We start from the raw sequence: 288,358 nt of genomic DNA on the forward strand, positions 1-288,358 counted from the left end.
TATACACATACACATAGTCCTTGCAATGTTCCAGTAGATATGAAAAAAATTGATAATAATTGAGAGAGAAGAAACTATTTAAGGAGGAACATCCAAAAATTAATGAGATATTGGAATGCAATGTGCAGATTGAGCTTGGTGTCTTTAGATTGTGGCAGTAAGTCAATTCATTATAACATAAGACAGAGAAAACATAAATGTACAGATAACAGCTGAGTTGGTCAACATGTAATTATACACATCTAGAAGTTTTCCAATTTTTCTATTCATGAATGGCATGGTTAGTAACTTAGAGTTAGAAGAAAGACAATGTTATAGAGCTTTGAGGAAAGAAGAGCCAATGAGAGTTGAATGACAGAGTGAATTTACCAGAGAAGTATAGAGTAGGATTGCCTGGAAGGAGTAAAGTCCCTTTGAGGTTTGTAATAATGAATTTAAAATGAGTCCTGTCAGCATTTTTATGTTTTTTCTCAATCCACTTTCAGTTTTTCAGGTGCAGGAAGGAATATGTACAGAATTGCATTTAAACATGTTGAAGTTTTGCCAGAAGGAAGATTCTTAATGCTACAATTTAAATATATTTTTAGAATTTTAGAATTGGAAGAAACTTTAGAAGTTTTTTTTTTATTACCTTTGGGAGAAAAAAATCAGAACACAGCTTTTGAAGATGGATAAACTTGCTTTCAAATGCCAAGTAAATTTATTATTAGTCATAACAAATTAGAAATAATAATATACTACTACTTTCAGACTACTTTAAGATTAAAATAAAACAAAACAAAAATTTAGAGTAAATGTGGATTGCAGGACCAAATACAGAACTGGTATTAAAAAACTTTAAATTTATTTCACCTTTGTCTGCATTTAAAGAAAGATAGACTGGGGATCTTCAGAAACATTTAGAGTCTCAAAATATTTACAGCTTTTTACTCCACTGCTGCTGACTATTTTTAAATTATTCAATGACTTTAACAGGAGAGAAATTTTAATAGCTGAAGTACACTTGTCTGGATTCTCTTAATCTGATAGAATTTGCCTTTTCTTAAGGCCAGAGGGTCCCAATCACTAAGAATAACTTCTTTTTAGTGGCTTTCTCTTTTGCAGTTTTCATGTGGCATTAATCTTGGCCAATAGTTGATATAACACAAAAAGCTTTCTCTGTAGGCAGTTTACCATCAATGAAGAGAATGACAACACCGAAGCTTCCTTGTGAAAAGAGTAGACCTCTTCAAATAATCCTTCCACAGTACCTGACTTTATAATAAATTTTTAGCATAGAACTATTAGAGCAGGTAGATGGCAAGACATGAGCAGGAGGAGAGACCCTGAGAAAAGGGAGGTCTGGAAAATCTCACACCCCAGAGACCACCAGGAATATGCATGTCTAGACTGATACACAGGTGTAATAAGTATAGATTTGATTGTTATACACCCTTCCTGGGGTGTCGGTAATAAGCAATGCTGCCATTAGGTAGAATTTGTATCCAACACTGGGCCCATGCATGCTCATCAATTAATAGTAAGGGAAAATCCCACAACTCTGGGCAGGAACTAGGCAGGGGGGAACTAGACAGGGGCAAAGGTGGGGACTTAAGGCTGGAGTGAGAAAATAAAGATGAAAAAGCAGAGGCCGGGTGCAGTGGCTCACGCCTGTAGTCCTAGCACTTTGGGAGGCTGAGGCAGATGGATCACAAGGTTGGGAGATCAAGACCAGCCTGACCAACATGGTGAAACTCCGTCTCTACTAAAAATACAAAAATTAGCTGGGCGTGATGGTGCGCACCTGTAATCCCAGCTACTCAGGAGGCTGAGGCAGGAGAATCGCTTGAACCTGGGAGGCAGACGTTACAATGAGCCGAGATCACACCACTGCACTCCAGCCTAGGTGACAGAGCGAGACTCTGTCTCAAAAAAAAAAAAAAAAAAAAAAAAAAAAAAAAAGCAAAGACAGAGGCAGGAACTTCAAGAAAATATCCAACATCATGAAAACCCAATGCAGTACTCTTGGGATTGCTGCTGGCTCATTCTTTTTCAGCATCCCAGTCTACCTCATTATTCAGAGTGTACTCTCTCTCTAAATAAACTCTCTGCCCTCTGTTTTTCTTCAATAAATTATCTTTTTAGGCCAGTTGGCCTCTTGGCCAAATTCTTTCTCCCAAGACTACTAAGGACTGAGGATTCCTGCACTTTGCAGTACCAGAACTTCAACTTATTTAATGATGAATTTAAATAATTCAGCTTATTTATCTTCTCTTGGTGATCACCCTTTGCCTTCGGTAAGTCCACATCTTACCCAGTACAGGGCTCAGGTCTGCTGACAGTTCCATGGGTCTGACATTCAAACCTCAGACTTGAGGTTTTAAAATTCTTTCACTTCAATATTGTGGCAATAACTCACCATGTAAGTTTCTTTCTAATGTTGTAGCTCAATTCCATGCATGGACTCCTGCTTTGTTCTAAAATTAAGCTCATCTCAGTTTGTCAAGGCAGCTCCAGCCTTTCCCTCTGTGAGTTCACCTCTTGATAACACATTTCTAGACAATCAATGAGTAGAAACCTGCTCTCTCATTCATACAGCGTACTCCCTCCTCCACCATACAACACATTAGCTATAGTAATATTATTTTGGTGCATGCTGTTACTGGGTACAATTAACCCATAACAATCACTTTTCCTGCATCATCTATCTTTTCTACATAGCAGAAGCTTCTATTATAACAGTTTTACAAATGTAGATGGTGAAAAGAAAGTTAAACAGTTCTTGCTCTCTTGAAGCTACATCCCAGCAGCAGGGACAGTTATTAAGCTGCTAATTGCAAAATTGACTATTAAATGGCAGTAGTAATGAGTGCTGCAACAAGACAAGAGTACACTAGGTACCTATCATGAACTGCAGACCTGGCTGCTTTGGGGAGGTCAGGAAAGTTGGGGACACACTCCTTGAGGAAATACTATTTGAGCTAAATTCCAAAAGATGAACTGAAATTAACTCTAACGATGGAGGAGGAGGAGGAGAAGAGTGGGCATTTCAGAAAAAAAAAAAAAATCCACCCTAAAGACATTGCAGAAAGAACCAAGATAAAACACTGGGACTGGGGTGCCTAGACTGAAAGGAAGAGGAGCAGAGGATGAGCCTGTGGTCGGAAGTCAGGCCATGAAAGACATGAAGGCTGCAGCAGGACTTTGTTATATCCTGAAAGCAAGGAGAGCATCTTGAAGTGATCTGGGAGGAATGACGGGAGGGAGGTAGCTGGAATGAAAGCTGGGAGAATGGTTCACAAAGCATTGCAGTACTGCAAGATGATGGACTTCTGTGGAGGTAGATGGGAAGGAAAAAGTAAAAGGCAAATTTGGTAGGAAGAATAAGCTGAATATCATGGCTGCATTAGCTATAAGGGTAAGAGTGATGAATGAATGCTAGCCAGCTAGACAAAGTACCATAACCTTAATAAACCAGAATGATGATCTTTTACAGTGTTTAAAAGTTTTCTTATCTCAGAGTGTCTTTCTAGGTTTGAAAGTGTTTTCTTTAATGGTACATCTCTGTAACCTGGAATTAGGAAACAGAGAAAGCCTAGATTGATAGAGTTGAGAAGGGAAGTTCAGCCATGGAGAGGACCCAGACAGCAGGTGGCAAAAGAGTCAAAGATTAAAACCAAGAAGTTAATTATTTGCCAATATGACATTAGGTACTAAGTGATTTATTTGCAGAGCTGCATTCTTGGCAACTTTGGATAATATATATAATCTGTGAATACTATCATCACATAATTACTGTTTACTGAGTGTCTCCCTTCTACAAGGTATACATATTACCTGAGTTTATAAATCCTAAGGCTAATCCTCTGGGGGTAATATTCTTAATGATCACGTGGCTCATCCGCAGTTAGAAAGGTGGTTCCTAGCAGAGGTTGGATAAAACCTAAGTCTGTGTTGCTCGTAGGCTGAAGCTTAAAGTCAGTCTGCAAGAGAGTAAAGCAGAGACAGTCGGTGAAAACGATGTCTTTGTTTCCTCACACTGCTGAGGGTTGTAAGTCAAAACCAAACTCCAAATTGTGACCCAAGTATAGCTAAACGCAGGGATGAGGTTGCCAAGGGATCTCAAATCCTCTTTTGATTAGAGTTTCACATTCTGATTTGTCTCCAAGAAAATGGGTTAGGTGAGTCCACTTCTGTGTATTATCAAAAGCCTGACATAGTGGGGAGTGGGTGTAGGTGGAAGATGTAGGTGAAAAAGCCAGGTGAATTTTGGGGGACATAGATAGGACCTACTTAAAGCATGAAGTGATATATTAAAAGTACCTGACACCAGCTTAACACTTTCAAAAGTACTAAATGAAAGCACAGTTACAGTTTGTTTTATAGTTACTCTCTAAAAATAAACCTATTGATCAACTTAAAAGAAAGATCATCTTTAGTTTCCTTTCAGACTGGGAATGCTGAGATTCTTTCCCCATATTGCACCCATGTTCAGATGTCCGTATCTTCCAAATCCCTTTTTAGTGTTTCTTAATCAAATTTTTCTCCTTCTGCAAGATTGGCCAGTTACCTCTGGTGTTAAAATTTCCTCTAGCTTGGGAGATTCCAAGTATCCAGGAATATTTGCAAATGTACAGTTTATGGCCTGATTGATTGTTCAATGTGTTTTACAGGTTATTTTAGTGGCATAAAAATCATAGTCCAATCCTGCCTTTAGAATCATGTCTGTTGAAACTACTTTTGCACACACCGCCGTCCTAATCTGTCAGATGTGTAGATGATTGGTACAGAAAGACAATGGTAAAAGTCAGAGCTACTTTTTCTGCCCTACATTAAACATTCTCTTGAGCTGTGTGTGCTACTGCAAGTAATGAGTTCCATCTGTGTGTCACTGTCTTCTCCTACAGAGGAATAGCTTTCAAATGTTCTGAGTTAAGAACTACCTTGGAAGAAACTGTAAAAATAATGTGCTCAAAAAAAGAGGCTTGTTTTTGAAGCTCAGCAGCACTTTCCACACACTGTCACCTTACTTCATTCTCCACTAAGTGAAGCCCTTCAGAGGAACTCATAGAGAAAACTCTCCAATTAAATACAGCACTTTCCCCTTATCCATGGGGGCATGTTCCAAGATCCCTAGTATATACATGTAACCACAGCTAGTACTGAACCCTATACATACTACGTTTTTTTCCTATACATACAAATCTATGATAAAGTTTAATTTGTAAATTTGGCACAGATAAAGATGAATAACAATAATTCATAATAAAATAGAATAAATGTAACAATATACTGTAACAAAAGTTATGTGAACGTTATCTCTCTCTCAAAATATCTTATTCTATTGTGCTCATTCTTTTTCTTCTTGTGATTATGCGAATGAAAAAATGCCTACATGTTGATGCGAAGTGAGGTGACAGACATAGACAATGTTATGTAGCTTTAGACTACCACTGATCTTCTGACAGTATGTGAGAAGGAGGGTCATTTGCTTTGGGCTATCCTGGATCATAAAGCCACATCGTCGTCAATGGTTGGATATAAGGAGCAGGGAATGTTGATGACTAAGAGGCAGGGAGCATACACAGTGTGCATAAGTTAGACAAAGGGGTAATTCGCATCCCAGGGGACAGAACAGAGCAGCATGAGATTTCGTCATGCCACTCAGAATGGTATGAAATTTAAAACTTATGACGTTTTCTTTTCTGTAATTTTCTATTTAATAGTTTGGGATTGCAGTTGACCATGGATAACTGAAAAGAAATTACAGATATGTGAGGGAGTACTGTACCTCCTAATCAAACCCCCAAATAAAGGTTCTTAATATGATTTTATCCAACTTACCTTGATTTAGCATGTGATAGGGTCAGAGATCTTTATAATGAGGAAACTAAACCCACTCAGAATTTTCACATGTACCATTAGAATCATGGAATTTGAGAGCTGGGAGAGCAAAAACTGATAAAACTAAGATTAAGTCACTCTTTTAACAGCATAAATCAGCTGTTAAAAGCTGTTCATAGTAGGCCCTGTTGGCCTTCATGAACAGTCTGGGTTCATTTAGAGGTTCACAACATGCATCAAAGTGCAGAAAGAGAGTTCTAGAGTCAGATTCCACAGACAAATGATGGCTGCAGTCAGAAGGGAAAACACTGGGCCAAACTATTGGGAAGGATCTTATGGCAAATAAGCTGTGGCAAACAAATTCTTCAGGCCACTGTCCAGGAGGAAATATCCTTAAATAATAAAAGATATTTGGATTAAATAAAAAGCAAGAACAATTTGCCATTGTGATACATTGTAGAGGGCCTTATTACTGTACAGTCTGAAGTGTCTTCTAATACGAAGTCTGCAACCCCTCGGACCACTGACTGGTATCTGTCCATGGCCTGTTAGGAACCGAGCCATACGGCAGAAGGTGAGTGGCAGGTGAGCAAGTAAAGCTTCATCTGTATTTAGAGCTGCTCTCCGTCACTCACCTGAGCTCTGCCTACTGCCAGATTAGCAGCAGCATACGATTCTCATAGAAGTGCAAACCATATTGGGAACTGTGCATGTGAGGGATCCAGGTTGCATGCTTCTTATGAGAATCTAATGTCTGATTATCTTTCACTGTGTCCTATCACCCCCAGAAGGGACCATCTAGCTGAAGGAAAACAAGCTCAGGGCTCCCACTGATTATACATTATGGTAAAATTATGGAAAAATTTTCTTCCATGAAACTGGTCCCTAATGCTTAAAAGGTTGGGGACAAGCTGTTCTAACAGATTGTGTGATCTGAGAGACCAAAAGAGACCCCTCTATCAACTAAGATGGGCCCAAAAGAAGGAAACAAAGTTATGAGTCAAGGGTTTAATGCCTGGCTGGAATGGCAAATTTCTAAATTTTTAGGGCTAAACTCCCGACAATAGGAGGTATAAGCTACAACTCTGATTGTACAGAGCAGCAAACTTACAAAAAAAGTCTTTTCTAATAAACTACTGCAGATCTTAGGCCAGTTTCAGCCAGCTTATAGAGGCTGCACACAAATTTTCTTTGTATCCTGTAGTTCACCTTTTGACATAAAGACGCAAATTCCACCTTATTTTAACACTAAATCCCTTCCCCAAAATGAACATAGGATGTATGTTACATACATGTTTACCCAATTACACGCATTCGGCTCTCCTCATATATGTATAGCTTTCCTCCCAAACCTGATGAATATGTTTGATACCAGCCTGAGGAGGCACAAAACCCAACCCTTCCTTCTCCTTTTGGAAGAGAGAGCACCTTCACCCCATGCTGGAGACTGTCTCTTCCTGGCTTGCAAACTAATATCACCAATAAAGTTCTCTTTCTACTATGTAGTCACCCTAGTGGTCTTTGGGGCAACAATTGCCTTGTGGATCCATTCAGCATCTGATGAAGAAGCAGCAGTTATTCTGTTTTTACATATGGAGAAACCAAAACATATGGATGTGTTATGACTTCTCTGTATCAAAAACGCTTTTACAGAGTCTCAGAACAAAGATCTAAAGAGGCTTTTAGTTTAATGCTTTCAGTCATTAGATTACAATGGTTTCTGACCTGGGGCCATATTTAATACCTGAATATATTATTAAAGTGATCTAAAATTTTCCCTGAAGACCTTCAAGAACAACCCGTGTTGTTTCTTTGCTTTGATACTATTCTACTTAGAAGGTGGAGAAACAGTCTTTTCCTGATTTTTTTTTAAGAGCTGAATCTTGCTATCTCGAAGTAGGTACAAAGAGTATGTAATTTGCCAATATAGGAAGAATTTCCAATCACCCACAATGACTTGACTTTGAATCTTGGAACAACAGTTTTACAATTTCATTTTCTCAAATGGTTACAAGGCCTATTTTCTAAAATTGGGTTTATATGGTGCCAAGATAAAAGGGTCTATAGCAAATAAAGCAAACTCTCTTTAATCTAATTGTTCAGGTACTAGATAACTTTTAGAGCTGTGATTATTTTGCATGTATTGCCCATATTCATAATAAAATACAGGCAGATCATATTAATTAAAATAAGAAATTCATGTAATCTCAGGAACAAAAGAGGCTGAAGGTCATATATAACAATGCTATCTGCAATTCTGGTTGTATAATATAATCACTCATGGAGTTTTTCAGAAACATAATTCTAGCCTCTCATCCTACACAAACTGTATTTGGTTTGAGATCAGTGGGTCATATCAGTACTGTTTTTTTTCTTTTAAGTTACCCAGGTGACTTAATATGCTGGGAGGTTGGAAAGCCACAGGTCTTTAAGAACTCTGCAAAGCTACGATAAAAAAAGAAAAATCTAATTCCTGGAAGAAAACACCAGTATGCTAAGGGCTGGGAAAGTATAAACTGATTTTCCAACAACTGACCCTACTAGAGGAACAGACCTCAGAGGTCTTAGGCCATCATATTTTGAAAAGTATTTCCTCAATCCCTGGATTCTAGTAGGTAAAAACTGAACAGTTTACTTAAACTGAAAGTAGTGAGAGTTCAGGTAGAAAATATTTTTATTTTAGTTTTTAACAAAATTAGAGACCAAAGCAACATTATATAAAATAGATTTATCAAAGAGCTCCAGAAAGGACATAAAAATATGCAGTTTTTGAACATCATCATATAGTCCTGGATGCAAAAGGTAACCTCTCATGTAAATACATCTAATATTTAATTTAAACTAATGCAGATGGTTACATATGGATATATTTATAGGTAAGCACACACATATGCACACACACATACACACACAAACATCGTCTTGCCCTGTCAGCTGAGAGAGCCCGAAAGCACTGACAACTCAGTTGTAAGAGCACACTTACCACCAAGAACTTGGTTTCTGAAACCATTCTTCAATGAAAAGGAATAAGGACTCCTCAGAGAATTAAGTGATGCTAAGATTTGGGAAGGAAGTATACAAGATAAGCCTGGGTCATTTTTCAGTGCCAGAAAGTAAGTGCTAAAAACAAACACACAAAAAACAAAATAAAACAATGGTGGAGTATGTCAAAGCCAGTTGAAAGAGCTCCCAATGGCCAAAGCTGGAATAACTTGAAGAACAAAATAAGTAAAATGGTGTTGAATTACAACCCACAGTATGTCAAAGATATCCATGATTTTATCCGTTATAAGTAAATAAACAAATATATGGGACAAAAAAGACAACTCTCCAGTGTATAAGAATCTTATAGGCACTCTACCTTTAAGGAGGTGGAAAATAATCTCTGCTCCTTAAATATGGGCTGGACACTGTGACTCTTTAGAGACAAACTCTTCAAACTGTGTTTTCCTCTGTTCTCATACTACAACAGCAATCATCAATACAGAAGAAGACATCTATGACAGATGTGTGGAGTTTTTCCCCATACACAGCAGCTGGATGTTCTCAAATTCAGTTCCCACACTGTCTACCCAAAGACAGTGTCAGATTCCACAGGGTGAGGGCTCAGTCCCCAAAACTTCCCCCAAAAGATACTAGTTGCAAGTTTGGGCCTCTGGAACTTCTGACTGATTGACTTCAAGTTCAGAGTCCCGTGACCCTCCTCCTTAGGTTCTATTAAGTTGCTGAGCAGCTCACAGAACTCAGGAAAACACTTATGTTTTGTCAGTTCTCAAAGGATATTACAAAGGAAACAGATGGAGAGATGCATAGGGTGAGGTATAAGGGAAGAGGCACCAAGCTCCCATGCCCTCCCTAGGCATACCACTCTCCAGGAATCTCCATGTGTTCAGCTATTAGGAAGCTCCCAAACCCAGTCCTCTTGGTTTTTTATGGACACTTCATTACATAGGCATGATTGATTCAACTGTTGGCAATGGTGATCAACTTGGCATTTAGCTCCTCTGCTCTCCCCAAAAGTTGAGGTTTGGGCTGAAATTTCCAACCCTGTAATCCCATCTTGGTCTTTCTAGTGACCAGCCCTCACTCTGAACCTATCAGACAAAACACACACACAAAAGACAGCACTTTGGAGAGCTCAAGGATTTGGGGCATTGTATGCCAGGAAAAGGGAAGGAAAACCAAATATATTTTTCATAATATCAGAGTAACTTTCTTTCAAAGAGAACAATATAGAATGCAAGGAGAACTTATTTTAAGTTCTCACACTATAAAGTAACTTCTTTATAGTGAGGAAAACTGACAAACATTGCCTCAAGTCAGGAGATGAAGGTTAACATTAACAGTGATAAGTCATATTGATAGTATGTACCCTTGATACAAAGTGAGAAGAATGGCCCTTTGCCTCTGTGATCTTCCTCCCCAAAATATATCACCCCAGTCTAATGAAGAGAAAATATCAGACAAATCCCAATTGAAACAGATTCTACAAAATAACTAACCAGTGTTCCACAAAATTGTCAAGGTCATCAAAAATAAAGAAAGTCTGAGAAACTTATAAACAAGAGGAGCCTAAGGGGACATGACACATAAATGACATATGGTATCCTGGATGGGATCCTGGGACAGAAGAAGAAGATTAGATAATAACTCAGGAAATCTGAATAAAATATGAACATTAGCTCTTACCAACTAATTGTTCATTAATTGAAACAAATGCATCAGACTAATGTAAGATGTTCCTAACCGTAAAAACTGGGTATGGGGTATATGGAATTCTTTTTACTGTTTTCACAATAATTCTCTAAATCTAAAACTGTTCTAAATTTAAAGTTTGTTTTAAAAAAAGCCTTCCTCCATAGAAAAGGATAGGGTAATAATCTGTCCTTTGTTCTTGCATACGGTATACACAATTCTTTCTATTATAGAAAGTAAAGGTCATCATGGTCTCTATTTGGAGTTGCTGAGATATTATCTATACTTTTTTTTTCTAACTGAATCATGGAGACATTTTTCTGCATGAAATCTGGAGCCAGCCATTACCAATATTATATATGCCACAATAGTTTCACATTACTGGGGACTAGTCCCATATTCTATGGAACGTAATTCAAATTTTCAAGATAGAAGCTTCCATGTGTAAATCTCCTAACATTTTTCTCCTACCAATAGTGAAGCCTATATTTTGTTATGGTCAGTAGCCCTGCCAAGTTATTTTTCTCTTGGATATTCTCATGGATTTTTTTTCCAACACTGGCTGTTGTTCAAACTTACACAATAGAATTGTCACACTTTATAAACTGTGTTGAATATTCCAATCCCATTCATTTGAAGAGGTCCTCTATTTCATGCCCAACTAGCTTTGAGGTCCTTCCGAGATAATCAAGTAGTCATTGGCACCTTGCATGTAATAGCCACTGCTGCATGAAGAGTCCATAAATTCAATTCTCTGTGCAAAAGCCATGGAAAACAGAACCCTCTAGCTTAAATCACTTGAAAGCCACTCTATTAAATTTCTGAGGCTGACCCTGATAAACAAAATTTTGGAGGAAATCTTCTATTGTTGATTGTGCGATATCAGGTGGTTTAGATGTAAATTTCAACAACTGCTTTCTCCACAGGGTAATATTATACATTCATTTTTCGGGCTACTTTTTTATTACATTGATGCTATTTTAGTGATTCAGCTACCTCAGTGATTTGTGATCCACAGTCCCTGCAGCCCCAGATAGGCCATTGTCCTGATTCAGTGTGATAATATGATCTATCCTGAGAATTCAGTCCACACTATTATTCCTGCTGCACATCAGATGGCAAGTTGCTGTTGCACATGTTAAACTAGTTACGAGTTAGAACTCCATCGAACTAGTATGGATTTCCATTTATTTATGGCTGACCTGAGGCTATTTCAGACACAGGTGAGTCTCTTTAACTTTATCTAATTGAAGTATTTCCATGTTCCCCTGAAAAGAAGTATTACAGACTCAAGTTCTCCATTACCAAAAACATTATCTATAAATATCACCCTAAAGCCTGTAGTCTTCCTCCAAAATGCTTCAGTTAGAAATACCTTTTTAAAATATATAATACATTTCTGATTTATCAATAATTTTTAAGAGGCATACATCTTCCCTTATCAGAATCAAAGCACGACAACAAGAAATAAAAGATGTCTTCATTCTCATATTTTCTATTTTAGAATGGGAAAGATATGGTATCACGAAGCTAGCCTAGGCAAACAACAAACAAAAACAAAACAAAACAGAAACCTCAAAATGTCTAAGGAGTAAATGAAAACATGAGCATCTAATATATATATATGCATGCATATGTGTGTATATGCATACACACATACTCAGAGATGCATGTTTATAGCCAATACAGACACCTAGATGTAGATTCCAGATCTGCAGAGAAGCCAGAGAAAGTGATCTCTTAACTTTTCACCTTTTATTTTCAACAGATATATTTGATCTTCAAGAAGAAGGTGCATTTTTAAATAAAGTTAAAGGATGAATAGAAGAAAGATTCTAAATTGCAAAAAAAAGTATTTATTGACTAGTTTCTTCTCATTGTTGTTGGTTTTTCTCTGATAGCAGTAGAATTCCTAATCAACATTTTTCAATATTTTGTATTCCTTTATCAATCTCAAACTTAGTCCTCCTTTTCATCATTACCACAAATAGAGTAGTATAAGTAAAAAGCAACACTCCTTTTTACTTAATTATGACCATTTTATGGATTATTTCTGTTCTCTTAAATAATTAACAACATATCTAATCTACATAGAGCATAGCAACTGATCTTAAATCACGAAGTTTCTAAAATAAATTCTACTAATTATTTACTTACTATGAATAACTTCACTAACATTAATGAGCGTTACAACATGCTGATTTGTCAATGACCTACACAGTGGTCAACTCACAGTTCTCTGAATAAAGACCAATTACTTTTGTACTTTTCAACACCTATTTTGAATTAAGTAAAAACATCCAATATTAATTTTAAAATACTCCCCAGGTCCATTTTATATCTATTTAGTTCGTATATCTCATAATATAATAAAAATTGTACAGGTTTTGATATAAGAAATGTTAGTTTAAACATCACGTCTTGCTGATACTGGCTATGGAGCTAAAACAAGTTATCGATCTTGCCAAACTCAGTCTTCTATTTGTGATATAAAGGCAAAAGTAGTTATCTTTTAAATAAATTGTTTACTTAAAGGATTAAATAACAAAATAAATACAAAACACAGCATGGTGCCTGGCCTCTAGAAAAAAAAGTATATATTTATATATATATAATATATTATATTTTTATATGTAATATATATATAATATATATATTATATGTATATATTAATGTATATATTAATATATTATATATATTATATGTATATATACATATATATGTATATATAATATATATAATATAATATATATAATATATATATTATATATATTATATATATTATATATATATTATATATTATATATAATATATAATATATTATATATAATATATAATATATAATATATATATATATAAAATACTAAATATGTCCCTCCCTCATCACTTTGTAAAGAAAAAGCTTTGGACTTAAACTTTCATTTCTTCTTTGATTCAACAAATATGCATCGATCACCTTAACTATGCCAGGCACTGTGCTAGGTGCTACTATAATGGTAGACAAAAAGAGACACAGGTTTTACTCTAATTGAGGTTGTATTGGAATGAAAAATATTTATCTGTGTAACTTTGAGCAAGTGTCTAGATGTTCTTTTGCTTGTATTTCTTCATCTATTAATAAGAGATAATGCTTTAATGTCATGAGATTAAAATGAAATGAGACACCATATAGAAGTGATTTGTAAACTATTAAATATTTGTATTTATTATATATTATTTATATATATACTACTGTATGTATATGTGTTCTCAAAAGAGAAATATTTAAAGATATTTCCATATTAAAGTGATAGGAAGAGGGAAAGTACTTGGTATTTTCCAAAAAAATTGAGGTAAGAAAACAAATATGTAATCAAAATTATAAAATATTTTCATCTAGTTAGACTTATGAGCTGTAAACTTTACTCATGAAGGACTCACTGAGCTGTTAGTATTTTAAATGTTTGATTTGGGTCAATTCTGTTCTCGACAGCTTCAGCTCCTACCCCTACACCTGGCACATGGTGATCACTCTGTAAATCTTTCCAGAATAAAGGGAAATTTATATATTTATGGTTAAAACGCACACACAAAGAAGCAAACAAAATACATTTTAAGAACAAATTTTAAAACTCATAAATGGCAAAATTTTAAAAAGAACATCCTATGCCAATTTATTTAAAGTTGTATAGGTAAGGAATAGAGATTTCCAGTGGTAATACTTTTGATCCAAAGTTATCCATTTAGCCTTGGCTGTTTATCTACTCAGCAGAAATCGTGTAGATGATATCTCAGCACAAGAATTCCCAGCACTTTGGGAGGCCGAGGCGGGTGGATCACGAGGTCAGGAGATCAAGACCATCCTGGCTAACACAGTGAAATCTCGTCTCTACTAAAAATACAAAAAATTAGCCGGGCATGGTGGTGGGCGCCTGTAGTCCCAGCTACTCAGGAGGCTGAGGCCGGAGAATGGCGTGGAGTGAAAGTCTGTCAGACAAAAAAAAAAAAAAAAAGGAAAAGAATTCTCAGACTGATCCAACATTATGAAAGTGTCTACTTGTCAAAAGCATTGTCCTCTCATAGGTCAATAAATGTGGAGCAGCATTGGTTTAGGAACATGATCATTATTAGATTCCAGGGTAAAAACAGGTTATAAAGAGTAAATATACAATTAGTTAGTGAGAATTTTAAAATGCATTTATTTAAAAGCAATTAAATAAACATTTGAAAAGTAATATTCAAATGCAATTCTGGAAATGTGCAAGGGTGAGAAGTATCTACTATGCTGTCTATAGCACACGATTCTTGTTAGTTTCTCATATTAGTAGTTTACCCTGCATTATTATCATACTTTTTATATAGGCTACAAAATGAAAGAGGATGTTCTCTGTTCATAGATAACACAAAGTGTCATTTATTATGTTTCATGAAGCCTGAACAGCTTATGTTTTTCAAGCTATACATTTTTCATAATCTTAATGAATCTAAATGTTTTTCCAGGGCTAGTTGCTTAGTTTATAAATCATCGGAATTTCTCTTCATGGTTAGAAAAAGTTATAGAAATAATTTTATCTCTACGAATATATGTTTACAAAACAAATCATTTCTGGTATCTTAAATTATCAATGAAGTATTCTCTTTTATAATTACTTCAAATGTTATTATTAAATTTTAAAGAGAATATCAATTAATGTATAACTCTGTGCAACATCTCTTTAAGCAAATCTGAATTTTCTAACCTGGTAGGATGTCTTTAAAAATGATATTAGTGGCAATATCATTAGTGGTAGCAGTAGTGATGATGTCTGTGGTAGTCATAGTTGTGGAAGTACCTAGCACATAAACTGCTTTTAGCATATGCAAGTCAAGTACAAATGTTAATACATTTATTCCTTCTAATAATCCTTTAAGGTGGCATTCTGATCTTGATTTCACAAAGAAATTGACCTTAAATATATACTCCCAATCATAAAGTTAGGAATCAGTGAATCAGCATTCAAACACAAATAGTCTGATTGCAGATTGGGTTTTGAACCTCCGCAATAACTACTTGTTGCAGGCAACAATGGTAGCCAAGTAGTTATATTTAAGAGGCAGAGGGAGATCTATTTACAACTTGAAGAATTCGTTGATTCTGATTCTAGGCTGCACAGAAGCCTAATTAGTATACACCTCTATTATAGTTGGACAAAATAATGTTATAATTGGCTACATTATTATAAAAACATTACTGAGGCCCACAATTTTTTAAATAGTGGATTTATTACTTGGATTTTAAACATAAGAGGTATTAGTCTTTACAAACATTCGTATGTGGTTAAAAACATCAACAATCGTATGCAGTTTAAGGACTTTTGCTTTCCAAATTAAAGAATAAACACACTTCCTCAAGGACATACTGCTCAGATTAGACTACTGCTATGTACTTAAAATAAGTTAAATTTAACTATTCATATAATATTAAGGTAACAGAATGAGAATATCTCTTCTTAACACAATTAATATTTAATACGTGCTGTATCACCAGGTAGAATGTCTTAATATCTAAAACACAGGAAACTTCTGAAATATTTAGAAATAATGTAGGAAATCAAGTAGGGAATTAATACACCATAGTCACATTTGGTTTACATAATATCAAATATCTTGCTAATTGGAAATTTTTTTTCATATTTTTTGAACTCTTCATTTTATCAAGACACATAAAATGATATAATTTAAACAGATATGACTTAACTGACAAGAAAGAAAAAGAGTCAGTTCAATTATGTAAAAAAAATTTTCAGCCAACACTTAACTGCTTGAGTGTTGGCCTGAAGCTGAGCTGGGGAGATTTGTAGTTGACAGGAGAGCAAATGAAACTCTAGGGACTCTCCACCCTGTTGTTTTGACCCCTACACCGAACTCAGCTGAAGTTTCACAGCCTAGAATCTATGCTTTTATTATCTCCTTGATAGGTAATTAGTAGGCAATATGGTAAATGGTCTCAAGCAAATAAACAATGAATTTATAAGGAAAAATCTCAAGGCATCTGAGAACCAGCAGTCCTATAAAAGAAAGACAGTAAACAAAATCATCTCTTTAAGCAAATCTGAATTTTCTACCCTGGTAGGATGTCTTTAATAATAGCAGAGGAAAGAAGCAGAATCAATGGAGTGGTCAAAGCAAGACTTTAAAAATATGGATATAAATATGTTTTAAAATATAAATAACACAATAGAAACCTGAAGGAAGAACAAGCTGCTATAAAAAAGTTGGATACAGATTAAAATGTAGTTAAATAAAATATTCAATAGAAGGTTAAACATTAGGAAGAATATTGCTGAAGAAGCAATTTGTGACATAGAAGAATAATTATATAATGATAAAAAGGTTGTAGAAGTCTTCAATAAAGAAAGAACATAAAATAGTTACGTGAAGAATAAATAAAAAAGAAGTGAAGATATATGAAAGAAAGAGAAAAATGATAGGAGAAATGAGATAAGGAATATTGGAAGATATAATGAATTTGTTTTATGAGGATTAAAGAAAATAAATATATAAGAGTTGGATTGAAAAATATTATCAATTAGAATTTTAAAAAGTTGAAATTCTCAACCATTAAAGACAGAGGTGAAACAAATCACCAAGAAACAATAATCAGAATATCATCAGAATTTTCAACCATATCATTAGATTCATGAATACAAAGGAGTAATAATACATCCAAAACAAAAGATAATAACATTTATCCTAGAAGTTCATATTCATTTAAAATATTACTTAAATTTGAGGGTAAAGATATTTGCAGGCCATGGAAAATCTCCTTAAAGAACTCCTGAAAAATGTCGTCAGGGAAGAAGTAAAAGGAATACAAGAAAAAACAATGTGATCTGGCAAATAATTTGGTTATGTAAAGAATTTAGTAGAATTTACTTTAATTTAAATAAATAATTTTACAAAAGCATACAGTAGTCCCTCGTTATCCACTTTTTCACTTTCCCCAGTTTCAGTTACCTGCAGTCAACTATGGTCCAAAAATATTAAATGGAAAATTCCAGAAATAAACAATTCGTAAGATTTAAATAGCAAGCCATACTGAGGAGCATAATAAATCTCACACCATCTGTCCCATCCTACCTGGGGCATAAATCATTCCTCTTTCCAGAGAATCCACGCTGAAATCTGTGCTGTATACACTACCTGCCAGTTAATCACTTAGCAGCCATTTTGGTTATCAGACCTACAACTGTTGCATTATGGCAGTGCTGCTGTTCAAGTAACACTTATTTTACTTATACAGCCCCAAAGTGAATGAGAAGTGATGCTGGCAATTTGAATATGCAGAAGAGAAGCCATAAAGTGCTTCCTTTAAGTGAAAAGGTGAAAGTTCTTGACTTAATCCAGAAAGAAAAAGAATTGTGTGCTGAGGATGCTAAGACCTATGGTAAGAACAGATTTAACTGTGAAATTTGAAGAAGAATAAAGAAATTAAAAAGTAGTATATATAGGGTTTTGTACTATCTTTGGTTTCAGGCATCCAATGAGGGTCTTGGAATGTATCCTCCGTGAATATAGGGGAACTACTGTATTTATGAGAACCAGAAACTAATTCTCCATAATATATTAACATGGCATTAGAGTCAAGAAGGGATAAGGAATTGATGAGAGATGTAGCAAATTAAGTTTCTTATGTTATTAGGGTAAGAGGCAAATAGTGTGGAGAAGCCCTATGTTTCACTTCTGGTTAGAATGGAGTTAAGTTGTATTGGACTAATCCTCCTGATTATTATAAATATTAACTCTGACAGGGTATCTCAAAAAGCAAATGTTGAAGACCCTGGAGAGTAGCCAAAGCAGGCAGAACCTGAAAGGGATACGACCCTTGAGAAATGAGAAGGACAGTTGGTAAGACCAGCTTTTTACCAAAGAAAACCCTCCAGTTGTTTGTGTGAACAACAGAGAGAGCTCAAGCAGAAAACAACAATTTTACTTGAAGGAAGAGTTAGAGATTGAAGTGTGAGGATGCAAGGCTGAATGGAAATTAAAAAGGGGGTAATCCTGAAAAGAATGGAGACTCAAAACCTGCATAAAATTTCACTTCAATCCTTGATTGACTCCTCAATTGCAATGCCAGAGTGAGTTTCCTAGGATTTAAGTGGAAAGCAATAGCCAGAAGGCTGCAAGAGCTGCTTTCCTGGTTCTGGGAAACAAAGATTGTAATTCAAGACTTAAGCAGTAGGAGAAATCCCCGAAGTGTCATACCTTATCAGAAAGACAATATCCTAGGAAAAGCAGCTATGCTTCAAGATAAAGGGCAGAACTAAATAAATCTTCCCTGAAAAGCCTGAAACAAGTTTCTAAGGAAACAGGCCAATCTGAAGGAATTTAACAGCCTCAACTTCAGAGGAAGAAAACAATTCAGAGTATCCATAATGTATTTTCAACAATGACAACTGTATAAATTTTAAGGTTATTATTAATTTAAAAAATTACTACACAACCAAAAAGGTAAGAACATATTAACCATAATATGAGAGAAAAGCAAGAAACAAAAAGAAGTTACTAGGAACAAAATGACAGTGAAAAGATATTAGAATAAGACAGAGGGACAAAAATGGCTGTTATAAATATTTTAAATAATCTACAAAAAATAAGATAAATAGAAATGGTGAAGAAATGGGTCATTTCAACAGACACATAGAAATTCTGAGAGTGAGATAATATTCTGAAACTAAAAAATAAATACCTAAAATAAAAGATTCATTGAATACAACTACTTCCGATTATAAAGGAGTCACTGGTATCAGACTTAAATTCCTACCATACATATATGCTCACACACACACACACACACACACACAACTTTTTTTCAGATAGCACAGAAATGTGCCTCAGAAAATAATGGGAAAAAAAAGGTGAGTCTAAAGTCTTCCCATCTTTTTGTCTGAAGATAATTTCTAAACCACAGAGCAACCATGATATCCCAAACAGCAGAGAGGTCTCTGTGAATTGAAGGAGAAAAGAGTTAATATTGAGAAGGTCAACATGGCTGGTGACAATTAATTATTTTGACAATTTAAGGATTCATTTTTTAAACCAACGGTAGCCATTAAAAAATAAATAATTAGCTGGGCATGGTGGCTCATGCCCATAATCCCAGCACTTTGGGAGACCAAGGTGGTCAGATTGCTTGAGCCCATGAGTTTGAGACCAGCCTGAGCAATATAGAGAAACCCCATCTGTACAAAAAATACAAAATTTAGACAGGCATGGTGATGCATGCCTGTAGTCCCAGCTGCTCAGGAGGCTGAGGTGGCAGTATCACCCGAGCCTGAGAATTTGAGGGTGCAGTGAGCTGTGCTTCTGCCACTGCACTTCAGCCTAAATGACAGAGTGAGACCCTGTGTCCAAACATAAAAATAAAAATAAATAAATACATAAAAATAAAGAGATACAGATAGCAATCTAAGAATGGAGATAAATGGAACACTAGTAAATGCACAATTTAGCCTAACTGTATTAATAATCATTTTAATTGTTTACGGTCTAAATATACCAATTAAAAATAGAAATAGTCACAGAGTAGATCACAAAACAACAAGACCCAACTACATGTTGTCTACAAGAAATTCACTTTACATATATATATGTGTGTGTGTAAATATATATATATGGGGTAGTCATAGTTGTAGAAATAACTAGCACATAAATTGCTTTTACCATATGTAAGCCAAGTACAAATGTTAATATATTTATTCCTTCTAATAATCCTTTAAGGTGGCATTCTGATCTTGATTTCATAAAGAAATTGAGCTTAAGTATATACTCCCAATCATAAAGTTAGGAATCAGTGAATCAGCATTCAAACACAAATAGTCTGATTGCAGATTGGGTTTTGAAGCTCCGCAATAACAACTCTTTGTAGGCAACAATGGTAGCCAAGTAGTTATATTTAAGAGGCAGAAGGAGATCTATTTACAACTTGAAGAATTCGTTGATTCTGATTCTAGGCTGCACAGAAGCCTAATTAGTATACACCTCTATTATAGTTGGAAAAAATAATGTTGTAATTGGCTACATTATTATAAAAACATTACTGAGGCCCACAATTTTTTAAATAGTATTTTATTACTTGGATTTTAAATAAGAAGTATTAGTCTTTACAAACATTTGCACGTGGTTAAAAACATCAACAATCGTATGCAGTTTAAGGACTTTTGCTTTCTAAATTAAAGAATAAACACACTTCCTCAAGGACATACTGCTCAGATTAGACTACTGCTATGTACTTAAAATAAGTTAAATTTAACCATTCATATAATATTAAGGTAACAGAATGAGAATATCTCTTCTTAATACAATTAATATTTAATATATGCTGTATATATATATATATTCAAGGTAAATGAATAAAGATATACCATACCAACACTAATCAAATTAAAGCAGGAAAGCTGTATACATTTCAGACAGAGCAGACTTTAGAGCAAGGAAAGGAACCCAGAATAAAGTAGGGCATTACATAATGACAAAAAAGTCAATCCTCCTAGAAGGCATAAAGATCCTCACTGTGTATAAACTTAACAACACAGCATCAAAATAAATGAGGCAAAAATTAGTAGGACAGAAGAACAGCAAAGAGAAATAGATGAATTCACTATTACAATTGGATAATTTAACACCTGTTTTATCAACAATGGACAGATCCAGCATGTAGATAATCAGTAAGAACATAATTGAAGTCAACAATATCATCAATCAACTGGATATAATAGATATCTATAGACTTCATCCAATATCAGCAGATTATACATTCTTCTGCAGCTAACATAGAACATTCATCAAGATAGATCACATATTCTGGGCCATAAACAGTTTAGCAAATGTAAAAGAAAAGAAATCATACTATGACTGCTGTCACATCACAATGAGATTAAATTAGAAATCAATAACAGAAAGATGGTTGAAAATTATAAAAATGTTTGGAGATTAAACAACACATTTTTAATTAACATATAGGTAAAAGCCAAAATCCAGGAGAGATTTTAAATTATTTTGAAATTCGTAAAAATGATCCTCTAAGAAGTGCTTAGAGGAAAATATGTAACACTAAATGCATATATTAGAAGAGGAAAGACTTAAAGTTAATTACCCAAGCTTATATCTCAGGAAATTAGAAAAAGAATAGCAAGTTAGATACAAAGTGAGCAGAAGAAAAGAAATAATAATTATTAGAACAGAAATACATAAAATTGAAAACAAGAAAATTAATAGAAAAAAATCAACAAAAGCAAAACCTGGTTATTTGAAAAGATCAATAAAATTAATAGCCTTCTAGCCAGACTAAGATAAAAAGACCACACAAAGTACTAATATCTGAAATTAAAGAGGGACCTTCAATTCATATCTCATGAACATTAAAAGGATAAAAATTAAATGTTATAAAAACTCTATGCCCACAAATTTGATAATGAAGAAGAAATTGGCCAATTTATTGAAACATGCAACTGTCAAAGCTCATGCAAAAAGAAACACACAATCTTAATAGGTTTGTATCTATTAAAGAAGTAGAATCAATAATTAATAATCTTCTAAAATAACATCTGACCCAGACCCAGGCAACTTAACCTGGTAAATTCTACTGAACATTTAAGGAAGAAATTATATCAATTCTCTACAATCTTTTCCAGAATATATAAGCATGGAGAATACTTCATAACTCATTCTGTTAAGCCAGCATCATTATTACCCAAATAACAAAACCAGACAAAGATATTACCAAAAAAAGCTATAGAACAATCACTCTCATAAACAAAGATGCAAAAATCCTCAGCAAAATATTAATAAATCAAATTCAACAATATATAAACAGAATTATACAAAATGACCAAGTTGGATATATCACTGATACACAAAGATAGTTCAACATTCAAAAATCAACTAATGCAATCCATCATAACAAGAGACTAAAGAATAATATCAGATAATCATGTCAACAATGCAGACAAGCACTCAACAGAATCCAGCACTGATTCATGATCAAAACTCTCAGGAAACTAGAAATACAGGCAAACTTCCTCAGTTTGACAAAGAACATATTCAAAATAACTACAGGCAATGTTATATGTAACAGTGAGAAACTTAAACCTTTCTGCTAAGATAAGGAACAAAGTAAGACTTCTCTTCTCACCAATTTTTTTCCCCAACATTATACCGAAAGTCCTAACTAATGGAATAAAGCAAGAGAAGAAATAAAAAGATATACAGAGAGAGAAGAAATGAAAAAAAGGTATTTTTTTTTGCATTTGACTTGATTGCCTATTAAGAAAAATTTTAAAGGATCAACAAAACACTCCTGGAATTAATAAGCAATTATTGCAAAGTTAGGATACAAAATTAATGTACAAAAATCAATTGCTTTCCTATACAACAGCAAAGAACAAGTGGAATTTAAAATGAAAAACACATTACCATTTAAATTTGCATCCCCCAAAATGAAATGCTTAGTTATAAATCTGACAAAGTATGTACAAGATCTATATGACAGAAACTACAAAAATGTAATGAAAGATTTTTAAGATAAATAAATGAAGTTAAACCTCATGTTAATGGGTAGGAAGACTCAATATTATCAAGACATGTTGATCTATAGAGTCAATGCAATCCCAGTTAAAATCCCAAGGTATTTTGTGGATATCAACAAATTGATTTTCAAGTTCATATCACAAAATAAAAGACCAGAATAGTCTTCAATAGTTCTTCAATATTGAAGGAAGACAAAGTTAGAGAAAACACTATCTGATTTAAAGACTTCCTATAAAGTTACAGTAATCATGACAGTGCTGTATTGGAAAAAATAATAGACAAATAGATTGGTAGAACAGAATAAAGAACTCAGAAATAAACCCACATAAGTATAGTCAACTAATATTGGACAAAAAAGCAAAGGCAATACAATGTTAAAAAAGTATGTTCAACAAATAGTGCTGGAAAAACTGCACATCTATATGTAAAAAAAAAAATGTAGACATAAACCTTACACCCTTCACAAATTTTAACTCAAAATGGATCACAGACTTAAGTGTAAAATGAAAAACTACAAAGCTCCTGTAAGATAATAAAGTCAATAACCTAAGTGACCTTTAGTATGGCAATGACTTTTTAGATACAACAAAGAAGGCACAATTCATAAAAGAAATAATTGTTAAACTGAACTTCATTAAAATTAAAAACTTCTGTTCTGTTAAAGATACCATGAAAAGCATGAGAGATAAGCCACAGACTGGGAGAAAAATCTTTGCAAAAAACATATAATAAAGGACTGTTATCCAAAAAATACATATAATTTTTAAACTCAACAATGAGAAAACAACCTGCTTAAAAAATTGGCAAAAGACCTTAACAGATATCTCATGAAAGAAGGTAAACAAATGAAAAGTAAGTATATGAAATGATGTTTAACATCTTATATTAAGTAATTGAAAATTTAAAAAAATAATGGAGGGGCCAAGATGACTGAGTAGAAGCTTCTGAGGTCCTTGGCTCTCATGAAGAAGAATGAAAATTATGAGTGAATTCAACACTTTCAACTGAAATGTCCAGGTTCTCACATTGAGACTGACTAGACAGATGGCGCGACTCACAAAGAAAAGTATGGTGGGGTGATGGCAACCCAGGAGTGGTGTTGGGCCAAAGGAACCCTCATCCCCAGCCAAGGGAAGTGGTGAGGGATTGTGCAACCCGCCCCCGCCCCCCCCGGGAAACCGTGCTTCTCCCTTGGATCTTTGCAACCCATGGATCAGGAGAACCGTTATGAGCCCACAGCATCAGGACCTTGGGTTCGATACACAAAGCTGGGTGGGGTCTCAGCAGAATGGTCACTCAGGCTCACACAGAAACCCAGGAGTTTTACAATCTCTGGCCCTGCGAATCCTGGCAAGGCAGGGGATTCATTTGTATAGTTCCCCTAGAAAGGAATCTGAATCCAGGAAGCCAAACAGCATTGTTCTGTAGACTCCACTTCCAGGGCACCTCACAAGTTAAGACCCACTGGCTTGGAATTTCAGCAACAAGTGCAACAGACTGGAGACTGTCTGAGATGTACAAGTTCCCAGAGGGAGGGGCAGCCACCATTTCTGCAGTTAGGATGACTCAGTCATACTAGCCTGCTGGCTCCAGAGAGTCCAGGTGTTACTGGTTGAGGGTAGTTGTCCAGGTTCTTGGAGTTTCAGAAAAAGAATTGGACAAAATGCACAAGCAAGGCAGCCAAAGCAGAGATTTATTTTAAATAAAAGTACACTCCACAGGGTGGGAGTGGGCTTGAGCAAGCAACTCAAAAGTGCTGGTTACAGAACTCTCTAGGGTTTATATACCCTCTAGAGGTTTTCCATTGGTTTAGTCTAGTAGACCAGCTTGATTGATTGAAGAGAAGGCCCACAACCAGCCCGACTGGTTGCAGCAGGGGACCACTCAGAGGTATTTTTATTTTCCAACTGTCATGCAGCAACTACCACACAGCAAAAGGAGGGGTTGCAACTGCTATGCAGCAACTACCGTGCAGAGAAAGGAGGGATTGGAAAGGGAGTAGCCTCTGATATCCAGTCAGCATGAGTTGGCCTTAGGTTCCCTCCCTCCAGACCCTGTTCCCCTGCCTCACAGGTAGTCCAGGTGAGGAGGAATGCCCAACACAGCACAGCTGCTCTGTCCGATCATGACCAGATTGCTTTTTCAAGTGGGATCCCAATCCATCCCTCCTTATTGGGCAAGGCTTCCCTTTGGGAATTTCAGCAACTCCAGCCAGGGTTATGCAGACAGCTCTCTGGTCTCTTCCTGGGAGGGAGCCCACAGTGGGAGAGGCAGCTGACATTTCTGCCATTCAGTCAACTCAGTTTTTCTGCTGGCTCTGTAGAGTCTAGGCCGTCTGGACAAAGAAGGATTCTCCCCCCGTGCAGCATACCTGCTCTACCAAAAAGAAGCCAGATTGCTTCTTTAAGTGGGTTTCTGACTCCGTTCCTCCAGACTGAGTGAGACGTCTCAACAGGGATCTCCAGGATCCTCCTACAGGACCGTCCGGGCTGGCAACAGGTTAGTACCCCCTAGGATAGAGCCCCCAGAGGAAGGAGCAGGCTACTATCTTTGTTTTGTAGCTTCTACTGGTGATACCTCCAGGTAAGGGAAAAACTAAAGCAACTAGGATCTGGAACAATCCTCCAGCAAACCACAACCACCCTACGGAAAGTTGCCTGAGTGTTAAAAGAAAGACAAACAAACTGAAAGCAACAACAACATTGACAAAACTGATCCCACAAAGATAAGAAAGAATCAATGCAAAAATGCTGAAAACTCAAAAAGAATGAGCAAATGAAAAATAAGTATATGCTTCTTCTCCTCCAAATGACCACAACACCTCTCCAGCAAGAGTACAGAAGTAAGCTGAGGCTGAAGTGGCTGAATTGACAAAGTAGGCTTCAGAAGGTGGGTAATAATGACCTTTGCTGAGCTAAAGGAGCATATTGTAACCCAATGGAAAGATGGTAAGAATCATGATAAAACAACACAAGAGCTGACAGCCAGAATTGCCCGTTTAGAAAGGGACATAACTAACCCGATGGAGCTAAAAAGCATGCTATGAGAACATCACAGTGCAATCACAAATATCAATAGCAGAATAGATTGTGCAGAAGAAAGAATATCAAAGTTGGAAGACCATCTTTTTGAAATAAGGCAGACAAGAATAGAGAAAAAAGAATGAAAAGGAATGAACAAAACCTCCAAGAAATATTGGACTATGTAAAGAGACCAAACCTACAACTGACTGGGGTACCTTAAAAGGATGAGAAAAATGGAACCAAGTTGGAAAACATACTTCAGGATATCATATGGGTAAACTTCTCCAACCTAGCAAGACAGGCCAACCATTCAAATTCAGGAAATGCAGAGAACCCCAGTAAGATACCTCGTGAGAAGATCAACCCAAGACACATTATCATCAGCTTCTCCAAGGTTGAATTGAAAGAAAAAGTGTTTAGGGCAGTCAAAAAGAAAGGCAAGATTTCCTGCAAAGGGAAGCCCATCAGACTAACAACAGAACTATCAGCAGAAACTCTACATGCCAGAAGAGATTGGGGGTCAATATTCAACATTCTTAAATTAAAAAAAAGTCTAACCCAGAATTTCATATCTGGCCAAACTAAGCTTCATAAGCAAAGAAGAAGTAAGATCCTTTTCAGAAAAGCAAATTCGGAGGGAATTTGTCACCACCAGACCTGCCTTGCAAGAGCTCCTGAAGGATGCACTAAATTTGGAAAGGGAAAACTGGTACCAGCCACTACAAAAACTACACTGAAATACACAGACCAGTGACACTATGAAGCAACCACATGAACAATTCTGCAGAATAACCAGCTAGCATCATGATGACAGGATCAAATTCACATGTAACAATACTAAACTTAAATGTAAATGGGCTAAATGCCCCAATTAAAAGACACAGAATAGCAAGCTGGTTAGAGTCAAGATCCATTGGTGTGCTACCTTCAAGAGATCCATCTCACATGGAAAGATACACATAGACTCAAAATAAAGGGATGGAGGGAAATTTACCAAGCAAATGGAAAAAGAAAAAAAAGCAATGGTCACAATCTTAATTTCTGACAAAACAGACTTTAAATCAACAAAGATTAAAAAAAAGACAAAGAAGGGAATTACATAATGGCAAAGAGGTCAATTCAACAAGATATTAACTATCCTGAATATATATGCACCCAATACAGGAACACTCAGATTTATAAGGCATGTTCTTAGAGACCTACAAAGAGACTTAGACTGCTGCACAATAATAGCAGGAGACTTTAACACACCACTAACAATATTAGACAGATCGTTGAGACAGAAAATTAACAAAGATATTCAGGACCTGAACTCAGCTCTGGACTAAGCAGACCTGATGTACAGAACTCTCCACTTAAAACAATAGAATATACATTCTTCTCATTGCCACATGGTACTTACTCTAAAACTTATCACATAATCAGAAGAAAACACTTCTCAGCAAATGCAAAATAACTGAAATTATAACAGTCTTTCAGACCACAGTACAAATTAAAATTCAAGACAAAGAAATTCACTGAAAACCCCACAACTATATGGAAATTGAACAATCTGCTCCTGAATGATTGCTGGGTAAATAATGAAATTAAGGCAGAAATAAAAAAGTTCTGTAAAACTAATAAGAACAAAGAGACACCATACCAGAATCTGCAGGATGTGGCTAAATCAGTACTAGAAGGGAAATTTATAGCACTAAATGCCACATCAAAAAGCTAGAAAGATCTCAGTTTGACATCCTAACATCACAACTGAAAGAACTAAAGAAACAAGAGCAAACAAACTCCAAAGCTAGCAGAAGACAAGAAATAACCATAATCAAAGTGGAACTGAAGGAGATAGAGACATGAAAATCCCTTAAAAAATCAATGAATCCACGAGCTCGTTTTTTTTTTTTAAATAATATTAGGTTGGTGCAACATAATTCCAGCTTTTGTCATTGAAAGTGAGAGCAAAACCACAATTACTTTTGCACCAACCTAATATAATAGACTGCTAGTTAGGCTAATTAAAAAAAAGAGAGAGAAGAATCAAATAGACACAATGAGAAACAATAAGGAGGATATCACCAGTGACCCCACAGAAATACAAAGAACCATTAGATAATACTATAAACACCTGTATACACATAAACTAGAAAATATGGAATAAATGGATGAGTTCACGGATGCATACACCCTCCCAAGACTGAACCAGGAAGAAACTGAATCCCTGACTAGACCAATAACAAGTTCTGAAATTGAGGCAGTAATAAATAGGCCAACCAATAACGGCCCAGGACCAGATGGATTTACAGCTTGATTCTACCAGAGGTAAAAAGAAGCACTTGTGCCATCTCTACTGAAACTATTCCAAACAACTGAAAAGGAAGGACTCCTCCTTAACTCATTTTATAAGGTCAGCATTATCCTAATAACGAAACCTGGCAGAGTTACAACACCAACAAATAAAACATTAGGCCAATATCCCTGATGAACGTCAATGCAAAAATCCTTAGTAAAATACTGACAAACTGAATCCAGCAGCACATAAGAAAGCTTATCCACCACAATCAAGTTGGCTTCATCATTGGGACACAATTGGTTCAACATACACCAATCAATAAATCTAATGTATCACATAAACAGAACTAAACACAGTAACCACATGATTATCTTAATAGAAGCAAAAAAGGCCTTCAATAAAATTCAACATCCATTCATGTTAAAAACTCTCAATAAAATACGTATTGGAGGAACATACATCAAAATAATAAGAGCCATATATGAAAAGCCCACAATCAACATCATATTGAAAGAACAAAAGCTAGAAGCATTCCCTTTGAAAACCAGCACAAGGCAAGGATGCCCTTTCTCACCCCTCCTATTCAACACAGTATTGGAAGTTCTGGCCAGGGCAATCAGGCAAGAGAAAGAAATAAAGTGTATCAAATAGGGAGAGAAGAAGTCAAACTATCTTTGTTTGCAGATGACATGATCCTACATCTAGAAAATCCCATCATCTCAGCCCCAAAGCTTCTTAAACTGATAAGCAACTTCAGCAATGTCTCAGGATACAATGTGCAAAAATTACTAGCTTTCCTATACACCAAAAGGCAAGCAGAGAGTGAAATCATGAATGAACTCCTATTCACAATTGCTACAAGAAGAATAAAAAGATCAGTGGTTGCTGGTGGGTAGAGGGTAGGGGAGGATAAATAGCAGAACACAGAGGATTTTTAGGACAGTGAAATTATTCTTTATGATAATATAATCATAGGCACATTTGTCAAACCCCATAGATTGTACAACACCAAGAGTGAAGCTTCAAGTAGACTATGAATTCTGGGTGATAATGATGTCTCAATGTAGGTTTACCAGTTGTAATAAATGTACCACTCTGGTGTGAAATATCAATAGTGGAGCAGGCTGTGAGTGTGTGGGAATAGGGGATATAAGAAATCTCTCTATATTTCCTATGTAATTTTGCTGTGATGCTAAAAACTGCTCTAAAAATTATTTATTAATTAAAAGATGATGATAGACATGACTCTTAAGTAACATCTATAAGTGTAAATAAATTGAACACAATTGATAAAAATGACACACAAATTAGATAAATAACAAGATTTGGCAATTTATGTCCCCCAAGAGGACTATTTAAAAGAAAATTTACAGAATTTAGAAAAGAAAGGCTGAAAATATAAATATGAACCAAATAAAATAACTAAGGTAGAAATTTCAGTACCAAGCAAAATAGAATTTAAAATGAAAGAATCATTATATAAGAGAGGACTAATGTATACTGAAAAAAAAATTATTGAGAGGGTATGTTGCCAATGAAAATATATCATTTCATATAGCTTTATATGTTAAAACAATAACTTATAGGACAATGCAAAATAAGAAAAATTATCAACAACTATAATTAGATATTTTTATATTCTCCTACTAACAAGTGAATAATTGATCAAGCAATATAAACTAAGAAAAAATTATTAGAAAGGTAAAAAATCTAAATTGATAAGTTTGACTATCAACTTTTCACACAACAAACACAGAGTGCATATGAGCCTACACAAAGCATTCCCAAAATAGACTATATACTAGGCTAAAAAGGAAGGGTTCAATAAGGCTACAATGTGCACAATATTTATGTCCTGCAGCAAAAGTTCAACAGGAAGTAAAAGTTAATTTAAAAATCGTAAAATAAATAATTAAATGTGATGTCTGAAAATAAGAAATAACAGCCTTACATTTTGAACTAAAAAACATTTCCTAGTTACAAGAGATATTTAGTACTTAAGGACAATCAAAGCACTAACTGTTAAATTTGGGATGATATATTTAAGTCACTAGTTACAGAGGATTTTGTAATTCTGTGTATATTTATCTACAAGAATACAAAAGATACTGAAAATAAATGAGCAAGAATGGTGCAAATCAAAAAAGTAAATCTAAGAAAGGGAGAAGAAAGTAGTAAAAATAAGGGCAAGAATGTGCAGAGAATGACAACAAATGTAGAGATGATCAAAAACAAAGCTGATTTATTGCAAAGATACATGTATTAGTCCATTCTCATGCTGCTATGAAGAAATACCTGAGACTGCATATCTTGAAGGAGCAAACATGTCCTTCTTCACATAACAGCAGGAGAGAGAAGAATGACAGTGAAGGTGGGGAAAGCCCCTTATAAAACCAGCAGAACTTGTGAAAGATCACTCACTATCATGACAACATCATTAGGGTAAACAGCCCAATGATTCAATTACCTCCCACCAGGTTCCTCCCACTACACATGGGATTATGGGAACTATAATTCAAGATGAGATTTTGTTGGGGAAACAGCCAAAGCATATCATTCCCCCCGGCTCCCCCCAAATCTCATATCTTCACATTTCAAAACACAACCATGCCTTTCCAACAGTCCCCCAAAGTCTTAGCTCATTCTAGCATTAACCCAAAAGTCCAAGTCCAAAGTCTCATTTGAGACAAGGCAATTTATTTCCACCTATGAGCCTGTAAAATCAATAGCAAGTTAGTTACTTCCTCCATACAATGAGGGTACAGGCATTGGGTAAATACAGCTATTTTAAATGTGAGAAATTGACCAAAACAAAGGAGCTACAGGCTCCATGCAAGTTTGAAATCCAGCGGGGCAGTCAAATATTAAAGTTCTGAAATGATCTCCTTTGACTCCATGTCTCACATATCCAGGTCACAGTGATGCAAGAGGTAGGCTCCCATAGCCATGGGAAGCTCTGCTCCTGTGGCTTTGCAGGAGACAGCCCAGCCTCTGACTGCCTTCATAGGCTGGTGTTATGTGCAGCTTTTCCAGGCACACAGTGCAAGCTGTTGGTGGATCCACTATTCTGGAGTCTGGAGGCAGTGGCTCTCTTATCACAGCTCCACTAGGCAGTGCCCCAGTGTGGACTCTGTGTGGGGGCTCTGACCCCACATTTCTTTTTGGCACTGCCCTAGCAGAGGTTCTCCATGAGTGCTCTACCCCTGCAGCAAACTTCTGCCTGGACATCCGGGTGTTTCCATACATCCTCTGAAACCTAGACGAAGGTTCCCAAGTCTCAATTCTTGACTTCTTTTCACCTGCAGGCCCAACATCACATGTAAGATGCCAAGTCTTGGGGCTTGCACACTCTGAGGCAACTGACTGAAATATATGTTGGCCCCTTTTAGCCAGGGCTGGAGCCAAAGCAACTGGGGCGCAGGGCACCAAGTCCCTAGGCTGCATAGAGCCGGAGGGCTCTGGTCCCAGCCCATGAAACCATTTTTCCCTTCTAAGCCTCTGGCTGGTGAGGAAAGAGGCTGCTGTGAAGGTCGCTGACATGCCCTGGAGACATTTTCCCCATTGTCTTGGTGATTAACATTCAGTTACTCATTATTTATGCAAATTTCTGCAGCCAGAGTGAATTTCTCACCAGAAAATAGGATTTTCTTTTCTATTATATTGTCAGGCTGCAAATTTTCCAAATTGATGCTTTACTTCCTCTTGAATGCTTTGTCGCTTAGAAATTTCTTTTGCCAGATATTCTAAGTCATCTTCCTCACATTCAAATTTCTACAAATCTCTAGTGCAGGGGCAAAATGCCACCAGTCTCTTTGCATAGCAAGAGTCACCTTTACTCCAGTTCCCAACAAGTTTCTCAACTCCATCTGAGACCACCTCAGCCTAGACTTCATTGTCCATATCACCACCAGCATTTTGGTCAAAGCCATTCAACAGGTGTCTAGGAAGTTCCAAACTTTCCCACATCTTCCTGTCTTCTGAGCCCTTTAAGTCTCTAGGAAGTTCCAAACTTTCCCATATTTTTTTGTCTTCTTCTGAGCCTTCCAAACTGTTCCAACCTCCACCTGTTACCCAGTTCAAAAGTCACTTTTACATTTTGGGGTATCTTTACAGCAGCACCACACTGTCTGTGGTAGCAATTTACTGTATTAGTCCATTCTCATGCTGCTATGAAAAAATACCTGAGACTGGGTAATGTCTAAAGGAAAGAGGTTTAATTGACTCACAGTTCTGCATGTCTGGGGAGGCTTCAGGAAACTTACAATCATGGCAGAAGGAGAAGCAAACACATTCTCCTTCACCTGGCACAGGAGAGAGAAGAATGAGAGTGAAGCAAGGGGAAAGTCCCTTACAAAACCATCAAATCTCATGAGAACCCAATCACTATCACAACAATAGCATGAGGGAAACTGCCCTTATGATTCAATTACCTCCCCCTGGGTTCCTCCCATAACACATGGGGATTATGGAAATTATAATTCAACATAAGATTTTGGTAGGGACACAGCCAAACCTATCCATACACAATCTAGATATATATATATATATATATAGAAAAATAGATAATAAAAATCAAATAGCAAATCAAATAGACAAAACAATTTATACTCATTAGGGGTAGAAACTAGAAACAAAGCAGACAAGAGTTGTAAGGTATTCTTATGAACATATCAATCTGGATGAATTCCGGAAAAAATAAACTTGTTTTTTATCAAGAGAAATAAGAAATCAAAATTTCCCTAATGTACAAATTTTATGCTCTGACTCAACAAAAATTATTCTTGGACACATCGATTCCAAGATGAGGCTTCAGAATTTACTTGTGTACTTTTATATACAAAATATGTTTTGATTTTCATAAGAGAAATGGGGAAAATTAAATTGTATTATTTAAAATGAGGGTTGAGCCACTTGGACTCATTTTACCATGTGTTTCCTGAAGGTTGGGACCATAATTTGTACATCTTTGTGGCCCTAGTGTCTAGCTTAGTAAAATCTGGCACACAGGGATGCTAAAGAGATAGTTATTAAATAAATAAATGAATGCGGTAAAGTCACGTGGATGGATGGATGGATACCATTTATAAATATGATTAGGAAAAATGTCCGCTTTTTACTTAAATATATCTATTAAAATAAGATGTTAATATTCCTATGAGATGAAGTTTTCTACATTTAAGTAAATGAATAGATTATAATCTGTTACAAGTGTGTGCTGTCAATTTAGGGAATCAGATAGCCTGATGTTTAGGCATATCCTCCCTCTCCCCCTAGCTGGGCTCTCATTTTATTATTTTCTTCTTCCTTTCTTAGTTTTGCTTTTTTTGGTTTTCACCATTCTTGCTTATTTATTTTCAGTATTTTTTTGGGTTTTTATAGATAAGTACACAGAAAATTTTAAAAACCTCCTCTCAGTATTCCCTTAACTATATCCCCAAACTTTAACATTTAGTACTTTCATTGTCCTTAAGTGCCGAGGACTATGTGTGGATAAGTACTAGCTCTTATCCAACTTATAGGTACTGGACTGGCTGTTAGCGATTTTGGATAGGACCTTTGTAGGAAGTTAATACTTGCCTTTCCAGGTTCATAATTGTGAGAGAGATAGAGACAGAGATCAAGAGAAGATGCATATCAACAGGGAAACATTGGAGATCCTAATGCCATCATTATTGCAATCAACTCTCATTGGAGACACAGCTTGGACTATTTGGTCAGATGGCTTGCTAATATAGTTCCTCAAATTACACAGATTTACTCAATGGAATTTGGTATATTTGGGGATCTCTGGGTCTCTCCACAGAAACAGGTCTTGCTCCACTGAGCCTCCCACACAGTGAGTAGCAGCATAGGGTACACCTTTTCTGCAGGTAATTATTCCCAGAAATAATTAGGAGGAAAGAGCTAAGTTAAATGTATACAGACATTTTTTTTCAGACTTACCACAGAAACTTATGAAACGCAGATAGAGTCAGAGGTAGTACCCAATGCCTGATAAAAGTCACTTCAGAGAGAAATAAAGTCTAGGGGGAAGGAGGTTCACAATTACTAGTGAAATAATATTCGAGGCATTTTGATTTACTATCATAAATATTAAATTTAAGATTATTATATTTTCTACAATGAGGCATTAATCCATATTTCCAGATAAACAACAACTAAAAAATAGAAATAAAGGTCAGATTAAATGGTATTTTTAGCTATCCAGTTCCTTTAGCTTCCAAAAACCAGTCATCTGAAACAGAAACTATCTATATATGAAAGAAAAACTAATCAGAAAAGTTGTGGATGGCTAGAGAGCAAAAGTATAATGCATTAATCCAGCAATTAAATTAATTTGAGTCCTGAATATGTCAGATTGCTTGCTTTGCCAAAAGCAAGTCTCTGTCTTAATCAGGAACATAATTTGGTCAGGTGTCTGGGTGAGAATGGGTAATGATTTTATGCAAAGTAAAAGAAATTTAGCAGGATTGGTTCAGGCTCAGATAAAATATGTTTTTTCCTGTCTATTGTTAGGTCTTTTTCTTAAAAGAGGTAAAATAATAAAATATAACAATGGAATTTGCATCTTTCAAAGTACTTTTTTTTACATATTCTATCCTCAGCTACTTACATAACATAAATAGAGTGGTTTTTATTTTCAGCATTGTATAAAGATTTTGAACTAATAAAAACCTAGCTGAGATGTGGCCTTTGGGGAAATTCACTTCACTTTAGCTTCCCGAACTCTTAAATTAAATTAAACATAGCTACCATTATGTAACTGGCATGAGAATTCAAACAGATTTAAAAACATTGCAGCTATTCTTAGTATGAAAATTGCTCTGCAATGGAGCAAGATACTATGGTATGATATAAACAAAGTCTGGACTAGGAGCCAAAGTCCCAAGTTTACACCCTAGTTCTTTTCCTTTCTGAAGATGTCTCTTTAGGAAATTAACTTAATTTGCCTGGCCACGTGCATAATCATACAATGCATTTGATTACTTAGATAACAGTGGCAGAAAAAAAATGTCTTTCATTATGGTATTCTATGGTTATACGCTAAAACAATATTCACTACAATCTAAAACATCTTATTTTCATTTTTTTGGCATTTTCTTAAAATCATGGTGCTTCCTTTATTATTATTTGTTGTTCTTAATCTATTTTTTCATTGTATGTCATATTTGTCCAGAGTAGAATTCTAGAATTTTGTAAAGGAAGATCTCACCTTCCAAGGAGTGAAAATTATGGTGGGCACTTGAAGACTTCACAAAGAGCAAAAGTAAGAATTAGTTAAAACTGGCCCCTTGGAAGTTCCCAACAGAATGTATTTGGATAAAATAAAATTTATTCATTCATCATATGTAGAATGGATCCTAACTTGAAAACCCTTCAGCCACACAAATTGAGGAAAAATAGTTTGGTGGTTCAGGAAACTGGGTTAAGAAATTTGTTTAACAAGACTGTATTTCAAATTCTGGATCTAGAGGTAGAGAATTCACCATCTGCACAATATCTAATTAAAATGAACAAAACTTGTGCAAGTATTCTGACTGCAAATGATGTTTAAGTAGAGTTGTGTCTGAGGAGTTGTATTAGTCTGTTTTCATGCTGCTGATAAAGACATATCCAAGACTGGGAAGAAAAAGAGGTTTAATGGACTTACAGTTCCACATGGCTGGGGAGGCCTCACAATTATGGTGGAAGGCAAGGAGGAGCAAGTCACATTTTACATGGATGGTGACAGCCGAGAGAGAGCTTGTGCAGTGAAACTCCCAGTTTTAAAACCATCAGATTTCCTGAGATGTATTCACTATTATGAGAACAGCACAGGAAAGATGTGCCCACTTGATTCAATTATCTCCCACTTGGTCCCTCTCACAATATGTGGGAATCATGGGAGCTACAAGATGAGATTTGGGTGAGGACACAGAGCCAAACCACATCAGGAGTCAACCAGAATTTATCCATGCATACCTACCTCACTTGTAGGCAACCTCAGCAATAAAAATATAAACCAGGATCATAGAACTATAACACAAAATTCTCTGATAATGCAAATATCTATGACCTAAAATGTATGGTCTAATGCCTTTACATCTGGAGAGCACTTTTTGGAAAGCTTTTACTTAAGGCCTACACTCTGTATTTTAAACCCAAAATTACCAAATGTGGTTATCTCAAATTCAAGATTAGAAATGGAGTCACTAAACGACAGTGCAAAGGAACTGCGAAAACCAGGTATACCAATTAGTTGCCATAAAATAACCAAGAAAGAGAGAGAAGAAAGAGTTTGGATTAAGTATATGAGTTATAAAAGCATAACAGTCTGTGGCCATTTGTGTAAAGCTAATCAGCCTCTGTCTCAGTGTTAGTCTCAGAGATAATCTTTGTAATAAATACGGACCTGAATAATCATCGAATTTTAAATTATGATTATTATACCCTGTCCCAAAGTCCCTTAAAGAATCTATATGAAATTTCAAACTCTACTTAAATTTTTGTAATGTAGAACCTAAAAACAAATAATACCTTTTACGGGAAGAGGTTTCCCTTAAGTTAAATGCTTCATTTCAATGTAAGTTCAGAGAAGTAAGCCATTATTTCACTCTAGACCTGACTAAACATCAGGCTTTTCAATTCTACAAAATTAACCATCAGAATTTTAAATGCATTGAATTCCATGTTGCCTTAAGACAAATAAACATTTGCTTTGCTTGTCTGATTAATTGTCTGTCTTCACCACAAGCAGGATGGCAATTTTTGTCTCCATTGTTTGCTGTTATATCCACAAGACCTAGATTTATAAATTCATGCTGGCACATAGTAAGTGTATAATAATTTTTTCTTTTGGTTTCTCATTCCTGAACATTAAAAGAGCATAAAAGACAGATCTTGTGATATCTATCTGCTAACATTTTATCAACCCCACAACATCTCTATTTAAGCCTCTGTTTTTAACTCACTCATAGCAAACTTCTTCAATTAGCAGTTCATTTCATTAAAAAATTAATAAAATATTAAATAACTAATGACTAATGATATAAATAGAACAAATAGTAATACAACTAATTCTGATGGGTTTTCTAAAATGTTAAATAAAATCAAATATTTCTCTGTATATATATATGGTAACTTTGTTTAAATTTAAATAGAACAAATAGTAATACAACTAATTCTGATGGATTTTCTAAAATGTTAAATAAAATCAATTATTTCTCTCTCTCTCTCTCTCTCTATATATATAGTAACTTTGTTTAAATTTATTTTTTTCTTTGACCTGTTTTGTCTCTTTTCCCCCTTAACATTTAAAAAAATTAACTAGCTTTTCTCACTCTATAGCTAAATAAAACAATAAAGTAATAGATTGATAGATATGATTTTAAACCTACTGACTGTACATGAGTTTCTTTATACAAAACACATGTGCATACACTCTATATGAGTTATATATAATAATTTTGTGCTACTTTATAAGAAACAAAAAAGGTGCAATAGTTAATGAATTTGTGTTGTTTATCACAAAGTTTATGGTAATTTTTATTAGAAACAATAGGAAACTAATACAGAAATGTTGTGGAAATTAAACAAGATAACTGATAGATAACTTGGCATATAATAGAGAATTAATAAGTAACAATTAGTATTTTAACTATGCTTTATTTTGTTTGGCTACTAGAACATTTTTAAATCAGCTGCATTTTTTTTTTTTTTTTTTGACTACAGTTCTGTAGGATAGAAGTCTGACGTGGATATCACTAAAGTACAATCAAGATGTTGTCAGGGCTACATTCCTTCTGGAAGCTCTAAGGGTGACTCTGTTTTCCTGTGCTTGCCAGTTTCTACAAGTTACCCACAATTCTTGGCTTGTGGTCCCCTTCCTCCATCTTCAAAATTTGCAACTTTGCATTTCTTGGACCGTTTTTCTGCAGTTCATTTCTTTCTGACTCTCTCATGCTGCCTTCTTATGAATCATTATGAAAACAAATCTTTCTTTGCAAGTTCATTTTGCTCTAGGACCCTTGTGACTACATTGGGCCCAACTGTAAAATTGAGGCTACTCCCCTCATTTTAAGGTCAGGTGATTAGCAAACTTAATCCAATTTGCCACCTTATAATTCATCTTTGCCATGTAACCTAACATACAGGTTCTGGGAGAATAGGACATGGATATCTTTGAGGGTCATTATTTCACCTACCACAACCCCTCTGAGGTGTGTTCAATTATCCCAATTTGCAGTGAGACTATATTTTAGCATATTGCTTCAGGATAAGGCACTAGGTATTTAGTTTCTTGGTGTGCTTATGATTCAGCGTTGTGCACGTTGAAAGTATACCATAAATATTAACACACAAAAGGTAGTTGCACAATAGTTGTTTAAAATATCAAAAACAAAAGTACACATCAGTTCACATTTTGGCTGCAACAAAAGCCTATTTTACTGTCAGATACTAACACTATTCACTATAATTAAACTACTACTCTTTGAAAAGAGCTACAAGACCAAAGCAGTAGTCCCATCAGTCTTGGCAGGTATCACGTTCTTACTCGGGAAGTCTGAAGTCCACTCTCACTTATCATCTTAATATTTATCATGGAAAGAATATGAAAGTTAGACTTGAATGGATCTAGGCTTAAAACATTTACCCCTTGCTAGAAAGGCAGCTTTGGACAAGTGATGTATGGTAACCTCATTAATGCAGTGGAGGTAACAATTCCTTCCTTGTAGCAATTTTCTGACTAATAAGATATTATGGATATAAAGCACCCACCACAAAGATTGACAGGTGGTAATTACCTACCTACAGTTTTAACTTCACTTATTAGATGCATCTTAACCGGTATCTTTAATTTGTGGATTTTCTGTTTATTACCCATGTGTCCTAGAAGAAGCCACATTACCACTTCGATTTTCAGTTTCTTTATCTGTAAAAAAGACCTTAAAAAAATTGATCTGTCTTGAGAATTAAATAAAATCCTGAGTGTGAAAGAACTTGTAAACTGTTAAAAGCCAGAATTAATAAGTTATTTTGGCATAATTTACTGGTTTAAAGTTCAGGAATTCTTAAATTTTAAATGGTTATCAGTGTTCCATATATCAGAATACCAAGGGTCAATAAGCTGTCTTATTTTCAATTCTGACATTGCAGAACTATTAAAGCAAAACCCAAGAAACGTTTCTAAGCCAAAATTCAGAAGTTTTTCCCCAGGCTTCTAACACCAATTGTCCTCCTATGTAATACACTCTAATAAAAAAAAATTCTAGGAACTGTTCTCCAAGCACATGTCTGCAATTTTAAACAGACTCACGCTGCCATCTGCTCCTTCTGATAAGAGACTCGTCTGTCTGCTAAGAAGGTAGGGAAAAGGCTCACTAAGAAAGAATAATGCAACTCTGCAACCTCTACAGCCTCGCTGGGTGGCTCATGGACCTGCACCAACTAATTAGGGGTCAAACCAACATTTTTAGGATGTATTTGGATGGGATTTGAATTCAGTGTGACTGCACTCTAAACAGCACTACATTCAGCTACTGGTGTAATTTGGACAATGAGCCCAGCATCTGCTACCTTTCAGCAGCAAGGCATAATGAGAGAAGTGTGATTAAGGGAATTCACCTATCTCAATGGTTTTTATGATTTTAGAAAGCTGAAATGAGAGTTGTTCTCACATAGACAAGGGAATATGTGTATGTATGTTTATGTGTATGATGAAAGAATAATTATAACTGTGTAGCTTTCTCATATTAAGAAATACTCTAAAATTAAATGTATTTGAAAAAATCCAAATATAAAGTCTTATTCAACTTAAAAAATCTAGCAGGACTTTAATTATTAACAAGGCTATTAAACTCTGTAACCTATACAATTTATATTATGTCAACAGTGGTTTCATTGTTAGAAAGCAAATTGAAGATATTTATCCACATATATATGCCTATATATGCACAGAAAATTCCTGGGGGTATATGCATAAAAATGTTATTAACACATACCTCTGGAAATTGGAATTAAAATTTTGGTTGTTCAGAAAGATTGGATAGGAGAAATTTTAACTTTCACTTTTTACAAATTACCTTCCTGTACACTGATTATTTTAAAATCCTGAAATTATATTACTTTATACAATTAAAGAACACTCACATAATCAACAAAAGAGAATTAGAGATTAAATTCTAATTTGATTTAATCAATCTAATTTTAAAGTAATTTTGAAGTTGGAATCAGGAAACCAAACTACTTCTCTGTCTTCTATTGACAGTAGTACAATTGATATTGAGTTAGTTCAACAAAATAATCTTCCTTTCTCATCAATGAAATTGGAACAATATAATCAGATCTAGTCCACTTTTCAGAAATGTGTTATAGCTCAAATTAAATTAACTATGGTATACTGTATTATGAGTGTTATTAAACCAATAAACTGTGGTCATAAATCTAGCTCCCAAGTGACTGAGGCAATTTTGTACATATTCAGATGAAATTTTCTACTTGCCTGAATAATTCAAATAATGCTAGCAACTAAACCAGCTATTAAAAATAATCATTTTAAATGAATGAGATATGCTGACAATATTTATACTTTATAATAATTATTTCATAAGATTTTAGGACAAAACATACCTGATGCTTGATATTACTATTATTCAAAATTTCACATTTGACATTTATTCTACTTGGCACTTTTTTAACTCATTGGAAAAGACTAACAAAGAGAAAGGATAAGAATACACACTAGGCCCTTGACTTTTATCCATATTTTACTCTGTTTTTTTTCCCTTAGGAGAAAAAAATCCTAATTCTTAATTTGTCTTTGTGAAAGTGTTCCAACATGGCCTTCCAGATTAATGGGAAAGTGGTCTATAAACTTCAGAGTTTCAGAGAAGGATACAGTTTCCCATTGATATGGTTTGGCTCTGTGTCCCCACCCAAATCTCATCTTGAATTGTAATCCCCACTTGTCAAAGGAGGGACTTGGTGGGAAGTGATTGGATTATGGGGGCGGTTTCCCCCATGCTGTTCTTGTGGCAGTGAGTTCTCACGAGATCTGATAGGTTATTTGTTTGTTTGTTTTGAGATGGAGTTTCACTCTTGTTGCCCAGGCTGGAGTGCAATGGCGTGATCTCAGCTCACTGCAACCTCTGCCTCCCAGGTTCAAGCAATTCTCCTGCCTCAGCCTCCAAAGTAGCTGGGATTACAGGCACCCGCCACCATGCCCAGCTAATTTTCTGTATTTTTAGTAGAGATGGGGTTTCACCATGTTGGCCAGGCTAGTCTCGAACTCCTGAACTCAAGTGATCCGCCCACCTCGGCCTCCCAAAGTGCTGGGATTAGAGGTGTTAACCTGCTGAGATCTGATGGTTTAAAAGTGTGTGGCTTCCTTCCTGCTCTCTTTCTCCTGCCACATTGTGAAAAAGGTGCTTGCTTCTCCTTCACCTTCTGCTATGATACTAAGTTTCCTGAGGTCTCCCCAGCCATGCAGAACTGTGAGTCAATTAAACCTCTTTTCTTTAAAAATTACCCAGTCTCAGGGAGTATCTTTATAGCAGTGTGAGAATGAACTAATACATCCATTTTGTCCTTTTCTTCCCTTTTAGTTTTATTCTCCAGCTAATTTTCAGCTTATCATGGGAATAAAAAAGAGCACAAATGAATGAATGAATAAATCAAAGAATCCACCAATCCTGATGGCTTTGGCTTCATGGCTTCAGCTACAGGGAAAAAAAGAAAAGAGATATTTATTTATTTCAAGGTAGAGAAAGATACGGAGTAAATGTGGCTAACAGAGACAATTCTCATGAATTTTGTAGGGTCTATGATCACCTGAAGCTTTGTGAAAGCTTAAATCCTATTCATCATATAATAAGTATGCTTCTGCTGAAGCAAGTGGTAGATGTACATACACACACACCCCCCCACACACACACACACATCCCACACACACATGCATACACATATTTTAAACTCTTAAATTTCTATATTATAGTAGATGTGTTATAAAGATAAAAGAGAGTCATAATATTGCTAGCTGATTGTATGTATAGTACAGCTAGATTGCTGTATGCATTGGTGAAAATGTCAAAATGGAATAATGGAAACAATAATAGCAAAAATGTCCCATGCAGGGGAAAGGGTTCCTCTTCTTTGCATGGGCTTTTATTTTTTTCCAGCCAATGACAATCTAATAACAAGCTAATAGCTAACATATTTCTAATACCTCTCCCCAAACAAGGCCACAGAATTTTGTACCTATTATTTCATAAATCTCCAGATTTCTCTGAGCTTTGAAGAAACTATGTATTATTATATTCACTTTGCTTTCCAGAATCAAGACACAAAGAAGGAAAATATATATTCTAAGAAAAACTGCAAGATGACTAGAGGGCTTAAACTTTATCTCACAGAGTCTGTGATTTTTGCTTGTTAGTTTAGGATTTGTTTTCACATGATGTCCACATAGTTCCTGAAATTTGTAGAACGATAGCATCAGTATTACCTGGGAATCTATTAAAAATTAGAGTCTGAACCAGACCTGCTGAATCATCACCTGCATTATACCAAAATATCCAAATGACGTGTATGCTCACTGAAGTTTGGCAAGTAAGGAACTATTATATATAAAAGGCCTAACAATGTTTTAAAAAATTCTCCTTACACATATGTGAGGCAGACACAGAGTTGCTATTTACCAAATTAAATTCTCTTTTTTCTAAGCACTTGGAGAGATTACCTTCTCTCTTGTAGTTAGATGTGACCATGTGATAGAGTTTTGGCTGGTTATAATGGACGCCAGTGATAAAGGCTCCCTTTAGTCTTAGCTCACATGACCCTGTGCTCTTTATCTCTCTCATTCTTATCTCAATGTACAGAGTGACTGGGGAAGTAAGGCACTAAAGTTAGCAGAGCCTCCACCAGCTTGGATCCCTAAACAACCATCTGGAGTAGAGGCCCTTTCCATACCTACCTCCAGAAGCCTTGGACTTCTGGAGGTGAGTGAGAATAAAAATTACCTTGTATTAATTAAGCCATACAATTTCAGAATTGATGTGTTACAGAAGCCACTATTGCACATTTTAGAGGCAATCCTTACATTTTAAAAGTAGTGGCTTGAACTGTGACACTGTTAAAAGAACGCTAGATAAATAATATTAGGCTAGCTTTGGCCCTTTCTTCTGAATGAGTGCAGGCCTCGTAATTCCTTTGGACTCTTTTCCTGTCATGTTTCTCTTTCTTCATGACTTCCTCACTCATCTATCCTTAAAATATATTATTTATGGTCTCTTAAATTCTAGAATTCTTTATTCGCTCATTATTTTCATTTTGAAAGTCAGAGAAAATTTAGAGACAAATCATTTGTTATGGTACCAGTTTTGCAGATGTACAATGAATGACCCCTGCCCTATGTTATTACTTATGAATAGCACTGGAGAAACTATGGCAATTTATAAGTGTATTAGCATGTCTTACTCATTGTTCTTTTACGGAATGAATTTAATAATTCATGTATCTTCTCAGAATGTTTGTTTAAACATTCTTACTTATAACAGTCCTTGTTATAAGTAAGACTTTCCACTTGTGGAAAAATTAGAAATCCCCTCTGGTAGAAAAATTACCTTTTATGATTGACAGAGTTTTAATAAATGATTTATAATTAGCTCTCTGATTTCCTGTTACTACTGGTTTTCTTAAACATACCACACTTGCAGACATAGATACAAATGCAGTTCCTATATCTGAAAGAACTCTGCATTCACATGGAGAAAATGATCTGAAATGGAGGATCATTACAAACCTTTTACAAATATTTTTCTGTAGAATAAAACCATCAAGCCAGCAGTGCCTGATTATGTACTAGACAGCTCAAGCCATTTGCCAGCCATTCACTAATAATGACATTTTATTTGCAGATGTGAAGACTTTAGTGCAAAGAAGAGAAAGGAGGTACTAATAGAAAAACATTTCAGAGTTTTCCCAAAAAATTAGAGTTTTTTAAGGAAAAGAGTAAAATTGAGTGTTAGATTATTTCTTTTATCATGTTTACTTACAAAATATACACAAAATAAAACATAAAGCAACCAGTATATTAACAGCCATAATTAGTATAAAGAGATTTGTTCATGCTATTTAAGCTAAATTAATATAAAAATAAGAGTATTTTGAAGATTTTGAGGGTTTTTTTTAATACTATGGGAGTTGCCCCATGTTTTCTGTATATAAATTTTTAATGTAAACTTAATCCCTGTTCCAAGATTCTAAGCCCATGCTTACTTTGAGTTTCCTCATTCCACAGTCATAAAAAACTTATAAAAATCAATAAAAATAATAGAAACATAAAACAATAAATGATTTTTACATGGAGGTTACTTGGAAATACTAGAAATATCGTTGGTCAGTCATTAAGGACTATTTCTCAAAAAGCTTCATCTTTGTTCATTTATTGGTCTACAAGGGCTAGGAACTCCAAGGATCAGGTCATACTGCAAAAAAATATATTCTTAATCATGATCATCCATTTTAGATATTTGTTATAAAAGTAAATTTACTGAATATATTGTGCCTTGGGGTTCCACAGTATGAGTTATTTTGGGTTAAGTTTGAAACTGTGGGGGCTTTTTGTGTTTTTCTATTACTTAGAGGTTTATTTCTACATGAAGATGTGGCAGAAAATGTACTGGGATTTATTTTTTAAATAATCTTCAAAAAATTTTTAAGGGGTATTATTTTCATAATATTTAAGTGCTCCATTTGTGTCTTTTTATTTATCCTGCTTCATCTTATATCTTAGGATACTTAAACACATTATGTAACCATCCAGCTTCTTTCTCTTCTTCCTTTCAGTACACCTTTCAAAGTTTTTAAAAAACTCAGACACAAGTCAAGCTATCCCTGTCAGATACCAAACCCAGAATCTGCTTCCTCTTCAGAGCCTTTGCCAGTTCTCCCTGGCAATCCACTGCTTTTGCTTGGCTTTGCATGCCAGAATCCCGTGATTCTGGGTACCTCCTACTCAGGGTCACTCTGGATAATCTGGCCTGTGCAGACTTTTTTCTAACATCTCACATCCACCCTCACCCTACACTGCTGCCTCCTGCCTTACCAAAATATATCAAACCTACCTCCTTCAGCAGTCATTCTTAAAGTCTTGATTCATGAGAACTTTGTGACCCTTCCACTAGAAAACTGGAAATTTTGTACAAACATACAATTCTACTTATAATATTATTAATAAAAAGTCCACAGACTGCTTAAGGTATTTACATTGACTTCTGGTTAAAAACCTCCATTTTAAATTGTTTGACATGATTGCCTAATTAATTCTTGCTTTTTAGCTTTCTCCCTTAATTGGAATAAACACTTGCTGCTCTGCTTGCCCTTCTGCAACTCATCTGCTCAAATAATTGGGTGGGACTTGGAGCATGGCACCCAAAAATGAAACAGTTTTGAGAATCATTTCCACCTCCAAACTCCATAAAAAATAGCCACACTGTCTACTCAAAGCCCACCACTCAAAGCCCACCACTCCACAAAGCTAAACAGACTTACCTTCTCTTCTGTTGGAGCATTTTGCTTTCCCTCATTCGGCTTATCAAAACTATGGCAACTTTTCCAAAGTGCTCTCCCTCTTCCTGTATCTTTTTGTTCTCTGGTAAATTTTAAGATAGAAGCAGGGAGAAATAAATAAACATCTTTACAAGAGCAATGTAATCTGCCTGTGCTGTATTTATCCTTCAATAATCTTGGAACAAAATGGTCTGCTCGAGAGGAAATGTAAGAAACCTTAATCGGGATTTTGGAACTTTTAAACCAAACAGTGCTGTCACAGCAATTGATGGTCTCCCATTGAAGACTTGACTCTGTGGTTGTTTTTCTTCTTCAGCAAGACATTATAAGTAAATCCCTTTGTTCATTCTTAAAATGTGAAGACACATCAGAAAAAAAAAATAAAGAGGGAAATACCATTCCTCTCTTTTCTAGGAAACTAAATAGGGATTTGTGTTTGTAATGTTTGTGGTTTGGCAGACCCATATCCAAAGAAGAAAAATAAGTATTTGTTAGTTTCCAAGGGAGAACCATTTGTATTAGGCAATCCAACTCATTTGTCTGAGAGAAAAGCCTTAAAGAATGTAATACATTCTTTTATGATTGAGATCCAAAAAAGAATGGGACTGAGGTCCTGGAAAGAGAATCTTGAAAGAAAAATGGAACAGATCTGAGTCCAGATACAGCCAGACTTCTCACCCCTACACCAATATAGGTAACAAGCTTTGTTTGTGACCCAGAAGGGCCCAGAGGCAGTAAACTGGGGAAAAAATATTTTGAGGTACACCACTTGTTTACACTAGAGAACCCATTCCAAATTGCCCCACCATGTAAGGAGGTTTATCACTGTTTCCTCATTTTGTTGTCACCACTCAGTCATCTTATCACCATGTTAGGATAATTTCAGAAAAATATTCCATTATGTTTGAAGACATAGAGAAATAGTCACTACTTAGCTATTTTATTACCATGTTAGTATAATTTCAGAAAACTATTTCATTATGTTTGAAGACTGGACACATAATGGTTTGAGGGGGATGCCTAAGTTTCCAAAATGTGTGGACATAATTTGATAAATTGATGTCTTATTCTAGCAATCAAAATAATGAATACATCTTTTATATGTACTATATTTTAAGAAATGTACTAATGTAATTTCTACTATTATTTCCAATTCAAACAAATATTTTGAATTAGTAATGTGTGGTAGGCATGGTGTATGCTATGGGCATGTACTACTTCTAATTCTGACAATAACTCTGAGAGTTTCCAAGGGAGAACCTTGAGATAGGTATTATTATTTTCATTCAGACAGACGAACTTATGATTCCTAGGGTTAATTAATTTGCCAAGGGTCAAACAGCTATTAAGCTGAAGAGCTGTGGTTTAAATCAATGTACATGTGAGATGCTTATTTCTACAGATAGTTAGATGCTTGTATGTCATATTGATTTTTCACCTCCAAATGAAGCATCTACTCAAGCTGTTAAGATGGAATTATCATTGTTGATAGCTCACACACTTTAAACCTCATCATAGTTTATTCTTAGAACTGACCAACTTAAGTAACTGGCTATTTATGTGGTTGTACTTCTCTTGCTCATCCCCGTGGACTGGGTACATGAATATAAGCCAGTTTTATCTCATGTTTAAGAATCAGACTCTTTGTCTTCCCTATTCCTTATAAGGATTTTTTAAAAAGAGACAATATTATTCTTAGAAAGGTACCATCATATGACTGGAGTTGGGCAATCTCATTGAGCAGAATTATAGTAGGTGGCTTATGGCCATCTCCTGTAAATAGCACCTTCCAAACAGAGTCTTCAGCCTAAATTCCAAATCCTAAGTCTTCTTAATTGTAAACTAAAAGTAAAATTATAAACTCCCTGCAGCTGACTGAACGGACCCCCGCTTGGCCAAATGAATCCCAGAGAAACTTTAAAAACTGAATTTCTGGTGATGATGGGACAGAAGAAAAGACACTCTTAGTTACAACTCCCTCCCTTTTGTGGTTTAGACACAACTGACCATCATTAATGTTAAAATACAGAAAAGACTGACAGACTGGACCAAGCCTGTATCAGGCAAGGGATAAGTCATACCCCTTGCACTTAAAGAATGAATTATGTTCTAATCGCCACAAGATATTTTCCCCCTTTCTCTGTGCTAAACAAGCACTGGACTTGAGATAATCAATCTTGAAACAGCTGCACTTGCCAACCAGCAGTTACTGACAAACTGAGGCCCCTGTTCCAAAAGCCATAACTATAGCTTCAACTGGACAAGAGACAAATCAGTCTCTTGACATCACAGTAACTTCCTCCTGAGAAGACCACCAAACACGGACTGGTTATGGCCAGTTTACAGAGGCTGTACACTTGAGTGCCTTTTTTGCCCTGAAAATATCTTTTGACACATAGGGTCTAACTGTAATACATTTGAATGTTAATTCTCCACTCAAAGTTGAACACAGAATGCATGTAACATGTAGCTTGCTTAACATTCAGGCACATTACCCCCTTTTCATGAATATTCACAGCTCTTCCTATATCCTGTTGAATATGTATACGAGGCCAAACCATTCAGCTTAAATTCCTATTACCCCTCCCTTCCTTGAAGTGCTTGCTTTCTATATTTAGCCAGAGGCTGTGTTTCCTGCCTAAAGGTTGTAATCCTTCTTAAGAAATAAAGCCCTCCTTTTAAAATTTTTGAGTTGATACATTTCCAGATTTTTAAATTTTGTTTTGTTTTGTGTGACAGGGTCTCACTCTGTCACCCAGGCAGAGTGAGTGTAAAGGCTGCATCATAGCTCACTACAGCCTTGAGGTCCTGGGCTCAAGCAATCCTCCTCCTCCCTCAGCGAGTAGCTATGACTACAGGCACGCCCTACCATGCCAGCCTAGGTTTGTTTTTTGTTTTTTTTCATGACAAGGTCTTGCTATGTTGGTCCTGGCCTCAGCTTTCCAAAGCACTGAGATTACAGGTGTAAGCCACCTTGCCCAGCCTAAATTTCCAGTCTTTAGCCACCCACCCCTTCCCTCATTACTCATAACTGTGCCTTTTATCTTGTTAACATCCATAACCAATGCATTGCAGAAATCTTAAACTCTAATACCAGCTGCACAACTATGTCATTCTCAACACACTTGTCCATCAAACTCAGAAACTTCCAATCCCCAGATTGCCAGGTTCTTATCCAAGTATAATACCCACTTGGCTCTTCGTTCTTTTTTTGTTTGTTTTTTAATATTGGAATCTGTAACTGAACATTTGAACTAATCTGTCAACAATATACTGCACTTTCTTGAAGCTTTACTATTTATTTGAAACTCTTCTGCAAAACTCTACCCATGGGTCATTTGAATCAACAATAGAACCCCTTTTGTTTTTTGGGGGTTTTTTAAATTATTATTCCCAAGTTACTGAATGCTTTTATATAGATTATAACTAAACTGACATTTATATAGTACCAATAAAATTGCAATATGTTTCAATTACAATCTTAGATGGGCCTATCAGTCATTTTACTTATTCTTATTTATCTCATTCTGTCATTCCCTTCAACTATTCCAAAAATTCACCTCTCCTCTCAAGCTATTTCAACCTCTACCAACTTCACTTTCAGCAGACAACCTCAAATCATAATCTTTAAGTTTGTTTTCATTTTAACTTCAAATAAATCTACAACTGTTTTGAGCCCCTCAAGACTTAACTACTGTCAATCAGAATACTTACTGATAACATAAACAGTTTACACTCATTTTACATTTTATATTCTATACTGTATTCTTATGATAAAGTCAGCTAGAGAAAGGAAAATGTTATTAAAATCACAAGGAAGAGAAAATACATTTACTATTTATTAAGTGGAAATGGATCATCACAAAGGTCTTCATCCTCAATATCTTCATATTCTGTAGGCTGAGGAAAAGAAGAAAGAGGAGGGGTTGGCTTTGCTGTCTCAGAGGTGGCAGAAGTGGAGGAGGTGGAAGGGGAAGTAGCAGAGACAGGAACATTCAGTGCATCTTTTGTTGAAAAAACTGCACATGTAAGAGGACGTGTGCAGTTCAAACCCACGTTTTCAAGGATCAACTGTATATTGTTGCCATCCTTACCCCTGCTCCTCAGTTGGAAATATAAGCTAGTAATGCAATCTGCCTCATACTCCCGTGGTTCATTTACCAGTGCCTTTGATATCAAGAACTCCTATCCTTTTAATTTTTTTACAGCTTTGTTCCATCAGCCCAGTTCCCTCCTCAGTTGTTCCTTTTACAACCTATAAACACATCCAAATCTCTACTTCATCTTCAAAAATAGCTCTTTTAATCGTGTACCCATTTTATGCTCCTGAACAATCTTTTTGCTTTCTCATACAAATGTCTAAAAGATGTGAGCGCATTTTTTATTCTCACCTCACTTTCACTCAACTAACTCCAATAGTTCAGCTTCTATCACTAACATACTCCCAAAGTAGAACTTTTTAAGGTCACTAAAGATGTCCTGATTCCTACATCCCAGGAACATATTCATCCTAATTCTACTGGATCTTGCTAACTGCATTTGCTGCTTGTTCATTTCCTTCTAAGCATTTCTTACATCCTTGGCTTCTGTGATTCTCTACTTCTGATTTTCCTTGTACTCCTCCAATAATTTCTATTCTGTCACTTAAAAAAAATGTATACTCTGCCATCTCTATAAATGCTTTTTTCTCCTGGGGTTCTGTGATCACCTGCTTTTGTATTCTGTTTGCTCTTCCTCATCTGCTCTCATGATTTTAACACTAATCTATATTGGCTACTATTCAATTTCTATATCCACATCCTATCTCTACCCTATCTTTAGACTTATATAATAAAATAAGTCTTAAATAGTGGTTAAGAGGGAATGTTCTTCAGCCAGATTGCATAGATTTAAATTCTGACTTCACTCCTTAGCTATGTGATTCTGAGCAAATTACTGTATATCACTGAAACTTTATTTCCTTATGTGTAAAATGGAGGTAATGGTAGTATCTGTTCAGACGTTTAATATATGAATATAAATAAAATGCTTAGGGTAATATCTGAGGCAGGACTCTTCTCCTGGTGGTGTTGGACTGACCCACTTTTCTTTCTTTTCTCACTTGTCCCTAAGAATAACTCTAGAATGTCCTGGGAATGCAAGATCCTAAGATTGGGAAGAACTGGGTGAAACAGCCCAGGCTTTGTTTTATTTCTCTCTTAGAAACGGGGAGTCCTTTAATGCTTTGGCCCAGTGAGTCACATTCCCCTGAGTATATAACCTGGGGCCAGCTGCTTCTCACGGTTCCTCAGCCTTAGTGCAAGTGGGCAGCACAGTCAAGACTCCATTTGCCCTGGGAAGCTTTCCTGAGCCCTAGGGGACTCGCTCACAGAATCTTAGGATTTTGGTTGTTCCTTGCCAACTGTCTGTAAGTAATAAACCCATTTCATGTAACTTGCTGTATGTGTGGTTTTTCTGTGTCACGGGACTCAGTGAAGTTGGTAGCCAGTGCACAATCGGTTTAAAGCCTGGAGCATTGAAAGGACATGTGTGCTTAGATGCCTGACAGTTATCTCAAATACAAAACGTTCGAAGTTCACACCATCTTCATTCCATCTCAGCTATCATCTGGCCAGTCATGCGAACTGGAAAACTGGGGGCCATTCTTTCTCTCTCAAGAGCACCTCAATTCTAATCAATTTCCAGATTAACCTGTTTTCATCTCACAAATATTTATTGGATCTATATTCTCTGCACACTCCTTTTCTATCTGCCTTTTTTAAATTTACAAACTTGTCGTTCTCTATCTGATCATCAATATAAACATTTCTGAAGAATTGTCCTAGCCCTTCTTCTGTTCTCATTCTATAGTCTCTCTTCAATAAATTCCACTCACACAGAGAGATTTACTTCTTTTTTATGCAGAAATTTACTAAATTGATTTTTATCCCATTCTATTCTTCTAATCACCATATTTATATGTCCACCTGACTCATTGACATAATGATTTATGTATCTTAAAGGTATCTCAAGCTTCTATATTAAATCTGATTCTTCCTTTAGTCCCCTCATCACTTACTGGCACCAACATTCATCAATTTTCACAAAACAGATACTTGTGTGCTGTTCTTGACTTCCCAAACATCTAATTTATTACCAAGTGTCATTTTATTCTACTAAATACTAAATATCTCTTAAACCTGTGTATGTGTCTCCATTTCCACCCCGTCACTGTAGGCCAGCTACCATCCTCCCTCAACCAAACTGCTTGGAGAGCTTTCTCAAAGGTTCCTTGTGTTCTCTCTCTCCCTTTTCCAATCCATTCTTCAGAGTGGGCTGCCCATAGCCAGCACTGTCTGAAGCTAGTAGTGTTTGAAGCTAATGGTGACTGAAATCCAACCCGTGTCAGACTTTTCATTATAATCCTTCAATTGCTTGATATTGGTATTAGAATAAATAATAAAATTCTCAATCTGATGAATAAAGAACTCTGTTATCTGACATCTTTCTCACTCTTCAGCCTTATTTTGCCTCTAGCCACGTTTGATTCTGTGTAACACAACACTTTCTGTATTGTAGCTTTATTAACACTTTTCACCAGACCTCAGTTATAGCATGTTACCTCCAACTGTAGAGACTTCACATTGAACACCTTGTTTCAGCCACCACTTGTGCTCCTCTCCACTTCTCATGGCATGGTCAGCACATGCTTTGATCAGCTTTCAGCAGGTGTATTTGATAGAACTCACTGTCTAGGGCCTTCCCTAATGCCAGCATTTGAATACTCATAGGGAGAATTCTGAAATGCACTTCAGAAGGTCACGGCAGTATCACATACTAGTTGCTTCCCATGGAACCAACACGATAATGTTTCTTTCTATTGATTGGACTTTTCTCTGTCTTTGTTTTCACTCTCTATTCCCTCACTTTTGCTCCCTGGGATCACTAAGAAAAACATCTGCAAGGAGGTATTTGCCCCAGGCATTCCTCTGAAGGTAATTCCAGCTAACACACACAGGCTACTCCCTATGGTAGGAATCTTTCCACCACGACCTTCAGGAATTAACACTCAGTAATGCTTTGGATCTTGCCATGAAGATCTTCACTATCTCAATACTCCCATCTCCCCTTCTCTCATCACAACTAAGGCTGCCATTGCTTATATAAGACAAATTATATATAAAAAAAGATGTGGTTGTGTTCTAATAAGACTTGTTTACAAAAACAAGTATCTAGTAGTTTTCTAGACCTGCCATGACAAAGTGGCAAATACTGGTGTTTTTAAGCAATGGAAATTTATTATCTCAAAATTCTGGAGTAGAGATGTTTGAAATCAAGGTGCTAGCAGGGCAATGTTCTCTATAAGAGAGCTAGAGGACACTTTCTTGCTTTTTCTTGCTTCTGGTATTTGCCAGAAATCCTTACAATTCTTTGGCTTATAGATGCATCACTTCAGTCACACAGCAGTCTTAGCCTGTGGGTCTTCATGTCATTTTCCCTCTGTGCTTGTCTGTTTCTGTATCCCTATAAACATTTTTTTTAACAGAGACACTGGTCATATTGAATTAGGGCACACCTAATAACCTCACCTTAACTTGACTACTTCTGTAAAGACTCTTTTTCCAAATAAGGTCACAGTCTGAGGTACTGAGGATTAGGACTTCAACATATCATTTTTAGAGGACACAATTCAACCCATAACAAAGCTGCTAGTCAGATTTGGCCTGGGAACTACAGTTTGCCAATTCCTAATTTATGTGATTTCCTTTTAAAATCTGTCTCTCTCACTATGCTAAAATAGTCATGAGAACAGGGAATGTGTCCAATTTTGTTTAACATTGTATTTCCAGGAGTTAGGTTGTTGCTTGACAAAAATAAAACACAATAAATTTAACTGCAAAAGTGTCATAATTCAATCCCCCAAAACTCACACTGGATTACAAGGGAGGTGCCCTAAGTGTTGCCCTTGCCTACATTTCAGTTTATTTAAAATTCATGGTCTACCAAACAGATAGAGTTACCTTTCTTGAATACCAAATTAATACATTTTCTGCCCTATATAAAATTTCAACTTGTTTATATCTCTATGGATAAATTCTAAAGTTTTTAAGATGGCATACAATGTTATCTATTTTGTGAATATTGGCTATCTGGCGGGACTTATCATCTATCATTCTCTGAAGCAGGTGAAATATACCAAGCTAGTTTATATTTTAGACTTTTGATTTAGATTGCTTTCTAGGATGGAATTCTTGGCCTACCCCTTTGGTCTAATCACCAATTAAAGCAAGAGTTGACTCTGATATTATATATCCCAAGAGATTTTTTCTAGTTTTCCAATGATGGGTTAAGTACACATCTTTATTATTCCTACAAATATTTTATACGTATTTGTCACTGTACTTCCCATAATATTTTTAAATCATTTGTTTCTACTTTTTTCTCTACTAAACCATAAATTTCTTAAGATTTTATTATCTATCTTCATGGTACTTTATATATTATTGGCACAAGGTAGGCATGTTAATGTTTATTGAGTAAATAAACACTTAATGAAAGAGGAAAGAGTATTGGTTTTAAGTTTCAAACATTTACAGAATCTCCCACCACGTGCACTTGACCATTCAAAGTGAGATGGGACAGAGAGCATTAAAGTTTGACTTTCCTCATCTTTAGATGTTCAAAACTATTTCTTCCAACAAATCCTTTTTACATGGCTGGCCAACAGGGGCAACCAGATAAAGTTACTTCTCAGACATAGAAAGACTAGAGGAAAAGTAATATGTCAATGCAGAGGAAAATAATGTGTACTAAGTTCAGGCCTTCAGCATTCTGAGCTGGACACCACCTCTTACCTCTTTTTCATGCTTGTGTGTTAACTTCTAAGGTAATTCCATTGTTCTCTCATTTTCAGTAATATAAATAAGTAGCATTGATACAACTGACAAAAGATATTTTAGAAGTTTCTAATCGCCAATGAGTTGATTTTTCATCTTACATAAATAAATTAGAGAACTACTGTAAGAGCTAAAAATAAAATGACAGGAACATAATTTTTAACAATTATTTTAGGTTCAGGGCACATGTGAAGATTTGCTATATAGGTAAACTTGTGTCACGAGATTTGTTTTACAGATTATTTCATCACCCAAGTATTAAGCTTAGTATCCAATAGTTATTTTTTTCTGCTCTTTTCCTCCTCCCACCTTCCACCCTCAAGTACACCCCAGTGAGGGACATAAAGTTTTAAAAATGAAAAATATAAGATGGAAAAACAATTGGCTTTGGACAGCTCTCGGATATTTTCCTACCAGTGTGCGTTTTAACTTGCAAATAGAAATATTTTTGACAATTTTCAGTTACAGACAGGCCACTTACCAAATATTATCTATTTGTGAAGAAGCAATCATGAAAGGCCATTTCATGGTATAGAGTCAGAATTAACTAGGGAATCACAGCTGACATTCAGTGTTATGCAGAGCAGAAAGAAATATGCTGAAAGGCTATATTTTGAAGTTTGTATATTGTACTGAAAAGAAGAATATAAAAATAGAGATGCTCCAAAAGAAATAAATCTTTTCAGGAAAAAATGCACCACCTATGATATAAATATGTTTTCGTTCAACCAGTAAAAATACTTTAGATAGACAGAGGGAAACAAATCACAAGGATATTTTTTCTTTTTAGAAATTCCATTTTTTTTCAATAATAAAGAAGTCAAAGACCAAGTATAAAGGCCCAATTCCATCCAAAGTATATAATTTTATGAGCCAAAAGTGAGGCTTTATAAAATACTTTCTTTGTACTTATTCGACTGTTTCTACAAAGGGAACTCATATTTGGCTCTCTATTTTCTTTTATAATAACCTGGGAAAATGATAAAAGACAAAAATGATGAAAGCTGCTAAAGCTTTGGAAACTATTTTAAAATGGTTTTTTCATCAACTTCCATATACCCATGCAAGTGGCACTTTGTCAAAGTAATCTATTAACTGTATGAATAGACTTGCTACAGGAGACCTCATGTTAATTCCTTAAAATTAAGAATTTATTTATGTATATGTATATATACTTGGACACATTGGTCTTTTAAAAACATTGTCTATAGAATTTTTTTAGAATGCCATTTCTTTTTACTCACATTAGTACAATTCAACAGCATGCTGGTTTTCAGTGTTCCATGATTGTGTTTATTATTTATTTTGGTGTGTATTTAGTTGCACATCAATTAGTTTCTAAAGTCCTAAGAGTTGGATGAAGTCAAAAAACATCAGTGATGTCATGGACTGAACATCTGCCTGTGTCTGAACATCTGCCTGTGCTTACATTCTCCAAAGCAAATGTTAGTCAGCTTTTTAATAATTTTTCTTAAACTTTTGTTTTAGGTATGGGGTACACGTGCAGCTTTGTTAAATAGATAAACTCGTGTCATGGGGGTTTGTTGTACAGATTACTTTGTCAGCTGAATACTAAGCCTAGTACTAAATAGTTACTTTTCCTGCTCTTCTTCCTTTTTGCACCCTACACCCTCAGGTAGGCCCCAGTGTCTGTTTTTCCCCTTTTTGTGTCCATGTGTTCTCATCATTTAGCTCACTTTTATAAGTGAGAATGTGCAGTATTTGGTTTTCTGTTCCTGTGTTAGTTTGCTAAGGATAATGGCCTCCAGCTCCATCCGTGTTTCTGCAAAGGATGTGATCTCATTATTTTTTATGGCTGGAAAGTATTCCACGGTGTATATGTACCACATTTTTGTTATCTAGTCTTCCACTGATAGCCATATAGATTAATTCCATGTCTTTGCTATTATGAATAAGGCTGCAGTGAAGATACATGTGCATGCGTCTTTATGATAAAACAATATATATTCCTTTGAGGTATATATCCAGTAATGGGATTGCTGGGTCAAATGGTTATGTTTTTAGTTCTTGGAGGAATCACCACACTGCTTTCCACAGTGGTTGAACTAATTTACACTCCTGCCAACAGTGTATAAGTGTTCCCTTTTCTTCACAACCTTGCCAGCATCTATTATTTTTTGACTTTTTAATAATAGCCATTCTGAAGGTTGTGAGATAATATCTAATTATGGTTTTCATTTGTGTTTCTCTAATGATCAGTGATACTGAGCTTTTTTTCATATGCTTTTTGGCCACAGGTTTGTCTTTTGAAAGTGTCTGTTCATGTCCTTTACTCACTTTTAAAGGAATTGTTTTTCTCTTGAAATTTATTCAAGTTCCTTATAGTTACTGGATATTAGAGACTTTTGATAGGTACATAGTTTGTGAACATTTTCTTCCATTCTGTAGATTATCTCTTTACTCTTTGAAAGTGTGTTTTGCTATGCAGAAGCTCATATAATTAGATCTCATTTGTCCATTTTTGCTTTGTTACAATTACTTTTAGTTTGTCAAGAAATCATTGCATGTTCCTATGTCCAGAATGGTATTGCCTAGCTTGTCTTCCAGGGTTTTTATAGTTTTGGATTTTACCTTTAAGTCTTTAATCTATCTTGAATTAATTTTTGTATATGGTATAAGGAAAGGATCCAGTTTCAATCTTCTGCATATGCCTGGCCAGTTATCCCAGCACCATTAATTGAATCTATTTCAGGAATGTCAGTGACTTGTAGATTCATTCTCTTTACATAATCCCATATTTCTCAAAGGTTTTGTTTGTTTCTTTTTATTATTTTCTCAATTCTTTTGTGACTGTCTTATTTCAGAGAGCCAGTCTTCAAGCTCTGAGATTCTTTCCTCAGTTTAGTCTATTCTGCTGTTAATAAATAGTTGTGATTGCATTGTGAAATTATTGTAGAGTGTTTTTCAGCTCTATCAGGTTAGTTATGTTCTTTCCTATACTGGCTAGTTTGTCTGTAAGCTCTTCTATCATCATTTTATTGTGATTCTTAGCTTCCTTAGATTGGATTTCAACATTCTTCTGAATCTCAATGATCTTTACTCCTATTCATATTCTGAATTCTATTTCTGTCATTTTAGCCATCTCAGTCCAGTTAAGAACCCTTGCTAGAGAACTAATGTGGTCATCTGGAGGAAAGAAGGCACTCTGGCTTTTTGAATTGTCAGAGTTATTGGGCTGATTATTTCACATCCTTTTGGGCTGGTGTTCCTTCAGTCCTTGAATTTGCTGTCCTTGGGGTGAGGTTTTGTTTTTTTTTTTAATTCTAGTTGATGAACTTCAGGATCTGATTGTGTTATAAGGTGGCTTTGGTCAACAGGTTTCATTACTGGAAGATTTTAGGGGGCCAAGCTTCAGCTCAGGATTCCTGAATTGTATGGACAGCATGCTCTAACTCCGGGGGACTGGTATAGGGCACCAGCTTTATTCTCAGGCTCCTCTAGGTTAGAAACCTGATGTGCTGGAGAGGCTGAATTGCTCCCAGACTGCTGGTCACAACACTCCAGTGGATGGTGTGAGCCAAAGCACTTTGTAGGGCAGTGGCAATGGGATCTGTCTTTATTTACTGGTGCAAGCAGCAGTGGCTAGTGGCAGCGTGGCAGGGTGTGCACTTGTCGGCTATGGCAGTGTGCTAACAGGTGCCAGGGTGCTGACTTTCATAAAGGTGTTCACAGCAACAACAGTGGCAGTATGGCTTGAGATGGGGCCCTCACTGGCAACTATGCATGTGGTTGCACCAGTGGTGGTGTTAACACAGGGGTGGGCCCCTGGTAGATGAAGAACTGTGTGCAACCTTTGTGCACATTCATGCTGGCAGGTTGCTGCTCAGGTCAGGGGTGGGTACATTGTTTTCCATGCCTATTTTTGTGCCAGTGGCAGTGTCAACATAGTGGTGGGGCACTGGGGTGGCCAAGGCTAGCAAGCTCCTTGCTTGGCAATGCCCCAACAACAGTGATGATGTGGTGAGGGGAGCAGGGGCATGGTTCACTCATGCCAGCAGCAGTGGCATGGCAGGGTACCTGCATACATGCACACTGGCAGGGCAAGGAAGGGAAGGTCTGCCTGTGCCCACATCTGTGCAGGCAAAGCAATGTAGGAGGTGTCCACGGGTGACTCCCTGCAGAGAAAACTGGCACAGAGGAGACTACAGTAGAGGGAGGATGCAGGCAGGCTGGTGCATGTCTTCTAGGGCTTCTCTGCTGGAGAACTCTTCCAGTCAGATGTAGTCCACCAGGGCAGGATCTATGATGCAAGCCCCCAGGAGGTACCTGGGGACTGCACTGCAAAGAAGCACATCCAGGCTGAGGCCTGGGGAAAGGCCAGCAGTCTGAGAGGTCCTCAGTTTGGGCTGGCCCCATCTCAAAGGCAAGACTGCCCTGCAGAGTTCAAATCTGACAGTTCTCCTAGGCCTAAAGTCTCCTATGGGAGCGAGTCAAGCCTAGAAAGACGGGCATCCCTGGCCATGCTCCACTACAGATGCTCCTGCACCAAACCCTTTGGGCTTCACACTGGCTGGAGTTCTGCTCCTGTCACTTCTCTGAGAAGCTTTCCCTGTCAACTCTAGTGTCTGTAGGAGTTGTTGGGTCTCCTTCTGCCAAGATTCTAGAGGCCTGGGACAAGAGGGAGTTGCTTCTTGCTTGTTCAACTCACCCCCTCCACAGGAGTCATTGGGGGCCAATAACCAGTCCTAGTATGCAGTAGCCCCATGCAGTGTTCCCAGCTTCCTCCCCTTTCAGCCCAGTATCAATGTCTTCCCTCCATCTGCTCTCAGTGCCTTCCCTCTGAAGATCTGCTAGACGTGCACCACTTTTCCCCATGCCCCGGTCCTTCAGTGGGAGATGTTCCTCCTGGCTGCATCTAATCAACCATCTTAAAGGAGGTTCCAAAATACATATTTCACAAATCTGTCTGAAATGAAACTGGTTTCTAGACCAATGTTTCCTATGTCAGAGAGAAGTCTCATTGTGTGGAAGGGTGGCATGAACAGGTGTCAGAAGTCTGAAGGCTGGAGGGCGAGCAGCGGTGCTGTGGGTTTGGCGGCAGCTGTGTGACTGTGGCGGGAGGTGGGAGCTGGCCTGGCAAGTGGGTGGGCACATGCACTGGGCAAGAAGCTGAGACACAGGGGCCACCTGTGCAGAGTCACAATCTCCAGCACCAGCAGCAGAGGCAGCACTGCACCTCACTTTTTAATAATTTTTTAAAAAGTTTTATGTAATACTCATCAATTCTGTAAGTTTAATTAAATGGTAATTAACTATATATAAATTGGAAAATCAGATATTATAAATAGAGCTATATGTACATATTTTCACTCTTGCTTATTTCAGCAGATCATGAGATGAAGAAGGACATATGAATAACACAACTCCTAATAGGTGTTTGGAGCTGAGGCGAAAAGAGCCACCATGACATTAGACTGGAAAAAGTAGAACTAAGTCCAACACAAGTAAACTATGGCTTCTGTATACAGAAGTGTTATGTCCAGTTTCAGGTAACATTTATAAGACAAAGAAAAAATTTTAATGGAATACACTAAGTGGAGAATTACCAAGTGCAAAGCAAGGTCAAAATCTTATCATTTTAGAAAGAATAAAAATATTAATCTGGAAAATGAGATGTAAAATTGTGCTCAAATATTTGAAAAATGTTGATACCAAATAAAAGATTAGATATATTCTATCTAAGACAATGAGGCAAAACCAGGATACTGGATAAAAATTACAAGATGACACAGTTCAGCTCATCCAGTTTTGAGTACATTCTAATGTAAGTCGGAGGGTCTGCTGATGAAGGTAATGGGATAATTTAAGGATGACAGGAATTGCTATGTTGGACTATTCTTCAGAGGAACTCTCATATGGGTAAGAGGATTAGATGATATTATACAGGTAAAGTTATTTAACACAGTACTTTATACATAGTAATGGCTCAATAAATATTTTCCAGTAGTGCTATTAATAGTAGCAGCAGTAAAAATAAATTATGTTTAACCCAGAAATTCTATAATTTATACATTGACAAAAGTGATTGAATTTATTTTAACATTGTGGCACGATCTGAACATTGTAAACATACTTGATTTTTTCATTTACTGCCATGTCAAGTTTTAAAGAAATCTTCTTGATTTTTTTCTGCCCTGATACATCTGCTTAGAATTTGCCATTTTTATGGCCCTGGGATATATACAATGAACATCTGAGTACTTTGTTTTATGAAGCTATATAATGTCATAAATCATGAAATTAGTGAAAAGACTTTATCATTTATCCAAATATAATAGAAAACAAGTATAGTTCTTGTTTAAGAATTCACATTCTTAAGATATGATTTCAGAAAGTCTTAAAAGTTTTGGGTTTCAGAAGTTTCTTTCCCAGGCCTGAAAGAGTAAATTTTTGACAGGACACATCGATATGTCAGCATCTCTTGGGCTAAGAAATAGGGAATAAAGCTTGGAAATGCTCCCCAATTGATTCTGAAACATATCCATTCCCTTTACTAACTGGTGAAAACAATTGATTCAAATACTAATAAATTCAGAAAAACAAATCCACTCCCAGTAGAAAGCCGGAATCAAGAACTGAATTTATTATCCACTGAATTATCTGCATTTATGATTCAGGTCAATTAAACCTGTAGCCTTTAGAATCTGTATTGCTAGAAACTTTGGCTTTTATGTTTTTTCTTTGACTGATTACCTGCAGGATGCCCAGCACTGGCACTGCATTTCAAATGTACAGCAAAATCAGTCTTACATCAGATTCTTTTCTTTAGTAGGAGACAGGGGACATTGCCCCATTTTAAGGATGAATATACAGAGTCTCAGAGTGACTGATTCTCCCAAAGTCATACACTTAATACACAGGAGGCCTGATATTCAAGCTTGGATCTCTTTGATTTCAAAGCTAACTTCACAGCACCTGCCTGTTTAGTGTACCTAGAATTCAAAAGAGACAGGTCTTGGAGTATACATTTTTAATAAGTTCACGGAACACATAAAAGAGAGCATTTCAGAACTAAACTCACTGGCAACAATGTTACTGCACTGAATTCTTCCAAAAGGATTAATTTGTTTCTTCAGATATTCCTTCATAGTAGATTTTTCCTGGGAAGGCTATTCCTTTTATTTTTGAATTTCTAACAGAGGCTCTTCACAGCTTTGGAAAATGAATTCCATGTCAGGTCACCCAAAAAAATCAGCAAAGTGCAAATAATTATGAACAAAAGTCAATATTGTCACAGGTTTATTCACAGAAAGTGTAATAATCTCAATCCAGGGAAAGGTAGTAGTTAACAGATAAGAGGTTCATTAAATGAGTATGTAGTGTCGTGACATTGGAAATGGGCATTGATCACTGTTAGCTCTATAGGTTTTCCCCTTGCCTGAAAATTCTGACACCACATTTGTCACTTGCTCTATTTTTAGAATTTTAATGAGCAGATCACCAAGCTTTACCTCATTAACCTAGGTTCTGAGAAAACATTATTTACAGAGAAAATAGTAGGTTAAAGTAGTCACTACTCCCAATTTTGTTAGGAAATAATACATGCAGACCAAACTAATATATTTACTTATTATATATTAGTAAATTATATATAATATACTATATTTACTTATATATACATGTAAAGTAATATATTTACTTATTATATATTAGTAAATTAGTAGTGGGCAAGTTTGACCTTGCTTAACAGGTAAGTTTTGCCCACATTTATTTTCCTAGAATTAACCTATCTTTAAAATATATGTATTTTCAAGGACAAATAAAATATTTATCTAACTTTACAGCTCCCATGGCTTACAAAAGTACATAATTTAAAGTAATATTTATTTTTTCTACTTTCAAATAAATAATTATTAATAATTAGTCTAACTTTGTTTAGCTATAGTAATAAAAATGACATAATTACATGAATATTTATGTATATTTTGAAGCATAAAATCATTAAGTTAGGGTTTTCAAACTTAATTATGGCATATTAAAAATGTGTGTCCCTTCCATAAGTCCTACAAAAATGATGGTAATAAATTAAAAAGAATGGTATAGACCCAGAGAGACAAAGAAAGAAAAGAAGTTAATAAGACATGTGAGATGTCTTCAACATTTTGAAAGTTGAATAGCAGACGGATGGAAATGGCAACTGACTGAGCAGACCAGAGAATGCTGGAAGAGGGGGTTGACTAGAGGAAATCCGTTTCATTACCTGCCTGGAACCACAGAAGGCCTAAAGGACTGCAAGCATGAGGAAATCTTTGAAGAGTGGGACAAAAAACCCAAGATATGTGATGTGATTGCACAGCATTATAAGAGCAGTTATATCCAAGATTCTCTTCTTGAGGCCCTTTAATCGCAAAAGTATCCCTTTCCCATCAAACAAACATTTTATTCTATGGACTTACTGAGAGAAAATATGGAGCCTTTGACACAAACCAGAGCTGAGAGTGATGGTGAGGGGGTTTGGGGACAGATGGAAATATATCAATACAAAGAAATCAAGTGGAAGTATAGGTACTAATTCCTGAGATCCTCTACCCCTCTTATCTTGCTCATTCCAAAGCACTACCTGCCAGATTTATCATGTCTATCCACATAGTTAAAGGAGTTCTCGCTGGACAAAATAACAAACCCAAGAGAATGCCACATAGACACTGACAGATGTGAAATAGTCAATAAATCAGCCTTGTCCTGGCCCTACCACTTTTAGGAAAGCCTGAACTCACCAAAATTTACTTCTATATTCAGAGTTGTTGATGTACTTTTTACTATGTGGATCTAAACATAAACGAACACTCCAGGATCATCAAAGAGTTAAGGAGTGTCTCCAACAGGATCAAGGATCATCAAAGAGTTAAGGAGTGTCTCCAACAGAAAACAAAGAGGCTTATAAAAACAAAAAGAAAAACAAACAAAGGGAATCAGCAGAGTAAAGATAATGGAATGAAGAGGAGAGAGAACATTTAAAAACTTGAATGTCTTCAGAGAGCTAAAAGAAGATTTACACCCATTAAGAGCAAAGTGTTTTTAAAAGAAATATTCAGAGAACAAGAGAAAGCTCTTAGAAATTAAATACAATATAGCATAAGTATTTTTAAATTCAATGGAGAGGTGGAAATATGTTAAAAATACCTTCAGAAAATAAAATAAAAAGATGGAAAACTGAAAAAAAATCCAGAAAGTCTAATATTTTAAAACTAGGAGTTCCAGAAGGAGATAATAGAGGCAGGACAATAATTAAAGTAATAATGAAAAAAATACTGGATTTAAAAATGATCATTTTCAAGATAGTAACAACCATTTAATTGCTTTATACAATAAGTAAAATATAGTTCATAACAAAACATATATCACGAAATTTCTGAATTTTGAGATAAAAATAAGAGCTAAAAAGCTTTCAGAAAGGTAAAAACATAAAGACTAGAAATCAGAATTTATTCACATTTCCTTAATAATGACCTTAGAAGTTGAAAGGAAATTACTTTCAAAATTCTTAGGAATGATATTTAACCTGTAAGTGCTTGCTTGATCAAACTGTTTTAAGTATAAGAGAGAAAAAATAAGCTAGATTTGATAAGTTTCATGAAATTGTCAATGTAAAAATGTTTTCTTAAGATGCTTCTGGAGGATATGCTCTACCAAAATGAAGGAGGAAAGCAAAGTATATGTGACCCAGAGAAAAGGGTCTCCAAAGTACATAAAAGATAGGCAAAGGGAATTCCCAAGATGGCAAAAGAACATCCTAGGATAACAGAGATAATAGCTGTACAACAGGTTTAAAAGACCACTACTCAAGATGCAAGCAAAGCTGAAGCCTCTAGAAGTAATATCTCTGTATTAATTAAATATTGTTGAGTAAATTCCACTCCAAAAGTTAATTTCGTAAAAAACTTTATTTCTCACATGTTTACAGACCAGCTGAGCAGTTCCATGCATGTGGACCAGCGGACCAGGCTAAGCTGATCTTGGCTAGACTTGTTCATGCATGCAGCCAGCTGGCAGGTTGGCTGAGGGCTGATTATTCTATAATGGTCTTGCATTATAGACCTGAGCTGAGCTCAGGTCTTCTTTATATTTCTCTCACATCTTAATGGCAGACTAACCCAGGCCAGTTCTCATGAGGGTAAGTAGATTTGTACAGGCACTTATTTAAGCTGTTTCTTGCACCAAGTTTGCTACTTTTCTCGTGGCCAGTTTACCCACATGGCCAAGCCCATGGATAGTATGGGAGATCACTATCAAAGGGTGTGGATACAAGGAAATGTGGAAAATTGGGTCTATTAATGCGATTTCTCTGCCATAATCACCAACAAAAATATGGGAGAAAAGACTCCTTTTGAACTGATATTTTCAGAGAAGAGTGGCAATTCCATTTGAAAGATAAATTAGTAATAGAAATTAAAAAAAAACTCAGGCACATAAACACATATAACAATTATTAACTCTAAGGAAAAATAGAACATTGTAGGAAAAATATATATAATCTTTGCATTTTATATGTCCCAACTGTGAACAATATTTACAAACTCAGAACAATGAAATAACACTGATCGAAACTAATCTATACAACCATATTAAGAGCATGGAGGAAAGAAAGTGTGTGTGGAGCAAGTGGTCTAAGGGAAAAAAAAAGCCATCAGTTCAAATAACAGGAAGTTCACAATAATGTCAAGACTTGAAAATAATTAAGAACTAATACAAGCATGTAATTTAAAATCACAAAAAGCCTCTGGAGAATGGATAGATGTGAATAGGAGATTACTGAGTTTGTTATAAGCCTTGCAGTGCCATTGGTGTTTTTGAACTACGTGTATATATTTTTTTTTGTTAAAAATAAAACAAAAAGAAATAAAATAATATTTGTTTATAAAACACACTTCACAAATGTATGTATAGCTAAATGAGCTTAAACTTCCTCACCCTCATTTCCCTTGTAAAGAAGGGGTTAATCAATTTCTATCATGTCTTTTATTTAAGAAATTCCAAGATTCACAATTCCAATAGATTTTGCCACATATTTATTATTTAATATCATGTGTCTTTCCTATTACTCTTAAAACAATAATTTAATGTCTCTTTATTTAATGTCCTTTTTCTTTTATCCATTTTTAAATATGTTCTGCCTCTACTAATTTAACCCAAAATTCTGCTAGAGAGATAGTCACTGCTTGTTTAATAGTAAGACTTTTGTCCTTGTTCCCTGACTGCCTGAATCAAAATTACTCCATTTATCTCTGGGACTCAAAACGAGTTTCAAGAAGACTAGAAAATGATATAAGTACCTCAGGCAGGAAGGTAATTTAGAGCTCCTTTAAACTGATGCTCTTTTAAGTATTGGTTCAACAACTATACAGTAAAATATGGCCAGCCAGAAATATTTTATTTGCTTTTTAAAGGTCTACTTGAGGACATCATCTACGCCAAGAAGAAAAGAACTACTTTACATTTCAACAGTGAAGAAAGGAGTTGCATACGAATATACGAACTGGTATCGTTTCTGATTTATTTCGAAGCTATTTCATGCTCCTTATAAATTGATGCTGCAAGCAACTCCCTAGCTAGCCCACCTGATATAAAGCTCTGGTGTCAAATATCACTACACACTAACACAACTACAGCATGCAGTAAACATCAATGTGATTCCTTCCTTTTTGCTCTGGCCCTATTTTTCCATGTCCACAGTCTGCAAAGCTTTTTGTATATTTTATCACTATCCTTGCTTTCCCTAGGGCGATGGTATATAACATATTAATATGATCACACGCTATTTCCCCTCCCAATGAGCCAAAGAGAAACCTGGCATTTCCAGCTTAATCAGTAATTCCTCCTCACTCATCATCGTCACTCTTAAGAAAGATTTGTTCTGTGTCTAAACGTCATGGAAATTTTTTTCAGGCAGCTTCAGTAAGCAGATAAAAAGGATGGTAAGGGCTGGAAGGAGGAGAGGAAAAGCAAGAGTCGAGCAGATCTTCCAAGAGTAGATTAAATCAGTCTGCATCAAAAGAGCACAAAGTAGGTGTCTAAGGGCAAGCAGAGAATTGGGGCACAAGAGAAGAGGGTTAGAAAGACAGTTTTGTGAGGCTGTTTGGTGACCAAGATGGTCTGCGACACCTGGGTATGTTGAAAAATGGGAAAGGAAAAAAAAGGAGGGCTCGTGAATTGCATTTTCTTTCATTGCTTCCAGGAGATGTTAGAGGAGAGTGGAGTTTCTATTTAATTATTTTTAACATCTCTGAACTGTGCTTCTTTAAATGCTTTCCGCTTCAGAATTGAGTACCAAGGATCACACTTAATAGAGTCATGATGGGAACAGCCCTATCCTTGCCAGACTTTGCTTCCTGATGCCCCCAAAGTAACTACCCATACAGAGGAGGAGCAGATGGGAAAAGGGCCAACTTCTCAGCCCTTGCCATACTTTGTCCCATCAAGCTGCTTTGCTTATATCTAAGGTCTCACAATCTCTATCCTAAACTATTCTACTTTTGATCAGTACCCCACAAAGAGAGGCATCAAGCACACCAAGTCTAACCAAGAACAGATGGAACGCCAACCTTAACCACCCTCCAAAAATTATCTAGCCCCTCACCAGTCACCCAATATAAAAAATAAAATCTTATGAGGCAAAGAAAAACATATGTGGTTGCTATAAGAGCTGTCACTCCTAGAAGCATTTGAAAAAAATGATCCCTGATATATTAATAGTGTCTATCCTTGAGGAATGTGATAAAAGAAGATTGGGATATTCAAGTGGGCACACTTTTGCCCAACAAATATCAGAGCTGAGATTAGATAGCAAAGAAACAGGAGGAAATCCATATGATGATAAAAATATAGACTATAGATTTAGGGAGAAAAACGGATTTGAATTCTTTTCTGGTCACTTACTGGCTGTTTGATCTAGAGCAAATTACATAGCTGTTCTGAGTCTCAGTTTCCCAATTTGTAACAGAAACGGTTACATATGCAGAATTATAGAAATTGCTGAGAGATAAAGCAATCAACAGAAAAAGACAGGAAAAAAATGACATAGCTTTTCATGTATTTAATGAGTATTTACAAAGTAGATATCACATGCAAGACTACTGAGGTTAAAAGGATATGTTAAATATAACCCTGATCCTGAAGGAACCAACAATCTATCAGAGGACATAATACAAATATTCATATTCTCAAATACATGGAGAACTGTCACTAGTGTCATCAAAAAGAAGAGCACAAAGAATTGTATGGTGCTAGAGAAGCTCAGTGAAAGAACAGATGGCACAGAGAGATGGAAAGAAGTTTGCATTTCTGAAGAAAAAAAGACAAGGAAATAGGATTTAAAGCACTTCATAGATATTAACATTGAGAGTAACAAACGTCTCTTCTTTTAAGACTAGTAAGATTAAGGAAAAATTAAGAATAATTTTTTTAATTTTGAGATGCAGAGAAATAAATTATAGATATTTATCAATTGATAAAGAATACAGACTCTTTTAAATAGTCAGAGATAAGTCATTATTAAAGCAGAAGAAAAGATAAATGGAAAAGTGAGTGTACTAGAAAAAAATCAAAATAATTTGGTGAAGTAATAGATTTATTTACTGGCCTGGCCTGCTGTCTAGCCTGCCTCCCCTCTAGCCAATTAAAGCCTAAGTAGCTTTCAGTGACAAATTTGTCTTGTCTCCTTGAATAAACCTCTGTTCCTGCCTTTTCTCTCTTTTCTGTGACTTCTCTTCTTGTGTTTTTACCTTGTATAAAATCTATGCTGACAATGGAAAATGTTATTGGATACATGTATGACATTTTCTTCTAAATATTTCAAAGATATACCTTGTCCATAAAATACTGTAAGTTCCTCAAGGCTAGAAACCCATGTTATGCATAGCTTTCACTATACCTTTTATGATTTCAAAATAATGTGTAATATAATAACTGGAAATTTGGAAAATGCAGAAAAGTATAAAATGAACAATTAAAACTATCCATAAATACTCTACCCAGAAATAGTGTTAACAGCTTGTCCAATATTTCAATGCATATAAAAATCTCAGGGCAATGATTAACTTATAGAAAAATTAAAGAAACTGAATAAGATGAAATCAAGACAAGATTCTTAAAGGCACCCTGGGAGATATAACATTTTCTGCCACATTATGATTTAATCTAATAGCATGGAAACAATACATGCTATGAAAAAACCTCACTGGTAAATATTTATTGAGTTTTTACCTGATTTCAAAAAACTGAACCAGGCAATATGAGGATACAAAAAAAAAAAAAAATCCGTCTCTGTCCTTAGAGAATCATCACTGAGAAACAGATGAAGAATTAAGCATCATTAAAATATTTAAATAATAATTTAACACAACGACCAATGAGAGAGACATGAGATTACATAGATTAATTACCAAATGAAGTCTGCAGGCAATAATTGCTATTTGAGTTCACATACACTCGAATGTGATTTATGGCAAGATGCATTTGTATAGCAACTCTCTAATTGCTCTTAAACTTCTAAGAGAAGTCTGAGTATAAATTACAAGTGCAGATTTACTTTCAAATGTGCACTAACAAACTCAAGCTTTTCTACTGTGGTTGCTTTTTCCTATTTGTTTCCACTATTAGTTATTTTAAAGGAGATCTTGACTAGTGTAAATAAAAATTCCAACAAAATAATTCAAATTTAAAGCTGTTGGAACTTTAAATTTTTCTAAGCCTTGAAAGGGATATGGCTATACAGCCTGAATCATGCAGCACGCATCTACAGCTTCTGCCTTTAACCACATGATCCCAGAGATAAGACCCGCTCAGATCACTAACCCTCCTCATGAAGTAATAATCTTCTTGGAAATGTATTAATCTTAACTTCTCCACTTTGGACTGCTGACCCCATTTGGAGATGGTGTTTCCAGGCGTCCATCATCAAGCTGTGCTCAAATTAACTCTATACCTAATCATATTTTCTGAATCTTATTATTTAAAGTTGACATTAGGAAAACACATGTTTATACAGTATATAAAATATACTAATATATATAACATAATACTATATGTGTAGTTACTAACCAATAAGAGAGATCTTTTGGTCAGTGGAGCAAAATCCTAAATCACTTAAATTCACAACCCTTTCTAACCACTTCCAATGATTTTAAACATCTTCCGCAACAAAACTCTACGTTCAGAGAACCAATTCGGGCAAAAGTATTCTGTATTATTGTGTAGTTTCTCCCACACACAACACCTTTGGTCATGTGGGATTCTTTTCCTAAGCTAGCAGGAAGCTTAAGTGACCTTCCTTTCTTATGAGAAAGACCACTGTCTCTTACCAAGATAATATGGAGGGAAAAATCTGAATGTTGGGAAAGCATTCCGAAGATTAGAAATCCTGAAAGAGACTGTGTTTCTTTCTAAGTACTCCTGTAATCCTTGCCTGGTAGAACTCCCTAGGCTTAACAAGCAGAGAGCCGCTCACAAGCACAAGCAGCCCCTGTGCCATTTGACCACAAGGTTTAAGGAAGAGATGAATGAAGAGCCTCAAGGAACTATTGGAACTAAGTGCCAGAGTCCCAAGAGAGAGTTTTTCCTTGAATTTCACAGAGAGCTAAAATCACTTTTTTGAACATGTGACAGTGCTGAAGATTCACACTGAGCTAGCAAAGAATTCCTGCAGCTTTAAAACCCTGAGAGGGACGATGCCACGGAAGGCTCAGGTGCATTCTTGGACTCAGTGTGTTCACATAAACCCTTCCTAATCATGTGGATGGAATAGTAGTGAGTAAGGAATTGGGAAGTAGGCAAAGATGAATATTTTAGTCTCTCTTAGAAACCAATAACGTGTGCTGGCAGGAAACATTGTAAAAACATTACCCCATGACTCTCAGAATTCTGTCAGTTCTTTTGAGCACCCGAGATCCCAAAGGAAACAGTTGTGGACAGTTAATAAATTGATTTCTATTGTCTCAGAAAAAAAAGAGGCTGAGAAGATACGGTGAGTTGGCTTCCTCAATACCCTTCATTTTCTAACTTGCTTTCAAGTAATGTGATGCCTAGAAAGATAAAATTACATTTCCAAGAGTCTCCTCAGCCTAGTTCATATATGTAATCTAGCGTCACATCTATCAGGTGTAACCATGAACAGTGTGAGATGGAAAGAGCAGATCTTTTGGGAACCACAGTGGCAGAAGTGGTTCTTCCACAATGGGTTTTAGGCCTCCGGGCAGCAGGAATCCTGGTGCTTAAGCCAGGGCAGCCCTGTCATGTGGTTGAGCATTTTTCCTTGCTAAGTTATCTCTGAGTTGATTATCCTTATATAAGTAACATCCAGAATGAGCTTTGCTGACTAGAATTAAGAATGCTGATCAATTTGGAAAACATTTATGATTAAGAGAAGTTTATCTGGCCATCCTAAAAACAAAGATTTTAACCAAAAGGCATAGATTTTAAAAATGTATTCTACAACTGTAATACATTCTACCATCCAAGAGCATTTGATGAGAAACTAGTGTGTGTCAGGTCATGTGCTGGGTACTGAGATTACAAAGATGAATAAGATGCAGTCCTTATTTTAAGAGACCCACTGGTGAAGGAAGCAAATACTCTGTAAAAAAAAAAAAAAAAAAAAAAAAAAAGCAATAATAAAGAAAAATGCTAAAGGCATGATTATCACACAGGAAAAGTAAACAATTTAGAGAAAGGCAATGGTCTCAAGTGGACTGCCTTGAGGGGAGGAAGTATACCTGAAGCTTGGAGTAAGTTATGAGGGATATTTTCAGCAGATTAGAGAATTCAGAGGAAGCATGGATCAAGCAAGAGGAGATATATGTTCAAGTGCTAAGTGATGTTTTCAGTAGAGAAGGCTATAGGATGAAGGAAAGAGGTAAGACAAATAGGACTCAGATGATGGAGATCATTGCAGGTCATGCTAGGCAGCTTAGATTACACCTATGGGTACTATATCAGAAACAATTATGGAGTTTCAAAATGCTGAAATTTAGGTATAAATTTTAGGTAGGTCAATTAACAGCAGTGTGAGGAAGGTAGGGATAGCTGTGTGAGTCTGGTGGTATAGCCTATATGTGAAACAACATAGCTTTGAAGTAAAACAGAAAATGCAAGACGTGTTTGAAAAATATTTCAGAGATAAGTGATTCATGACTTCCCATGACTCTCCCATGCCTTTCAAGTTTCTCCCTTGATTGCATGGGTAGAAGATAAGCAACAGAGCACATCACACCCAGACACTAGAGACTAAATAAGAGGAATGTTGTCCAGTTATCCTTCCATAGAGTTTAAGGATGTGGCAGCCCCACTGGCAGAAGTTTCCATAGATACAGTATAAAGTTCCAGGAAGAGTGCCTAATAGATTGATGGAATGGTATAATGTAGAGTGTATGGAGGCATTTTAAATTCCATAAGCCTTTTTTTTTGTTTTTGAGATGGAGTCTTGCTCCATCACCTAGGCTGGAGTGCAGTGGTGAGATCTTGGCTCACTGCAACCCCCACCACCCGAGTTCAAGCGATTCTCCTGCCTCAGCCTGCTGAGTAGCTGGGATTACAGGCGTGCACCACCATGCCCAGCTAATTTTTGTACTTTTAGTAGAGATGGGGTTTCACCATGTTATTCAGGATGGTCTCGAACTCCTGACTTTGTGATCCGCCCACCTCGGCCTCCCAAAGTGCTTGGATTACAGGCATGAGCCACTGCACCTGGTCAGCTTTTGTTTTTTAACATTCTTGAAACTTTGTTCATTAGTAACTTATTAACTGATACATGCTGTTAATTATACAATTGGGCATGCACAAAAAAAATTTAAAAATCCTTCCCCTTCTCATGGGAGACAAGCAGACATAGTAGAAAATGATTAATAAATACTCCATGGCAACTTCAGAGTAAATATTTGCTTCAAAATTAATTACCCACGTTATTAATATGAGTATGAGGTGAGTTTCACACCTCATTGGTAGATGGAAGTTGCTGTTATATTGCATTGTTAGAGAATTGTGAAATTATCCCTCTAATATATCAGTTTCATGCTTCCTACATACTGCCCAAATTTAAAAAGATTGCCTCTCACAAAATTCATGCTTAAGCAACTTTAATGTAATTTAGTGATTCTGTCAAGTTAATTCAACAATGAAAATATTAGGATAATCCCAATTAATATGACAGACTGGCAAGAGAAGCAGCTAGTTGAACAATATTTTCACCTCTGGATGTTGTCTTCAATTAAACTTTCTATCAAATGAAAGAATTGATTAGTCTCTTCAAGCAAGAAGCCTTGCTTCCTACAAGTAAACAGAATCATTTCCATTAAAGCTTTCAGGGCTTTTAAGAGGTTGTCATCTCTGGCTGGGGAAACAGTTTATGGCATCCCAGCAACTGCTTTCATTACATGCACGTATTTGGCAATCAGTGGCATGCTGCAAGTTCAGGAGTGTAATCTGGAAAGGTCATAGTTGGACTGCTGAAAAAGACACTGAAAGGTCAGCTAGTTAGTGTTGAATTTCATGATGTGTATTTCTATGCTTTGATATGTAGTTGTGTATACACAACCTAATTAGTGTTGATGCTAGCTTTATAATGAAAACTATCCATTTTCCTACTTTATATCTGATTTTCTCATTTGTGACATCTTTGATTAAAAAGATCACACCACACCATCTTGTTGATTGCAGCAAGGATGCTGCTCATTATTAGATTATTAAGGCAATGTACTGCATGATAAAATGAATTTGGCCAGGAAAAAAATCACATTTAAAATGATTATGTTGAAGTGGTTTTAATGGAGATAATCATACATTAATTTAAAAAATACATGTGAGCTTGGGGTAAACTTGAACTCAGAGATCTTGGATATTCAATATGTAAAAAGACATAAAACCTAAGAAAGACAAATTTGGTAGTTTTCATTCAACATTAGATCTAAAGATGATTCATTCATTCCTTGACTATTCATGTACCTTAGTCATCAATCACTTCTCGGCAATTAAAAAAAAATGCTTACTGGTAATCATTGAGCTGCCTTTGACTACTTGTGTTAACTTTCTGATATTTTTTTCAGTGTACAGTGCTTGAAGCATTCATTTTTTTGTTTGCATAGGATCTAACCAAAATGTCAGAAGACTTACTTTTATATTTTTTGATGAGCATCTTTATAGCTTATAATGAACCTCCATTAAAGAACACGACACTTCTAAAATTCCTTTTCCTGGGATGCTTACGTATCATTTCTAACAAATACACTTTTATGTAGTCTACTACCAGAGATATCGAGGCAATCAGAGGACTTTATGAATATATTGGCTGCTATTATTAGAGAGGGGCCTCACTTACAACTACCATGCACATATATGCAGATGTGTAAGCAATAGAAGATAAGGAATATGAGCATGCATTTTAAAGTAAACTATATTAGATACTTAAAATCTTATATAAACAATGTTAAGATATAAAAACAGATGGTGTTTTTACTTGGGAAACTCATAGCAGCTATCATTGAAGGTAATGCCCAGGATGAGTTCACATGCTTTCCATAGAGTTATAATTTACAGTATGAAGGGTACTCACAGATATAATTCTTATGGAAGTCTGAAACTGTCTATCACAAAAAACGAAAGTTATTCTTTGAGGTAACTTAAATATAGGCATTAGCTGCAAATATAGCTGTGCTTTGATTTTATTCTTGCTTTGATTTTATTTGATGACTTTGCCAGTGTTGTGTGTTCCTTGAAATACGTTTTATTAAAGGACTACTGCTAGGTCTCCGCTTCGCACATCCTTGCATCTAGAACAAATGCACCTCTTAGTTCTTTTATCCATAAAACATCTTCTTGCCTTTCTTTTCTTTTTCTTTTAAAATCAACACACATCATTAAAGAAAGTTGGCAAGCAGATAAATGTGAGAGAAAAATCACCATAGTCATACCACCTAAATACAGCTATCATCAAAATTTTGCTGTGTTCCTATTGTTGTTGTTGTTTTCCAAAACATGTTCTGGTTTTTAGAGTGTCATGACACTGGATACATAATTGTTATGTCTTCAAGTTTTTCCTATTATCCCACAGACATTTTCATGGATTAATTTTTCTATTTATAACTCCCATTACATTTTAGAAAAGCTTTAGGTTTTCAGAAGAGTTTTGAAGATAATATAGACAATTCCCATACACCCAAGACACTATTTCCCCAGTTATGAACATCTTACATTAGTATATTTCACGTGTCACAATTAATGAAATAATATTGATACATCACTATTAACTAAAGCTGATACTTTATATAGATTCCCTAAGTTTTCCCTTATGTCTTTTTTCTGTTTCAGGATACCATCCAGGATACCACTTTACATTTGTTGTCAGGTCTTCCTAGGCTTCTCTTGGAAGCTTCTCAGAATTTCTTTTTTCTTTTTTTTTTTTTTTTGATGACTTTGACAGTGCTGAAGGCTACATTCAGGCATATAGGATGCCCCTCTATTGAAATTTGTCTGATGTTTTTCTCATAATTAGATGTGTTACGGGAGAAAGACCTCAAAGGTAAAGTGCCACAGTCATTACATCATATTAAAGCTATCAACATGACATATTACAGTTGATGTTGACCTTGATCTCCTGGATGTGGTAGTGATTGACAGTTTTTCCACTGTAAAGTTAGTCCTTTATCCCTATTTTGACGTGGTACGTTTTTGGAAGGAGGTCACCGTGAGCGGCCATGCTAAGGAGTAGAGAGTTCTACTCTTGAGAACTTCCTTGAGAATAGAGTATCTACATAACTTAATTGAAATACTTTTCATCGGAGAGGTGCCTATCTTCTCCATTTATTATGTAGTCAATAACATATAATACTTATGCATATGTACATATCAGGATGGACTCATAATATATGTTTCATACTTTGGTTTATAATACAATACTAATTCACTTATTTTGTTGCTCAACTCGTTCTAGGTGGGACTTTTGAGAGCTCTTTCAGTTTACTCTCGTGCCCTTAAGAAATACACCTATCAGTGTGGTGGGTTTTTTTTAACACCTTCTTTCTTGCCAGCACAATAATGAACCACCTTTCCATTTGATTCTCTGTATCATCAATTATCTAATGTAATACTTATTTCCTGAGACTGGAACAGCTGGAGTCATAATAACTGTTAACAAAATATGGGCTCTCACACACATCGTCGCCCTGCCTCAGAATCACTGATGGGCTGGATTCAGTTCCTCTTTTATGCTTCAAGCAGATGGGAGAGGTTTTCCTCAAGTGATTGTGAACAGCTGTAAGTGACTGTATTTTCCACCTCACAGTTTCAATCATTTGTTTATTCTGAGGACAGCTCTTTTATTCACTCCTAGTGAACAGGGCCGTTCACATCATTATTCTTGAAGCCATGAATTCTAGGAGAACTTGGGCAAGTTAATCTTTTCCCTAATTCCTCATTTACCAAATGAGAAAAAAAATCCTTGACTGGAAGAGCTATCAGTAAAGTGTAATATCACATGCATCACATTTATATATTATATATAATATAACATATTTATATAATACACATAAATGAAAATATAAAATGTCTTCTTTATACACACAAATGTACAGGTGTGCAATCAATATTTATAGACATTTCATAAATGTAAATTTCCCTATTTTCCCCCTCAGATTTAGTGCATCCATGTGATGATATTACAGCTTCACTGCATGGCTTCTTTACCAGTTTCTTCTCATCCAACAAGCAAGCTCATGTTCTAGAAGCCTGAGGCAGAGAAAAACTGAATATCACTTAGTGATAACTATCTTCTGAGCCCAACCACTGTCTTTGAACAAATTTGAATTGGCTCCGTTTAAATTGAGTTCCTGATCTAGGAGAACAAAGAAAGATATTACTCTTCCTCCCTTACAGTTTCTGGCACCCAACATAGGACAGCTGAGACACTGCAGTCACACATATACCTGCAGATGAGGTCTTGGGACAACAGACAAAAAGCTGGGAACGAGGTAAAAATATTTTACTAATATCAGCTCTCCTGGATCTGTGCCTGGAGTGCCCAGTTGAGAGTGAAAGGTAAATATTCCTTCATGTCCCTTCCTTTCCAAATTTAGTTTAGCAGGAGAAAATCATTTGTTTGGATTGTGACTCTTGAGTCCTTGTTCTGAGTCATTTGTTAGATATTGCTTTTCCCTTGTTAATCTGTCTTCTGTTATAAGGGTGCCAGCCATGAACCTTCTTTTCTCCCCTGCTGCTTTGTGGGGGACATTCCTGGATAGGAAGGACAGTCTTGATGTTTTTGTGATTATACTTTTCAGAGGGTTCCTTCATCTTTCTCATGAATCCATTCCATGATGCATGTGTCCTCTCTGTATGACCACACAGGTCTGAATCCATATATTTAGCCTTTGATTATCTTCCTTTTTCATATCTGTAATGCCATGCGCATGCTATTCTTGAAATATTATTTGACCCTTTTCTTCTCTATGAATATGTTCCTATCGATGTGGATCAAGGTGAGAAAATGTTTACAAATACTAGAGAAGCCACCAGTTCCCAGCTGAAGTTGCATTGCCTGGAGGACCTGAGATGAGGAGAAAAATGACTGAGCAAGGTGGAGCAAAGGAGAAGAAAGACATTTGAATGTACTGGATTAATATATTTGGCTTTATATTATACAGAGTTATATAGAATCATGAAATGTTTTATGTCCTATGTTTTGGATTGAGATATACCTCACAACATGACTGGTAAATCAATGATAGTGCTTCATCAAATTTCCCATGTGCAAACAGGAGCGAAGAGAAGCTATAGTGAGCTCCAAAAAGAATGCTCCAAGGAAGATATCCAGGGACTTATTATACCTCACTCTAGAGCTGTGATAGCAGCTTGCCTGAATTGAGAGATTTACATTTTCAATTCAGTCCTGGTGGCATAGCAATGTTTGCTGCTCCATATTCTGGAAATAATGTTGATTGGCTAATGTGGAATATTTGCTATAGCAACTTCTGCCATCTCCTTGCTATATGTATACATGGATTATTTGGGACTAAACACACAAACCAGGTAAGGCATTTTTAAAGGCTAAATTAAATTTAACTTGTTTTTAAAACAAAAGGTGACATAATTGTTAACCAGTTACTATAAAATTTTCTTTTTGTTTTCCCCTCGCATTTTTCTTTGAGGATGAAGTTGTAGGGAGTGGTCCTGGTTTAAATTTGGGCCCTTTAGCCTCCAGTCTATCTTGCTAAAAAACTCATTCTGGCAGGCTTCTTCACATTCCCATTGTCTCACATCTGGAACTAGACATTGCTTAGATGTAAACATGCAAGTATAGTCATGCATTGCTTAACAACAGGGATATGTTCCTAGAAGTGAATCGTTAGGTGATTTTGTCATTATGAAAACATCGTAGGGTGTCTCTATACAAGGCTATATCATATACTCTACTACACATCTAGGTTGTATGGTATAGCCTCCTGTTTCTAGGCCACAAACATGTACAGCATATTATTGTACTGAATACTGCAGGTAATTGTAACACAATGGTAAGTATTGGTGTAGCTAAACATATCTAAACATAGAAAAAATAGTAAAAATATAATATAAAATATGGTATGCCTGTATAAGGCACTTACCACGAATGAAGTTTGCAGGAATGGAAATTGCTCTGGGTGAGTCAGTGAGTCCCGAGTGAATGTGGAGGCCTAGGATATTACGGTACACTACTGTTGACTTTATAAACACTGTACACTTAGGCTTTACTAAATTTATTTTTTAAAATATTATTATCTTTTCAAGAATAAATTAAGCTTAGCTTATTGTCACTTTTTTACCTTATAGGCTTATTAATTTATTTAATTTTTTGACTCTTTTGTAATAACTTAGCTTAAAATAACCCACAACGTACAGCTGTACAAAAATATTTTCTTGATATTCTTATTCTATAAGCTTTTTTCAAATTTTAAAATATTTTATTTTCTTTTACCTTTCTAATTTTATTTGTTAAAAATTCAGATGCAAACAGGCATTAGCCTAGGCCTGCACAGGGTCAGGATCATCAATATCACTGTCTTCTCCCTCCATATCTTGTCTCACTGGAAGGTCTTCAGTGGCAATAAATAACATGCATGGAGCTGTCATCTCCTATGTTAGCAATGCTTCCTTCTGGAATATCTCCTGAAGGACCTGCCTGAGATACACACACACACACACACACACGGAAGGAGCATGCCCTAACAATAAAAATATAGTATAGTAAATACATAATCCTGTAGCATAGTCATTTATTATTATTAAGTATTATGTACTGTATATAATTTTATATGCTAGGTGTTTATACAACTGGCAGTGCAGTAGAATTGTTTACACCAGCGTCACCACAAACGTGTGAGTAATGCATTGATCTAGGACATTATGATGGCTACAATGTCATTAAGCAATAGAAAAGTTTCAGCTCCATTATAGTTACATGGGACCACTGTTGTATGTGTGGTCCATCATTGACCAAAATGTTGTCATGTGGCACACGAGGGTACATAGCCTGATCTAACTCCTTCAGGATCTCCATATTGAACTAAGACATCTCTGATATGTGCCACAACTTGTCTTATCAAATTTCGGGGAAGAAGTATAGTCTCCTATTGCACTCATTTGTGGGGTACCCATGGCCATTTCAGGTTTCAGAGCAGTCCCCACACACTTGGGCCTCCAGGCCCCACAAACCTACCTACTACTATTATGTCTGAGTCACTCAGGGCTTTGATAGCCAAGGTTCAGCAAAAGACTTATTTAAGGGACAGGATTAGGGTATGTCTTAACCCAAAGTAGGAGGTGGGAGTAGAAAGAGGGGCAAGAGAGGCTTTATTTACATTTATTGGGTACTTATGTTTCAGGGTCTGGGCCAAGTTCTGTATCTAGGACATTTCAGCAGACTGACAGTACAGAAGCAAGGACTGGGAATATTGTCTAACAGATTCACAGTGCAGCTTTCAGAAGCCATCCTCAGATTCATCAAAACAGATGGGTACCCCACAAATGAGTGCAATAGGAGATTATACTTTTTCCCTGAAATTTGGTAAGACCAGTTCTGGCACATATCAGAGATGTCTTAGTTCAATATGGAGATCCTGAAGGAGTTAGATCAGGCTATGTATCATCGTGTGCCACATGACAACATTTTGGTCAATGATGGACCACATATACTACAGCGGTCCCATATAACTATAAAGGAGCTCCTTCAGAAATTGCCTTTGGCTGAAAAGAGTTGCCTCACATCTCTCTCATTCCTTCGTTAATGCCTGTATCTCGTAACTGATGGATAGAGGTTCATAAACGGCACCTTGCCAACCTCTGCAAGGGCCATCTGAGACCCAGTGTTTTGGAGCTGAAGCCTTTGTTGTGACTGCGTTGCAGCTCAACTTCTCTCCCTGACTAATTCTGTTTCTTTCATCCCTCCACGTTTGTTGAACACTCCCCAGTAAATTTCCTGCATGCTAATTCTTTTTTTCTGTCTGCTTCCTAGAGTAACTCTAACTACAACAGTTGGGTTCTAGTGTCATCTACTTTTATTGCTTAACACATTGGGCCTCATGTTTCTGATTGGAAAATTAAGGAAACTGAAACAGTCTGTCAAGCTCGTTTCCAGGTCCATGATTATAACTGAAAAGAGGGAGTAAGAGTTGGGAGAGACATTGGCAGCCTTAAATCATAATAAGTAGCCTCCACTTCCAGAATCAAATCCTTAGTCCTGCATAGATCAAAAATCCCTACAGTAATCCTTCACTGTCATTGAACAGTGTCATTTATTATATATTTTATTCTTTGCTAGGCTTTTTGTTTTTCAACATGTAGTTATGTATGCCATGTGTGAGATCATTTTATTCCTTTCAAATAAATCATGTAACTTCAGTGTTTGTCAAGGAACCCAAAGTAGTGAAATGTGAAATGTGAATTGAGAAAAGTTCACCTGACCAAGTTCCATTAATTTTCAGGAAAGACAAGTCAAGGTCAGTCAAAAGAAGAAGAATGAAAAATATCTCATAGTGATTTTTTTAATGGGGGAAATTAAGCCTTAGGAGTGTGTTTATCTTAGTCCTTTTGAATATATTTTATAGCCTATAAATAAGATACAGGAGTCTATAAAACAAAGCCCACAAAATCAATACCTTGAAAATGTAAAACATTTGACAATTTGATATATTTTGACTATATTTAACATTATAGAAAATGAAATCAGTATATTCTGTTTCCATGATATCAAAACTTTCTGAAAAAAAAATAAGTCAGTCCTTTATGTTAACTTGCACATTTCATTAAATATCTAGATGTTTGACATCATTTAAGAAATCATTGAGTTTATAATATATATTAATGCAAATATTTAGCATCACATAAATAAGTCAATTCTGGGAACAAGGTCAAAAGTAATGAAAGCATAAAATTCTCCCAGCTCAATTTTTTAAAGTATTGTCACTGGACTTTTTAATCTTTCTCCTTTCTCATTTCAGGGCCCCACACATCTCAATAAATAAAGCAAAAAAGTGTACTTATTTGTCCCAAGCAGATAATATTTTTTTAGAATTGAGCATTTCTGTTATACTTACATACATTGATTTCAATGTTGAAACCAACCAGTTATTTTGAGCTATTTCCTGAGCTATGTGATATTTGTGTTATTTTTTCCTAGACACCTCTCAGAGTCTCACACTGACTCCTCTGCTTTTTCTCTTATCTTTCCACAATCTGTTTTCCGAACACTAGTTAATGAGGCTTTACAACATAGATATGGTTATGCCACTTCTCTGCTTAAAATCCTCTAAGGGATTCTCATCATATGTACAATCAAATATTTTTATCATAGTCTAGAAGCTCCACATGGCAGTCTCCTGTCTCCAGCCTCTTCTTCTTTTCCTTTTCCTCCTCCTCCTTCTTCTCCTCCTCTTCTTGTTCCTTTCTCTGTACAGTACCATAAACCTTCTTTCAGTTCCTTTAACACACAAAGGTCTCAGGCACTTTGTACTAACTGTTTTATCAAGTTAAACATCATTTTTATTCTCACTTAATTAGGGAGATGAATTATAAACCATTGACCTTAACAGTTCCTTAGATTTACATGCCCCAGATTTTACATGGCCGTATTTCTTTTGTAGTTCTGTCTTGGCTTTAATTTCACATCTCAGAAAGGCCCTCCCTGACCATGGAATCTGTAGTGGCATTCTTCTTCCCCAGCATTTATCATCTATATCTGTTTATTTTCTTCTTCGGCACCATCTGAAATTATCTTATTTAGTAATTTGTTTGTTTAATGTTTGGTTTCCCTCACTAAGTAAGAACTCATGAAGTCAGGAAACTTGATTATATTCTTTTCTTGTTTATTTATTTTTGTTTTTTATGAGACTAGGTCTTATTCTGTCACCAAGGGTGGAGTGCAATGGCACAATCACAGCTCATTGTAGCCTCAACCTCCCAGACTCAAGTGATCATCCTACTTCAGCCTCCTGAGTAGCTGGAATGACAGGCATGCACCAGCATACCTGGCTAATTTTAGAAGTTTTTTTGTAGAGATGGGGTTTCACTATGTTTCCCAGGCTGACCTCAAACTCCTGGGGTCAAGTGATCCTCCCATGTGGGCCTCCCAAAGTGTTGGATTACAGGCATGATCCACCACACCTGGCTTTTGCTGTATTCTGTGGTGGGCAAGTTTATGGGTTCTGTGGGCGGCAAGTTTATGTAAACTTGGGTTCTGTGGTGGGCAAGTTTATGTAAACCTGCCCACAAAAGCCCAAGGAAGCAGCAAGGCTGAGACAGAGGCTAAGAAACCTAGTTTCTTAGAAAGAAACATTTAATAAGGACTTAGAAACAGAAGCCATTTCTGTATCTCAGGCAGCAGTTAAATAAGATGGTGGTTCCCCACACTATTACACCCCAGACCAAGAGCTTATATACCATAGGGGAAGGGTGATTCAGAAGGGATGTGTAAGACAATTGAAGTACAATAATATCAAGATTGTTTGACCTAAGGACAGGATTTATGGGAAATCTTAAGAGGCCTTCCCAGAACTGAGGTTAATCAGAAGTCAACATAGTGGATTATCATCCAACATGGAGTTGCCTTGGCCTTCCCAAAATGTAAAATAATTCCTAGAACATACCAGGCACTATGATCTATGTTCTAGTAGGTTTTTATGTTTAATCAAAAAGAAAAGGCTTTGCCTCACAAACTCTGAACAATAGATAATCATCACAGCAGATAAAAGGAATATATCAATTAAATCATTGTAAATTATCTTTTAATCAATTCCCCAATAAAATATGCTCTTCTTAACAGTCCTCCATGACATGTTCTCTCTAGTTCCTCATGATACACTGAGTTTATTTACTCTGTTGATGGCCAATATTTAGATAGCCCTACATAAAGAATAACTAAGGAATTGAGGATGTTTCATTAATTTTATTATGCAAGTATACAAGGTAATTGTAGAAGGTATAGAAAAACCTGATAAATAAATATGAGAGTAACCTGTGATTCTGTCACTTAACTTTAGTTAAATTTGTGTATTGTTTTCAGCTTTTTGGCTTGTTTGTATTGGATATTCACAGGATTGAAATCTGACCTATGCTCAGAAAGTTGATTTTGATGCTTTGGATAGAATTCATGAGATTAGAAAAAACTAGAAATAAGTGATAGTAAGAGGTTTTGTAATATCAAAAGAAAAATTTAATAAGGATGTAAATTATGATTGAGATGGTGGGAATACAAATGTTACATTTGAAAGATTATTCACAAACTCTAAAGCAGATTTCAGGAACAAAAAAAGAAAAACAATCAAAATTAATACAGAAATTCATGAATTCATAAATCCATGTATGTACTAAACAGCCCTTTATAATAAGTTTTCAGTGAATCAGATACTCATTTAGGTGTTGTGGTTAGGAGAACACATTAGAAAATAAAAATACTTTCAAAAGCATTTCCATTGTACCCTTAAAAGAGATAGAGGTATAAAAGAAAGATGTGGAATTCAATTATGAAAAATATGGTTGGTATTGGAGGAGAGAAGAGGATAATGCAGGAATTTTAATAAGTAAAAGACTTTCATTAAAAAGAGCAGATGGGATACTTTAAAGACAAGGTTATGATACTGGATAAGAGAATTCCACAGAGTCATAGAGACTCAGTGCCACTTATATACTCCCAAAAATAGGTGTCATGGTCATTTGGTCCATTTTGTGCTGCCATAACTAAATACCTGAAACTGGGTAATTTATACAGAACAGCAATTTATTCCTTTACCATTCTGGAGGCTTGGAAGCCCAAGATCAAAGTGCTGGGAGGTTTGGTGTGTGGTGAAGGCTGCTCTCTGCTTCCAAGATGGTGCCTTGATGCTGCATCCTCCAGCAGGAAGGAACACTACATCCTCACGTGACAGAATGCAGAAGGGCAAAAAAAGAGCCAAATTCCCTCTGCTAAGCCCTTTTATGATAATATTAATGTATTCATGAGGGTAAAACCTCATGAATAGATTCATGGGGAATGAATCTATGGGGAGAAAGAAAATAAGACACCAATAAAAAGACTTAACCTCCCAACACTGTTGCATTGATTATTAAGTTTTCTACACATGAATTTTTTGTGGGCGAACACATCCAGTTCATAGCATCAGCACTGGTGTATGACATTTGTGTAGGGGACACAGTAAGTCCCAATGCCTAGAAAACTGCTCAGTGACCGTGCTAAGTCAGTGGAGTACACTGTTCTGAGAGCCATTTCTGAGTCCTTTTGGATCAGAAGGTTCAACTGCAAGTAACTAAATGTGCACAGCAAAGGCAGTCACCTCTGTGACCAAAATCTGGCTTCTCCCTCTCCCCCAACATTTTAACGCAAGATCAACTGGTGATTATAGTGTGACCCAGAGAAGGTAGAAGGCAAAACTGATGGTATCAATTTTGCTTTGGGATGAAAATATAACATTTCTTAGATTCCAGTGTATAGCTGGAAAAAAATGCCTCTTCCCAAAGAAATAGAATAAAATATATTTTTCATAACCCTCAGGAAACCTTACATTATTAAGAGAATACAAAAGAAGGAAAATAATAAGAACTAGAATGGAGTAGAATATTGAGGGAATATAAAACAAAGATATTCTGTTAAAGAGGTGATCAATAGCATCAAAAGAATGGGAAGATCATCAGTATAAAATATTATAAAAGGTTAAAAGATAAAAACTCAAAGTTCCTTGAATGTGTTCTTTTAAACCATGGGAATCTTTAAAAGATTATATTATGTTCCATTTCATCCTAAAGCAAAATCAGTTCCATCAGTTTCCCTTCTACCTCCTCTGGGTCACATTATAATCTGGGATAAGTACATTCTGGGATAAGAAAAAAAAAAGTGGGGCTAATATTTTTAAAGAATTTGGGCATTAATGAGAACCTTGTCTCATTTTATGAAGAATGCAGATAAAATTGCCAGATAAATTTCAGTGCAAATTACAAAATAACTTTTTTATTCAAAAGTATTTCAAACATCATCTCTAGTAAAAGTTAGAATATAAAAATAAAGAGAGAATTTCCATTTTAATGGAAATATTTCCATATTCTTTCCTATAGTTGGAAAATTTGGGGCCATTATTTCTTTAAATAAGCTTTCCTACCCTTTATCTTTCTCTGTCCATAACTTCTCCTTCTAAATTATATACATGTATATAATTCTTCTCATTGATACCCTGTACATCCTTTAGACTTTCATCGCTGTTTTTAATTTTTTTTCTTTTTGCTCTCCTGACTAGATAATTTCACACATGAACTTATTCAAGTTCAATGATTGTTTCTTCTGCTGTTTAACCCCTCTAGTGAGTTTTTAGGTTTGTTGCTATATTTTTAACTTCAAAAATTATATTGGTTCTTTTTGATATTTTCTATGTATTTGTTGAAATCCTCATTTTATTTATTTTTTTGAGATAATTAAGCATTCTTTGCTGCAAAGGTTTTTAAATTCTTTGACAGATAATTTATATACCTCCATTTCGTTAGGCCCTGTTTCTGGAGATTTATTTTGGCCCTCTGATTGGATGAATTTCCCCATTTTTTCTTTTTTGTATCTCATAACTTTGTGTTGTCATCTGCATATTTGAAAAAACAACCACCTTTCCCAATCGTTCTGAACTGGCTTCATACAAGAAAATACCTTCACCAATCAGCCTGACTACAGATTCTGAGAACCTCTCAAACCTTTCCCCTGCATGTGCATCTTCTCAACCCGTATATGTGCATTTCTAATTAGAGGAATTTGTGGCTCTTTTTCTCAGGAGATAATAATCTCTTGTTTCTTTTGATGTCTATCTCGTGTACCATAAGTCATCTGAAGCTGCAACCACCCAACTTTGTTTTGATTTCAGTGGTCCCAAGGCAACTAGGGTATGTCAAATCTCATCCATACTCCCAAAGAGGCAAGACAGAAATTTAGTCTCTTGGACAGCCCCTTGAAAAGCAGGATATTGGATACACATTCTATTCTCTCTTGTCCTGGTAGAGAGACTGCCAACCTGCATTGGCGTCTCTCTGATGTACTATCTGTCTTCTGGAACAGCAGCACGTAACCCACCTATTTTGTTCTCAGTGGCCTCCAAGCAGGTATAGTATGGCAGGTCCCATCAGGCCTCAAAGAGAAGACAGAAGCCAGGTTTTTGGACATCACTGGAAAAGTCAGAGAATTGGACATAGAGTCTAGTCTTCTTTTCCCTCCTCAGAGAGAAGCCAAGAGCTGGGAGTTTCCTCCTGATCATGTGGCACCATCCTCGGAGAGGAACTATGGTGAGAGAATGACACAGATTTTCATAGTAACTTCGATACAGCAGTTTTCTGGTGTACAGACACATTTTAAGTGGTTTCTGGATATTTCACCGTAGAAACTGGTTTACGTATCGTCATTGAATCAGTGTCTCCATGGGAAGAAGGAAGGTCTAGGGCTACCCACTCTGCTATCTTGCTGATGTCACCCCTCTAAATCATTAGTTTTTAAAGATATTATCCAAGATTTGTTGTCAGAAATTTAGATTTTCTTTGAAATATGTAAATCGTCTTCTTCACTGAAACTGTTAATTACTCAAGATTCATCTTCTGTTAATCACATAAAGACTTACAGCAGCTCTTGAAAGTTTAAACAAAATAGACAATTTACCTCTAATAGGAGATAGCAGGGATCTGATGCAATTAGCAGGGCCCAATTCCGACTAGTACCTGTGTTAAAATTGTTTCTAGTGTATGGTGTTAATTATATGGCTAGTTGTGAATTGCTGCCCTAAACACTGAATCAAAGTGCATTTTTGTTGCATTTTATAAACGAGTTATTGTCATTGTGTGCAATACAAATTACTCTCAGAGTGTACACAAAGTCTGAATAGTAAATTGCCCCAAAACAGGCTTATCTTTAACTTGTGATTTTGCAGATTTTGCCTCTCTCATAGCGATTAATATCATACCACCATGTAAGATTTAAGTCATTCAGGAAGGTAGCCACCATACTTCAGAAGTCAGAAGAAAAAAAGGACATTCTATGCTATGAAAATAACATCCTCTGACAAACTGATTAATGAATATTTTTGTTACAGCAAATAAAGATGCAGAAAATAAGTACCAGAAGTTAATCTTAAAAATACACACAAACATTCACACACACCATACTTTCTGAAAGAAAAGACAATTACAAAAGACGTTTTAGCAATAAACTAAAAATAAAAAGTAGTAGTTTACAAAGTAGACCTGTTTGAATTAATGAAAACCCCAGGAGATTAAAGGGACACATTCCATCAGTAAAACGGTCAACGAATGAAGTAGAAATAAGTAAAACATGAGCTTGGGGTCTTGGATACAGACCCATTTGGTTAAAAAACTTGTTAGTTTTGGATGGAGACTCCTTAGTTTCAATAAAGGAACACGTCACCAAATGAAGAGCCTTAAAAGAATCTAGGAAAATTAGTAGCTGTGAGCTTAAAAATAAGCTCCAGGAAGCCAACACTTCATCTAGATCACAAAATTAAAGCAAACCTTATCAAGAAAACAAAGCTTTGTGTAGTTGTTTTAGTTTGTTTTTGTTTTGTTTTAGTTTCATACTTTACAATTTTTGCTTTGACTTGAAAACTAATTTTTGTTTTTCTACACATTTTAATAAATACTGTCAGAAAAAAATAATAGTTCATTTGGGACCTTTCTTAAATTTAAGCTGGGAGCCTTTCTACCCTCATTAACAACACTTCTGATTCAATATAGCACTTGTACCTGCATTTAATACTTTAATATAGTTGTATTTAATGCACTATGGACTGTGGGCTAATACTTTGGTGCTGAGGATACAAAAACAAAACAAAACCTTGTCTCTCTTGTCTAAGAGAGTGACATTCCAGGTGAATAGAAACAACATTTAAATACATAAGTGCACTAAAATGTTATACAATACACAAAGAAGAAAAAGACAATGGCCAATCAACCCATTGAGAAGGCAAGTACACTTTAGAGATGAAATCTCCAATAAGATGTAATTTTACATACTGGAATGTCTGATATCAAGAAAACAGAGGGTGGTCAAGTATTTTTCTGGCCACGGAAGCATTGCGAACTAAGGCAAATAGATGGTAATGCAGCCTAAATATAGGTACTATAGAAATGTAACATTTTTTTAAATTTTAATCTATTTATTCATGTATTTTGGTAGAGAGATGGAAATTCAGGGAGAAGAGCGAAAGAATGAAAGCCAGAGAGGTACACAGGGACTTGATTATCTTAGGTCTTCTGTCTTTAATAATGGGTTGAGCCTTTGTTTAATAAACAATGGAGGATTTGTGAGGAGCTTAGAACTGTTTTCTCTCTTTGTTGAAAAAAATGGGGCAGTAAAAAGTGTACATCACAAAAAAGACTAAGTGAGAAAAATTATACGAAAGAACCTATTTGTTCTTTGTGATCTGACTTGGTATTATTTCATATTTGGCCAGAAAGATTGAGTTGGTCTTGTAAATAAATGAAATGGAGTAGAAAACAGCTTTGCAACATGACAGAAGACATTTCCTAATATTAACATATATAATTACCCTTTTTTTGAATACAAATCTTTAAACTTTAGCTTTTCCTAAATACTCAAAAAGCTGGGTTGGACTGAATCACCACTCATTTGCTTAAAAAATTTTTACTTTAGAATGTGCAGAAGTTCTAAATTACTAAAATTAAATTTTCAATACTTTCTTGGCTATTTGAAAATCTCATAACAGTATTGTACATTTATAAGATATTGTCTACTACCTATGGAAACTCTAAATTTGATAATGGAAGGTATTGTCTAATTCCTATGGAAACTCAAAATTTGATAATGGAATAGTTCAGTACGTTTCTAACACTTTAAGTGCTAATTCCTGTACAAGTCATTGAGTGAGTGATATAGTGATTACTTTGTAGGAGTATGGGCATTATGGTTTTCAGCAAAAATTTACTCAAATAATATTTTTCTGATACTCTGAGAGTGGTATGAAATGCATATTGTCTTAGAGCTAGAGGCCTGACTCTAATGAAACTGAAAAAATTAACTTTTATCATTTTTACTACCAATAAAACTGCACAACTGTTGTCAATCTACTGGTATTTGTCAATAGACTGTGCAGTAAATGATTTTTAGTGAGATCTACAAAATGAGGATATCAGCATGAACTAGAATGACCACCCTCTTCTCCCATTTATTCATTCTACTTAGTCTTGACAATTTGAGACACTCAAGTCAGCAGCCGGCAACATTTCGAGTAATTTCCAAGTTCACAGCTTAATCAGGTGCTATTTAGAATCTCATTGTTCTGAATCTATAAGGGATAAGGGTGTAGTAGCTTTAAATATTTGTATAAAAAGGGCACAAAAATAATTTCTTGTAAAACTCATGTTATTACTCTATAAGGAAAGGTTTTCCATAGTTCATTGGTCTTCTGTCACTCACTATCAAAATGTTTTCTTATGTCAGTGTGATATGGCTCAGTATGAGAGTGCATTGTTCCTACAGCAGATGTCTGTAATCCACGGAATGATAAACTGTGAGAAATTAACTTTTATTCAAGGATATGTGCTTACTGTTAATTTGCCAAGAGTTGAGATTAAATACATACTACAACTGTCATTCAAATGGATTAAATAAAATGGCATTTGTGATTTACAAGCAAAGGAAAGAAGAGACTGCTAAATAGTTATACATTCATGCTTTGTTCTAAGACATTTCTAAATAAAATTTTGTCCTCAGACTTGCAAAAAAAGCTTATGGACTCCATGTGCATATAAAAGCAGAAAATTGGTTCTTAGTTAGTGATACTGTGTTCCTAAAATGGCTTTCCATGTAAAAGTCATGCATCTTGTATTTTAAAATTCATCTGGGCCTTAATTACTCTAAACTTAGTGCATTTTTCATCAAATAACAAAGAAGTTATATTTCTCAATGTAAGTGCATTGGCTTTTCTTGCACTTCCTGTTACCATGTGAATAGGGAAAAAATAACATTCCCCAGTTATCCAAATCAGAAAATTCTTCTTGGGGTTCAACTATAAATACTGTTGCTGTCTATATGAGGCGATAGTAGCACCAAACCTTACTTTCCTCATCTGAAAAATGAAGAATGAGCTCTGTCTCATAAGGGCCAGCTCCTGCACAGCATACACTCACTAAATACTCATGTAATTATTCTCAAAGAATTAAATGGTCTTTTTTATAATTATGTTTGCCCTATATTTTTATATTTTACCATAATTGAATTCCCTTACCAATAAAAATATGTAATAGTTGCATATGCTAATTATGGAAATGAAAACATTTGTTCTATTTTCTGCTTAGTGTATTAAAATGTTTAATTTTAACAAATTTTTATTAAATTTGGAAGTACAGTACATAATCGAATGATAAACATATAGAAAAGTTGAAATGTAACCAGATCTTTTACATGTACCCTAGCCTAATATTTCAGTAATAGCATTAGTTTTTTCAAAAAATTATATATGTATTCACAATATATATTGTGTTTGTTTATTCATTTCAAATTCCACATTAGGCTTCTAGTCTGAGCCACCATTATTGCCTACCTGCATGATTGTAATGGTCTTCTAATTCATCTCTCTTCATTCACTCTAGAGTTCCTCCAATATATTGTCTACTCAAAAGCTAGAAAAGTACTTTTAAAACACAAAACATTTGTGCCACTCACTTTGCATAAAACCTCCTGTGCCTGACCATTGCACTCACCTTAAAATCCAAAGACCTCAATTCAAATGTCAGGCCCTCCAGGCTGTCCAGCCTCATCTCTTGCTATGTATATTCCTTTCCATTCCCTATTCTCCTGCACTGGCCTTCTTCTAGTTTCTTGAACTGACTGCACTTTTGGCATTAAGAACTGATTGCAGACATATGTCTACCTAATTATTTGTTTAATGAGTTTCTGTCTCTCCCACCAATCTAATAGCCCTAGGGGAGGAGTGTAGCATATATTTGTCCACTGTTGTGCCCTCAGTACCTTGCACAGTGCCTGGCAAAAATAAATAATGTGCAGTAAATATTTGTTCAAGAAATGAATGAATACTGGTTTAGCACCTACTAAGTGTCAGGCAGAGAGCTAGTCACTTAAGATATAAATAAATACAAACGAGTGCCTTTCTTCAGTGAGCTCCAGTCTAGTGGAGAGGGTAAGAGCTGAGTAAACAATTAAAGCATTTAGCAGTCTTCTACCAGAGCAAAGCATGGGATGCTATGAGAGCAGAATGAGGTCAGGAAACTTTCTCAAGAGAGATGATTTCTGAGATGCATTTTGAGGGCTGTTAGAAGTTAGGCCAAGAAGAGTAGGGAAAGAGTCATGCCAATGGAAAGCAAATGAAAGGTGGTTTGGAAAGTTGGACCTGGAGAATAAAGTGAAATATATATCAATATCAATTTGGATCCCCTCAAAAATAAGAAAACACCATCTCATGAGAGCCTTATAATTTCCATTTTATATTTATTATTTATAATTATTGTCAGAAAAGTTAAAGATTTATCCAAAATCCACAACTAAGCAACATGTCCAGGATAAGAAGATCTCTCTATCTGTCTATCTATCTATAGTTTGCTTCAAAGCCCATTTCTTCTTTTATAGGAAGCTAGATATTCCTTTAAAAAAAAACTTTTATTCTAAGTTCAGTGGTACAAGTGCAAGTTTGTTACATAAGAAAGCATGGTTATGAGGGTTTGTTTTACAGATTATTTTGTCACCCAGGTATTAAGTCTAGCACCCATTAGTTACTTTTCCTGATCATTTCCCTCTTTCCACCCTTCACCCTCCAAAAGGCCCCAATGTGTATTGTCCCACCTATGTGTCCACGAGTTATCATTATTTGGCACCCACTTGTAAGTGAGAACATGCAGTATTTGGTTTTCTGTTCCTATGTTAGTTTGCTAAGGGTAATGGCCTACAGCTCCATTCATGTCCCTGCAAAGGCCATAATCTTGTTCTTTTTTATACTGCGTAGTATTTCATGGTGAATATGTACCACATTTTCTTTATCCAGTCTATCGAGGGGCATTTAGGTGAATTCCATGTCTTTGCTATTGTGAATAAGGCTGCAAAGAACATACACATGCATGTGACTTTATAATAGAATAATTTATGTTCCTCTGAGCATATACCCAGTAATGGGATTGCTGGGTCAATTATGTCTGTCTCATTCTGGCATGAGATGGTATCACATTGTGGTTTTGATTTGCATTTCTCTAATAATCAGTGATGTTGAGCTTTTCTTCATGTTTATTGGTCACATGTATGTCTTCTTTTGAGAAGTATCTGTTCATGTCCTTTGTCCACTTTTTAATGGGATTCTTTGTTTCTTGTAAATTAGTTTAAGTTCCTTGTAGACTCTGGATATTAGACCTTTGTCAGATGATAAATTGCAAAAATTTTCTCCCTTTCTCTAGGTTGTCTGTTCACTCTGATGATAGTTTCTTTTGCTGTGCAGTAGCTCTTTAGTTAAATTAGATCTCATTTGTCAATTTTTGCTTTTGTTGCAATTGATTTTGGCATTTTCATCATGAAATCGTTGCCCATGCCTATGTCCTGAATGGTATTGCCTAGATTTCCTTCTAGAGTTTTTATAGTTTTGGGTTTTACACTTAAGTCTTTAATCCATCTTGAGTTAATTTTTGTATTAGTTGTAAGAAATAGGTCCAGTTTCAATTTTCTGCATATGGCTAGTCAGTTCTCCTGGCACCATTTATTAAATAGGGAATCCTTTCCCCGTTGCTTATTTTTGTCAGGTTTGTCAAAGGACAGATGCTTCTAGGTGTGTAGTTTTATTTCTGGCTTTTCTATTCTGCCCCCTTGGTCTATGTGTCTGTTTTGTACCAGTACCATGCTGTTTTTTGTTACTATAGCCCTGTAGTATAGTTTGCAGTTAGGTAGTGTTGTGCTTCCAGTTTTGTTCTTTTTGCCCATAACCACCTTGATTATTCAAGCTCTTTTTTGATTCCAAATGAATTTTAAACGTTTTATCTTGTTCTGTGAAGAATGTCAATGGTAGTTTAATGCGAATAGCATTAAATCTAACAATTGCTTCGGGCAGTATGGCCATCTTAACGGTATTGAGTCTTCCTGTGCATTTGTTTGTGTCATCTCTGATTTCTCTGAGTAGTGTTTTATAGTTCTCCTTGCAGAGATCTTTCACTTCCCTAGTTTGCTGTATTCCGAGGTATTTTATTCTTCTGCGGCAATTGTGAATGGGAATTTGTCCCTGATTTGACTCTTGAGCAAGTTAGCTTTTCAATTAAGATATTAATGTTATTAGCATAGTTATATAAACCTTTACTACCACTCATTGCAATTCGCCTCTTTATCAAATTAGCTCCTAAGAATGCTTTCAAGTAGGAATATAAATTCATTTGTGACATGTAACCTAAATACATCTTTGCCTTACAAGACCGTATAACTTGATCCACAACTTTTATCAGAAAATATTCTGAGTTTTTATTGACTCTTATTTATTATCACTTTTATGTACCATGAATCATAAACAATTTGTGTCTTTGAATATCTTTCCAAGTCTTCTTTCATAATTGAATTAGCTAAAAAGCCTTTAAATCCTCTATAACAATGTTGTATCATTTCAACCTAAATTGCTATATTAGTCAGAGTTCACCAGAGAAGCAGAGCCAAGATAATATATAATATTAATTTTATTATATATAATATATTTTACATTCATTAAAATCAATTTATTTTGTGTGTGTGTGTGTGTGTGTGTGTGTGTAGAAATACAGATATCCAAAGATGGCCGACTAGAAGCAGTGGTGATCGAAGGCTCCCATTGAAAAGAACCATAATAGCATGTGAATTCTGCACCAGCAACCAAGGTACCCAGGTTCTCTCATCAGAACTGTGTAGGTGGCTGTCATGATCCACGGAGAGGAATGAAGAGCAGTGTGGTACTGTGGCCCACTTGAGAGCCACACAGGGCAGGAGAGACCCACCCCCAGCCAAGGCAGGTGGTGAGTGAGTGTGCTACCCAGTTGGGGAAACACTGCTTTTTCAGCAGAACTGTGCAACCCACAGGTTGGAAGATCTTACTCATGAACCCATGCAACCGGGGCCTAGGGTCCCAACCCCAGAGCTGCATAGATTCTCAACAGCCTCTCAGCTGGAATCTGCTTAAGCCTGCCGAGTTCCCAGGGGGAGGGGTGACAAGCACCACGCTGCAGCTGCTTGTCTAAGCCGCTTGAGCTCCTTGGAGGAGGGACAGCAGCCAGCACTGGGGCTAATAACTGCTTAACACGCTAAGCTTCCTAGGTGGTGGAAGGGAGGCAGCCATCTCTATAGCTTCACGCTGCACTTTTCCCCTGCTGGAGCCAGGGAGGCTGGTTGGTTTGGTCCCAAAAGGTGTTCCCCACAGCCCAACACACCAGCTGTGGCTGACTGTGTCCAGAGCACCTCTTTACGCCTGACTTTGACCTATCCTTCCTCACTGGGTGGGCCTCCCAGCAGGAACTTCAACAACTCCAGCCAGGGGCTCAGGGAGAGAACCCTGATCTCCCTGGGCCTGAGCCCCTAGCGGGAGGAATGGCCACAGTCTCTGTGGACCAGCAGACTTAGCCTTTCCTTCTGGTAGTTCTGATGAATCCAGGTGGCCCAAATGAGTGGGTTTTCCCCCAGCGAAGCACAGAACCTCCACCAAGGGACAGACAAAGTGCTCTGTTAAATGGGTCCTGTTCCCCATGACACTCAACTGGGTGAGGCCTTCCAACAGGGGTTGTCAGACACCCTATACAGGAGCAATCCTATTGGCATCAGATTGGTGCCCCTCAAGGTCAGAGATCCCAGAAGAAGCAAGCACCCATCTTTACTGCTCCCCAGCCTCCTTGAGTGACATCTCTAGGTGTGGGAGTGAACCAGATGAATAGGGGCTGAAGTGAACCCCCAGCAAACAGCAGCAGCCCTACGGAAGAGGGAACTGACCATTGAAAGAAAAACAAACAAATGAAAAGCAACAACAACAACATCAACAACAAAAAAGTTCCCACAAAAACCCCATCCAAGGATCAGCAGCCTCAAAGATCGAAACTAGACAAACTCGAAGATGAGAATCAACCAAAAAATACTGAAAACTCAAAAGGCTAGAGAGCCTCTTCTCCTCCAAATGATCGCAACACCCCTCCAGAAAGGCAGCAGAACTGGACAGAGGATAAGACGAATGAATTGACAGAAGTAGGCTTCAAAAGATGGGTAATAGAAAATTCTGCTGAACTAAAGGAGCATGTTCTAACCCAGTGCAAAGAAGCTAAGAACTTTCATAAAAGTTTAGAGGACATGCTAACTTGAATAACCAGTTTAGAGAGGAACGTAAAAGACCTGATGGAGCTGAAAAAAAACACCGCACAAGAACTTTGTGAAGCATACACAAGTATCAATAGCTGAATCAACCAAGCAGAAGAAAGTATATCAGAGTTTGAAGACCACCCTGCTGAAATAAGGAAAGCAAACAAGATTAGAGAAAAAAGAATGAAAAGGAATGAACAAAGCCTCCAAGAAATATGGGACTAGGTAAAAAGACTTAACCTATGATTGATTGGAGTACATGAAGGAGATAGGAAGAATGGAAACAAGCTGGAAAACATACTTCAAGATATTATCCAGGAAAACTTCTCCAATGTAACAAGACAAGCCAACATGCAAGTTCAGGAAATACAGAGAACACCGCTAAGATACTCCACGAGAAGATCAACCACAAGACACATAATCATCAGATTCTCTAAGGCTGAAATGTAGGAAAAAATATTAAGGACACCCAGAAAAGCCAGATGACCTACATAGTGAAGCCTATCAGAGTAACAAGAGGACCTCTCAGCAGAAACCCTGTAAGCCAGAATAGATTGGGAACTAATACTCAACATCTTAAAAAAAGAAATTTCAACCCAGAATTGTATATCTAGCCAATCTAAGCTTCATAAGCAAGGGAGAAATAAAATCCTTTCCAGACAAGCAAATGCTGAGCGATTTTGTTACCACCAGGCCTGCCTTGCAAGAGCTCCTGAAGGAAGCACTAAATATGGAAAGGAAAAACTGGTACCAATCACTGCAAAAACACACCAAAATATAAAGACCAATGACAATATAAAGACACTGCATCAAAAAGTGTGCAAAATAACCAGATAGCATCATGATGACAGGATCAAATTCACACCTAACAATACTAACCTTAAATGAAAATCGCCTAAATGCCTCCAATTAAAAGACACAGACTGGCTATTTGGATAGAGTCAAGACCCATCAGTGTGCTGTATTCAGGAGACACATCTCACATGAAAAGACACACATGGCTCAAAATAAAGGGATGGAGGGAAATTTACTAAGCAAATGGAAAGCCAAAAAAAGAAGGAGTTGCAAACCTAGTCTCTGACAAAACAGACTAAAACCAACAAATATCAAAAAAGACAAAGAAAGGCATTGTATAATGGTAAAGGGATCAATTCAGCAAGAAAAGTTAACTGTCCTAAACATATATGCACCCAATACAGGAGCACCCAGATTCATAAAACAAGTTCTTAGAGACATACAAAGAGACTTAGACTCCCACACAATAATAGTGGGAGAGTTTAACACCCCATTGTCAGTATTAGACAGATCAACAAGATAGAAAATTAACAATGGTATTCAGGGCCTGAACTCAGCTCTGGATCAAGTGGACCTAACAGACATCTACAGAACTCTCCACCCCAAAACAACAGAATATACATTCTTCTCAGTGCCACATGGCACTTATTCTAAAATCAACTACATAATTTTAAGTAAATTACTCCTCAGCAAATGCAAAAGAACTGAAATCATAACAAAAAGTCTCTCAGGCCACAGTGCAATCAAATTAGAATTCAGGATTAAAAAATTCACTCAAACCCACACAATTACATGGAACTTGAACAACCTGCTCCTGAAGGATTCCTGGGTAAATAATGAAATCAAGGTATTTCAATCAAGAAGTTCTTTGAAACTAATGAGAACAAAGACACAACATACCAGAATCTCTGGGACACAGCTAAAGCACTGTTAAGAGGGAATTTTATAACACTAAAAATTTTATAGCACTTTCTGATGCCCACATCAGAAAGCTAGAAAGAGCTCAAATTGACACCCTAACATCACAATTAAAAGAGCTAGGAAAGCAAGAGTAAACTAACCTCAAAGACAGCAGAAGACAAGAAATAACTAAGATCAGAGCAGAATTAAAGGAGATAGAGACATGAAAAACCTTCCAAAAAAATCAATGAATCGAGGACCTGGTTTTTTGAAAAAATTAACAAAATAGATAAACCACTAGCTAGACCAAAAAGAAGAAAAGAGAGAAGAATCACATAGACACAATAAAAAATGATAAAGGGGATATCACCACTGACCACAAGAAATACAAACTACCATCAGAGAATAAACAACTCCATGCAAATAAACTAGAAAGTCTAGAAGAAATGGGTAAATTCCTGGACACATACACTCTCCCAAGACTAAACCAGGAAGAAGTCAAATCCCTGAATAGACCTGTAACAATCTCTGAATTTGAGGCAGTAATTAATAGCCTACCAACCAAAAAAATCCAGAACCAGATGGATTCACAGCCAAATCCTACAAGAGGTACAAAGAGGGGCTGGTACCATTCCTTTTGATACTATTCCAACAATTGAAAAGGAAGGACTACTCCATAACTTATTTTATGAACCCAGTGTCATCCTAATACTAAAACCTGGCAGAGACACAACAAAAAGAGAAAATTTCAGGCCAATATCTCCGATGACCATTGATGAGAAAATCCTCAATAAAATACTGACAAACCAAATCCAGCAGCACATCAAAAAACTTATCTACCACAATCAACTCAGCTTCATCTCTGGGATGCAAGGATGGTTCAACATACGCAAATAAATGAACATAGTCTATCATATAAACAGAACCAAAGACAAAAACCACATGATTAACTAATAGACGCAGAAAAAGCCTTTGATGAAATTCAGCATCCCTTCATGTTAACAACTCTCAATAAACTAGGTATTGATAGAATATATCTCAAAATAATAAGAGCTATTTATGACAAACAGCCAATATCATATTGAATGGTCAAAAGCTGGAAGCATTCCTTTTGAAAACTGGTACAAGACAAGAATGCCCTCTCTCACCACTCCTATTCAACATACTACTGGAAATTCTGGCCAGGGCAATCAGGCAAGAGAAAGAAATAAAGGGTATTCAAATAGGAAGAGATGAAGTCAAATTGTCTCTGTTTACAGTTATGATTCTATATTTAATTTAGAAAAACCCATCATCTCAGCCCAAAAACTCCTTAAGCTGAAAGGCATCTTCAGCAAAGTCTCAGGATACAAAATCAATCTGCAAAAATCACAAGCATTTCTTTACACCAACAATAGACAAGCAGAGAGCCAAATCATGAATGAACTCTCATTCGCAATTGCTACAAAGAGAATAAAATGCTTAGGAATGCAGTTAACAAGGAATGTGAAGGACCTCTTCAAGGAGAACTATAAACTACTGCTCAAGGATATAAGAGGACACAAACAAATGGAAAAACATTTCATCCTCATGGATAGGAAGAATCAATATTGTGAAAATGGCCATACTGCCCAAAGTAATTTATAGATTCAATGCTATTCCCATTAAACTACCACTGACATTCTTCACAGAATTAAACACTTTAAATTTCACATGGAATCAAAGAAGACCCCATATAGCCAAGATAATCCTAAGCAAAAAGAACAAAGCTGAAGGCATCATGCTACCTGACTTCAAACTATACTACAAGGCTACAGTAACCAAAACAGCATGGTACTGGTACCAAAACAGGCATGTAGACCAATAGAATAGAACGGAGACCTCAGAAATAACACCACGCATCTACAACCATCTGATCTTTGACAAACCTGACAAAAACAAGCCATGGTGAAAGGATCTCCTATTCAATAAATGGTGCTGGGAAAATGCCTAGCCATATGCAGAAAACAGAAACCGTACCCCTTCCTTACACCTTATGCAAAAATTAACTCAAGATGTATTAAAGACTTAAATGTGCAATCCCAAGCCATAAAAACCCTAGAAGAAAACCTAGGCAATATCATTCGAGACATAGGCACGGGCAAAGACTTCATGACGAAAACACCAAAAGCAATTACGGCAGAAGCCAAAATTGACAAATGGGATCTAATTAAACTAAAGAGCTTCTGCATAGCAAAGACACTATCATCAGAGTGAGCAGGCAGCCTGCAGAATGGAAGAAAATTTTTGCAATCTACCCATCCGACAAAGGTCTAATATCCAGAATTTACAAGTATCATAAACAAATTTACAAGAAAAAATCAAACAACCCATCAAAAAGTGGGCAAAGGATATCAACAAACACTTCTCAAAAGAAGATATTTGTGCAGCTAAGAAATATATGAAAAAAAGCTCAACATCACTGATCATCAGAGAAATGCAAATCAAAACCGCAATGAGATACCATCCCGTGCCAGTCAGAATGGTGATTATTAAAAAGTTAAACTGTAGATACTGGTGAAGCTGTGGAGAAATAGGAGTGCTTTTACACTGTTGATGGGAATGTAAATTAGTTCAACCATTGTGGAAGATGGTATGGCAATTCCACAAGGATATAGAACCTGAAATACCATTTGACCCAGCAATCCCATTACTGGGTATATACCCAAAGGAATAGAAATCATTCTAATATAAAGACACATGCACATGTAAGTTTATTGCCGTACTATTTAGAATAGCACAGACATGGAATCAATCCAAATGCCTGTTGATGATAGACTGGGTAAAGCACATGTGGTACATATACACCATGGAATACTATACAACCATTAAAAAGGAATGAGATCATATCTTTTGCAAGGGCATGGATGAAGCTGAAAGCCACCATCCTCAGCAAACAGAACATCATCCTCAGCAAACAGGAACAGAAAACCAAACACTGCATGTTCTCACTCATAAGTGGGAGGTGATCAATGAGAACACGTGGACATAGGAAGGGAACAACACACACCAGGGCCTGTTTGGGGTGGTGGGCGTGGGGAGGGAACTAAGAGGATGGGTCAATAGGTGCAGCAAACCATCATGGCACACGCATACCTATGTAACAAACCTGCACATTCTGTACATGTATCCTGGAACTTAAAGTAAAATTAAAAAAAAAAAAGATATCCTATTGATTTTGTTTCTCTGGAGAATGATATATATATATGTATGTATGTATAAAATTGGTCATATATATACACACATATAAGACATTTATTATAAGATATGTGCTCAAGAGATTACATAGGCTGAGAAGTCCCACAGTCTGCTATCTGCAACCTAGAGATCCAGGAATGCCATGGTGTAGTTTAAAGGCCTGAGGGCTTGAAGACTGATGACGTGGATTTCAGCCTGAATCTGCAGCCCTGAGAGCCAGGGGCACCAAGTGCAGGATGTCTCATCTCCCACAAGAGACAGATGGAAAATTAACTCAACCTTCCTCAGCCTTTTTGTTCTACTCAGGCCCTCAAGGGATTAGATGATGTCCATCCACATTGGCTATCTGCTTTACTCAGTCCACCAATTCAGATGCTAATCTCTTTCAGGACCAACCTCACAGACACACCCAGAAATAAAGCTTAATTTTATATCAGGGCATCCCATGGCCCAGTCAAGTTGACTCAAGAAATTAAACATCACAATAGCCCACAGATATAGATAGTATTGATGCAGTTATTGTGGAAACAAATGATTTTAAAACTTAAAAGATAAGTAAGTATAACCTCTCTTACTTTAAGGGTCTTCACTATCACATTTCACACAAATGGAGTACTCTATCCTTGAATGCAGCTGAGTGACAAAAGCAAAACAAAGCTAATTCTTCTAACCTTAATGATATTAACATAATCTGTCTGAAAATGACTCCCGAGTTCAGAAATTGATTCTACTCACTAAATCATTTAGGATCCTGCCTCATCCAAAAACCTGGAAAATTGTCTTTGGTAGGTTCCTTGAAACTTGGTGTTTCCAATTTAAATTAATATCAGAATAAGCTAACTCAACATTAACACATGAAAATAATTCATATGAATTACACACATGCACATACACACATAGGCACATACACAAACAGCCACAGAAAAATGCACAATATTCCCCCACCAACTCTTAAATATACAGATATAACTTTATGGAATTTATTTTGTTTTGTTTCTTAGGTGTGATTAAATATAGTGGTGAACGTTAAAACTACACACTTAGAAGTACAAATCCTTTGTCTTTGAGCAAGCTTAAATAAATTCCATCATTGTTTCATATCAATTAGATTTTGCATGTAAATACTCTTGCAGTATAACATATGGTCAATTCAAAATACTTCCTAAATATGCTATTAAATGGGATCATAATTTGGAATGATTTGAAAATCAAAATAACTAATGCACAGAAAATCTCAAAGAGAATAGTTATTTCTCAAAGGGTCATTACTGCAGAGATCTATTTGAATTAGAAAAAAATAAACTACCTGATCAAATTAGTGAACACAACATTCTGTCAATTATCTGAATGCTCTGTAAAGGGGAATTGTCCTTAATTGATGATCGTTATTTGCTGTCTTCAGCCTATTATTGCTCATTTTCTTCCTAAAAACTCTGAAGTTGCATAAAAAAGAATATAAACAAGTTTTTATATCAGTCACCCCCAATCTGACTTAATGCAATTTAGAATTTATGAAGAACAGAATAAAATTAATATAAAGTTAGAACATTCAATAATATTTTCCGAAATTTTTGTCAAACAATGTAAAGTATCTTATTAACACTGTATTTAGCATTAAACATCCAATTTGACCTTAATGTGGTTAGACTAATCATGTTTTGACTACTCATTACCTTTGGAAAAGGGAAAGTCAAAATTTTATAATTTGATTGAAGACCTCTGGAAAAAATTTTAATATGATACCATGATAAAATGCACTTGAAATCATGGAAAAAAATTGCACATACTTTTACATTGATATGAAGCCTTAAGACCAGCATTGGCCTTCTAACTTTTCATGGGTAAAGACTTCAGTAACATATTTAATGTATGATAGAAAGGAATAACTAACATTGTGTATTTGTTACAAGGGAGACTTAATTGTCCAAACTGAGACACTTTTGAGAATAAAGGGGACTTTAACAATATCATACCAGGACAATTGATGTAAAAGAGATTTATCCCAGGTCAGGAAAAATTTAGAACAAGAAATAGCAATTTAATTTCATCTTTGATTTCATGTATATGTAGCAGTATACTATATGGTCACTTAGAAATACTTCCTAAATATGCTATTGAATGGAGTCATAATTTAGGGTGATTTGAAAATCAAAGTAAACTAATGCACAGAAAATCTAAAATAGATTTTATGTAAAAACATATATAATATGTATATGTATAATTAATACATATGTATATATAATATATATGTGTATATGTTTATGTAAACACACAAACACATGTATGTTTTAGGTATGTATTGTGTATATATTCTATAAAATACAAATGCAAAGAAGAAACTTAAAATACACATAGTATAGAATTTTTTTTGTAGTTCTTTTATCTTTTACCTAAATTATGTTCCATTGTCCTAGACTTGTAGTTTCATAAGTTTATATGCTAATGGATTAAGCACCCGTCAGAATTAAGTTACTGTCTAATGGTGGGAATGTGGTAGCTAGAGATATCCATAACCTCTTTTTGTCATTGGGCTGCCTTTTAGAACATATGACTCCTGGGAATTAATGTCAATTTAATTATACCCTAAGTGACTGAAGTTAATAAATGTCTAACACTTCAATTTAGTACCTTTAAGTAATAGGCTAGGTCTGTATGACAAAAAGGAACAACATAATTTAACTTAGTCTATCAATCAATGCCTCTATTTTTGTTGTTATTTTTATTCAAAATTTTAGTTTGCCTGCACTAACTGGCACAAGGAATACATTGATAATTTTTGGATACCATTTTAGACATGGGGCAGAAACCTAACTTATCAGCAAATATTTGGTGCGTATTGCGTAGCTTTTGACATTTTAGCATCCTCATCTGTTTATACCAAAATAAGAAGTTGGGTATTTTGGATATGAACGTTCCTCTTAGTAAGATGCCTTGGGAGCATTATTGTAGTGGCCCCGAAGACACAATATGCTTCTCAAACATTCTAGTTAGTCAGATACCCAAATAATAAAGTATATTAAATTGCAGAGCCATAGAATCCTAGATCTTATGAGAATTTAGGAAGTCATTTATTTTCATCCTGGCTAACACAGTGAAACCCCATCTCTACTAAAAATACAAAAAATTAGCCAGGCGTGCTGGCGGGCGCCTGTAGTCCCAGCTATTTCAGAGGCTGAGAAGGAGAATGGCGTGAACCCAGGAGACAGAGCTTTCAGTGAGCCAAGATCACGCCACTGCACTCTAGCCTGGGCAACAGAGTAAGACTCTGTCTCAAAAAAAAAAAAAAAAAAAAAAAAAGAAGTCTTCTATTTAAACTTCCCACCAGATGAAGCAAATGAAAGCAATGGCTTGTTCTTAGAGTGATTAACTTGCTCGTTAGTTCTATAATCATCCCACATAGCTCATCGCATTTTTTAATGTATTAATCCATCCTCTCTAACTATGTTCTTGTCTCTTCCTTTAACAATGTAGTTTTAATGACTAAATTTTTGATTGATTTATCTATAAATATTTTGGGGTAATAAAAATAAATCAAAATATTAAGATTAGGATTAAAATCATTATTTCAATGCCAAAGAATTGCTTGTAATTTTTTGTTAGTAGTTGGTTTCTGAGTCTAGTACTGTCAAATGTTGGAAACATAGAAGTAAAGATTCTCCAATTCTGACACTCACAGATGATTCACTCTCTGCTCAGGGAAAACGTACAATTAGCACTTACACCATTGTGGGTATGTTTCTGTATTACCTCTTACCTCAAGGTTAACTTACCTTAGCTTTTAGATTATTGTAGATTGAATCACATTGAACTAAACGTAATTTTTTGCTAAAAATTTCATATTGTCTTATATTAAATCATGAAATACTATTTATGAGGCGATTGTGAATTAATAACATAAATATAATTACTTTTCTCATTATTATTATTTGTAGTCAGTTCTAACAGTCACAATAATGTATGTAACAAATACCAACTTCTACAACTGGAAATTATTTGTAATAATTTAGAGAAATAAATCACCGTTTTCTTTGATCAAAGTAGTACCATTTTTCAAAATGGAGAAAAACTACAACCCATAATCATAAAAAATATTTTACTGCTAAGCTTATGTAGAATATGATATTCACCAAATAGTTTAATTCAGTAATGTCATTTTGTTGGTCAAAAGCAAGGACATTCATTAAATTAGTACACACAAACACAGACACACACACTTACAATTGAATAGAAAGAAATGTATCAATGAACCTCCTTTAAAAGAGATGGCCACCTGATCACTTAAACAATCTCCTTGGGGACTTGACAAGCCTCTCCATAGAAAATTAATCTGGACTTTGAAAACAGAAGACAAGGGCATTTGTGTGAACACCCCATAACTTATCTACAATGCTTAGATATTGATTTGTTTACTATCAAGCCGGTGATCAGCAGTATGTTTTAAAAAATAAGTAAGTAAAATTTTGGACAAAAATTGTATAGCACTTAAATCATTAAATAATTAATTACATAGAAAATTTTCCAAAGTAAGATTGTACAGATACAAAACACTGTACGGGAAGTCTGTGTTTAGCCCAAAACTACATTAATAAAACCCTTTTAACATCCTGTGAACTGCAGCAATAAAAAGGACCAGATCACAGACTGTGTCAAAGCACTAAATATTTTATTTCTCTTTCCTTTGAATAACATCTTTCTGGTGTCATAGGTGAAACTTCCCATGATTTATCACTCTAAATCTGAGGAGTGAAAAAAATCAAAAGACAGAGGAAGATACAGAGGGAAGAGAAAGTCAGGAGAGGTAAAGAAAGGACGCAATATTAAATATGCTTTCTTTTTCTTAACTTTCCTCTTTTTCTCCTAGATATGAGATTTGCAGCTGAATAATAATTCCTTAATAGAAAAATAAAATGTAAAAGTTTTTGTTTTGTTCTGCTTCATTTATCAGAAACATTAGAAAGAGGAAGAGAAAGAGAGAGACAGAAACAGAGAGAAACAGACGAAGATAATCAGTCGAACAAAACTCAAAGAAGGAATTAGTTTCTCATTGTATAGATCTTCTTACAATCAACACTATTTGATTTTTTTTTATGGTACACCAAAGGTTAAATCAACTGAAAAAAAGAAAGGTTATACAGGCAGTGAATTCTCAGAGCTATTTGCAAGGCAGTTAACATTTTTTGGTAACATGATTTTATTATAGGTTAAGAGCTAATTATTTTCCTCTGTACTTTGTTAAAACTAAAAGATGGACTTGTCACATATCTCCTATTTAATCTTTTAGCATCTGTTTTTCATCTGTAAAATGAGTTATTACACTTGATCTTAGCCACAAGGCCAAGAAGTGATATAAAATGAGTTATTAATCTCTTCCCAAGCTGTTTGAAAGTGTAAAATGAGATGGCAAAAGAAAAATTATTTCAGATTTAAAACTCTTAATGATGCATCCATGCTTTAAAAGAAAAAAATGTAAACTTCAAACAGAAAAATTCTATACAACTATTGGCGATGTATTGAAATTGAGCCAAATATATATTTATCTGAAATGTATGTGATATATATAGTTTTTGTTTTTATTAAAATGTCCAAACACCAAAATAACTACATGTATACCTAAGTGACTAATGGATTAACAGAATTTTACTGGAGTATCTAAAAATTGTGTTTTCTAACATGGGATTTTTAGAAATTATGACTTGGCAGAATTCAATACACATATCTTAATATCACAACATGTCAGAAAAACATAATTTAAATAATATTAGCAAGGCTAATTATGTTTATTTAAGTGACTGACATACAGATATGTAATAACCCAAGGTTTAAAATAAAAATATTCAGTAAAAGGGGACTAATTGGAAAATAAAGACATTTATAAATAGTTTTTACTAAGCAAATGTTAAGGATGTCTTAGTCCATTTTGTATTGCTAAAACAAAACACCTGAAAATGGGTAATTTATAAAGAAAAGAGGTTTATTTGCTTATGATTCTGGAGACTGATAAGTCCAAGATTTGGCAGCTGTATCTGGTGAGGGCCTCAGGCTGCTTCTTCTCATGGAGGAAAGTGGAAGGGAGGTGAGTCTGTGCAAAGAGATCATATGAGAGAGAAGAAGCAAAAGAGCAAATCCAAGGAAGCGAGACTCTTTCTAACAACCCACTCCCTGGGAAATTAATCCATTCTTGCAAAAGTGAAAACTCACACTTACCTCAGCAGGAGGGCATTAATCTACTCATATGGGGTCTAGCCCCATGACTAAAACACGTCTCTTTAGGCCCTACATCCCTACACTGCCACGTTAGGGATCAAATTTCAACATGAGTTTTGATAGACATAAACAAACAATATCCAAACCATGAATCTAATTCTTCAACTTTGGAGAAAGAGGATTCAATTAATTTTCCCCAACACTCCCTCATGCCTACTCTATGCACAAATTAGGGGAGACTGTCCTTAAAGAAAGAATTTTTAACTGCAAACAGAAACTGATGCCAAGCCCCACAAGATAGTATACTTGGAAGCTACTGAAGAGCAGACAAAATAATCAGAGATGATTATCATTCATAGTGGCTATCAGTATCTTCTCTGTTGAATTTTCTATCAGGAATTGTTGCTGCAACTTTTGAATCAGCATTATAAGTTTTTATGTTATTTTTGTATAAGAAATAGTTGTATTATTTTATCTACATCTATCAGACATCTCAACCTGCCTGTACCATACATTACTGAAACTCAACATATTCATAACTATATTTATTTTTCCCTCAAACTATCTCAACCTTCTGTTTTTTTTCTATTCTTGTTCTATTCTTCTTGTCTACTCTAGTTCAAATATAGTAACCATAAAATTATTTTGAACTGCTCCCCATCCTCCACAGTATATTATTACATTGAATTGATTCCTTTCCTGAATTTTCTCTCACATTTCTCCTCTCCTCTCCTTCCAAATAACTAGAATTTTATTTAAGATCCATTTATCTCCTGCCAACTTTTCAAATAACTTTATCATGTCTCCCTATCCAACCTCTTCCTACTCCAATCTACTCTTCATAGTTGCCAAATCCCTCTAGAGAAGAGCAAATTTTGTTACTTCTCTGCTTAGAAATCATTTTTGGTGGGGGGGGGCGGTCTATATAAATATAAACTATAAACCCTTCAATGAGGCCGGGCGCGGTGGCTCACGCCTGTAATCCCAGCACTCTGAGAGGCAAAGGCGGGAGGATCACGAGGTCAGGAGATCGAGACCATCCTGGCTAACATGGCGAAACCCCGTCTCTACTAACAATACAAAAAAGTAGCTGGGCATGGTGGCAGGCACCTGTAGTCCCAGCTACTGAGGAGACTGAGGCAGGAGAATGGCGTGAACCAGGGAGGTGGAGCTTGCACTGAGCTGAGATCATGCCACTGCACTCCAGCCTGGGTGACAGTGTGAGACTCCATCTCAAAAAAAGATATAAAATAAAATAAAATAAAATAAAAACGCTTCACTGAGGCATAAGTAGAATATTCCTAACTCAACTCCTACACACCTGTTGGGACTCACCCCTTTTTCTTCCATTCCACACCCCAGGCTTAGAAGGTTAGTTACCTTAGACTGTCCACCTTTCAATTTCTTATATATCTCCAACTACCGACCAACACTTCCTTCAGGTCTTTGAGCCAGTGTGACATGCCACTGAATATTTACTCCACACATAATAACTCAGAGGTAGCAGTGTTCAAAAGAATAAATGAATGCATGAATTCTAAGCCTTTCTTTTTTTTTTTTTTTTTGAGACAGATCCTCACTTCCCTCACCCAAGCTGGAGTGCAATGGCGTTATCATGGCTCACTGCCGCCTTGACCTCCCTGGCTCAAGTGATCTTCCCAACTCAACCTCCCAAGTTGCTAGGACTACAGGCATACACTACCACACCTGGCTAATATTTTGTATTTTTAGTAGAGTCTGGGTTTCACCACATTGCTCAGGCTGGTCTCAAACTTCTGGACTCGAGGGATCTGCCTGTCTCAGCCTCCCAAGGTGCTGGGATTACAGGTGTGAGCCGCCACACACAGCCAAATTCTAAGCTTTTGGGACCTCTGAGTGATAAAGCACATTACAGGAGCAGAAATGTGCCAACATTATTTTAGTAAGAAAGGTGACTTTAATGCCTACAAAATATATAAATTCATGCTGATTTCAATGACATCTAAGTAGTATGACCACCATACACTCCTAGGAGGTAACTTTTTATCTCTTCCTTTCTTTAAACTAGGTTCAAACCTAGCATAAAGAAAAATTATTTCTCAGCTCCTCATATTCAGTAAAGCCCTGTAAAATAATCAGAGCATTAAGTACATAGGTAATAATAGTGCCTTACATTTATATAATGCTTTATAATTTATGGATTTCTTTTAAAAATGATCTCATTTGATCTTCGGAACTGCCTTTTATTCTGTAGAAGACAAGCATAGGTATATGATCCTTCATCTGTTATTTCAAAAGCCAAAAACTCTGAAGACCAAAAGTTTTATGATTTATTGTAAAGTGTGTTGCCAGAACTCTTTTAAAGGCAAAACTATTATGAGCTTTTGTGAGGCAGTTTACGGATCTTACTTTTCCCACTTAGTGTAGATATTCATGAATCACTGCAAATATATTACTGTGTTTCTTTGTGGAGTGCTGCCCCAGATCCTACGTGGTATTAAACAATATATGATGTATGCACTCATTATTTTTCTAAATTTGAATTTAGACATGACTGGATCCACAGGTTTTAAATAATGCATTGTGGGACACTTTGATATGGTTAATTTAATGATGAAAAAAACTAGCTTCTAATAGTTAACTCATCCACAGTCATACTTCAAGGTAATTCTCATTTCAGGTCTAGTGTTTTGATGACTTTGTTTGAACACATATTTGCTACACAAAGATGTTTATTTGGTACAATAAATAGTAAAAATGTTGTATCACAGTAGCTACCTTTAAATATACTATTTGTCTGGCATGAGTTGGGGCAAAATATGATTTTTCATTCTTGTGTAAATTGTCACATGAACAAGTATTCTGAGAAATAAGAAATATAGATGTTTCTCAATCTATAAAGTATTTGAATGACAGACCTTCAAAAATCTAAGTGGCTATTTACTCAGAGTGAAAGTCAACTTCTTATTCAACGTAGTGCTTCTGCCAATAAATATTTAACCACAAGTAGACACTCACTGATGTTTCCAAAATAAACATGCCTACTGGAAAGGAATATGTTTTTCTGATCCAGATAGACTATTTCTTCTACCCTCCACAACCTTATAATTCTCTTTAAAGATATGAAAGTTGACATATCAAAATAAGTTAAACAGCCTTTTAGGGAGCTACTCACTATTCTAAGTGCTTTTTGTATAGTAGGATTTAACCTTCACAATAATCTTATGAGTTAATTACTACTATTATTCCCTTTTTGTAAAAGAGGAAACTGAAGCACGAAGAGGTTAATTGACTTCCTCATGGTCACACAGTAAGTGACCAAGCTGGAATTTTAACCCATGCAGGCTGGCTCCACAATGTGTATGCTTGTCCTCTGTACCATAATATAGAACATCCAGAGTATTAATGAAGCAAAGCAGGATCTCTAAGTATTAATACTTAGCAGATAATCAATCAAGAACCCAAACATATGAGAGCAAAGAGAAAGAATGGAACAAGAAACAAATTTATCGCATATTGTCAGATAATACATTTAAGCTAATGCAGCATTAAGGTTAACTTAAGGCAATTTTACCTGATTTTAACTTTTAAAGTCTATAACTGCCAATGAAGGGTTTGATTGAGGTATGATTTCTTTTTTTATTGTATGTGAGATCACATGGCTTCAGAATTGCATTATTAATGATAAAAGAGACCCCAAAATATATTAAACTGGTCTTCAGTTTCATCTTTAGTGAGGTATTAATAATATATATCATCATACTTTTAAAAAGGATAAAATAGAAGCAATTTTACTCTCTATCATTGGTGCACTTTACATAAGACATAAGCATTCCTTATATAAATCATTTTTGTGTCATTACTGTATCCCAGGTATTCCTAGGCATCAAAACACCATAATAAAAAACACTATCCCTGTCTTTAAATCATTCATAGGGTAATAAAAGGAACATAGAAGTGAATCATAAATTCCAACCTAGTGCAATTGCTAGGAGAGAAGTAACCACAGGTATTATGAGAACATAAATGGTTTAGGCTACCCTGACATAAAGGAGGAAATCATTGCATTAAGTCTTAAATGATCTTTGAAGTTATCATGGAATAAATTGGAAGAAATGAGCCTCTCAACATAATAAAGATATGTTCAAAGCCTTTAAGTAAAAGAAGGTATTGAGCACTGAGGAAATTGCAAACAATTTGGGGTATCTGGAGTTTGACATGTGCCTAGACTGCTTGAGAGTAGATGAGTGTGTCAAAACGGGTAGGGCCCAGATAACCTGAGATCTGGATTGTTTGACTAAGCAATTTGGCTTTTATTCTGCAGAAGGTCATGAGGTATTCCAACATTTCACTTTTTCAAATTTCTCTTTGACATAATTTTAGATTTAAAGAAAACCTAAAAAAATAGTACAGGGACTTTCTATATTCCTTCATTCATCTTCTCATAGTTAACATTTTTTTAATGTATACAGTTATTGAAACCAGGAAATTAACATTGGTATTAAATAAATAATCTATGGAATAATAAAATAATCTATGGAACTTAAATAAGCTATGGAACTTAACTCAACTTTCATTCATTTCCATACTAATGTCATTTTCCATATCTAGGAACCGATCCAGTATTCCACATTTCATTTAGTGCTCATGTTTCTTTAGTTTCCTTCAATGCCTCAGTCTTTCTTCATCATGCATGAACTTTGACACTCTTTGAAGAATACTAGTTATTTTTTAGATTGTCTTTCAATTTAGAATTTTTTAATGGCTTTTCATAATTAAATTGATGCTGTACCATTCTCAATGGATACATCAGGTGGTACGCAATTGCAATACATCTTATCTGTATACACTAGAGTTGTCATATGGCAAATTTCTTCTTTATTTTCCGTTTGTAATTAATAATTATTTGTGGGGTGATACTTTGGATCTATGTAAAAATCCTACTTCATACTATGCATTAAGTCACCACTTTTATGATGATTTTGATTACGATTTTTGCCTGCAAAAAATTATTACCATGATGGTTACTTCATGATGATTTCTAGTTCCATGATTTCTTCTACACTTATTGATTGGAATTCTATAAGGAAGAGCTGTTCATTTGCCCCTCATTATTTCTTCAATTATTTATTTCTATGAGTGTATTAATTCATTCTCATGCTTCTATAAGGACATACCAGAGACTGAGTAATTTATAAAGGAAAAATGTTTAATTGACTCACAGTTCTGCCGGGCTGGGCAGGGCTCAGAAAAACTGACAATCGCGGAGAAAGGGGAAGCAAACACGTCCTTCTTCACAAGGAGGAAGGAGAGAGAAGAATGAGAGCCGAGCAAAAGGGGAAGCACCTTATAAAACCATCAGATCTTGTGAGAACTTACTCTTTATCATAATAATAGCATGAGGGAAACTGCCCCCATGATTCAATTACCTCCTGCCAGGTCCCTCCCACCACACATGACGATTATGGGGACTATAATTCAAGATTTGACTTAGTTGGGGCCACAGCCAAACCATATCAATGAATATAGAGTCATAGATGTATGGTTTATTCTGTGGGTTTTATTCCATTACTATCATTATTTATTTTGTTTTTGTAAATGGCCCCAGACTTGAACATCAAGAGCATCTTCAGGTTCGCTCTGGTGTCTCTTTGACATGGCCCATTTTTCCTTTTTTGAGCACTTCTATACTTTCTGTCATCACAAGCTATTCTATGATTACATTACATATGCTCTGGCCAACCCTTAGAATCAGCCATTTCCTGAAAAATCTTTGGAGCCTTTTATTAGTGAATGCTGTTTGGAAGCTGATATGGTTTGGCTCTGTGTTTCCACCCAAATCTCATCTTGAATTGTAATCCTCAGGTGTTGAGGGAGGGACCTGAAATAATTGGATTATGGAGGCAGTTTCCCCCTTGCTGTTCTCATGATAGTGAGTGAGTCTCACAATATTTGATGGTTTTAAAAGTGGCAGTTTTTCTTGTGCTCCCATTCATTCCCTTTCCTGCTGCTTTGTGAAGAAGGGTCCTACTTCCACCATGATTGTAAGCTTCCTAAGGCCTCCTCAGCCATGCAGAACTGTGAGTCAATTAAGCCTCCATTGTTTATAAGGTATTCAGTCTTGGGTAGTATCTTTATAGCAGTGTGAGAATGCACTAACACAGAAGCCAAAACCTGAAGAAGTTTAATTTATTGAAGAGCATCTCTGACAGAATTGTGGAGTATTGATTTGTTATGCAGTGGAAATAAAATTAAGGCAAATTAGAAAATCATAATTCATTTGTGACTCTGAGTGTTTAAGAAATAGAAATAGAAGGGCAAGATTTTATTAAATATATCAAAACAAATCAAATGACACTATTAAAAAAATCTTTTTCTTAGCAAGGAAGATTATTTTACCCTCCTGTCATGCTGCACTAATGACCATGCTATGTCTGCTTGCTAACGGCTTTTCAATCCAAGGTAATATGGAGTATAAAATAAATCTTGATCATTTTATCCTGATTTATTTTCATAACCAGAAAATCACAAGAAGGAAAAACTATAAATATGTACATTTCTGTTCTTTTTCTAACAACATGGCAGGGAAACCTTTCCACCGAAGACAGTTGGTCATGCTAGATAATACACACAAAAATTTCTTTTGATATGCAAAGTTAAGCCCTATAAGTGCAATCAAAATTCTTGGGGCCACAAATCAAGAGAGAAATGTGTATCGGGATAATTTCTTGGCTGACAATCGTAACAAATTTGTATTTGTGTATACTGTTTGGTGCTGTGTGTAGAAGTTACAATGGGTGAAAGGAACTGGTGGATAAATTACAGGCAACTAAATAATTACAGGCAACTAAATAATGCATCTTTATGTCTCTACAGAAAATAAAAATAAAAAATTAGCTAGGCGTAGTGGTGCATACTTGTGGTCTCAGCTACTCAGGAGGCTGAGCCTAGGAGATCAAGGCTGCAGTGAATCCTGATCACATCACTGCACTCCAGCCCGGGCAACATAGCAACAGCCTATCTCAAAAAAAAGGCAAACAAAATAAAAAATAAAAATAATAATGCATCTTTGTATTGGCTCTTTCTCTACTTGTGTGTTTCATTCATTCTATCCTTAGCTTTCTTTTCTGAGTTGCACTCTCTAATAAAGTACTTACACTTAACCATTTTCTTGGGTTCTATTTTTTTGAAGTCCAGGCTAAGATAAGGTACCAATAATTAATTTTAGAAATAGAAAATATGCAACCACAAAAGAAGAGAATTTAAAAAATTAATAAGATTACATATTTTGATAAATTTTAAAACCAATAGATTAAAAACACAATTTTATTTTAAATCATAACTTATTAAATCTGATTTTAAAAATAAATGCCTTAACATATATCTATAGCCATATAATTAGAAATTAAAGAAAATTACACACACATGCATACACACACACACACAAACTGACATACACAGATAGTTATGGAGGTGAGACCTGCAAAATCACAGAATACTCAAGAACGAGATCATTGCAATATTATACAACTTATTTACAGATCAGATAAAATGAGGATGCTGAGTTACACTTCCAAACAAGATGAACAAAAAAGTACCATATTTACCCTTTTTTCCTTGAATAACTAAGAAAACTGACAAAATAAATCAAACAAGTTTTTCAAGACACTGGACATCAGACAAAGATAGAAAGTGATTCCTGACAGACAGAAAACAATGTGGACCCGATGATTGTCCTAGCTTAGTAAACTGAGAATATTTGCAGGCCATGGTGCATGCAAGGGGAACTCAACAGAAGATTTGAGAAGCTGAGAATCAGTGGTGACCAGAGAGGCTAAAATTGGTAGGGTACAGTGCCAGTGACAAGAGGGCTCTAGAGATATGTAGAAGGCCATCCTCACTTACTGAGTACTGATCAGCCTCATATATGAGAAAACTACCTAAGGGCAAGGAAAGACCACCCAAAAGGATTAAAGGAAATAGTGTTGATGCATGCATGCAGTGGAGACTAGTGTCTATTCCCAGTAGCTAGACTGGGATATTCATATTCATATTCATATGTAATATTCATATTCATATTCATATGTAATATGAATATTACACCAATCTATTTTAATTTATGATAGGATCTCTCCTTTGAGTTTGTGGGCATTAATGTATACTGCTTGAAATATTGCAAATGGATTTTCTATTGTCATTGTGGAAAAACTTATAAAAACATAAATTCAAAAGGGCAAAAGACCTAATACCACCTACTGCCAGTTCACTATTATAAATGTATTCTCAACAGTGGGAACAACATTTTAAGGCCATAAAAGTCAAGAAAATTACTAAAAATTTAAAATAGAAATCATAAGCTTCTAGAGGATAATACAAATATTCATTCTCTGGGCCCCTAAGTCAGTTAAACATTTTAATTGAATACTTCTACCACCAGAAATCTTAGCAAATATACTTAATAAAAGATGCATAGATTTCTATTTGCTATTAAACTTAAAAAATATATGGTAGGTAGGGCTTCAAGATGACTGACTAGAGGTGTCTGACGCTCATTTCCTCTACAAAGAAATACCAAAGCAGCAAGTGGATAAGCACATAATCAATACAGCAGCTAGGAGAGGACACTGGAATTCATCAGGAAAGTGACATGAAAACTCTGAGGCATGGAAGAAAAGGAAAGCGAAGCAGCCAGCCCAGCAGAGATCAACTTGAAGCCAGAAGAAACTGCCCATTGTGCGGGAAAAAGTGAAAAAGAGACCCCCAGTAGTCCACATTTCTACCATGGACTCCTGCAATCCTAACTATGGAAGAGCCCTTCAGCCCTTGTGGGCCCTGAGACTAGTATAAGTAGCTCACTGACTGGAGTCCATAGGATGGCATTATTTTAGATAGGGAGTTCTTGCTGGCTCCCACATACCAAATGGGTTCCAAGCAGCTGCAACACAGTGTCATTTTGAGAGTTTAGTGCACATCAAACTACATTCTCTCTGGGGTACAATAGTCCCCGCATCTCTACATCCCTGGAGTCCTGCTGATATTCTCCCACATCTATGCAGAAGGCTGCAGCATAATAATATCAGCTGAATCCAGTGGTGTAGCCAGGTTCCCAGCACTCTATCTCACACAGTTCCCTATGTCCCAGAGAACAGGTAGTATAGCATATCAGAGAGGCTTCCCTTAGTATAAAAGGAAAGCTGCCTGCCCAAGGACATTGCCACTGACAGCATGCCACCTCCAGTGGCAGGTCCTCTGCATTCTCGCAGGGGCCTTCAGAAGGCTTGTGGACCAGCCAAACTGCTATCCCAGGGCCTGAAGACAACTCTGCCTCTCCTGCCATCCCTGCTAGCATCTGCATGTACCATCAGAGGCCCTGAGGATAGATGTACCTGGCCCACCACTGCTGGCACTAGCACCAGATCATGTCATCCAGTGGACTGGGGATAGATCTGCACCTACTGCTGTCATCACAAGTGACCAACAATGATCACTACCTGGGGGCCCAAGGACATGCCCACACAATCTGCTGCTGCCACCACTGGCACCCAGGCATGTCACCTGGAAGCCCAAAGATTGGCTCACCTTGACCTGTCACAACTGGTGCCTACATATTCTACCTGGGACCACAGGACCAACAAACTTGGCTCACCACCATCACCACTGGTGCCCAAGGAATATCCCCAGCAAAGCTTCACCTCAGCCTCCACAAACAGCAGCAGCTTAAGCCACTCAGGAACTCACAGACACCACTAACATTAATTAGAACCAAATACATTGTATGGGAACTACACAACTGTACCCACCCAAAATCAAAGCCAAAGCACTTTAGCCAGTCAACAATACAGACACATATAAAGAAAAAGTCTTTCCTTATAAAACCCAATCCATAAAATCAGAAGTGCCTGTTACACCAGATGCACAGATATCAACATAAGGACAAAATAAGCATTAAAAAATAAGGAAATATGACATCTCTAAAGGAACACAATAATTCTCCTATAATCAATACCCCCCAAAAGAAAATCTATGAAATGAATGAAAGAGTATTCTAAATGATATTACAGAAACTGAGTGAGATACAAGAGAACACATATGACAATACAGATACCAAGAAAACAATTAATAATCTGAAAAATAAATTCAACTGAGACAGATATCACAAAAAAAGAACAAAACCAAAATCCTGGAAATGAAGAATTCAAGGAATTAAATAAAACATGCAATTGAGAGTTTCAGCAAAGACTAAATCTGGCAGAATAAGGAATGTATGAACTTTAAGACAGGTCTTTTGAAATACCCCAGTCAGACAAAAAAAAAAAAAAAAAAAAAACCACAAGAGGAAGAAGAAAGTATTAAAAAGAATGAAGAAAGCCTGTGTGACATATGGGACACCATAAAGTGAACAAATATTCTAATTTTGAAAGTTCCAAAAGAAGAAGAGATCAGCAGAACCATAGAAGACATATTCAACAAAATAATAGCTGAACGTTCCCTAATATTTCATTATATAGACATCCAGGTTAAAAAAAAAAAAAAAGAAAAGCTCACAGATTTTCAAATAGATTCAACCGCAAAATGTCTTCTACACAGCACATTATAGTCAAACTCTCAAAGTCACAAAGAGAGATTTCTAAACACAGCAAGAGAAAAGCATCAAGTCACGCCAAGGGAATCCGCAGCAGATTAACAGTGGATTTTACAACAGAAATTTTATAGGCTAGGAGGAAATCGAATGATATATTCAAAGTGATGAAAGAACAAATCTCCAGCCAAGAATACTGTTTCCACCAAAGCTATCCTTTAAAAATGATGAAGAAATAAAGTATTTTCAAGACAAGGAAAGGCTGAGGGAATTCATCACTACTAGACAGATCCTATAAGAAATACTAAAGAGGGTCCTATACATGAAAGTAAAAGGAAAATATCTGCTATCAAGAAAACACATGAAAATATAAAACCCACTGCTAGAGCAGATATGCAAATGAAAAAGAGAAAAGAATCAAAAGTTATCACTATAAAAACCTCTTTATTATTGTAAAGGTTAGCAATAAAAAAGGAATAAAGGAACAAAGGATATACAAAACTATCAGAAAACAATTAACAAAATAACAGGAGTAAGTCTTCACCTAACAATAGCAACCTTGAATATAATTGGTTTAAATTACCCAATTAAAATATATCTGCTGGCTGAATGGATTAAAAGAAGAAAAAGGTCCAACTATACGCTACCTACAAGAAATTTGCCTCACCTGTGAAGACATACTTACAACAGACAGGAAGGCATGAAAAAAAATATTACAGATGAGCAGAAACCAAAGGCATGCAGGAGTAGCTATATTTATAAAAGAAAAATATACTTAAATAAAAAAATTAAAAGTGACAAGAGGGTTACTATGTAATAATAAAGAAATCAATTCAAAAAGGGGATATAACAGTCGTGAATATATGTGCACCCCAAACTGGATCACCCAGATATATAAAACAAATATTAGAACTAAAGAGAGATATAAGATTCAATATAATAACAGAGACTTCAACACCCCAATTTCAGCACTGGACAGATCACCAAGAGAGAAAATCAACAAAGAATAATCAGACTTGATCTTCACTGTAAAGCAAATGGACCTCACAGACATTTACAGAGCATTTTACCCAACAGCTACAGAATATGCTTTCTTCTCATTAGTGCATAAAACATTCTCTAGGATAGACATATGTTAGGCCACAAAACTAGTTTCAACAAGTGTTTGAAAATTGAAGTTATATCAAGTATCTTCTAGGACCACAATAAAATAAAACTGAAAATCAGTAACAAAAGGACACTTGGAAATTCTAAAAATACATAGAAATTAAGCAGCATGCTCCTGAACAATCGAGTTCACAAAGAAATTTAAAAAAGAAATTTGAAGGATTTTGGAAACAAACGAAAATCGAAATGCAATATATGAAAACTTATTGGATACAGCAAAAGTAGTGCTAAGAGAGAAGTTTCTAGCAATAAATGCCTACGTTTGAAAAGTACAAAAATTTCCAACAATTTAACAATGCAAACCAAAACTCAAATTAGGGCAGAAAAAGAAATAATAAAGAGGAGAGCATAACTAAACAAAATAGAGATGAAAAAATCAATAGAAACAATCAATAAAACAATGTTGGTTTTTTGAAAAGTTGAACAACTGATAAACTTCTACCTTGACTAAAAAAACAAAAAAGAAGTCTCAAATTAATAAAATGAGAAACAAAAAAAGGACACATTACAATGGATACTATGGAAATACAAAATATTATTAGAAACTTTTATGAACAACTTAATGCCAACAAATTGAAAAACCCAGAGGAAATGGATAAATTTCTGGACAGAACCTATCAAGATTGAACCAAAAAGGAGTTGAAAACAAGAACAAACCAATTATGAGTACTAAGATTGAGTCAATAATAAAATATCACCCACAAAAGAAAAGTCCAAGACTCGCCAGCTTTACTGCTGAAATCTTCCAAACATTAAAACAAATCTAATACCAACTGGTCTCAAATTATTCCAAAAAAATTAAAAAGGAAGGAATAATTTCTAACTTACGCTATGAGGCCAGCATTACCCTAATAACAAAACCCACCAGACAAGGATACAACACAAAAGAACACTACAGGCTAATATCCCTAATGAACATAGATGCAAAAATTTTCAACATAGTACTAGCAAACTGAATCCAGCAACATATCAAAAAGACAATACATCATGCTCAAGTAGACTTTTATCCAAGAATGAAAAGATGATTCAACATACACAAATCAATAAATGTGATATAGTACATCAACACAATGAAGGACAAAAACCATGATACTCTCAGTACACACAGAAAAAGCATTTGATAATAGTCAACATTGCTTCATGATAAAAATTCTCAATATTTTAGGCATGGAAGGAAAAAACCTCAACATAATAAAGACCACATATGACAAACTCATAACAAACATCATATTGAATGTGGAAAATCTGAACATCTTTTCTCTAAGAAATGGAACAAGACAAGGATGATCACTATTATCACTCTGATTCAACAAAGCACTGGAAATTCTAGCTAGACCAATCAGACAAGAGAAATAAATAAAAGGCATACAAATTAGAAAAGAGGAAGTAAAGTTATCCCTCTTTGTACATAACATAATCTTACATGTAGAAAAATCTCAGGACTCCACCAAAGAAAATATTAGAACTGATAAATTCAGTAAAGTTACAGCATAAAAAATTAACTTATATCTGTAGCATTTTTATACACCAATAACTAGTTGAAAAGAAATCAAGAAAGCAATCCCACTTACAATAGCTACAAAAAGAAGCCTAAGAATAAATTTAACTAAAGAGATGAAGCACCTCTACAGCAAAATCTACAAATCACTGATGAAAGAAATTGAAAAGGATACAATTAGAAATACATTTATGCTCATGAATAAAAATAATTAATATTGTCTTAAAATTATCATGCTACCCAAAGCAGTTACGAAATTCAAGGCAATCTGTATCAAAATACCAATGACTTTCTTCACATCAATAGAAAAGCAATTCTAAAATTCATAATGGAACTACAAAAGAACCTGAATAGTCAAAGCAATACTGAGGAAAAATAACAAAACTGATTGCATCACACTACCAGGCTTCAAAATATACTAAAAAACTATGGTAACCAAACACTATGGTATTGATATAAAAAAAGTAGAAAAGTGGAACAGAATATAGAACTCAGAAATCAACTAACATATTCATAGCTACTTGATTTTCCACAAAGGCACCAAGAATGTACAATAAACTCACCAGGAATGCACCAAGAGGGGAAAGAACATCCTCATCAATAAATTAAATTGCGTGGGAAAACAGGATATCCATATGCAAAAGAGGAAACTAGATCCTTATCTCTCACCATATACAAAAATTAATTCAAAGTTGATTAAGGGCTTAAATGTAAGCCCTAAACTATAAAACTAGTAGAAGGAGACAAGGGAAATGCTTCAGGACATTTGTCCAGGCAAAAATCTTTGGCTAAGGCTTTAAAAGTACAAGCAACAAAATAAAAAATACACAAATGGAACTATATTAAACTAAAAATCTTCACAGCAAAAGAAACAATCTATAGAGTGAAGACACAACGTGTAAAATGGGAGGCAATATTTGGAAATGATTCATCTAACAATGAACTAATATCCAGAATACACAAGTAACTCATGCAAATTAACAACAACAACACAAAAATCAAATAATCTCATTGAAAAGTGGTCAAAGATCTGAATAGACTTTTTGAAAAGAAAACGTGCAAATGGCCACCAGATATATTAAAAATGGTTAGCGTTACTAATCAGGAAAATTAAAAAGAAAATTTGATACTGTGAATCAAAGTATCCACAATGAGATATGATCTCAACCAAGTTAGAATGGCTGTTAACACAAAGAGAAGAAAAATAGCTAATGCTGTTGAGAATGTAGAGAAAAAGGAACTCATATACTGTTGGTGAGAATATAAATTAGTACAGCCATTTTGACAAACAGTGTGGAGATTTCTCAACCAATTAAAAATAGAACTTCCATGTGATCCAGCAATTCTATTATTGTGAAGTATATCAAAAAGATACCTGTACCCCCATATTTATTGCAGTACTAGTCACAATACAAAAATATGGAATAAATATGTATCTATCAATGTATGGATAAGATAAAGAAAATGCAATGTGTGTGTATATATATACATATATTTTATATATGTATATATATAAAATATATATATGTACACATAATATATAATATATACATATATAATATCTACATATAATATGCACACAAATCTGTATATATTATATATACATGTTATATATAATATATACATATAATATATATAATGTGTATATTATATATTATATAATGTATATATTATAATGTATATATACAGTATAATGTAATATATAATATATACATTATATACACATACATATTATATATAATATACACATTATATACATATATATAATGTGTATATTATATATAAAATGTATATATAATATGTGTGTGTGTATATATACACAACGGGATACCATTCAGTTATTCAAGAGAATAAAAAAGTGAATGAATTCCTGTCATTTGCAGCAACATGGATGGAACTGAATTATATTCACTTATGTTAAGTGAAATAATCCATTCACTGAAAGACAAATATCACATGTTCTCACTTATGTGGGAACTAAATAAATTTATCTCATGGATGTAGAATGTAATGATGGTTACAAGAGACCAGTAAGCATGCGGTCGGGGGATGAAGGAGGTTGCTTAATGGGTGTAGACCTATAGATAAATAGTACAAATAAGTTCTGGTATTCAATAGCACAGTTGGGTCTCTATAGTTAACAATAATAGATTATATATTTCAAAATAGCTAGAAGAGAAGATTTGAAATATTTTCAATATGACGAAATGACAAATGTTTGAGGTGATGAATATCCTAATTACCCTTACCCTGTTTTGATCATTAAACATTGTATGTATCAAAATATCACATGCATTCCATAAATATGTTTATTATTATGTATGAAAATTTTTAAACTACGTTAAATACTTTACAATCAATAGAATTATAAGCAAGCAAACAAATACAACTGGCAAACTCAAATGGTGAGCATGTAGAAGTTTCCATCAGTGCTAGAGGAAGTAGCAGCTCATAAAAACCCCTTTAAAACACACACGCACACACACATATATGTATGTGCACCCATACACATATATTACACACATACATATGTATATATATATATATGTGTGTGCCTAGCCTTTGACACAGCATTCTCTCTTTGAAGCATTTTCCCAAGAGAAATAAAATCATCTATCAGTTATAAGAGGTATAAAAAAATTATAACCGCTTTAGTCACAATAGCCCCAAACTGAAAATAATGCAAGAGTACATTAACAGATAAATGCAAAAACAAATTGTTGTATATCCTTACAATTAAAAAATGACCAATTTTATGCAAAGTCAACATTGGCAGATGCACTCCATCATGAAAGTCCAACCCACCTCTCTTTACTGCCACTCAATTCATTAGACCATTATCTGCCTTTGTGCCCTGACAAGGTTTCCTTCAACTGGCGGTCAGGATACAACTCAAGCATGATCTATTTAAAATTTAGATTTAATTTTATATTGACATCCATAAGCGAGTCTTGACTAAATAAACTTTTTGTAAAAATGTTAAGTTGAACATATTATTTATTTAGGATGATGAGCCGTTGTTATTGTTGTTTATGCCATATGTGAGGTTGGCAGGCCAGGCCACTTAAACCTCATTTTCATAGAAGAAAAGTTGAGTTTCCACATATAATTGCTGTAGTAAAGTTGTAAAGTTTGTTTTAATTACAATGTATTTTTCTAAATGTTATTTCTTGTTTGCAAAGAGTCACATTCTCTGATGAATGCTGTGTTAAATTAGGCAGGACTTGTGGAATCTGGTTGCTGTGTAAAATTCTAAACACCACTTGTTTTATTGGAAAGAAATTGCATTCATCAGTGAATGAGTCATTAAAGATATGTATATCCACCTCAGCTGTGTTATTTTGAAGTCTTAGGCTGAAAGCTAAAAGCAAAAAACAAACCCCTTTAATATTTCAAAAGTGGACATAACTCTTTTTGTAATCAAAATCTTTCAGGATTTATTATACCTGCTAGATCAATTCTCATTAGCAATTTTTAAAATAAATTAATTCCTTCTATTATTTTTTCCATTATTAAGTTCACAGATTATGGGAAAAATGGCTTGATTTTTTAAAGTTTTTTATTTCATTATGTTATTTTCTTTTGCTTTACACCATATGGGTCCTATTGAGATTTAGAAATCTGTTGCAGCTTCCAATATGTTTTCTACCTGAAGTTAAAGCAAGGAAGTCTTTAAAATTATGTCAGCATAAAATGTTGATGAAATACTATAAAAATAAAAGTTTCAACCCATAAAAAATAAGTTTTGAGTTATATAACAATGTTCAACATGAGATATATAAAAATCTAAGGTATGAAAATATAAATATTGCTTTTCTAAGGTATTAAACAGCTTTGAAGTAACTGATTTTCATCATACTACAGTTAATCTTTTTTAAAAAGAAAAGTGAGAAAGAAATAAGACCCAAAAGCTCACTTCAAAACATAGTGAGGCCAGGTGTGGTAGTTCACACTTGTAATCCCAACCCTTTGGAAAGCTGAGGAAGAAGGATGGCTTGAGATCAGGAGTTCAAGACCAATTTGGACAATATAATGAGACCGTCATCTCTACCAAAAAAAAAAAAAAAAAACCAAAAACAACAGTGAAATATTATGAGAATGTCCCTTGCCTGTGCAACATTTTACTACTTACAAGCTACCTTTAGGTACCCAGCTTCTTGCTATACATTATATTGTACACTGTGCTGTACAACACAGTTCTGAAAGGGTGGGAATCTAACAAATTTACTCAGAGACATTTGTTACATTCTCCACAGGCTCTGTCTACATATAAGAATTATCAAAAATGGCTTATAAAGGCCAAATTACTATAATAAATTATACACAGGCAGCTCTTAACATGCAAATGAGATTCATCCCCAAACACGTGTTTCACACCATCTTAGCTGCACATCTCCCCATCACCCTACTCACTTCAAGCCTTCTCCTAGCCATCACCTGTGCCCTGGGCCATTGTCTCTTCCCGTGGGCCACTTCCACAAGATATATCATCTATGTGTCTTTCCTTTATATTCTCCACATTACAAAAGTTGCAAGGAAGTTATACGGTCCAACATTTTTGCCATGGAAGATTTATAATTGTTCTTTCCTTCTTTTCTTCCTCTCTTTACATCCCTTTCAATATGAGACGACTGCTAGATGAAATTTTTCTCCTTCTCAAACTGTCCTTGTTTTATGCTGCCTTAAACTGCTATCACTGGCCATGTCTTATTCATCTCATTTTTCCTGGGAAAGATTATTTTTCCTGGCATAAAAATATTATTTATTTATTTCTGCTTGCCTCTCTGATTGAATGATGGCAAGTCAAGAAGATGGGTGGTGAACTGGTGCTCTCCACTTCATTCTTTTGCAATGCTAAATTTCTATTTCTCCATTTGCCTTAATTGGGTGGACATTACTTTAAATTTTCTCATAAGGAATCAGTAAAATATACATGGTCTCAGGTTACATTTTTCACAGATCCATTTCTTCTTTGGAATTTTTATATTACTGTTTTTATATCTTCCCTCTTATTTTGTGATACCCAATTAGAGATATAAGAGATTAGGCTACGTATTCTAAGTTATCCTCCTGAAATTTTATTACAATTTACATCTGTGAAATTAGCCCATCAAGGTAAAGATGTCATCTATTTAATATCTTGACTGGATAGTGATATTCTAAAGGACAAAAAAAAATGAACTTTGTTCCATTGCAATTTATTCTATCTATACACTTTACCAGCTATATATATAGATTAAAACAGCATTTCTGGATTTGTCCAGGAATTTAAGCCTGTTAATGATACAATGTTCAATTGTCTTCAGAGTACAAATTGACACAATGGAAATTGTCCTTCCTAGTAGGAGATTTTTAACCAATCAGTAGTTGTCTTATAAACTTTGCATTTTAAAGAAAATAGAAGATCTGAACTTTTTTGCCATAAGAGACTACCTTGCCCTCATTCTCTAAGTATGATTCTATCGACACTAAGAAGCTCATGACAATGTAATGTCAGGGTTTTATCCTTTTATTATATGTCTTGGTTTTCTTTCTATGTACTATCTATTGCGCAGAATTTTCTTAGGAACAGATCCTACAAAACTGTTGCTATGCTGAATAACTCTGTTACTACCTGAAAATAATGTCTGTGAATTACTTATCCCTGAACAGTAAAATCTCGCTTTGCCACATTCTTTTCAAAAAAAAGAATAAAAGCATGAAGATTTTATGAAGTCACTAGACTATTAGGATACCTTTAAAATTTTGTATGATCGGGCTTGTTTTATGACATCTATTTTAATTCTTCATTAAAGGGGATCAAAATTGAACTTTGACCATATTAAAGGAAGGACTCAGAAAAGATTGAGATGATTTGCCTTAGAGCTTTAGCAGAATACTGAGAAGCTCAGAAATGTAATTTAATTATGCATGAGTAAGAAAATGCCAGAATTCACAGGAGACTCCCAGGTCAAGGAAGCAGTGAGTTAGCCCTGGCTGAAACTTTATGTAGTCATATTCTTTCCTTAGACTTTCCTTTCAAGTTTTGTAAGTTTGAGTACTATTCATATTCAATACATATAAACTGCTATTCATATTTAGAGAAGAAGCACTTAAATGTACCTGATAGGAAACTATCTGCTTTATCTTAGGGGAAAAATCTCCTAGAGGAAGAGACCACTGTGTGAGAAGATGGAACAGTGGAGAGCACATTTTGATAGACACATTCAGACACTGTCTCTCCTGGCCCTGGGATTGTCACTGAGAAAACTGTAAGGGAACTTTATCTGTTTCAAGAGAAGGACAGATGGCCTCAGGAAGTTCCAAAGGGATGAACGGTAGAGGGCTTGTGAGGCATATTAGAATTGTATATTTCATGTGACCTAAATTCTTCTCCTTTGTTTCTCTCAAAATTCTTTAGTAAAATCTACATTATTCACTGGTACTTCGCAAAATCAGCTTTCTGTAATTTGATAAAAATATTGTCTCAATGTTGGCACAGAGTAAAAATAGAGGCTGCCTCCAGAACAGCCAAGCATAACTGGGTTAAATGTAGCACAAAATGCAGAGATTGATAAAAAGCAGCAAAAATAAATCTTGAGTCTCAAACTCTGTTTGCTTGGATTTGTAGAAAAGCTGAGAGCTGGAAAAATCTCTTAGCCAGAACAAGGACAGTAGGAGCTTCTCTTTTACCACTGCAGCTGACACAATACGGGGGGATCACCAAAATGCTATAGACACTGCTGAGAAGCATTTACTTACAACCAGAAACATCAGGGTAATGATGACCAACACAGCCTTAAGGATACCCTCAGCTTGACTACACATTAAATAGGTTTCTTCCTGATTGTAAGTCCCTGACTTTCCTTTTCTTAGAGCATTTACCATTTACTTTAGAAAACTTGTAGTTGTAAATTCTTTCTGCCGCTTTGAAAGGAAAGTAAATCTCCCAGCCCACCAGTTTTACAGCCCAGGAAATGTCTTTCTCAAGGACTTGGAAACAATCTCTTTGAAATGTAAATACTGAAGTAGATAACATCCCTATCTGCCAGTCTCTGTGGGAGGGTAGGAGACTAACTTGAATGGGCACCAATTAGCAAACACAGAGGACCTAATCACAAAGAAACACAGTCTCACACTCAGGAATAACTTGGTGTGCTCCACAACTCCCATTCGTCAATAACCCACTAAATGTCCCCTAGTGCTTGTCCACCACAGCACTTAAAAACCCTTCACCTTTTGTGTCCATGGAGTTAAGTATCCAGACTGGGTCTTTGTTCCTTCTCCAGTTGCTGGTAGTAATATCAAAATGAAATAATTCTGTCTACTCATCTCTGGAACTTTTTTTTTTAACAATGTTTAATTAGTTCTACAAGGATAAAAGAAGCATATTTAAGTGTGCCTTCAAAAAAATAATAAAATAAATAAGAAAAAAACGAATTTAGAAAATAACCAACTATGAGCAGCCAAGCTTTATTGTTTTTAAATATTTATTATAATGTAATCTATAGTTTATACCTTTCCTATAAGTTATTATTTAAGAATTGTTCAGTTATTTTAAGAGCTCTAATTTTGCAGAAAGAAGGTGGATTCATTTTGGACTAACAAACTTCAGAAAGTTTAGTTATTATCTTAATATACACCACTTAGCAACACATCTGAATTGTAAATCTGTGCTTAAAAAATAATATTTAACAAAATATGTCCAGGTACATTTGCATAGCTGAAGTCTCAGAATTCATTATTTTCAATAGCAGCTCTAAAGATTAAATTTAATAATGCAGGTAAAGTGTTTAGCACAATCCTTGGTACCTAAAACATGGTGAAATCTTAGGCAAGTCTTTGGTCTCCTATGAGCCTCAGTTGTTCAACTGTCTAAAGGAGATAGTAACAATACCTATTTTATAAGATAATTGTAAGGAATAAAGTAGATGATCTGTTTAAAGTACTTAGCAGATTACTAGGCACATACTAAAGTTTAGTGTGTACTTTCCTTAGGATTTTTATTAATGTGAATTTAGGATTAATATGAATTTAGAACCAAGTTCATCACATCCACTTAGACTTAGAGATTGCTTCTCCAATCATCCCTCAGGTAAGAAGTAATCAGTTGCTGAATTTGCTCTCCTAACCCTATATGTCGGTGCCATCAATACTTTCAGAAATCCAAAGAGTGAGACTCATTGTGATGAGCAATGAGCATTTCAACGGGTGTTGGAAACTCCATATTGTGCAATATGTTTTATGTGATTGCTCAAGAGCTTTCAGGAATCTAATCAGCTTTCAGAAGCCTAAATTCCATATTGTGCAATATGTGTTATGTTTTAGCTTAAGAGTTTTTAGGAGCCTAGGCCTAGTTCAATCCACCCAACAACTTTCTTCGAGACCCTTCCAACATCAGCCTTCCTCCAGTGCCCAGGCTCTTAGATATTCATGCAAATGGCCAAACACAAATCATTAGAATTTCTTCAGACAATTTCCTCTTAAAAGACAGGGATATTCAATCATTTATTAGAGAGTTTTCCAGTTTCCTGAGGCCTCTGCATCATATTAAGAGGAATAACTTCACTTTTCTCAATCATTGGCTTAATATCTTTGACAAAAGATCACCAGCTCCATGGAAATTTTTCTCTGAGTGTTTCTGTGATACTCTGATTCTTCACATATGCTTAGCAATGCATCTATTTGATTCAGCACCATGTTTTTCAGGCAGGGGTGGCACTACAGGGTCTACCAGTGTGCCATCAAATACTTCTGCGGTCCCTACAACTTACAGTTTTCTGAGAGCAGCATGTGATAAAGTGGGAGAATGAGTTATAGATTTGTTTTCAGCTTTATTAATGGAGACTCATGGTAGTGTTGACTCTGCCCCCATAATAATGGTCTTGGGCCAAACAATTCAATATCAAAAATGATGTACTTGTAAAGTGTAGTCTTCTCATTAAATTATATGCAATGATGATGGCTACTTCTTTCTTCCAATTGAATAAATTTCCCTTAGAGATAACTCATTCCTGACGTAGCTGGAACACTGGCAACAAACCAAGTGTTAAAAGAAAACTTCAGCCAAAATAAATTTAAAGGAGTTTAATTGAGCAATGAATGATTCATGAACTGGGCAGCCCACAGAATCACAGCAGATTCAGAGAGACTCCAGTGATGCCTCCTGGTCAGAACAAATTTATGGACACAAAAAAGGAAGTGACATACAGAAATTGGAGGTAAGGTACAGAAACAGATGAATTGATTACAGGTTGGCATTTACCTCATTTCAACACAGTTTGAACACTCAGCAGTGTATGAGTGGTTGAAGTATGGCTGCTGGAATTGGCCAAGACTCAGCCACTGTTACAGGTGCATACTCTTAAGTTAGGGTTGTCTACCCACTAAGTTAGGTTGCAGGTCATCTACAAGGACTCAAATATAGAAGTATGGAGTCCTTCTCAGGACATGTTTAGTTTGCTTTAACGCAAGCTTTTATTCTTTATTTTACTAGACATGCCCAGGCTCATCTGATTCTTACTTGGTCTCAAGATGGAACCCCTGATATTAAAATCACAGTTATGGAATTTTTACTAGCTACATTTTAAATGTAAAACATTGGTAACTTTGTTTTCGAACTTTCATTACATTTCTTTATGTTTTAATTTACATTATGCTAACATAATTGATTTAACTATTTTACCCCTGATTCTTCCCTTGGGGTAAGCTGTGTGCATGTGTAGTGGCCTACCAGCACTTGGGAGGTGAGTATGCACGTTGTGTTTATTGGAGTTCTATGCAGGCTCACTTGAGGCGTTCTTCCCTTACCAGTAAAATATCCATAGACGTTCATATAGAAGGTCATATACCAGTTAAACTCCACCATTTTGCCTCTTAATGAGTATGCTTGAGGACACTTGCCCAACTCCTGAGATCTTAGGAGGCTGCTGATTGCCAGTTTTAGGTGTTTTTATCGATTGGGAGACTGCTTTTCCCTGGCACTGGCTGTGACCAATTATAATTTTAGAGAGGCAGTTTAATAACCACCTGACCATCACCTGATGGTTGCCTGACATTCCTAGTGGTGGGGGGGACTCTCCTACCCTGCTCATGTCTGACTAGCTACCTACTGTAACACACCTGGCATCTCCAGGGCAAGTGTTCTAATTTATTTGGTATATCTAAGCATGTGGCATAATTGTCAAGAGGATACATTCTGTAGAAAGTGGAAAGCCTGCCTTTTCTCTATCGGAAAAGTAATGTTAGCATCCTCCAATATGTTTTTAGAAAAGAAATTGATGCTATACACAATGTTTTCCATTTTCACAGAGAAAAGGTGTTTTAAGAAATAATATTTCATCCTAAATAGAATCTATCACTTTGTTTCTCAGCCAGGCAAAATCAAATTTCTATACTATTATTCCAATTTTTAAAGAAACTCTAAAAAATGATATCTTTTAGCAATTCTAAATCAAATACATTTTACCATCAAAGAGCTATCATGCTTTCAACTTATTTTTCATGCCAGATGTCTTTGTAGGCCCATTTCCAATTTTAACTAAATCTCAGACACATCAATGGATATCAATTAATCTGGTTCCACTCACGAAGGTTAGTATCCATGCAGTATAAAATTTAAAAATTCAACAAATGAAACTGAAGTATAAATACTTAGAATGAATAAAAAAGACTATGGAAATTAAAGAAAGTAATCCTGCAATATTACCTTAAATCCTAAATCAGCAAAGCATGAAATGTTAAGTCCTGGAAAGGCTTTGAAAATGTGCTTAACCCAACAACAGTTCTTGAGCTCCATTCAGATCTACTTTTACTTTATAGTTTATACCGTGCTCATCACACAATTTCATTTAACCTTTACAGTAACCCATGGAGGTAGATACTATAATTATGCAGCAAGTTGGTGCATGGCAAAGCTGGTATATAAATACAACCTCCAGTTTCATAGTCCAAATACCTTCCATTGTGTGATATAGTTTCGGAATTTATCCTGACTTAATTTTGTTCTAATGACCAAATTTCAACTGTCAGAAATTATTATGTGGTTATACACCATCTGTTATAATAAATATGCACAAATTTAGGCACAGAGAAAAGGTTAACTCAGCCTGGGAAACACTTGTCAGAGCTTGACTGCTGAAATTGAAACTGTCCCCTAAAAAACTATAAAATTGATTAAGGGGGGAAAAATCTACCTAGGCTTACAGCACAATGTAAACCAAAATAAAATTGTAAGCCCCCTAACCGACTGATAGACCTCCTCTCTTGGCCAGGGGAGTTCCAAAGTTAACCTGAAAAACTAGTTCAGGCAATGATTGGAAGTGGGGATCAGACATGCCTCATTATAGCTTCCTCCCTTTGGAATTTGGCACAACTGACCAGCATTAACAGTAAAACAGAGATCTTAAAACTGACAAGAAAGTCTCTTGGTAGTAATAAAATACCGGATTCCAACCTGAGTCTAGTATAGCATCACACGACAGATAGTAGGCCCTGAAAGAAATCAAAGTATTTTACCCTAAAATATATTTCTTTGACATATTTTGAAGTGGCCCTGAAAAGCTGTCTCTTTTGAGAAAATTCTACATTCTGTAGAGAATCCCCTTCCCTTTCCAGGTCTTTTCCCTGCTCCAGTAGAGAATTAACTAAGAGTCTGGCACCTTTTTAGATCTGAGAAGAGTTTTGAAACCTGCTACCTGGAGGCTTCATTTGCATCATAAAAAGCTTGGTCTCTGCCAGGCCCAGTGGCTCATGCCTGTAATCCCAGCACTTTGGGAGGCCAAGGCGGGCGGATCACGAGGTCAGGAGATCGAGACCATCCTGGCTAACGCAGTGAAATCCCATCTCTACTAAAAATACAAAAAATTAGCCGGGCATGGTGGCAGGCACCTGTAGTCCCAGCTACTCAGGAGTCTGAGGTAGGAGAATGGTGTTAACCCAGGAGGCAGAGGTTGCAGTGAGCCGAGATCATGCCACTGCACTCTAGCCCGGGCGAGAGTGTGAGACTCCATCTCAAAAAAAAAAAAAAAATCTTGGTCTCCACAACCTCTTATTTTAACACAGATAATCCTTTCTATTGATTCCTGATCTTTAGATAATAACTTTGCTCTTTCAACCAATTGCCAATCCGAAAATCTTTTAACCCGCCTATGACCTGGAAGCCCCTGCTTCTAGTTGACCCAACTTTCAGACCCAACCACTGTGTACCTCATGTGTATTAATTGTTATTTTATGTCTTTCTAAAATGTATAAAACAAAGCTGTAGCCTAAACACCTTGAGCACGTGTTGTCAGGGCCTTCTGGGGCTGTGTCAAGAGTCATGGTCTTCATGTCAGAGGTTTTTAACCAGAGCAACTCCATCTTCAATAGAAGCTGGGTAAAATAAGGCTGAAACTTACTGGGCTGCATTCCCAGAGAGGTAAGGCATTCTAAGTCACAGGATGAGATAGGAGGTCAGCACAAGATACAGGTCATAAAGACCTTGATGAAACAGGCTGCAGTAAGAAGCTGGCTAAAACCCACCAAAACCAAGATGGCCACAAGAGTGACCTCTGATCATCCTCACTGCTACACTCCCACCTGTGCTATGACAGATTACAAATGCCATGGCAATGTCAGGAAGTTACCCTTGATGGTCTGAAAGGGGCAGGTATGAATAATTCATCCCTTCCTTAGCGTATCATCAAGAAATAACCATAAAAATGGGTAACCAGTAGACCTTGGGGCTTCTCTGTCTATGGAGTAGCCATTCTTTTATTCTTTTACTTTCTTAATAAACTTGCTTTTGCTTGGCACTGTGGACTCACCCTGAATTCTCCCTTGCTTGAGATCCAAGAACCCTCTCTTGGGATCTGGATCAGGACTCTTTTCATGTAACATATTTCTGATGACCACAGAAGCCACTGTAGTGCAGAAACCCTGGACCCAAAGGCTAACTGGGTAAGTGGTGGGGTACCTGGGAAAAGAATAGGATTGAATTAGAGGCCCAATTTAGAAGGGTTAGAGTCCCTTCTAAGATTTAAGGGGTTAGAGGCCTCTCTCAGTAAAGTCCCCTTTGACTAAGAATGGGTTTGGCACTATGGGATGTTAACGGCTATTCTCTTTGGATTAATCTCTCTTGCACCCTCTGCTGATGGCTGTGGGTGACAGGATTAGGCATGTACAGGATCATGACACATGGAGAGCTTCTTTCTCCTCAAAAGGGGAAACGTGAGAGCTGATGAGACTGCTGGAAAAGATATTTTTGCTACTGAGAAGCAGCTGCCTGAACTTTTCAGTGTTACTGCCAATGGGTGGGTCTTTCTCTGGCCTTCTTGAGCACCTCACCTTCCCCATCATTCCTCAGGCAATGCTTTCCTCTCTCTCTTTTTCTGTGCAAACTGGTTGAATGAATATTAAAAATCACTGTTTATCTCCTGTAAAGGTTTAATTAATGGGAAAAAGGATTCATGAGGCTAATCTGGAGCTGTAGTAGTGAATTTGGTGTGCTTTGTGTGTCTTTCTGTGCTCTGTAATGGAGAGAGGTAGCTTAGGATAGGACTTGGGCTTAGGACCTGCTGTTCAAGATGGCCAGCAAACTGGTCAGTCATGTCCTTGGGAGCTTGACTTGCAATCATGTGGCCATGCTTTTTCTTTTCACAATGGTGGCCCAGGTTTAGGGTTCAATTCCTGGCTTTAAAAATGAGTCCTTTATCTTCTGTCTGTCTGTGTATTTATATGTGTTGTGTTTGTAATATTTATATACGAATGAGCTTTAATTGGATCAATAAAAATAAATGCTTAAATTGAATATTTTGTCAGAAAAATAAAAAGTGGAATGCTTTTATTTAGTTCATGTGACATTAGTAATTTTTTGGAAACCCAAACAACTTTAAAGATTATTGGTAAAATAAAAATGGAAACATTGGCTCTAAATTATGCAGGTCAAATATTAGGTTTGCCAAATGCTTTAAGGTCATAAACTGCTTCTTTGACTTTTAGAAATTGTTCAGTTTATTTTGGAGCATTAGATTCTAGGTAAGGCCTGGGACACATGAAGGTAGATGCTGAAAACAGTCAGACCTTATCTGCATTTCTCTCTGGGTCGTAGGCTTCACATCTAGAAGATAATTAAAATCCCAGACTTACCAAGTTTTCACCAAAAGTAAAAGTTGCTAAGAGTTAACAGTGTAACATGTGTTTGAAACTACTAATAAAACAGTTCTACACACAAGGCATGTAAGGAAAGTAAAATGTGTTTTTGGTAAAAGATTATAAGAAGGCATGAGAATGTGAATTTTTCTTGACTAGATTAAAGAGTAAAAGGATTGTTTTAACTTAAGTTAAAGCTGATGGTTTAAACAAATTACGGAAGATTTGTGAAAATTAATCTTGTAAAGAAATTCTGTGTGTGAACATATTGGCTAAAGTTAAAGGGGTATAATTCAGTTTTTCCATAAATTAAACATTGGAGTAAAAGCACAGTAGGTTTTTCTTTGAGCAAAAATCTGCTTATGATCTGCTCTTTAACAAAATTTATAAAGGGTTGTAAAAGGTTTATGAGAATCTTATCTTATGGTCAAATATTAAAATTGGGTAGATATGTCTATAAGGTTTTATTAAGAATTGGGTTTGACATCAATAATGCACTAATACAGAGTGACATTTGGCTTATTTGGTATAAAAGTCAGACAGGAAGCACTGTCAAATATGAAATGGTGTTTGGTTTTCTTTGGGCTATATTTGTATAAATGTGTTATTGGTATGTGTTCCAAAATTATGGAAAACTCCTATAATTCTGATATGGCTTAGTGTTTTTTATTAATAATTATAATTGTTTACATCAAATTTAATATGCCACAGAAGTAACCAAATTTATTTGTCAGTTGTGTTTTTGACTGTGGCTGTTATAACACGTTTTGTCATCCACTGACAATTGTTTTTTTGTTTCGGTTCTCTTTAGAAGTTGGTTTATAATCAACTATAGAACTCTAGCAGGTGTTCTTAAGTGTAGGTTTCTGATAACTTTGGAGGCTGTGACGTTAGAATAGAGGAGAAAACTTTCACAGAGAGCTGAAATGTTCATAAATATCAAGCAGAACAGGGGTTAACTGCATAAACTAAAGAAGTCTGAAGTAATCTTTTTAACTTTGCTTAAAACGTTGCTGATTCTTTGTTTCATTTTTCAGAGTCAAGGAAACTTTTGAGCTATTTAAAGCTTTTAGCAATTGAGTAAAGTATACTCCTGTGAACAAAATTTGGAGCATATTTGTTTCTCTCTACCTGATTTATCCAGAATTTGGAAAGTATTTGTGAGCATTCTTAACTTATAGCAATATAGTTGTTTGCATAACTATATTGCAATATAGTTAAGTGCAGTAAGAATCTGTTTTCTTTTGCAACAGGACACAGTTGGAGAAATTGGTTACTTTTACCAAGGCTTTAATTGGAATGGCATGCTTTCCTTTAATGAATCAAATTTGATTGTAAAGCCAATACAAGCCCCTTGGAGAGCTGGCCTCATACCTTGCCTACACAGTCCCTGTACAGTGTTTCTGACCATGGTAAGTATAGAATGTCACTTTCTAACAGGTCCAGGAGCCCCAGGTTATCTTGGGACTACAAAAGAAGAGGAATTTACCCAACTCATAGGTATTTGAGGGTACAAATCCATGGCTGGGCTCGGCTTTAAAAAAGTCTCGTCTGAGATTCCTTCTAATGGAACAAAGTTCCATTAAAGCCAATTTAAAATCCTATGTAAAAAATAATTATTCTTGCTGCACTTTATACAAATAATCAGGCCAAGTATAATAAAGCAAATCAGTTTTATCATGATTTCTCTTTAGTAAAAATGGGAAACTGTAGAGAGAAATATTATGTTTCAAGAACTATGGCACACTTGTTATTAGATTCTTGTCTCATCAATTGTTTTTAAGTTTGTTTCTGCAATTTAGGCTAACCCTGCTTATTCCTGTGAACCAACAAGTGATCTCTGACTGCTGCTCAGAGAAAGGAAACTACTAAGGAAACTACCCACACCAGCTGGTCTGAGGGGCCAGCAGAAAACTGACTCATGGAAGAATGCAGTTTCCATATCCTGAGATTTCATCCCCCTTAACTGACCAATCAACCACCCCAAAATTTTCAGCACCTTGCCCTCCATGATCCCCTCAAAAACCCTTACTGAGAACCCCTTGAGGAAATGAATTTGAGACTTGAGAATTCCTCCTGTTTCCTCATTAGGCACTTTGCAATTATGAAACCCTTTCTCTGCTGTAAACTCCAGCCATCAGTGGATTAGTCTGTTGCCACCCAGCAGGCCTAGGAACCTGGAAGTCCTATTACAAAATAATACCAAAGCTCATTGAAGAATAAGTAAAACATGATCAAAGGTAGAAGACATCTAATGAAATTTGGGACTGATAATGTGGCCCAATTCTATATACCTCTTGTTGTTTCATCCTAGCTTGTTTGCTTATGGTACATTGAGAATTGCTTAGAAAACAAATAGAGAAGTACTTTTGAAAGAAAATTCTTTCAAAATATAAGTATAACCTCATTCCCCCGGTCTCACTCCCTTCCTGCTATAACTGAGATATCAACCTGCTGCCTCATTCTTTTCCATCCTTGACACCTGGCATTGCAGGGCTCTCAATGGAGACAGCTGATGTCGCCCTGCTCCTCCTGAGCCTCCTCCATCATGAAAATATAAACTGTAGCCTGTCAGACAGAAGTTCAGGTGCCATTATGTGATTGTGTGTGTGTGTTTGTGTGTTTGTGTGTCTGTGCAAATAGAGAAAGAGAGAGGGAAAGAAAGAGAAGTCTTCTCTTGCTAGAAAATAAAATCTATATTTTATTTAACTAATTTTTTTTTGTGGCGGAGAATTCTAAGATTTTCTTTCTCTAACTCAGTAATGTCTAACCTGTTACAGTCTACAATAGATTTGAGCTTTTATAATTTATTTTTCACAATGGTAACAGGAATGCAGTCCCTAATTCTTATATATGGCATATTGCTATGAGTTGGGAATTTAAAAAGGTGAAATTCACAGTATTTATGATAAAAGAAGGTTCTGATATTCATACTTCTTTCCTACTGGGCTACCATTAAAATCCAAAGAAATTTGGACTACGTTTATACAGGGAAAATAAAAATTAAAAACAAGAGACTTCATTTTCTCTATTAAAAATAAGGGGAGAGATGCTCTTCCTCCTAACTTAGAGCATTCACTTTAGAAAACATATAATTGTAATTTCTTACTTGGTCTCTTTAAAATATATATAATTTTTTAAATGAAATGAGCCTTTTGCCTGCTTAAGGACCCAGGAATGTCTTTCTCAAAGACTTGGCAACCATCTCATTGAAATGTAAACAAGATAGATGGCATCCCTGTCTCCCAGAGTCTGTGTGTTCCTTGGGGTGGTGTTGGTAAGAGCTTAACTTTTTTCAGCACCTTGCTTCAAGTTGCAAAACCACCTGCTGACATAAAGATATGAGAAGTGTTTCCCTTTGTGTAAAATCAGTTAACTAACACAAATAGTCACCCTAATTACCAGGTGAATTTAAGATAAACTGTGTATAATAAATGGTGCTGTCAAATCCTGTTACTTGAGATAAAGTTATTGTTTATCTTGAGAACACCTATATAATGGGTGATAATGTGATGCATTTTGAGAATATACATGCAATGTAGTGCAAAAGTGTGTTTTTTTCTGTCTTTGCAATCTCAGACAATTTTCTGTGATGCATATCACATTCCGATTTAATACTTTTTCAATAATGAAACTGTTTTCTTTCTTGACTTGTAAACCTTGTGCAGAGGATTTCTGGGTTGAGAGAAGATTTTGTATTCAATTTTATTTCCCCAACATTTACCACAATGCTGATTAAGATGAATAAAAAATATACCATCTTTATTATAATGAGTACAAGCTAGACAGTATCTTTTCTAAATTTTAGGTTTTTTTCCTGAATTATTTTATGGCTTCCAGCAAGTCAATGAGGTTATCTACCTAGTAAAAAATGTATAAATCAGATCTTCCAGTTAAGTTTAGTCTCATGAACATTTAAACATTAATAGTAATGAACATGTGTCAGCCTAAGCCTTTCTCTTTACTGTTATTATTCTCCTATTTAAACTTACATTCTTTAAGGTATATTGATTGGGGCAATAAAACAGGAAGAAAAAGTTAAATAGCAACCAATTCAACTATGCTTTATCTAAATTAATAGGCTTTTCTTTCACACTGATACTCTTTTATTTCTTTAAAACAGAGACAGATTTTGTTCTCAAAGACTTAAGGAAACATGCTTGTAATTCCACTAATTAATTATGAACAATTGGTTGACAGGGGCATTTTTTCCAAGAACAATATAAAAATGACCAGGTGCCATTATGTTTGTGTGTGTGTGTGTGTGTGTGCGTGTGTGTGTGTATTGGGAGGGGAGAGAGAGAGAGAGAACATATCAAAAAGTCTAGTTTATGTTGATATTTTTTATTTGAATAATAATAGAAAAGCAATAGAAGAAAACAAACAGTAAATATGAATAGTTTTGAAACAACTGGATTGCAGTCCACTGCAGGAAAATGCTCTTTAGCCATTGTTACATTTAAATTATAAAGTTATTCTAGGACCTAATGAAATTTTCCTAAGCAAATGCAAGCCTGTTTCAAGAATGATGATGATAACAGAAATAATAATAATAATAGCCAATATTTGCTGAATGTTTACCAAACACCAAGCATGGTATTAAGTTATTTTCATACTGTGACAACCTTATGAGTAGGAACTGTGATGGCCATTTTACAGAGAATAAAACTGGGACAGAGCCGAGTTAAAATAACTTGCTACTAAAATCACTGAGCAGGTAAATGCAAAGCAAGGATTTGAATCCACATACTATAGGGCTAGGGTCTCAGCTCTCAACCTGTTGCTGTTCTGCCTTTCTTGGGGCTTCTCTTAATGAACTCTTCCAGCACTTATCTTTTATTTAATAATAGAAGTGTGTACACATACTGAAGGTGATTTTATTCTGTAATCCAAACAACCATTCCTATAAATAGTCTAAGCCTAATAATACTTTAAATACTATCTTACATATACTGCCTTATTGAACCCACTCAACATTTTAAGGTATACATTTATACATACATCTCCTTAACTCATTAAGAAAATACTGTTAAAGAGGGCAGGTTGTTCACCTACAATTGCAGAACTAGGACTTGAAAATAAGTGTTCCTCATATCTTTGTATTAGATGGGCTATTTACTTTGCTTTAGGAAATCCAGTATTTCTGGAAATATATGACTAACTTAGCAGACTGTACCAAGACAGTGGCATTCATGATGAATCTTTATTTCTAGAATATCAACATTAATATTTTCTGGTCAAAAGATCTGTTGTATTAATTCTTTTTAAAGTGGGTATTCGAGATATTAATACAGAGTTAAATCCATGATGTGAAGTCAAAGGGTAATCAGGAAGGCAGGAAGGCAGTGGATAGTGGCTATAAGCATGGGCTTTGGGGTTAACTAGACCCACAATTAAATCCTAGCTCTGCATTTATTAGCTCTCTGGCATTAAGCAAATTACTTATCCTCCCCATTCTGTGAGATGGGTCAAATGATAACCATTTCATAGGTATGCTATAAATGCCAATGTGGTCAAACAGCAGCTACTAAATGCTTTATAAAAATTATTTCAGTATAAGTGAAATAACAAAAGGCAAAGTTTCCCAGAATGGGGTACAGGTACTTAGACTAGATTTTATGTGATTTAAGTATCTATTTTTTCATAAATATATATTTATTTGATTTTACTTTATAATAACTGTAACCAGTACCTCAAAACTATAATTATGGGCATTTTTCTTTACTTTGCAAGTTCCTTACCTTGAGGCTAAGACAACATAGAACATTGGTTTTACGCTAATTAAAAAATGTAGTTTTTCACTTTGGGAGGCTGAGGCGGGCAGATCACAAGGTCAGGAGATTGAGACCATCCTGGTTAACATGGTGAAACCCCGTCTCTACTAAAAATATTAAAAAATTAGCCAGGCGTGATGGCGGGCGCCTGTAGTCCCAGCTACTCAGGAGGCTGAGGCAGGAGAATGGCGTGAACCCGGGAGGCGGAGCTTGCAGTGAGCTGAGATGGCGCCACTGCAGTCCAGCCTGAATGACAGAGCAAGACTCCACCTCAAATATATATGTGAAACTTGTGATATATAATTACTTGTAAAAACACAAGTGACTATACATAATGTTTCAATGGGACTGAAAGATTTATAAATTGGTAAATGTATGGTCAATAAATTTTATATCAGACTTAGAAGTTCTTTAATGTCCAAATTAACTTCCTTAGGAAGAACAAAAGGAATGTGAAAGATGAAGAAAGTAACTTTGTAATTATCGCACAGAAATCGTAATTTGTAAATTTATGCTAAACTTCCTACATTTTAAATTACTAAACAGAAAATCTAGTTAATTATGTCATGTAAGTGAGATATTTTCATTCTATGTTTAAAAACTCACTAGAATTCATAGAATAAACTGGTGTGATGCACCATGTGGAGGTCTTTTATGGAGCACAAAATGTCTAATAATTTTTACAATTATTTATTATTTATTCATTCATTCATCCATCCATTCTTTCAATCAATAGTTTGAAGTGATTGTTATGAGCCAGACAATGATCTAGTGCTAGAAATATAATGAAAGACCAAACAAACATAGAACCCTGCCCACATTATAGTATGGGAGACATAAAACAACTGAATATCTACTTTGTTACAAAATATTATTTGGTTTTTAAACTATTTATAGATTTTGTGTTTATATTTGTTCTATTCTTTATTCATTGGATTGGTTATGTTTACAAATTTTCTGATAAATATTCTGATTAAAATAATGTAGTTTTGATCAATAAGTTCAAACTGAAAGATTTGAATATGTGGGCACAGACTTATCCTAATATGCATGTAAAAGATAAGTTCTTTTTTTATTATTATACTTTAAGTTCTAGGGTACATGTGCACAATGTGCAGGTTTATTACATATGTATACCTGTGCTATGTTGATGTGCTGCACCCATTAACTCATCATTCACATTAGGTATATCTCCTAATGCTGTTCTTCCCCTCTCGCCCAACCCCATGACAGGCCCCAGTGTGTGATGCTCCCCTTCCTGTGTCCAAGTGTTCTCATTGTTCAATTCCCACCTATGAGTGAGAACATGCGGTGTTTGGTTTTTTGTCCTTGTGATAGTTTGCTGAGAATGAGGGTTTCCAGCTTCATCTATGTCCCTGCAAAGGACATGAACTCATCCTTTTTTATGGCTGCATAGTATTCCATGGTGTATATGTGCCACATTTTCTTAATCCAGTCTATCATTGATGGATATTTGGGCTGGTTCCAAGTCTTTGCTATTGTGAATAGTGCCACAATAAACATACGTGTGCATGTGTCTTTATAGCAGCATGATTTATAATCCTTTGGGTATATACCCAGTAATGGGATGGCTGGGTCAAATGGTATTTCTAGTTCTAGATCCTTGAGGAATTGCCACACTGTCTTCCACAATGGTTGAACTAGTTTACAGTCCCACCAACAGTGTAAAAGTGTTCCTATTTCTCCACATCCTCTCCAGCACCTGTTGTTTCCTAACTTTTTAATGATCACCGTTCTAACTGGTGTGAGATGGTATCTCATTGTGGTTTTGATTTGCATTTCTCTGATGGCCAGTGATGATGAGCATTTTTTCGTGTGTCTGTTGGCTGCATAAATGTCTTCTTTTGAGAAGTGTCTGTTCATATCCTTTGCCCACTTTTTGATGGGGTTGTTTGTTTACATTATCTTTCTGACATCATTTAAAATATTAAACTCTTTAATATATGGCACCTTTAAAATTGAGTCAGAGCCTTTTAGTGAAAGAATCTGTTTTCCTAAAATAGAAATAACTTTAATATTTAATAGCTTCAGGTTTATACACTCCATTTTTTTTCAAAATGTAGAATTTTGAGGGTTTTTTACTTATCAAAGTAACGTCAAAAGTTTTGTTTAAGATGGTAGAGTGAAGTAGAAGTTTTGTTTAAGGTGGTAGAAAATTGACTTAAATGACACTTTTCCTAAGGAAAAAAAAGATAATTAAGTCCACAACACAATTATGCATTGGTGGAGATTTCATTTCCTGGAAGGCCTTTTTTTAACAAAAATAAAAGCAAATCTTAGTCTTTCAAGATTGCTGACATAAACACATAGTTATAGAATACACACAACACTTTAGATGTTAAAATCTAGATAGGTGATAACAAGAAGAGGTTCTGCCATCTAGAAGGATTCATGGAGAAAGTAAGACCTTATGTGGATGAAGAAGGAGCAGGGGAAAGCATCATAAATATCAGAGGGCATAGCAATGCCGACAAAATGTGAAAACACAAGTAACTATGGTCAGAGCATAGTTTCTGCAGAAAAGTGACAGTTACTGATATTTTAAGAGCTGAGTTGGAATTCTGCATAAAATGCTTAGAAATCCAATGTAGTTCACAAGAAGGGAAACTCCCAAATTTTTATTTTCTAGCTATTCAATAAAGTTAGGAGATAAGCATTTGCTATGGTTCATCAAAGTGACACTTCTATAATAATATATGATTAAAACAAATTTTTTTTCTACCCCTCAGTACTCTAGGGCTCTGTGGTAAGTGTGCACTTTGCCTGTTTGTGAAACTGACATTTCATAATGTAACTGCCTGAGTAGGCTAAGTCAAATTCTAGCTTTTGTATTAAACTCATTATGATAGATAGACTATTTTGGGCTTAGCCACAGGCTGAGGACATGGGTATTCTGGGCATACATATATCAACTCTGCTAGGGAATTTGGATGGAGCCAGCATGGTTTTTGAACTACACTAAACAACCCTGAATCCACAGCTTTTTAATTGTCTACTCTAGCTTTCAGAAGGTAAGTATTACATAATTAATACTTTGGATTAAAAAAGTTGTTGGAAATTGATATGATTTAGCTGTGTCCCCACCAAAATCTTATCTTGAATTGTAACTCTCACAATTCACACCTGTCATGGGAACAACATGGTGGGAGGTGATTGAATTATGGGGGTGGGCCTTCCTACACTGTTCTTGTGATAGTGAATGGGTCTCATGAGATCCGATGGCTTTAAAAACAAGAGTTTGCCTGCATGAGCTCTCTTCTCTTGTTTGCTGCCATGTGAGACATGACTTTCACCTATCACCATGATTGTGAGGCCTCCCCAGCCACATAGAACTGTAAATTCATTAAACCTTTCTTTTGTAAATTGCCCAGTCTTGGGTATGTCTTTATCAGCAGTGCAAAAGGGACTAATACAGTAAAGTGGTACCAGGAGTGGGGTGCCAATGGAAAAATACCTGAAACTATGGAACTGACTTTGGAACTGGATAAGGGTGGAACACTTTGGAGGGCTCAGAAGAAGAAAAGAAAATGTCAGAAAGGTTAGAACTCCCTAGAGACTGGTTGAATGGCTTTGACCAAAATGCTGATAATAATATGGACAATGAAATCCAAGCTGAAGTAGCCTCAGATAGAGATGAAGAACTTGTTGGGAACTGGAGTAAATGTGACTATTGTTATGTTTTAGCAAAGAGACTGGCAGCATTTTGCCCCTGCCCTAGAGATCTGTGGAACATTGAACTTGAGAGAGATAATTTAGCATATCTGGCAGAAGAAATTTCTAAGCAGCAAAGAATTCAAGAGATTATTTAAGTTTTGTTAAAGGCATTCAGTTTCTAAGGGAAGCAGAGCATAAAAGTTTGGAAAATTTGCAGCCTGACAATGCAATAGAAAAGAAAATTCCATTTTCTGAGGAGAAATTGAAGCCTGCTGCAGAAATTTGAATAAGTAACGAGGAGCTGAATGTTAATCTTTAAGACAATGTTTAAAATGTCTCCAGGGCATGTCAGAGTTCTTCATGGCAGCCCCTCCCATCACAGCCCCTTTCCTTTTTAAGAGGCCTAAAAAACTAAATGGTTTTGTGAGCTGGGCCCAGGGTCCCTGTGCTGTGTGTAGTCTAGGAACTTAGTGCCCTGAGTCCTAGCCACTGCAGCTGTAACTAAAAGGGACCAAGGTACAGCTTGGCCATGGCTTCAGAAGGTACAAGCCCAAGCCCTGGTAGCTTCCATGTGGTATTGAGCCTGTGGGTGCACAGAAGTCAAGAATTAAGGTTTGGGAACCTCTGCCTAGCTTTCAGAAGATATAAGGAAATGCTTGGGTGGCCAGGAAAAAGTTTGCTGCAGGAACAGGGACCTCATGGAGAACCTCTGCTAGGGCAGTTCAGAAAGGAAATGTGGGTTGGTGCTCCCACATAGAGTCACTACTGAGGCACTGCCTAGTGGAGCTGTGAGAAGAGGGCCACCATCCTCCAGACCCTGGAATGGTAGATCCACCTGCAGCTTGCACTGTGCACCTGGAAAAGCCGCAGACACTCAATGCCAGCCCTTGAGAGCAGTCACGAGGTGTGCCATACCCTGCAAGGCCACAGGGGCGGAGCTGCCCAAGACCATGGGAACCCATCTCTTGCATCAATGTGACCTAGATGTGAGACATAGAGTTAAAGGAGATCATTTTAGAGCTTTAGAATTTGATTACCGCCCCCCTCCCCCAGATTTCAGATTTGCATGGAGCCTGTAGCCCCTTCGTTTTGGCCAATGTCTCCCATTTTGAATGACTGTATTTACCCAATGTCTGTACCCCCATTGTATCTAGGAAGTAACTAACTTGCTTTTGATTTTCCAGGTTCATAGCTGGAAGGGACTTGCCTAGTTTCAGATGAGACTTGACTGTGGACTTTTGAGTTAATGCTGAAATGAATTAAGACTTTAGGGAACTGCTGGGAAGGCATGATTGGTTTTGAAATGTGAGGATATGAGATTTGGGAGGGGCCAGGAGTAGAATGATATGGTTTGGCTGTGTCCCCACCCAAATCTCATCTTGAATTGTAACTCCCACACTTCTACATGTCGTGGGAGGAACTCAGTGGGAGGTCAGTGAATTATGGGGGTGGACCTTTCCTGCACTGTTCTCATGATACTGAATGAGTCTCACAATATCTGATGGCTTTAAAAACAAGAATTTACCTGCACAAGATCTCTTCTTTTGTCTGCCTCCATGTGAGACATAACTTTCTCCTTCCACCAGGATCATGAGGCCTCCCCAGCCACGTGGAACTGTACATCCATTAAACCCCTTTCTTTTGTAAATTGCCCAGTCTTGGGTATGTCTTTATCAGCAGCATGAAAACAGACTAACACAGTAAATAGAGGTAAAATGAGTAAAAATTCTAGAGAGATTAGAGAAGAAAAACAATTGTCCTAAAACAGAAACAGGAATGTTAAGGATTTGAGGAGGTTTCAAAGCACATGTGCAAAGGCAGATAATGGAGACAAAATTCAATGTTTTGTCTTCAATATAACCTTAATGAAGTAAAGGATAAATGAATCTTATTAAATTGGAAAAATCCTCAGATGGAAAGATTTTGCTTGCCAGAACCATAATTCCTCACTGCTCTGATACCCTAAACTGAAGTAAAGAAGTATCTCTGATCTTTATCTCTCCAACAAAATAAAACCAGAAGAAATCTCTCAAAGGTAATGACTCCATCTCAATATAAAGGACATGAAAATGGTGCATTCGCAATTTCACTATTGTTTGTTCATCCACATAGGACATTAGAGTAGCTCCTGCAGAAAGCCTCCAGAGCCTCACTCCATGCCATTCCTGGGAGAAGAATGTGGGCTGTGTGTCACATAAAAGTTTTCTTGACAGACTGTTATCCTGGGGGAATCCAATACCCCAAATGTAAGGTCTTGGATTCAACCACCTGGTCTCATTTTCAAGCCTTCCAAGTTAGTAACTGTGAAAAAGTCAAAGCCTTAGCTATTGAACTGTACAGGCTAAACTTTCTAAAATTTAAAAAAGAAATAAAGAGAGAAAATAATTAATTATTTTAACAAATATTTATTGAGCTTTATTAGCATAGAAATAGTGCTTACCTGAAAACCTCATATGTATTTCATTTTGTAAGATTTCTACTTTGCTCAATTTTTAATATTTGCTATTATAGTATTTCTTCTTACATGCCAGAAATTTCCATTTAGGATAAAATGAAATTTTATGATTTTGTCTTGTGTCCAGAATCAATTTGGAAAGCAGGAAATAATAAATCCATAGAGGCAAAGATTCCATGGGGCCGAAGATTGAAGGTGCATTCTTTCCATTAAGTGGTACACAGAAGTTCTGCTTTCAAGTTGAATGGATTTCCTTAGAGGTCAGTACAAGACCTCCCAGGAAATCTCACAGAGTGAGACAGAACTGAGCATCCCTTCAGTTACTTTGCTGTATGTCTCTGAGGTATTTAGAGAAATATCATATCTGACAGCTATGAAACTAGAGGCTCAGGAACTGCAATGCTACCCTAGAGCATCAAGACTGCAGGAGAGATTTTGAAGAAGCTTCTCCCCCATCTGTCTTCCAGCACATGAGAGAAATGAAGGAGCATGTTTTTCGTTTAATACTTAGAGAGCAGAGAGGATTACTGCAAGTTTAGATCATTGCTATAGGCTTACCGTTCTTGAATTTGTATCACTTTTGTGCTATCAAACTCAGTTAATATTTAAAAATAAAACCTTCAATTTTATTTTTTTATTTTTTATTTTTCTTTCCAGTTATCTCACAAAAGTTATGTTGGGTCAATCCACATCTACATGGTCTTGTTTTATACTTGTTGGTTTGAATCAGGAGCTAAAATAACTTCATACATGGAGATTGACTGTTCTGTCTTTAAAGTATATTTCATCACTAGAGTTCTCATCCATTTTTTTGTCCTTCAACATTTGTGGAAGAAACTAGTTCTTTTATCCTTTGGTGTTCCTACTTTGGGTTTTGCTAATCATGTCCTTATAGGATGATGCTAAATATTTTTTTCTGTCTTTTGTGTTTTTATGTAAATTGGAAGTTGGATCAATAGGCTTCATCAGATTTGGTTTGATTTTCTAAAAAGAAAATTATACATGTGGGGTGTTCTTCCATCAAGAGGCACACAATGTTTGATTGTCTTTTATTTTGTGATTTTAGCAAACCTTGTGTTTCATGCCTAGATTTGTTATTTTAAGAGGGGTTGCAAGATGTTAATATTCTGTTCTGTTGTTTCTTCATCTGTTCAGTGGGATATGATTACAAAGAGAAGCTTCCCCTTACCTACTATTTTGTCATTGTTTGGCAATATTTTAAGATATATATGGAAGCTGAGGGCTCTAAATTGTCAAAGACTTATAGAGCTCCCTAAGTAGTTTCTTCAATACTCACTCATTTTCATGGGCTTGGAGATAGCTCCTAGAGACTTGGCTGTCTAGAAGAAAAAAGTCTACTCCTCATTTTCACTGGAGCTGGTTGTGCCCATGTGACTATGTTCTGCCACTGAGATATAAGTGGAAAGTGTGAGACTGCTTCCATGAGGCCCTCTTAGAGGGCAGCTTTGCTGGCTTCTGACCCCTTCTTCTTTGCCTTTTCCTAATCCTTGAAATGCGTAGGATGCAGAAGAGATGGCTGGACTCTTAGCCCTATTAGACTAGGAAGTCAGGGTCCACATCCTAGAAATGGCAGACATGAACGCCATAAAATCCATGGGTCCCAAAAATTCTGCATGCTATATTAATCCTGAGCTGCCCACCTGCAGATTGCTTTTACATGAGAGGGTAACAGATTTGTATTTTGTTTAAGATACTATATTGGGGGTCCTAGGGATGCTACTTTTGAAATAAACCTTAAACATTTATTTAGATTCAGGGGGTACATGCGCAGGCTTTTTACCTGGGTATGTTGTGTGATGCTGAGATTTGGGGTATAATAAATCCTGTCACCCAGGTAGTGAACATAGTACTCAGTAGTTTTTCAACACTTTCCCCACTCCCTTCCTGCCCCCCAGCAGTCCCCAGAGTCTATGGTTGCTATATTTATGTCCATGAGTACTTAATGTTTAGCTCCCACTTATAAGTGAGAACATGCATATTTGGTTTTCTGTTCCTGCATTAATTCATTTAGAATAAGGCCTCCCACTGCATCTATGTTGCTGCAAAGGACATGACTTCATTCCTTTTTATGCCTGTGTAGTATTCCATGGCATACATGTTCAACATTTTCTTTATCCAATCCACTGTTGATGGGTACCTAGGTTGATTCCACGTCTTTACTATTGGGAATAGGGCTGTGATGAACATACAAGTGCATGTTTCTTTTTAATAGAGAAATTTTTGGGGGGGTATATACTCAGTAATGAAATTGCTGGGTCAAATGGTAGTTTAAGTTCTTTGAGAAATCTCCAGACTGCTTTCCACAGGAGCCAAACTAATTTACATTCCCACCAACAGTGTATAAGCATTCCCTCTTCTCCACAGCCTCAACAGCATCTGTTGTTTTTTGACTTTTAGTAATAGCCATTATGACTGGTGTGAGATGATATCTCCTTGTGGTTTTGATTTGCATTTCTCTGATGATTCCTGATGTTAAGCTTCTCTTCATGTTTATTGGCCACTTGGATGTCTTCTTTTGGGAAGTGTCTGTACATGTCTTTGGCCTACTTTTTAATGTGGCTATTTGGTTTCTGCTTGTTGAATTGTCCAAGTTTCTTATATATTCTGTATAGTAGACCTTTGCTGGATGCATAGCTTGCAAATATATTCTCTCATTTTGTAGGTTGTCTAGTTACTCTGTTAAAACCTTCAATTTTAATGAAGGTATGAGATTAGTCAAGAATTTATGGTGAAGAAAGAGCAATTTATTATTTACTTCAGTTCCATCTCAGACAGAAATAAGTTTAAATTATGTTTGTTTTAATAATTTTTAAAACCTTCTGACTACATTGTAAATATAGGAAAAATATGATGAAAACAACCGGTTATATAATTAATGATGTTATGAATGGAACAAAATTATTAGAATATTTCCAAAATGGTAGAAACATCTTAAATAAGAAGGTATCTTTTACAATCCTATTTGTCTTTCTAAATAAGCCACAGCAGGAGTTTAATGTATGAAATAAACATCTTATTTGATCTGCATCTGTGACAGAGGACGTAGCTGGAGACAATCTACGTCACAATGCAAAGCATTGTTGGGGCTCAATAAGGGGCTTTCTCTTTTCTTAGAAGTCAAGCTACACATAATTCCAGGGCACTTTGAAACATGATGGGGCAAAAATAAACTTGATTCTTAATTATTGACATGCAAGTCTATGCAAAAACATACTAATAATGTTTGTAAGAGTTGAATCAAATTTGGCAAAACAATCAGGGAGTATACTTTTTATTTCTATTGCAGAACTATGATATTTTTCCTTTTTCTTCTACAACATTTTTTTTTTCTGGGAATACTTGGATGGCAAGGTGTTTTAAGAAATCCAAAATTGTGGATTACCCATCTGGTTGGCTCATGACCCAATTCCTGATCCATGGAGCTCAAATAAGTTAAATTGATCTCATCCTCAATCACTATCAGAAAGGCAGTAGAAGCTCAATAAATATTTGTTGAATAAGAGTAAGTACAGACCCTGAAAATAGGCAGACTCAGAGCATCTACATGTCAAAATGGACACAGCAGACTCTTCTACTTTTCAAAGCACCTCAGATTCTATGTCAACAAAATGACAATTTTCAGAGTGCTCTGCTAAATGGCAATTCTCCTATTTTGGGATGAGAAGCATCTATAATAAGCAATGGAAACAGAAACTACATTTTGTACATGACAGAAAATATTTGATTTGGGGAAAGAGTTGAGAGATGACAGCGTGCTGGCAGTCCTCAGAGCCCTCGCTTGCTCTCCCCACCTCCTCTGCCTGGGCTCCCACTTTGGTGGCACTTGAGGAGCCCTTCAGCCCACCACTGCACTGTGGGAGCCCCTTTCTGGGCTGGCCAAGGCTGGTGCCCACTCCCTGAGCTTGCAGGGAGGTGTGGAGGGAGAGGCGCCAGCGGGAACCAGGGCTGCATGCGGTGCTTGCAGGCCAGCTGGAGTTCCGGTTGGGCATGGGCTTGGTAGGCCCCGCACTCAGAGCAGTTGGCCAGACCTGCTGGCCCCGGGTAATGAGGGACTTAGCACCCGGGCCAGCAGCTGTGGAGGGTGTATTGGGTCCCCCAGCAGTGCCAGCCCACCGGCGCTGTGCTCGATTTCTCACCGAGCCTTAGCTGCCTTCCGGTGGGGCAGGGCTCCGGACCTGCAGCCCACCATGCCTGAGCCTCCCACCCACTCTGTGTGTTCCTGTGCAGCCCCAGCCTCCCCGATGAGCGCTGCCCCTTGCTCCACGACACCCAGTCCCATCGACCACCCAAGGGCTGAGGAGTGTGGGCACACAGCACTGGGACTGGCAGGCAGCTCCATCTGCAGCCCCGGTGTGGGATTCACTGGGTGAAGCCAGCTGGGCTCTTGAGTCTGGTGGGGACGTGGAGAGTCTTTATGTCTAGCTCAGGGATTGTAAATACACCAATCAGCACCCTGTGTTTAGCTCAAGGTTTGTGAGTGCACCAATCAACACTCTGTATCTAGCTGCTCTGGTGGGGCCTTGGAGAACCTTTATGTCTAGCTCAGGGATTGTAAATACACCAATCGGCACTCTGTATCTAGCTCAAGGTTTGTAAACACATCAATCAGCACCCTGTGTTTAGCTCAAGGTTTGTGAGTGCACCAATCAACACTCTGTATCTAGCTCCTCTGGTGGGGCCTTGGAGAACCTGTGTGTCCAAACTCTGTATCTATCTAATCTGATGGGGACGTGGAGAACCTTTGTATCTAGCACAGGGATTGTAAACGCACCAATCAGCGCCCTGACAAAACAGGCCACTCAGCTCTACCAATCAGCAGGATGTGGGTGGGGCCAGATAAGTGAATAAAAGCAGGCTGCCAGAGCCAGCATTGGCAACCTGCTCGGGTCCCCTTCCACACTGTGGAAGCTTTGTTCTTTTGCTCTTTGCAATAAATCTTGCTACTGCTCACTCTTTGGGTCCACGCTGCTTTTATGAGCTGTAACACTCACCACAAAGGTCTGCAGCTTCATTCCTGAGCCAGTGAGACCACGAACCCACCAGAAGGAAGAAACTCCGAACACATCTGAACATCAGAAGGGACACACTCCAGACGCGCCAGCTTAAGAGCTGTAACACTTACCGTGAGGGTCCGCGGCTTCATTCTTGAAGTCAGTGAGACCAAGAACCCACCAATTCCAGACACAGAGTGATAACTCATGTTCCTTTTTTATTACCTATAGTTAAAAATAACATGGTTTTTGTTTTTAAATAATTAGTTTCATTTATCCATCCATCCATCTATTAATCCATCTACTTATTCAACCAACATATTAGGCCTTGACCATGTGTTAGGTACTATGTTTGGCACTGGCAATAGAAAGGTAATTGTGATACATTCCTTCCCTCAAGAATTGTATTCCCACTAGGGTAGATACTATCTAAACAAATGATTGAAATAAAGCATTGTACATGCTATGAAAAGTGTGCTGTAAGAGTGGTACCACATAAAGATAGTGATCAAGGTTTCAGAGGGGACAGAAGAAATTTGAGCTGGATATTGAAGGATAAACATGAACTTGCCAGGCTGACATGAAGGATAGAGTATTCCATGCAGTGAAAAACAGCATTTTCAAAACCACGGGACGTGTATCCAAATGACACATTAAAAAAACCCTAAGTGTATCATGTTGACTGGAACAAGAAAAAAACTGCATGAGTGAAGTTGGAGAGATAGGAAGAACATGCATTTTATCAGAAAGTAGTGGAGAGTGACTTAGAAATATAATGCAAGAAAAGGACAAGTTCCTTTCTGACTTTGGAAAGATGATCCTGTAAGCATAACAGCAAGGAATAAATTGTGACTAGTGTACCATGTTGGAGATTATTTAAATAGTCGGTAAAAATATGAGACTCTATAGAAATATAGAAATAGAGATGTGAAAGAAGAGGTTGGTCCCCAGGTTTCTGGCTGGTTTCTTTCACTGAAGTAGGGGGACCAAAGAAACGGAAGAGATTTTGGAAGAATAAGGTAGTTTGGGACATGTGTGGACTTTGGAAAAGTACATGAATTTCTTGTTTGTGGAACATTAGTATGAATGGGTCCAGTAGTATGATATATATGGTTTTGTGGATAAACTAAATACAAATAATGGGCAGGAATATAAGTCATGGCTAAAAGTGAACTTTCCAGACTGGCACCTTAGGGACTGCTTTTCTACCCAAATGTCCTTGATAAGTGCCCTGTGAAAGGCATATCCAAGTCCTGTTGCATCTAATACTCTCTCCAAGCTCTCTCCACCTTCCAAACCTACATTTCTAATCTGTTGGTTTTCTGATGCAGACCATTTGTTTTCATCTATTTCTTGTTTTCCTGCCCTTGCTTGACTCTCAGCCTCCTACACCATCAGAAAAGTGGGAAATATTACTAAGATGGAGATGAAAAAAAAATGGGTAATACCTCTGGTTAGTGGCAAACTAAAAGCTCAGCATTATCAGAATATCCAGAAATATGAAAGATGATGTCATGAAACTTTCTTTTGGGTACAGTTACCCAAGAGGTCACAGTCTCTTGTGCAAAGTGTCCAGTCTTTTCACTTAGCTTTACCATATCCTGTATAGGCCATAAGTCTTAAGAACCAAGACTGAATGAAGGCTCCTGGAAACTGTACCAACTAGACAGCTAATGTTGAACTGTCCATTGATTACCCAGACCATGTGTTTAGAGGAAACTAAGGATAGAATTGAATGTAATATCTAAGTATAATATAATATACAACTAGATGGAGCCTTGAGAAAGAAAAATGTGAGAGGTGGGAAGAAAATCAGAAAACAGAGTGTCATAAAAGTCACGTTGCCTATTAAAATATCTTCCCCATGGGCATGCAAAACCTAAACAAGGCAAAAACTCATGAGCATTTGAGTACATTTGATAATTAGGCTGAATATTATACACCTTAGAGTTATACAGATTATAAAACAGATTTCTTAATTGTAGTGACTCTGAAAAACAGGAGTGCTTTATCTTAGTCTTCATATTCTCAGCAACTTAGATGAACAGGTCTCACTTCTTGTGGGATTAATGATTCCAAGGGGAATAAAATCAATAAAATATTTTGAATATATCTAGACTGAATTTTTCACATAGATGCCATGTGAAAAATCTGGAAGAGGCACACAAATTATCACAAAGAGTAAAAATTTAGAAGACTGATTTCACAATAATTCTCTTCATAGTACTCATGGTTACCTTATTCACATAAAATTAATCAGGGCACTTTTCAGCATGGTCAGAATCAAGGGATAGAGAGGATGAACCAAGCAATCCAGTTCTCGGTCAAAACCCAGTTCTCCTGTGGAAACTGGAGAGCCAAACTTGTCAAAGTCTGAAGAAGACAAAGTGTATGGGAATCAAGTTATCATTGGAACCTGTAGAGTTTGGCTAAAGTTTGTGTCACTTAAAAACTTAAAATTTTAAAAATATATAAAAAGCAAAAAGATAATTTCTATATACATGTATTTTATTTTTGCATAAAATTATTTCAGTGCTTAGCGGTTTAAAAAAATGGTTTTTGACTCACAATTTCTATCGGTCAGGAATCTAGCCGTGGCTTGTCTGGGTCCTGTGGCTCTGGGCCTCTCACAAGGCTGGGACTATAGTTTCATTTTAAGGCTTCACTTGGGATAAATCCACAAAAGGGATTTTGGCAGGATTCAGCGTCTCACAGACTTTTTCCTGGAGGTCTCCTCTATCTAGCGCCTTCCCATGTGGGTCTCTTCATATTGGAGCTTACAGTATGACAGCTGGCTTTCTTCAGAGAAACCACGGAAAAGGACAAGAGAGTATAAATAGAAACAAGTCACTATCTTCTTAAATTTAATCTTGGAAGTGGTGTCCTATAATTTTTGCCATATTCTATTTATAAGAAGTAAGTCAGTAAGTCCAACCAATATACAAGAAGAAGTTATCACAGAAAAGCATGATGACCAGTAGACAGGGATCCTCCGGAGCCATTTTAGAGTCATCCTACCAACTATGAAAAGTAAAATTTGGTTTTACTGAATTTTAGAAATAAAACCATTCCTGCTTTTTCAGAGGGGTTTTCGATTTTTAAAAATGAATTTATACAAATTCTTTAAAGATTATTGATACTACTTCTACCACTTGGTTCCTGGACTTAGGTGGTCTACCACTGTTTATTTATTAATATTTACTGTAAATACTTTCTCCTGAAGGATAGAATTATTTCCTCATGGGGTATTACCTCAAACTAGTACCTCAGTAGCACATTTAAAAGACCATTCGTGGCCAGGCATGGTGTGGCTCACACCTGTAATCCCAGCACTTTGGGAGGCCAAGGCGGGCAGATCACATGAGGTCAGGAGTTCGAGACCAACCTGACCAACATGGTGAAACCCCGTCTCTACTAAAAAATACAAAAATTAGCTATGCATGGTGGCGGGTGCCTGTAATCTCAGCTACTCGGCAGGCTGAGGCTGGAGAATCGCTTGAATCCAGGAGGCAGAGGTTGCAGTGAGCTGAGATGGTGCCACTGCACTCCAGCCTGGGTGACAAGAGTGAAACTCCATCTCAAAAAAAAAAAAAAAAAAAAAAAAAGACCATTCGACTGTTTTTATCAAGCTGGCAGTTTCTGGATGCTGTCATATGTGATACACCAATAGATCCCATAGTCTTCTGTCCATTGTTATACCTTCTCTGCTGTGAAGTAGTTCTTTTAGTTTAATGTGATATTGTGCAGAACTCGGTGTCAGTGGTTCAAATTCTCTGTAGATCATCAAAAGTGTTGCTGGCTGAGGCTCTGTGGGCAGCAAAGGAAAATGTGTCCTTGGAATATGTGTCTATTTCAATCAAGAGGAATTGCTTCCAGAATGGAAGGGATTCAAGAGTCGGTTGCGACCACATTGGCCTCCTCAATGTATGCTGCCATGTCCAGGGTTCACTACTGATGTCTGTTGCTGGCAGGTGGGATATTCAATAGTGGTGAGTGGGAGTCTTCGTGCAGGGAGCCCATACTGTTGTGTCTGTGTATAGCTACCATCCCTGTCACCAAGGCTACCACATTCATTTGTTTAATTTGCCAGTAATGACTGGCCAATAACGGAGTTGGCTGATATCAGTTGGATGTGTAATTCTATCTAATGTGTTGTTAAGTGCTTCTTTAAAGATGGATCTATTTTGGGACATATAAATGAGACACACAAAAATCTTCACACTATATGCCCACTCCCATGTGACCATCCACATGCCTCTTTCACAGGCCTCCTTGTCCTAATCTTCCAAACTTTATCCTCCAGGTCCATGACCAATCTGCCCAGACATTCACTATTGCCCATGAGTTTGTCTACATTTTAGCCCTGGCTGGTAGTGGTCTAGCTAGTTGTCCCAACATCCCTGAGTGTTCTATGTGAGAGATTACAGTAAACTACATTTACAAAAGTGACAAAGTTGTGAGTCTTATTATGTATTCTATTCCCATCGACTCTATTTATGAACTCCACAAATCTTTTGGTGTTTTAAGTGCTATTGGCCCATCAAAATTCTAAGGGACCAAGCTTCCTTGTGCCTATTTTTCCTAGCTTTATTTTTCTGAGAAGGTGTAGTACTGGCCACCTAAATTCTTTCAAACATCTTAACAAAGCACAGGAAACCTACTCCTTGATTTTGTCTATGTCTCTAAGCTACATTTTAAAGACCCTGATTTTATCTTGCCCCAAGGCTGTATTTTAATTTAATGCTATTTTACTGTCTGGCAAGATTAGAGAGCTGACAGATTTTAAAAGGAGTTTTGCAAACAGCACATTTTAGGATCTCTCAATTTTTTTTTTCCATTCTCTTTATTATTGCAACTGGATAGTTCTTTTCTGATCTCTCCCTTCTAGCACCTAATTCAATCCAACTAAATGGAATTAGATCACTCTTTCTGTACTCAGCCTGGAATCCACCTTGCCTAAGTTTACAAATTAATTAAACTTTATGTCAATCTTCCAGATGATCACACCTGACAGCTTTTACGAATATCTTATGACTACAATTTTACAGTCTACCATTTTCTAAGCTTGTTAAATCAGCTTCCTTATTACTCACCATCCAGTCCTAAAATTAATGACACATATTTTAGTCTTTTGATTTCTCAGCACTCCACTTCAAGTACCAATATTTGTAGCAGACAACTTTTGTTGTATAACAACCACAAAAATCAATGGCATACCAAAACAATAATTAATCTCTCAAGCATCTTAGTTATTGTTGGGAGTACCTTGTCTTTTGTCAGTTGGATTCACTCAGGAGTCAGTGGATCTATGGAGTTTTTTGGGGCTCACCTGTGTAGCTCTACTTTAAACAAAGGTCTGTGGATTGGCCAAGTAGCTCTGCTAAATGAGTCTCACAATGTCCTTGGACCCGCAGGCTAGCCAAGGCATGGTATTTTTATGGCAACAGCAAAGGTACAAGACAATGTGTCTAACCAAATGAGCATACTTCAGTCCCTACATGTTGAAAAAGCCTTTGCTTTTAACATCCCATTGGCCAATCCCATTGCACAAAGCAAGTAATCCCATCGTTCAAGCTCAAAATCTAAGGACAGGGATGTACATGCATTGTTTTGTGGGGGAAATTGTAAAATTACATGAAAGAAGGTGTTAATTGAGGAAAAAGTAAAATCTGCTTCACTATAAAAGCACTTCAGTGAAAAGGACAATGAATTTGGTGCATTTTATATTCAAAAATTCCCACAAGCATGCAGGATCTGTCCAAGAGGCAACTGAGGTCAAAGTTTCGTCGATGTTAGAGTTAGGAAAATAGATTTGGGCAGCACTGGTATATAACTATGTACTGATTTTGCAGTGCAAACATTTATGACAAGGGCAAAAGGAATAACATCTTTGATTAAATACAAAAGCATGGAAGTAGATAGCAGAAAATTCATCAGAGGAGGCTAAGTATAAAATCGAGCACAAGTGGCTTGTGTTGTAGAAACAGAAAAAAAAATCTAGAGGAGGAAAGAAGTAATAAAATGTGCAGAAAGGTCAATAAAGCCAAAAGCTGGAAAAGCATCATTGTTTTTGGTAATTAAGGGGTCTTATTCCCATGTTATAGACATATGAAGCAATTGCATAATTTGTACATGCTTCAATGATATCCAAATACAGATCATGTATCATATCTGACTCAAGGGCTGCCTGCCTTCAGACCAATTTAATAAACATAAAACCTTGGCCATCATGTTCCTGGGGGAAAGTTAAATATTAAAATTCTTTGATATCTGCATCTAAGAAATTCTTACAACTAGATTCATATGAAAGGAGAGTAATCCAAATTACATAAGCTGAAAGAAAAATTAGTCTGGAAATGCCTCTTCAGTCTATCTCATCTACAATATAGGTAATAAAAATATAATGATAATAAAGCACATTAGGAAAAACAAATTCCCCAAGTCTCTCCTACCAGCTTTGACTCTGTGTTCCAGGGAAACTTATCTAAATGAGAAAAGGAAAATGCAATACACCAGAAATTTTAAAAATCATAAGAAATTTGAGTAAATGTATTTAGCTATTTGCTTCCCACCGAAGAATGCCCAATGATATAAGTTCAAATTCATATGTAAAAGAGACATGGTGTTAGATTCTGTCCCATTAGGAATAATTTGCTTTCTACTCAAATCCAGTATTTTCAGATAGATTAAGTACTGAAGAGAATGCTGTACATGGAATTTGCCTAGCTTTTAGCAAAGCTTTGTCTCCTTTTTTTTAAATAGACATGGCAACAAACATGACGTGACTTTGGCCACAAAGGTTGATTTTATGTGTACAGTTGTTATGGGTTTAATTATGTGCCCTGAAGAAAGATACGTTGAAGTTCTACTTTCCAGTATTTCAAAATGTAACCTTATTTGGTTCTCAGTACATTTTCTGTTACTTATAACGAAATATCTGAAACTGGCTAATTTACAAATAAAAAGAATTTATTTCTTACAGTTATGAAGGCTGAGAAGTTCAAGGCTAAGGGGCTGGACCTGGTGAGAGCCTTCTTCCTGGTGGGGACTCTCTCCTGAGCCCTAAGGTGCTGTAGAGCATTACATGGTGAGGGGGCTGGGCATGCTAGCTCAGGTCTTTCTTACAAAGCCACCAGTCCCACTCCCATGATAACCAATTAATCCATTAATTCATGAATGGATTAATCAACTCATGAAGGCAGAGCCCTCATGAACCAATCACCTCTTAACGACCCCACCCCTCCACACTGCCACAGTGAGTATTAACTTTCAGTATGAGTTTTGGAGGGGACAAATATTTAAATCAGCACATTTGGAGGTAGGTTTGTTGCAAATGTAATTGGTTAAGATAAGGTGGAATAGGATGAACTCCTAAACCACTATGACTAGTGTCCTTATAAGAAGATGGCCATATGAAGATGGAGACACAGGGAGAAGGCCATGTGAAGATAGTTTTGGAGTGACACGTCTACCACCAAGGAACATCATGGTTTACTACCAAACCACCAGAATCCAGAAGGAGGCAAAGAAGGATTTCCCTACATGTTTCAGAGGGATCATAACCCTGCAAACATCTTGATTTCAGACTCATACTCTCCATAAATGAGAAGAAATTTAATTTCTCTTGTTTTAAGCCACCTAGTTTGTGTTACAGTCACCCTGGGAAACTAATACAGCAGCAGGTCACAACCTGACTGAAGATAAACAATTTAAACATAATCTACATTACATATAAAGAATTTGTTTATAAACTTAAAGATGCCCATTTCACAAAATGATAAGTAGCTGGACATACATTTAAAAATTGAATTATCAAAGTCATTGATGAATATTAAAAGAGTGAGGATGTGGATTAGCAATTGGTTGATATATATTACCAACAAAACACTCTCAATTAATTAGATGGCAATTTTTAACAAGAAAATGTGGTATGTGGTAATGAAGATCAAGGGCTTTGAAGATAGTCATGTCTTAAAGATCCAGCTCCACCATTTACTAGCTGTTTGACCTCAAGCAGTTTATTTGATTCTCTTAAATCTAGTTTTCTCATCTGTAAAATGAAGTCTAATGCTATCTTTCCTATAGAGTTCACATGAAGACTAAAGCATCTGTTTTTTAAAGCATAATGCCAGAGCATAGTAAGAATTGATGTTGTTATGATTCTTACTTGGTAATGTGATACATGTTTGTATCATTTTAGAAATGTTCATGCCCCCGTATTACAAATCAGCCTATTGTCCTTTCACTTTTTTTCTGGTCCTGCCAGTTTCATACTATTCTCTCTTCCACCTAGGCTTCGAAGATGAAGTGTATCCTCTGGCTTGGGACTTGGCAAAGAAGTATGTGATATTGTGGGAAAATGTATGATCTGTAGTCAGACAGATCTAGTCTCCCTCAATCGCTAGCTGAAAGACTTGGGCAATTTATTTAACCTCTCAAAGCATCTTCTATTTTTCTGTAGAATAAAATTAAAATCATATCCACCTTATTGAGACTATTAATTGCAAAACATAGAACAAAAGTATCTTGCATGTAGGACAGGCTCAGAAGTTGGTAGGCAGGCCTCCCCAAACCCCCAATCAATTCAGTCACCAGGTTCACTTTATTGTCATTCTGATGGCTGCTAGTTTGTCAGGGCCTTGCCTCGTGATCGCTCGATTGACTTCCTAAACTGGTTCCCTTGACTTTGATCTTTCCACTGTGAATGGAGTGAACTTTACAGTATTATTGTGCTTTATAAAAGAACACATAATCACCATTTAAAATATTATTTACTTTAAACCCTTCATTCTCACTTGCGAAAGCCTTTGCAGTCTGGTTTCATCTCATTTTGGTGAGCATTGTAATGCCTTGCCCAGATCTCCATCAAAGGACTTGTTGCCCCAGCTGCAAGAAGTGCTGATAGCAGACATCTTTCAATTGCCAGAGTCTTTAGAGATAGCCTCACATGTAGAGCCAATTTTCCCAAGGTTATGCCCCTTCCCAGCGTGTTCCATATTCAATGACTCATCACTACAGGCACAAAAATTGTGACCAACTTGGCCTGTAACTCTAAAAAGGCATTCCAGCTCCAGAGCTCTCCAGAGTGGGCTAAGGCCACGATCAGGGTTGCATTCTCCACTTCTTCTGCCTACACCTGCTTTGTCTTCTCCCTTTCACAGGTGCTGATCCCAAGGGCTGTCCCTAATGAGCACCTTATGGACTCATGAGAACCTAATGGAGTTCTCAATGAGAACCTAATGGAGTTCTCAATAAACTCCATCTCAGTTTGCTTCCCAGAAAACTTAATCTGCAACACCCTCCTATGCCAACTTTGTTTCATTTAAGTCACCACCTTAAATGACATGCCTTTCTTCTCTCTTTAGCAAGCTAAGCACACTTATCCAATCATTTATTTATGTATTCATTCATTTGCTTTTAAACATGCATAAAACATGCTTTCTTCCCTACAGGCTTCTTTTTCTATGGACTAGGAGAGAAAAACAAACATGTAAAAGAAATGTGAATAATACAAGATAGTTTCTCCTCTAGATGTAGGTATGAAGGCCAAATGAACACAAATGAACTAAAAATTACTACCGCAGTGCTGTTTTACAAGTAACTCTGCAGACTCTCTTCTCTTCTCATGGAAATACTATTTGTGTGTTAATAACAAACTCAAGATTCACCTCTTCTAGGGAGCTTCTCCTGGCATGTCTTCTCACTTTACTTATATAGATTTTTACAGCCAATTATAGAGATCTTTGTAGTTAGAATAACATTACTTTTCGTTCTAAATATGTGCCTGTAAGAGACAAAGTATAAAACACAGAGTTTCACCGAATTTATTGAAATGATAATATGCCAAAGTTAACCATTTTCCCAAATTCCTTAGTTAGCAGGCTGCACAACTTTCTAGAATGTATAGAAATGGCAATAAGAGATTTTAAGAAAAACAAGATTTCCTTAGGACAAGGTTTATTATTTGCCAAAGACAAAATAATGTTGACTTCTACATCTCTGCAGAAGTGTTCTCTGTCTCTTTCCAAATCTGCAGGGAAAAACAGGGTATTAAAGCAGTTGAAAAAATAACAAAAGTTAATTTTTACTTTACCTGTAAAATTTTTATTGACTGCTTCATTACCAAATTTTCCACCTATGTCAAAGTGAGATGATATCTTCTTAACCAGAATTCGTGAATAAATAAAAAGTCCAACAAATATTTAAAATAAACAACTTATGAATAAGTTAACAGAAATGACCTGCAGTTTCTTTCCCATTGGAAATCTCATTTTTTGCATATGTATACTGTGAACATGACACATTATAAGGTTTTGCCTCTGAATTTTTTGGATTAAAGGAGTAAAAATTAGAAGTTGCTAAAATAAGAGCAGACAGGTAACTAACAAGCCACGTCTCATGATTCTTTGGAATTGCTACCATACCTCAGCAAAAGCACAACATATACAGAAGTTCCACTTTGGACCTTTTCCCAAAGGTAATTTGTATTTTCAGAAATTATATATTGAAAGTTATTCTCTACTATTATATTTATAGAAGATTTCAGTGGTAATTCTGCCAATAGCCATGTCTAAATCACCATTCCTGTATGAGGTTGCTCTAAAATTAATACTATACTCAATAACTGTTCCTGTGTTTTCTGGCAGCATCTCAACCATCTGAAGAGAAGATATTTAAGAAAATTATAGATATTCTGTTTCTGATGAGCACACTAATCAATTACCCTTCTCAAGACACTTAAATGTAACCTTAAATTAGTATAAATTCTTGTCTTTTTTATTACAGGTGCAGGTAACACTAATAGCTTTGAAATATAAAATTACAGTGAGGTGACAGCTCCACCACTATTAGATCACCATAAACTGTAAGAAAGGGCAGCCCTCTGCCGTGCATGTTTCCACTACAATGAGATTCTTACTGATTGCCCAAGATGTTTAACAAGACATTGATATTGTAACTCTTAGTTTGAGCCTTGCTGGATTCTGGAATGAATGGAGAAGGAAGGCCTGAAGCAGCACAGCAGGATTTGGAATAAAGCAATGATAGGAGTGATAATCTTAAATGTAATTCTAACATTTAAATTCAAATGTGATCTTATACTAATCTCTTTAGCAGCTTACTGCTTGCAGTTAAATTAACCTAGAAATTAGTAATTAAAGGCAACCACAGAAAGGTACATTTCCGTAGAACCTGAACAACTTGGCAGTGATCCAATTCATTGAAGTCTCCTTTTTTATACACTTTGCATCTGTCTTTTTCAGTGCAGTTGTATACACAGAGAAAAAAACAGTATTGTTAAGAGCATCTTCTGATGGCAGGATTGTAAATTGGGTGAAAATATTTAATTTGCTGGTGCTTAATTCCTGGGAACTTGAAAGCAGGCTGATGGACAGAGATAGGAAAAACATAAGAAGATAAAGGAAATGTTATTTCTAAAGAGGCTTTGGTTATCTCCTGTGTTTTTTTAAGGTCTAGAGTCTGGGACACTATGTCTCATTCTTTGGGTGACCTTTCTTTTTCCTTTAGTGACAAAATAAGCAAAATCTGCAGGACATGCTCTACAGAATTGGAATAAAGAATGTGAGAAATAGGAGCTGAAACCTATAAATAATCCCCAAACTATAAATAGCTCCCCAAGATTTGTCATCTTAAAAAATGAATACGAAGTTTATTTAAGTTTATAAATCCTTGATACTTGGCACCTCTTTATAGTGAAAAATTGTACAAAACACTAAGTGTAGCCTGAGTTCTTCCTGTGATTCCTGTAATAAAATATAAGATTCTTTGAGTTAGGATATTATATATGATATAGTTTTGCCTATTTAGAATATATAGGTAGGTATTTATATGTATTTGTCTGTGAAGAGAGGTCAAAAGAGAGGAGAGGCTGGTGCAGTGGCTCATGCCTGTAATCCCAGCTCTTTGGGAGGCTGAGGCGGGTGGGATCACTTGAAGTCAGGAGTTTGAGACCAGCCTGGCCAACATGGTGAAACCCCACTACTACTGAAAACACAAAAAATTATCCAGGCATGGTGGCATGCACCTGTCATCCCAACTACTCAGGAGGCTAAGGCAGGAGAATCCCTTGAACCCAGGAGGCAGAGGCTGCAGTGAGCCGAGATGGTGCCACTGCGCTCAAGTCTGGGCAGCCCAGAGCAAGACTCCGAATTAAACAACAACAAGAAAAAGTTTAAATCCCAGCCCTGCCAGTTAAATTTCTTTAACTGTCAAAAGCTTGTTTTCTTAGCTGGAAAATATAGATAATGGTTCACCTCTCATTGGATTCTTATCAATCAGATAATGTGTATAGAGTGTTTAATGTAGTGTAAAATATAAAATAATCATTCAACACCTAGCTAGTGATTACTATTGCTGTTGTTGCTTTTCGTGTTACTCCAATTTGCTTTACTATAAAGGAATACCTTAGGCTAGGTAATTTATAAAGAAAAGAGGTGTAATTGGCTCATGGTACTGCAGGCTGTGCACAAATCATAGTGCCAGCATCTGCTTCTGGTGAGGGCCTCAGGAAACTTCCAATTATGGTGGAAGGTGAAGGGGAGTCAGAGTGTCACAGGGCAAGAGAAGGAGCTAGAAAGAGATGGAGCAAGAGAGAAAATGAAGAGGTCCCAGGCTCTTTTTAAATAACCAGTTCTCATATGAATTCCAGAGTGAGAACTCCCATTACCATGAAAAGGACACCAAGCCATTCATGAGGGATCCATCCACAGGACCCAAACACCTCCTACTAGGCGAAATTTCAACATTGGAGGTCACATTTCAACATGAGATGTGGAGAGAACAAACATCCAAACTATATCAGTTTATATTTCATCATCCAGTACATATTATTTTCTAATTATTTCACATTTATTTACTAATTTAGCATGTGTGTGCCAGATGCATTCAAAGTATGTTACAAAGTTAAACACATTTAATGCAATAGCTCTATATGGCTGATACTATAAGCCATTTTCATTGTATAACATCACAAACAAATAATACAAAAATATATTGCAAATAGGGAAAATCATTTTGGTATATCAGCAGATTATTGCAAGAAATCTTCCAAGGTGAATGGAAAATGTTAAAATTTAAAAAGGGGGGAGAAAGACAGGTGAGGGTGGGATAAAAATGTACAGGAGATCATTAGGAAGTCACTTTAAAATAGGATCATTAAAATGAATGAGGAATAACGAACTTCATTAGCAATCCAATAAATTCAAATCAAATTAAATGAGATTTTTTTTCAAAAATTAGGTTGGCAAATAAAATACTGATAACAAAAATAACAAAGGATAATAAAAATGATAATACATCAGTGCCAGAGCTAACATTTTGTAGGGCAATTTGGCAATAAGTACCACAATTTTTAATGTGCAGATACATTGACCTACAAATGTCACTTCTGAAAATTTAACTGAAGGAAATAATTAGATATATTGTAAGTGATAAATGTGCAAGGAAATACACAGCTGAATTGTTTATAGTAGCACAAGACAGCATTAGCCTAATGCTTATGAATGGTATTTAGTTACATACTGTAGATCAATACAATTTTAAAAATATTCAGAAGAAAAAAATAATACATGTAGCTTTCTTCTAAATGTGTTAAAATCATATTATGTGGAAAAAAAAAGAAACCCAAAAACCTGTACTCTATGATTGCATCTTTGTTTTAAAAGGTAGAGAGGAAAGGAAGAAGGAGGGAAACGACAGAGGCAGGGAAGGAAGGAGAGGAGTGAGGGAGAGAAAGAGGAAAAAGAGAAACTGGAAAGATATTAAACAAATCTATTAAAATGGTTATTCTTGGATTATAGATATTTATAACTTTCTTCTTTAAAGCCTCTAATAAAGACATTTATATTTTAGAAAATTATTGTCAATAATTTCTGGGGAACAAAAAAAGTTAACAGTGGCCCTGCCAAAACATCCCTGACTTCAAAATAACTGCAACAAAATATAGCACAAAAATGGGCCGGGCGTGGACGCTCACACCTGTAATCCCAGCACTTTTGGAGACCGAGGTGGGTGGATCATTTGAGGCCAGGAGTTTGAAACCAGCCTGCCCCACAGGATAAAACCCCGTCTGTACTAAAAATACAAAAATTAGCTGGACATTGTGGCGGGCTCCTATGATCCCAGCTACTCCGGAGTCTGAAGCAAGAGAATTGCTTGAACCCAGGAGGCAAAGGTTGCACTGAGCCAAGATCCGCACCACTGCACTCCAGTCTGGGTGACAGGGTGAGACTTCTCTGTATTTAAAATAAAAAGATATATATATGGAGAGAGAGAGAGAGAGAGAAATTATATATAGAGATAATCTGTCTCTCTCTCTATATATGTGTATATAATAAAGGGTGCACAAAAATGACTAAAGAACAATGAATATAACAAAATGATGACTCCATTTGTTCCTGCAGCAAATTCAGTTTTTTATGTTCCTTAAAAATTGTTTATGTGTTACAAATACTAGTGGAGTTTGTTTTCTGTTATTATATCTTATAATGTTTTTTGGCTTTATAGCCTTCTTAAAGTGATACTCAACACTCAAAACATAGAAAATATTTATGTTTTATTCTAGCATGCCTATTGTTTATTTTATACATATACCTTTATATAGAATTCTGCTGCAAGTAGCAATACATTTTGAATATAGCTTTTTAAGATCAGTAGTTACATTGTCCATACTATCACTGCCGATTTAAAATGCCACATTTATGATAAATTATGATATAAACATATCATATTATTATATGAACAAGAATTCAAAAAAAGAAAAATAATTAAAATAAATAAAATAAATTTTAAAATTAGTCATCAGATTTATTCAGGGAAAGGAAATACACTGTAAAGCAGCAGTAATGCCCAATCTAAAGTGTCAAAATGACAAGATAAAGCATTTTGTAAAATCCTGTGCTCATGAGACTGTGATGGAATGGATATTGTCAGCCATCGTTGGTGGTATATATTTGTTTTTGAAAAGCGACCTAGAAGTATAGATACAAATTTTTTACAGCAAATTAACACACAAGCAAGTCCACTTCAAGGAAATTTCCAACAGCTGTAAAACTGGAAGTTTCACAGATATAAATATCTGAAAGTTCATTTAAATATTAAAAACAATGTTAATATTAAGAAGTAGGATCATCTAATAAATTATTATACATCTGTATAATGGAGAATTATGTAGGCAGTAAAAGAATGTGGTAAATTGGCATGAGGTGGTACAAAAAGTTGATTGTCATAAGTGATCAATTAACATAAAATAAAATAAAGGTCAAATCACAGAACGGTTTGTTAAAAAAAAAAGAAAAAAAACTGTATAAAGTATACTCGCAGAAGAATAAAAAAAAAAGAATGATTCTATTGCATTAAGTAAGTTATGTATGACTACAGGCATTCCTCATCGTATTGTGCAGCACTTTATTGTGCTTTGCAGACATTATGTATTTTGCAAATTGAGGCTTTGTGACAACCCTGGACTGAGCGTTGATCGGCATCATTTTTCCAACAGCATGTGCTCACTCCATGTCTCTGTATTCCATTTTGGTAATCCTTGCAACATCTCAAACATTTTTATTGTTATAATATCTGTTATGGTGAGTTGTGATCAGTGATCTTTGATGTTACTATTGTAATTGTTTTATTGTAATTTTTTTAATGAACCAAACCCATTTAAGATGGCAAACTTAATGAATAAATGTTGTGTGTATTCTCACTGCTCCAGTGACCAGCCTTTCCCTATCTCTCTTCTTCTCTTGAGACTTCCCTTTTCACTGAAATAAAGTAATATTGAAATTAGGCCAAATTAATAACACTACAGTGGCCCCTAAGTATTTAAGTGAAAATAAGAGTCACATGTCTCTTACTTTAAATCAAAAGTTATAAATGATTAAGCTTAATGAGAAAGGCATGTTGAAAGCTGAGATAGGCTGAAAACTAGGCCTGTTACACCAAGCAGTCAAGTTGTTAATGAAAAGGAAAAGTTCTTAAAGGAAATTAAAAGTGTTACTCCAATGAGCACTTGAATTATCTGAAAGGGAAACAGCTTTACTGCTGTCATGGAGAAAGTTTGAGCAGTCTGCATAGATCAAACCAGACACAACATTCCCTTAAGCCAAAGCCTAATCCAGAGCAAGACCCCAACTCTTCAATTCCATCATGGTTGAAAGAGGAGAAGAAGCTGCAGAAGAGAAGTGTGAAGTTGTTAATAGCAGGGGCTGGTTCATGAGGTTTAAGGAAATAAGCCATCTCCAGAACACATAAAAGTGCAAGGTGAAGAAGCAGGTGCTGATGGAGAAGCTTCAGCAAGTTATCCAGAAGATCCAGCTAAGATCATTGATGATAGTGGTTACACTAACCAACAGATTTTCGGTGTACACAGAACAACCTTCTATTGGAAGAAGATGCCATCTAGGACTTTTATAGCAAGAGAGGAAATGTCAGTGCCTAGCTTCAAAGCTGCAAAGAACAGGCTGAATCTCTTGTCAGGTGCCAATGCAGTTAACGACTTTAACTTGAAGCCAATGCTCATTTGCCATTCCAAAATCCCTGGGGCCCTTAAGAATTATGCTAAATCTATTCTGTCTATGCTCTATAAATGCAACAACAAAGCCTGGATGACAGCACATCTGTTTACAGCATGGTATACTGAATATTTTAAGCCTACTCTTGAGAACTTCCACTCAGAACAAAAGATTCTTTTCCAACTATTAGTGCTCATTGACAATGCACTTAGCCACCCAAGAGCTCTGATGGAGATGTACAAAGAGTTGAATGTTGTTTTCATGCTGCTAACACAATATCTACTCTGCAACCCATGGATCAAGGAGTCATTTTGACTCTCAAGTCTTATTATTTAAGAAATATATTTTGTAGGGCTATAGCTGCCATAGATAGAGATTACTCTGATGGATTGGGACAACATACATTGAAAATCTTCTAGAAAGAATTCACCATTCTAGATGCCATTAAGAACACTCATGATCCATGGGAGAAAATAAAAATATCACTATTCATAGGGGCTTGAAAGAAATTTATTGCAACCTTCATATGCAACTGAGATTTCAAGACTTCAGTGGAGGAAGGAAATGCAGATATGGCAGAAGCAGCAAGAGAATTAGAATTAGAGGTGGAGCCTGAAGATGTGATTGAATTGCTGCAATGTCGTGATAAAACATTAAGGGATGAGCAGTTTCGTGGTTTCTTGAGATTGAACTCCTGTGAAGATGCTAAGAACATTGTTAAAATGACAAAAAGGACTTAGAATACTGCATAAACTTAGTTAACAGTAGTGGCATGGTTTGAGAGGATACACTGCAATTTTGAAGGAAGTTTTATTGTGAGTAAAATGCTATCAAGCAGCTTTGCATGCTATAGAGAAATCTTTTATTAAGGGAGAGTCAACAATGCAGCAAACTTCATTTTGTCTTATTTTAAGACATTTCCATGACCACTCCAATCTTCAGTAACCCTCACTCTGATGAGTCAGCAGCCATCAACATTGAGACAATTCCCTCCACCAGCAAAAAGATTATGATTCACTGAAGGGTCAGATGATCATTAGCATTTTTTAGCAACAAAGTATTTTTTAAATTAAGGCACATATGTTGTGTTTTAGATATAATGCACACTTAATAGACTACAGTATAGTGGAAACATAACTTTTGTATACACTAGGAAGCCAAAAATTTTAGTGACTTGCTTATTGGGACATTTGCTTTATTGCAGCGGTCTGGAACCAAACCTGTAATATCTGTGAGGTATGCCTTATACCTGTTCTAGTATATAAAACTGGCTAACTCTGGGAAGGAAAGAGGTGATCAGAAAGACTGACCTTTTAACCTTTTTTATGCAATATGTCCTCTGTGTCTTTCTATGTGTGCTACTGGTTTGTCATATACTGAAGAAATATTTCATAATAGAACGTTAAGATAGAATATTCAATTATATAATGCCAAGCAATAAGGTAAAAATACAGATCTTCCATGATATGGTCAAATTCCTATTTCTATACTTATTAACATATAAAAGGTATAATCAAATGGCTTTTAAAATTCAAAAGAGAAGTAAGACAATCTAATACATTGATGTTATTATAACTTTAGATATTGATATTCCTAATGCTAAAATGGCACTAAAGTTAAAGATAAAACTATTTTGTGTCACAGTATAGAGTAATTGTTAGTACTTAAGTAATAATAATAGTAGTTATAATATCTAACATTTGTTAAAGTTGCCAAAGGACTGTAATGTGCATTATTATCTCATTGAGCCTCGTAACAGTCCTGTAAATTATGGATGAATATAATACAACTTTAATGGAAATTATCCCCAATTCCCATACTCCAAAAACAAAAACATTAGACACAAATATAATGTTGCATTTAAAAACACATTGTAAATATGAACCGAAACACAGATTTAGAAAATATATTTATCTTAAACTTTACCTCATTGACAGTTTAGAAGGATAAAGTGTACCATATTAACATATCCTATGTACAAGAGCAAATTGTTTATCTATATATAAAACCCTTTCTTGGAATTATTACTATGTACAAATTAAGTCTAATTTGCTCAATGTGTAGTGAATTTATACTAACTAGGGTTAAAAAAAAATCCCTTCTTTGCTGCAGCGGTGGGTAAAGCTGCCACAAGCCATACTTGTCATCTGCATTGCCACACATATAGGACTCATAAGACACAATAATAACACAAATTTATTTTTTTCTTTCATTGTCCCTGTAAACCCCTTCAGTGGAGCTTAATGTTTGTTTTTCCTTCCTGGATAAAATCCCAATCAGAGCCTGTAACTTTTCCTGCCATTATCTGATTTAACTAAGGTCTCCAGCCACATTAGTCTCTCCAATGGATCCAAGATATCCATTCCAGTAACTTTTATGTTCAGACAAACTAATCATCAAAACTCAAAACCTCATTACAATTTGACGTTCTCTTCTTCATCTTCTTTGTCTTACCAAAGGCAGAAAGACTTCAGAGAAAAAGGAGTGAGAGGCTACCTGGCACCTCTCCTTATCCTTCTCCTCCTTCCTTCTCCTCCACGCTTGGAGCAGGGAGAAGAAGCAAAGGGTGGGCAGAGTCTCACTTTTGTGCTCCTTGTGAGAAGATGGTGAACTGTCCACAGGTTATATCTCCCACTTCCCAGGAAAAAAACCTTCAGACTAGTCTTTCCTGTCCTCCCAACATACTTCCTATCACTTCAAAGGACCATTGGAAGGGCTCATTTTTGTCAGCTTTTATTTTAGGTTCAGGGGATACATGTGCAGGTTTGTTACATGGGTATATTGCGTGATGCTGAGGTTTGGGATACAAGTGATCTGGTCACCCAGGTACTGAGCATAATACCCAAAAGTTAGTTTTGCAATTCTCATCCCCTCCTCCCCTCCTCCCTCTATTACTCCCCAGCATCTATTGTTCCCATCTTTACGTCCATGTGTATCCAATGTTTAACTCCCACTTATAAATGAGAACATGTACTATTTGGTTTTCTGTTCATGCATTAATTCACTTAGGATAATGGCCTCTAGCTGTATCCGTGTTTCTCCAAACAACGTGGCCTTGTTCTTTTTTATGGCTGCATAGTATTCCGTGATGTATATGTACCATATTTTCTTTCTCCAGTCCACCCTTGATGGGCACCTAGATTGATTCCGTGTCTTTGCTATTATGAATAGTGCTGCAATGAACATATAAATGTATGTGTCTTTTGGTAGAATGACTTATTTTCCTTTGGGTACATACCCAGTAATGAGATCACTTAGTCAAATGGTAGCTCTATTTCAGGTTTTGAGAAATCTCCAAACTGCTTTCTATAGTGACTGAACTAATTTACTTTCCTACCAACAGTGTATAAGCAATGCTTTTCTCTAAAACCTTGCCAGCATCTGTTGTTTTTAGACTTTTTAAACTGTCAACTTCAACACTAAGCAGGATAAGCAGAAGGTGAGTGTGGTTGAAGGTGGAAAGTGTATGAACAAGGAAGGCAGTTCCCTAAATGCAGAAACCAAATGAGACTAATTTGAGAAAATCATTTTCACACACCACTACACCTAAGCCAGCATCTCTGCTTGAACTCTGAAAGCTTTCTTAAAAATTTAGTATCTAATTTCATTTTAATTGTACTGCTTCTCAGATACCCATTATATTACTTTTACCTTGGTTATCATTACATTTATATGCATATACATTTAGGTATACCTTATGCATATCACATATATGTATTAAAGATATGTGGCATCTTTAAATGAGCTTTTTAAAGGTAATTTTAGTGTTAATGTTATAATTTTTTGAGTAAAAGTAAGTTGACATTGTCACTTTACATTTAAATGTTTGTAAAATTTGTTGTTTCAAATAAAAGAAATTCAACCTTTATAAATGCTGACAAAACTAAATAGGGATGCATAAGGTAACACTTACGTCCTGCATCCCTGGAAACCACCTAACTCTATGTTATCTAATCAGTAAATTCACTATCCACTTGCTACAATCAAAATCTGTTTTTGAATTTCAGACATATCTTTTCCAATTCCTTGAAGGGAAGAATGGAAATGAGGAGCTTATCATTCACCTTACACCTTAGGGGAAAAAATGTACATTTCTATTACCACTTGGGCATCACAGAACAAGAATAAACATCTGAATTTAGGGTTTCTACATTCTAGTAGACAAGATTTTCCAGCTGACATTTGTCTGGCAACCAGTGGGAAATGATTCCCTTATTATTCTCTGTTTATCTCTGTTGGCAAATGGTGTGGCAATATAAGCATCCTAGTTAGTTTATCTGTCACAGAAGCCAAATGGTTTTAAGACCCAGGGTTCATGATTTGGTTATGAATGAGAGATAAGGAATTATTTAATCACAGTTTGGAAAACTCATCATGTGCTTATCTATCTTTGCACTCGTAAAGAAGATTACTTGACAAATTCCTGCATTCTACAAAATATGTACTGTGTCTACTTCATTCAAGCTCAATTTTAGGTACTCAGGATAAAAATATAAGGGGAATATTGGTGCCTGCCTTCAGGACTTTATAGAATGGAGATAGGCATGCTAACCAAATGCTATGTATTGTTGCTTTAATAAAGTTACATTCCAGATGTAGAAAGAACTTAAAGCAGGTTGCTGACAGTTACCTGGGAGAATCCAAGATGTATTTAAGGAGCAGAGGAGCCTGGAGCTAAGACTGACAGGATGAATAGGCACTTGGGTGACAGTCAGCAACAGGCATGACAGATGAAAGGAATATTAGGTGTGAAAACATGAAGAAGTCTGACAGGTTCTGGCAACACTAAGTAATTCAGAAAGAGAAAATGGGATGTAGAATCAGGTAAGGTATAACATTTATGTAAGTTTCTTACTAAGAAGAATCTAGTATATTATGCAAAAAAACTTTAGGTTTTTATTCTGTGATTAAAATAATTAAATTTTCATCTTGTAACTGACCACATATATGTGTTGAATTACACTGAAAAGGACATTGAGGATGGATTAGAGAAAAGTAAGCATAAAGGAAGAAAGATAACTAAAGAAAGTCATAGCAGAATCCAAGAGAAGAATGAGGAAAGAGGATTAGGGCAGGTCAGTGAGGATGGAAAGGAGGGGACCAAGAAGAGAGATGCTTGAGGCAGTGAGAACATGTTGAGTTAATGATGATAGATGGTCACCAAGAGGAGAAATCTAAAACGATGCTCTTGTGTTTCTAGACTGGACTGATGAGAGAATGATGTTAACAAGATAAGGATATAAATGGGGAGTTTGTTTTGTTTGGTTTCATTTGGGGTAAGAGTTTGAGAAAAACAAAGTTCTCTTCAGGTTACATTGAATTCAAAGTTCGTGGATTTCCACGTTGTGGAATAACAATATGTTAAAATCTATCTTTTTCTGTTTTACACGGTTAGAGGATTTCCATGAAATCACTATAAATGATCCAATACAATTGATATCTCATTTTTAACATTTAAATCACTGATATCAGAATAATTAAGCCAAAAAGCTCTGTTGGGATTGCACAGTTTAAAGAAAATATAAAGTAGTGGGTCTCTAGGCCTTGAACAAAACTATTTGTTAATGCCAGATCATCTTTTTTAGTATCATTCGCAAAGGAATTCCCTCACAAATGTTTTTGAATATGGCTTGTGTAATGCACCCATTCACACTTTCCAGTGGAGTGGAGAGCAGGAAGAGTGAGAAGATTCAGTGATAATAAGGGTGTTACCACCATCAGCTGAATTACAGCAGGGTCAACAGGAAGCTGACACAGCCCCTGGAGTGTAGTAAGATAAATAACATTGTACTTACCAAAATGCATCTGGAGCAGAATATTGGATACGGGTGGAAAGAAGATGTTGATAAATCATGCAGGGTCAAGGTAGAGGTTAATGAGAATCTTACAGGCTATTATCGTATAACGTATGGTTGCTAAATCATCTTCCAAAAAAGGTGGGTCCTGCACATTCAAGACCTTTCTGGAAAGGGGCATTTAATTTCTGAGTTGGAGCTAACTTGTTTGTTATAACATAAGAAAGAGCTGACTCTTCCTCCATGGTCCTCTTTCTCTGCCTTACTCTCATTCTCAGTCTCAGTCTCCTCCAAAAACTGTCAAAGATTTTCCTGTTTGGAAAGATGCCAACTTACTTGGCCTGCTTGACACTCAATCATTAGTATTCCCAGAGTGCACAGGCATTTAGTCCAGTGAATCCAAAACTTTAAATTTAAAATGCAGTTATTTTTTAAAAGGGCTTGATAGACTGAAAGTTTTTGTTTTTCTTTGCATATTTTTTTCACTTCTACCATTTGCCATTATCTATGGTGTGCTTGCATGTGATAGAAATACCTCTTTTAGGGTCAGTTTGTTTTATATTGGTGTGTTTACCTCCAATATCCCAACTTGAACAGGTTTATGATTATGAAAAAGGGGCAATATGCTAGAGATATTAGTACATAAATCATTGTCAGGAAACCAATCCTGTGTTTCAAAGCAGCAAAAAGCTTTTAAAGTATTGATATAGGTCTAGCCTAAAGAGAGGGCAGAATTTTTTCTTTTGTCTTAACTGGATATTTTGTAAGATGTGGCCTCTTTTTAAGGATGAAGAGATTCAATTGATTAAATATTTCTATAAATAGATTCATGCAACAGAAACTGATTAAAGAAAAGCTGTCAGAAGTGAAGATTTTTTTCTCTAAATATCTGTCATTTCATACATCATTTTAAAATTTCAGACTTGGAAATGTAAATTGTTCTTTTAGAACTAGGCAGTTAACCAAAACAACAACTAAAGCATATTTCAAAAATAGCACACACAGAACAATCATTCTAACTTATGTTAAGAATTTAGAAGAGGAGTAAAGATCTATTGTTTAGGTTGGTCGAATTTGAATATATACATTATGCTGAGACATTTAAATGGTGTACGTTTTTAAACATTATTCAAAAAGTCTTCACTAAGATGTTTATATTCAGCCTATTTTATTGTCCCTTGGATTATGCAGCAAGTTTGCTGGGTGACACACCAAAAATCATCCAAATGACAATGCTGAGCAAAACTTTTTAGGTCATAATTGTTCACCTCATTGTTAAGACATTTCTACATATTCTTCCTAAGTAGGACAAGCTCAGAAGAACAGAATCGAGTGAACAAAAGAAAAAGTCATTTTAAATGGCTAGTTAAATTAATTTCAATTGTTTAAAATCACTAAAATTTGAGACTTGGTCTGAGACTTGGTTCTGCTATTGGTTGTTTGTGTCGAGTTCAAACAAGTTTTAAACCCTTCTCAGTTTTTCGCAAATATAAACAAATGGAAAACAAAACTATTTCTAAGCACCCTCCGTATTCTATGTTCAACAGCTCTGTGATAAAAATTAATTTAAATAATGAATTATCGTTCTTTTTATTTCCAAATGTCATACATTTTGAGACAACTCCTCAAATTTTCTTAGTATAGGAATATAAATAAAATTAACTTTCCCTCAGAAGACAAAAATTCTCTTTCCTTTAATGAACAGTCAGTCTACATGATGAAGGCAATAAAACAACAATCAAATTAACCTTATCTGATTAGACACTGTGGTAATTTCTGTGGAAAGCAAGCGGAGGAAGGAAACCCGCATCAAAGAAGGCAGCGGAAAAAGTAGAAAGAAACAGAAATATTCATTAAAAATATTTCTTGTCCAGAAGAAATAATGCAACAGAGTGGTTAACAGATTATGAAAATAGACAAGGGTTTGAATTATGGTACCAAAGAGTCCATCCCTTAAACCTCAGTATCCTAATCTATACAATGCAGATAAAAACAGAAACCAACACTGAAATTACTTTAAGGATTAAATGAAGGAATTCATTAAAGGGCTTCGCACAGTGCCTAGCAAGTGCTCAGTATCTGGAATGGGTCTCAAGCATACATTTTAGTCTTGCTAGAAACCTCAGGGATACTTGAGAAATCAACTTTCAGTTTACTAGTCTTACAGAACATGCTGAACGTGAACAATGGTAATTTTATAATATTCCCTTGCTAGTGGTGACCAGAGAGATTTAGCAGCATCTCCAGAGATACCCTAAAGCAAGATGATCACCAGAGGATAGAAGAAAGCAATTTTTTCCATCAGATTCCTCACCCGCATGGGTGATAACATCAAGTAATATAAGTCCTCAAGGAGAATTGTGCAAGAAATATGAAAGTTGTACCTTCATCTGGAATCATGGCACAGCCATATTTGGAAATGCAGGATGTATATACTTTGCCATTAAAATTATTTTATTCTTTAACTTTTCATCACTTGTATTTTCTTTCCATTTTTCCAGCCAGAAGAAAAACCATCAGATTTTGTGTTTCCTCTTAGTAGCCTTTATTTGCTTTGGTCAAAGTTCACCTTCCAACCCCAATTTTCTATAGAAAGTCTCATGAGATATCTTAAGTAGTTAATCTGAAAATGGTTAGGTCAATCTGGGAAAGAGTACAGAGGGCAAATCAGAGGTGGCCTTAACAAAATATCACTTTCAGGAAGCAGGATTTTCCTGTATTTACTTTCCTTTAGGCTCAACTTCTCAGATTCCTCTCATTTCCTCTTCAATGATATGTTTCCTGCAACCCACAAAACACAATTTGTTTATACTCACTCATTTACAAGTGCATGCTCCACTATCTTATTGGCTGGAGACAGGTAACAATCCCTGCTGAATCATGGTACTTTAAATAACTATCCTAAATCTGTATTTAACAGTAGCCTGTCATTTTGTTGTTCATGGTGTCTCTTTTTTTAATAAAGGTAATGCCTGTCTTTTTAGTCAAATATCATCTTTTGCAGGAAATTCAAATGCCCTGAAATATAATTATTTTTGTTACTAACTTAATAGCAAAAGCAACACAATATCCAAAAAAACCTTTAATTTAAATATAATGAACTTTTCAACATTAACCTAATTTTGAGGTACTGAAATTTTAAATATTTTGTTGTTATTTAATTAAGCTTTTCTTAGTGCTAGCAGAGTAAGAATGACAGGCAACTGTCTAAACCTCTAAATGTAACACCTTTGAAAACAACTCTAAGTTGTGCTCACTTTGCTATTGTTTTTAAAAGCAGCACTAGAGTAAATATACTTAATATGTGTTTGTTGAATGATTCTTGCCTAAATCCATACCAAAACCATATAAATCATGGAGTGGAAAGTAGATTTGTCTATACTGTTTTGTTTGGAGTGATTTTCTGTAACGATTTAATTTAAATGATAATTGTTGATTTTCCTCTTCATTTTTCCTCTAGTCTTATTTCCTTGCTCTCCTCCATTGCTGTTTTATCTTTTGGTGAGTGGCAGGAGCTCTTGTTACAAAATTAAAACTTTTTGGACCATTGCATCAGTAGTAAGTATAAGAATTGTATAAAGCTAATTAAATTATTGTGAAATTAAATGAAATAATCAGTGTTGTGGGAAGTCAGGGACCCCAAACGGACGGACCGGCTAAAGCCATGGCAGAAGAATGTGGATTGTGAAGATTTCATGAACATTTATTAGTTCCCCAAATTAATACTTTTATAATTTCTTATGCCTGTCTTTACTGCAATCTCTGAACATATATTGTGAAGATTTCATGGACACTTATCACTTCCCCAATCAATACCCTTGTGATTTCCTATGCCTGTCTTTACTTTAATCTCTTAATCCTGTCATCTCGTAAACTGAGGAGGATGTATGTCGCCTCAGGACCCTGTGATAATTGTGTTAACTGCACAAATTGTAGAGCATGTGTATGTGAACAATATGAAATTTGGGCACCTTGAAAAAAGGACAGGATAACAGCAATATTCACGGAACAAGAGCGATAACCTTAAACTGTGACCGCCGGTGAGCCGGGTGGAACAGAGCCATATTTCTCTTCTTTCAAAAGCAAATGGGAGAAATATCGCTGAATTCTTTTTCTCAGCAAGGAACATCCCTGAGAAAGAGAATGCGTCCCTGAGGGTAGGCCTCTAAAATGGCCGCTTCAGGGGGTGGCCATCTTTTATGGTCGAGCTGTAGGGATGAAATAAGCCCCAGTCTCCCATAGTGCTCCCAGGCTTATTAGGATGAGGAAATTCCCACCTAATAAATTTTTGGTCACACCGGTTGTCTGCTCTCAAACCCTGTCTCCTGATAAGATGTTATCAATGACAATGTGTGCCTGAAACTTCATTAGCAATTTTAAATTTGCCCCGGTCCTGTGGTCCTGTGATCTTGCCCTGCCTCCATTTGCCTTGTGATATTCTATTCCCTTGTGAAGCATGTGATCTCTGTGAACCACACCCTATTCATACATTCCCTCCCCTTTTGAAAATCACTAATAAAAACTTGCTGGTTTTGCAGCTCAGGGGGCATCATGGAACCTGCCGACATGTGATGTTTCCCCCAGACACCCAGCTTTAAAATTTCTGTTTTTTGTACTCTGTCCCTTTATTTCTCAGATCAGCCGACACTTAGGGAAAATAGAAAAGAACCTACGTGAAATATCAGGGGAAAATTTCACTTGATATCTGGCTGAATTTCCCCCGATAAATCAGCTCTGACTAATCACAACAGCAACAAAGATTCATGACAACACGTGTAGGTGTATTGGGATGCTGCTGTTTAGAAAGGCACCTCACTTATAAACCTGAGCAATGAACAAACAGATACTCTCCCAAATTTGTTTCTATCTTTTCAAAGTTACAGAAGATGCAAAAAAATCAACTATGTATGCCATGAAAATATTTAACATTAGTGTATTGAAGTGGAAGAATCCAGGAGACCACAAAGCTAACACTTCCTAATCCAGAGAATCCACAAAGAAACATTTGAACACTGTGATAAATTTGTAAAGAAATAGTAACACTATGCAGTTGTCACACATTAAGAGGGAGGAAGCAACTCTCCCACTGTTCATTGCCTGTCATTTCTGTTACGTGTTCACGGTGGTTTTGCCTTGTGAATTTGTAGTGGCAGCATTCCCCCGATCTGATGTTGGGGAAGAGAAAACGAGAATATGTAGTTAATGAGTCATTAAGAACCAGAGAAATTAAGTAGAATAAGAGATCTCAGAGAGATGTCAGAATGATTAAACCCAGTGTGCCTGTTGACTTCTATCTGCCTTGAGATGTAGCATAGCAAGAAGTAATAGACTTCAAAACAGGAACTAAGAAGGCTGACTCTGGCCATTGAAAGAGGCTTTTTTAATGTGGACAAGGATGATTGATAAGAAGCAATGTTACTCATATTCAAGGTTGTTTCTAGCCAGATGCTAGAGTAGAGGAAAATGCTGAATGTCACTAAACTTTGTGACCAACCTCAGCAATCAAAACGACAGCATGAAGGTAAAGCTATAGAAATTCAGATGTACAAAGATCTCCAATGTGGAAGGGGAACGAAGAAGTAGCTCCAGTATAGTGTTAGGCTACTAGTAGCTCAAAAAATATTTTTGAAGATGTAGAAAAAAACTTTCTTTGTCTACAGGGTTAGGAACAAGAGGGTGACATATCAGTTTAGCATAATTCAATAAGAGAGGGGAATACTAGAAGATCTTCAACTCCTACTAGTTTAAGGAGGCATTCTCAGATCCAGCAGCAGTATCTGCCAAAATTTTTGTTGACTTTTCAAGCCCAAAACCAAGCCACAACATAGATAAACCTTGAAAACACTATACTCACTGGAAGTGGCTGGTCATAAAAGACCTCATATTTCATTCCATTAATAAAAAATATCAGGACTAGGTAAATCCAGTGATTGCCTCAGTCTGTGGGTTAGGGGAAAATGGGGAGTGACTGCTAATGGGTATGGGGTTTTGTTTGGAATTATGAAAATATTCTGAAATTAGGTAGTGATGATGGCTGTGCAACTCTGTGAATATACAAAAAATAAATTGTATACTTTAAATGGGTGAATTATATGATATGGAAATTTCATCTCAATGAAACCGTTATACAAAAACAACAGGAAAAGAATATTACCCTCAATCTTAGAAGCAATCTGAGAATTACACTGATTGGAGTATTGACTGCTAGCATAATCCCTGTCGTAGGAAAATGACATGCATGGATTGGAAAAGCCTAAATAGTGCAACTCGGCTTATAAGACTATATATGGGATCAGTTTCTAAAGTACCACGTGGATCTCCAAGTGTAATTCAGGAGTTTTTGAAAAGAAGTAGTAGAGACAAAGAATGTTCTAGTGGCATATACAAGTGTCCATCAAATATAGCAATCACTTTTTTTTCTGTCATGGAAGAAGACAAGGATTATTTCACTTCTTGGTAAAGAGAAAGAATATCACATGCTTTTTTGAAGCCTCACAAAAACTTAGTCAGATAATGTTTTGTACTTTCCATTTTTTGTTGAAGAAGCTGAGAAAATAAAGAGGCTGAATAATTTGAGCAATCCAGAGCCTATAGAGGACAGAATCTAGATTAGAATCCGGGCCTTTCAGCACTAAACCCTGTGGTTTTTCTGTATATCATGCTGTCTGACTATGGCAGCATTCTGCTAATTTAACATACTTAGAGTTCTAGCTTTCTTAGAAGCCAACATCCCTCTGGAAATGACTGCACAATGGGGAGAAACATTCCACTTTGATGTTCTTATTTAGTTGATTTAGCAAAATGAACATAGCTTGAAAAACACGGCTTTAATTCTTTTTTTTCTCTGCCTGTGTTATACTAGAATCTATATTATGCTTGCATAATGCAAGAGCACTACACTTCTGTTGTAAGTAAGATTTGGCGCAGTCACTCTGAAAATTGGCAGTACTGACTTAAGGAGAACAAAAGAATACTCTACAGCCAAACAGTTCTACTCCTGGTCAAAAAAACAACAGAAATGCATGCACATGTTCACCAGATAACATTTACAAGAATGTCCCTCATAGAACTACTGGTGATAGCAAAAAAAAAAAAAAAGGCTTGGAAATGATCCATAGGAAATATATTTGTTATGCTCAATTAGTGAAATACTATACAGCAATCTCCCCAAAATCTGCATACACTGCAACATCAATAAATCTTTAAAAAAACACTATTGAGACAAAAGAAAAGGTATGAAGGGTCTTCAACAAGTTCATGGAAAATGTGTATTTTGAAAAAAAAATACGAATTTTGAAACTTTTGCAACAAAATTAACTTGTACTAACCTGCTATATAACATTTCTAAACTGGATCCAGTTTGAGGCACTAAGAAGAATAATAGACATCAGTCTGAAAAGAGAAGCATGAATTCTATTAAAGTTGAAACAAAAATAAACATCACATTAATGGTGAAGCTTGGGTTGAAGAATGGTGAAATCCTTTATGCCTTACAAAAAGTGTGTAAGGACAATGCCCCCAAAGAAATTAGCAGTTTACAAAATGGATAACTTCTTTGAATATGGAGCAAGACGATGCAGAAGATAAAGCCTACAGTGGCATGCCAGTCACATCAGTTCGTGAGGAAAAAAATAATTTTGTTTGTGCCCAGATTGAACAGGACTGACGATTAACAATGTAAACAATAACCAATGCCATAGACATCTCTCTTGGCTCAGCGTGCACATTTCTGACTGAAAAATTAAGGTTGAGCAAAATTTTTATTCAATGGGTGCCAAAATCGTTGTGTTCAGATCAGCTGCAGGCAAAAGCGGAGATTTCAATGGAAATTTTAAAGATGTGGGATCAAGATCCTGAAGCTTTTCTTCAAAGACTTGTAACAGGAGATGAAACATGGCTTTTCCCATAAGATTCTGAAGACAAAGCACAATCTAAGCAATGGCTGCCAAGAGGTGGGAGTGGCCCAATTAAAGCAATAGCAGACCCACGAGGAGCAAAGGTGACGGCAGCAGTGTTTTGCGATGCTCGGGCATTTTACTTTGATCTGAAGACCAAAGAATGATAACATCTGCTTATTATGAGAGAGTTTTGAGAAAGTTAGCCAAAGCTGCAGCAGGGACATGTCCAGAAAAAGATTCACCAGAGAGTCCTTGTCCACCTCTACAATGCTCCTCCTCATTTCTCTCAGCAACAAGGGCAATTTTGTGAGTTTCAATGGGAAATCATTAGACATCCACCTTACTGTCCTGATTTGGCTTCTTCTGACTACTTTTTGTTTTCTAATCTGAAAAAAAAATATTTTAAGGGCACTCGTTTTTCTTTAGTTAAGAATGTTAAAAAGACTTCATTAAGATGATTAAATTCCCAAGATCTTTAGGTTTTTTTGTTTGTTTGTTTGTTTTTTCTCGAGGTGGAGTCTTGCTCTGTCACCCAGGCTAGAGTGCAGTGCTACAGTCTCGGTTCACTGCAACCTCCGCCTGCCAGGTTCAAGCAATTCTCCTGCCTCAGCCTCCTGAGTAGCTGGGATTACAGGCATGCGCAACCATGCCCGGCTAATTTTTGCATTTTTAGTAGAGACGGGGTTTCACCGTGTTGGCCAGACTAGTCTCAAACTCCTGACCTTGTAATCCGCCCACCTCGGCCTCCCAAAGTGCTGGGATTACTGGCGTGAGCCACCGCACTGGGCCGATTTTCAGTTTTTTAGTGATGGACTAAATGGCTGGTACCATTACTTCCAAAATTGTCTTGAACTTGATGAAACTTATCTGGGGGTATAAAGTTATATTTTTTATTTTTCTTTTAATTCCATATTTCCATAAACTTCTAAAGTTCCCTTGTATAATTCTGTACTCACAGTATGATACAATATGATTTCGTTTATAAAGTTCAAAACCAGAAAAACTAATATTGTAGAAAAACTAATCTAATTACCAATCTAATATCCTAAACACTAATCTAATATCAGGATATTGGTTACCCTCGGGTGCATAGGGAGTATAGTACTTGAAAGTAAAAATGAGAGTGACTTCTCAGATACCAGCAATGCTGTTTCTTATATGGGTGCTGGCCTATGAATATGTTTGCTCAATAAAAAATTGAACAAGCTATACACTTACCATTTTTTGTCTTTTTATGTATATATAAATATACATATTCAAATATACATATTATGTGAGTTCCTTCAGGAGAGTCATCCTGAATTCCTAGCTTTCTGCCAACAATTTCGTATATAAAATATGCATGTGAGAGAGCTTCTCTCTTACACAGTGAAGCAGGTGCTGGGAGAAATCCTGTACTATAATAATTTATGTGTTTGTTTATTTCAACCTAGCATCTATGCACAATAACACAACATGGCATTGTACGCAAATGACACATTGCCCCAGGATATATACCTAAGGATACCTGACATCATCTGAGAGGTCATTTGTCACTACCAAGATACAATATAGTAAAAGAAACAAATGTGTGCTTGTGATAATATTCCAGAAAGTATTCACGAGCAGGTGGCACTGAGGAGGTAACATTTCACAGCAGCCAACAGTGTGGAGCACTTGGGCCACAGCTTTCTTGGCAAGAAGAAACAGTAAATGCCAAGCCCCTGGGGTGAGAAGGAACATGGAATTTATGAAAAATAGAACAAGGCCTGTTTGTTAGCTACAGTGGTGCCACAGAGAAATGACAGAGATGGTCAGACAGGCAGGCAGTAGTCAGGTAATTCAGGTCAATGCAGGTCAGAAAAATGAATTTTAGTGCAACTCTGAGGTCATTGGAAGGTTAGAGAAGGTCAGTGACATGATCTAACGGACATTTTTAAAAGTTTACTCTGTCTGCCATATGGAAAACAGATTGTAGGGAAGTAAAGTAGAAGCAGAAAACCTCGTACAAAGCTACTGCTGTAGGGCCAAGGAGAGGGGAGGCCAGCTTAGAGTTGACAGGATGCACTGAAGGTATGTAGAGGGGTGACGCACATGGAAGAATCAAATGTTTGAGGGCTTGAGCAAATCAAAGGATGGTAGTGCCACTTACAGAGAAAATTTTGGAAGGTCAAGATCAATTGAAAGGATGCGTATGTAGCATTTAGCACTAAGTGTGGAAATGTTTAGTTAATGTCAGGTTTTGTTATTGTTATCACTATTGTATTGTCTGTATTGATAGACTGTAAAACTGTTAAAATAATATATGATCTGTACACTTGACAATGGTAACTGTAGAAAGCCCCTTGCAAGGTTCCTCAACATCAGCATTTGTACTTGAAGGGAATTCTGAAAGGAGCTTCCATATTAGGGCTGATACTGCTAAAAATTTAGAAACGTAAATGATTTCTCTCAAGGCCAACTTTATTCCAAAGCCAGAGTGTCCTGAAACCCACTCTTATGAATATGAAATCTTTTTAAAACTGCTCTATAGTGAAGTTGAAATATTATTTATAACCAAAATTGGCAGTAGTCATTTGCACCATCTCAGATAAATAGTACAGCTCATATAAGATGGAAATAGCTCTCTATTTCACAAATGCTAAAGCTTCTTCCATTTCTTCTGTGCTGCTAAATGGTTGAAGCTGAAGTGCATAATCTATCTGTAGTTAAGCAGAGTACATTAGTGAGCCGTTTTTTAATGACAGGTAGAATCAGAAAGAGTAAAGAACTAAACTTCTTCGTATGTCAGAGCAAATTGAATTGAGTTTTCAAGAAGCTTCAAATTTTTATAAAGGCTTATGAATGTGAGATCGCAGACAGAATCTCAGGATCATGAGACAGAAAAGGGGTTGAGTGGATCAGCCATGTAAATATCACTTACCACCACCATCATCAGAAACCAATTCTGTAGCGAAGACCACAGACACAAATGCTTTGCATGAAACTTGTTTTAATTTGTGTTTTTGTAGAAAAGAATATAATGAAAAAATTGATTTTGTTAACAGGGAGCAGAGGGAGCTAAGTAAATGAGGAGGTAGCAGATTACTTATAGCATAAGTAATAAAATGTGATTTGAAATACACATGCACACGTATAATTAATTAAAATTCAGCAGTAACTGTATTAATTATTTACTATTTATATCTACAAAAGATTATATTTTTCAGGAAGGATAATTTTATCATTAGCATTATTTAGAATTGCTAACAAATGGTGATTATTAAAAATATCAATTTTGAGTTAGTTTTATTATTGTTTTCAAGTGATGTAATGACAATGCCTGCACTGGGAGTGGACCATATGCACCTTCTAACCATGGGTATGCCACTGTGAGAAAAAAATTTGTAGACAAATGGGTTAGTAAAAATATTACACACACACACACACATACATACATATATATCACGGAGCAGGTGACCTCAGCAAACATCTGTGTCACACATTGAGAATGTATTAGATGTAAAATACTGAAATGTATCATAAGATCAATAATTCCTAAGAGCTGAAAAAACACAAGCCAGCAAATATAAACATTTTCTTTATAAGGGTAAATTTTACCATTTGTACAGAATAATTTGACTTTCAAAATGCAAAGTAATACTGCATACAGTATTCAGAAGTAAAAGGCTTAACTTCTATACCCAATATCAGACTTCATATTAAGATAGTCATTTCCCATGATGTTTATATGAAATGAGTGTAATAAAATTTTTCGTTGTGCATTATGGAAATTCATGTGAAAATAGACAGAAGACACCTTACAGATACAAAAACTCAAGTTCTCATAAAGCTGTAAATCTCATTTTTTAATAAAGAATAATGATGTATCTAAGTACAAACTTCTTAAACTTCAAATGGTTCTCTTACATTTATTTTGTAATCACGTAAAAGACATACACAAAAATGTCATGAGTTAAAATGCAGAATTTGCTTAAGTTTTAGCTTTAATGTCATTTGTCTCTGTAAAGTGACTCTTTTCTTTATGTGACCAAAAATTTCAGTCAATTTATTACATATGCAGAAAACCTTCAGAAAGTTTCTGTTCTCATGTGGACAAGAAGTTTCCCCATAAGGGCTTTCAATAGTTATTCTGCACAGTTCTTTACATTCTCTTCATAATTTGAGGGAGGTGAAAAACAGAACCTAGAAATCTTAATTTATACAATTGAGAAAAAAATAATTGAGAGTGGTTGAGACATCTTTATGCCATTGCACAGGTGAGAAATATTTGATTTAAACCCCAGTTTGGCCCATGACAAATAAGTGTCAAACTGGATTCATATTGTGAATTTATTACGTTTCTCTGATGTAAAAGAAATCATTTAGTTTCTAAATGATTTGGTGTAGCCCTTTTAGATTTTAGACATTCTAAACCTACCACTCTGTTGGATTTGGTTTCCTACTAGCCTGCTTACAGTGAATACAGTTCACTTCACCACCATGTACCCAGTGAAAGAGTAGGAACCTTGCCTCCCTTCAGCTTCCAGTTCCAGCTAACCAGTAGATGGATTCATTACATGAATCCTAATGAATTGGCTTTGTTCTATGATCTTGGTAATATTAACTTGTCATCCAATGTTAAAGTTTCTTCAATAATTGTGTACGCTTGAACATATTATTTCAAGTTCTTGGGTCTCAAAGTACTCTTTGGTAAATGGGGGAGGTCAAGAAGTAGACATATTCATGTGCTATTCTATGTGTGAGCAATGAAATACATCATTGCCATATTTGATAAATCAGTCATTCGGAAGGGACAAGAAAGCAATATATTGATTATTCATATACTAATTCATTTATTCATTAGAATATGATTCAAAGCTCCATGCAAACAGGAGACTAGTTTTTCTTCCTTTCCATCTCCAATACAAGAAACAGTGTCTGGCAAGTATGCTTATATCTGAAAGACACAAAGATACATTAAAAAAATACAATAAAATAAGGCAACATCTTACCTTTAAGAATGTCACTACTTCATAAGCACTCTAGCTGCATTACAGTGAAAGAAGCTTTGGGGAAAAAAAAAATCTCAGAAAGTCAGAGTTTCTCCTTCCATTTTGAAACCTACTTAATATATGATCTTTGGCATCATTTAGCCTCTAGGGGTCTAAGTTTATTCATCTGAAAATGGAATAATGTGAATTACATGAGAATAATATATTCACTTAAGCCATGTATAACAGAAAGCTTAAGTAAGTAATCAAGGCTTAAATAAGATGTGTATTTTTCCCTTCAAGTAATGAGAATTCTATGGTTAGCAATTTAAGGCAGGCCTAACAGTTCCATGATACCATCAGGGGCCCAGGTTCTTCCTGTTTCTCTGCTCAACTATCCTTAGCATGTTCTTCTTACTGTATGGTTGCAGGTAACAGTTGGAGCTCCAGTATCCAAACCATACTCCAGGAAGAAAGATGGGAAGAAGAAAATGTCAAAGGATTATTCTGGTTGAGTTGGCTTCCTTGTAACGAGTTAGGCACATTGTATACTTTCTCTTAGATCTCAATGGATAGAACTATATCACATGTTTACAAGGGACGCTGGGAAATGTATTTTTTTCAAGGTGGTCACTTTTATATATTCAACAAAATCAGAGCTCTGTTTGTAAAGAGATATGGAGAAATAAACATTGAATAAGAAACTAGATGTTTTAGTCACAAGTGCAATCCACTTATATAATTAAAAATTTGTTGCATGGGCATTTAACGTAAAGTATTTTACAGTGGTTGAGATGGACAGAAATGGGAATTCATCAAGGAATAAATTCCTGCTCCGAATGCCTTGATAAAAAGATAATAAAATAATACTTATAAACTTTGTTCCATCAGCATGGCCTATATTAGAAGCCTAATAAAAAACTTGGTGCAGAAATCATACGGCTAGCCTGTATTCCAGGGATGGAAATGATGACTTTACCTTGTAATTGGTGGAGCAGGGCAGAAATCACTACAGCCATCTTTGAAAACAATTTTGTGCATTTCTTAAGGCCATTGGTGCTATTGTAATAGGCTAAGCAGTAAAATAACTGCCTGATATGCTTATCTTCCTTACCACAGTTAAAATTCTTTAAAGTAGCAGCTCACTGCAAGACAGCACCCTGATATTTTACTAATTTTAAACTTTTCACATACATTTTTTCAGGGGTAGTTGCCCCATGAAAAGCACTAAATGTTCTATCATTTGCTACATTGCTATAATGTACCATGTGACCCAATTCTGTATATTTCAAATGGGGCATCTTGTTTATAACAGGTAATTTTTTCTAAGTTACCTCCTGTTTAAAATTAGGATAATACTGTCTACCTTATTAATAACAAAGTTTCTGTATTAGATGAAATAACAGATGTTAAAGGTCTTCACAAGCTGCAAATTATTATACAAATAAGAGTTGTTGCTATTGTTATACTTTGCTTTGTCTCATTTTGGACCTGCTCTATCAACATTACTCTTTCTCAGAAGAAAATTCTTTGCTAAAACTTTGTGGCACTTCATAACAACATACCATCTTTTTATGGCATGGCAAGTCTTTGTAACTCAAATAAGAGTAAAAAAGATTAAATAAAGAAATAACTTTATTTCCTCCTGAAAATTCTCCCCTAATGTGCCTTTTTACTTATTACCCTCACATCTCACTGCACTAACCAATCTGAATTTCAAAGTATATTTGACATTATTTATTCATTTCTATAATTTATGTTCTTTGTTTTTTATATATAGCCTTACTCAAATAATTTATTTACAGGAAATTCAGTTATTAGTTGTAATGAAGGGAAACAGTACATTGATAATCTAAAAGTGTGTTAAGGGCAGTTTATATTTGGTTTTTGAATGAAATTTTTCAGAGGATTTGCTTTCCTAATTATATTTTTTTCTTGCTAGACTTAAGCTTTATTTGCATTCCTTGGACAGAGGAGGAGGAGATACTTAGGAGCATTCTGAGTACAGAGAGAAGATTGTCTGGATATAAACAAAACTCTATCATGGAGAAGTCACACAATTAAAAAATACACTGATCATCAAGAGTTGATTGCATAATACACTTGCTTTTGTTCATTCCATTTCTCTTTAATATTATAAAGTCTTTTCATAGAGGGACTAGTTGCATACAAATTCTATAAATACTAAATTGAAATGTACTATACAGAGCCCTTAGGGTGAATATCATCAATAACTCTTAGTGGCAAGAATATAGTTACCAAATTCTGATGCTGACTTAAAAGCTAACAAAATGATGTGATTTTATTGTGCCTTTTATCCTGTCTTTCCGATACAAATGTGTGTCTGTATGTGTCTCTGCAGAAAGGGAGAGAGGAAGAGAAGATGGAGGAAATAGCAGTAAAGGAATGAATGGAAATTGAAAGAAAATCATGTGCCGACTGATTTTATTTTATGCCAAAATTCACAGTAGCATAAACAAAGGTTTTATGGGAGAAAAACAATAAGATAAATATATAAACTTATATTTCATAAACATTAAGTGATTTTGGAGTTTACCTCAATAAATATAATTGGACACTTATTGCTTTTATTTAATTTAAAGCAGGATATACACTAGCTGTCTCTTAGCCAGGCTCATTTATAAACTATTAATGATTTAATTTGCATTTTCATCAAGAAAGGAAAAAAATAGTTATTGCACAGGTCTCTTTTTCTCCAGACACTGAGTCATTATTTAATTAAGTACTATTTATAGTTTTACATACCACATTTGCATTTTTATCTAGGCCCTGCATTTGAGAAAACATATATTTAATTTATATCTCATATATTTTTTAATCTAGTTATATGCAGATCATTAGCTTTTTTTGTTTGTTTGTTTTAGAGATGGAGTCTCACTCTTTCTCCCAGGCCGGACTGCAGTGGCGTTATCTCGGTTCACTGCAAGCTCCGCCTCCCGGGTTCACGCCATTCTCCTGCCGCAGCCTCCCGAGTAGCTGGGATTACAGGCGCCCACCACCGCGCCCGGCTAATTTTTCGTATTTTTAGTGGAGACGGGGTTTCACCATGTTAGCCAGGGTGGTCTCGATCTCCTGACCTCGTGATCCACCCGCCTCGGCCTCCCAAAGTGCTGGGATTACAGTAGTGAGCCACTGCGCCCGGCCATCATTAGCTTTTTTATACTGCTATGTTTTCTGTAAATTCTTTAACTCACAGATAATGGCTTTACTTCCTTTTCTTTGAAAATAATGTGGTTAATAAGTTAGAGACCAAGAGACAAACAAAATGTTCTGTACAGCATTGTAGTCACTTAGTTCACAGATTCCATATTTTAAAGTAATTGCGATTTTACTATATACCGTGTGTCATTTCCAATTTTTTTTTTACATGGGCTTGATTTTCCCACTGCATGTCTCCTTTTAAGAGCTATGTAAGTAGTTTACCATGTTTTGAAAAACTCCACAAACTCCTCATTAAAGCTTCAGCTAACATAAAAGAACATTATTAAAATGGAAGAAATTGATATAATATTTAAACTCAGGAGAATGTGATCATTATCTACAATTATATGAATAATTGTTTTCAGAAAACATAGGCAGAAACAGAAGTATAAAATTTCAACAATGAAAATTGATTTTGAGTATTAGGGAAACCGTATGAAAGTCTTTAAACTCTGTGATACCATTCTGAGCTAGGTAAAGTAACTCCTTTGTGTAGAGTAGTTTATTCACGTCTTTTAAAGAACATGAAAGCAAGGTGCCAGGGGAAAAAATCTATGTCTATCTGTTTATATATCTATATAATCTATGTAGAATATCTATAGTGCATATACTTTTTAAAAAGTTGGAAAACTTACCAACACTTCACCAGACTGGTCATGTCTCCCCAACATATACTTTTTATTCCATTTCTGTCCTCAAGTAATGGTAGAAGAAATCTCCAAGCTCACCTTCCCCCAAACAAACAAAAACAAAAAGCGAAAGAAACAAAAACCCGAGCAGGCTCAGGGAACCAGGAATTAGAGCTTCATTATTGTTGCAGCATTGGCCCCCTGGACCTGGAGACAAGGCTGAGAAGCTGGGAGGTAGACAGCCAAATACAAAGCTACAAAGAGTCACAGCAGACAAGCTGGAGGTCTGGCCTGAGTCTGGAAGCCCATAGTCATATAATCGTAGGAGGTGTAGTAAGGTGATGCAGTGATCCTGAGACACTTCCTCTGAGTCAGAATCTTTGAAGGGTGCTGCTGCCAGAATTAGAAACAAACAACGTCTGGAGGAAACTTTGCACAGGATACCTGCAGGATTAAGATCATAAAGATTACTAAACAAACTATAACCTTATCCTCTGTGATGATAAACAGCAGAAAAAAGTTGCAAAGATTTTGAAACAAGGGCTGGAGATTTTGGAAATGTCTGATACAGAGTGTAGGGTAGCTAGAGAGAAAGGGTAGGTCACCTACCAAGGGATCCCTATCAAACTAACAGTGGACCTCTCAGCTGAAACCCTACAAACCAGAAGAGATTGTGGACCTATATTCAACATTCTTGATAAAAATCTTCAACCAAGAATTTCATGCTATCCAGCTAAACTAAGCTTCATAAGTGAAAGAGAGATAAGATCCTTTTCAGATAAGCAAATGTTAAGGGACTTCATTACCACCAGACCTGTCTCACAGGAGAACTTGAAAGGAGCATTAAATATAGAAAGACCACTACCAGCTAATACAAAAACATTGAAACACACAGAGCAGTATCACTGTAAAGTAACCACACCCACAAGCCAACATAATAACCAGCTAATAGCATAATGACAGGATCAAATCTACACATTTAAATACTAACCTTGAGTGTAAATGGACTAAATTCCCCACTTGAAAGGCACACAGAGTGCTAGCTGGATAAAAAAGGAAGACCCAATGGCACGCTGTCTTTAAGAGACCCATCTCCCATGTAATGACATCCATAGGCTCAAAATAAAGGGATGGAGACAAATCTACCAAGCAAATGGAAAACAGAAAAAAGCAGGGATAGCAGTCTCAATTTCGGACAAAACAGATTTCAAACCATCAAAGACCAAAGAAAGACAAGGAAGGGCATTACGCAATGGTAAAAGGTTCAGTTCAACAAGAAGAGCTAACTATCCTAAATATATATGCACCTAACAGAGGATCATTCAGATTCATAAATCAAGTTCTTAGCAACCTACAAAGAGACATCACAGACTCCCACACAATAATAGCAGGAGACTTCAACACTTTACTGACAGTATTTGGCAGATGGCTGAGGCAGAAAATCAACAAACATATTCAGGACCTAAACTCAGCATTGGACCAAGCGGATCTGACAAACTTGTTTAGAAATCTTCACCCCAAAACAATAGAATATACATTCTTCTGATTGCCACATGGTACATCCTCTAAAATTGACCAATAATTGAACATAAAACAATCCTCAACAAATGTAAAAGTACTGAAATCATACCAAACACACTCTCGGAACACAGCACAATAAAAATAGAAGTAAACACAATGAAAATCTCTCAAAACCATACCATTATATGGAAATTAAACAACATGCTCCTGAATGAATTTTAGGTAAATAATGAAAAAAAAAAGCAGAAATCAAGGTTTTTTGAAAATAATGAGAAGGATACAATATATCAGAATCTCTTAAACACAGCTAAGGCAGTGTTAAGAGGGAAATTCAGCCAGGTGGGTTGGGGGCAGTGGTTCACACCTGTAATCCCAGCACTTTGGAAGGCCAAGGTGGGCGGATCACAAGGTTAGGAGATCGAGACCATCCTGGCTAACACGGTGAAACCTCATCTCTACTAAAAATACAAAAAATTAGCCAGGCATGGTGGCACATGCCTGTAGTCCCAGCTACTTGGGAGGCTGAGGCAGGAGAGTTGCTTGAACCCAGGAGGGCGGAGCTTGCAGTGAGCTGAGATCACACCACTGCTCTCCAGCCTGGGCGACAGAGCAAGACTCTGTCTCAAAGAAAAAAAAAGCCTGGGGGGGGCGGTGGTGGGTGATGGGGGGAAAATTCATAGCACTAAATGCCCACATCAAAAAGTTAGAGATTTAAAATTAACAACCTAACTTCACAACTGAGTTAGAGAAGCAAGAACAAATCAACCCCAAGCTAGCAGAAGACAGGAAATAACAAAAATCAGAGCTAAACTGAAGGAAATCAAGACATGAAAAACCATTCAAAAGAACAATGAATCCATGAGTTGGTTATTGAAAACATTAATGAAATAGATAGGCCACCAGCTAGACTAATTAAGAAGAAAAGAGAGAAGATCCAAATAAACACAATTAAAAATGATGAAGGGAATGTTACTACTGACTGCACAGAAATAAAAACAGCCATCAGAAACTAGTATGGGCACCTCTATGCACACAAAATAGAAAACCTAGAAGAGATGGATAAATTCCTGGACACATACACCTTCCCAAAACTCAGCCAGGAAGAAACTGATTCCCTGAACATACCAATAACGAGTTCAAAAAAAAGCCCCAGGACCTGATGGATTCGTAGCTGAATTCTACCAGATGTACAAAGAAGAGATGTTACCATTCCTACAGAAACTATTCCAAAAAGTTGAGGAGGAGGGACTTCCCCCAACTCATTCTATGAGGCCAGCATCATCCTGATATTAAAACCTGGCAGAGGCACAACAAAAAAAGAAAACTTCGGGCCAATATTCTTGATGAACACTGATGCCAAAATGGTCAACAAAATACTCGCAAACCAAATCGAGCTGCACATCAAAAAGCTAATCCAGCATGATCAAGTAGACTTCATTCTGGGATGCAAGATCAGATCAACATATAAAAATCAATAAATGTGATGTATCACATAAAAAGAAATAAAGACAAAACCCACATGATTTATTTCAATAGATGCAGAAAAGGCTTTTGATAAAATTCTAGGTCCCTTCATGTTAAAAAAAAAACTCTCAATAAATTAGGAATTGAAGAAACATACCTTATAATAATAAGAGCTGTCTATGACAAACCCACAGCTAACATTATACTAAATGGGCAAAAGTTGTAAGTATTCCCCTTGAAAACCAGCACAAGACAAAGATGCTCTCTCTCACCACCTCTATTCAACATATTATTGGAAGTCATAGCCAGAGCAATCAGTCAAGAGAAAGAAATAAAGGGCTTCCAAATAGGAAGAGAGGAAGTCAAACTATTCTGTTTGCAGAAAAAAAAAATTACTCTATATCTAGAAAACCGCAGTCTTGGCCCATAACCTCCTCCAGCTGATAAACTTCAGCAAAGTTGCAGAATGCAAAAATCGATGTACAAAAATCACTATCATTCCTATAGACCAACAACAACCAAACTGAGAGCCAAATCAGAAAGGCAGTCCCATTCACAACTGCCACAAAAAGATTAAAATACCTAGGAATACAACTAACCAGGGAGATGAAAGATCTCTACAATAAAAATTACAAAACACTACTCTACTCAACAAAATCAGAAGACACAAACAAATGGTAAAACATCCCATACTCATGGAAAGGAAGACTCAATATCATTAAAATGGCTGTACTGCTCAAAGCAATTTACAGATTCAATGCTATTCCTATCAAACTACCAACTTTTAAATTTTTAAATTCATATAGAGCCAAAAAAAGAGCCTGAATAGCCAAGGCAGTCCTAAGCAGAAAGAACACAACTTATATCTGGTTGGAATTCTTGGTAAAAAGACTAGGAAGAATGTTGAAGAGGCAATATTTAAAATACTAATGGCAGCACATTTTCCAAGTGTACAAACATAGATCTGCAAACCAAATGCATAACAATCAGGATAAATCATAAAAAGATAAGACAAATCATAACAAAACTGAAAAAAATCAAAGACAAGGATCTTAAATAGAGGGAAAAAGAAAATTGATTGTCTACAATAGCATGACTGTTGGAGGAATCACAGAATGCTCAGCAGCCAGTATAGGAGCCAGAAGACATGAAATGTTATTGTTAAAGGATTGAGAAATAACTGTAAATAGGAATTTGTACTTAGAATGTAATATGGTATACTGTTATGATATCCTTTTTATGTATTTTCAGATTAATCACATATAAGCACTATATTATGTAGGATTGCACACATATACTAATAAAACCATATGTATGTGTGATAATATGTATACATATATGCATGTATATGTATATGTACATGGAAGGGAATGGTTAACACACTATAGTCCAAATTATGATTATATAAAAAGAGAGGAAGTAGGAAAAGGGTATAGGAGAGGAGGACATTCACAAATTTAAGTTATAGGCAGTGTTGCATCTTTGTTATATCTATTAGGTCATGGGTTTACCCTGTATTGTACATAATACAAAAGCAAAAGCAAGCAAACATGAACCAAGATGAAAGTGCATCATGAGCCCAGGACAGGTTGGAATAAAATGCCAAACAAGAAATAATCTCCACCCATTAAATAATTAAATAAAAGAAATAGCAAGAGACAAAAATTGTCACTTGGACTTATCATTTAACTGCTAATCATAGTCTTTGAAAAGTTACAAAAGAAAAATAGCTATTGAATTTATGGAGGTGCCATGTGAATAGTTCTTCTTATCAACATCAATTGCTTTTTTTCCCTCAGTATTGAAATGAAAAAAAGCAGCCACGGAATAATTTTCTAGGGCCTGAGACTCTGAATCTCTTTTCTATTACACATGGCAAAACACTTATCATCAGAATGTATAGTTACTAATCTGCTTCTAATGGCTCAGGAGAAATAGGGCACTGTTTCTGGTCCAGGATGTAAGGGGCTTAGAAGTTACCACTCTATTCGAATGATAACGAAAAAGCTGAACAAACTGAAAAATCAACAATTCTTGGATCCATAGGAGAAGCGAGGCCACAGGGCAAACCTTTGCCCTCAAAATTGGAGAGATCACAGGTGAATACGAAGAACGACAACTCACCGGAGCAGAAATCTCAGTGCCTAGGTAGGAAAACCTGAGCTGTAATTGACAAATTGCTGGACAAATTGTTCAGTGTGGACAGATCTGAGAGATTAAAAACTCCAGGGGAATCCAGTTTTTGGAGGCATAGGGAGAGGGGCACACTTTTGAGAGTTTTGCCTCCAGGAGCTATCTAGACTTGTAAATATCAGAAAAATCTCCTGCTCTGACAGCAGGGGCCAGGGGAGGAACCCTCTTGAAATCTATCAGCGAATTCTATTCTTAACAAGATCTGCCCTCAGGAGAAATTATTTAACCAGAGTGTATCCTACCTGGGTTTTACCAACTGACCTGTGGTAAAGAAAATATCCAACTGCAGTTCCCTCTAGCCTTCCATGAGAAAGGAGGGAAAAATCCAACTTCAGCCCACTCTAGCCATTCTGTCCCATCTAAGGAGATGGGAGGGAAAGACTGAGGAGCAAGTGTGAAATTCACAGTCCAGGGGCACAGGCCTATTAAAAATTTGAGACCTAATCCATAGAACTATAGAATTCTTCTTCTCTCCTCACATCTTACCAGAAAATTACTAAAGGCCTATTTATACTAGGCCTATTTATTACTTTTACCCAGTAAATCATGTCTGGCTATGAAGAAAAGTTAAAACATATACTAAAGTAAAATTTGAATAGACAGAACAAACATCAAAACAAGACTCAGACATTGCAGGGGTATTAGAATTATCAGATAGGATTTTAAAACAACAATGATTAATATGCTAACAGCTCTAATGGAGAACAATAATGAAAAGACAGTTCATCCTCATGGAAGACTCAGTATTGTCAAGATACTAATTCTTTTCAACATCATGGATTCAATGTTATCTCAATCAAAATCCCAGCAAGTTATTTTGTGAGTATCGACACACTGGTTCTCAAGTTTATGTGGAGAGGCAAAAGAGCTGGAATAACCAGCACAAAATTGAAGGCGAAGAACAAAGATGGAGACTAACACTACCCAACTTCAAGACTTAACACAAAGTTACACTAATCGAGGTGGAGTTCTTGGTGAAAGGATAGACAAGAATAAATAAATAGATCAGTGGAGCAAAATAGACATCTCAGAAAAAGGCCTACTTAAAATATAGTCAACTGGTCTTTGACAAAGGAGAAAAAGCAATACAATGGAAAAAGGTAATATTTTCATCAAATGGTATCAGAAAAACTGAACATCCACATGAAAAAAAATAATAAATCTACCTCTTCAGAATGTAGCCAACAAAGTTGAAAACTTGAATCCACGCAAAAACCTACACATGGATGTTTGTAGCAGCTTTATTCAAAATTGACAAAACTTGAAAGCAACTAAGATGTCCTTCAGTAGGTGAATGGTTAAACTGTCATATATCCAGACAATGGAATATTATTCAGTGCTAAAAAGAAATGATCTATCGAAAGAAAAGACATGAAGGAAACTTAAATGCACACTTTAAAGTGAAAAAAGCCAATCTGAAAAGTCTGTATACTCTATGAGTCCAATTGCACGCCATTTTGGAAAAGGTAAAAATATGGAAACAGTAAAAAGTCAGTGGTTGCTAAGGTTTGAGGAGAGAGGGATGAATAGTTGGAGGATATAGGATTTTAAAGGCAATGAAACTACTCTGTAAGCCACTACATGGTAGATAAATGTAATTATACATTATCAAACTTATAGAAAGTACAGCACCAAGAGTTAATCCTAATGTAAGCTATGGACTTTGAGGGATAATGAAGTGTCAATGTGGGTTCACCAATTGTGAAAAATGTACCACTGTGGTGGGGGTAGAGAATGTTGATAATGGGGAAGGCTATGCATATGTGCTTGCAGAGTATATATGGAAACTCTGTGCTTTCACTTAATTTTGCTATGAACCTAAAACTGTTCTAAAAAAAAAAAACCCCAAAGTCTATTAAAAATAAAACAAAACAAAAAGAAGTAGGGTGGTCGAAATGCTGCAATAAGTGTAGGAGTGATAAGATAAGGAAAATAGCTTAATGGAAATATTAACTATAAAGTACCAGGAGATAAATAATTCAGGGTGACACTGTTTATGAAAGTTCTTTTATTTTATTTTGCAAATTATCAAGTGACATTACTTCACGAACAGGATGTATGTTGAACTATTGTCTCTATTAGTTCTACATCAGCTAATGTTGTTCCTATCATCAGTGTCCCTTTTGTGTCACATTGGCCTTCTGGAATAAATAACATAGAGAAGAAAGACTGCTTTGTATTGCAGACTCTTGCCAGGATTTGTTGATTCTATGATGTCGGCTATAATATTATAAGAAGAATGCTATAGATTAACTCAGCCAATCTTGAAGGGTATATTTTCAACTAAAATTTACATTAGCTAAACATACATCCATTTCCAATTGGTTTTTTATTACAACAATCATGTCCTTGAGGAATTTTGTATACTCTGTGTTTACAATTACTTTTTTATCTTTTTTTTTTTTTTTACATTTTGGTAAGAACGCAACATTATATACCATTTTAACAGATTTTTAAGTGTCTACTACAGTAATGTTATCTATAGGTACAATGTCACCCATCAGATCTCCTGAACTAATTCATCTTGCATAATTGAAATTCTACACACTTTGATTAACAACTGCCCATTTCCCCTCCTCACAGTCCCAGGCAACCATCATTCTGTTGTTCACTTCTATGAGTTTTACTTTTCCAGATACATACATATGTATGATAATTAGTTCTGCTGCTTTCTCTCTCTCCATTTTTTTGTTTGTTTGTTTGTTTGTTTTTTTTGAGAGGGAATCTTGCTCTGTCACCCAGGCTGCAGTGCAGTGATGCGATCTGGACTCACTACAACCTCCGCCTGCCAGATTCAAGTGATTCTCCTACCTCAGCCTCCCTGAGTAGCTGGGATTACAGGCCACCAAGCCTGGCTAGTTTTTGTATTTTTAATAGAGACAGGGTTTCACCATGTTGGCTACGCTGGTCTCCAACTTCTGACCTCAAGTGATCCACCTGCTTCGACCTCCCAAAGTGCTGGGATTATAGGCATGAGCCACAGTGTCCAGCCAATGCTCATATATAAGTAGAATCATGCAGTATTTATCCTTCTTGACTAGCTTCTTTATTTTTTAGCATAATGGCCTCTAGGTTTATTTGTGATGTTGCAGGGTGGAGGATTTCCTTCTTTTTTAAGGCTGAATGATATGTCATTGTATGTGTATACTACATTTTCTTTATTCACTTATCTATCTATGGGCATTTAGATTGTTTCATACATTAGCTATTGTGAATAATGCTGCAATGAACACAGAAGTGGTGATTCAGAATCTCAATTTTAATTATCTTGGATAAACACTCTAAAGTGGAATTGCTGCATCAGATGGTACTACTATTTTTAATTTTTTGAGAACCTCCATACTGTTTTCCATAGGCTGTACCAATTTACATCCCTACCAACAGTATACATGTGGTTTCTTTTATCCACATTCTCTCCAAAACTTATTGTCTCATTGTTTTGGTAATAGCCATTTGACAGGTGGAAAGTGATATATCACTGTGATTTTGATTTGCATTTCCCTGATGATTAGTGATGTTGAGCATCTTTTCGTATACCTGTTGGCTAAGTGTCTATCTATTTTGGGGAAATATTTATTCAACTCTTTAGTTCATTTTGTAATCAGGTTAGTGGCAGTTTTTGCTATTGAGTTTTAGGAGCTTCTTATGTATTTTTTATATTAACCAATGATCAGATATGTAGATTGCAAATATTTTCTCCAATTCCATCAGTTGCTTTTTGGCTCTATTAATTGTTTTCTTTTTATGCAAAAACTTTTAGTTTAATAAAGTCCTACTTATTTATTTTGTCTTTATTTCCTGTGCTTCAGTTGTCAGACCTGTGAAAAATTGCCAAGACCGATGTTTTGGATCATTTTCTTTATGTTTTCTTCTATGAGTTTTACAGTTTCAGGTCTTATGTTTCCATCTTTCATCCATTTAGAGTTGACTTTTTTGTACATGTAGGATCACAATATCATTTCTTTGTATGTGAATATTCAGTTTTCCCAACACCTTTGTTAAAGAGGCTATCCTTTCCCCATTGTATATTCTTGGCACCCCTATTAAAAATAATTTGAACATATATGTGTGAATTTATTTTTGAGCTCTCTATTCTCTTCTATTGGTCAATATATGTGTCTTTATGCCAGTCCTATACAGTTTTAATTACTGTCAGTTTGTGAAAACATTTTAAATCAAAAACTGTGATGCCTCCAGCTTTGTTCTTTTTCAAGATTGTTGTGACTATTAAGGTTTTTTTGTGGTTCCATATGAATTTTAGAATTGTTTTTCCTATTTCTGTAAGAAATGCTATTACAATTTGTATAGGAATTGCATTGCAACTGTAGATCACTTTGGATACTATGGACATTTTAACAATATTGAGTCTATCAGTCCACGTGGAAAAAATACAGGATGTTTTTCCACTTGTTTGTTTCTTGTCTAATGTCTTTCGTCATTGTTTTCTACTTTTCAGTGAGCAAATCTTTACCTTCCTTAGTGAAGTCTATGCCTAAGTATTTTATTCTTTTTCACATTATTGTAAATGGGATTTTTTTTCTAATTTCCTTTTCTAGTAGTTCACTATTATTGTATAGAAACACAGCTGGTTTTTATATTATATGTAGGTACTATTGTGTCCGGAATTGGTGAGTTCTTGGTCTCACTGACTTCAACAACGAAGCCGCGGACCCTCGAGGTGAGTGTTACAGCTCTTAAGGTGGTGCGTCTGGAGTCTGTCCCTTCTAATGTTCAGATGTGTTTGGAGTTTCTTCCTTCTGGTGGGTTCGTGGTCTCGCTGGCTCAGGAGTGAAGCTGCAGACCTTCGCGGTGAGTGTTACAGCTCTTAAGGCAGCGCGTCTGGAGTTGTTCGTTCCTCCTGGTGGCCTCGTGGTCTCGCTGGGCTCAGGAGTGAAGCTGTAGATCTTCGCGGTAAGTATTACAGCACATAAAAGCAGCGTGGACCCAAAGAGTGAGCAGTAGCAAGATTTATTGCAAAGAGCCAAAGAACAAATCTTCCACAATGTGGAAGGGGACCCGAGCGGGTTGCCAATGCTGGCTCGGGCAGCCTGCTTTTATTCTTTTATCTGGCCCCACCCACATCCTGCTGATTGGTAGAGCCGACTGGCCTGTTTTGTCAGGGCACTGACTGGTGCCTTTACAATCCCTGAGCTAGATACAAAGGTTCTCCACGTCCCCATCAGATTAGTTAGATACAGAGTTTCGACACACAGGTTCTCCAAGGCCCCACCAGAGCAGCTAGATACAGAGTGTCAATTGGTGCATTCACAAACCTTGAGCTAGACACAGGGTGCTGATTGGTGTGTTTACAATCCCTGAGCTAGATATAAAGACTCTCCACGTCCCCACCAGACTCAGGAGCCCAGATGGCTCCACCTAGTGGATCCCTCACCAGGGCTGCAGGTGGAGCTGCCTGCCAGTCCTGCGCCCTGCGCTCGCATTCCTCAGCCCTTGGGTGGTCGATGGGACTGGGCGCCGTGGAGCAGGGGGTGGTGCTCGTCTGGGAGGCCCGGCCGCACAGGAGCCCATGGAGTGGGTGGGAGGCTCAGGCATGGCGGGCTGCAGGTCCCAAGCCCTGCCCTGCGGGAAGGCAGCTAAGGCTTGGTGAGAAATAGAGCGCAGTGCCGGTGGGCTGGCACTGCTGGGGAACCCAGTACACCCTCCGCAGCCACTGGCCCGGGTGCTAAGTCCCTCATTACCTAGGGCCAGCAGGGCTGGCTGGCTGCTCTGAGTGCGGGCCCGCCAAGCCCACGCCCACTCGGAACTCCAGCTGGCCCGCAAGCGCTGCACGCAGCCCCGGTTCCCGCTCACGCCTCTCCCTCCACACCTCCCTGCAAGCTGAGAGAGTGGGCTTCAGCCTTGGCCAGCCCAGAAAGGGGCTCCCACAGTGCAGTGGTGGGCTGAAGGGCTCCTCAAGTGCCACCAAAGTGGGAGCCCAGGCAGAGGAGGTGGGGAGAGCAAGCGAGGGCTCTGAGGACTGCCAGCATGCTGTCACCTCTCACTATATCCTGCGACTGTCCTGAATTCCCCCAAATTTCCTGAATGGTTTATTAGTCTTAGTATTTTATGAAGTCTTTAGTTTTCTGTACATAAAGTAATGTCATCTGCAATCAGGGACAATTTTACTTCTTCTTTGATTTGGATGCCTTTTTTTTTTTCCTTTCCTGATTGCTTTGGCTAGGACTTCCAGTACTATGTTGAATCAAATTGTAGAGTGGGTTGCTGCCTTTTTCCTAATTTAGTAGAAAGCTTTCACCATTGAGTATGATGTTAGCTATGGGCTTTTAATATATGGCCTTTACTATGTTAAGGTAATTTCCTTCTATTACTACTTTATTGAATATATTTATCATGAGAGGATGCTGAATCTCATCAAGATTTTTTGCATCTAATAAGATGATCACGTGTATTTATTTCTTTTTGTGGTTAATGTGGTATATCACATTAATTGATTTTTACATGTTGAACCACTCTTGCATCTCAGGGATAAATCTCACTTGGTCATAGTGTATGATCCTTTTGAAATGCTGTTGAATTCAGTTTGCTAATATTTTGTTGAGAATGTTTTTATCTATGTTTTAGAAGGATCTTAGTCTGTATATATATATTTTATGGTATCTATGTCTAGCTTTGGTGTCAGGATAATCCTGGCTTCATAAAATGAGTTACAAGTGTTTCCTCCTCTTCAATTTTTGGAAGAGTTTGAGAAGAATTGGGATTTTTTTTCTTTTTATATTTGATAAAATATACCAGTAAAGCCATCTAGTCCTGGACTTTTCTTGGTTGGGAGTTTGTTGATTACTGATTCAATCTCCATACTAGCGATAGCTATTATCTGACCTTCTGTTTCTTATTGACTCAGTCTTGGTAAGTTGTGTGTTTCTACGAATTTATTCATTTCCCTAAGTTATTCATTTTGCTCATATGTAATTGCTTATAGTGATCTCTTATGAGCCTTTATATTTCTATGACATAAGTTTGAATGTCTCCTGTTTTATTTCTTACTTCATTTGAGTCTTCACTCTTTTTTCCTTAGTTTAGCTAAAGGTTTGTCAATTTTATCTTTTCAAAAAGCAAACTCATTTCAATGATTTTTTTCTATTGTTTTCTATCATCTATTTCATTTATTTCTGCTCTAATCTTTATTATATTCTTCTTTCTGTTAATTTTTGGGCTCGGTTTTTTCTTCACTTTCTTATTCCTTGAAGTGTAAAGTTAGTTTGTTTATTTGAAATTTCTCATTTATTAATGTAAGCATTTAGCTCTATTAACTTCCCTCACAGAACTGCTTTTGCTGCATCTCATAAGTTTTAGTATATTTCATTTTTGTTTTTGCTTTTCTCAAGATATTTTGAAATTTCCCTTTTGATTTCTTTTATGACCCATTGGTAATTCAAAAATGTATTGTTATATTATCCCCTAGTTTTGAATTTTCCAGTTTTTCTTCTGATATGAATTTTTAGTTTTGTTCCATTATAATTAGAAAAGATACTTGACATGATTTCAAACTTTTAAAATTTAAGACTTTTTTTGTCTCCTAACATGTGATCTGGAGAATGTGCTGTGAACACTTGAATAATGTATATTCTGTTATTGAGTTTGCCCGTATATGTCTTTTAGATCCATTTGGTCTATTGTTCTATTCTAGTCCACTGTTCTTTTTGTTCATTTTCTGTCTGGTTTATATTTCCATCATTAAAAGTGGACTATTGAAGTCTCCTACTATTATTATATTGTTTATTTTCCTCTTCAGCTTTGACAATATTTGCTTTATATATTTAGTGCTCTAATATTAGGTTAGGTATATATATTTATAATTGTTATTTGTTCCTGATTGATCCTTTTATCACTATATAATGTCCTTCTTTGTCTCTTATGACAGTTATTACTTAAAACCTATTTTGTCTAATATAAATATAGCCACCCCATCTCTTTTTACCATTTGTTTGGGATATCTTTTTTTGAAATTTTTGTATTTACAGCCTATGTGTCCTTAAATATAAAGTAAGTCTCCTGTAGGCAGCATTTAGTTGCATCTTGGCTGTTTTTGTTTTTTTGTTGGTTTGTTTGTTTGTTTTTCAAGCCACTCATGTCTTCTGATTGGAGATTTAATTCATTTGAATTTAATGTAATTATTGATAGAGAAGGATTTACTATTGCCATTTTGTTAACTGTTTTTGTATCATACTTCTTTTGTTCTTGTTCTGTTGAATCTCTTTGTGTCTCATATTTCGTATTAATACACCTTGATTTTTTTCTATTTTTCCTTTGCGTAAACTTTCATTGGTATTTTCTTTGTGGGTAGTGGCTCTCATAAAATATCTTATGATTATAACAGTCTATTTACAGCTGATAACAACTTAGCTTCACTCTCATACAAAACAACTTAGCTTCACTCTCATACAAAAAGCTCTACACTTTTATGTTCTTCTCCCGCATTATATATTATCAATGACTCACAATTTGCATCTATTTGTAATGTGTACCTGTTAACAGGATTTTAAATATTAGTATTTAAAATAACTTCTTTTAATATTTATACAGTAATTAAAGTGATATTCCCAACACTATTACAGTAATACAGTATTCTGTATTCTTCTATATGCTTATCTTTGCCAGCCAAGTTTCATATTTCTTTATGCTATTGTGTTGCTATGTAATATCTTTCCACTTTGACTAGGAAGAACTCCCATTAGAATTTCTTGTAAGGCAAGCCTAGTGGTGATGAATTTCTTCAGCTATTATTTGTTGGGAAAATCTTTATCTCTTCTTCATTTGCTGGGCAAATTATTTTTGGTTGGTGCTTCTTTTTCTCTCAACACTTTGCATGTATGTTCCCATGCAATGTTTCTGCTGAAAAATCTGGCTTGCAATGTTTCTGCTGAAAAATCTGCAGATTATATTATGAGGTTTCCTTTTGTGTAACAAGTTGCTTTTATCTTTCTATTTTTTAAATTTCTGACTTTTGACAATTAGATTATACTGTGTCTCAATATGAATTTCTTTGGGCTTGTTTGGCATTCCATAGGCTTCTTGGAACCGAATGTTTGTTTACTTGCCAGATTTGAGACGTTTTCAGCCATTATATCTTTAAATAAGCTTTCTTCCCCTTACTCTCTCTCTTCTCTTTCTCGGACTTTCATAATATGCATATTTGATATGTTTTGGCTCTGTGTCCCTACCCAAATCTCATCTCAAATTATAATCCCCATGTGTCGATAAAGGGAACTGTAATCCCCACCTGTCCAGGGAGGGAGGTGATTGGATCACGGGGGTGGTTTTCCCCATACTGTTCTCATGATATGAATGAGTTATCGTGAGATCTGATAGTTCTATAAGTGTTTGACAGTTCCTCCCTCACTGACTCTCCTCTCTTACCTGTTGTCATGTAAGACATGCCTGCTTCCCGTTCTGCCATGATTGTAAGTTTCCTGAAACCTCCCCAGCCATGCAGAACAGTGAATCAATTAAACCTCTTTCCTTTATAAATTACCCACTCTCAGGTACTTCTTTATAGCAGTGTGAAAACAGACTAATACAATATTGGTCAGCTTGATGGTGTCTTATAAGTTCCTCAAGCTATCTTCAGCCCTTTCTGTTCTTTTCTTTTTGTTCCTGTGACTGGACAATTTCTAATAACCTGTCTTCAATGTCACTGATATTTTCTTCTGCTTGATGTAGTCTGCTGTCAAACATCTCTAGTGAATTTTTTAGTTATTATACTATTCAACTCTATAATTTGTTAGCATTTTAAAAAATATTTTCTTTAAATTGAAATGCTCACTTCTTTGATGTATTGCTCTTCTGACCTCAGTGAGCATCTTTTTGAAAATTACTTTTGTTTTTCCATCTAATAAATTACGTATTTCCATTTCATTGGGGTTGGTTTTTATAGATTTATCTTGTTCCTTTATTTAAAATATATATCCCAATTTCTTCTTTTTCTTTGACTCTCTGTGTTGGTGTCTATGCATTAAATTAAGCAGCTACCTCTCCCAATCTTCAACAACTGGCCTTATGTAGAAATTTGTATAGACTTTTACCAGTTAGCCTGGCCAGTAATTCTGGGTGTCTCTCAAACTTTGTGTTCTTCTAGGCTACATCTTTGTTCTTACATCTTTGTTCTTAGCAGTTCCCAGAAGTCTAGAGTATACCATGCACCATCATTGCCTAAAGACATGTGAGAAGAAAACCAGTTTCTCAAGTGACAGCTGGAAAAGTTGGGGCACTAGATGTGTGGACCAATTCCTTTTATCCTCATGGAGAGGCTGAAAGATGGAGTTTATCAACTACTCGTTCTACACTAAGCCAGAGAGATGTATAGAGAGCTGTAGCAAATGCCCACACACTCATAAAAAATGTATTATCTATTGAACCATTTCTTTGCTCTCTGTAGACCACAGGGAACCAGAAAATGTTGGGCCCTGTCAATAATCAGAAACCGAAGAGTTATTATCCAGTCCTTCAAGTTGCGGCCACAAAAATTAAGGGTTGGGGAGCTTACTGTGTAGTCCAACTCTTTCCAGGGAGAAGCTGAAAGCTTGGTTTTATCACTGGAGTGAGCCAGGGAAGGAGCTGTGGGAAGCACTACAGGTCCATTTTATTTATTTGTATTTATTTATTTATTATTATACTTTAAATTCTGGGATACATGTGCAGAACATACAGGTTTGTTACATAGGTATACACGTGCCATGGTGGTTTGCAGCACCCATCAACCTGTCATCTACATTAGGTATTTTTCCTAATGCTAGCCCTCCCCTGGCCCCCAGCCCCCAACAGGCTCTGGTGTGTGATGTTCCCCTCCCTGTGTCCATGAGTTCTCTTTGTTCGACTCCCATTTATGAGTGAGAACATGCAGTGTTTGGTTTCCTGTTCCTCTGTGAGTTTGCTGAGAATGACGGTTTCCAGCTTCTTCCATGTCTCTGCAAAGAACATGAAATCATCCTTTTTTATGGCTGCATAGTATTCCATGGTGTATATGTGACACTTTTTCTTTATCCAGTCTATCACTGATGGGCATTTGGGTTGGTTCCAAGTCTTTGCTATTGTGAACAGTCCTGCAATAAACATACATGTGCATGGTTCTTTATGTTAGAATGATTTATAATCCTTTGGGGATATACCTGGTAATGAGATTGCTGGGTCAAATGATATTTCTGCTTCTAGATCTTTGAGGAATTGCCACACTGCCTTCCACAATGGTTGAACTAATGTACACTCCCATCACTCTCCAACATCTGTTGTTTCCTGACTTCTTAATGATCGCCATTCTAACTGGCATGAGTTGGTATCTCATTGTGGTTTTGATTTGCATTTCTCTAATGACCGGTGATGGTGAACTTTTTTTCATGTTTGTTGGCCGCATGAATGTCTTCTTTTGAGAAGTGTCTGTTCATATCCTTCAACCCCTTTTTGATGGGGTTATTTGATGTTTTTCTTGTAAATTTGTTTAAGTTCCTTGTACATTCTGGATGTTAGCCCTTTGTCAGATGGATAGATAGCAAAAATTTTCTCCCATTCTGTAGGTTGCCTGTTCACTCTGATGATAGTTTATTTTGCTATGCAGAAGCTCTTTAGCTCAATTAGATCCCATTTGTCAATATTGGCTTTTGTTGCCATTGCTTTTGGTGTTTTAGTCATGAAGTCTTTGCCTATGCCTATGTCCCGAATGGTATTGCCTAGGTTTTCTTCTAGGGTTTTTATGATTTTAGGATTTTAGGTCTTACATTTAAGTCTTTATTCCATCTTGAGTTAATTTTTGTATAAAGAGTAAGGAAGGGGTCCAGTTTCAGTTTTCTGCATATGGCTAGCCAGTTTTTCCAGCACCATTTATTAAATAGGGAATCCTTTCCCCCTTGCTTGATTTGTCAGGTTTGTCAAAGATCAGATGGTTGTAGATGTATTATTTCTGAGGCCTCTGTTCTGTTCCATTGGTCTATATATCTGTTTTGGTACCAGTACCATGCTGTTATGGTTACTGTAGCATTGTAGTATAGCTTGAAGTCAGGTAGCATGATGCCTCCAGCTTTGTTCTTTTTGCTTAGGATTGTCTGGGCTATACGGGCTCTTTTTTGGTTCCATATGAAATGTAAAGTAGTTTTTTCTAATTCTGTGAAGAATGTCAGTGGTTGTTTGATGGGGATAGCATTGAATCTGTAAGTTCTTTTGGACAGTATGGCCATTTTCACAATATTGATTCTTCCTATCCATGAACATGGGATTTTTTCCATTAGTTCGTGTCCTCTCTTATTTCCTTGAGCAGTGGTTTGTAGTTCTCTTTGAAGAGGTTCTTCACATCCCTTGTAAGTTGTATTCGTAGATATTTTATTCTCTTTATAGCGATTGTGAATGGATATTCACTCATGATTTGGCTCTCTGTCTATTATTGGTATATAGGAACTCTTCTGATTTTTGCACATTGAATTTATATCCTGAGATATTGCTGAAGTTGCTTATCAGCTTAAGGAGATTTTGGGCTGAGACAATGGGGTTTTCTAAATATACAATCATGTCATCTACAAACAGAGACTATTTGACCTCCTCTCTTCCTATTTGAACACCCTTTATTTCTTTCTCTTTCCTGATTGCCCTGGCCTGAACTTCCAATACTGTGTTGAATAGGAGTGGTGAGAGAGGGCATCCTTGTCTTGTGCCAGTTTTCAAAGGGAATGCTTCCATCTTTTGCCCATTCAGTATGATATTGGCTGTGGGTTTGTCATAAATACCTATTATTATTTTCAGATACATTCCATTGATACCTAGTTTATTGAGAGTTTTTAGCATGAAGTGCTGTTGAGTTTTAGCAAAGGCCTTTTCTCCATCTATTGAAATAATCATGTGTTTTTTGTCATTGGATTGGTTTATGTGATGGATTATGCTTATTGATTTGCAGACACTAAACCAGCCTTGCACCCCAGGGATGAAGCTGATTTGATCGTGATGGATAACCTTTCTGATGTGCTGCTGGATTCGGTTTGCCAGTATTTTATTAAAGATTTTTGCATCGATATTCTTCAGGGATATTGGCCTGAAATTTTCTATTTTTGTTGTGTTTCTGCCAGGTTTTGGTATCAGGATGATATTGGCCTCATAAAATGAGTTAGGGAGGATTTCCTCTTTTTCTATTGTTTAGAATAGTTTCAGAAGAAATGGTACCAGATCTTCGTTGTACCTCTGGTAAAATTCGGCTGTGAATCCATCTGGTCCTTGGCTTTTTGGGGTTGGTAGGCTATTAATTACTGCCTCAATTTCAGAACTTGTTATTGGTCTATTCAAGGATTAGACTTCTTCCTGGTTTAGTCATGAGAGGGTGTGTCCAGGAATTTATCCCTTTCTTCTAGATTTTCTAGTTTATTTGCATAGAGGTTTTTATGGTATTCTCTGATGGTAGGTTGTATTTCTGTGGGATCAGTGGAGATACCCCCTTTATCATTTTTATTGTGTCATTTTGATTGTTCTCTCTTTTCTTCTTTATTAGTCTGGCTAGCAGTCTATCTATTTTGTTAGTGTTTTCAAAAAACTGCCTCTTGGATTCACTGATTTTTTTGAAGGGTTTTCGTGTCTCTATCTCCTTCAGTTCTGCTCTGATCTTAGTTATTTCTTGTCTCCTGCTAGCTTTTGGATTTGTTTGCTCTTGTTTCTCTAGTTCTTTTAATTGTAATGTTAGGGTATCGATTTTAGATCTTTCCTGCTTTTTCCCGTGGGCATTTATTGCTCTGAATTTCCCCGTAAACACTGCTTTAGCTGTGTCCCAGAGATTCTGGTACGTTTTTGTCTTTGTTCTCATTGTTTTCAAAGAACTTATTTATTTCTGCCTGAATTTTGTTATTTACCTAGTAGTCATTCAGGAGCAGATTGTTCAGTTTCCATGTAGCTGTGTGGTTTTGAGTGAGTTTCTTAATCCTGTGTTCTAAGTTGATTGCACCGTGGTCTGAGAGACTGTTTGTTATGATTTCCATTCTTTTGCTGAAGAGTGTTTTACTTCCAATTATGTAGTTTATTTTAGAATAAATGTGATGTGGTACTGAGAAGAATGTATATTCTATTGATTTGGGGTGGAGAGTTCTGTAGATGTCTATTAGGTCTGCCTGGTCCAGAGCTGAAATCAAGTCCTGAATATCCTTGTTAATTTTCTGTCTCATTGATCTAATATTGACAGTGGGATGTTAAAATCTCCCACTATCATTGTGTGGGAGTCTAAGTCTCTTTGTAGGTCTCTAAGAACTTACATTATGAATATGGGTGCTCCTGTATTGGGTGCATATATATATTTAGGATAGTTAGCTCTTCTTGTTGTATTGATCCCTTTACCACTATGTAATACCCTTCTTTGTCTTTTCTGATCTTTGTTGGTTTAAAGTCTGTTTTATCAGAGGCTAGGAGTATTGCAACCCTGCTTTTTTTTTTTTTTTTTTTTTTTTTTTTGCTTTCCATTTGCTTGGTAAATATTCCTCCATCCCTTTATTTTGAGCCTATGTGTATTTTTGTGCATGAGATGGGTCTCCTGAATACAGCACACCGATGGGTCTTGACTCTTTATCCAAATTGCCAATTTGTGTCTTTTAATTGGGGCATTTAGCTCATTTACATTTAAGGTTAATATTGTTATGTGTGAATTTGATCCTGTCGTTATGATGCTAGCTGGTTATTTTGCCCATTAGTTGATGTGGTTTCTTCATAATGTTGACGGTCTTTACAATTTGGCATGTTTCTGCAGTGGCTGGTACCAGTTGTTCCTTTCCATGTTTAGTGCTTCCTTCATGCACTAAACTCTTGTAAGGCAGGCCTGGTGGTGACAAAATCTCTCAGCATTTGCTTGTCTGTAAAGGATTTTATTTCTCCTTCACTTATGAAGCTTAGTTTGGCTGGATATGAAATTCTGGGTTGAAAATTCTTTTCTTTAAGAATGTTGAATATTGGCCCCCACTGTCTTCTGGCCTGTAGGGTTTCTGCAGAGAGATCCACTATTAGTCTGATAGGCTTCCCTTTGTGGGTAACCTGACCTTTCTCTCTAGCTGCCCTTAACATTTTTTCCTTCATTTCAACCTTGGCGAATCTGATGATTATGTGTCTTGTGGTTGCTCTTGAGAAGTATCTTTGTGGTGTTCTCTTTATTTTCTGAATTTGAAGGTTGGCCTGTATTTCTAGGGGGAAGTTCTCCTGGATAATATCCTGAAGAGTGTTTTCCAACTTGGTTCCATTCTCCCCGTCACTTCAGGTACACCAATCCGATGTAGGTTTCATCTTTTCACATAGTCCCATATTTTGGGGGGTTTTGTTCATTCCTTTTCACTCTTTTTTTCTCTAATCTTGTCTTCATGCTTTATACCATTAAATTGATCTTCAATCTCTGATATCTTTTCTTCTGCTTCAGTGATTCAGCTATTGATACTTGTGTATGCTTCACGAAGTTCTCGTGCTATGTTTTTCAGCTTCATCAGGTCATTTATTTTCTTCTCTAAACTGGTTATTCTAGATAGCAATTCCTCTAACCTTTTTTCAAGGTTCTTAGCTTCCTTGCATTGGGTTAGAGCATGTTCGTTTAATTTGGAGGAGTTTGTTATTACCCACCTTCTGACGCTTACTTCTGTCAGTTCATCAAACTCATTCTCCATTCAGTTTTGTTCCCTTACTGGCGAAGAGTTGTGATCCTTTGCAGAAGTGGCATTCTGGTTTTTGGAATTTTCATCCTTTTTGCACTGTTTTTTTCCTCATCTTGGTGGATTTATTTACCTTTGGTCTTTGATCTTGGTGACCTTTAGATGGGGTTTCTGAGTGGATGTCCTTTTTGTTGATGTTGATGCTATTCCTTTCTGTATGTTACTTTTCCTTTTAACAGTCAGGCCTCTCTGCTGCAGGTCTGCTGGAGTTTGCTAGAGGTCCACTCAGACCCTGTTTGCCTGGGTATCACCAGTGGAGGCTGCAGAACAGCAAAGGTTGCTGCCTGTTCCTTCCTCTGGAAGCTTCATCCCAGAGAGGCACCCACCAGACGCCAGCCAGAGCTCTCCTGTATGAGGTGTCTGTTGACCCCTGCTGGGAAGTGTCTCCCAGTCAGGAGGCATGGGGGTCAGGGACCCACTTGAGGAGGCCGTCTGTCCCTTACCCGAGCTCCAGTGCTGCGCTGGGAGATCTGCTGTTCTCTTCAGAGCCAGCAGCCAGGAACTTTTAAGTCTGCTGAATCTGCACCTGCAGCTGCCCCTTCCCAAAGGTGCTTGGTACCAGGAAGATGGGAGTTTTATCTATAAGTCCCCAACTGGGGCTGCTACCTTCTTTTCAGAGATGCCCTGCCCAGAGATGAGGAATCTAGAGAGGCAGTCTGGCTTCAGTAGCTTTGCGGTGTTGTGGTGGGCTCCACCCAGTTCGAACTTTCCAGTGGTTTTGTTTACACTGTGAGGGGAAAATCGCCTACTCAAGCCTCAGTAATGGCGGACGCCCCTTCCCCCACCAAGCTTGAGAGTCCCAGGTTGACTTCAGACTGCTCTGCTGGCAGTGAGAATTTAAAGCCAGTGGATCTTAGCTTGCTGGGCTCTGTGGGGGTGGGATCCATTGAGATAGACCACTTGGCTCCCTGGCTTCAGCCCCCTTTCCAGGGGAGTGAATGGTTGTGTCTTGCTGGCATTCCAGGTGCCACTGGGGTATGAAAAATAAACTCTTGCAGCTAGCTTGGTGTCTGCCCAAATGGCTGCCCAGTTTTGTGCTTGAAACCCAGGGCCCTGGTGGCATAGGCACCTGAGGGAATCTCCTGGTCTGTGTGTTGCAGAGACCATGGGAAAAGTGTATTATCTGGGCTGGAGTGCACCATCCCTAAGAGTGCAGTCCCTCAGGGCTTCTCTTGGCTAGGGGAGGGAATTCCCCAATCCCTTGCATTTCCTGGGTGAGGCAATGCCCCATCCTGCTTCTGCTTGCCCTCTGTGGGCTGCACCCACTGTCCAACTAGTACAAATGAGTTGAACCAGGTACCTCAGATGGAAATGCACAAATCACCCACCTTCTGTGTTGATCTTTCTGGGAGCTGCAGACTGGAGCTGTTCCTATTCAGCCATCTTGCCAGCCACCCTTACATGTCCATTTTAAAGTGCCACTTTTTTCTTTGTAGCTTCCAGGACACAATTGATTGTCAGCCTCATCAACTCCCAGAGACAAGTTAGTTAGAAGCCAGAACTTCGGGGAAAAGCCAGAAATGTAAGGATGCTAAATGTGAGGTACAAACTCTTTACTTCTCAGAGAGAAGCTGGGAGCTGGAGATTCTCTCCCAGTTGTATAGAACTCTGCAAGGGGAGGGTTTATGGGGAGTATGTGTGTCAGCTTTACCTACTAGTTTTGATGTGGATAGTTTTTCGCTCAGCCAGGATGCAAGAGCCTCTCCACCAGTCTCTGAATTTCTCAAAAAGGGCAATGATCCATGTGTTGCTGTTGAATTGTTGCATCTAATGAGGGAAGGAAAGTGTGCATCCTTCTATTCTGCCATCTTGTTGATGTCACTCCTACTTTTTAATAAACATTATCTAGTCCTTTATTGAATTATTACATTTTCTGTATGGCATATGCATTAAATTGATGTGTTTTTATGATTTAAAAATATATATTAAATGTTTACATTAGCTTGTTATTTGTATTGGAAAAATCTTTGCAGAGATTTTTTTTTTTTTTTTGAGACAGAGTATCAGTGTTGTTGCCCAGGCTGGAGTACAATGGTGTGATCTTGGCTCACTGCAACCTCTGCCTCCCGGGTTCAAGTGATTCTCCCGCCTCAGCCTCCTGAGCTGGGATCACAGGCATGCACCACCATGCCAGCTAATTTTTTGTATTTTTAGTATAGATGGGGTTTCACCATGTTGGTCAGGCTGGTCTTGAACTCCTGACCTCAGGTGATCCACCAGCCTCAGCCTCCCAAAGTGCTGGGGTTACAGGCACGAGCCACTTCTATTTTAATAGAAGTAAATGTGTTCTTGGAAAACGAAGTTATAGAATCTTTCAGAAAGCAGTACTATTTTATACAAAAAGACTTCCAATACATCTGGTGCATATATCATAATTTTTAATAATAGCTGCTCACACAATAAGAACAAGGTGATAGTTAATTTCAGCCCAGCTAAACACTTCAAAGAGAACACTATTTATAATATAGTTTCCAGAGTTTCTTTATGTTATTAGTGTTTTCAGAGCAAGAACCAATCAATTTTTACACCATTACATGCATTTACATAGCTCTACAGAAATATAATATTCATATGAAATATAAATAGGATATACAGGTATAAATAACTATAATACAAATGGCATAATTTTTAGTATAAGAGGCTAGCCTATATTCAAATCTACTTTTGTTCTGAATGGTTTCATGTATATATACAAAAATGTCAAATATCACTCATTAAATTATGATCACTGTATTTACCGGGATAAATTAAACGCGTGGAGAGGACTTGAAAGATGATGCAGTATCTTTGTACATATGCAATATATAAGTGTTTACACATATAAACCTTTAAGAAAAATATCATAATGTCTGTAAGCACAGACATCTGAGATAGAAATGGATTTGAACCTTGGCTCAACTATTTCCCCCTTGGTGACTTTGGGCAAGTTCTTATCAGAAAATAGAGATGGCAGGTTTTTAACATGATGAGAAATGCATATAACAATTTGGCAGAATATCTGTTATTTAATCAGTGCTCAGTAAATGATCATTATGTCCACTTGCTTATTTTGAAGCTTAGTGTAGAAATAGAAAATAAATGCTAATCCAAGTGCTGATAACCTTAATAATCAGTGGGCTTAATCGAATTCAGGCTTTAGTCTGAGAAAATTTAATTAAATATAGTCATCCACTCATTTCCTTTCCCATATAACTCAATTTTGAAAGAAACTGATATTTTTGAGGAGATGGATTCTACTTTTCTTGAAAGCACTTGCTTTAGCCTCATAATGTGACTCAGAAAAGCAGAAATGATGTTAGGAAATATGAGTTGGGAAAGTGCAAATTTGGTGGGCCAAATGGAATTTCTGTGGGTGTAATGATTTTTAGAAACTGACAGCAAGCTGTCTAATACCATATTTCCATATTCATCCTCAAGTAGCATGAGCCACAAAATTCCTAGCAGCGAGCCTTCCTGGTTGGCTGGGTTATATCTTTGGGAAGCTTTATAGCTGAACTTTATAATAAATCCACACAGTTTGGGGCTTTAAATTCCATTTTTGGAATATTAATCTAAGAGAACAACAGACATTTATTCTGTCCAAATGTGCTATTGGCCCTCTTAAAACCATGCTGCACAATTCTTCTGTGCATGATTGAGAACCTTATATTGCCTTCTTGTCATCATAAGTTCCATGAAAGGCAGTAACTCCTTAATGGATATTTGTTCACCTGTCTCATCTATTCCAATAAAAAGCTGCAATAAATACACACTTGAATTGCTCTAAGGATTTATTCACACATAAATTATCTGCCAGGAAGTTAGTTATATCCATGAGACATTCATCTCTTCTCTGTGTGTAGTAGGCCACCAGATGGTAGCTCTCCACAGCTCTTGTGGGCTGTGAATTGGCACTAATTGAAACATCAAAACTCACTTCAAGTCTCCTATGGAAGAACTACATCCTCAGATCTCCAAACACTCTAAACCATGAATTTAGAGTGCACTGCATTATATGTTATTGTTTTTATTTTGGAAAAATCAATAATATATTCACAGAAAATGTTACACGTGGGCTAGAAAAAAAGAATCCTTTAAATTTTATAATTTGCATTTTAAATACTTCTATCCTGATTCTAAATGGCATCAAATAGCATGTTTTTTCAAGATTATATAAAACATTGCTGGTGACAAATTTTCACTCTAAGAAGGATATTATTTTCAATTGATTTTATTTCATTAAAGATGTACATAGACTTTTTTAATGACGGGAAGCTAAATTACTATTTGATTAGCTCTTGTATCATGTTCATGGCCATGAGCTAGATAGACAAAAGCATACTTACACTGATAATAGCACTCAAACAACTAGTGCCCACTTTTATTCTTTTTCCAGTAAATATTTTATTTTGGTCAACTTACTAATAATAGGCAAAATACTGTAATAAAACCATGATTCAATTAGCAAATATTTGTTGGAAATGTACATGTACTATCTATTGTGATAGTCTCACTGGAAAAACAAAAATGGCTGTAAAATAATTTCTGACAATTTGAAGCTTTCTTTTCAGTGGCAAAAATCAGCATCAATGAAGACACAAAAAGAATTATTTCAGAAAAAAATATGCTGTTATAATAGATTCACAAAAAATAACTTTTCTTAGGAGGAATCAGGGAAACACTGGAACATAATGAAAAATAAATACGGTTAGAACAGATGATATTGAGGCAAAGGCATTTCAGACAGACAGAGCAAGGTGATCAAAGAATAACATAGGCGGGCGGATCACAACGTCAGGAGATTGAGACCATCCTGGCCAACACGGTGAAAACCCGCCTCTACTAAAAATATAAAAAATTAGCCGGGCGTGGTGGCAGGCTCCTGTAGTCCCAGCTACTCGGGAGGCTGAGGCAGGAGAATGGCGTGAGCCCGGGAGGGGGAGGTTGCAGGGAGCCGAGATGCGCCACTGCACTCCAGCCTGGGCGACAGTGCGAGACTCTGTCTCAAAAAAAATAAAAATAAAAATAAAAATAAATAAAAGTAGTCAGTGTGGGTATATCCCAGAAAAGAGGTTGAGTAAAATGAGAAACACTTCACACCTGAAAGTTAGTTGGTGACTTTACACTGATACAGTTTTCATTGGCATGGAATGTTAATATTGACACCTTAATATTATAAAGAAATACACAGAACAATCATTTTATCTTAAAATGAATTATTCTTTCTCAAAGCAAGTTCATTTTTACAGTGCACAGTGTTTTCTCAGTTTAAAAAGATGGAGTTGAAAGTCAGATTACAAAGGGACCAAGGACTGAATGCTGAATGGCAACCAAGTAGGTCAGCAGAGGATGTGTTGACAACACATGTGGAAAAACATCAGCAGGAAGAGATTAGATACTGTATAGCAAAAAAAAAAAAAAAAAATACTGGTTAAGGGAACTCTGCTTTAGATTAATTGATTGGACTTCTCAAAAACTTGATTTAAGAAAAAGATTAATTTTAACAGGAAAAATCACAGCATGGAAATTTCTGGGAGGCTAATGAGAATACTATAGTGAAAGTAGTTAAGAATATAAATTTTCAAACCTATCAAATTGCATTAAATATATGTGTAGGTTTTGGGGGTTTTTTGTATGTCCATTATACCTCAATAAAGCCATTAAAAAGAGAATATAAACTGTGAAGTCCAACAGATCTGTGTTAAAATCCAAACTTCGGTTGTATAATCCCTGAAGAACAATTTAAATTATCTACTTGTCTGTTTTCTCATCTATATATTGAGGTTAATAATACCTACTTTAAAGTATTGCTTGTGAGTTAATTAAATAATGCATATTATACCTGTAATCCCAGTGCCAAGGCAGGAAAAATCACTTAAGGCTAGGCGTTTGATACCAGCCTGGGCAACATAGAGAGACCCTGATTCTACAAATAAATAAATAAAAGTAGATTAGCCTGGCCTGGTGTTGTGCACCTGTAGTCCTAGCTACTCCAGATGCCTAGGCGGGAGGATCACTTCAGCCCAGGAGTTTGAAGCTGCAGTGAACTATGTTCACGCCATTGCACTCAAGCCCAGTTGACAGAGAGACACCCTGTCTTAATTAAAAAAAAAATTTTTTAAGCATATTAAGTGCTTGGAATGGTGCTGGGACATATAAGCAGTCAGAAAATTATAGTTATAAAAAATGATCATGGTTTACAAACTGGATAAGTGAAGAACTCATTAGTAAGAACAAATTATCTGCTAAATATATCTGTAACTGGCTCCTCTCACACATCCAAAAGGATTGAAATGTTTTTTGGTAAAGTGTGCTTTCAAAATTTAATTCTCACTATTTATTCAGTCTTTCCTCAGAAGGAACAGCCACGGCAGTAACTTACTCATACTGTATTTTGAGTGGTATTAGTTGTTTCAAATATGTTTTTAACAAATTAGTATGTATTTAGTGTCTACTGAGGTCCTAAAGGGAAATGAGTTGAACTACAAAACACATCACAAAGAGTCCAACAACTGATATCGAGGAATGTTTTTGGCTGGATTTCCTTGGAGCTTTCATGGGATCTGAATCTTTCTCTCACTTACCATCATTCTCCAGTAGCCTGCACACTACAGTGGTTGTCAACAGTTATTGCATCATATTGAAGATATAGCCATCTCATAGCAGTCCCGCCATTCTGACAATAGTTAGAATGTTATATTCAAAAGATGTGTGAAAATGGAGATGCTTTAGGAAGTGCCAATTTTAAAAAGTTGAGTGATTTGTGACAGCAAAGAATCAAAATGTTTGCGTTCCACATCTTTAAACTGAAAAAAAAAAATCATGCCGATGAGCAGAAGTGAAAAGAACAACACATTAATTTGAACAAGTTTATTTAATAGAAATGTAGAATATTGTTAGACTTCAGAGAAAAAATCAAAAGTGTACTCCATAACACATCGAACAATTTTACATCCTATACAAAACTTTTCCCTTCATTTTGACTTGCATATATGGCACAGTCAGAGTATTTCTCATAATAAAACTGGTACACAAAATTAGTACTTCAAAAAAACCAAAGAACATTTCAAAGGCAGTGTGGGTAGAGGGCAAGAAAGTCTGATTGTCTTGTCTGTAATCCCAATACTACCCTTTCCATTGACTACTACAGTCTTTCAAATCATAACAAGAACTGGAAGATTATGGTAAATACCAATCTAAGGAAGAGTTGCCAGAGTGTTAAACATGTTCAGAGAGAGCATGCATTTATAGAGAATCCAAGCAGAATTCATAAGTTGATATGAGATACTGGAAACGAACTTTAAAGAGTAAGTGTAATTTTTCAGTTACTTTATTTTATTTTTTTACTGTAAAATACATCTAATATATAAAAGTGTGTGTGTTTACACTGACATAGTGTATCTCTGTAATTTGAAGAGTAAGAATTAGCATTCATGAGCCCACCATCTTTCTTAGGAAATTAAACACTATCATTACCTTCAAATGCCTCTGTATTTCCTTTTTCAGTCCCATCTCCCTCAGAAGTAACCACTGCTCCTAAATTAGGGGCTAGATCATTCTCTTGCATTTCTTTGTACTTTTACCAAATATATATGTGTCACCAAGTGATATATAACCTTTGTTTTGTTTAGCTTTGTATCTGTAAGTAAATAAAATACAATAATACTATCTGTATTTTTCTAAGACTTGCTTTTTTTGCTCAATATTGAAGTTTGTGATTTAAGCATGTTGATTCATGTTACTGTAATTAATTTGTTTTCACTGGCATGTAACATGCCATTATATAAATATGCCTCAATATTTATTTATATACTCTTTAGCCAGTAGACTTTGTAGTTATTTTCTAGTGATTTTCTATTACAGTCAGTGTTATGATAAACATTTCTAGGCCATCTCTTGGTACACTCATACAAGAAGGTTTTCTTTTAAGGCAATGTATGGGAATTGGAATTACTCAGTCCAAGAATATATAAACCTTCAGTTTGAATAGATAATACCAATTTATTTTCCAAGTTGGTTGTACTAATTTACATACGTACAAGTAATGGACAACAGATCTTGTTGACCCAAACCCCTTACAAAATTTGGAATTTGTTTTAATTTTTGCCACATGGATCTATCCTCTCAAACAGATTCACATATCTATCAAGCAAAAGAACTAAAATTTACATGATCATAAAATTCTAGTCCTGGCGAATGAACTTTTTTTGTTTATGACTATAACTTTTGTTTAGAAGGAACTTGTAATGACATGCACTCAAATGTACTCTGTAATTTTAACTAGCAATTAGAATTTTAAGTAGTCATTCCTCTGCTACTTTTTCTAATTAAGGAGAAAAAAATAGCAGATGATAGTAGAAGAACACAGAGAAGTCCAAAAATCATTTATATTTGCTCACACACATGTGCAATCTTACCATATCATAACAAACGCATATTTACACACCTCTTCTATGCCTGGCTTTTCTTATGCTTTACAGCTTGTATTCTGTCCCTGGGGAAGCTCAACACACTTTTAATTCCTCTGATAACTAGATGTGACACACTAATGGACTTAATAATTTGATAAGAACAATAAGATTGTGTGACAAATTAATAGTGTTTATAGACTTGCATATGAGAGACATGTCAGAGTATTAGATTGACTTTTCAATTCTATTTACAATCAGGGAGCAATAAATGGAATTGTCAAAATCACAGAGATTTTATAAATTTTATGTTTCTATCAGCCCAATTTACTCTTGAGGAAATCAGATATAAGATGTTCATTGATTACAGTGAACCACTGAATATCTTAAGGAATTATGGGGTTTGCATATTAAGAAGTTAAGGAAATAGTTATTAATTTAAAATAGATTGAATTTATCTTCCATGGCGATGTCTGCTTTATAGGCTTTTGTTTAGATGTAATGTAAAGAGAGAACAACTATTTAAGCTTTTTAATCCTTTTTCTCTCTTTGTACAATGATTTTTTTAATGATGTTCAATATTCTTTAAGCACTTCAATGGAACAATTTGCATAAATGCCTGTATTATTCACATTACTTCAATGTGTCTTTCTTGGTTCTCATTGACAAAAATCTACAGACAGAATCTATATAAATCTATAATATTCTTTCATCATTAACACCATTTCCTCTAGATTAAGCTCCATGAAAATACTAATATACCTTAATATTGTCCATGAAAAGGGCTAGCAGTGATGATCCTGAATATGTGACCAGTGCGTGTGCCAAGCTGATTGAACCATTTTTTTTAACAATCGCTTTTTAGTTCAGTGTAAGGAAGGAAAGAGCCTGCTTTTTCACACAATGCCAAACCTTGAATAGTTCCAATTTCAGCCTAATCACACTGTCCTTAAAATTTCACTCTGTCTGAATAATGAAAAAGAGTGATATGAAAATTGTATGAAACTAGGATGCCCCAGGACAGGTAGGGTGGGATGTAATTACATATGCTTCAACAGCTGGAGCAATGTGCTGTAAGAAAGGCTTTTAAGGTGACAGAAGTTAATTGCACAGGTTTTTGGGCAGAAGAAAATGTATGTGAAGAAGCAAAGGGGAAGGACACAAACCCAGAGAGGGTTTCAGATTTAGAAATCTGAGAGAAAAAGGATATTTTTGAATTAGAAATGGACATAAAAAGGTAAATGGTGAGCTACTTTTTCCTACAGAAGAAATAAAAAGGCAAATCTTGGCTGGGTGGAAAGCGCTGTATTTCTAGCTAGGCTCCCAAGCATAAAGCTTTTTATGATGTACCTGCATATAAAATAGGACAGCCTCCCATAAACCAGGCTGTGATATTCCCCAGTGACAGTGGTCCACAAGGCAGCTCAGTAAAAAACTAGCACATTTTCCTGCAATATCTGTAATGACAGTGGCGTCTATCTTGGGCTACAGATGGTGGGGCCATAGAAACCATGATGCATTCAGTCTTGTCTCCAGCTGAAAAACACAAAGCTTTTGAAAGAGACCCTTTGGGTGGCATTTCTCTAATGAAGCCTGAATCACTTTTTGCAAGCTGTGTGAGTTTATCACAAAGAAGAGAAAGGGACTGTGTATGATGGTAGGAGTCACAATGAAAATAAAAGTTTCAAGAGGAAAAATGCAGTAAGTTGTGTTATCAATTTCAGTCTTATCCATCTTCCCCAGAGAGCTACCTTTTTGTAGAGTTAGCTGGACATGAGCTACTCTGCTCACTCCCGCTGGGTGTACAATAAACACAATACCTTACATACATATTCCTCAATTTTTGAATGTTTTCAGGAAGAATGCATGCTAAATCACCTGAAAAAGAATCCTCCTGGATTTTGTATAATGGTGGTCTCCTCTACAAATGAGGAGAGGTATAGAAGTATTTTTAATATGCCTGATATTGTGAATTCTAACATTTGCTAAAGGATATTACCACTACTTCCTTAATTGATACTAATAAATTAATTGCATGGCACTAAAATACTAAAGACTGAGGCTTGCTCAGATAGTAAATGTTTATTTTACATTTTAATGCATAATTCAAATATATAAATTTAATTGCTCATTCTCTCATTCTTTGGACACTTCACTTGGATTAGCTAAATGTGTTTTGAAGACATGTCTTCAGTTTTCTGAAAATGTCAAAATCTTTTCTAAGCTAGAATGTAAACACAAATACTAAATCATTTACTAAATATCTGTCAGCAATTTACAATCCCATAACCTCATTTCGAGTTAAAATCTCTTAATGCTCTATCATTCTCCCCAGGGGAGATCAGCTTGAAATTCTCAAGGCAAATACAAATTTCTTCCCCAGATTTAACTTAATCCTGATTTCTCATTAGAAGGGTTATTTAGAGTAAAATGATGTAATCTTTCTCATTACAGACAGCTGTGTTTATCAGTCTCCAGACATATTAAAGGTATAGATATATTCATTTACAATTTTTAGAAAATCATAAATCAATTTCAGTCATTATGTTTTTCTATGTCTTTTGTATACCTTTGCATAATAAACTTCACCTAATTTTGGATTTGGGCAATTTCACCTTCATCTTACCAGTCTTTTGTTACTTTAAAGAAACAGGATGTTTAGGAAGAAAAGCATAATGCGGATTTTACATGTCCTTAAAGTGTTTTTAATGCATGAATCTACACATATATGTACAAAATGAAAAGTATCATACTGCATTTATGCATAATACACTCAACCATTTGAGAGATTCACAGAAGTGCATGGTTAAAGGGAAATAAATATCATCATGAAACTACCCCCAGTCTCCAGGCAAAATTTTCCTTTAGTCACACCAGTAGAAAATTTTGAAAAAGTTTTTAAGGCCTCCAAAGAAATTTACTCGTTGATCTATCTCCAAAGACTCTTCCTTATATGTATATTAAATCTAGAATATTGTAAAAGATATTTTCTGTATTTTTTTGTTACTGATAAGGAGTAATGAACTACACTTTTAGATTAGTAATCTTTCTTAGGCCAAATACCTTGCAAATTGGACCTGAGACCAGTTACATCCTTGTATCTATCAGTGTTGATTGCCAGCTCAGTTCCAGAACGTACATGAGCAGAGAACCAATTAGAAAACAAACTCACATCTCCTGTGCCTTCAGGGAAGCAGGTAATATTCTCTCTTCATCCCTACCCTGCTTTGACAGCAAGAGAGAGTTTATAGCAGATAGCTTCCCATCACATACAGACAAGAATAAGCTAAGTGTTGCTTTGTTATGTCGATCTTATTTTTAACCCCTATATCATCTCTATGATTCTAGAATAAATTCTCTAATATTTCATCAGTTGCTAATATTTAAATATATGTAGAACTAATTCAGAGTACAGAGATAGATAGTTCTTACTTTTTATTTGATATTATTCAAGATTATTAAAAAACACACAAAGAATAACAATAAAAACTCTGTACCTTACTTTTTTATGGTAGGCAAAGTTGAATACATTTTTTTAAACAAGCAAAGTGGTTATTTACTAAACAACTCTTTCTTGAACATATATTGAGACATGGCCACATGACCATGATTGTTGGAAACATTTGGGGTTTACCAAGGAAAGAGAAAAAGATAATGCCATTGCTGTTCTCTAGAAACATACATTCTATGAAATGATACAAAATTAAGTACAGGAAACTGTCATAATTATATGTACATACATCATACATACATGTGTATGTGGTGTGTGTATGTGTACACACACACCAAAGGATATGGCATTCAAAAGTGACCTAATATTTAGGCTAGACATTTATTTGGATAAGAGTCATGAATGGAATAGAGAAAACTTTTAACAAAGGAATAACAAAAATTAATTAGAAAACAAAAGGTAGAAAAGAATTGAGTTATCTAAATTACTTATCCAAACTCTCTTCTTACTCCAAGCTCCAAGGCCATTTTGTTAGTAATGAGCAGTTTAAAGTTTTAGATGGTATCTTCCACCAGAGATATATATGTTTGATAAAAGTAGAGCCAAAATAAGAATGAAAAGGAAACTGCTCCTATATTGACACATTAACAACAAAAACTGTAGTAAGTCCAACCCACTCCTCTCTTTGCACCAATTGTAAAAAAAATTAAAAATTTTAAATGACTTTAAAACAATTTTAAAAACAATGTCCATTTTTATTTGTGAATGATTGTAAATCAGCTTATTTTCCAACTACAGAAGGTTTTCCTTGATATATGATAAGCCATTTATTTATCCTACTAAAACCCAAAAATATTCAGCTGAATGTTTGCAAGACATTTAAATAACACATGAGTAAATATTGTGAATTCATTTCTAAATTTAGAAAATCTCTAGCAAACTTTCTGGTTAAAGCATGAGAGGCCTTTCATGCTAGACAATGTAATCATTGCTGAACTAGCTCATGAGGGTGAACACACAAGCAAGCCACAGGGTTACTTCGTCATAGGACTAAGAGTTGAAAAGACAGTCATACACATCTTAAAGTATAAATAGAAAGCATGCTGCAGCCTTGCATTCGTGTGCACCGGTTAACGATGCTGGTACTCATAGAATCTGCAGTCTTGCAGAGCCATATAGAACAGCCTAGAGCTGTATTCCCTACTCCTTACCTGATTTTTCTGGACTTAATAACGTGCTTTCCTAGAATCACACTATTTTATGGCCTTTCCCTGGCCAATCAGACTGATCATTACTCTCGTTGGTCAGTCCTGTCCTATTGACCCCTAGGCCTTCAGCATAATAAAAAGACTTTTCACCTTCACCCAGAGCTTTCCACAAGTCCTTCGTTCCTCCAAACCCTTTCAGTTATGAATAAACAAGGCAGTGATGGGCTCATCCAAAAGGTAATGAGCACAGTAGAATTCAATGGTCACCAAAGAGCAAACAGAAAGTTAGTCCCTGGGCTAAAAAGGGGGTAGTTGGAAAGACATAAGTTTAAATTTTGAAATAATGTTTTCCTTGGATCTTCAGCAAAATCAATGTTTTAGTGAGTAACTGGTGGAAATATATGTGGGGAGGGAGGAGAGAGAATATTTGTATATATTTATATTTGTTTATATGTGTTTATGATGTTTAGGGTTTATGGAATAATTAGGGTTGTAGTCACAGTGAACATTTATCTTGGTTTGCCAGGGACAATTGTGAATTTTGCCTTTTCCTGGTATAACTATTAATAGCACTTTTATTACTCTTAAAAGTGTCCCAGTTTGGATGATAAGTCTCCTGATCACCCTATCTGTAGTCAGAGAAATCATCACGGTGAGCATGAGTTATAAATAAAGTTCTGAGAGCAGAGTGTTATGATTTGCGGAGAGCAACGAGCCAGCTATTCAGCTGTGAAATGATGGGAGAGTAAGATCCGAGGTGGAGGCTGCTGAGTTTTGTGTGGGTGAGAGTGAATATATTTGCTTTTAGGGAGCACAGTGTTTGACTTTAAATGTTACAAAAAAATGAGATCAACTAAGCAGAGAAAATCCCCGTGATTAAGAATTCTGAAGCCTGTAATTTAGAATTCTAATTAGACTTTAGCCAGTAGTCATTCCCCTTCTCAGAAGAGGAGCTTTGCTGTCCAATTTATATTGAAGGATTCTTGTTGCTTCAGAAAGTCTCAATTGAAGGCGAGAGATACCGAAATCAGCAGAAGTGGCTGTTGTACTGCTCTAGACATAGTGTGGATAATGTATGGACCACATTTGTGCCTATGCAAATTAAGAAAAAGCAAAAAGCAAGCAATCAACATCTTAGCTATAGACACTGTGAGAGTGAGATAAAAACAGTAATCCCTCTCAAAAAAGATACATACATACACACACACACTCGCACACACACTCATTCCATTTACTCCTAGAGTATGAAGAGAAAAGCAGCCCAAATGCCAATTAATATTACACACCAAGATTTTAAATTTAAATGAATTCCATCTTTATATTGACTTTTCTCCTACTTATGTCTCATTAAATGAAATAAAAGCAATATTTTAAGCAGATGGCATTTATTTATTCAGATTATTCATTTATTTGTTATACACTTAAGTCTAACAAGTTTTAATGAGCAAAATAAAATAAAATAAACCTGAGTTGTTCTTTCCTGTGCCCTTGACTGGAGATGTTACATCTGTCAGAGCCATTCAGATCAATGCTTGTTGCCCACATGCTAAGTTCCCAAGGAGCTGTATGATTGCTAATAAATGCGTGTAACTCACATAAACAATCACACTGCCCATGAGCACTCACATGATGGCTTCATAGCACTTTTTCTGTTTGTTTTTCCCAGTCCTCTTCCAGGCACTGCCTAGAGAAGACCATTCTTGACCTGGGTCCATATGGGGCATGTAAAAAGTTCTCAGGTGCATGAGAGAAAGTCCAGGCCTGAGCACCCAGTGTGTAGTGGAAATGAAGGTCAGAAGTTGTGAGGAAAGGCCTCTTATTCCTTTAGTCTGAGTCACTGCCCTTGTCTCAACTCCCAAGAAGGATGAGGAGAAGGACGGGATTCAAGGCCTCTTTGTTAGGCTTGCTAGCTATATTCTCCTTAATGAAAAAAAAATATGCTACATATATGTCTAAATGTATAACGTTAAATATATGTATAAAATTACATATATATGTAAATTATCACATCTATAATGCATATATATGTAAATTTTACATATACATATGTATGTAATTTTTAATTATGTGTGTGTATGTGTGTGTCTACCTTCAAATAATACCTCTTCCAACCATTTTTCCAGGAAGGTATTGAGCAGGCAGACTTCTATCATGAGTATCAGAATTCCTAGTTTCCAGGATAGGAATTTGTTTTCGCAATCAACACAATGATTTCACGGGACCTACTGGACCCTCCAAGGGCTGTATATGTAAGTCTGTAAACAGTGAGAATTGCTCCTCCACTTTTTATTGGCTGTAACTACTCATTTTTTCAAGTTCTTTCTAGTGGTGAAAGTTCTCTCTGCTTCTTAGAGGATGTTATTTAAGTTTTCTGGTTTTTCTACTTTCTCCAGGTCCTCCCTGTATATAGAAGCAACTCAGAGTGGTATTTACCATACAATCTGGCAGTCGCACTTTATGGTATATATAGTCAAAAGAGGACTATATATATCATAAAGAGTATTTTTGTATAAATATGTTTACACAAAAACCTACACACAGATGTTTATAGCAGCTTTATTTCAAATTGACAAAACTTTAAAGTAACCAAGATATCCTTTAGCAGGTGAATGGATACAAAAACTGTGATATATCCAGAAAACAGAATATTATTCAACACTAAAAGGAAATTAGCTATCAAGAATGAGCTATCAAATTATGAAAAGACACAAAGGAAATGTAAATGTATATTTATAAGTAAAAGAAGCCAATCTGAAAAGACTACATACTGTATGATTCCAACTATATGACATTCTGGAAAAGGCAGAACTATGGAGACCATGAAAAGATCAGTGGTTGCCACGGGTTGCAGTGGGGAAAACAGAGGAAGGATGAAAAGGTGGAGCACAGAGGATTTTTAGGGCAGTGAAACTGCGCTGTATGCTACTCTAGCAATGGATACATGTCATTATACATTTGTCCAAACCCACAGGATGTACCCCACCAAGAGTAACCTTAATGTTAGCTATGGACTTTGGATGATAATGATGTGTCAATGTCAATGTATCTTCATCAATTGTAAAATGTACCACTTTGGTGGGGAATGTTGGTAACCAGAGAGAGGTTGTAGGGGTAGGGGGTATAGAAAAAAATCTCTGTTGTAAACCTAAAATTGCTGTAAAAATAGTTGGCAAACCATTTTAAAAATTCAAGCTCCATTAAAAAGTAAACTATTAAAAATAACTAACGAAAAGAATTCAAATTCTTTTCAACTCAGGGAAAGAAACAATTTACTAACCTTAGAAGGGATAGAAAGAAATCCCAAAGGTTATGTTCTGCAAATTTGCCTACATAGCTATCACAACATATGTACATTAATTCTATAAAATTAGAAGGCAAGCAAAAGATCAAAAATATATTTAAAACAAATATAAAATCAAATGGTTAAATACTTTATTTGAATCCATATTGATAACTAAAAATACTAAAACAAATAAATGGATAATTAACAAAAGTAACTTAAAAAGTCAATTTATAAAATAGAAAATACAGTTTTTTAACAAATATATGAAAGCAGTTCAATTTCGTTTGCACTCAAAGAAACAAAAATTAAGACAATAATTATGAGTAGTGTAAACAAAATAATAACTTTTGATAGTGAAAGAAAAATATAACTATATATGGTTGGTGACATTTTTAAATTGGTAAAAATTTGGAAAAATATACAAATGCAAAGTACTCATATCCTTTTATATATAGCAATCCTATTTCTAGGAGAGTAGCTCAAGGAAATGACTCTAAATGTGGAAAAATCCTCTGTGCTCCACCCATTCAGCCTTCCTCTGTTTCCCCCACTGCAACCCATGGAAACCACTGATCTTTTCACTGTCTCCATAGTTTTGCCTTTTCTAGAGTGTTACATAGTTGGAATCATACAGTATGTAGTATTTTCAGATTGGCCTCTTATACTTGTCATAGCACTGCTTTCCAAACTACATTCAAATGTCATTGTGTCCCACATGGGGAGTTTGCTTAAACATATTTACTTGATAAAATATCCCTTCATTTAAAACAGGTTTGGGGAATGGAATGGTACATAACTTCACTCTACCTAAGCTTCAGTAATGTTTAGTGAACTTTACGATGAGTGTAGATAAATGAGTGGAAATTTGCAAAACAAAAACCAAAATGTTGAGATGGCTCAAAAACATGAGGGGCACATGAAAGAACTTAAAAAGTGGGCTACATAACCTTTAAGGATACTTCTACCTTTAAAATTTTCTTACTCAATTTTTAATAGTTTATACTTTCAGAAAGATGGGACCATATTCCAATATGTGTTACATTCAGAAAGCAACAGATCATGAACAAATTTTGAAAGTCAATCAGAAAATTGCAGAAAACCCTAGAGAGCAAAGAACTCTCTTTCTTCAACAAATGATAATGGTAGAACAGAGGGGGGAGAGGAAGGCACTGGGGAAGGGGAATGGTAGAGGAAGAAGTTGACTTTCTAGTTTAAAAGACATAAAGACATATCATAGTAACCAAAACAGCATAATACTGGGCATAAAAACAGACATATGACCAATGAACAGGAATAAATCCACATACATTTGTAGCCAATTCATTAAAAAATGGCAACAAGGACATGCATTGGGGAAAAGACAGTGTCTCCAATAAATAATAGTGCTCGGAAAATGGAATATCCATAAGTAGAAGAATGAAACTAGACCCCTATCTTTTTTTTTTTTTTTTTTTTACTTTAAGTTCTGGGATACATGTGCAGAATATGCAGGTTTGTTACATAGGTATACATGTGCCATGGTGTTTTGCTGCACCTGTCAACCCATCATCTAGGTTTTAAGCCTTGCATGCATTAGATATTTGTCCTAATGTTCTCCCTCCCCTTTCCCTTTACCCCACAACAGGTCCCAGTGTGTGATGTTCCCCTCCCTGTGTACATGTGCTCTCACTGTTCAGCTCCCACTTATAGTGAGAACATGTCGTATCTGGTTTTCTGATTCTGCATTAGTTTGCTGAGAATGATGGCTTCCAGCTTCATCCATGTCCCTGCAAAGGACATGAACTCATTCTTTGTTATGGCTGCGTAGTATTCCATGGTGTATATGTGCCACATTTTCTTAATCCAGTCTATCATTGATGGGCATTTGGGTTGGTTCCAAGTCTTTGCTAATGTAAATAGTGCTGCAATAAACATATGTGTACATGTATCTTTATAGTAGAATGATTTATAATTCTTTGAGTATATACCCAGTATATACTTGGTTCTAAGTCTTTGCTATTGTGAACAGTGCTGCAATACACATATGTGTGCATGTGTCTTTGTAATAGAATGATTTGTAATTCTTTGAGTATATACCCAGTAATGGGTTTGCCGGGTCAAATGATATTTCTAGTTCTAGATCCTTGAGGAATTGCCACACTGTCTTCCACAATGGTTGAACTAATTTACACTCCCACCAACAGTGTAAAAGCATTCCTATTTCTCCACAGCCTCACCAGCATCTGTTGTTTCCTGACTTTTTAATAATCACCATTTTAACTGGCATGAGAGGGTATCTCATTGTGGTTTTGATTTGCATTTCTCTAATGACCAGTGATGATGCGCTTCTTTTCATATATTTCTTGGCCACATAAATGGCTTCTTTTGAGAAGTGTAGACTCCTATCTTTCACCATATACAAAAATGATATCAAAATGGATTACACATTTAATTGTAAGACCTAAGCTATGAAACTACCGGAAGAAAACATTGGAGAAGTGCTCCAGGACATTAGGTGAGCAAAGATTTCTTGAGTAAGACCTCATAAACTCAGATAACCAAAGCAAAAATTGAAAGTGGAATTATATCAAGCTAAAAAGCTTCTGCACAGCAAATGAAAAAATCAACAACATGAAGAGACAACCTACAGAATGTGAGGAAATATTTGCATACTATTCATTTAACAGGGGATTAATAACATCAATATATAACGGACTCAAACAACTCAATAGCAAAAAAAAAATCCAATTTTAAAATGAGCAAAAGATACACATTTCTCAAAAGAAGATTTAAATGGCCAAAAATATATATATAAAAAAGAACCTCAACATCACTAATCATTAGGGAAATGCAAATCAAAACTACAATGAGATATCATACTACCTCAGTTAAACTGGCTATTACTGGCAGGGCACTGTGGCTCATGCCTGTAATCCCAGCACTTTGGGAGGCCGAGGCGGGTGGATCACCTGAGGTCAGGAGTTCAAGACTAACCTGGCCAACATGGCGAAACCCCGTCTCTACTAAAAACTCAAAAATTCCAAATATTTTAAATTTAGAAGCAATGAAATAAGTCACAATAGGAAATATAATCAGACTTAGCTGCCTAATATTTTTACCTCGGTTAAAAATGAAGTATAACAAAGAGGAGAAAAGATGCAAATGGTACTGGAAATATGAAATGGTGTCTTCATTATGTAAAATGGTTATAACTGTTGAAAATGAAAAGCATTGATAGGTAAATGGACAAAGAGAGTTGCAGAATTTATTTTTAAAAAGGAAAATGAAACTAACCACCAAATATATAGAAATTACACATTATAATCTGGTTCAACAATATGCAATTTAAAACAATGAGATAACATACTTCAGCCTATTAAACCACAAATATTTTTAAATGTTAATATCCAAATCAATAAAAAAAAATAGATGGGAACAGAAACTAGTAGCTTTATATTTATTTATCCACTCAGCAAATCATTTTTAGGTGTTTATTCTGTGCCAGCCCCGGACTAGGTGATGGAGAAACAATGATGAGTTAAAAAGGAAAAAGTTGACCTGTTTTCAATGTAATTCTCTTGTTAATAGCATGGATAATTTGTACCATGGCTTTTGGGGGAAGTAACGTAAAAATGTATATCAAGGGCATATATACCCAAATCTTTTAGCGTATTAATGATCCCCTAAAATTAATGTGGGTGAAATAAAAATAGCTATAGATAGATAGATAAAGTTCAATATACAAGGTTTTGCTTGCAATGGTGTTTGCAATACTCCAATTTGGGCATCTTATAAAATATCAAGTAAACACACACAGCACACATATATAATTGCATGCTTACTATTATTGCAACTACATTAAAACTAGAATGTAAAAATATAAAATTAACAGCAATTGTGTTTTGGTGCTGTGATATTGTATAGATTTTTTTCATTTATTTTCAAAAGATTCTGTAATTCTATTTTCTTAACTTAAGGCCATTTAAAAAATAAAAAAGTGTGAATCCACATTGGTCTAACTGGTAATTACGAATGTAAGACATTAAATTTTGAAGTCGCTTTCTACAAAATGAAAAATTAAGCACTTCTGAAATGAATATTTGCCTGCTTCTTTTTATACATAATAATGAGACGAGACCACGGTGTGACAAAAGACCATTTAAGCAACAAAAGGCCAAATAAAAGACTGGAAGTCATAGGCTGAGGTTTTTCTTGCTTTTCTGCTGATAGCTGTTTGGCTAAAATTCCTTGGACTCTGGTTATTTATCTGTAAACTGATGAATTTAAACTAAATTAATGATCTCAAAAGTTAGTCACTTCTAAAGGTATATGAAAACCTAAAAAAAGAATTATAAATTCAAAAAATTTATTAAAAGCTGTTATTGCTAAAAGCTACACCTTGCTACATTTCCATTGTAAAGTTAACTTCATTTCAAATGTGGTTTATTTATATTTGTAAGTTTTTAGTCATCATTTTATGTTTAAAATGTATTTTCTAGGTCACTGGTAAATCCAGAAATACACACTTATAATATAAATGCTATAAAAATAGTAGGCAGTATCATCCTCAGCTTAGAAAAAAATAGAAGTCTTTCTGATGTTACAGTATAGGTATGTCAAGGAGCAGTTAAAAAAAAAAAAAGCAAAACCGAAACAAAACCCCATGTGCCTTATGACAGTATCACTCTTTCCTAAATGGAACGCAAAGATAACGAGGGCTCTCTGGGTAGAATGTTCCTATGGGAAAGAGTTGGCATTAAAAAGTGATAGGATGACAAAATAGTCTGAAGAGCTCAAACAGTCTTATTGCATCATATGAATAGTCAAGAGATGAGTGATAGATAAATTACCATCTTAATTTATCATTATCATTTTGATATACAGGTCTAACTGATGCAACTTTGATTTTGTCAAAGATCATTTTTAAAAACTGAGTTCATAAAAAGGCATTCATGTGGAAACTACATAATAGGTTACATGAAGGCAGGGCCTATGCTGTACACATAGTTCTATGTACACATGGTATGTCCTCAGCACATATTTGCTGTGATATTGCATAGGTTTCTTTCATTTATTTTCAAACATTCTGTAATTCTATTTTCTTAACTTAAGGCCATTTAAAAAATAAAAAAGCATAAATCCACACTGGTCTAACTGAAATATAAGTTCCGTGGGAACAAGGATTTTGTCTCTTTTGTTGCCTGATGTATCCCAAGTTCCTAGAAGAATGAGTAGCACTTAGTAGGTGTCTGTAAACATTTGTTGAATGAAATAATAGATCATACATAGGAAAAACTCCAAATTTTCCATTTAATCTCATTGAGTAATACGATTATTAAAATGTCTTTTTCAATACTGTAGTATTTAGAAAGCATAGCAATTTCATCGACAGAAAAAACAAAGAGGTTTTGATGAAGGTAAGGGAAATGAACACAGGTCTATGGACCACAGTATTTTAAGTTTTCAAGATGAATTGTTAGACCACTGGGTATGTAACTATTTTAAATAATTTCTCATAAAGTGGAATAATAAAAATATTAGGATGGAATATAACTAAGTGTGTTTTCTGATTGTTGCTAAATATCCAAAGCTTAGTGGCTTAACCAATATTAAACTTTATGCTTTTAGAGTTTCTGCATGTTAGATAGTCAGGCACAGTTTTGCTGGGCAGTTCCAGCTCAGTGTCTTTCATAAGGTTGCAGCCAAGGTGTCAGCCAGGGCTGGAGTCTTCTGAAGATTTGTCTAAGGCTTAGGGATCCAGTTTAAAGGTGGTCATTTGCCTAATTGACTAGCTGGTGCCAGCTGTTAGCAAGAGATCCCACCTCTCTGCTGGACCTGAACAGTACACTGGCCGGCCAGAGCCATCTGGTCAACCTTAGACATGGCAAGCTGGCGGCTAAGTCCATCACTTGTGGCCAACATCTGTCTCAAAATAAATAAACAAAAAACCAACAGTAAATATTTAGCAATAACAAAGAAATAATAATAAACAATGTTAAAGACCAATAAATAAGTAAGTGGGAATGAACAAAGGTAAAAAGTAATTAATATCACAAGATCTTCTCTCTCTCTCTCTCTCTCTCTCCCCCCCTCCCTCTGTCTCTTCTCTCTCTCTCCAGCAGCCCACATTCATGAGAAGGGAGGTATTAGGCTACCTCTTTTGAAGGGAGAGATATCAAAGAATTTATGAGTTATATTTTAAAAACCTCCAAATGTGAACAACTATTTGACTGATTTGGTGAGCTCCTAATTCATTACTATGGCCACATAGGGGGAAAAAAATGAGGCTGTGAGAGTTGCAATTTTGTAACAAAATGAGTTGCAGGATCCTCTAAGAAGATATGCCTATTTACTAAAGATTTTCATCAAAAAATAGTCAAATTATTACCTCATTTTTCCACTTGATTTTGTCTATGAGTACACATTATATGTATGGGGAAACTTTATTTCCAATGTGTCTCATATTTACTGCAGGTATCCAGAAGAAACTCCTGAAGATGCTTGTTAAAAAATGGAAAGCCTGCGTTCCATCTCAGCCCTACTAAATTAGAATCTTGTGTGTGAGATGCCAGGATCTTCATTTTTAACAAAGATCTAAGGGTGATTCCAATTCAGGTGGTCCATGAACTCTAACAGGCTCAGGAGAAAGAACCAGTAAAACAGCGTATTGCCTTTAGTGTAGCCTCACTAGGAAAGATGTCTGGATATAATTCCCCAATGTCAAAAACGGGTTTATGGAAATAGGGTTACAAATGATTTTTTCCAATGATATGAACTACATCATCAAATAGAACTCCTGCAGGAAATTATAATGTTTTCCACAGCTCTGCCTTAGGCTAGAAACTAAGCAGGAAATATTGTTAGACTTAAATCATTAGAGAAACGTGAAAAAGTTTTAAAGTGAAAAATTGCATAATTTAAAATTGGGCTTCTGAGTTACAAAGCAGGAAAAGAAAAGAAAAGAAATCAAGTGTCGCTCATCACCAGTTAAAAACAACCTTATGGAAAATGTTGCTTCATAACGACAAAAGGAAGGAGAAAGCCCTAATAGTGACTCTTTCCAGACAACCATAATGTTAGCAATTATCTTCTTCTGAAAATAAAGAAATAAACTATCATTTAACATTTATAAAACATCATAAAATAAATAAGTGCTCTAACATTATTAAACTTTAATTGCATTGAAGCAACTTTCAATGCAAATTTTACATTACTTTTTAAGTAAATTTGCAGCTTCGTAAAAGATGGCTAACATGTCTATTTTTTTTCTCCATTCACAGCACGGGAGGAATACAGGGAACAATACATGGCATGGATATAAAGGAGTAACATATTTGTTTGTTGCTTTTGTTTGTTTAATGGACACCTTCTGTGTGTACATACAAAAGGTATATAGCCTTTCGAGGTGCCTATTTTGTCAGGTCATAGACTTTCTGCAGAGATACCATTCATGTTCACAGGGATTATTTTCAAATCAGTTAATAAATTATGTACAAAAAAATGTTATATGTGGCTGTAACTTGTATGTGGAAGGTATAAATATATCTTCCAAATACAAAACCTATTGAGTGCAGGGGCCAGAATTTGAAGTCATAACTTCTGAGCCACAATGCCTATGCTATATTCATTATAGCACTCTGCTTCTACAATGAAACACTGAAAAATCAGTTTTGACCACAAGAGTCTTATTCATTTGAATTCTCATCTTTTTACCAAACTTTATGTGAATGATTTATTTTCTATTTGCAATTAGCCTTTCCTTAGCTATAATTCTAAATCTTCCTTCCAATATAAATGTTATTTTACATTGAATATGTATTTCTTTCCACAGAAGAAAATATAAGTGGTTGTGGTCATGGTGGAAATCAGTTTTTAATCACTGATATATTTATGATGTACACTTTGCACATAGAAATGGAATCATAATGACACCTTGAGCTTTGTAAAGACATTTATAATTTATGACATAATTTATGTCATATATATGTCATACATTGTAAATGTCTTTACAAACTTTAAACTTTATAAATGTCTTCATATGGCCGAGGCTGGCGGATCACTTGAGGTCAGGAGTTCAAGCCCAGCCTGGCCAACATGGTGAAACTCTGTCTCCAATAAAAATACAATTAGCCGGGCGTGGTGACAGTCATCTGTAATCACAGCTACTTGTGAGGCTGAGGCAAGAGGATCACTTGAACCTGGGAGGTGGAGGTTGCAGCGAGCCGAGATTGTGCCATTGCACTCCAGCCTGGGTGACAGAGTGATACTATGTCTCAAAAAAATAAAATAAAGTAAAATAAAATATATATTATATATAAAACTTGAAACATATTTCACCTGTGTCATAGGCAGGGTATGTCTTATTAACCCTAAAGAACCAGAACCAAACAAGTTAGCAAATTGGATTAAAATTGCAATGCCGAGAAAACACTGTCAGAGGGAGTTCACGTCTAAGAAATCGAAAGCCCTATTTTCACCTCTTAAATGAGAAATGTCTCAGTTCATTTATCACTGTCTCCTTGAAAGGGAAATCTTTTCTTATGTTTCCATATCTACCAGCTATATATAGTACTTTTTAAAGAAATTAGTGAATGATTAAATAACTGCTTACATTTTAATAGGTAATTTTCAATCTGCTTTCAGGTATTGCTTCATCAGAAATGATCCCAGAACCTAGTGGTTTAAAATAATAACTATTTTAGTGATACCTAACAAGTTTATGAGTCAAGAATTTAGTCAGGGCTCAGCTGATGATTCTTCAGCTACATGTAGTGTCCACTAAAGGTCACATAGAGGTATTTGGTCATTTATTTTCTCTAATTGAGTGGGAGTCAAGTGGACAAACTGAGGTAGGTTAGATACAGTGGTCATAGCCTCCCTTAAAGGAGAACAGACTTGCTAAGTAGAGAGAACAAACCACCTGACAGTAAACAAACCAGATCCTGGGCTCATGGTTAGAACATCCTGCAGCAAGGAGGCAAAAGAGCTAAAGGGAAAATCCCCAAATTCACACAAACACAGAAACCCATGATTAGTGTCCTTGGGATAACCTCTGCTTATTATAATAGTAAAAAACATGCCCCTGGATGAAGAATTAAGATGCTAGTGGGACATGCGATGTAGGTACTAGCATTCACAGCTACAGCACATGATGTAGTTCTGGACTAGAAATTGGGGATTATCACTTCTACTTCTGTCTTTGTGACCAGATCTCTGTATAATTGCTACCTATAATGGAGTCGCATATAGATTAAATGGCCTATTTGAAAAGGAAAAGAGAGAAAGAAAATGTTATTTATAAGTTGTTGTTAAGCTGTTTTGTAAGTTATAGGATATTAGTAAAAAATACTTGGTCAATAGTATTTTACTGTTTCGATAGAAATATCTAGTTAATTTATCAAGTGACTATTAGCTCCTTCTCAAATCTCAAGAACAAAATATATTACTTTCAATTTTTTTCATTTTTGAATTAGAAGTCATGCAGTATACTGTCTATTCTAGAAAGTACAAAAAACGTGAGGTCCCGTCCTGCAAGAAACTATTCTTTTGTACCTGATTTTAAAATTAAATTGAATTTTCATGTACATTGAAATGATAAAAATTATTTTCCTTATTGTCAGAGTTGAAAGCAGTACTTAGACACAAAAGTAATGCCTCAGTTTGAAGAAAGTATTGACAAAATCTATTCCCAAGAGTACGGAATCAAAAACTTTGTTGAAAATAATGATTAATTTTTTAAATTGAAACTTGTTTCAGTGAAACTGCTCTGAGAGGCAAGATAATAATTCTTAGTTGCATTAAATATATATTTTTTCTTATTCCACATCAACCTAGCCAAATAAGGGAAAAGTAATGAAGTAAAAATTTCTCTCTGGTGTGTCTACATTAAAGAACACAAAAAATGAGCAAAGATAAAATTGGTGGAGTGGAGAGGATTTATACAACATAAATTCCAAAGAAAGAATTTGCAGCTTTATTCAGTAGGCAATATTGAATCATTGAAGAACACTAAGATGGGGAATGTCAAAATTATAGTCCTCTTAAAAGAAGATCGATCTTGACTATATGGAATGGATCAGAACAAAGAAAGACTAGAGAGAAGAAAGATCCCTTAGGGAGCAAAGGAACTAGTGTATTCCAGATGGGAAAAAGGGCCTAGAATGTGCAAGTAGCAGTAAAAAAGAAAGGACAAAATTGATGTTAATGACTTACATCAGGGAAAATCCTTAAAGGCTTAGAGATTAATTGGATGTGGTAGGTAAAATAGGTAATTCAAAGATGGCTGTCAAATAACAGGTCTGGACAACAAAGAATGAAATTACCATTAAGAATTCAGCAAGTCAAATGCTGGATCTGATTTGGAAAAGTAGAGCAACTTCTTTGTTATAAACAGGCTGAGTTGAAGTGATCAGTGAGTAGGAAGCCCGGATGAAATAAGTCCAGTGACAGGAGGAAATGTGTGAGACAGAAAGGAACAAACGTTAGTGTAGACTCTGCAAGCATAGATGAATTTATTTAGCACCGAGTGCTGGATAGGTTGCAGGCATGGATCTAAGCACAGAGATGCTTGTTGGAACAAAACAGATGTAGTGTTCCTTTTCTGGTCCTAACATTTTAATGGGAGAGGAAAAAGAGGAAATGTGCATAAAGGAGAGAGTTTCAAATGGTGGTATGGACTGAGAAAAAGAAATTAAAGATTGATTTAAAAATATTACTGGCAGGGGATACTAATTTAGAGTAGATGGTCCATCTAGGCCTCATTGAAAAATTGTATTTCACATAAGACCTGAATAAAATAAGAGACAAGAGAAGACCAGAAGGAAAAGTGACCTGGCAAAGGCATCTTCAAGGGCAAATGTCTTCAGGGAAGAAAATAAAGGCTGATGTACCTGAAGCACAGAGAATAAAGCAAAGTTTGTAGGTGATGAGGTCAGGACAGATAGGCGTGGGTCATACTAGCCTTGTTGATTCTGGTAAAGAGCATGGACTTTATTCTAAGTGCAACAAAAGATACTGGATTGTTTAAGCAATACGTGCCATGTTAGTTAGGTTTTTGAAAGCCTCTCTGCCTATCAAGTGTAGAATGGATTTAATGGGGCAAGAGTTGAAGCAGGTAGACCAGTTGCAAAATTGTTGTAGTAACACAAGTGAGAGATGATGATCAGAACTAGCATAATAGCAGCAAAGATAGGACAAGGGGAGAGATGGGGGAAAAATGGAAATATATGTTGGATATAGAATTGTTTTTATATAATTGAATATGTGTGATTAAGAAGAGTGAAGTTTTAAATGCAGTTCCCAAGTTTGTTTCAGGGCAAGATGATAGGGAAAAAACAAAATATCTGTCATGGCTCTGTTAAGTTGGTAATAAGAGATCACTATTTAGGGAGAGAGTGGATGGAGCCAAGTAAAGAGAGCAGTTACTCTCTCTCTCTCTATATATATATATATATATGCATATATAATGGATAAAATTGAATTTTCATGTACATATTAATTAATTTCATGTACATATATTAATCCTGACCAGAGATATAAAATTGGGAGTCATCAGCAAATAGAATATGTTTAAGTTGTTGGGACTGTATGTGATCACGTAGGTGGCAAGCGTACCTAGAGATGAAGAGTCTGGCACCAAGCCCTGCATCATCTTAATATTTGGAAGCTGAACAAAGTGGAGGAGGAACAAGTAAATAAATTTTAAGGAGGGCTCACTGAGGTGGGAGAAAAACCAGAAAAGAATATGATTACTGAATGAAAAAGAATGTCCCAAGAGGAATAAAGATGTGCAATTTGTGAGCTGTGCCTGAAAGATGGAATAAAATGAAGACAGAACTAATTTTTGAGTTGGGTGATATAGAAGTCACAATGAGTTAATAAAAGTAGTTTCATCAGAGTGGTAGGAACAGAAGCATAAGTAGATTAGGGCAATGATCCACAGACCAGATATGTTTTGGGGTCCAGGAAACATTTGGCAGTATCTGGAGACATTTTTAGTTGTCACATTTGGGAGCTGGGGGGAGAGGTGCTACTAGCATCTACTGAGTAGAGGCCAGAGATTCTGAAAGGATTCTACAGTACACAGTACAGGCCCCATGACAAAAAATTACCCAGCCCAAAAGTGTGCCAAGGTGGAGAAACCCTGAATTAAGATAAGGACAAAGGGAGATGCAAAGCAATGTGAAGAAACGTAGACAGTGTTACTGAAAATCTCTTGACAAGTTTTGCTAAAATAAGAAGCAGAGGAATGTGGTGACAGTTGAAGGAAGGCATGGGATCAGGGAATTTTTTTGGTAGGAGGTTGTTTGTTTTGTACTTTTGAATCTTTTTTTTATGGGACATACCAATGGCAGTGATCCTTTAGAGATGTTAATCATGTAATAGAAAGAAGTCATAATTGGAGGAGAAAAGTCATTTAAATGTCAGCAGGTTTCAACCACCTCTAAAGTCTGACCTTTGTCAGGAGCAAGGGCACTTTTTTCTTCATAGCAAGAGGAGGAACTGATACAGAAAGATGTGAGAGGGTGGTGTGTTGGTGATGGGATAATAAGAGATAGAAGTGCCTCAAATTTGACATGAATAAAAATGAACTATTACCTTTCTACCACACACACACATGCTCTTCTCCATTTGTCTGGATAAATTGTGTTACTTAGTTGCTCAAGTAAAAAAAATATGGGATTTATCTTTCACTCATCCTCCACTTTCCACATTCAGTCACTGATCCCTTCATCTTCTGCATTAGAAATAACCTCATATCTATTTCCATGTCTCCTTTCTCACTGTTATCTTAGTTCAAATCTTCATCTGTTCCTTTTCTGTAAACTTGCTACAATTCTGACCTGATAACTCTCTAGTGTCATCTATATTAATATACTGGTCAGAGGGCTGTATCATTTCTATACTACAAACCTAATCCTACCACCATTTGTTTAAAATCCCTTCATGCATCCCCATTTTCTTAAGATGAAGTTCAAAATATTAACCAGAAACGCAAAGCTTTTCACAATTTGATGTCTATGCCACTTTCCAGCAACAATTCCCTTGCTCTCTGCCATGGTCAAGCTGAACCAATGATCTGATTTTCCTAGAAAGCTCTATGTTGCCTGTGTACCTACTTAGATGAGGTCCCTGTTGCATTGTGAAAGTGGAACTCAATAGAACACTGCAGAAAAAGGTCAAATCTTAGGATGCAGAAGAATGATATTGAAGTGAGAACATGTAGACATAGAGCAATTATTTCAGGAAATGTGTTCAGGAAAGGAAAATGAGCAACAGAATAGCATTGTGAGAGAAGGGGCAATGGTCAAGTTCTAGGTCTACAGTTGTTTTTCTAATGCTCTGTTGTGTTTTGCCTTGGTTTGGCTTGGAGAAATGAATCTGAGCATTTTCACAGGCATAGAAAAAAATATCTGATGTCTGGGGATAGGTGAGGATTGATTATGAAGATGAGAATATAATTGATTAACCAGTCCTGGGAAGATAAAACAGAATGAGATCAAGACTACAGGTGGAAAGGTTAATTCATCTTAGAAAGAAAAATGATTTAGTTTTCCTTAGAGGCAAAATAAAAGAAATAATCATGAAAGGAGAAGATTAGAAATGTTGGTGTAGAAGTGAAGATGCTTTTATATAAAAGTTTTGCAGAGGAGTAAAACTGAGGAATTTCATGTTTACTTTCTTCAATTTTCTCAGTAAAGTGTTAGCCAGGGAATACTCCTAAAGGTGAGAGGAGCAGGAGTGAAATTATTGTTCAAAGAAAGTGTAAGTTTTGGAAAAGAAAGAGGAGTAAATAAAATGTGGACTCCAGAGGAGATGACTCAAAATATTGCTAAATGGCAGTGAAGCAGGGAAGAGCACAAGCTTTGATCCAGCCAGTAGTGATGAATGGGCACATGGAATGTGCCAGGCTTCAGACAGCACACCTGTGTTCTTGCTGTTGTTGTTTGATATTTGATGCTGACTCTATTTATATTAATTTTGTAATCCTTTGTCAATTTCCATTGTCTGCAAAATGGGGATAACCATGCCTTACCCAAAGAAAGGTTGTGACACTTTGTGAAAGGTGTAATGATTTCTAATAATTGAGTGGCTTCAGTAAAGGCAAGCTCTTATACCTGAGTTCAGAGCCTGAGATGACTTCTCTCTGTCGGCACAGTTTTCTGATTTTCCTTGACAGCTACGAGTCTCCTAGAAGCAGGAGCAGAAGCAATGGTAGAGAAAGTGAACAACGGTGATGACACAAAGCTTGGAATGTACTTTCTGGGTAACGAGGGAGCACATTTGCTCTTTTGTGCACAAAAGAGCAAATTCTCCATTATGGAGAAGTGAATGGAGACGTTTGAATGTAACATAGTCCCTGGCTCCACATATCATATACCTCAGAGTTTCATTCCAGAAAGGTATGGCTAATTAGCCTTGGCTATACACCAGCATCTAAGAGACGAAGGTCTGAAAGAGACCCTCATTCTGATCCTGACCTTGAAGTGAACAATCATTCAACACTTAAAAGTGTCATATGGCTGTCAGCACTTCTCATTTTGTGACCTAGGTACACCTGACTTGAATTTTTGTTTTCAATTCCAGGTTCTATTAAAATTCAAAAAGTCTACAAAGGTCTTAGGCACACATTTTCATAGCCCACTTTGTCTACCAGATTTCTGCTTCTGTGCAAGTTATCTCAGAGATCACCATTGTCTCTCCGGATGTGAAACCCAGAAGAATCTTTGGAATGACCCCAAGATTCACTCCCGGGATGTATTTATAATCAAAGTAAATTTCACCATGGAGGAGGGAGGAGTGCTTTATACTGCAGAAAGGCAGACCCTTCAACACACCTTGATCAGCATCATTCTGCATTGCCCTTTAGCCAACCCATAACCTCAAAGCTTACCAATCTTCCATCACTTGAGCTTCACTTCATTTATGATCGCCTCTCTTTCCTCTCCCTTGTCTTATCACTTCTTGTTCCTCTCTTCTTCCTCTTTGGAGCAAAAACTACAAATTCCCAATCTCTCACTTTATCATTTGTGGAGCTGTTTTTCCTGCCTATGGCATGTTGGTATCTGAAAACGTTCACGCCTCCTTGCCCATCTACCCTAAGAGTTCATACAAAGGTGTTTTCCAAATAAAGGCCCATCTCTTCCCAAATGGTGTCTAGTGCTAGCGCAGTGGCTCACGCCTGTAATCCCAGCACGTTGGGAGGCCAAGGCCGGCAGATCACAAGGTCAGGAGATCGAGATCATCCTGGCTAACAGAGTGAAACCTCGTCTCTAATAAAAATACAAAAAAAAAAAATTAGCTGGGCGTGGTGGCACACACCTGTAGTCCCAGCTACTTTGGAGGCTGAGGCAGGAGAATCACATGAACCCAGGAGGTGGAGCTTGCATTGAGCCAAGATGGCGCCACTGCACTCCAATCCTGGGTAGCAGAGTGAGACTCCATCTCAAAAAAAAAAAAAAAAAAAGAAAGAAAGAAAAAGAAAGAAAGGTTCCCCTAATTATTGAATGGTTGAGATTCCACTTTCTCTGGGGAAGTCAGTATTTCATTTAAGAATGAATGCATCTGGAGTCCATGAGACCTAGTTCAGTGCCACTCCTAGCTACGAACAAGTTGTTTATCCTCTGCGAACTCAAATGTAAAAATGTCCACTCTCAAATGTTCTGGCAATCAAACAAGAGATGCCTTTACAGTGTTTAGTACTGTATGTAGTTCATAAAATCTGCATTATAAACAGTGGGTGCTGTTTCATTAATTTATCTGGACTGAGAGGGATGAATTTGGAGACAACTCCAAACTGCAACCATATATCCCTTTTTGGTATATTCTTACAGTTTATGAATGTGTTTTATTAGTTACATCAAAGGAAAAGTTACATCAAAAATGTGTTTTATTAGTTACATTCTGAAAAGAATTAGCACAGATCCGAGATTTAACCCCAAGTTCTGGCCTTTGCATCCCTCTGATGGTAGTTTCTAAATAGAATGAACTTTCCAAGTGACTATATTCTGACATGACTTATTATACAAGGCTCATAACCAGTATATAAATGAAAAACACAGAATTCCTATTTCTTTCTCAGCTATGCCACAGTGCTCAAGCATGAGACTACTGAGCTCCAGTTACGCTGTAGGAAAAGGATGCAAATGTACGTCCAGAGTCCATTAAACTTATAAGAAAAAAAATTCTTTTGAGAAAATACTGTTGAGAATTTCCAAGTAATTTCTTGTAATTGTAAGTAATATATGTTTTATAGGTAAAAAGAATCTGTTCATTTTTCCAAGAAGGAGTGTTTTTCTAAGATAAGCCAGTAGAATATTGAAATTTCATTAGATGCTGGCACTGTAGCATGGCTCATGGGGCTACATACCATGGTTAACAAAAAGGATGATGAATATATCTGAAAGTAAATATTTCAGAAAATTCACTTTAATTCCATCACAAAATATGAATAATATGTTTTGAGATGGAGAAAGAGAAAGATACACTTACAGGGGAAGTGTAGTTCTTCCATTAATACCAGCACTATCATAGTTAAAATTTTTTAGCAATTTTCATAAATCAGACATTTTACTTAAAGATATTTATGATTATTTCAATTAATTGTTGCAGAAATCCCATTTTAAAAACAAAAAAATGAGCTTCAGGATTTTTAAATTAATAACTTCACACTACTGTCTTAGTTTGGATAGGATGTTATAACAAAGTACCATAAACTAGGTAGCTTATAAACAACAGAAATTTTTTGCACAGTTCTGGAGGCTGGGAAGTTCAAGATCAAGGTGCCAGCAGATTTGGTGTCTGGTAAGAGTCTGCTTTCTGCTTCATAGATGGCATCTTCTACCTGTGTCCTCAGTGATGGAGGGGAGAACTCTGACCTCTTCAGCCCTATATAAGGTACTAATCTCATGCATGAAAGCTCTACCTTCATGACCTAATCACTTCCCAAATGACCTACTTCCCGATACCCTAAAACTGGGGATTCGATTTTAACATATGAATTCTGGGGGGACACAAGCATTTTGTCTATAGCAGTCACATCTCCAGCAAATGGCAGGGTCACACAGATCTTGGACAAGATACCATCCTGCCTTCCAGAACAAATATCCAAACGTTTTTCCTGAGGCACGACCACATTGGAACATCAATGAAAACTTTGGATGAGCCAAGTCACATTAACTACTTCTCCTCTATAGAAAACACATTTCTCTATTAGATTTAACTTGAAGAGAGATAACAGTTGCAATGTTAAGTTGAAATTTTGATCCAGGGATCTCAGATTCCTATAATTTAAACTAATGAACTATCTAGGTGCCTTAGCAATAGAGCAGAAGAAAGCAAGAAGTAGAAATGAATAAGACAAAACAATATATTTGCAAGTGATTGGCTTTGTTAGACTTTGATTGTGACTGATAATTTGAATTTCATTTTTAATGTTGATGTATAGCCTGTTTATTACAAATCATTGTAGATAGTTACATACAATGAAATTTTTTTTTCATTTGGGTAAAATCTATCTTGTTGCTATGGTGATAGCTAATATAAAATGAGTAAGATAAAATTAAGACCACTACATTCCCAGAGTAAAATCAATCAGGTGATACTGGAAAAGTCAGCATTTGTCATTTTGTATATTATTAGCTCTGAAATAAAATTGTGTTTTCTCTAAAAAGCAGATATTTCCAGTTTTACATTAATGTCTCCGAAAGCAGTGAAAAGAAGTGCTAACATGGAATGGTTGCATGAGCAAAACCTGAATTATATAAGAAGTTTTATATTTGGGTTAAGAGTATATACAAAACATATTGTTTTTGGTTCAGAGGTTAAAATTAAATATTTTGAAAAGGCAAGCCCTGAGTCATGCATGTTAGACTAATGTGCAGTTTTCTTCTTTTTGTTCATCTGCACTCAGCAAAAGAAATTAGGTAATGCTTTCTTCTTTTTTTTAACCGACTTAATTGCTACTTCGTATTTGGCAGATAATGGAGAATAGATAAGTCTCCATGACAATTTTGTTTGTTTGTTGGTATTTACAAATTCATCCTTCCCAAGTTCCAAAATAAGTGTTTTCAGATGGATGACAACATATTGAATATGATTTTTGAGAATTTGAGAAAATATCCTAGGACTCATGTGCTTTCACTACCTTTTATTTACATCAAACAAGGCTAGGCATCCTTCTATCTGGAATAGAGCAGCTTGAAGAACAGAGTCCATAAAGTTTAATCTGCTCTCTTACATTGTAAGAAGTTTGTAAGTTGATTCCTTACTAGATGTCGGATTGAAGATAAATTATTTAATTTTGAAGAATGTAATACAAAGAAGGCAATTCGCCTTGATAATTCATAGGCAAAATAAAGCACACTATTCATTTGCTGTTCTTATAAAACAGTATCCGATTTTAAAAATAAAAAGAGCACTTTAGGAGGCAGAGCTGGGTGGATCACTTGAGGTCAGAAGTTGGAGACCAGCCTAGCCAACATGGCACAACCCCGTCTCTATTAAAAATACAAAAAGTAGCTGGGTGTAGTGACACACAACTGAAATCCCTGCCACTCGGGAGGCTGAGGCAAGAGAATCGCTTGAATTTGGGAGGCAGAGGTTGCAGTGAGCTGAGATCGCGCCACTGCATTCCAGCCTGGGTGATGGGAGTGAAACGCTGTCTCAAAAAAAAATTATGCTCACATATTACATAAATTTAGAAAAAATAATTGGTTTATTTATGAACAACAAGAGTGCAAATTTCATGAAACAATGTAAAATAAAATGGAGCGAGAAAAGGGGGGAATGTAATACAGAATTTAGCAAAAGCCTTTTGTTTTGTTTGTTTTGTTTTTGTTTTTAATCACCTTTCTCAGACAACCTCTTTCTCAATTGCAAATATGAAGACTCTGAGAAATATTAGCTAATTGGAGATGATGTCTTATGTTAAGATTTTCATTCAAAAACACCTTGTAAGTTTCCCTTCCACATGATGCAGAAAAAAAATTAATTAAAAAATTAAAAAGCCTACGATCTGAGAGAGAGAGAGAGATACCTTATTTTATTATTAAGCACACATCTCCAGCCTCTGTGAATTTATCATTCCCTCGATCACTGCCTGTCTCACCCTAGAAATTAACATACATTTTATTTTTTCTCTAGCATTAAAAATGCATTGCAATGAATAATATAGCAGGACTGTGTATAAAACTAAACCTTCCACATCCTCTTTTAAATGTTTGTTCTTCAGCAGTGATCCTCTGAGGAAAACGTATTGAAAGGATGAACAGTAATTTAATTTTTTATCATAAGCAATAGTGGCAAATAAAGGACAAAAGTACTTTGCAGTGCTAAAGAAAAAAGATGAGATATTCATCAAGGGAAAATACTGCTTTTGGATTGACTGCCAGGTCATGCATATTCTTTTTCTTTTCAAACAGAGAAAATCACAAGATTAATATGAAAACCTTGGAAACACTTCCTGTGTATGTCACAAGTTGAAGACATTTGCTCTACATTATTGGGGCTTTTAGAGAAATATCTAAAAGCTTTTATGACAAAAGAGGATACCAAACAACATTCTTTATTAAAATATGAATCTAAAATTCAGAATTACCTTGTTTTTCAAAGTTTCTTGAATTATGATATTTTCTAAAACTGCGATGAGGAAAAAAATCTATTGTCAAGTTAGATTGTTAATTAGTTGTGTAAAGTAAGAAAAAAAAGTTCAGTTTTGACCAGTGCCCAAAGTCCTAATAACAAATGATACATTTACTTTTTTTTTTTTTTTTTTTTTTTTACTAATAGAAAGCTTAAAATGGCTAATATTGACTACAGGTAAAATTCAATGAAACCATACTGTCGATTTGCTTTAGAATTTCTCAGCAGCATTAAAACGAAGTCTAAAAATAAAGCATAAGCCAGGCGCAGTGGCTCATGCCTGTTATCCCAGCACTTTGGGAGGCCGAGGCAGCCGGATCACCTGAGGTCGGGAGTTCGACACCAGCATGACAAATATAGAGAAACCCCGTCTCTACTAAAAATACAAAATTAGCCAGGCATGGTGGCACGTGCCTGTAATCCCAGCTACTCAGGAGGCTGAGGCAGGAGAATCGCTTGAACCTGGGAGGCAGAAGTTGCAGTGAGCCGAGATCGTACTATTGCATTCCAGCCTGGGCAATAAGAGCGAAACTCCATTTAAAAAAAATAAATAAATAAAAATAAAAACAAAAAAGCATTATCTTTTATTTCCAAAAGAACGTTTAGAAATTATTTTGTATTTCACTGTCATGTTATTAGATTTTGTAATACCTGATTCACGAGTAATAAAAAATATTTAATTGGGAAGATTTTACAATGTGTGAGGAAATAAAACTAAGACTCATATAGCAGTAACTCTATTAAACAATAATATAACTAAATTTTTCGCCTAAAATTGAAGGTCTCTGTTTAATTATCTATTCTAACCTTCAGTTGAAGATCCATGTTGAGGAACAAAACTGTAGTACTGGCAGCATCTCACCTTCAAATAACCAAAATCCTCTCATCCGAGGCCTTGTTTCTAGTTTTCCAATTTTACCCTTAGACAGAGATCCCCAAATTTTCAGTTCACAGTGCCCTTACTATCTCAGTAATTCTGTTTTTTGTTTGTTTGTTTGTTTTGTTTTTGTTTTTGCTTTTTTGAGACGGACTCTTGCTCTGTTGCCCAGGCTGGAGTGCAGTGGCGCGATCTCCGCTCACTGCAAGCTCCGCCCCCGGGTTCACGCCATTCTCCTGCCTCAGCCTCCCTAGTAGCTGGGACTGTAGGCGCCTGCTACCACGCCCGGCTAATTTTTTTGGTATTTTTAGTAGAGACGCAGTTTCATTGTGTTAGCCAGGATGGTCTTAATCTCCTGACCTCGAGATCCTCCCACCTCGGCCTCCCAAAGTGCTCGGATTACAGGCGTGAGCCACTGCTCCCGGCCCTATCTCAGTAATTAAGTGTTCCTAGGACAAAAGAAATGCCTAACGGTTCCATTTATTAAGTTGTGAGATGCACACAACTTAAGAAGTACTTATGTCTTAACAACTTAGTAGATATCTGAAAAGAGAACACACATACATTGAAAGGAAAATTAGTGTTATTTCATTCTTAAGTAACGGTAACCTATTACTAATGGGATGTGTATTGCTGCTGCGTACTGCACAACTTTTCAAATCAGATTAGACACCCCAATCTGAAATCAGATTAGACACCCCAATTTTCATTTGGTACTTGCTTTTTATTGCAACAAGTGCCAAAAGTAAAGAACAACTTCTCAAAAACATGATGTAAGTGAAGAGAATATAGTGTGATTTAATGTTAAGTCTGTGAACTACCCTGAGCTAGCAGTTCTCCCAATATTCAACAGATGTCATAACTGGAGTTTCTGTTAGAAAAAAGTTTAAATTTCCCACAGAGCCTCTAAATTTACTGAAGCACCAGCAAACCTTGGCGCAGACTTTGGAATCTACATTCCTTAAGGAAATTCTAGAGAAAAATTAAACAAGCTAATTGTATGTCTATTCTTGTCTTAAAAGCTCTGATGACAATCTCATGCCTCCAGTTCCAACATCATTCTCTCTCTCTCTCATTGTCACACACATGTGCACGCGCACACACGCACACACACACATTTGATCACCTTCTACCTCTCATTTATTTCATTTATTCAAGAAATATTTATTGAGTGCCTACTATAGACATCTTGCTAAATTATAAGGGCACAGCAATGAACAAGATTCAGCCTTTGTTCATATACAGAGCTACTGGGAAAGCTAGAGAGGCAATTAGCCAATTATAATGCTATTCTACTAAAAATAGAAAAGAGAAGAAAGTACTGTGAAAAACACATAGGCAAGATAACTAGCCCAATCTAGGGAATTTGACAGGAGTCATAGAAATCAAAAGTCTAAGATTATCAATAGACATCATAGATAAGTATTATTCCCTATAGAGCTCAGCGTTCACTTAAATGATATACTCTAATAGATACATTTTTTTCTGTTTCATAAAAATGAAGTTTCTGATATTGGGAAACATTTGAAGGAATTGTACCTTCTAAATTATTTAAGGGAAAAAAAATAAAGCCAGCGTCAAACACTAATACACCAAAAACTGCTATCATAAAATGGTATCATAATAGACCAAGGCAAAATGTGTAAACCTAAAGGGATCCCCCTTTGGAGACAGTATTTTGAGGCTTTTGGAAAGAGAACATCTGATCTACGGAAATTCTGATAGAAGGATATCAACTTCACCAATTCACTGAAACAGATCTTTAGTATCCAGAGTATCTCCAAATACATGTTTTTGGTTTCATTTTTCTTCTTAATGGTTAAAATCACATATGCATGTACAGTTAGATGTGCGATGATCTCAGAACAATGATACCAAATATCTTTTTTATTTTCCTTTCTAAAATATTTCTGCTTGTAAAGTCATCTAGGGACTTAGTTAACTATACAGTTTATAAGCTGATTGTCTCCTCCTGTCATGGCAAGTCATCACCATCATTGACATACTTGTTCCTTCTGCTTATTCACGTGCACTGGGAAGCAGAAAGTACCTATGATGTCAGAAGTCTCAGGAAGTATTGCAAAAAAGGGTCAAGACCTGGCATAGAGAATTTGTATCATCAGAAGGAAAGTGTGCTCATTGGTTTAACTCCTGCCTCTAGATGCTTTCATAGCCTTCTCTAAGCGAGCAGAAATAATGGTAACAAGCCCTTATGCCACACTTATTATGAACCAGGTAACTTTCATCACGATTTACCTGTGATAAACTCTCTGACTCCATGTAAACCCGTGAGTTAGGTACTTTCATTACCCCAATGAGAAATTGAAGCACACAGAAGAAATTGTTAGATAGTGGAAATTGATTTAAAATACAGTCTAGTTTCAGCATCTTTTTCAAACCAGTGCCTCCTTCCACAGATCTTTATGCTGGTTATTCCCACCTGAATGAGTTACAGATTTATCAACAAACCATGGAGAATAGATACCTAAGAAGAAATGTAGGGATTTTTGAACAAGGAGAACCTACATATTCTCAAGTTCAGTGGAAATATTCAAACTTATAATTATTACTAATTAAGATTCTCTTATTGTCTGAGACTTCCTCCAAAGGATGTCACCATGCATCACCAGACATAAACAAATCTTTCAAGCTAACCACAATTCTCCCAAATTGGTGTTAACCAATATATGAATAGGAAGCATCCAGCCCCTTGGCAGTAACTGCAAGGGCAGTACTGTTTTCCCTTGGCAATTCCTGCCTAGATTTTTAGTCAGCCTATGATTCTCTAGATTTGACTGATAGCTCTAACTCTCATGTTTAAACTTTAATACTGCTGTGCAATATTGACCTATTTCCATCATATTTCAAATGATGTTAGGTGGCCTGACCTCTGCTTTAGGGATCTGAAAGTTTTCCTGCCCTTTTCTGGATCTTTCTTGAGGACATGAGCCCATGCCTGCATGTCGCATTCATTGTCCTTTCCAAGAACTACAGCCAGGGGATCCAGATGTGGCCATGGTATGGTTTAGCATGTGCAGGAGAAAGAAGGCTCCTTATCTGGCATCTGAGCTTGCTTGAGTACCATGCCATGGGAGTATTTATCCAGTGAACAACCCACAGTCAGAAAATGTTTTTTCAATATTCAGAGTTCATGAAACAGTAATATTCTTATGCATTGGTTTTAAATGTCTGGCTTTTTCCTGTAACCAGTGAGTCATCCAGGCTGGGATGTTTTGCAGTTATTTCAGATAATGTAAAACCTCACTGCATGAAGGGAAATAACATGTACTATATATTAGAACTCAGTTTTTCTCCACAGTTTCCAAGATTTACATCAAATAGGAAAAATAACATGGTGAAAGCATTCTTCGGGTCATTTTTAAAAAGTAAAGTAACTGAGGTCAGATGCCAGAATGCATTTCAGTTGACTGTGACTTTTTTTCCTGTTTGGTAAAGAATGATTGTGATAACAGCCTGATCATGAGCTTAATAGAAAAATGCAGGACCACGTATTGTTCCTAACCAACAGCACCATCTTCTGTCTGCAGGATGTCAGATCTGGGAAAAGGATAGCTCACTTTGCCATGAGGCATTCAAATTTGAGGGCTTAGACAAACAATGTAAATCCCCTTTCTTCTTACCTTGACATCAGTGAGGTCAAATTCATTTTAAAACAGTGAAAACTGCATTTTAGGAAAAATAAGCTTAAAATTCAACCAAGAATTGCACATGGAAAGCAACATCACAACATCAATATAGTTTTGCTTCTAGCAGCACTGTACTCACCCAGGTATCCTTTTATCTATACTTTCCACTTAGAAATTCTGCAAAAAAGGCTGAAATTTCATGGATTTTACAGAAAGGGGAGTGTGACCTCTAGTTTGTTACAATTAGAATGATTTAGAAAACTATCTCAAATATTGGAGTCACCTCCATCTGAATATTACAAGGGGGAAAATAGAAAGATCTAGAGGCTTGAATAATATCACACAACCCCTTTAAATATGTATACCTTCCAAACAAAAAGCTATGTGAAACATGTATAGCCACTCCTTTTTGCTGTCTATTTTAGATAAATCAACTAACTGAAGCCTTAAGCAATTAAATAATTTATAAAGGAAAAGCTAATTTGCTACTAAATTTGTCAAATGCATTAAGTAATGTAATGAATAGTAATGCAGGTGAGTGTGCAGGAGGTCACAGCACAGGTCTAAGTGGTGCTTAGGTACATCTGGGCAAGTCTAGTGGGGACATGGTTTCTCCAAGATTCTGTGTTCAAGGGGGCTGAGAAGAGGTCATCCTGAGGTGAAATGAATCCAGGTACCAACCAGCCATGCATCCTAAACCATAAACAGTAGGAAAAGTCTGGAAGCATGACTTTTGTCCTCATATCTGCCTCCCAAATGAGTCTTTTGAAGAGCAAGGAAACTATATAAAATCTGAGGAAGTTTCGGCGCTAACATTTTGTAACACATTGGAACGCAAGTAGACCTATCTCTACAGGAACATCACCCAGAGACGGGCTTTCACTCCAAACTTGTCACACACCACTGTGCGATATTGCGATTATATGATAGTGACGTTGGGCCAAGCATCTCTGGTGTCTGAGAAGAGAACATTTCAAAAGATGTTTTTGGTGAATCTATTTGAAAAACATCCTAGCAGGACTTCTGAAATTAGGTGGTAGCCAAAATGGACAGGGGTTATTCGTAAGAAGGAAGGATTTGCAGGGGATAGAGAAAAGATAGAAAGAGGCCAGGCGCGGTATCTCGCGCCTGTAATCCCAGCACTTTTGGAGGCCAAGGCGGGCAATTTATCTGAGGTCAGGAATTTGAGACCAGCCTGGCCAACATGGCAAAACCTCGTCTCTACTAAAAATACAAAAATTAGCCAGGCATGGTGGTGCACACCTGTAGTCCCAGCTACTCAGTAGGCTGAGGCAGGAGACTCACCTGAACCCTGGAAGTGAAGGCTGCAGTGAGCCAAGATCATGCCACTGCACTCCAGCCTGGGAGACAAAGCGAGACTCTGTCTGGAAAAAAAGAAAAAGAAAAAGAAAAAAAGGCAAAGTCAGTTATCACAGTTATTACATGTCCATTCATTCCTTTTAGTGAAATTATAGAATTCAAGTGTGAACACGAGGGCTCAATTCTCAGGAAAAAAATATAAATAAAAGATTCACATCATTAATATGTAATATTTCTCAAAGGACCTTACATCACTTAACCAACCTTTGAATTACCTCTACATAGTCAAAGAATTGTGCTATTATAAGAAAATATTATGAATTAATTTAAGATGGATCCTTTGGGCAGAAACGGATTTTTTTTCCTAAAAAATACCAACATTGGTTGTGAAGTCAGCTAAAATTTAATGGAGAATTACACAACTATCCATTTTGTTTTCGCTAGACAGGTAGTATTTGACATTTTTTTTTTTTTTTTTTTTGCCTACTTGAAGACATGGAAGCATGTAAATGATCCCTTGCTATTTGTGATTCTATTTGTTACATTTATTCAAATTTTCTACAGAAAGATGTTTGAATTAGAACCAATAAGTTTCCTGATAAATAAGTGACACAACCTTGCACAAGTCCTGAAGTCATTGATTCCAAAGGACTAAGCTGCTGTGCCAGTTTACCTGTGGAGACTATAGAAACCAAAACTATGCCAAATAGAGAAATGTAAATGTCCTTACTGGAATTTGAATGGTAAACACATGACTTTTTTCTCCAGAATAGAAATCCTTACAGATGTTTAAATCATTGCAACTCAAAACTATTTAAAAACAATTGGCTACAGAAACCCACTAATCAATGCAGAAATTACAGTAGAATAATAGGTTGCTATAAAAATTGTATAAATTAATTTTCAGGTAGAAATATTAGTGGGTTTTTCCTAATTTATATCTTTTTAATCTTTCACAGTCTTCATTTAAACTTCATTAGAAAGTTTTCAGAACACTCATGATGCTATATTTTCTTAGTTTCCCTCTTATATTAACCACATCTCCCAGTCGAATTACTTTCATTGCAAATATCATTTTAAGATCTCTGCTTTTCAAAGATGCAACTAACAAGAAATTGAGGATGCTGTTTTAAGGAGCCATGTCCTAAGTTTCCCCAAAACCAGACCATTTTCAAGCCATCAGTTAAGAGCATAAAATGTGATTTAGAGGATTTTATGTATTTAATTTCTACAGCAGATATCTGAACAAGTACCTTTTAGCACAGTTGCCTATGTTGTAGACTTAAAGTAACTTTTTGAGAAGCACAGAATGTCTTTTCTGAGGCAACACAGCTATATGGTTTATAAAAGAACCATCTGCTCTCTTTAAGTGCATACTTTGTTAACCAGACACTAGGCAGCTATCTCTAGTCTCTCTGCTTGCCCTTTGCCCCCTGCCAAGATCATTCCAGGGAAAACAGAACACTTCGCATTGAGAATCAGCTTTTCATTCAAAGCTTCCCCCATTCTCCTATGGATTTTAATCATATCCTTAATGTGAAATGGCATCAAGGACAAATTATCCAAGACAGAAGACAAAATGCTTAGTTTCTAAGAGCTTTACTTAACTATACCACTGCCTTATATGCCTGGTACAGAAATGGGAAAAAAAATCAGTATGTGAACACTTTCTGCCCAGAGCCAGGACCCTAAAGATTGAGAATACTAGTATCAGTTCTGAATAAACACTTATATAAAGCAACAGGTGTTGTAAAACCAGCCTTTCATCATCTGCCTCCTAAAACTCAAAAGATAATAAAGATGCTGATGAGAAACCACTAGGGTAAGTGAACAACTTTAAGTAATCCATTAAAGGGCAAGATTCTGGTTCAAAAGGACCAAGAAATTGATCTTCCTTTTTCCTCTCATATCAGGGCACATTGATAGTTATTGACTCTTCTTATACAATAATGAATGTGTTGCTGGGTAAATTCCTAGATGGGAAGAAGGTGAAAAAAAATCAAGAGTAGAAGCCTATTAAAATAAACCCCTTAATGTGAGTGTTCCAGAAGTATGGTGGCTTTTGCAACCAAAGAGCCGTAAATCAGAGAGCTTGCTACTATCATTTTAATAAATACAAAGAATGCCACTGATGACCTTGAAATAAATTCTTACCAAATTTGATAATTATTTAAGTAATTTCTTTAAAACCTACACTATTAATAATAGTTCTTTTATATTTTTGACAAAAATACAACTTTAAACCAACATGATAATAAATCTAATATCACTCCATTTTTCCCTGTTTGCATTCATTTCAACTGCAGCAAAATAGTACAATCATTCCTTGAATTGACACCAGTTTACCCAAGTATTGGCTTTGAATGAGTAAACATTCATTAGGAAATGAGCTTTAAATGTAAACTGGTAGGCAAAGTTTCAATTTAACAAGAAATCTTCAGACTGTCATGATGGTGAAGAAATTAAAATTCAACTCCTCCTTTGTAAGTTCTTAAAAGGGTGCATGCCAAATTTTTATATATTGCTTGCATTCCCTCCTACATCACTAACCTTCTGCCTAAGTAAGTAAATAAATATTGGAAGTATTTATCATATTTCTTCTTTGGAACTTTGCTCAAATACACGAGCTGCCACTTTGAAATATCCTCCTGGAATCATAAATTCCAAAGAATTCACTGTCTTTGTTTGGAACATCTGCTGAGACATTTTTCCTTCCCTGTCATAAAGAAGGGCCTTAACCAAACACAGACATTAATAATTTGAGGAGATAAAGAAAGGATTATTCATTTACAATTAGATTATAAGAGAGTCAACTCATTTGAAGTAAATGGAAGCTATTTTTTGTAGAAATGCCGGGGAGCTAAGAGCCTGAAAAATCATTATAGCATATTTTACATTGGAGAATTGGGAGGTCAAGCCATTAACTTTGTGAATTTGCAGAGGTTTCCCAGAAGCTTGCTCAAATCCACTCCTAGGCCAGTGTTAAACTTATTCAACTTATTAGCATAATAACATAAATGACCATTTGCAAAATGAAGAATGACAAGAGTTTCTAAACACTGTTAGCAAAATCTCAGGGTCACATTGAAAAATAAAATGATAAACAAAAGTCTATACAGTATCAAACCATGCAAGAAAAAAGCAGGTTTTTAAATTTGCCTACAAAAGATGACTAGCCTTACTTCTCTGAATAAATTTGTGTTTATAATAATTATCAAAATTAAAAACTAGTAGAATCCTTATGTAATAAAATGAGTGAGATTTGAAAAGAAAATTAAAAACATGTATATTTTTATGAAATATTTCTAAAGCCCTTACTAAGTAGGTTTTAAATTGCTTTTATGTTGCTTGGCAATTAATAGAAAAAAATAACAGGTGGTGAAAAATAGATTTTAAACAAAGTAGTCCTTTACTTTTGCCCAGCTAATCACAATTGTTTCAATTCAAGGAACTAAAAAGAGATAAAAACATTTAGCTATGAAAATTCTTGGCATTCGTAATAATTTTAAGTCAAAACTTATAGTGTTTAATATATGTTTCATCTATAATTTTTCCTTTCACCAAACATCCAACATATAAGAAAATATATTACTTCACCAATGCCTAAGAAATGCCTAGGGAGAATAATATATGCACACACACACACACACACACACACATATATATAATTTATATATAGCCCTGGACATGACTTCGTCAAAGCACAGATTACAAAAGAACTGTATTGCCATGTAAAAGCAAAGCACTTATTCAAGACTTCAGGTCAGAAATGCTGATACATAAGTATTTAAATTTTATGGATTATGCAGAGATATATTCAGATGGCTTAGATTCTGATTTCAATTATATTACATATGTCCTATGTTTGTAGCCAGTATTGAATTAGGTAATATAAGCAAAGTACCTAGAGCTTTTTTCAAATAATAACAAGGTTCTCTCATATCTTCTTCAACTATTCAATGATCAATAGATACTTAGAGCATCTTTCATGTACAACACTAGACTAGGCTCTAGAGAAGATGCCACAAAAGTACATGACATAATCCTTGCCATTAAGAAGCTTATAGTAAAGATGGGTAGTTAAGAAACACCAGCTAAATTATATTTAGGGGAAATAAAACCTGTAGGCATTCAAAAGTAATAGTGATTTAAAAAAAAAAACAGAAAATAATCCAGGAAATTTTCAAAAAAAATGTTCTAATTGGAAGAACTCTTAGAATTATTATTTGGAACACCCACCAATGTAGAATTCTTCTTAGGACAACTTTTATTTCCTAATTGATAAATTGCTTTTGTAAATCAAAATTTCCCCTTCTAGTACTCCAACACTAGATCCAGTTTCCCTTTCTGAGAAGACTTTAAAATTAAATACTTCAATGTTCAGATATTTCATGAAGGATATAGTTGAAAATAAAAGTGTTAATAAAAATAATTAATAAAATCAAGAATACTATTTTGTTCTACAAATCGATATGATTCAACATTTCTTTTCAATATTATTAAATTCACCATGTATATGCCCGTCCTCTAAGTCAGCAGTGAAGTTAATTCTTCAATAATTACTTAGTTTGATGGTATGCTGAAAAGCATTAGTAGCTATGTATGACTAATAGAGATTAATTCACTTATTCATTTATTCAGCAAATATTTATGAAATGCTTCTATGTGCCAAGCAATGTTACAAACCCTGGGGATGGAGCAGTGAATACAATAGGTAAAAATCCTAACCTCGGAAATTTATATTAAGAAATGAAGGCTTAAAGACGAAACAAAAGGTAGTTAGCACAATTCTTTGTCTTGCATTAGACTCCTCTTTGTTGTCAATTTATTCCTCAGAAATCATATCGACGAACGTGAGAGTGATTTTATTCACCTTCTATTTGTTCTCTTTTTCCAATAGAGGAAGAAGAAAAAAAAATTCATATGTGCCTAAGCTAGACTTCACAGAGTGCATATACAGACTGCCTTGCTAGTAGGGAACTCCTGAAGCCTATGGGGGAATAAAGTAATTTGTATTCCAATTTCAAATTCATGAAGATTTTTATAGAATGTCAAAGAATGTTATACTCTTTGAAGATGATCTAAGTAAAGATATCAGTTCAGTCAAATACACTCAGATTACTATCAACTCTTTTCTCTTTCCAATTCCTGAAAATGAGGATGTCCTTTGCTTTGACACTTACTTGATATTGTAGTAATATATCTTCAAGAATTGGTCTTGAGCCATTAAGAGAAATGCTAAAATCTTTTTGGCTTTTTGGGTTTTGTTGTTGTTGTTGTTTTTGCCTATATATATATCACAGAAAGTATCTTTTCTGTGGTAATTAAAATTGCTGAGCTAATAGTAAAAACTGAGTAGCTTGACTATTTCTATCAAATCCATGTAAATAACTGAAGGTGCTGACTGCTTAGCCACTTTTCCATATCACACAAGAAACTTTACAACTAATACACATCAAAAAAAATGGAATCTTTATTTATTGGATATAATGTACACTCTTTGGGTAATGGGTGCACTAAAAGCCCTGACTTAGTCACTTCACAGTATATCCAATGTAAGAAAACTGCACTTGAACCCCTTAAATCTATAAAAATAATTTAAGAATTCAATCTGGAACTTTTAGCCAATAAAACCAAGCTGTTGACATTTCTGCAATTTATTTTATTTTTCCATTAGCATAAATGAAAATAACTCCTGGTGACACAATCTTGGCTCATATGAGTCACAAAAAGAGTTAAAATAAGTGTCTTATGAACTAGTTTCTGCACGAAAACCAGGGTGAAATGACAGGAGTATGCGCCCTGCTTGTTTTCTTGTGCTCATGCTATTCTCTGAGTTTGGTGGAAAAAAGAAAGACCAATTGTCTACTGTGTTAACAGCACAGCACTGACACTTCAGTTCTTTTCTATCTATTTCTTGATAATTGGGTCACCAACCATATCTTTAGGCCAACCATTTAGCATACAAAAATACTATGTCACCATAGTGTCAGGAAGCTGCGTGTAAACTATACATGGAAAAGCCCAGAGTTCCTCTCCACAGAATACAGTAGAGGAGAATAGATTAACCTTTACCTTTCAGATTATTTCCATTCAAATCCCCAAAGACTCTCCTTCCTAGTCTAGTTCTCTCTCTGCCTCATTTCTCATGTTATATTCCATACATAGGTTTAATCTACTCCTATCACCAGTACCAAACAGTTACTTTCTCCTCTTTCCTCCAAGAATCTATGTGAATTTTTTTTCAGTTGATGTTGCAAGTTGTCCCTTGGTTTCTCATTTATTAAAGTTTCCCTGTGATATTTCACATGTTCCTTCCCAGCCAAGCAAATTATTCAGAAGTTGTGTCTTCATCTCTAAAACAGGGATAAATCCCTAAGCCATAGAGTTGTTGGGAGAATTGCATTAAATAAAATATGTTCACCAGTAGCACTCTTCTGTCCCAGGCTGGCACAAAGTAGCTCCTGTAAGTATTCTGTTTCTCATCTTCTCCTATTCACCTGCTGTCCAAAATCCACACCACCCTTTCCCACCTGCCACTTAGAGGCTCAGGTGTTGTTCTGTTATCAGTAAATCCCTTTTGAATCATTATTCTGCTGATCATGGATTACACATGGATTTGTGGTTCTATCTGCCCATTGTAACTAATATTTGTATGAGGTTTTTCTAAACAATAGCAGAAACACAGAGATTCAAAATACAAATTTAATTCTCTTATCAGAAACTACTTTTTCCTTCCTCTGTGCTACCATAGTCTGCTTTTTGTTAATATTGTACTAGTCAACATTTGCTTTATGTGGTTGTTTGCTTATATATGTACATAATGTACACACACACATATGTGTTTATGTGTATATAGAGAGAGAAGGAGAGAAGATACTAATTTTTGAAGATAAAGATATAAACTTTTGTTCACCACTGTGGCATCAGTGAGACACAACTACATATTATATGTAGCAGCATATGCTTAACAAATATCTTATATATTTTACTTAATAGGGACAGGACACACAAATTACAATCAGTTAAGATGCCACAAAAGTGATGAGCCACAGTGCTTCTTAGTAATATAAAAATCTTCCTGTAAGGACAAAAAACCAAACACCGCATGTTCTCACTCATAGGTGGGAATTGAACAATGAGAACACATGGACACAGGAAGGGGAACATCACGCACCGGGGACTGTCGTGGGGTGGGCAGAGAGGGGAGGGATAGCATTACGAGATATACCTAATGCTAAATAACGAGTTAGTGGGTGCAGCACACCAACATGGCACATGTATACATATGTAACAAACCTGCACATTGTGCACATGTACCCTAAAACTTAAAGTATAATAAAAAAAATCTTGCTGTATTTTTTCATCAATGACAACCCCATTCTGGTTCCTTGAATCTTGATGTATTGTTTGTGCATCTTAAACTGGTGCCTTGTCTAACTCCTGCCCTTTCTGCAGGGCCCAATATATGACCTCTCTTTGCCATGACTAGAAACTCCTAAGAGACAGAAAGAGATTATTTGTTTCCTTCTGTTTCTTTATGATCATCCATAGTGTCTTGGCCTCTGAACGAAGTGGGCACTCAATATAAGAAGTTATTAATTGTTCCATTTGCTTAACTGGAATTGTTCATATTCTCATTCTCAGACACTACCTGAACAGTCCTACCTATGAAATCTCACTGTACAAATACTACTGGGAATGTGGCAGTGGGTGAGAGGGAGACACAGTTAAGCTATGCAGGTGGCCAAGTGCTGCTAGGCTTGGTGTACGTCAAATCTTCTGGGAGGAAAACATTTTGGCTGCATTAATAAAATCATATTAATTATGTTTATTTACTTAGAGATGCCTGTCCAAGTCAATTTTATTACTAACAAAGAAAATTGCTTATGAAGTCATATGACAAATGTTTCCCTAAAATGAATTGAGAATATAAAATTGTATTCTTTCTTTAGCCCCATAACATACATTCATGTTGTGAAGTGTCAGACTGTGTAACAACCCATTTGAAATAATTCTGCCCATGCATAACTTAGTGTTATATTTAACAACTCTCAGTGGTTTGAAGTGCCTACTTTCCAATCACATTCATCATTCCTTGGCATCTCTAACCATATTTGGCATCATATGAACACAACAGAGGTTTACCAGTCATCAATAATAAACTAAGGACAAAGCAAAGAGCTTCTATACTATAGGGACTAAGGGATAGATCTCCCAAAGCATGGAATAAATGAAAAAATCTACAATAGACTCCAACTTAACTTGGGCTTCAGTGCTGTTTGAACTTTGGCTTGTTTCTGGAAAGAAAAAACAATGATAAAAATAAATTATGAATGACATGCAAGTTTATTAAAAATGTAATTATTGATTTAAAATATAACTCAGTTCTATCTTAGGCCAGTTAATGGATAGATACAAAGAGATGAAATAAGAAATAGTAAAACGATACATAGGTTTTTCAAAAGCATAGAGAAAAAGAAGAAATTCCAAGAAGTATAGATTTAAACAAAATGTTTCATAGAATAGTTTTATTTTGGAGCCTATAGGAAAATTCTTTCCAATGCATGTAGAACTTTTTGTATTCTTGAGATCACAGAAAAAAAGAAGCAAATTCAAATCCTTGGCACACGATCCATTGGAATAAGAAACAATTAGCCTTATTCAGGAATTGAATGATGAAAAAGCAAAGTATTTTAGCATTTTTAATAGGGCTAATTGTATTATTGAGTGATAATGGCAAACGTTAACACTTGATTAGGGCAGCAATAAGTTAATTATTAAGTTTACAGAAATATATCAATCAGGACAAGGACTAGAATGTAATTAGAGAAAGAGGATAAAATTGACTAAGAGTGAGTGAGTCAAGAGTTTCTAAAAAAAATAAAAGCAATGAAAATGCAATTACACACATAAATAATAGTAGAAGCAAGCTTAATCAGCATTTACCTGCAAAGTTCTACAATGAAGAAAATGTTAAAAACAAACAAACAAAACAAGGATGCTTAATGGGGCAGAAATGATTCTTAAGTAGTTTTCAAAGAGTTTGTATCCTGAAGATAAGAAGCAAGAATTATCGAGAAGGCCATGCTAAAGCAATGAAAATTAGATACATTTACTGCCTTTTGTATAAAAGGTCCATTTCACTGAAACGACCACTGAATGTGTGTCCCACTTCTCCATGACTCCAGCTGGCCAATAGATGCTACCCTGGAAAGATTCTTCAAAACGGAAACTTGTATTAGGCCCTTCTTGCATGCTTTAAAGGCATACCTGAGACTGGGTAATTTATAAAGAAAAGAGGTTTAATTGGCTGATGGTTTTGGGGGCTGTACAGAAAGCATAGCACCAACATCTGCTTCTGGGGAGGCCTCAGGAAGCTTACAATGATGGTGGAAAGTGAAGGGGGAACAGGCATTTCACACAGAAGGAGTGGAAGCAAGAGAGAGAGTGTTGGGGTATGTTAGCTGGCTGAACATTCCAGAAGTGCTGAAAATAGTACGAAATAATAAGATGTCTTGAGTTCTTTACTAAATATTTCCCAAACACATTTAAACAACCAGATCTTGTGAGAACTCACTATCACGAAGACTGCACCAAGCCATGAGGGATCCTCTTCCACAGCCCAAACACTTCCCGGCAGACGCCAACTCCAGCACTGGAGATTACAATTCAACATGCGATGTGGTGGGAACATATATTCAAATGATGTCAATACTACATCAACAAAATTTCAAAGGTAGTATACTGACGTGATGGCTAGGACAGAGATGAAATGACATTAGAGGAAGTGGTAAGAAAACAGGTCCATGAGAATCAGAGAGATTACAGACACAAGACATAAATTCAAGCAACGCACACATTCTTATCTCACAGCTGCTGTTTACCTCCACTCACTTTTCTTTCTCCGCACTGAGCAACTTGGTTGACGAGAAAACTAAAAATGTAGAAGACATTTAAGTGGCAATTTGGGGTGAACTGACTTAAAGAATTTTGCGTACCCTGTGACCTCTTTATTAATTTATAAGTGCATGCATTCTATTGTGCTGTCTAGAGAGAATCTTTGACTTAAAAGTACGATTTTATTTTTTTTAAATTTATATATTTGGATAGTACTATTGAAGACTTCTTGATGCATATATTGTGTAGTGGTGAGGTCTGGGCTTTTAGTGTGCCCATTACCCAAATGGTGAATATTGTTTCCAATAGGTAATTTTTCAACCCTCACCCCACTCCCACCCTCCCACCTCTTAGAGTCTCCAATATCTATTATTCTATTCAGCATGTCCATGTGTATCCACCGTTTAGATCCCACTTAGGAGTGAGAAGATGTGGTATTTGACTTTCTATTTCTCAGTTATTTCACTTAGGAGAATAGCATCCAGTTCTATCCATGTTGCTGCAAAATACATGATTTCATTATTTTTTATGGCTGAAGAGTATTCCATGGTGTGTGTATATATCTCTATATCTAAGTGTCCATCACTAAAGGATTGGATAAAGATATGTATACACCACATTTTCTTTATCCAATCCTCCACTGATGGACACTTAGGTTGATTCCTTATCTTTGTTACTGACACTTAGGTTGATCCCATATCTTTGCTATTGCGAATAATGCTGTGAGAAATATATAAATGGAGGTATTTTTTTGATAGTAATTTATTTCCCTTTCAGTATATGCCCAGTAGTGAAATTGCTGGATCAAATTTTAAACATCAATAAGGTTGATCGTCAAATAATATTATGCTTATACACAGTCTTAGAGTCTAGTCCAACAGTTAACAATCAAACATATTTAATCCAATTATTTTGAAATGTAACTATAATCATTAATTGTAATAAAAAATGTAAAGATTAAAATGAGCAAAAAAAGAAAATGTGTTTCTATCAATGTTGGGATTGTATAAAAAACCAGAAAAGAAAACTGTGCTAATGTCATTTTAAGCTTTTCGTTCAAAATCAGTCATCTCTGTATGTAAATCCAACCATTACATCTCTCTGTTAGCCGGCTGAACACTCCAAAAGTGCTGAAAATATTAAGAAATGATAAGACATGTCTTTTTTTTCTAAATATTTTCCAAAGTTCTCTATTATACTTCATTATGTGCATCTATGGTGATAATGATGACTTTGTTACCATTGATGCATATTTTATAATTTTACTTATAAAAGTGTAATAATTTTCTACAATATGCTCATTTAAAATATGCTAGCATATGACACTGACAATACACACAATCAGTTTAAATATCACCACATAGTTTCATTTGCCCAAGATGGGTTTAATATTCTCCTCAAATTGACTAAACTTTAGACAGGCTTCTTCCTGGCTCTCAACTCCTGGCTTCCTGTATCTTACAGCATTTACTTAAGAAAATTTGCAATTATAAGTTTGTCTCTGTTCCTTTGAGCAGTAAATCTTCTATTAGTTTTACAACTCAGGAAATATCTTTCTCAAGGACGTGGGCACATTTCCTTTGAAATGTAATCATCAAGAAAGACAGTGCCCCTATCTCTCAGTCTGTATGGGATAAATGACAATTAGCTATTCCATAACTGACAATTAGCAAACACAGACGTCACAATCACATTGACCAACCTTCTCCCTAATGTCCACCAGTACTTTTCCACTAGCTCACCCCAGTGCCTAAAAAACATCCCACTTTGTGTTTCAGTGAACATTAGTTCAATCCCTCTCTTCCATTGCAAGAGTCTTCAGTAAAGAGTTTCTTGCTTCTACCTTGTATTTGTACAACTTTTCTTTGACATATTACACTTAGTATCATTTCAATAGTGAGAAACAGCACATTCTCTAAAGAAGTTTTTTTTTTTTATTTTTGTGTGTGTTTTTTTGTTTTTGTTTGTTTGTTTGAGATGGAGTCTCACTCTGTCGCCCAGGCTGGAGTGCAGTGGCACAATCTCGGCTCACTGCAACCTCTGCCTCCTGGGTTCGAGCGATTCTCCTGCCTCAGCCTCCCTGGTAGCTGGGATTACAGGCATGAGCCACCACGCATGGCGAAGAAGTGATGTTTTAACAGAATTTTTTAAGAGTTACATATTATGTGCCAATTTTTATGATTATGATGAAAGATGACAGAAAAAAAATGTGGAAGCAAGACTGTATGATTCATAGAGAAGGCTCTTGATGCGCTCATTCTCACACCTAGACCTGGCCTGCACTGTATAGCCAGCTCATATGCTTGTCCCTGATGTCAGCATCTGACTATGCCTCTGTGTACACCAAAGCTCACATGTTACCTGCTGGCAGAATCCAACTATGAGTCATTTTGGTTTAGACTGCATGTGAATCTGAATGCCACAGAGTTCATTACTCACATTTCTTACACATACTCAGCTTCATTTGTTTACATTATCTTTCTGACTTCATTTAAAATCTTAAACTCTTTAATATATGGCACTTTTAAAATTGAGCTGGAGCCTTTTAGTGAAAGCATCAGTTTTCCTAAAATAGAAATAACTTTAATATTCAATAGCTTCAGGTTTATACGCTCCATTTTTTTTTCAAAATGCAGAATTTTGAGGGATTTTTACTTATCAAAGTAACTTCAGAAGTTTTGTTTAAGGTGGTAGAGTGAGCACATGTGTTATTACCAATCATACCAAAACTTTATTGACATGGAACTTAGAAATTACATAAAAGGATAAATAAAACAGCACTGAAAACCACAAGGGGAATGGGAAGAGGGATTCACAGATTACAGATTTTGGAAAGTTTTTAGAAAAATAGGTAAATTGTATTAAAAAGCAAAATGGAGAGGAAGAGCCGAAATTTAGAACATTTCCTGTAGATGGCTACAAAATATACAGGATAACTTCTTGCTGGCTGCGTCATGGAAAATATCTAAGCTTATAGTTACCAAAAAACAAAATAGTTGCAGTAATTACTTTCTATCACCTTTCAAATACTCAATGTAGTAGGTACCAGAAGTATCTCTCTTAAGATATGTCTATATCTCAAGAAATTGAACAATACACATAAGGCTTCTGGTGAAAGATGGTTAACGTTGGTAAATTGAGCACACATATTTCATTCCAGAACCCCCAAAACAAAAACAATACCTCTAACACTGACTGCCATACTTTCTTTAGCTAGTGTCTTTTTAATGAATATTCAGACTGTTTTGAACTATTTCATATTTGATACAATTTTTTAGAGAATATCATTGTATATACTTATGACTGTTCTTTGAGATTAAATTAACAAATTCAAAATATTACATTAAAAATTTTATTGAAAACATTTTCATACTTAGATTAATTTGGAAAGTGCTTATATATTTATAAATAGGGGGTTTTGAAGTGGGGATTATCATTTATATACTGATATATATAAATGATATATATATCCCTAAAATTAAAATGTGTTGATGTTGGTGGAGAAAGGAAGGCCTTTGCTCTCTGTATGTGTTATACACCAATTGTTTGAGTGGGAAACAGAACAAAGCTATATAGATAGGGGAAAATAACAGCACAGTAGACCATAATTAACTACTGAATGCCTGCAATAAAATTAAAATTATGAGATTCATATATCTGCTGCCCAATAATATATCTGAGTATATAATCTTCCCATTCCTAAGGTAGAGAGAAGACAAAAGTGTGGGAAAGCGAAACCAGCCTCTTATTTAACAAATACTGAATCAGAAGTGAACTTTACCTTAAACAAAAGTAAATGGAGAAAAAGAAACACAAAACCAATAAGATGTGTTTTTAAATTCTCCATTTATAAAAATGGAAAACAATCTAGAAAAATCAAGAAAAGAATTTCCATTTGAATTGTATTTATTCCAGGATCCAAAGACAATGGCAGAAAACTGGTAACCATAAATTGTAAATTATAGCTTCTCTGAGAAGGCAACAAGAAGAAAAGGAATATTGACAGAAAGAGAAGAAAATGAGGCAAATGAAATAAGAAAGGAATACAAGTAAAAGAATTAAAAGTACTTTAGAGGTTGAAAAGTTCAGAGGATGTGAAGTCCCATGTTCGGAACTCAATAAATATGTGTTAAATAAATCAATCAATAAAAAATATATCTGTGAGTGGTACCTGTGTGCCTTATTGAAATACAAAAATGAGCAGATGAAGATAATGGGAGAGAAGGTGATAGGCAGGTAGACTAAAGAATGGAAATTCTATTTACTTGCTGGTAAATTTCCTTAAGAAGAGACTAAAACAAATGACACGGAAGAAATATTCAAAGCCATTTTTTAAAAAAGACATTACCTAAAGAAAAGAGACCTGCATGTGATTATTTTAAAAATTCAGCAAGTTCAAAGCAAAAAAAGTATGCAAGGAAACTTAGTTTTACACATCGTTAAAATGTAACAATAGCAACAGTAAGTTCTTTCCATCAGCCAGACAGATGAGGGGAAAAAATGCAACAAACAAGTTATTCACACACAAAAAAATAGAAAGTGGCATTGAAAAAGAATGTTGATAAAAATCAATCTTCATAAATAACATAAAACTGAAACCTCAGATATATACACTGTCAGGAGAAGAGCCAATAAATCGAAAAAATAAATGTTTTACAAATTAATGTGGTTGAAACTTAAAAACTGATATTAAGTAATATAAGGGGGAGATCATTTTTACATAGCTCAGAAAAGCACAATGAATATTATTTTGTTTAATCAAATATGCATTTGATAAATATATTTTTAAATATAAAAATTAATAGACATAAAATGAGGATAATTGTTAACACTGAAGAGAGGATAGTGTGAAGAGTGGGATACATCATAAGAGAACTATACATAGGCATTGTAAGTCAGCGGTCCCCAGCCTTTTTGGCACCAGGGACTGATTTCCTGGAAGACAATTTTTCCACGGACTGGGGTAGAGTGGGGATGGTTTCGGGATGAAGCTGTCCCACCTCAGATCATCAGGCATTAGTTAGATTCTCATAAGGAGCTGCAACCTAGATCCCTCACTTGCAGTTCACAATAGGGTTCACACTCCTATGAGAATCGACTGCTTCTGCTGATCTGACAGGAGGTGGAGCTTTATAATTCACATATAAATTACATATATCTGTATGTCCCAAATATAATATTTTTAAAAATAAAAAGAAGAAACTTCCACTTCAAACAAGATGAGTAAATAAGGACTGGCTTTACCCTTCCATCTAATCTAAACTACTGAAAAACCAAATAAAATGCAAATAGCAATGATTTTAAGGATACTGGAATTAGACAAAAATGAAAGGTAGTTTCAAAGATATGGAAAATAAATGAGGTAATTCTTATGATCGCTCTAGCTTACAACCTTAAGAAAGTTTTCTGGCTGTGGTACAGAAAGGAGAACACAGATCCACAATGAAAAAGGATGGTTAGAGCTTTCAGGGCAGAATACTGGAGGAGAGAAAATTGCACAGAATATGATACGCAGAGAGTTTACCCTGGGATTCTGCAGAGTAATAATGATCAGTGCATCTGTGTGAGGAAATGAACCATGGCCAGGAAGAGAACTACCTAAAAGGATTAGGGGAAACAGTACTCAGGAACTATACAGGGCAAGCAAGTGTGTCCTATTACCAAAAGCCAGACGGGGAAACTTCCTAAATCATGGGAAACTGGGTATAATGTTCAGACAAGTCTTGCCTTAGTGGTGGAGAATAATTAGCTCTAGACTAATGGCTGCTCTGGTCCTACATAACCAACCTTAAAAGCAACACCTGATGAAACTGTTTCCAAGTAACATAGCCGTATCCCAGAATAAAGCTCAAAAATGTTTATAGGAATACAAAAAGATCAAGCACCCAACAAGGTAAAACTCACAATGTCTGGCATCCAATACAACACTAGCAGACATGCAAAGAAGCTTTAAAAGATGATGCATAACAAGGAAAAAGACCAGTCAAAACCTACACAGGTGTTAAAATGATCAAACAGGGATATTGAAACAATTGTTATGAGTGAATTCAGTATGCACAGAAAAGCTAGAGAAAGATTAAACATGTTGCATAGAGACATGGACAGTATAAAATGACACCAAAATCAAAAGTCTAGTGGTAAAAAGTATACTGTCTAAGATTTTTTAAATAAACACTAAATGAAATTAATGACAGACAAAACACTGCAAAAGAAAAGACTAGCAAACCTGAAGGCATAGCCATAAAGATGATCCAAAATGACATGCAGAGGGAAAAATGTCTGAAAAAAAATAAAGCATCAGTGAACTACAGAAAAACTTCAAGCTGTCTAATAGGCAGGTGATTGAAGTCCTCAGTGGAGAGCAGTAGGGAATATTATATATATATATATATGTTATGTTATATATGTGTGTGAATGTGTGTTATATATGTATATGTGTATATATGAGACACATATATAACATAACATATATATATATATGGAAAAGTCCAGACCCCTATTGTTTTATTCGTAGCCTCTACCAAACCTTTAAGGAAAAAATGACAATATGCTACGCAAACTCAGTGGCAATATTGCAAAGGGAAGACTCAACTCATTCTATAAGGCCAGTGTTACCTTGATACCAAAATTGGACAAAGACATTCCCAAAACAAACAAACAAAAACTACAACCTAATTTCTCTTATGAACATATATGGAAAAATTCTAAATCAAATACAATATATAAAAGTAGTAGCACATTATGATCAAGCTCAATTTACTTCAGGAATGTAAGATTGGCTTAACATTAAGAAATCAAGCCATGTAATTCGCCATGTTAACAAGCTAAAAAAAATACATATGATCATCTCAGCAGTCACAGGATAAGCATTTGACAAAATTCAACATCAATTCCTAATTTTAAAAAACTCTTTCAGCACACTGGAAATAGAAGGGAGAAATTTCAACTTAAAAAGGGGCATCTACAGCTATCAGACATAATTGTGAAAGACTGAATGTTCTCGTGCTATGGCAAGGAATAAGGTAAGAATATATTTTCTCACTAACTCTGTTTAACATGCTGGAGATTCTAGCTAGTGGTCTCAGGGAATAAAAAGAAGTAAACATCACCCAGATTAGAAGGGCAGAAATAATCTTTGAAATTCCCAGATGACATAGTTATCTGGTAAAATATATGATGTAATCTACTAAAAATCTGCTATGACTAATAGTGAGTTTAGTAAGATGAAAGAAGAGTAAAAGAAGATGTAAAATGAATTGTATAGTTCAATACTAGTAATAAACAACTGGAAGTTGAAATTAAAAAGTCATACCACTTACAAAACCATGAAATATATGTAATACTTTAGTACAGATCTGACAAAATATGTGCAAGAACTGTAGGCTAAAAACACAAAATATTAAGAAAAATTAAAAATGCAAATAAATCAAGGCATATATGTGTATCAATGTGAAGACTATATTGTTAGATTATCGATTCTTCCCAAATTGATATATAAATTCAACAAACTCTCAGTTAAAATCTCAGCACAGCTACAACCATCTGATCTTCATCAAAGTTGACAAAAAAAGCAATGGGGAAAGAACTCCTTATTCAATAAATGGTGCTGGGATAACTAGTTAGCCATATGCAAAAGACTAAACCTGGACCTCTTACTTATACCATATACAAAAATCAACTCAAAATGGATTAAAGACTTAAAGATAAAACCCCAAACTATGGTGGGACTGTAAACTAGTTCAACCATTGTGGAAGTCAGTGTGGCGATTCCTCAGGGATCTAGAACTAGAAATACCATTTGACCCAGCCATCCCATTACTGGGTATATACCCAAAGGATTATAAATCATGCTGCTATAAAGACACATGCACACATATGTTTATTGCGGCACTATTCACAATAGCAAAGACTTGGAACCAACCCAAATGTCCAACAATGGTAGACTGGATTAAGAAAATGTGGCACATATACACCATGGAATACTATGCAGCCATAAAAAATGATGAGTTCATGTCCTTTGTAGGGACAGGGATGAAGCTGGAAACCATCATTCTCAGCAAACTATCGCAAGGACAAAAAACCAAACACCGCATGTTCTCACTCATAGGTGGGAACTGAACAATGAGAACACATGAACACAGGAAGGGGAACATCACACACCGGGGACTGTTGTGGGGGAGGGGAGAGGGATAGCATTAGGAGATATACCTAATGCTAAATGACGAGTTAATAGGTGCAGCACACCAACATGGCACATGTATGCATATGTAACAAAACCTGCACGTTGTGCACATGTACCCTAAAACTTAAAGTATAATAATAATAATAATAATAATAATAATAAAATCCTGGAAGACAACGTAGGCAATATTGTTCTGGACATAGGAACTGGCCAAGATTTTGTAATGATGCCAAAAGCAATCGCAACAAAAGCAAAAATTGACAAATTAGAGCTAATTAAACTTGAGTGCTTCTGCACAGCAAAGGAAACTGTCAACAGAGTAAACAGACAACCTACAGAAAGGGAGACGGTATTTACAAACTGTTCATCTGGCAAAGGTCTAATATCCAGCATCTATAAGGAACTTACACAAATTTACAAGAAAAAAAAATCCCATTAATAAGTGGGCAAATGATATGAACAGACAGTTTTCAAAAGAAGACATATATGCAGCCAACAAGCATATGAAAAAAAGCTTAACATCACTGATCATTAGATAAATGCAAATCAAAACCACAATGAGATACCATCTCACAGCAGATGAATCGCTATTATTAAAAAGTCAAAAAATAACAAATGCTGGCAAGGTTGTGGAGAAAAGGGAGTGCTTATACACTGTTGGTGTGGGAGTGTAAATTAGTTCAACCATTGTAGAAGGCAGTGAGGCAATTCCTCAAAGAGCTAAAAATAGAACTAGCATTTCACCCAGCAATCCTATTACTAAGTATACACCCTAAGGAATAGAAATACTTCTTTCATAAAGACTCATGTATGCGTATGTTTATTGCAGCACTATTTACAATACCAAAGACATGGAATCAACTTAAATGCCCATCAATGATAGACTGGATAATGAAAATGTGGTACATATACACATTATCATATCACGGAATAGTATGCAGACATAAAAAGAAATGAGAGCATATCCTTTGCAAAAACTTGGTTGGAGAAACTAACACGGGAACAGAAAACCAAATACCACTTGTTCTTACTTATAAGTAGGAGCTAAATGATGAGAGCACATAGACACATAGAGGGGAACAGCAGACACTGGGACCTCTTTGAGGGTGGAAAGCGGGAGAAGAAAGAGGATCAGAAAAAATAATGATTGTGTACTAGGCTTAGTACCTGGGTGATGAAACAATATGTACAATAAACCTCCGTGACACGAGTTTGCCTATATAACAAACCTGCACATATACTCCTGAACCTAAAATAAAAGTTTTTTTTAAGCATAAAATCTCAGCATTTTTTTTTGAGATGGGGTCCCACTCTGTCACCCAGGTGGGAGTGCAGTGGCACGATCTTGGCTCACTGCAACCTCCGCCTCTTGGGTTCAAGCGATTCTCCTGCCTCAGCCTCCCAAGCAGGTGGGATTACAGGCACGTGTCACCACGCCCGGCTATTTTTTGTATTTTTAGTAGAGACGGAGTTTCACCATGTTGGCCAGGCTGGTCTCAAACTCCTGACCTCAAGTGATCCGCCCGCCCCTGCCTCCCAAAGTGCTGGGATTACAGGCATGAGCCACCATGCCCGGCCAGCATAATTAGTTTATAGGAATGGAGAAGCTGATTCTAAAGTTCATATAGGAAAGCAAATAACCTAGAATGACTAAAATAACTTTGAAATAGAATGAAAAGTCGGAGGGCTAACACTACCTAACAGAAATGACTACATTATTTGTGAACCCTGTGCAAAATGAAAATGCAGAGCCCTTGTTCACCTTGTGGTTCTACCAGAATTCTAATGTTCACAGGCCATTGTGAATGCAATATGCAAATTGGGTAGCAAGGATCACCAGACACACGTATTGCATGTACCTCCTCTGCTTACATGCTTCCTCCATTGTCCCATCAGACTTCACCTACAATACACAAAGCTCAAAGATAATATTGTTAAGAATTTAAGATAGCAACAGGAGAGCATTAATCCAAGCATGGGACCCTGTGGGGCCCTGTGTGACTGCACAGGTTGCATGTCCACAATTTTGTCCCTGTTACCTAATTTTGACATATTATAAACCTACCCTAATCAAGTTGGATGTTAATGGCATAAATATAGAGAAACTCATCAATTGAACAGGATATAGAGACCAGAATTAGATCCATGCATCTATGCACAATTGATTTTTGACAAAGGTATAGAGTCAATTGAAAGGAAAAGCATATTCTTTTTAACAGTGTTGCTGGAAAATTGGATCTCTTATGTAAAAATAAAAACAATTAACTTGATTTATAACACATCATATACACAAATGAAGTAAAAATGGGTCATAGATCTAAATGCAAAACCTAACACTGTAAAATCTCTAGAAAAAAAAAAAAGCACCAAAAAAAAGCTTTGTGATCTAGGGTAAGACTAAGATGTCTTAGATACAACACCAAAAGTGTAGACCATAAAAGAAAAATAATAAATCAGATTGTAAAGTACTATGAAGGGTCTGAATTTCTATCTCCCTTGAAAACTAGCAAATTAGCCTGCTACAGATTTGTAGTTGCTGACAGAAGACACAAGACTCAAATGACTCAAATGACTTACTGAAGACACAAATGACAACATGAGCTTTATGTTTGCATCAATTCTCTTTGCCACCCAAGTCCCATGGAAGTTACCCAGCACGGTCCAGGTAGCATATTCTGTGGGTTTGCAATACAACTGCAGAACAGTGCGCTTTGGAAACCGCAGCCTTTTAAAAGGGGCTGAAAGTAAACTTGCCCAACTTTTGGTCTGGAGGAGGACATTATCTCGGTGTTCTAAGGCTGTTTGTTTTACAAACATCTTTGAAATTATAATCTAGATAAAAAGTCATCAGTGCGTCTGCTGAGATGTGCAGAAATGCAAAAGAATAATGGAAACATTTTTATCAACATAGATTTTATCAAAAGTTTGAACATTTCTGCTCATTGAAGACACTGTTAGGAAAGTAAAATGACTAGCCACAGACTAGAGAAATATATTTACTATATATATATATATATAATAAAGTATTGTATTCAGAATATAAAAATCATTCAAAACTAAGTAATGAAATAACACAATTTTTTTGTTTTTGTTTTTGAGATGGAGTCTCACTCTGTCACCCAGGCTGGAGTGCAGTGGCGCGACCTCAGCTCACTGCAAGCTCTGCCTCCCAGGTTCATGCCATTCTCCTGCCTTAGCCTCCTGAGTAGCTGGGACTACAGGTGCCTGCCACCACGCCCGGCTAATTTTTTGTATTTTTAGTAGAGATGGGGTTTCACCATGTTAGCCAGGATGGTCTTGATCTCCTGACCTCAAAATAACACAATTTTTAAATGAGCAAAAGATTTAAACAGACACTTCGCCAAATAAGTATATTAAAAGAACCCCCAAGTCATGTTATTAGAGAAACACACATTAAAACCACTATAAGATACCACTACATTATCTACTAAAATTGCTAAAATTAAAAAGATTGACCATAGTAAGTGTTGGTGAGAATGTGGAAGAACTAAAACCCTCATATACTGCTGGTAGCAACAAAAAATGCTAAAGACACTTGGGAAAACAGTTTGGTAGCCTGTTAAAAGAGTTAAACGTGTACCTACATATTATTCAGCCACTCCACTCCTGGGAATTTACCCAAGACATATTAAAGCATTTGTCTCATACAAAGACTTATACACAAATATTCATGGAAGATTTATTTGTAAAGCCCATAAATCAGAACAACTCAAATGTCAATTAACAAGTTAAATGAATAGACAAATTATAGGATATCCACACAATGAAATACTATTCAGCAGTAAAAAAATAAATAAATTATTGATACATATGGATGAATCTCAAAAATCATGATGACTTGGTGAACTTCAAAAAGATGAGTTGAGGAAGACAAACCAAGTAGAAAGAGTGCAGAGTATATGATTCTTTTAATATATAATTCTAGAAAAAGCAAACAAATATGTAGTGAGAAAAAGACAGCCAGCAATTGTGTGGAGGCAGAAGAGGGTAGAAAGTGTGAAAGGGCAAAATAAAGGGATCAAAGAAGCAGACAGAAACCTAGAAGGTGATGGCTCTGTTTATTATCTTGAGTGTGATGAGGGTTTCTCACACAGACACATATTATATAAATATATATATATAAAGTTAAGAAAGTATATGCTTTATACATATGCAGTTTATTGTATGTCAATTTACCTCAATTAAACTGTAAAAAATAAAGCAAAATAAAAGAACATCCATTAATGATAAAAGCTCCCAGTTAACCATGAATTGAAAAATGCCTCAATTTGTTAAAGATCATATACAAAAAAACCTGCAGCTAACAACATATTTAATAATATAAGGCAGAATTCTTTCCCACTAAAATCTGAGAAAAGACAAGGATGTCCACCGTTAACACTTTTATCAATATAGGACTGAAATGTCTACCTACTGAATAGGCAAGAAAAAGAATAACAAGCATAAATAAGGGAAAAGAAAAAAAACTGTCTCTTTGCAGATCATGATTGCCTATGTTGAAAATTCCAAGGAGTGTGTAAAAAAGACTCCTAGATCTGATAGGTGAGTTAGCAAGATTGCAGAATACAAGAATCAACACACAAAAATCAATAACATTTCTACATACTAGAAATGAATATATAGAGACCAAAACTTAAAACATGATGCCATTTTGAGGGATGTCCCCAGTGACAGTGAAATACTTAGGAATAAACTTGATAAGACAGTTAGGAATCTGTATGCTGATAATTTTAAAATACTGATGAAAAAAAATCAAAGAAGACCTAAATAAGTGGAGGGACGTACATAAATTGGAAGACAACATAGTCAAGATGTCAATTTTCCCAAATCAATCTTCATTGTAATTCTTACTAAACTACGTGGAATGATTTTTGTCAACATTGACAAAATAAAGTGAGAGGAGTCACTGTACATGATACTGTGTCTTCCTATGTATCTACAGTAATCAAGGCATGTGGTATTGTTGGAGAAATAGATCAAAGGATCTGAATAGAGTACCAAGAAATAGGCCCACACAAACATGCCCGATTATTGAAATGTGCAAAACCAACACAATAGAGTAAGGATAGCTTTTTAAATAAATGATGCTGGGTTAATCTATAGGCAGTTAATGAACCTTGACCTAAACTCAAAAGGAATGATGGGTGGGCGTCAGCGTGAATTTTAAAATTATAAAACTTTTTTCATATATAAGAAAAATCTTTAAAATCTAGGGCTAGACAAGGAAGTTTTATACTTGACAGCAAAAGCACAATAAAAGGAAAAATTAAGAAAAATGTTTATCATCAAAATGATAATTTTTTCTGTGAAAGTTCATGTGAATTGTATAAAAATACAAGTTATAGACTTGGAGAAAATATTTGCAGACCATATATCTGACAAATAGCTGATATCTAGAATACATAAAGAAATATCAAAACTCAATAGTAATAAGATACACAATCCAGTTTGAAAATGGGCAAAGACATGAACAGATAGTTCAACAAAGAAGTTATACTGATGGCAAATAAGCAGTGGGGGACGGGGGGGAAAGGCTCCATGTCAGTCTTTAGGGAAATGCACATTAAAACTGCAATGAGATATCAGTATTCACCTATCAGTATGGCTAAGAAGAAAAATAGTAACAACACCAAATGCTGGTGAGGATGCAGAGAAACTGGATCTCACATATATTGCTGATGGGAATGTAAAATGGTACAACCTCTCTGTAAAATAGTCTGGCAGTTTCTTATAAAACTAAATATGAAATTACCATATGACCCAGCGGTTGCACTTTTGAGCATTCATACCAGACATACAAACTTATGTTCAGACAAAAACCTATACAGGAATATTTAAAGAAGCTTTATTCATAACAGCCCCAAACTGAAAACAATCCAAATGTCCTTCAACAGGTTAATGATTAAACTGTGGTGTATTATACTATGAAAAATGTCTCAGCAATAAAAAGAAAAATCCACTGATACACCCAATATTGCTGATGAATCTCCAGAGAATTATGCTATAATTATGTTTACATTATAACATAATAATTGCATCTATTAGAAGGATAAGTACTATATGATTCCGTTTCTATAACCTTCTTGAAATGACAAAATGATAGAAATGGAGAACATATTAGTGGTTAGCAGAGTTAAGGAGAGTTGGTGTGGCTGTAAAAGGGCAGCATGAGGGATCCTTGTGGTGATGGAAATATTGTTTACCATGTCTGTATCAATATCAGTATCCTTGCTGTAATTACAATCTATAGTTTTAGGAGATGTTACCATTGGAGGAAACAGGATAAATTGTACAGGGGATCATTCTGTAGCGTTTTTTACAAGTGTTGTGAATCTACAATAAACTCAAAACTTAAAGTTTAAAAATAAAGGAACAAAGTTTATGATCTGCATATTTCAGACTATTTGAAGTTATATCAAGTGTAAAACAATAACAAGAACAAAACTGTAAAAAATATTTTTAAAATACTTGAAGATATATTAACTTAAGGCAAAAAATATAAAGTAAAATTAAACTCTCAAGGATAGAAAATTCAGGATATTTTTAAAAAGTGATAAACTCTGAAATCAGTGAAACAAATACACCAGTCTAAATAAATGCTACACATCTGGTTACAAAATTGATATGTAAATATTATGTTACCTTTACAAAGAAGGAATATAAACAAAAATAATTTTAATAAAAGTAATTTTTATTTAAAAAAACAAATGTTCTTTTAAAAGTCAAAATACTAAAGAAGGGACACTTCAATAGCTCCTGCTCCACATTTAATTCTAAAAATAAGAGAAATATGTGTTTTACAAATTGTGATGTTATCATAACAACTTTTAAGCCTAGGTTATTTTTCTTTATTAGCCTTCTCACAATTTCTCAAATAAAAAGCAAGCTCAGATAAAAACCAGATTACTTATTAAACTGTATATAAAGTTACATGTATCTATGTTTATTTCATTAAGTATCTACTTAAAGTTAAAATGAATGTTTGCAACATTTAGTTTAACTTCTGCATCCAAATATTAATCACAAGTTCATCTAGGTGACTAAGTTCAAGAAAGCATCACTTTCAATACACAACATTTATTTATGGTTCTGCACTGTGTGCTATTGTTTGGTTCTCTTACGTGTTTATGGTTTTGCATTAGGTGCTTTATAAAAAGTGATACATAGCCCAAGTGGCATGATGCCATGATGAACACATAAAAGCAGAGTAGTTAATTTCTCAGTTCTTCATTGTAATGCTTATTTAAATTAAAGTGCCTATATATTATATAATAATATATACAAGTATTGTGACTTTGGCACTTGAAGTATTACAAGCACATATTTAAAAAACTGTTTTTAAATCATTTGAAGATTTTTATCAAACAATTTTTTTAAATCCCACTATTGAAAAATAAATATCCACAATAAAAAAATGCTTAGGTTTCAGGCCCTAGGTGTCTGCATACCACACCGAAGTCATAGCTATAAAAAATGTCTTTAATTTAAAGAGAAAGAGAAGGAGACAAAATGGAAAAATTCAATGCATATGTACTGTATTTGGATATTGAGGGAAACATTAAAATGAAACTCTGAGACAAAGCCTAAATCCCACAATGCCATTACTAGCATTAATGGTCTCTACTATTCATGCTTTGGTTGAGGTCTCTTAGTTTATACATAACCTTTCTTTGGATTCTTAACATTCACAGTCAGAATAACCTTTTTCTTACAGCAAAGTTTCCATAATTAATTTTCAGAGCTGAAAATAAGCCTATGAATTGACCCAAAGAAAATCTTGATTTTGTCCATTTTCTACTATGCATTTTCTATGCTATCTTTATTTTTTAGAAGCTGCTCTTAGGAATGTTATACTATATCCCACAGTGTTTCCTTAGCAACTTCTATAGTGCCCTTGGGCTACAGATCTTAATTCCACCACATGCTCTAAGTACTTTTTAAAAGTATAACATGTTTAAAGCTTAAGCTTTCATATATACAAAATTCAGCACATTTTCGGGTTTTCCTATGGGTACTTATAATAGCATCTGTTAGTGGCTGTAGACAGAAGTAAGCCAAGCTCCAAAAAAGACAATGAATAGCATGATTTCGTAAAAATAACTGAATTATGGTTCTTCGGAATTTAACATCTGAAATCCTCTTAAAAAGATCCACTATGTTGGATCCACATTTAAATCTTGTTTCTGTGCTTGGTCCAAATGAAGAATTACTGTTATCTGAATAGCTTTGAGTACACCACCCATAGATAACCCAAGGATATTGCTTTCTGAGCCCCTTAATCCCAAACCATATGAACGTTTTTGTATTTAAAGTGAGTCCAAATGTTTTCAAGTTTTAATGTGTACAGTTATGTAACAGTGATTTTGCACCGTTTTTGTTTAATTCAATTTATATTCATTGCATTTTAAAAAGAAAATGGAAAAATGCACAGAACTTTCCACTATATTATTAATATATCATTTTGTTTATATTAATGTTATCACTTATTTTCTCCATAAAAACAAAAGGTGTTTTATCATATTATGTATTCAGTAGGAGTAACTGTGATAACAATAATACATTTATGTTGGCCATCTAGTTCTTATATTAAATATTTTTATTCTGTATAAACAGAATCATTTTTAATTCTGTATAGGAGACGCTAGATGATGAAATAGAAAAATCATAGGCTGGACAGTCTAAAAAAAGTGAATTCAAATTCCAATGTCAGGCTTTACCAGCCTTCTTTTTTTTGGTAAATTACTTAATCTCTCTTCATCTAATGCTTCAATAGTATAACTGAGTAGTGTAAATATGTAAATATTGAGTATGTAAAATATATCTACTTCAGAAGACTATGGAGGGTTTTTTTAAAGACTTTTTTTTACATGTTATCTACAAAGATCAAGCATTGTTATTATTGGAGTAGATGTCTAGGATAATCTATTCAAGGAATACCAATTAGTCCAAATTGATGAAGCCTGTATCTTCTGCAAAGGAAGCACTAATTCCACAACTATGCAATAATCGGCAGTAATTATTGAGGCTGTATTTCCAGATCAGAACATTCCATGTAAGCAGATGTAAAAAGAACATTTGCCACATTGTGGATGAACCTAGAGGGCATTTATGCTAAGTCTGGCCAGGTACAGAAAAAAATAAACTATATGATTTCACTTATATGTGGAATCTGAAAACATTGACATAGAGGCAGACAGTAGAATGGTGTTTGCCAGGGGCTGTGGTAGCCAGAGAGATGGAGAGTGGAGGGATATTGGACAAAGGGTACAAAATTTCAGTAGACAGTCTTGGAGATCTATTGTACAACATGATGACTATAGATAATAGTGATATCTTCTTGAAACAATCTCGGCATGGTATGGTGCCAATAAAAAAAAGAAAATATATATATTCTTGAAAATTTCTGAGAGTAGATTTTAAGTGTTTTCATCACACACACAAAAACATGTGGGGTGATGGACATGTTAATTTAATCATTCCACAATGTACACCTATATCAAAAAAAATCACATTGTACACCATGTATATGTATACACATGTACAATTTTTCAAAAAGTCACATTGTACACCATATATGTGTATATATACAATTATATATAAGTTTTGTGCATATATATATATATATATATATATGAACCCAGGCTGAATTTTTATGGAGGTGATGGTGACCAGAGGAGCAAATTGTGACCCATCTTGATATCAGGGACATAAAAAGGGAAGGGATAAAGCACTGTTTTGAGAGTTAAATAAAAGAATATAATTTTTATAAGTAGAGCTATCTATAACATAGAATAGATACTTAGAATGTTATTTATCCTTTGCTTTGTCCCTTGAATTTTCAAATAACATCTTCTGAAAAAAATAATATTGCAAATGGAAATATTTTCTAAATTGTACCAAACATTACACATTTAAATAGATAGAAATAGAGATAATAAGTAGGTAATCAGAGAGCTAATAGTAGATGTTTATTCAGCACCCACCCCTGTGAAGAAATCTTTACTTTAATCCTCAAAATAACCTTATTAGTGGGTACTATTACCCTACTTTACAGATGGGTAAACTAATTTTTTTTTTTTTTTGTATGTGGCTGCAAAAGGTGATATCAGGACTACATACCAGCTGTTTCCAGATCCCATTGCCTAACAAATATCAGTAACAAACCACAGAACTATAACAACAAATTGTTTGTTTGTTTTTTGAGACAGAGTCTCAGTCTGTCGCCCAGGCTGTAGTACAGTGGTGCGATCTTGGCTCACTGCAACCTCGACCTCCCAGGTTCAAGCAATTCTCCTGCTTCAGCCTCTGGAGTAGCTGGGATTACAGGCACCCGCCACCACATCCAGCTAATTTTTGTATTTTTAGTAGAGACAGGGTTTCACCATGTTGGCCAGGCTGGTCTCGAACTCCTGACCTCAGGTGATCCACCCGCCTCCGCCTCCCAAAGTGCTGGGATTACAAAATAGTTGTTTTTAAATATATAAAGATTAAACACATGTGACTCTACAACATCTAATTTTAAATTTATTTCACAATCCTGATGCGGATTACATAGTTGTCATAAAATTCAGGTCATACTTTTAATGAAACAGAAAATATTCTGATTCAAATCCCATTTCTTTTCCTCACAGATTTTTAGTTGGAATTTACAGATTTTTGTCAGGCAATAAATTGATAGGATCATAGACTACAAATATGAAAAAATCTGCTTAAAAAACTTCCAGAATTATCAAATGCCTACTATTAATCCCACCCCCAGATATAAACACTGTCTTTTTAAAAAGCTGTACACTGGATTCTCAGAAAGATTAGGTCTCTTTTGGGAAAGACAGCCTGTCTTAGAAGTCAACCCCAAACTATCTAACTCTACAGGAGATAAATGGAGATTTGCCTGGAGAGGGAAGCAAAATATTGCCATGAATCACCTTCCTCACAGCAGTTCTGAAGCTTTTAATTTTCAGCATTGCTGGTCTCCAGGTATGTGCAGTTGATTAACAGTCAACAGAAATGGAACCAACTCCATGCGGAATCCTGGATATTAGTGCGTAGCACTCTTTTAAACTTCTTTCTTTCTCCTCTTTTCTCTTCTTAAATCCATGCTTATTTTTCTGTTTTATTTTCTTTAAAAGAAAATACATGCGCTATTTATCTGTCACATGGGCATCACAAATGTATTCCAGACAAATTAAGAAATTAATGTATGTCTGAGTTTTTGTTTAATCCCTCTTTTTCTTCTCCTTCCACTGTCACGGTCCTCTTTCCTAGACCTTATAAGGAAACTGATCAGATCTCTGAGAAATGACTTATGATAACACATGCATGCCACTGATGAGAATATTCTCCATTTTCCCTTCCTCTCCTATGTTTCTTTTTCAATTTTTACTCATCATTCTAGTTCCTCTTATATCAATTATCCTATCCTGTATCTGCTTCTGGTATTTGGCTTTGATAGCATTCAGCAAATACTGAATGCTCAGATTTTCCAGGATTTACACTTACAGGATTTCCCCCCAAAATTGTCTTGTTTGTGTTTGTAGACAGCATAATATGTATTAATTTTCTCTCTCTTTCTATTTTATTTTAATTCAACTATACAGATTTTGTGAAATGCTTCTCATATATGTGGAGATCATTGAGTAATTATGTTTAATTAATTCATCAGCAACTAAAAAGTAGTAGTAACAAGGATTATCTCTTAGGGTGTCCGTCTCATCTCAATCCAGAAATTTCTTAGATAATTTAAGATAATTAATTAGATAATAAGTCTTCTGGGCAGTCTAATACCTATTATGCTATTAACATTTATACAGTGAGAGAGAAAACTGTCATTCAGAAGACAGCATCAGCATCAAATTAGGAAAATGGCTACTGGAAGTAAAAGTATTATGTAATAATCATTTCTCAATTGGCCAGGTGCGGTGACTCATGCCTGTAATCTCAGCACTTTGGGAGGCCAAGGTGGGTGGATCACCTGAGGTCAGGAGTTTGAGACCAGCCTGGCCAACATGGCAAAACCCCATCTCTACTAAAAATACAAAAATTAGCTGGGCGTGTGGTGGGCATCTGTAATCCCAGCTACTCTGAAGGCTGAGGCATGATAATTGCTTGAACCCAGGAGGTGGATGTTGCAGTGAGCTGAGATAGTGCCACTGCACTCCATCCTGGCTGACAGAGTGAGACTCTATCTCAAATAATAATAATAATAATTATTATTATTATTATTATTATAATTTCTCAGTATCAATGATAAGCTATACGGAGAATAAAACACCATGTACATAGAATGAGTACCTGTTCTTTGTCTTCTGAATGCCATACTAAACACAGGCACCGAATCTCTATTCTCAGCCCAGAATTCCACTGTAAACCTGTTTCTGTGCCCTGCTGTCTCTGTAATTCAGCTACCTCATTGGTGGCTGCATTGGTGATTTCTAAAGCACTATCACCTGCTCCCATGTCTCCTTTACAGGTTGTCAATTTTTGTGTCCTTTCCTCTTTTTCATCTCCAAGGGCTTGTCATGGCCATTCAACAGAAACCAATGCTGTCTCCATTTCTCCTTGGTGGAAAGTTAAAAACTGGTCCATCCACCTTCTGCGATAAGTTTAGCTCTTACACCAAATAGCCAAAACCTAGCAAGAAGATGGGAAAATATCCAGGAGCTATTCTGTTTCTATACATACCCTCTCTTTGGTACATACCCCATTGACCTAATCTTTCCCAAGCCACGGTTACTCCTCTCACAGCATTTCCTTACTTACTCTTGAAGTGGGCAAAACTTGACCAGCATGATGAGTCCCTTTTAACTCCCTACAGCACAACTAGAGTTGACACTCAAATGTTTGGTACAACTAGAGTTGACGCTCAAATGTTTATATAGCTGGAAGATAAATTCCCTTCCTCCAATATCTCAAACTATTTTATTTTTGCAGCCCAATATACAAATTCTTAAGTTAATGCATGTTAAAACCAGTGAGCAAAAGGCTAAATTGTATATACATTGGCAAAGTTTTAAAACCCAGTATTATTCATTACTAAGGCTTTTTTTTGTTAAATTTCAATTATGTGCTTTTATATGCCTAAACATTCTCTCTAATATTAATTTCTTAAGAAGGTGATTTGGAGTTAATTGCATGGCAAATGAATTTTGGTGTTGCATAATTGAGAAACCTCAAGCCGTTTTCTTCCGGGGATCAATAGATATTTGACATATAATAGCGACATTTTGTAATCTAATTAAAGGATTATTTGACATACGATAGCTTTGGCACATGGAGTCAAGTCTTTCTGACAGAGAGCCCTGATGTTGATTGTTTATTTTGTCAGGAAATCTTTACTTATTACACTGAGGACTTGCTTCATAATAAAAGACCTCATGTAAAACATTAACAATAATTTGTATCATGAAGGGTATTAAATAATTTCTAGATTGCTCAATAATATGAATGTGGTAGAGATTGTATCATATGAAAAAGGAGAATCAATAATTCCACTTAAATCTGAAGATTTAAAAACCTTTTGAGGAAAAAAGGAAGTAATAGAAAAAGTTGCTTTAAGATTGCAATTTAAGTCACTTCCAGTTCTTCCAGTTGGTGTTTGATTTTGTATAACCAAATTTTATGTCCTATTTCTCATTAACCATAATCTTTTTGATACAATTGACTCAAGTTAGAATAATAGTTATGTTATTTTCAGGCTAGTTATTATGATAGTGTATTTTATTTGCATGTTGTTTTATAGAATACAAAGTTTAATAGTATACTTACTACTTATGATGTATATTGGATGAATCTACTTTTACAAATAGTGAAATCAAGGTTCAGATAGCTTCTCTTAGGTTATATAGCAAATAAGTGTTAGAGTTGGGAAAAGAATAAAATCTTCTATCTTCAATGCAAATATTTATGACATCTCATATCTTCCTATTGTACTCTCAAGAGAAGCTTAACAGCACTAAGAGGATGAAAGACCAGTTAGAAAATATCATGAAGAGTTATCAACTCTTCCAGTGCTCCATTTCTTGGACATCCTTTGCAAATTGTTTGGGAGTGTTCTGAACTAAATCATTAGGGCACTCCTAGAGATCACAAATAGATGAACACAATTTTGAAAATACTAAATTTTTTGACTTTGAGAATTTTTTTACTTGCCAGTCATATAGCTCAATCACCAAATTCCTTCATTTATAATTATTAATAAGCACAGTGAGAGTATCTACCATTTACTGTCCATTCATTCATTTATTCATTCAGCAAATATGATATTCAGAGGGAACCTACAATGTGCCAAATACTTCTCCAAGAAGGTAATGCACAGCAGTGATAAAAACAGGGCACTATTGTCATTTACGTTGAATCATCTCAATCTATCAGAGATGAGATTGAGATAATTGAGAAAACCAAAGCTTAGAGTTGTTACTCACTGAAAGTCACATATGCTTCTGTAAGGAGAGAATGTAAATCCAAATAATATGCCTCACCTAAAACAAAACTCTCTCCTTTCCTTCATTAATGACTGTCACATCTTTGATCTCATCTTTTGTCCACTGATACCAGCCATATTTAGTTCTTGCTATGTCACAAATTGATTATGCATCAATTTTCTATCTGACCGGTTGGCTTCCATCTTCCTTCTATATAAATCTATTTTACCCACCATAGTCAGATCAATCTTCTTAGGACAGCGGTTTCAGCATCTTACTCATCCAGTCAATACCCAACATTCTCTTCCGCAAGTGAAATCCAAATGGCTTATTCAAGTATTCCAGATTCTATGCATTCAGTTACAGCATACCTATCTAAACTATTTTCTTTTGCTACTTCTCATTACAAACCATAGCTTCTACCCTCTCTCTATACTACTCCTAACCTTCAACCATATGACACTCATTGTTGGCTTCTAGAATTTACCATGTTGTTTCTCCCACATAGTTTCCTTCCCCACACTTTCAGTTTTCCATAATTTACTTCAAAGGTCATCAGAAATCCCAGTTTATTTGCTTTGTTTTTTTCACCATTTTTAGTGCATAGTGGTGTCCGTCTTCTAAACTCTTAATGCACTTGTCTTTATCAATCTTTTTGATTGTATTCTGCCTACATATTTACTTACTTGCTTTATGTCTCTATTGAGTATGTTAGTAACTAAATTGTAACTCCTGGAAATCAGAAACCCTGTCTTAACATTATATTTTAACTGCTCCTCAGTACTATATACTGAATATACATTATTAACTTAATCTATTAATACGTTAGCTATTGTTCATATGCTATTGACTAGTATATTTCTCATTAAACTAAGAATTAAAAACACACTCTATAATTTGGACAGGAGATTTTCTCTGTTATTATGCATGACATCATGCTAGTATTGAATTTGATTGAAAAGAAAATGATACCATCATTTTACCCATATCTTTGCTTTCTATTTCATTAGGTTACTGGATATTTCCTTTAAGTTACCACATTTTTAATATTTTCATTTGCAATATATTTTGTATTGATCTTTCCATTCACATAATTATCACTCTAGTCTGATCCCTCTTCATTTTATTTCTGAGCTATATTTACAAATATCTGTGAGATAATGGTCTACCTTACTAACAAAAGAAACAATTGATAAAAGCAATATAAAACTCCAAAATTCAAGCAATTAAGGGACGTGAAGTATTCCAAGAGCTTATTACAATTATTAAAAATACTCAAATAAAATAAGCATATAATTACAATACAGGTATAATAACATATCTATAGAAGAAACATCAAAGTCAAAGTGGGTAGTGGGTAAAGAGAGTTAGAAAATGAGATAGAAGGTTCAGAAAAGTGTAAGAGCAGAATTACTGGAGGAAGAGATGCTCAGGCTGAGTCTGGAAGGACTACTAGGCTAATACTGGGATTGTGAAAAGATGTAGGAGAAGCATTCTGGGAGGAAACAATAGTGCAAATATTCTTCCATTGTATTTATGTTGCTTTCAGAGCCTATCTAAGGTTACACCAGGTCATTACTGAGCCATTCAGTGTCCTGGCAGAACACAGCATGCTCAAAGAGGATAACTGACTATTTACAAAGCCATGGTCAGGATTAAAAGAAACCAACAAGGAATAGTGCATTCCAGGACCAACAACAGTGGAAGCTGTCACAATCCTAAGCCTGAAGGAACAAGAGAAGGGAACAGCTACAGAAATTTAGCTCTGCAGAGAGGGTCATCTGAAAGGAACTCTGGCCTTCTGCCGGGAGATGCAGACAGCCTATTGCACCCAAGCACAGAAGCAGCCAGAGTTATATAAATCTTGGTATTAATTTATTCTCAATTTTTTATATTCTCATGATGCCCACCATGGCTGTATCCAAATGGAAGTCAACAAGCAAGAATTGCTGCCGTTCACGGGTCTGCTTCCTGGAGCAGACAACAGAGAGGAATAATGGCAGAGTAGATCTGGAGGGGCAAAAAGGAAATACCCAATGCAGTTCTTTAACTTCTCACATCACAGAAAAAAACAAGCTATAACATTTTATATATTTTACAAAGCACTTGAGGATCTCAGCAACAACAATAAAAATCCTCAGAATTTTTTACAACTGTGTCATAGAAACATTGTACCTGGAGCTAAAAGATATTGATCATCTTCAAGGACTGCTTAGACAGCTGTCTTTCTAACTTAGAAAGTGTTCTTTCCCTACATTGTTCCCAACTTGTTTTCCTGTAAGAGAGGAACGCTGTATTTCCCTAGCACCCAGGATGGCTCCAGCACATCCAGACTCTCCAGAGTCCAGCCCTAAAAGAAGAACTGTGTCCCTAAGGCTTATTTACTCTCATGAGACCTCTCTTTCCACCATGACTGAAGTTAAAAATATGCACTTACTTTAGCAGATGTTTCCCCTTCTGTCTGTGACTTTAGCCTATGGTCCTTGCAGAATAATAATATATCAATGAAATCGCCCAATTACAGTGCAAAAGGTAAAGTAGCCAACGGGTAATTTTATCACAATTAACATTTTTGAATTATCAGAAGAAAGTGTAACTTTTTCTGCTTTTATATTCCTCAGTGTTTGAGTTATTCAACTTCAATTAACTTTGGATGTGGCCTCATTAATACCACTATCTTGAGTTTCACAAAGCAAAACAGTTGGTGGTTCCACCCTCAAAATAAGATAAATAACATAAAGAACATGACTAATTCCTTCCTCCAGTTAGTAGGTCTCACTGTCAGGCTCTTCCAAGCTGCCTCTTAACCAAAATTATGTATCTCCAAAAACAAGCAACAATTTGCAATCACACTCTAATTAAAATCTATTTTTAAGATAGTTTTCACAGAGAAAACATAATATAGAGATGCAATTCTGCTTACCGCGCAAAAATGTTTTACATTGTTATTCAGGGTAATTTAACTTACAGATACAGCTTCCTACACATCTCCATTTCTGCTTGTGATGGGGGTCCCCAAGATCACCCTCAGATTTGATGATACACTCAGATTCACAGAACTCAGAAAAGTTATTATGTTGAAGGTTACAGTTTATTACAAAGAGATAATACAATTTAAAATTAGCAAAGAAAAAAAGGTTTGTAGCATGAAGTAAAGGAGAAACCAGGCACAAATTTCCATTTGTCCTTTCTCAGTGGAACTGTACAGACAGAGCT

Source organism: Pan troglodytes, chromosome 17 (genome assembly GCF_028858775.2).
Source record: "Pan troglodytes isolate AG18354 chromosome 17, NHGRI_mPanTro3-v2.0_pri, whole genome shotgun sequence".
NCBI lineage: Eukaryota > Metazoa > Chordata > Mammalia > Primates > Hominidae > Pan > Pan troglodytes.